At 40.9% G+C, this 261,708-nt stretch overlaps 3 protein-coding genes and 1 long non-coding RNA gene across 5 annotated transcripts; 2 read left to right on the forward strand and 2 right to left on the reverse strand.

Moving 5' to 3' along the window:
* Positions 1–5,204: 5,204 nt before the first annotated feature.
* LOC149748354 (uncharacterized) lies at positions 5,205–14,616 on the forward strand. The gene is made up of 3 exons (XR_016394279.1): positions 5,205–5,716; positions 7,642–7,757; positions 12,304–14,616. It is a non-coding gene; the product is annotated as an uncharacterized LOC149748354 (long non-coding RNA).
* Positions 14,617–44,327: 29,711 nt separating this feature from the next.
* SLC35B4 (solute carrier family 35 member B4) lies at positions 44,328–102,193 on the forward strand. Its single transcript, XM_022580762.3, has 10 exons — positions 44,328–44,707; positions 64,885–64,998; positions 68,126–68,228; positions 69,404–69,453; positions 71,797–71,878; positions 72,098–72,158; positions 73,734–73,843; positions 75,180–75,255; positions 78,640–78,715; positions 79,537–102,193. The coding sequence occupies exons 1-10, from the start codon at positions 44,631–44,633 to the stop codon at positions 79,781–79,783; spliced, it is 996 nt and encodes a 331-aa protein (XP_022436470.1). The 5' UTR covers positions 44,328–44,630; the 3' UTR covers positions 79,784–102,193.
* A 19,542-nt stretch (positions 102,194–121,735) lies between these two features.
* On the reverse strand, positions 121,736–240,374 carry LOC111178220 (leucine-rich repeat and guanylate kinase domain-containing protein). Of its 2 annotated transcripts, XM_022580738.3 has the most exons (20): positions 239,849–240,374; positions 232,293–232,400; positions 228,634–228,715; positions 217,821–217,921; positions 214,116–214,197; positions 204,622–204,746; positions 196,457–196,600; positions 191,061–191,141; positions 188,973–189,059; positions 187,520–187,626; positions 182,700–182,819; positions 170,500–170,596; positions 166,311–166,424; positions 164,088–164,289; positions 163,366–163,461; positions 143,499–143,641; positions 135,316–135,404; positions 133,353–133,472; positions 127,053–127,201; positions 121,736–121,996 (listed from the first exon to the last, which is right to left on the reverse strand). In XM_022580738.3, the coding sequence occupies exons 1-20, from the start codon at positions 240,161–240,163 to the stop codon at positions 121,866–121,868; spliced, it is 2,493 nt and encodes an 830-aa protein (XP_022436446.3). In that variant the 5' UTR covers positions 240,164–240,374; the 3' UTR covers positions 121,736–121,865. The 2 variants fall into 2 exon arrangements, with proteins under 2 accessions (XP_022436446.3, XP_089773132.1); XM_089917006.1 differs by lacking the exons at positions 121,736–121,996; positions 135,316–135,404 and having other exon boundaries at positions 127,095–127,201; positions 239,849–240,269.
* On the reverse strand, positions 143,636–159,125 carry LOC149748355 (uncharacterized). Its single transcript, XM_089917007.1, is given in 4 exon segments — positions 143,636–155,527; positions 155,529–156,016; positions 156,018–156,533; positions 156,536–159,125. Coding segments are annotated over 4 exon segments (1,542 nt in total). The 5' UTR covers positions 156,965–159,125; the 3' UTR covers positions 143,636–155,418.
* Positions 240,375–261,708: the final 21,334 nt, after the last annotated feature.

Consider the following 261,708-nt stretch of genomic DNA (forward strand, 5'->3'; position numbering starts at 1 on the left):
CTGGGTGTTGCTCTGGTGGGCAGAGCTCTGGTTGCTGTTGGGTGGGGCTGAGTTCCCTCCCTGTTGGTTGTTTGGCCTGAGATGACCCAGCACTGGAGGCTACAGGCTCTTTTGTGGGGCTAATGGTGGACTCCGGGAGGGCTCATGCCAAGAAGCGCTTCCCAGAACTTCTGCTGCCAGTGTCCTTGTCCCCACAGTGAGCCACAGCCACCCACTGCCTCTGCAGGAGACCCTCCAACACTAGCAGGTTGGTCTGGTTCAGTCTCCTATGGGGTCACTGCTCCTTCCCCTGTGTTCTGATGTGCACAGTACTTTGTGTGTGCCCTCCAAGAGTGGAGTCTCTGTTTTCCCCTGTCCTGTTGAAGTCCTGCAATGAAATCCCGCTAGCCTTCAAAGTCTGATTCTCTGGGAGTTCCCCCTCCCATTGTCGGACCCCCAGGTGGGCAGCCTGACGTGGGGCTCAGAACCTTCACTCCAGTGGGTGGACTTTTGTGGTATAAGTGTTCTCCAGATTGTGAGTCACCCACCCAGCAGTTATGTGATTTGATTTTATTGTGATTGCGCCCCTCCTACCGTCTCATTGTGGCTTCTCCTTTGTCTTTGGATGTGGGGTATCTTTTTTGGTGGGTTCCAGTGTCTTCCTTTCGAAGATTGTTCGGCAGTTAGTTGTGATTCCAGTGCTCTCGCAAGAGGGAGTCCACAGTTCCCTTTTTGAAGTTGTGGGTGATGTCCACTGTGTACAACCCAAGATTTCCCTGCTGATCCCTTTGGGGCCCCATTGAGAGGAGCCAGTGAAAGTAGGAGCTGGGTGAACATGGTTCCTTAGCTGTCAGGACTGGAGATATCTATATGCCCAGACCAGCCCCTGCAGAATCCACAGACCCTGAGGACGCGCTCTTGGGAGGGTCTTGCCCAGCAGTGCTAGAATTACTACATTCCATAGAAAAGCACTTTCACCGTAGAAATGGGTATAGGGTCAGAAAAGCCATGGACTTTGTAAAGCCTAGATGTAGTGGTATTGTCATATGGCTGCACCCTGGGGTCAAGCAATATCCCTGTCCATAGCCTATTTGTGAAGGGTTTATGGCAATATGAGGAACAGCATATCTCTTAAATATCTTTGCTATACCTCCCCACCTGAAATTCTCCCTGAATAGGATGCCTTCCCATCCCCACTTCTTTGTACAATCTTCCCCAGTTTCTACCCATCTTTATACATCATATTATTTAAGCAAGTCAAAGCAAGCCTTCTTACAAACCGTTTTCTTCTGGAGCCTTTCATTTGCAACTCCAAAACCTGCCACCAGGTGGCGGTGGCACGTCACGTTTTGCAATTCCGGTTCCCAACGGAACAGAAACCTGCCAAGTGTCGGGCACTGCGCAGGGAGTGATCCCTGCATGATCTCCCTTTATTCTACAAGGACCCAAGGTATTACCTACCATCCCCATTTTACAGATGGGGAGACTGAAATTCTGAGAGGCTGACTAACCGGCCCAAGATCACACCACTCATTAGAGGCAGACCTGGAGTGTTGAACCCCAGTCTGGATGCCTTCCAGCCCACAGGGTGTACACTGAGCTTTGCTGTCAGGGCGGAGCTTCCTGAACAGCCTCCTTACTATGTGCCTGCCGCCTTTTCTTCTAATTTTACATGCCGCACGGTTTGCCCACCAATCAAGGCCGCATCTTGTTTGGCTCTCACCTGGGGACTAGATTGCCGGTTTCCACGTTCTGAACCTCCTGACCTTCCGAGCTAAGTGAGACTCACAGAGGGGGTTGAACGCATTTTGAGGGCTCGCCTGGCATGAGCTCTCAGCGTGGGGGGTGGGGTGATTACTGAACTTTACCTGTAGGGGAGGGGGGCTGCCAGGCAACCCCATAATCAGGAAGAGATGAGCAAGGCTGTGCGTGAGGGTTAGCCCTCCAGGGCAGCCTAAAGCAGCTGCGGTCCAGGCCCAAAGGGTGATGCAAAGACCCCCCCCACACACACACCGGGATCACCATCTTCCCTTGGGTGCCCACAGCTCTTATGAGCTATGTGAATCACGCTTGCTTAAGGAAGTGTCTCCGGAGAGGGGTGAAGGAGGGAGAGAGAAAGTCTGGGACCAAAGAGGTGTTGAGAGAAAGGCAGGTGAAGCAAGCAAGGGGGAGAGATCAGAGAGTGCTTGTCAAGGCTCTCAGTGTTCCAATGGGAGCTGATTACGTCAGCTGAAGGAAGGGCAGTGAGAGGACCTGTGAGGAGGGGCAGCTGGGGAAGGAAGAGCCAGGGATGTGTGGGAAAGTGGCAGAGATTCCAGTCAGTGTCCTGGGCACGAAGAACACGGCACGTGGGACCTCTTCCCGTTCCTGTCCCTACGATCCTCTCAGGCCCAGAGGCTTCTTTCTTGGTTCTGGGTACCGTTCCTGCCCAGATGATCCTAAACAAGCATCACTTGTTCAAATCTCCCATCTCCCCAGAGGAGGGGCAGAGAGGCAGCTAGCTTGATGGGGGCTCCTGCAAGGCAGGTGCATGATGTTTTTCGCTAAGTATCTGGATGATAACACAAGCCGAGGAGCAAATAGAGACCAGAGCCCAGTTTTGAGCAGAACATGGAGATCCAGGAGGTGGAAGGGGGAGCTTACATGTAAGCACACCGGACTGAAAGGACAAGAAGCGGAAAAGAGGTCAGAGTATGGGGCCAGGAGTCCACAGCCAAGGAGGCAGGAGCAGGGCACTGGCAGGAAACAGGGAGGGTCCAGGCCTGCCTCCAGCAGGTGCTGTGGGTCTCACCTCCTTTTAACGTGGCTCACAGGGCCTGTTGCCGGGGAAGCTCAGCCAAGTGTGAGAGGCAGGTGGGACCCCCATGAACGGAAAACGAGGCTCTGGGGGTCAGCCTCTGACAGTGGCCTCCAATCCTCAGAAAAATCCCCCGAATCCAGCCCCCCCAATTGTACCGGAGACACCCCATACCTCATGATGTACCTCCGTTAAAAGTGGCCCCAGTACCGGAACATGCTGCTGCGCTAGGGAAATCTCAAGCCACGGGGCTTCTGAAGTGGCCGGAATGGTAGTTAGCTTGAATTAGATGATGGCGCAGGGAGCAATTTCTTATGAACCTTTTGAAGTAACTGAATGAGAAACAGGAGGAGGACCTGGGTGAGTCTGGGAACTTCGGGAAACATCTTTAGGATGCTTTTGTAGGAATTCTCTGGGATAGAGGTTCTGAGGGACAGGAACGTTGCAGGGCATTTACAGAGTCCTCACCCGGTCAGGAAACCAAAGGCAACGCATCAGAAAGGCAAAGAACACAAACACCAAACAGGACAGACAGACCCCGACTCACTCCCACCTTGTGCCATCAATACTGTCACCAAAAGAGACCCCCAGAGCCCCTCGTGACTCCCCAGCCCTTTCGCAGTCAACAGCCCTGTTGCCAGAGAGAGAATACTTCGCCCCTCAAAGCAGAATCTCTGATGAGAAACCATACTGTCCGCACGGCTGGAGTGAAAGCATCTCTTACATCATTTCAATCCTACAGGAAGGGGAAAATCACCAGCGTGCCCGCAGGCTCTGGAGTCTGAGTGTAGCTGACCTCTGCCTGCCTCCTGACAATTCACAAAGCCCTTTCACATATGGAATCACGCTGGAACCTCACAACAGTCCCGAAATTTATGACTGAGAAAACTGAGGCTGAGAAACAGAAAGTACCTCTCCCCAAGCCATGGAACCATGGGTAAGTGGGTCAGGAATTGAGCCTTGAGCCAAATCTTTTAATTCTAAATAACACAACCCCCCACCCCGCCGCTTTTTTTTTTTTTTTTTAACAATCAGGGGCAAATGATAAAAAAAAATAATCAATCTGGGGAGTTCCTAAAAAGCGACATTTTTCATTTTATAAGATTGTCCGGTACTCCGTGATTTTTTTCCTTCCTGTTTTTTTGCATTAAAATGTCTTTTCTTCATGAAATGATGCTAATTGTGGATGGAAGATTAACAATTTTTTGTCAGGTTTACTTAATCAGATTGAAAAAAATGACAACCCTATGTTAGCCCCCAAAATGTGTATTGGGGACCTTCCCTGGTGTTAAGACATCGGAAAGCCCAGGAGCCAGCAGCCTGCAGTGCGCTGTTCGCAGAGGGCTACTGAGTCCGTTTACGCTCCCTGCTAACCACTAGAGGGCAGGCGTGTTACGTTACGGCTGAGTATCCAGCCCCGTGCCTGAGGAGTCTTCCCAGCCAAGGCCAAGAGTGGGAGCAACACCCTCTTATGAACGTAGGAAAGCTACAGAGACACGCCCCCCCGACCCCACCCCAAACGTGCCGGGCTTTGGAGTATCCCTGGCACCTGAATGCCTTAAAAACATATTCCTCTCTCCAGAATGTATGGGTCTATATCGAATTAGCAGCAATTCTTCTTACTGCCAAGAGAAATTTCCAGATCTATTTTTACATTGTAACACTTTGGCAATCAAAGTTATTCAAAACCCTTTAAGCTCTGGGAAACCTTGAAACTATGAAAGAAGTAATTTTTCTTAAATTTCAACAATCAATGCAATATATTTTAATGAATCTCTAAAAGCATCACTCTGAAGGTGAAAACGGGGAGACATAGTTACCATTTTTGAACAATTGTGTCTATTCTCAGCTGTGTGATGCTTACTTGATTGACACTCGTTGACTGTGTACAGTCTAAACAGCCCATGGAAGATGGTGGGCAAGCATCCATCAGCAGTTCATCACAGGGCAGGCTTTGTCAAGCCTGGGTTGGAAGACATTGGTCTGTCCACTAAATCCACATCCACTGTTGTTTGTAGAAGCTTATGTCACCTTCACTGATTATATCAACTTCCTCCCATTTTAAGTTGGAAAAGAGCTGATACATGTGGTACCATCACTTCCAAAGGTAAACGTTATGCAGTCAACGACAACAAAAACTGGCAAAATTGACATCCTTTTACGAAACAGAAGTTATCAAGATAACAACTGCTCGGGCACCCCCTCAAAAGCCACCAGCCAAGATCATTGCTCTGCCCTTCTTCTTTCTTGTCCCTGTAACTTCATCAGCAAGTGGGCCGTGGTGCCCTCCTGACAACTTGTCTGGTCCTGAGAGTGCGCTGAATCTAAGGCTTTATCATCAGCCAGATTTATTTTGCCTTGAGCTTCTCACAGTCAAGGAAAAGAAACGCTCGGGCCGTACTGCTTTCTGGCAAATAAGGAAGCAACGTCCACCAGAGGAGCCTTTCTGGACCCTGTGCTGTTTTTGTGTTTTTGTGATAATATGGCCCTGGAATGTTTAGTGACATCGTTGTGTCACCTACCAAACCACACAGAGCATGTTACCAGCAAAAATGCAAGACTCTTTTTATAAATAATCTTCAGTTTGTTTTGTGTACGTAGATCTGGGGTGGCTTCTTACCCTGGATGAGTGGAATTACATGTATTCTACATTCCACAGGACCTAGTCCTGTGCCTTATGCCAAACAGGTGTGTAATAAATGTTGCACTAAACCCTGGATGGGTTTTAAGTCAGCACATTATAGAATGCCGCGTGGGGCAGACTCCCTAAGAGAATTTCTTGTCATGTTAGAGTTTGGATCTATAGGGAATATGTATGCAGTGCTCCTGAACTATGCCTTCCATCTAAGCACGCGAGAGGAACTTTGAAGATGATCAGAGGAGAGTCATATTGGTGAAGGAAATGAAATCATTTGAATTCCACTTGGCAGTTCCAGAAATGTAAGTTACTCCCAGAGTATATATAGCCCTAGAAGGTTCTAATCCTAACACACCCTAGAACAAGTTGATGGGTTCTGGCTTCAGGATGAATGCAGAGAAGCCAACAGAGCAACTATAGCACTAAGTACATAAATATTGAATATCGTGTGCCTATAAGATGCTGTGCAAGTGGAAAAAGAATTTTCACTATTTTGATCAACCGTTGCTGAAAACTGTGGCTAGTAGCCTAGAGGAGAAATAATAATTTCTTCATGGTTCACAGTTTACAAAATATTTTCACATACCATATCACATCGAATCTTTCAAACAATCAGGTGAAGTAGTTGTTATTTTCAGAGAAGGAACGCTTAGAAATGTTGCAGTTTGCCCAGGCTGGGTGGGAAAATAGTGTCTCAGAACCAGGATATTTGACTCCCACACTAGTTCTCTCCCACTAGGCATGGATTTAGATCATCTGACCCCAAGAAGCTTACTTAAATGAATCAAAAGGACAATCTGGGCGCAAACTCAGTTCGGTTAAAAGTTATTATCTTACATGTTAGTAATTCCAGTGCATCGTGGGATTGTTTTGTAGCCTTTCTTGCTTTTTTAGGGAATTCTATCAAATTTTCAGAGATCCTCATGGAAAGTTTCAACCCTTTTCTTCTCTACTTATAATTCATTCCCAGTGAGTGATTCCTGATCTGCCTTATTTGTAGTTGTAAAATATTGGAGCAAACAAAATGTCCAGCCACAAAGGGTATGTTAGATCAACCTCAATAACTTGGCTTCTCTGCTAGAGTATAGGGAATTCTCTCTCTGTTCACTCAGCTGTGATGTTGTGGAATGTGAGTTCCAAAGCCCGCTGGTCTCAGGAACCCCTGCTCTCTCAGGCTCTGGAGTTCAGGGGCCATGTGACCACGGGAGTGACAGACTCTCTGCTCAGAATTGCCCCTCCTCACTGCTGGATGGGGGGAAGCCACTGGTAACATGTGTCACTAACACCAAATATTAAGTGCCACACGGTGAAGGGCTAATAAAACATTAAATTGTAAAACAATAAGAACATCCACCCCTTCCCTTTACTAACTTCAGCTGTAGACCAAAGCGATCTTTTTTATCCTAAGCAAGACTTCATACAGTTTTTCTTTTTTTTGTGGTACACGGGCCTCTCACTGTTGTGGCCTCTCCCGTTGCGGAGCACAGGGTCCGGACGCACAGGCTCAGCGGCCATGGCTCACGGGCCCAGCCGCTCCGCGGCATGTGGGATCTTCCTGGACCGGGGCACGAACCCGTGTCCCCTGCATCGGCAGGCGGACTCTCAACCGCTGCGCCACGAGGGAAGCCCCATACACTTTTTCTCCTCTCCTCTCCTATCCCCATCCTACTGCATCTGTGTGTTGCACACATACATACACACACACATACACACTCATTTCTGAGGTTCAGTCCTCACATGACCAGAAAGATCTAAAATGAAAAAAGGTGGGAGAGGGATGGTGGAGGAAAAGAAACAAGCCAGCTAGATGGACGGGCCTCCAAATCTCAGGGGGACTGGCTAATGTTACTGTAGCTTAGAGACCGCCTAGTCATTCAGTGAAACACAGAGAAGAGAGAGATTCATTTGCTATTCTAAAAAGCCACAAGTCAGTAAATGCAAATGTGCCCTATTGGAGAAAACCAAATTAAAGGAACTGCTGGGAATTCTCTGCATAGTTAAGCAGAACAATTTTCCCCTTTAAGGCCATGTTTACCCTTCAGAAATCACATACCCTAAAGCACAGAAACCTAGACATGCATCATTTTCAGGAAGGATATGTTGCATTAGCCCGGCCTCGTCCTTCAAAGGTAGAAACACAAAATCCATCATTGCCCTGAATGGCTTCTACAGTGCTGCAGCTGCAAAGAGAGAGAACTCCAGGGCTCACATCTAACTCTGCTTCCAGGTGACCGGTGTCTGGGTGGTCAGAGACTTGGCCTTCCTCAGCCACAGCTACATTCCAGCATGAAGACAGTTGGAGAGACTGTAGATCAGAGAAGGACCCTCCAAAGCCAGAGACAGGTAACAGGCAAATCAAGGGGGATGTGGAGAGCTCATGCCCCAGTTCCTGAAATTTGTCACTGGGTCAGTTGCAGCGAGTAGTTCAAGATTTATATTTTTTGCTTCAATTGCTAAGGAAATTTTTTCCAATTGTTCTGTCTCTGTCTCCAACCAGCCCCTGTTGGTTTTAGGTTATAGAAATGCACTCAGCCTAGCCCAAGCTAAAAGGGGATTGGTATGAGGATTCTGAGACTTTATAAGGAAAAACAAAACAAAACCAGAGCGAGCATGGGTGTATCTGCCTCTCTCTGCGTCTCTGTCTCTCCACCACTGGGTCTATGTCACTGCTCTTGTGGGAGTCTCTCCTCTTGCTTTCTCTTCTCTGGCAAGAGACTCATTCCCACAGCTCCCGGAGGATTTGTCTTCAGTGCAGGCAACCAGCAGAGACTGACACCGTCTCTGATTCTCAGTTCCAGATTCCTAGAAAATAGAAACTTGTGAACAACAAACAAAAAAAGTACCACCAGCCTTTATGGAGTTATAATTTAGTAGAGAGAAAAAGATACTACCAAAATAGGCACATAAATTTATAAATTACAAAGTGAGAGGAAGTAGTATGCAGACGTACAGACTGCTGTGGTAGAGAAGAATGGTTGGGGGTGTGCTATAGACTGAATGTTTGGGTCCACCCCCCAAATTCATATCTTGAAACCTAGCCCCCAGTGTGATGGTATTAGGAGGAGCCTTTGGGAGGTGCTTAGGTCACGAGGGTGGTGCCCTCATGAATGAGATTAGTGCCCTTATAAAAGAGACCCCAGAGAGCTCCCTCACCCCTTCTGCTGTGTGAGGACATGGTGAGAAGGTGGCCATCTATGAACCAGGAAGAGGGTCTTCACCAGACACAGGATCTGCCAGCTTGATCTTGGACTTCCTGGCCTCCAGAGCTGTGAGAAATATATTTCTGGTCTAAATAAGCCGCCCTGTCTATGGCATTCTGTTATAGAAGCCTCAACATACCAAGACTGGGGTGTTATATTAAATTGGTGGTTCAAATTGCTATCCTGAGGGAGTGACATTTAAGCTGAACTCTGAACAAGAAGTAGGAATTAGTCATTCAAAGGGAAGGGAAAGAATATTCCAGGCCAAGGAACCACACGAACGAAACCCCACAGCAGGGCAGAGCTGAATTTATTTGAGAACCTTACATGCCAGTGTGGCCAGAGGCTGAATTGGGCTGAGTCTCAGGACTCAGCTAGATCTCACAGGTGTGAGCTAGATCTCACAGCCAGGTTGAAGTATTTTGCTGGCAGTGCAATGGGGCACAATGACAGTATTTTAAGCAGATGCATCATTTTTTGGTTTAGTTTGAAAGACCATTCTGGTGACAGCATGAACTTGTTACTGGGAAGGAACAGTGGAAACAGGGAGGTCAGTTAGGAGCAACTGAGGGTCCAGAGGAGAAATGTGCTGGCTTCTTAGTCCAAGGTTATGACAACAGAGATGAAGAGAAGAGAAGGAAAGGATTCAAGATAAATTTGGGAGACAGACATAACAGGTGTTGGGATGTATTTTATTGGGAAGAGGGGTAATGAGATAAAGGGTAGAACTGAGAATGCTCCCCAGATTTCTGGTCTGAGCAACTGGGTGGGGGCAGGTGCCAGTACCGAGACCAGAGGCCTGGAGCAGGAGAAGATGGGGCAGGAGGGGAAAACTGCTCTGCTTCGGACACGTGAAGCATCAGCTTCCTCTGAGACGTCAGAGTTGAAGAGTAGGTCATTGTACATATGAGTCTAGTGCTCAGAGAGGGCTCTGGCCTAGAAGGATAAATCTTAGAGCCATCAGGATAAAGAGGGTTTTAAAATCACAGCAGTGGGTGAGTTCACCCAAGGAGAAAATACAAAGTGAGTGAGAACATGGCCCAGGGCTGGGAGTGAACAACTCTAACATCTAGAGCTTAGGTAGAGGAAAATCAGCTAGGAAGTCTGAGAGGCAATGGCCGGAGAGTAATGAAGAAAACCAGACAAGCGAGCTGTCACAGAGCAAGGAAAAGGCAGGAGGTAAAAGCTAGCACAACAGCTGCTGATATAGTCACCTAAACCAACACCAGTTCAAGGCCTATGCATGGGGGTGGTGCTGCCAGTGCCCCAGAATTTGTCTATTACACATAGCTAACGATGGCACTATCCATATTTTCCTCCCAGCCCCTTCCTGCTTTATGGCTATTCTAGGTAAACTTTTTTTTTTTAAATTTATTTATTTTTGGCTGTGTTGGGTCTTCATTTCTGTGCGAGGGCTTTCTCTAGTTGTGGCGAGCGGGGGCCACTCTTCATCGTGGTGCGCGAGCCTCTCACTGTCGCGGCCTCTCTTGTTGTGGAGCACAGGCTCCGGACACACAGGCTCAGTAGTTGTGGCTCACGGGCCCAGCCGCTCCGCGGCATGTGGGATCTTCCGGACCGGGGTACGAACCCGTGTCCCTTGCATTGGCAGGCGGACTCTCAACCACTGCGCCACCAGGGAAGCCCTAGGTAAACTTTTAACTGTAAACATCCAGTCATCCATCTGCCTACCTATCCATCCATGCATCCATGCACCCATCCATCCACCACCCACCACCCACCCATCCACCTATCCCTCCATCCACTTATCCATCCATCCATCCATCCATCTACCCCTCCATCCACTTACCCATCCATCCATCCATCCATCTATCCCTCCATCCACTTATTCATACATCCATCCATCCATCCCTCAGCTCCTCCTTCCATCCAAGTCCCGGACTTCCCACTAAGGTGCAGGTCACACAAGGGTCCACAAGGAGAAGCCCTCAGTCCCCTTTCTTTTCATTTTTCCTTTTCCTTTTCTACTAGTTTTTGTTTTCTGCCTCTGAAGGAATTGTGCAAGATTTGCCTCACCTTCACACCATGATATCCATCCTGGTGTTTGGTCTTCGTAAAGCACCTCAGATCCCAGTTTAATTATTGAGTTGAGTTCGCAGTAGTAACCATAGCAATAATAGGAACACCATGATTGAACAATCTTTCTCTTAATGAAGAGGAGGAGTATTTCTAGCTTCCAAATTATGCACACTGTGTTTTCACACAGCCTAGATTGCCTCCAACCAATTTAAGGCTCCTCACCCTCAGTTCACTCCGTTTCTTTCAACATCTGTGTTTTCTTTCAGCCTGTCAGCATGAAACACTCTTCTGTAGCTATGCCTTAAAGGTCAGCGTAGTACCTTCACAGAGACTGAGGAGTCTCCTTCCTGTTGTGCTACACATGATAGCAAGCCTCATTCTGCCCTCGCAGCAGACACCGTCCTGGCTTAGCCGGCATCCCTGCCCGCGGCCAACGTCTTCCCTAATTGCTGCCACCACTAGAACCACAGGTTCTCCCTTTCCCAGGAGGTCCCTTCCTCTTTCTGTCACCTGGACTTGCCTTTTTATAGATCATTCATCCATCCAGCTTTGGAATGATGGCAGAATTCACTTGAACTTCCCCACATAGACGCACAGATTCCTTAAGGACCCTCCGTGACACAGGTTATAAACCAAGACCCTAAAATTTGAGGATTACTTCCTCAAACCTTCTACTGTGTCAGAATTTACCTACTGCCACTTTCTTCTTTCCCTAGACTATTTCAAAGCAACTTACAAACGGTTCTTTCACTCTGCACCAGCTATAGCCCTGGGACTCTCTCTGCTCCATTCCAATTATACAAAGTCCAGCCCAGATGTTCACACACTGAGGCCATCCTTTGTCTTTCTTTAGGGCAACACATCACATAACGGTCAGCTTTTTTACATTCTCTTTTCCTTAAACTCTGAGCCAACTCTATCAGCGGGTTGCCTCACACACATTTTGGAAGTATGTAGGGGTGTAAATCCTTAGAAAAATAGACCCCCTCAGCTTGTTTTTGCTGTGGCAGGTGATGAATTAGGGGGGATTAATCTCTGCAAGCAAGAGTTGTTAACACTGCAATGGCTCTACCAAAAAGAGGTTTCTGAGTGTCTTTCCCTGGGGGTCTTTCAAAATAAAATGAACCTGCCTTAGATGATTTAGGGGGACAGATTAGATAACTTTTCAAAATTCCTTCCGGTCCTGAGTTTATACTATTAATTTCTCCCCAACTCTGCCCTCTGATTTCAGAAGTTATGCCCTGATGGACTGCACCCATCCCCCTACCTGTGTTCTCTGTTGCCCCGATTTTATTGATGGGGGAGGTGGACATCCTTGTAAATCCATCAGAAACATATCTTGAAGCATACTCTGGGGTCCATATTAAATCTAAGAAACTTATATCCCTTTTACTTCTGTCCCTGAACAAGTTAAGCATCTATTCCCATGCTTGACCATATCTTGGATTTGCTGATTTGCTGATTTTCCTTGCCCATTCATCATTCCAAATTTTGAGTGAATGGGCACTGCTGAAAGGCATTGAAGGTCTCCTGAGATAGTTAAGCCATGGAATGCTTTGCTTGAGAGGGCAACTATGAACTGAGAAGCATATTCCTGTGAAGGCTTCTAAATTTAAAAGGCAAAGAGGATTGACTCTCGCCGTCTTGCTCAGCACAGGCGCACTGTGTGGATTAACTGGGTCCGTGCTACTCCAGCAATTCACTTGTGCGATGTCCGGAGACGTAGCCCAGTGTTGGTGGTGCAGTGGTGAGCACAGCTGCCTTCCCAAGACATAGCATCTTCTACAACAGAGGAAGAACAGAGTGCGGGGAGAGGGAGAACACGTGGGCTCTGGAGCCAGATACTCCTGCGTTTCTACTGCTTCTACCTTCCTTCACCGCTTCACATCTGTGTGACTTTACTGAATTTGCCGGCGCCTTCATCTTGGATTTCCCAGCCTCCATAACGGTGAGAAATAAAGATTTGTTGTTTAATTTTTTTTTTAATTTAAACCCTGCTAAGCCTTGGTTTCTTCCTCTGTGAAATGGGGATAAATGTAAGATTGCTGTAAGGGTTAGGTGAGCAAATGAACATGAAGTGTTCAACCACTGTCACCAGTGTCCAGGGCGCATTAAACATGTCACGATTACTCCTGGCCCCTGAATTTAGCTGGGTTGTTTTGTTAAAGGCATGTCTCAGTGCAGGGCTGCATTTGAAAGAAATACCAATTTTGTCACAAAAAGCTGTGGAAGGTAATATATGCCTTTCCTGAAAGTGTCTTAAGGAGGCAGAGAGAGAATTGCTTTTATTTTTTTAATTTTTTATACAACAAGTTCTTATTAGTCATCAATTTTATACACATCAGTGTATACATGTCATTCCCAATCGCCCAATTCAGCACACCACCATCCCCACCCCCCACCCCCACAGTTCCCCCCTGCTTGGTGTCCATACGCTTGTTCTCTACAACTGTGTTTCAGCTTCTGCCTTGCAAATCGGTTCATCTGTACCATTTTTCTAGGTTCCACATACATGTGTTAATATACGATATTTGTTTTTCTCTTTCTGACTTACTTCACTCTGCATGACAGTCTCTAGATCCATCCACGTCTCAACAAATGACTCAATTTCGTTCCTTTTTATGGCTGAGTAATATTCCATTGTATATATGTACCACATCTTCTTTATCCATTCGTCTGTCGATGGGCATTTAGGTTGCTTCCATGACCTGGCTATTGTAAATAGTACTGCAATGAACTTTGGGGTGCATGTGTGTTTTTGAATTATGGTTTTCTCTGGGTATATGCCCAGTAGTGGGATTGCTGGATCATATGGTAATTCTATTTTTAGTTTTTTAAGGAACCTCCATACTGTTCTCCATAGTAGCTGTATCAATTTACATTCCCACCAACAGTGCAAGAGGGTTCCCTTTTCTCCACACCCTCTCCAACATTTGTTGTTTGTACATTTTTTGATGATGGCCATTCTGACCAGTGTGAGGTGATACCTCATTGTAGTTTTGATTTGCATTTCTCTAATGATTAGTGATGTTGAGCAGCTTTTCATGTGCTTCTTGGCCACCTGTATGTCTTCTTTGGAGAAATGTCTATTTAAGTCTTCTGCCCATTTTTGGATTGGGTTGTTTGGTTTTTTAATATTGAGGTGCATGAGCTGTTTATATATTTTGGAGATTAGTCCTTTGTCCATTGATTTGTTTGCAAATATTTTCTCCCATTCTGAGGGTTGTCTTTTCGTCTTGTTTATGGTTTCTTTGCTGTGCAAAAGCTTTGAAGTTTCATTAGGTCCCATTTGCTTGTTTTTGTTTTTATTTCCATTACTCTAGGAGGTGGATCAAAAAAGATCTTCCTGTGATTTATGTCAAAGAATGTTCTTCCTATGCTTTCCTCTACGAGTTTTATAGTGTCCGGTCTTACATTTAGGTCTCGAATCCATTTTGAGTTTATTTTTGTGTATGGTGTTAGGGAGTGTTCTAATTTCATTCTTCTACATGTAGCTGTCCAGTTTTCCCAGCACCACTTATTGAAGAGACTGTCTTTTCTCCATTGTATATCTTTGCCTCCTTTGTCATAGATTAGTTGACCACAGGTGCGTGGGTTTATCTCTGGGCTTTCTATCTTGTCCCATTGCTCTGTTTCTGTTTTTGTGCCAGTACCATATTGTCTTGATTACTGTAGCTTTGTAGTATAGTCTGAAGTCAGGGAGCCTGATTCCTCCAGCTCCGTTTCTTTCCCTCAAGACTGCTTTGGCTATTCGGGGTCTTTTGTGTCTCCATACAAATTTTAAGATGATTTGTTCTAGTTCCATAAAAAATGCCATTGGTAATTTGATAGGGATTACATTGAATTTGTAGATTGCTTTGGGTAGTAGGGTCATTTTCACAATATTGATTCTTCCAATCCAAGAACATGGTATATCTCTCCATCTGTTTGTATCATCTTTAATTACTTTCATCAGTGTCTTATAGTTTTCTGCATACAGGTCTTTTGTCTCCCTAGGTAGGTGTATTCCTAGGTATTTTATTCTTTTTGTTGCAGTGGTAAATGGGAGTGTTTCCTTAATTTTTCTTTCAGATTTTTCATCATTAGTGTGTAGGAATGTAAGACATTTCTGTGCATTAATTTTGTATCCTGCAACTTTACCAAATTCATTGAGTAGCTCTAGTACTTTTCTGGCGGCATTTTTAGGATTCTTTATGTATAGTATCATGTCATCTGCAACCAATAACAGTTTTACTTCTTTTCCAATTTGTATTCCTTTTATTTCCTTTTCTTCTCTGATTGCTGTGGCAAGGACTTCCAAGACTATGTTGAATAATAGTGGTGAGAATGGATATCCTTGTCTTGTTCCTGATCTTAGAGGAAATGCTTTCAGTTTTTCATCATTGAGAATGATGTTTGCTCTGGGTTTGTCATATATGGCCTTTATTATGTTGACGTAGGTTCCCTCTATGCCCACTTTCTGGAGAGTTTTTATCACAAATGGGTGTTGAATTATATCAAAAGCTTTTTCTGCATCTATTGTGATGATCATATAGTTTTTATTCTTCAGTTTGTTGTGTTTTTTTTTCAATTTGTTAAAATGGTGTATCACATTGAGTGATTTGCATATGTTGAAGAATCCTTGCATCCCTGGGATAAATCCCACTTGATCATGGTATATGATCCTTTAATGTGTTGTTGGATTCTGTTGGCTAGTATTTTGTTGAGGATTTTTGCATCTATATTCATCAGTGATATTGGTCTGTAATTTTCTGGTTTTGTAGTATCTTTTTATGGTTTTGGTATCAGGGTGGTGGTGGCCTCATAGAATGAATTTGGGAGTATTCCTTCCTCTGAAATTTTCTGGAAGAGTTTGAGAAGGATGCATGTTAGCTCTTCTCTAAATGTTTGATAGAATTCACCTGTGAAGCCATCTGGTCCTGGACTTTTGTTTCTTGGAAGATTTTTAATCACAGTTTCAATTTCATTACTTGTGACTGGTCTGTTCATATCTTCTATTTCTTCCTGGTTCAGTCTTGGAAGGTTTCTACTACCTTTCTAAGAATTTGTCCATTTCTTCCAGGTTGTCCATTTTATTGGCATAGAGTTGCTTGTAGTAGTCTCTTAGGGTGCTTTGTATTTCTGTGGTGTCTGTTGTAACTTCTCCTTTTTCACTTCTAATTTTATTGATTTGAGTCCTCTCCCTCTTTTTCTTGATGAGTCTGGCTAATGGTTTATCAATTTTGTTTATATTCTCAAAGAACCAGCTTTTAGTTTTATTGATCTTTGCTCTTGTTTCCTTTGTTTCTATTTCATTTATTTCTGCTCTGATCTTTATGATTTCTTTCCTTCTGCTAAACCTGGTGGGTTTTAGGTCTGGTCCCAAACCTGGTGGGTTTTGTTTCTTCTTCTTTCTCTAGTTCATTTAGGTGTAAGTTCAAGTTGTGTATTTGCGAATTTTCTTGGTTCTTGAAGTAGGATTGTATTGTTATAAATTCCCCTCTTAGAACTACTTTTGCTGCATCCCATAGGTTTTGGATTGTCCTGTTTTCATTGTCTTTTTCTCTAGGTATTTTTTGATTTCCTCTTTGATTTCTTCAGTGATCTCTTGGTTATTTAGTAACGTATTGTTTACCCTGCATGTGTTTGTGTTTTTTACGTTTTTTCCCCTGTAATTCATTTCTAATCTCATAGCATTGTGGTCAGAAAAGATGCTTGATATGATTTCAGTTTTCTTAAATTTACTGAGACTTGATTTGTGACCAAAGATGTGATCTATCCTGAAGAATGTTCCATGTGCACTTGAGAAGAAAGTGTAACCTGCTGTTTTTGGATGCAATGGCCTATAAATATCAATCAAATCTATGTGGTCTATTGTGTCATTGAAAGCTTCTGTTTCCTTATTTATTTTCATTTTGGATGATCTGTCCATTGGTGTAAGTGAGATGTTAAAGTCCCCCATTATTATTGTGTTACTGTTGATTTCCTCTTTTATAGCTGTTAGCAGTTTCCTTATGTATTGAGGTGCTCCTATGTTGGGTGCATATATATTTATAATTGTTATATCTTCTTCTTGGAGTGATCTCTTGATCATTATGTAGTGTCCTTCCTTGGCTCTTGTAACATTCTTTATTTTAAAGTCTATTTTATGTGATATGAGTATAGCTACTCCAGCTTTGTTTTGATTTCCATTTGCATGGAATATCTTTCTCCATCCCCTCACTTTCAGTCTGTATGTGTCTACAAGAGGTCTGAAGTGGGTCTCTTGTAGACAGCATAAATTGGGTCTTGTTTTTGTATCCACTGAGCAAGCCTGTGTCTTTTGGTTGGAGCATTTAATCCATTCACATTTAAGGTAATTATCGATATGTTTGTTCCCATGACCATTTTCTTAATTGTTTTGGGTTTGTTTCTGTAGGTCCTTTTCTTCTCCTGTGTATCCCACTTAGAGAAGTTCCTTTAGCATTTGTTGTAGAGCTGGTTTGGTGGTGCTGAATTCTCTTAGCTTTTGCTTGTCTGTAAAGCTTTTGAATTCTCCATCGACTCTGAATGAGATCCTTGCTGGGTAGAGTAGTCTTGGTTGTAGGTTCTTCCCTTTCATCACTTTAAGTATGTCATGCCACTCCCTTGTGGCTTGTAGAGTTTCTGCTGAGAAATCAGCTGTTAACCGTATGGGAGTTCCCTTGTATGTTATTTGTCTTTTTTCCCTTGCTGCTTTCAATAATTTTTCTTTGTCTTTAATTTTTGCCAATTTGATTACTATGTGTCTCGGTGTGTTTCTCCTTGGGTTTATCCTGTATGGGACTCACTGCGCTTCCTGGACTTGGGTGGCTATTTCCTTTCCTATGTTAGGGAAGTTTTCAACTATAATCTCTTCAAATATTTTCTCTGGTCCTTTCTCTCTCTCTTCTCCTTCTGGGACCACTATAATGTGAATGTTCTTGCATGTACTGTTGTCCCAGAGGTCTCTTAGGCTGTCTTCATTTCTTTTCATTGTTTTTTCTTTTTTTTGGCGGTACGCGAGCCTCTCACTGTTGTGGCCTCTCCCGTTGCAGAGCACGGGCTCCAGACGTGCAGGCTCAGTGGCCATGGCTCACGGGCCCAGCTGCTCCGTGGCATGTGGGATCTTCCCAGACCAGGGCACGAACCCGTGTCCCCTGCATCGGCAGGCGGACTCTCAACCACTGCGCCACCAGGGAAGCCCCATTCTTTTTTCTTTATTCTGTTCCGCAGCAGTGAATTCCACTGTTCTGTCTTCCAGGTCACTTATCTGTTCTTCTGCCTTAGTTATTCTGCTGTTGATTCCTTCTAGTGTAGTTTTCTTTTCAGTTATTGTATTGTTTATCTCTGTTTGTTTGGTCTTTAATTCTTCTAAGTCTTTGTTCAACATTTCTTGCACCTTCTCGATCTTTGCCTCCATTCTTTTGGAGGTCCTGGATCATCTTCACTATCATTATTCTGAATTCTTTTTGTGGAAGGTTGCCTATCTCCACTTCATTTAGTTGTTTTTCTGGGGTTTTATCTTGTTCCTTCATCTGGTATATAGCCCTCTGCCTTTTCATCTTGTCTATCTTTCTGTGAATGTGGTTTTTGTTCCACAGGCTGCAGGATTGTAGTTCTTCTTGGTTCTGCTCTCTGCCCTCTGGTGGATGAGGCTATCTAAGAGGCTTGTGTATGCTTCCTGATGGGAGGGACTGGTGGTGGGTAGAGCTGACTGTTGCTTTGGTGGGCAGAGCTCAGTAAAACTTTAATCCACTTGACTGTTGATGGGTAGGGCTGGGTTCCCTCCCTGTTTGTTGTTTGGCCTGAGGCAACCCAACACTGGAGCCTACCTGGGCTCTTTGGTGGGGCTAATGACAGACTCTGGGAGGGCTCACACCAAGGAATACTTCCCAGAACTTCTGCTGCCTGTGTCCTTGTCCCCTCGGTGAAACAGAGCCACCCCCCACCTCTGCAGGAGACCCTCCAACCCTAGCAGGTAGGTCTGGTTCAGTTTTCCCTGGGGTCACTGCTCCTTCCCCTGGGTCCTGATACGCACACTACTTTGTGTGTGCCCTCCAAGAGTGCAGTCTCTGTTTCCCCCAGTCCTGTCGAAGTCCTGCAATCAGTTCCCACTGGGCTTCAAAGTCTGATTCTCTAGGAATTCCTCCTCCCGTTGCCCGACCCCCAGGTTGGGAAGCCCGACGTGTGGCTCAGAACCTTCACTCCAGTGGGTGGACTTCTGTGGTGTAAGTATTCTCCAGTCTGTGAGTCACCCACCCACCAGTTAAGGGATTTGATTTTACTGTGATTGCACCCCTCCTACTGTCTCATTGTGGCTTCTCCTTTGTCTTTGGATGTGGGGTATCATTTTTGGTGAGTTCCAGTGTCTTCCTGTTGATGATCGTCCAGCAGCTAGTTGATTCTGGTGTTCTCGCAAGAGGGAGTGAGAGCACGTCCTTCTATTCTGCCATCTTGGTTCCTCCTGTGTGAGAATTGCTCTTTTTTCTTACCGAACGATGTTATGGAAAAACCCAAATGAACTTTTTGGCCAACCCAGTATAATTAAGAGAGAGCTGGGCTCACCAACCAGTCTGGTTACATCCCTCCCTCCCCTGAATCCCACTTCTTATTCAAAGACCCCGCCTCTCTACTTCTCATAAATCCTCCTCATGCACCCCAGCCCCCCTGGCTCTCATGCTTTCCTCTTTACTTCCAAATCACTTCCAGCTCACCTCAGCCCACTTTCCTGCAACTAGGAAATCTCCTACAGGGGCGTCCTGAGTTGGTTTTAAGCCATGCTAGACACGTATCAGCATTTCTAAGGACTGTGGAGGCCATTAGCGTGAGGGAAGTGATTCTTCCCATTTGTGTTGAACAAGACTTGATTGTAAGCAGAAAAATCTCTAGGAGAATCCGAAAGGATGCAGGAGAAAGCAGGAGAAAGTGGAAGGGAAAGTTCTCCCCTGCTTTGCAAGACAGAATGACACCTGTCCTGCCAAGGCAGGGAGGGCGTAACTGCCCAGTACCTTCACTCAGGAGGAAAGAAGTGTCACAGGTCACAGGGAGATAGGAGTGGCTTGTATTCCAGTCCTCCACAGAGCCTGTGGTTACTCCCCAGCAGCACCACGAGAGCAAGGCTTCCTGCAGGAGTTCTGAGAATGCCATTGAGCACCCCACACCTCTCTCTTCTCTGGGACCCAAGGTGGAAGTGCATGTGCCTGACCATGCAGCAAGCATGGAAGAGAGGTGTGTTTGGTCGCTTCACTGATCATCCAGGCTCCCCACACCCAGGTGAGGCTGACTTCCCCAAGGTCATATCACATCTCCAAAGAGGAATGAAGCATTAAAAGATCTGGATTCTAAACGGAGTTGGTGTGCCGTGAGCAGCTGCCCAGAGCCCCCTGGGGGCCCCGAAGCCTCCTGAGGCTGTGGGTTTGATCTGGCCACCGTGAGACCGGGTACCTGGAGGCACAATCAGCAACAGCTCTCTCACGCAGGAAACAGAGCCTTCTCCATTAACCTTGGCTGTGCATTTCATCTGATGCAACTTAAGGTGGACAGAGGGTGGAAAGAGGTTACAGTTAATTGAGTTCATCCCGTGTGCTGGGAGCTTTACATATATAATATCACTGAATTCTCGGGCTTATAATAGATGATATTATTCCCTTTTACTGGTGAAGAAACAGAAGCTGCAGGTTTTTAAACAACTTGCATAAGGTCACAACACCTAATAAGAAGCCGAGTCAGGGTTTGAAGCCAGCATCTGATTCCAAATATGTGGTTGCTTTTCCCATAACTCCGCACAGTTTCCCCTTCTTCCGTGTTTTATGTTAAAATTAGAGCCCATTAACTCTTATAGACCAACTTTACGTTCCTAAATTAAAGCTTGATAGAGAGAGCCTCAAAAAAATCATTTGCACACACACAAAATTACACATACTGAACTCAATTAAAATTATCCCTCCACCCAATGCTCAGAATGCTGCCCACATCCTGCCACTTTCATCTCTGGATTTATTTACCTCTGTGCACGTTCAGGAGGACATCTGACTGTGACATCTGACATATGAGTCAGATAGAATTTCTCCGCAAATGGAGCAGGACATTCTCTTTTAGAGAACTTTATGGTCCAGGTTTCACCTCAGCACAGGCTCACCGAGGCAGCCGCAATGCCCAAATCACACTGAACTTTCAACTCTGCCATTCACCATTTCGAGAGCCAAAATAAATCTATCTGTGTAATTTTTTCCCACAAAATGTAGCCTCAAACAGCAAATAGACCTAATTCCTTCCCTTCTAAAGCACATTGCCCAACGGGCTCCCTTTGGCCACCCGGTTAATGAACTCTCCACACTGCCAGGTGAAGAACCGAAAAGGAAAAAGGATATCTTTGATTAAAAAGAAAGAAGAGGGGTCCCTTCATCATTATCCATCTAGTGTGGAAAGTCTGCACAGAGCATCTGAGGTGGCTCCATTAATGCTTTCTTTCAGAAAAGGTACTTCTTGACTGGTACCTGGCTTTTTTGGTCTTGTATTTCTAATTTGACCTTCTCAAATAACATCTGGGTCTGTAAGAAGATGGCGGGGGTGGGGGGGGCGGTCCTCAAAGAGAAGGAATAATTTGCAAATCAAGGGAAGTTAATGGGCTCCAGAAACTTTGTTCTTTTATCATTTCTTCTCTCCCTCGTAAGTGGGACCAAGGGCTCTGCCCTTGCTTGCCGAGCTGTTGGGCAGAGAAAACCTTCTGCAAAAATGAAGGGGAGTATCAACTCTGAATATCCAAGGCAGTGTTCAGGAGATGGGGAGAAAAAGCCAAGCCCAAATGTCCTCTCTGTCACGCAGCCTCACAGCATGTCCCTGGAGGTTTTGTGTCTGAGACTGGTCCACCCCCCTCCCCTATCACTTCCTGGCCACCCACAGCATATGCTCAGTAAATATTAGCAAAGTGAGTTTACTTGATGTATCTTTTTGGTGTCTCAGAATAAGGGAGCCTTATACATTGCACATGTAGTTTATGTCTGCAGCATGTTTTTAATCTCTTAAAATTCTTACCCTTACAATAGTCCTATGGGCTTCACTAGTGAACTTCTCTCCAATTTATAGATAGGAACACTGAGGCACAAGATTACAACTCGAGGAAACCTCACATTGCAGGAACCAGATTTAAAGCTAGAGCTCCTGAAATTTTAGAACTATCTTGGGACCCATGGTCATCTCCTACCGGAGTCCAGGTTTTATGTCTATAAGCTCCTTGCCTTCTACTTTGCATAAACTTGCAGAAAGTTGCAAAGGGATTATAAAGAAACTTTTCATGCAGGATTGGATATATGTATAAAGTAACGATCTCATCCTAGGGAAATCTATAAATCCGGGCCAACTCCCCTCTGCTGATGATCACAGGCACCTGAAGTCTCTGGCACAGGCTGTTTGCACAATGTGTACTTCGACTGGCTGTATGTCTCGCTGTTCCAAGTAGCCGGGAGAGTGGAAGAGGCGCTTTGCTGCTGTGCTTTTTCCGCCTCCCACCGGGTTAAGAATCTTAATGGCTGGCAATGTGTTTTCCAACCTAAGCTTTCAATGATTGTCCTCAACCTGTAAGTTGCTGAAGCATCAAGAGGATTCAGAGGTTTCTCCCCTCTGGTTCCTTTATTGGCAGGTGTCAGCATCCTTTTCATTTATTGTCCTTAATGCAGAGTCAGCAGTACGCCAGGTAGCGATGTGGGAACCTGGAGGAGGCGGACACCATCCTTGGTGGGGGCCTCACGAGAGCTGCATAGGAGATTTGAGAAGCAGAACAAGCAAGTGACTTGTTGTCTTGGGAGATGAGGCCGCCATATGCTACTCGTCATGTGGGGAGCCTCTGAAACCACTTCATTTAATCAAGGGTGGAGTAGCCATAGACACAAAACCTCCAGGGACACGCTGTGAGGCCGTGTGACGAAAGGCCATTTGGCCTTGGCTTTTTCTCCCCGTCTTCTGAGCAATGCCTCAGATAGTCAGGGAGGTGATGCTCGGCTTTGTTTTTGCAGAAGGCTTTTCTCTGCACAACAGCTCAGCAAGTAAGGGCAGACCTCTTGGTCCCACTTACAAGGGGCAGGAGAAGTGATAAAAGAACAAAGTTTCTGGAGCCTATGACTTCCTTCAGTTTGCAATTATTCCTTCTCTTTGAGACCCTCTCTCCCCCTCTCTCCTTATAGATCCCGATGTCATTTGGAAAGGTCAAATCATTTTGGGAAGGTTAAGTGTAACATCCAATGACATTACTGCTGCTGGTGATGCCACAGTGGATGGAACAGGCAAGCCCCTTTCCTGAAGGAACTTACGTTCTAGTCAAAAGAGACATAAAATGTGTGATATATGATATGATATATGATATATTTTTAATGTTGATAAATATGCCTTAAAAATAATGAAGGAGGGCTTCCCTAGTGGCGCAGTGGTTGAGAGTCCGCCTGCTGATCCAGGGGACACGGGTTCGTGCCCCGGTCCGGGAAGATCCCACATGCCGCGGAGCGGCTGGGCCCGTGAGCTATGGCCACTGAGCCAGCGCATCCGGAGCCTGTGCTGCGCAGCGGGAGAGGCCACAGCAGTGAGAGGCCCGCGTACCGCAAAAAAAAAAAAAAAAAAAAATGAAAGTAAGGGGCTGGAGGGTAACGAAGTGGCGAGGGTATTGCTCTTGTAGAAGGGTCGCCAGATGCAGTCTGTCTACAATTTGGCATTTAAACAGAAAGCTGAATGCAGTGAGGAGGTAAGTCATGTGGATATTGGAGGAAGGAGCATTCTAGGCAGAGGGAACAACAAAAGGCAAGTCTCAGCACTGCTCAGCATCACCTTCAGAAAAGGGACAGAGATTTGCCTCCTCCAGTGAAGGCTGAGAAAGCTGAGGTCCAGAGAGAGAGACAAGGGACCCTGCCCAATTCCTAAGGGTCCAGGGTCTGGAGGGGAGCAGGGTAGAGACCGAGAGGTCTGGCTGTGGTCCCTGGTCCCTGCCGCTCCGGCAGGTAGCTGACAACCTGGGCATGTGTTCAGAGCTGAGCTGTAGCAGCCTCTGTGGTTTTCTGAGACCTGTATTTCTCGGACTAGGAAGGTTTTCTTTTTTCTGTAAAACAGGGTTGAATTGTGTGTGTCTCTGAAAATGGCAGCAGAAAACTTGGTAAGTGGTCTTACTTATACAAAGCAATCCTCTCGTCCACCTCCACTCTGCCCGTGAGTAGGCAGCAGGCAAAATGTAACCAGGGCTCTGCACTTCATACACAAAGTGCCCATTACCCTCTCACTAAATATTATTTTTTTGCAAAAGCTTTATCTAAATTACAAGCCGCTTTATAGCCTCAATACACCCCACTGTAGGGTATATATTATACTGAGCTATAAAATGTGTTGAGGTTTCTTGGGATGGGAATAGGTATAAAATTACAGTCTATTATTGTTATATATTTCTTTTCATTACTCGTTGTTGTATTTCTTAGGTCTAACCAAAATAATTCTTACTCTGCTGACTGTTTGCGACCGTCAGATATGAGTAGATGGTCCCCGAGTTCCCCCAGATCATCATTTACGGGTCTCCACCATTCAGTTCTTTTAATCTTTCTTCATAAATCCAGTTTTATAAGTCCTCCATCACTCTTGTATCTTTCCTCCCAACACTCCCCCCATTTGTCGGTACCCGGCTGGTAATTAGATGCTCAGAGCTGAGCACAGTCTTCCAGGTGGGGTCTCAGCAGGGTCGTCTGTTACTCCAAGTATTGCTTTGCAAAGCCATTTCTTTTTTTCCCTGGGCCTCACATTTCACTCCAGACAGGATAAACCAAAGAGAGCACAAAGGAGAAAAGCACAAATATTATCCAGACCCACTGAATGGGTCCTGGGAGGGAAGACGACAGAGCTGGGCTGAGTTCTACTTAGAGCCCAGAAGCAGTCGCAGGAAGATGGTGTAAGGAGAGCAGGGATCCGTTTTCTCCTCCATCTTCAGCAGCAGAGATATTTTGTCTTAAATGTTATTAAACTCTGAATGGGGCTGAGCTTTCTGAGGTCTCTCCTTCCAGAAGTCACCAGCAGCCTCCCCTACAGTGAGGTGAGATGCGGGGAGGAAGGTCCCACCCCACCAGCACGCGGAGGACATCACTCAGCGTTGTCCACACCCCTGACCCCCCCCCCTTCCTCTCCCAAGGCACCTCAAGGGCACTTTCCTAGCTACTCGCTCATCATGATCTGGGATTCATTCATTTTTTCATCAGCAGGAGAGAAAACCACATCAGCAGATACACTGGATGAGTTCGTGTGAATCAATCACACCTCTCTGGCAATTTTTTTAGCTCTGTTTTTCCTCTTCTTGGGTGCCTACCACAGCCCCGTATGTAAAATTTATCACAGAGTAGGTATCTGACAGACACTTGGGAGCTGGCCCAAAACAGTGGATTAGAATGTGTTTTTAAACCAGACAGCACTGGGCTTGTTGCCTCATCCTCCTATCAGCCATGTGATTTGAAGTAGGTTACTTCACCATCCAGGCCTCAGTTTCCTCATGGATAAGACAGAAGCAAGCATCTCACTGGGATTCTATGAGATGTGAGAGGGCATAAGTAAAGCCCCTGATATATAACTGCCATTTATACAATTTTAGTTTCTCTCCCCTGGAGGGAAACCCGATAACAGTGGCTGGCTCTGGTAGACCTCACAATCCCTCACGCTTACAAAATTTCTGTAATCATCTCTACTTAGGGAAAGTTAGTGTTTGGAAAGGAAAAAAAATTCAAAGAATGCAGTTAGTCTAATCCATTAGCAAGATAGCACAGAAGTTCATAACCTAGCTTTGATCTGCAATTTGGAGGAAGGAGTTTCCAAATACTTGAGGGATCATTTCTCCTCCTTGATGTGATGTTGGAATTTAACTCCCATTAACCATTACAGGCTTAATGAGTCTCATCCAGGGGAAACATACCTTCTAGTGCTTAATGAACACAAAATAAAACGTTTCCTTTTATCTTTGACATCTACCAGAGGCATTTGAATAATGATATTCATATTCATGATGCATAAGACCCTTCCATCAGCTCAGAATTGTCACTGAGGCTTCTATAGAATGCCAATAAGGACGCTGAGATCTTTCTGATGATACTGTGGTATGGAAGCTGTTGCTGCAGATGAATCACGGGGTCCCAGGTCAATAGAAGGTAAAAAACATTCTACAGTAGCTGTGTCTTTCCACGCAAACCAATGGAATTTGGTGGCCTTGAAATGATAACCTCCAAATAGAGCCCAAATCACCTTTAATCCAGCAGGGACGCTCTACCACCTGATAAGGTAAAAACAGGACAGTGGCAATAGTGAAGGCCATTCCTCAAGCATGAGGTTCTGCAGTTTGCCCAGCTGGGACTAGAAGGGGCAGACTTGGGGGGTTTAAAAAGGACTGGGGAGGTGACCAGCACAAGTAAAGACACAGAGGTGGTACAGGAAGTGGGGGTAGATGGTTCTAGAACAGTGCTGTCCAAGAGAACTTTCTGTTCTGCTCTAATGTTCTGACAACGGAAGTGTTCTCTAAATCTCTCCAACATGGTAACCACACGCCACACATTTCTACTGAGTACTTGGAATGTGGCTAATGTTACTAAGAAGTGAGTTTTCCATTTTATTTATTTTTAAATTCTTTAAATTTACATAGCCACACAGGGCTAGTAGCTACCAAATTGGTCAATGCAGTTCTAGAAGAAAAAGTGAGGGGAAGCGTTCACAGCAAGAGGGCCACAGATCTGACGCTGCGCTTTGGCCATTATTCTGTGGGTGATGGGAAGCCACTGAGGAGTGTTAGTCTTGAAATGACTAGTGGTCAGATTTGCACAGCATTGTTCAGGATACACAAAGCACGGGGGGGCCACAGGGGCTTTTAAGCCAGAGTCCCAACCCAGGATGAGGTCGGAGGAACTGCCTGGAAGGTGAGGTCACACCTGAGCAGAATTGAAGAAATGAGCAGACATGTGCCAGGTGGTTCTAAAGCGAGGGCTTTGGAGACAGAAATAACAGATGCAAAGCAGCAAGGCTGGACAAAGGTGGTCAGCGCATGCTGGGGGAGGCCCAGGTGCTTCTCGTAACCCAGGCCCCATGCATGGGATGGAGAGTATGAAATGAGGCTGGGAAGATAGGGTGAGAAGGGCCCTGGAAGGAAGTTCGGTTTTGGTTTTGTTTTTTCTGTAAAGATATAGGAGATCAATGAAGGCTTTTAAATAGAGAAGGGAATCTTAGGTAAGTAACCTTGGGTTAACTATCAACCTCTCTGAGCTTCTATTTCACTGTTTGGGGATTGCAAAACTACGCTAATGAGATCCACCTCAAGGATCTGTCTGTGTAAGGACTGCCTGCAGCCAAGTAGTTTCACATAGACGCTAGTTTCCTAGAATCCCCCAGCTGCCTTGTCAACACGTGGCATCTCGGGATGAGCTGCAGCCTCCTTTCTCAGCTGTTGCTCCCACAGGCCTGACGGTGAGCAGACTAGAACTTCCTCTTTTCAAATCCACCCGCCCCCCCCCGCCCCCGTACCACCCTCCACACTGTTGCATGAAACTGTGGGTGTTGGGGGTCTGGGGGAGGAAACCAGTGCTGACTCTATAACAATGACAAAAAGAGCATTGTTACAGGGTTTGTTAATAATGAAATGCCGAAACTTTTATTTTTAACAAAAACCCAGACTACAACATTGGTGCCTCAGGGTAAACAGAGTTGATATTAATTCTGGGTTGTTTTGATTTTGCATGAAAGAACTGCCTTCCCTCACCCTTCCCCTTAAGACCAAGCTAAAGCAAGTGAGGTAGGTTTGTTAAAGACGGAATTTTCCAGGTCCACATTCAGAGAATAATTATTCTCCAGCAGGAGGTCTGGGACCAATGCTCCACTTTCCAAGGGCATGATGCAACTTTCAGCAATCAGAGCAGTGAGGGGAAAGCAGTATGCAAAAACCACATTTGGAAAAAACACCTGTTGACACATCATCGAAAACTTTGGAAAATATTCTGTGTAGGAACAAGCTTTCATTGTCTTAAAGAGGTGGGTAGGAACAAAAGACCTCCTCTGCCTTGGAGGTCCTCTGGCCACTCTCCTCTCCTCGTTACTGCTCACAGAGTTATTTGCTCTTGATAAACCATCTGTCGTGGCTGAAATAAAAAGTAGGGCAATCTAAAGCATCTTGGAGGAAATCGGTCCTGGACAAGTAGCTGTCCCATGTGCTGACCCTGGTGAGGCTGTGCCATTGACGTTAGCCTGAAGCTTAAAGCTCATCTTCCAGTTACCTTCTCTGTACTGTTAGAACTTGTTGAAATCAGTGCAAAATGGAAGAGAAAACTACTTTCTGCTAAAAGTTTTGGAGATATAGACTGTAGCTCTGCTGGAAAAATAAGCCTGGGGAGAATGAACTCTCAGGACATGATCCATAGTGGGAAAGAGCATGTTCACGTGCCAGCTCAGCCAGTAACTGCCCTGGTGCAGGTTATTCAACCTCTGTAAATTTCGGTTTCCTTGTCTGTACCTATAAAGTGAGAACACGTGGGGTCAGCAGACGCTCTGAGGAGGGAGCAGGAACGGGAACGTCAGCATCAGGCCCAGCGGCTGGAGGCCAGACTCACCATACATACCACTCTCTTTTGAAAGCCGTGTGGCTGACAGGGTCTTGGTGCTCTGGCCTGGTGTCAGGCCTGAGCCTCTGAAGTGGGAGAGCCGAGTTCAGGACATTGGACAACCAGAGACCTCCTGGCCCCATGTAATATCAGTTGGCAAGAGCTCTCCCAGAGATCTCCGTCTCAATGCTAAGACCCAGCTCCACCCAACGACCAGCAACTCCAGTGCTGGATGCCCCATGCCAAACAACTACCCCACTCATTAGCAGACAGGCTACCTAAAATCACACTAAGTACACAGACACCCCAAAACACACCACCAGATGTGGCCCTGCCCACCAGAAAGACAAGATCCAGCCCCACCCACCAGAACACAGGCACCAGTCCCCTCCACCAGAAAGCCTACACAAACTCACTGAACCAACCTTACCCACTGGGGACAGACACCAAAAATAACGGGAACTACGAACCTGCAGCCTGTGAAAAGGAGACCCCAAACACAGTAAGTTAAACAAAATGAGAAGACAGAGAGACACACAGCAGATGAAGGAGCAAGGTAAAAACCCACCAGATCTAACAAGTGAAGGGGAAATAGGCAGTCTACCTGAAAAGGAATTCAGAATAATGATAGTAAAGATGATGCAAAATCTTGGAAATAGAATGGAGAAACTAAAAGAAATGTTTAACAAGGACCTAGAAGAACTAAAGAGCAAACAAACAATGATGAAGAACACAATAAATGAAGTTAAAAATTCTCTAAAAGGAATCAATAGCAGAATAACTGAGGCAGAAGAACAGATAAGTGACCTGGAAGATAAAATAGTGGAAATAACTACTGCAGAGCAGAATAAAGACAAAAGAATGAAAAGAGTTGAGGACGGTCTCAGAGACCTCTGGGACAACATTAAATGCACCAACATTCGAATTATAGGGGTCCCAGAAGAAGAAGAGAAAAAGAAAAGGTCTGAGAAAATATTTGAAGAGATTATAGTCGAGAACTTCCCTAACATGGGAAAGGAAATAGTCAATCAAGTCCAGGAAGTGCAGAGAGTCCCATACAGGATAAATCCAAGGAGAAACACGCAAAGAAACATTAATCAAACTATCAAAAATTAAATACAAAAAAAAATATTAAAAGCAGCAAGGGAAAAGCAACAAATAATATTCAAGGTAATTCCCATAAGGTTAACAGCTGATCTTTCAGCAGAAACTCTGCAAGCCAGGAGGGAGTGGCAGGACATATTTAAAGTGATGAAAGGGAAGAAACTAAAACCAAGATTACTCTACCCAGCAGATCTCGTTCAGATTCGACAGAGAAATTAAAACCTTTACAGACAAGCAAAAGCTAAGAGAATTCAGCACCACCAAACCAGCTCTACAACAAATGCTAAAGGAACTTCTCTAGGCAGGAAACACAAGAGAAGGAAAAGAGCTACAATAACAAACCCAAAACACTTAAGAAAATGGTAATAGGGACATACATATCAATAATTACCTGCAATGTAAATGGATTAAATGCTCCAACCAAAGGACGTAGACTGGCTGAATAGACACAAAAACAAGACCTATACATATGCTGTCTACAAGAGACCCACTTCAGACCTAGGGACACATACAGATTGAAAGTGAGGGGATGGAAAAAGATATTCCATGCAAATGGAAATCAAAAGAAAGCCAGAGTAGCAATTCTCATATCACACAAAATAGACTTTAAAATAAAGACTATTACAAGAGACAAAGAAGGACACTACATAATGATGAAGAGATCACTCCAAGAAGAAGATACAACAATTGTAAAAATTTATGCACCCAACATAGGAGCACCTCAATACATAAGGCAAATGCTAACAGCTATAAAAGAGGAAATCGACAGTAACACCATAATAGTAGGGGACTTTAACACCCCGCTTTCACCAATGGAAAGATCATCCAAAATGAAAATAAGTAAGGAATCACAAGCTTTAAATTATACGTTAAACAAGATGGTCTTAATTGATATTTCTAGGACATTCCATCCAAAAACAACAATACACTTTCTTCTCAAGTGCTCATGGGACATCCCCCAGGATAGACCATATCTTGGATCACAAATCAAGCCTTGGTAAATTTAAGAAAACTGAAATTGTACCTAGTATCATTTCCCACCACAACGCTCTGAGACTAGATATCAGTTACAGGAAAAACTGTAAAAAATACAAACACATGGAAGCTAAACAATACGCTACTAAATAACCAAGAGATCACTGAAGAAATCAAAGAGGAAATCAAAAAATACCTAGAAACAAATGACAATGAAAACACGATGACCCAAAACCTATGGGATGCAACAAAAGCAGTTCTAAGAGGGAATTTTATAGCAATACAATCCTACCTCAAGAAACAAGAAAAATCTCAAATAAACAACCTAACCTTACACCTAAAGTAATTAGAGAAAGAAGAACAAAAAACCCCCAAAGTTAGCAAAGGAAGGAAATCATAAATTTCAGATCAGATATAAATGAAAAAGAAATGAAGGAAATGACAACAAAGATCAATAAAACTAAAAGCTGATTCTTTGAGAAGATAAACAAAATTGATAAACCATTAGCCAGACTCATCAAGAATAAAAGGGAAAAGACTCAAATCAACAGAATTAGAAATGAAAAAGAAGTAAAAACTGCCCCTGCAGAAATACAAAGAATCATGAGAGATTACTATAAGCAACTATATGCCAATAAAATGGACAACCTGGAAGAAATGGAGAAATTCTTAGAAGAGCACAACCTTCCGAGACTGAACCAGGAAGAAATAGAAAATATAAACAGACCAATCACAAGCCCTGAAATTGAAACTGTGATTAAAAATCTTCCAACAAACAAAAGTCCAGGACCAGATGGCTTCACAGGCGAATTCTTTCAAACATTTAGAGAAGAGCTAAACTCAAACTCTTCCAAAATATAGCAGAGAGAGGAACACTCCCAAACTCATTCTAGGAGGCCACCAACACCCTGATACCAAAACCAGACAAAGATGTCACAAAGAAAGAAAACTACAGGCCAATATCACTGATGAACATAGATGCAAAAATCCTCAGCAAAATACTAGCAAACAGAATCCAACAGCACATTAAAAGGATCATACACCATGATCAAGTGGGGTTTATCCCAGGAATGCAAGGATTCTTCAATATACACAAATCAATCAATGTGATACACCATATTAGCAAATTGAAAGATAAAAACCATATGAATAACTCAATAGATGCAGAAAAGCTTTCAACAAATTTCAACACCCATTTATGATAAAAACTCTCCAGAAAGTAGGCATGGAGGGAACCTACCTCAACATAATAAAGGCCATATACGACAAACCCACAGCAAACATCGTTCTCAGTGGTGAAAAACAGAATCCATTTTCTCTAAGATCGGGAACAAGACAGGGCCGCCCACTCTCACCACTATTATTCAACATAGTTTTGGAAATTTTAGCTGCAGCAATCAGAAAAGAAAAAGAAATAAAAGCAATCTAAGTTGGAAAAGAAGAAGTAAAACTGTCACTGTTTGCAGATGACATGATACTATACATAGAGAATCCTAAAGATGCTACCAGAAAACTACCAGAGCTAATCAATGAATTTGGTAAAGTAGCAGGATACAGAATTAATACACAGAAATCTCTTTCATTCCTATACACTAATGGTGAAAAATCTGAAGGAGAAATTATGGAAACACTCCCATTTACCATTGCAACAAAAAGAATAAAATACCTAGGAATAAACCTACCTAGGGAGACAAAAGGCCTGTATGCAGAAAACTATAAGACACTGATGAAAGAAATTAAAGATGATACAAACAGATGGAGAGATATACCATGTTCTTGCATTGGAAGAATCAACACTGTGAAAATGACTCTACTACCCAAAGCAATCTACAGATTCAGTGCAATCCCTGTCAAACAACCAATTGCATTTTTCACAGAACTAGAACAAAAAATTTCACAATTTGTATGGAAACACAAAAGACCCCAAATAACTAAAGCAATCTTGAGAAAGAAAAACGGAGCTGGAGGAATCAGGCTCCCTGACTTCAAACTACACTACAAAGCTACAGTAATCAAGACAGTATGGTACTGGCACAAAAACAGAAATATAGATCAATGGAACAGGATAGAAAGCCCAGAGATAAACCCACACACGTATGGTCACCTTATCTTTGATAACGAAGGCAAGAATATACAATAAAGAAAAGACAGTCTCTTCAATAAGTGGTGCTGGGAAAACTGGACAGCTACATGTAAAAGAATGAAATTAGAACACTCCCTAACACCATACACAAAAATAAACTCAAAATGGAATAAAGACCTAAATGTAAGGCCAGACACTATAAAACTCTTAGAAGAAAACATAGGCACAACTCTCTATGACATAAATCACAGCAGGATACTTTTTGACCCACCTCCTAGAGAAATGGAAGTAAAAACAAAAATAAACAAATGGGACCTAATGAAATTTAAAAGCTTTTGCACAGCAAATGAAACCATAAACAAGACAAAAAGACACCCCTCAGAATGGGAGAACATTTTTGCAAACGAAGCAACTGACAAGGGATTAATTTCCAAAATATACAAGCCGCTCATGCAGTTCAATATCAAAAAAACATACAGCCCAATCCAAAAATGGGCAGAAGACCTAAATAGACATTTCTCCAAAGAAGATATACAGACTGCCAACAAACATATGAAAGAATGCTCAACATCACTAATCATTAGAGAAATGCAAATCAAAACTACAATGAGGTAACATCTCACACCAGTCAGAATGGCCATCATCAGAACATCTACAAACAAGAAATGTTGGAGAGAGTGTGGAGAAAAGGGAACCCTCTTGCACTGTTGGCGGGCATGTAAATTGATCCAGCCACTATGGAGAACAGCACGGAGGTTCCTTAAAAAACTAAAAATAGAACTACCATATGACCCAGCAATCCCATTACTGGGCATATACCCTGAGAAAACCATAATTCAAAAAGAGTCACGTACCACAATGTTCATTGCAGCTCTATTTACAATAGCCAGGATATGGAAGCAATCTAAGTGTCCATTGACAGATGAATGGATAAAGAAGATGTGGCACATATACAGTAGAATATTACTCAGCCATAAAAGGAAATGAAATTGAACTCTTTGTAGTGAGGTGAATGGAGTCTGTCATACAGAGTGAAGTAACTTAGAAAGAGAAAAGCAAATACCATATGCTAACACATATATATGGAATATTAAAAAAAAAGTTTCTGATGAACCTAGGGGCAGGACAGGAATAAAGGCGCAGACATAGAGAATGGACTTGAGGACACGGGGAGGGGGAAGGGTAAGCTGGGACAAAGTGAGAGAGCAACATGGACATATATCCACTACCAAATGTAAAATACCTAGTGGGAAGCAGCTGCATAGCACAGGGAGGTCAGCTCAGTGCTTGGTGACCACCTAGAGGGTTGGGATAGGGAGGGTGGGAGGGTGACGCAAGAGGGAGGGGATATGGTGATATATATATATATATATATATATATATATATATACATATAGCTGATTCACTTTGTTATACAGCAGAAACTAACATAACATTGTAAAGCAGTTATACTCCGATGAAGATGTTAAAAAAAAATAAAGTGAGAAGAAAATAATATACCTCTCTAATAGGGGTGTGGCAAAGTAATATGTGAGATGCTATGACATAAAACATCTGGCAAAATACCTGGCACAGAACTGCTGTTTAATACTTGCCAATTATCTTAAAGGATAATTATCTTAATGATCTTCATTCATTTGACAGGTATATTAAGTGCTACTATGTACCAGGCCCTGTTCTCATTGCTGGAGGTGTACACAAAGTCCCTGGCTTCCTGGAGTCTGCTATCTAGTGGAAGACACAGAAAATAAAAAATCTATAAAGAGGTAATTACCATCATGTTAGGTAATGGTAAAATAAAGAAAATAGAGTAGGGCAGGGCCAGATTGTCAGAATGTCTGAGGAAGTACCATTGAATCACAAAACTGAATGAAATGAGGAAGAAAGCCATGGATGTACCTGGGGGAAGTGTTCCAGGCAGAAGGAATAGCAAGTGCAAAGGCCCTGGGGCAGGAATGTGCTCAGCATCCTGCAAAAAAAGCAAGGAGCCCAGAGTGGCTGGAGAGCAGATGCACCGGGAAGAGTGGTAGATGAGCAGAGGAGAGGTACCAGGGGCTGGGTTATATCTGGAGTGTTCTGAGACGCCTTGGTGGTTTCTTGTGTGTTTGTCTTGTCTCTCTGATGAAACTAAAAACCTCGTGGGTCACTGGATCAGAGAAGTTATGACTCTGGTCTCTAGTATCAGACAGATCTGGGTGTTAACCAAATGCACAACTTTATATCACCTTGGAAATCTCTCTAAGCCTCAATTGCTTCCCCTAGAAAGTGGAGATCATAATAGTGCCTACGCCTATCTCACTGGATTTTTATAAAGATTAAATGAGATAATTTGGGAAAGGTGCCCGGCATTCAGTAAATGTTCCATATGTTAGCTATTATTATTGAGGGCAGCAGGCCCATTCTCTGCACTTTTCCTTTATCCATCAACAGATCCGTATGAAGCTCTTACCATGGGCAAGCCTTGTGATGTATAATCCCATAATTCCTAGCATTGTGTTGACCACATAACCCACCGCCTACTGAATTTTTGTAGACTTACAAAACAGCAATAGCTTTCTAACCCAGCAATCAGCTGACTGACAACTCTATTCGGAACCCAAGAACCAGAAGGAAAACAAAATATGTCTTTAAATTCCCAAAACACCTGTTAGAAAGATTATGCGCTAAAGCTATAAACTTGAATCATGCAGAACTCTCTATTCCTAACTTGTTTTTAAACCCAATCACGTGGTCAGTCAGTCGGGTTTCTTAGGTTAGAGAGAGTTGGAAGGGACAGTGGCCAAAGGCCAACATGCTTAATGTAGCTTAATGTGTACAGAGCAACAGTGCAAAAGAAGATCAAATTAAAACCATAAAAAGCAGGGAGGAGAACTCAAAAAAGGAATACAGGAATCTATTCACTCACTCCTTCATTCATTTATTCAATAATTCATTCACTCAACAAATATTTATGGGTGACTATTGTTGGCAAGGCACTATTGTTGAGAGTTGGGTGCACAAAAGTGGCAAGAACCTCATACTTCCCTCACAGAGCTTGCGGTGTGGCGCGGGAAGATAGGCAAGGAAACAATTTCAAGTGTTAAGTGATAGACCAGGGTGAGCACAGGACACTAGAGGGCGCCGGAGGAGCATCGATCAGCCTTCATCGGGCAGAGTTCGTTTCCTGGAGAAAATCGGAGGCCATTTAGTATCAGGGCGCTCAGAGGCCGTGGTTCATCCAGTGACTCAGTAAGAATCACCACACTGCAATAATGGATGCTCAAAACCACAATGTTCAGTGCACAAGATAAGGACAGTCAATGTTCCCTGTATTAAATGTGATAAAGCAGGGAATAACATGAAGATTTCCATTAAAAATTATTTCAGTACAATTTTCAGTTCTAAAATTGATGCATTATCTGGAAATTTGCTTAGCTGGAATCTTGCCCTTGTGGCACTAACATTTATTTCTAGTGATATTATACCTATGAGGAATTATTGTTAGGCCATAGTTTTAAAGACAATGTATGAAGCATACTATATAATATTTTGTCTTGTACATAAATATTAGATAAAATACTTTGTTTTTTTCACTATCTGGTTATGGGAAAGGGTTTAGGAAGAAGTATCCTTTGGTATGGGAGTCCTGTGAAAGCTTGGCACTATTTTTTTTTTTTCAATTTTTTTCTTGTGGTAAAAAATAATATTTTAATGCAATATTTCAAAAAATCAAAATCAATGCAGAAAAATCCACAATGAATGAAATAACTGTTTTAAATATAGTAAGGTGGGTGAGGTGAATATGCAAATTGAGGGTTGGATCCTGGTGTTTTGTTTTGTTTTTATTGAGGTACAATTGACATAAAATGTTATATTAGTTTCAGGTGTGCAACATAGTGATTCATTTGTATACATTGAGAAATGATCACCATAATAAGTCTAGTTGCCACATGTCATCATACAAAGTTACTACAATATTCCTGACTATATTCCCCATGCTGTACTGTACATCCCCATGACATTTATTTTATAGCTGGAAGCTTGTATTTTTGATCCCCTTCACCCATTTTGCACCACCCTCCCAACTTCCCTCCCCTCTAGAAACCACCAATCTGTTCTCTATACCTATGAGTCTGGGTTTGGTTTGGTTTTGTATGTTTCTTCGCTTTGTTTTTTTAGATTCCACATATAAGTGAAATCATGTAGTATTTGCCTTTCTCTGACTTATTTCACTTAGCATAATACCCTCAAGGTCCATCTATGTCGTTGAAAATGGCAAGAACTCATTCTCTTTTACGGCTGAGTAGTTCTACTGTGTGTGTGTGTGTGTGTGTGTGTGTGTGTGTATAACATCTTCTTTCATCCATTGATGGGAATTTAGGTTATTTCCATATCTTGACTATTGTAAATAATGCTGCATTGAAAAAGCTTGGTACTGTTAATCCTACCAATCTAAAACATGAATCTGAAACATGACATGAGTCAGTCAGTTAACTGGACTATGTTTCATAGCTAAGTCATGACCAATTGTCCACTTCTTCAGTTTACTCAAAAATACATGCCATTGATATTCAGTGAAGTGCTGTTTGTGAGAGCAAAATATTGGAAACAACCTAAAGATCCAACAACAGGGAACTGGTGAAATAAAAGACAGCACATCCATAAATAGAATATTATGCAGTCATTAAAAAGAACAACACAACACTACAATGGAATGTTCTCCAAGATGTATTATTAAAGAAAAAAAATAGTGTCTGAGTGAGAAAATCCTACATATTTTGTAGTAAATGGAAGAATGCACAAAACATTAGTGACAATGGTAGCCTCAAAGTAGGGGTGCTGGGTGATGGAGGTTCAGGAAAGGGAAGGAAATTGTTTTACACTGGTATCCTTTGTGACTTTTGAATTTTGTACTATGTGCATGTGTTACAAATTCAAAAATAAATCTACAAAATAATTTTTTTAAATGAAGAAGAAGTAAGAAGTGTCATCCATCTCAAAGGGAACCTGTTTGGGTGAGACGGTGGAGCAGATTGAGCAGGTGCCAGATGTGGGCTGGGCAAGGACTGCCTCCTTCTCGTCCTGGCTCTGTTGCTTAGGGCGTGATCCGGGGTCAGAAGCCATCAGCCCGCAGAAAGAACCTGGCTCAAAATTCCATGCTTTAAAATGAGAATTCAAAGGTCTTGAATGCATCTTTCTCCAAAGCAGATATACAAATGGCTCGTGAGCACACAAAAAGATGCTCAGTGTCACTAATCATTAGAGACTTGCAAATCAAAACCACCATGAGATACCACCTCACACCTACTAGGATGGCTACTATTTTTAAAGAAAAAAAAAAAAGAAAAGAAACCAGAAAATAAGTGTTGGCAAGGAGACAGAATACAGGGAATCTTTGTGTGCTGTTGGTAGAAATAGAAAATGGTGTGCCTGCTGTGGAAAATAGTATGATGGTTTCTTAAAAAATTAAGGATAGAATTACCATCCGACCCAGCAATTCCACTTCTGAGTATACTCCCCAAAGAGCTGAAAGCAGGGTCTCAAAGAAAAATTTGTACACCCATGTTCATAGCAGCATTACTGGCAATAGCCAAAAGATGGAAGCAACTCAAGCGTCCATCAATTAATGAATGGATAAACAAATTGTGGTGTACACAGACAGTGGAATATTATTCACCCTTAAAAGAGAAGGAAATTCTGACACCTACTCCAACATGGATGAACCTTGAGGACATTATGCTAAGTGAAATACGCCTGTCATAAAAAGATAAATAATGTGTGATTCTATTTCCATGAAGTACCTAGAGTAGTCAAATTCATAGAAGCAGAAACTAGAATGGTGGTTGCCAGGGGCTGGGGGGGAGGAAGTAAGGCTGAATGATTGTTTAATGGCTACAGAGTTTCAGTTTTGCAAGACGCAAAAAGTTCTGGGGATGATGGTGGTGATAGTTGCACAACAATGTAAATGTATTTAATACCAGGGAACTGTGCACTTAAAAACAGTTAAGATGGTAAACTGTTTGTAATATACATGTTACCAAAATTAAAACTAAAATTTAAAAAGTTTGAATTTGAATGCCCAGACACGGATTACACCTTCCGATTCCCCAAAAAACTCAATACGTTCTGCACAGTTTCACCATTTACTTTGAAAATCAGTTTCATGTTGACCTCACCTGCCTAGTCCCACATGCATTCAAATTTGTGAGCCTTAGCAAATATATTTAAACATTTTGACCCTCAGGTCTTCTCGTAGGAATAATAATCCCCATCTACCTCACATAATTGATGGAGGGGTAGATGGACTCTGTGCAGAAGCATTTAGAAACTGAAACAGTCACTGTGATGTGCTACGTTCACTCCTGGGGAATAGCAGATCAAAGCGTGTTTCAGCAGGTGGGTTAGTAACATAGCTTAATGGCTGAGATGGGGAAAAGGTGATGGAACCAGGGTAGGAAAATCAAAATGAAATGACCCCATGGGTTCGTTTTATTCTCTTAAAATATTATCAGTTATCCTAGGGTTGGGGAAGGTGGAAGCATAGTAACTAACTTAGAGACACGTCATACCTGATGTAAATACTTGATTCTCTGACATCATTTTTTCCCTGAAAGTGGTTTAAAAGTTTGAAAAGTATCTTTTCCTCATAGTGAGATTTGCCACCTCAATTCAATAATACAATTTAACAAACATCAATTCAGCAACAATGAAGGGGAAAACTGGGAGGCACACGGTTCAAGTAGACATAGTTCTTGCCACCAGGAGCTCGCCCATAGCCTTGAGCACTCAGGACTATTTCTTCAGGCGTTTAACCTGCTTAGTAGTTTCTACCATAGCAGGTACCATTTTCAACCCCTCACCTGTTTTGCATATGAGTTTCTTACATAGGAGCTGGTTTTCCTAAAGGTCCTTCATTCTCCCTCACTCCCTCCCTCTCTCTCTCCCTCACTCTGTCCCTCCACCCCTCTGTCCCTCCATCCCTCTGTCCCTCCATTCCTTTCTTTCTTCCTTTCGACCTTCCATCCAAACTCAGTGAGCATCTGCTATGAGCCAAACGCCATAGAGATATAGAGGGTACCGTGGCTAATAAGACAAAGTCCTTGACCTCATACCACTAACATTCTGGTCAAGAAAGTTTCCTTCCTGGCCAAAGCTCCATGTGCCTTAACTACAGTACTCTGAAAAAAGGTCATCTGTCTTTGAATAACATCCTTGAAGAAGCTAGATCACATAAATCTATCAACACACTGGGGCATTGCTTGAATCTGACCTATGAAACAAGTAACAAAAAAATTTGACTTTATAAATAATACCTCACGTATATTTATAGTGTGCCTTCCCCATGCACAGCTCCAAGCATCTCAAGATTTATGTGATAGAGGAGAAAATCATCCCCACATAATAGATATGAGAACTTTTTTTTTTTTTAAATCAAGTGACAGATCTCTGTAGGATTGTCAACTTGAGGACACTTGTCAAGCAGTATCCCACAGCAGTCATCTTACTTAATTTTTTGTCAACACCTTGGTTAAGTGGATTTAATAAATGATTCAAAATATGTCTGAGTGGCTGGAGCTAGAAGCAAAAATGGCTTTTAAGACAACCTTGACGGCTTTTTCCTGCTGACAACACAGGAGCAAAGATGATGAACATTCCCAAAGCAATAGGTCCTTCCACGCAAGGGAAGCGGATTGTGCGAAGGTTTAAACACGTTGAGCCCAGCTGCTGTCTAAGATGTCGCTATTCATTCAAAGATGCTAGAAGTTTGAACGCAGAGGGGAAGGCAGAAAAAAGCCTGGGACATGAAGCCTGGCCTGCACTTTGTAACTTTGGTTTTACGATGAAACAATTAAAATATGGAAGTTGAAATGACCCTAACACCCCCCACCCCCACCCCATGGGAGTCTCAGTTGTCGATTTACAGCCTCCCAGCTCAAAATCCACCCCTCACGGCCCTGCTTGTGATGCTGGAGCTGGATCCTCTGGACATTTCCCCTCTGCCAGGTGGCACAGTGTGGACCTTCGTCATGACAGCACTGCAGGAACACAGCGGGAGGAGGGGCCCTGTCTTCCTGGTTCTGGTGCTTTTTCCTTTCTTCTTGTTCCTGCAGCATATAGGACATCCCGTGGCCCTCGCCTCAGTGAGTTCAGTGGTATCCTTCCAGGAGGTTACCAGGAAGTTCTCCAGAGCCCCAGTCAGCTTCCTGGAAAGTACAACACCCGATGACTTGGCCAGTGCCCCAGCCGGACCCCAGAGGGTGGTTCACGGCTAGTTTTATCAGCACCTTACGGAACTTTTCTACTAGCTAGTGGGCTATAGCCATGCCCTCTTTGGTAAAGCCTGAGTCTCAATTTGCAAGAGAGAAGGCCCTCTTCCAAATTTGTTCCTTCCTTGAGTGGTCTGCTTCATTCCTAGGTTGTAGCTACTATTCCTATAATCTTGGGAGTTTCTTAACCCGTTAAGTAATCCTCTGTTACTGTTAATAATTCTTTATATTAAACTTTCCTTGTTCGTTACTGTATGATTTCTGTTTCTTGACTAAGGACCTTGATTAATCCACTAATATCCAACAGAAATGTGTTTATGTTCACCAAAAGTTATGTACAAGAAATTTCATAGTTGCACTCTTCATAATGCCCAAAATGTCCATCACCAGGAGAAGAGATAAATTGTGGTACATTCATACAAGAGAATGTTATCCAGCAATGAGAATAAATGAACTACAAGTACATGCAACAACACATATGAACCGACAAACATATCGTTGAGTGAAAGAAGCAGAAACAAAAGAAAATATTTTGTATGATTCCATTTATGTCAAGTCTAAAACCAGGCAAAACTAATCTGTGTTGCTAGAAAGTAAAAAATGGGGTTATTCCTGGAGGGGATTAGTGATTTGAAGGGGCCACAGGGATCTTTTGGGGTGCTGGTAATGTTCTGTTTCCTGGCCAGGGTATTGGTTATATATCATTGTTTATGCAAATTATTGAGCAGTACATTTTTGATGTGTACATTTTAGAAATGAATCAAGATGAAAAATATTATATATTGAATTTATGAGGTGTGAATTATTTGACTCAAATAATGAAGTCAAGCTCACTCATTCATTCATTCAACAAAAAGCGTATGTACATATTATATACCAGTCACTGTATATAATGCTAAGGATCTAGAGATGAGTTAGTTATTCTTGGTTTCTGTCCACAAAGGGGCATGGTCTAAAGGGGGAGACCAACATGAACATGTATAACTACAATACAACATGATTCATGGACTGGTTTATGTATGGATGGGGTGCTAGAGATATAGAGGAGGGAACTGTGAATGGTGCTTTGAAAAACCACACAGAAAGGTGATGTCTGAGCAGGGACCTTCCCCCTGTACAGTGTAGAAGTATCTACTCACTCCTGTGTCCCCCATTGCCATAAAAGGATGAGTAGGAGATGGCCAAAAAGAAAAGGGTTTTCAGAGCAAGCAAGCATGTGCACAGATGCGAATTTTGAAAGTCACTATAAACTCAGAGTACAGAGCATTTAATGTGGCAGGAGTCCAGGTAGCACTGGAAAGAATGGCAGGAGAGGAAATTACAAACGTAAAGTGAGGCTTGATGGTGACATGTTTGCATGCCTTCTACAGAGAGTGAATTTCACACAAGGAGCCAAGAAACATTGTATAGCTAGTCTTCAAAGATGCCCCTTCCCCCCACACACAGATGATGCCTTTGCTAGTCCCCTCCCACAATGAATCTGGGTTGGCCAATGGAACCAATAGAATTTGGTGCAAGTGACACTGTGTGTCAGTGTCACACACTGAGGCCACTACAGCTTTTGACTTGATCTCTTGGAACGTTTGTTCTAGGGGGAGCTAGTCATCTTGTAAGAAGTCTGGCTAACCGGAGTCCACAATATTGTGAGGAAACACAGCCTAAGAGAGGCCATGAGGAGAGAGCCATTCATCAGCCCAGTCATGCCTTCGGAAGGCTCCAGCCTTAGCTGGCATCTGACCACAACGGCATCTGAAACTCCAATGGAGAACGGACTAGGTATATGTCGACGTTGTCAACATACAGAACTGTGTGTGAGAGAGAACATCTTTTTGTTCTATACTACATTTTTTTTTTTTTTTTGCGGTGCGCGGGCCTCTCACTGTTGTGGCCTCTCCCGTTGTGGAGCACAGGCTCCGGAAGCGCAGGCTCAGCGGCCATGGCCCACGGGCCTAGCCGCTCCACAGCCTGTGGGATCTTCCCGGACCGGGGCACGAACCTGCGTCCCCTGCATCGGCAGGCGAACTCTCAACCACTGCACCACCAGGGAAGCCCTATACTACATTTTGAATCACCACATTTTGGGGTGGTTTGTTACACAGTACTGGTAATTGGAACAGACATCTTGGAAAAGCAGTGTGACATAAAGAGTTTGAGTTTGTTTTTGGAAACAGTATGGCGACAGCATGGAGGATGAGTTGAAGAGGGAAGAGGCTGAAGGCACCAAGATATGTTAGGAGGATAAGTAGACATCGATGTAAACTGAAAGGCGAGGCTGGAATCTAGAGATACTTGTGAGGCAGAATTGACAGAATGTAGAGATAAAAGAAATGTGTGATGGGAAGGCAAGGAAGACTGTGAATATCTTTTAGGTTTTTGCCCAAAGAGAACAGATAGTGGATAATGTCCTTAGTAGAAATAAGGGCCCTATTTGGGAGGGTAGATAATGAACTGTGTATATGCTGTTGTTGAGGGGGTTACAAGGATTTATTGGTGAAAATGTCAAATAAGCAGTTGGAAACTTTGATTTAAGGCACACAGGAGATTGGGGCTGTACATACATGTAAGATCTCAGTTACATATGGTGATGGTTGAAGTTATGAAGATGAGATAACCAATAGAAAGTGTTCAGGGAAATAGAGGAGGGACAAATGATGGAGCTCTGTTAGGAGAACTCAGTGGGCAGAGGAGGAAAAGCCCAAAAAGAAAACTGAAAAAGATAAGTCAGAGAAGTAGAAAGAGAAACAGGCCGCTCATGTCTTATGAGCAGAGGGACAAGAGAATGTCAAGAGGATTGAGCTTTCATTGTCGAAAGCCGTGGCAAGATCAAGTAAGGTGAGCCTGTGATATTTGGTTTGGACAATTGAGAGGTCATTAGGGCTCTAAATGAGGCTACTTTCAATAACCTGGCTTTGATGAGAGTAAAAAGCAGAGACCGTGAATATAGATTACTCTTTAAAGATATTCAGTGTTAAAGTGAAGGAGAAGGACAAGTTAGTTTGTGTGAGCCTGACTGTAGGCTACAGGGAAAGAGGAGCCTGGGTGGCTGGTTGGCTGGCCCAGAGTCCCTGAGCCAGTGAGACGGGTGGGATGGAAAGGTCTCCAGAGTCAGCTGGTTTATAGGCATGTGCTCTTCAAAGTGTGTTTGACAGGTCTGTAGCATCACTGACACCTGGTAACTTGTTGGAAGTGCAGAACCTCAGGCCCCACAGCAGGTCTAGTGAATCAGAACCTGCATTTTAACAAGATCCCCAGGTGATCATAGCTTTTAATCCTCACAACAGCCAGGTAAGATGGGCATTAACTGTTCCCATCTTTACCTATGATGAGAAAGCAGTTGCCTGAGATAGCCGAGCTGATTAGTGGCTAAGCCAAGATTCAATCCCAGAACTTCCCGAGTCCAATGTTCTTTTCAAAAGGTAGAGAAGGAAGTTCAGAGAATTTCTACTTTCTCCCAATTCAGGAGAATTTTCAGATACTAGAATACTTCCAACGATCAAGCAATCACAGGTGTGTACCTCTAGTGCCGTCAGCTGTGAGTTTACCGTGAAAGTGCTGGACGAATCCCTTTCAGAGCCCTTGGCGGCCTCTTAAGAAACAACATTAACAACGTTGGAACTTCACTTCCCAGCAAGCCCCGCGGCTTGCTACCGCGCGAGGCATGACGGGCACCTCGCCTGTCTCTCCTCTCCGGTGGAGCTGCCGGGCAGAGGCGAGTTACGACGCAGCCGGACGTACGGGCGCGCAGCATTCTGGGAAGTGTAGTCTGGCCCGGATTCGGACACCCCATCGGATGAATGGGGCCCCGGCTGACGGCTAACTACAGCTCCTCGCCGGCAGGGTTGGTGGCGGCCGCCGGGAAAAGGGAGACAGCGACGGCCCCGGGAGAGCAGCACTCCGGGACGGTGGTGATGTTCAGTGCCGCGGCGAGGCGGCAGCCGGGTTTCCTGGGGTAGCAGTCTAGGCGGGCGCTTCCTCTGCGCGCTCGCTCCCCTTACCCTGCCCCGGCCATGCGCCCGGCCTTCGCGGTGGGCCTGGTTTTCGCAGGCTGCTGCAGTAACGTGATCTTCCTAGAGCTCCTGGCCCGGTGAGTGACCCCCGCCGGTCGCACTAAAGAAGCCGGGGGAGGGGCGCCCCCACGCGCAGTCCCCCCCCTAGCCGGGCGGGGCCCGGGGTGGGACCGCCTGCGCCCAGTGTCTGCACTGGGCTGCTCGGGACCCCGCTGAGTAGGCTGCTCAGTCATCCTGCGCACCGTCCGCTCTCCCGCCCAATAGTTTCTCAGCATCCCTCGAGGGGAACACTGGGGGTGTTTGCTGTCGTCACCCTCTTTTCACACTCTGGGGGATTGAAGCCTGGAGAGTTTTTTTTCCCAGGGAGCTCGTGGCAGAACCCAAGGGTCCTCCAGCTCTTTTCTCGATCCTGCTAATGCCATATATATGAAGTGAGCAAAGCTTGGACTTAAAAAGCAATCTGATTTGGTACACGCTGCAAAGAAAGTTTCAGTTGTTTTAAAGTGGGCTGCAAAGAAGTTCTTTTATTGGCCTTAGAGATGGTTGTGAGTACTTTGCCCAGTATGCCTCTCGCGGATGTAGTAGAACGAATTCTTATGCTTCAGGTCGGTCCAATTGACCGGGAATAGCCTTTCCAGCATTAAGATATTAAATCAGGAAGCTTGCATTTTGAGGTGTAGCTTTATAAATCAAGAATGGTTATGACACTTTCCCAAAGGGACACCAGGGTAGTTTTATTGAGGTGGCACGCAAATAATGTTGAGTAATAATGTGCAAAGTTCATTGAGTAGAAGCTGTTAAAGACAACAAGTGGACTCTAAAAAGCTCAGGACTGAAAATCTCAGGGGTTCCCGTCTTTGGCTCTGTCATCCCCTGGCTGTGTGACGTTTTCAAGTTATTTAGCCTCTCTGGGCTTCCTTTTTCCACCTATAAAATATCTATGGTGCTGTTTAGCACCATGTTTTTAAATCTGCCCATTATCTCCATTGACCATCAGAACAATCTTGTGTACAAGATAGGTCAAGAATTATATTCTTTGTTTTACTGAAAGTGAAACATGTCCCAGGAAGTTAGGTCATCTCTTACTACTTGTAAGTGGCAGAACCAGAAGTGGAATCCAGGAATCTAAACTCCTAGTCCAATACCTTTTTCAACTTTCCTGTTATTTTTGAGCTTGAGCAGCCCTGAGGCTTTGGTCACCAATTTCCTCCTGTGGTGCCTGCTAGAAATGTATTTTATTTTCATGATAACATTGATTAAGTCATTCTGAAGCAACCAGTTTGCTTAAGGTAAACTCTGTGGGATTAATTTTTGCGATTACAGAGCTTGAAATTTTAATGTGCAAAAAGTGTTGATTAAAATCTTTCATTTGTCCTTCTCTGGAGTAGGCAGTGAGGGAAGTGAAAATGAAAAAAAAAATGTATCCTGTCATTTACAGTACATTCACAGCTGTACCAGCTGTCAGCTGGTACACTTCAAAGAAAGGTCACTTTGGAAATTGGTTTAAAAATATAAAAATGTGATAAAATCAGGCCAGCCATGGAAATGAAGGTCAGAGAATAATAGTGTAATGTTTGTGTTGAATATGCCATTGAATTAAACCTTGCCAAAGGCTGTATGACATCAGAATACGTTATGTTAGTAACTGAGGGCCTTTTTAAATTTATTTTTTAACCAGTTGTGAGCCCTTAGCTAAATTACTTGGTCTCCCTGAGTCTGTTCTCTTAGCTGTGAAAGGGCGGTGATGGCTCTGCCAGCCTCACAGGGTTTTGAAGGATTAAATGAGATGCAGGTGCAAAGCCTGAAGCTCGTAATAGGTTCCCCTTCTAACAACTTTTGTTTCAATATACATACACCCAGTTTTATGAGCTGTTCCTGAAAAGTTGTGGGTAAATCTAACTTTACAGGATGTTTTTCTGCATTATTGGATCTTCTATTTAGAATACTTCGAATAATTTGTTTTTAAAAACCCAAAAAAACCATCATTCCTTATCTTTCTTGTACATCTGAATGTTTGCATACAGCAATGGGTTTTCATAATGTTTACCACATTTACTACATTTGTTAGTTTAATGAGTGGTACCCCAAACTGAATAGCAGCTTTGTCCTGATTTGCTTGGGCAACTCCAACTTATCATATTTCAGATCAAGAAAATAAGAGCTGGTTGGACCAGATGGTCTTTTAAGGTTCTTTATAGATTTGGCTTTCTCATAATTTGTGACTTTACCTTGGGACATCACAGTGGAACGCTAATAAATTTTTATAGAGCAGGAACTGTGCTTCTTATATAGCTTCCTTGGAACGCCAAGTATGAATTGAAATGCTAAACTGACTTGTAGGGAGAAGTGAGCATTTGTAACCATTTTCCCCCACGTTGGAGAACAAATTTAGGTTTTTCTTTTCTGATTTCATACTTATAATTGGGACCTATAATAAAATATAAAGCGCCCATGCAGTGTACAGGACAGATGTGAAGTAATGAATGAGTGCCTTGATCTCCCTTCTGAGAGAGTTTACATTCTACCTTGGAAACAAGATACACATCAGCTCACTAACTAGGCGAGGTGTCTTATGTCAGGAAAACAATCTGAAACATTTTCTTTTTCGCATTTTATTTTTTCATCAAGTGCCTAATGTTGAATCAAATAAGGAAGTTTTCTAAATCTAGAATAAGAAATACAGAAGCCATGAACTATCTGCCTAATTCCTTCTCTTCAGAGTTGCTCCTTTTTTAAAAAAGTAAAAATTTGGATTCTTGCCAAAGAGAATTCAAAGAGAAACTGTTTGCAGTTAGTGATTATAATACCTGAGGAATAAAGTTCAAGAAAACACAGCTACTGAGCCTGCGTCTGGAGCCTGTGCTCCGCAACAAGAGAGGCTACGATAGTGAGAGGCCCGCGCACCGCAATGAAGAGTGGCCCCTGCTCGCCACACTAGAGAAAGCCCTCGCACAGAAAAGAAGACCCAACACAGCCAAAAATAAATAAATACATTTATTTTAAAAAAGAATTATTATTAAAAAAAAAAGAAAACAAGCAATTCAGGGGAAAAGGATCCAGGTTTGTACTCTGAAATTTTAAAGTGACTTATTCAAGTTAAGATAAATAGTTCCATTGGTAGCTATACAGCATTCTGTTCTTAAAAAGCTCTGTAAGTTGATTTTTTTAAAAATTGAATTATGTGAGTACATTAGGGAGATATAAAAATCCTATGGAAATAGAGACAAAGTAGATTAGAATTGTCAGGGTAGGGGGAAATAGGGAGTGATTCCTAATGGGTATGGGATTTCTTTTGGAAGTGTCCTAAAATTAAATGATGGTAATAACTGCACAACTTTAAATATAATACTAAAAACCACTGAATTGTAAAAAAAAAAATAATAATAATAACAATGATAATAATATGGAGGTCTGCAAACACCATTTATTTGCCAGCTGGCCCTGGGAGACTTACCTAATTCTGTGCCATTTGGCCCTCAGTGTCTTAGCAATGAAATGGGCATAATAATAACTACCTCCATAAATAAAGATAAAATTAAAAGTTATTATGATGGCTTTTATTTTTTATTTTAATTTTTTTAATGTTTTCAATAGCTTTAACTTTTTTATACCTTTGTTGAAGTATATTCATAAACAGATTGGACACATTTAATGTATACAAATTGATGAGTATGCATACTCATACTTATGAAACCATCATCATAATCAAGGTAATAAACATATCCATCACCTCCAAAATTTCCTTGTGCTCCCTTTTTTTTTTATGGTAAGAACACTGAACATGAAATGTACCCTCTTAACAAATTCTTAAGTGTGCACTACTGAATTGTTAACCATATGCACTACGATTTTCAGAGATCTTTTGAACTTATTCACCTTGTATAACTGAAAACTTATACCCATTGAACAAGTCCCCATTTTCCCTTCCCCCCCCCGACCCTGGCAATCCCCATTCTATTGTCTGCTTCTGTAAGTTTGACTATTTTAGATGCTTCATGTAAGAGGAATCATGCAGTCCTTCTGTCCTTTTGTGACTCACTGACTTCATTTAGAATGCCTTCCATGTTGTTGCAAATGGTGTCATTTCCCTCTTTTTTAAGGCTGAATAATATTTATTGTATGTTTATACCGCATTTTTTGTATACATTCTTCTGTCCATGGACATTTCAGTTGTTTCTGTATCTTCACTAGGTATTGCAAATAGTGCTGCAATGAATATGGGGATGTAGCTATCACTTCAAGATCCTGATTTCAATTATTTATTTTTAACATTTTTTTAAAAATTGAAGTATAGTTGATTTACAACGCTGTGCCAATCTCTGCTGTACAGCAGAGTGACTCAGTTGTACACATATAGACATTCTTTTTCATATTCTTTTCCATTATGGTTTATCCCAAGAGATTGAATATAGTTCCCTGTGCTATACAGTAGGACCTTGTTGTTTGTCCATCCTAAATGTAATAGCTTGCATCTACCAACCCCAAACTCCCAGTCCATCCTTATCCCTCCCTACCCCCCTTGGCAACCACAAGTCTGATCTCTATGTCTGTGAGTCTGTTTCTGTTTCATAGATAGGTTCATTTATGCCATATTTTAGATTCCATATGTAGGTGATATCATATGGCATTTGTCTTTCTCTTTCTGACTTACTTCACTTAGTATGATAATCTCTAGTTGCATCCATGTTGCTGCAAATGGCATTATTTCATTCTTTGTTATGGCTGAGTAGTATTCCATTGTATATATCACATCTTCTTTATCCATTCATCCATTGATGGACACTTAGGTTATTTCCATGTTTTGGTTATTGTGAATAGTGCTGCTATGAACATAGGGGTGCATGTATCTTTTTTTTTTTCACACACACATACACTGTATTTTATTTTTACAAGAGATAAATAAACTGACACCAAGCATTGTAAGTGGATGACCACAACAAAAGCAACAATGATTGCAATTATGAAACACACTCATACTGTGTCATAATATTGACATTCAGTCCAGTAATCCTCCACTGTAACAGCTCCTTTACTTTGCAGTGAAAATTGATTTGTATATTTTTTGCCTCTGAGTCCTTGTGGGATTTTTTTTTTATTCAAACAGAAAGTCACAAAAATTATAATCATCCTCATCAGTTCACTCAGTCCCATGTAATTAATTTTTTTTATCTTGATCTTTTGTTAGCACTTTTATGAGTTCATCAGTTTTCCATTAGAGCTCTGAAAATGCTTATTCATTCAGTTCAGCCGTATAGTCAGTTACCAGAAACCTGTACTTGTCAGAGTCTTTTCCATGAATTCCTTGAAGATGAAACCCTTTTATAGGAACATTTTTGCAAAACCATCAGTACACCCAGAACTGTCTGTAAATGACAAAAGACTTAAAAATGACCACGGTTAAAGATTTGATGAAAGTTCATAATAATGCAATTGACAAGGAAATTTAGTTATTTCTGAGATATACATTTTAAAGTAATAGCTAGAATTATGACTTATAACATTATACCACAACATATAAGATTTTTAGAAATTTCATGTAATGTCTGAAACATATTAACATATTTCCATACAAATAACCCAAAGAAAGTTTAGTATTGTTTTTTTTGTTTGTTTGTTTTTTGTACTGCAGGTTCTTATCAGTCATCAATTTTATACACATCAGTGTATACATGTCAGTCCCAATCGCCCAATTCAGCACACCACCATCCCCACCCCACCGCGGTTTTCCCCCCTTGGCGTCCATACGTTTGTTCTCTACACCTGTGTCTCAACTTCTGCCCTGCGAACCAGTTCATCTGTACCATTTTTCTAGGTTCCACATACATGCGTTAATATACGATATTTGTTTTTCTCTTTCTGACTTACTTCACTCTGTATGACAGTCTCTAGATCCATCCACATCTCAACAAATGACTCAATCTTGTTCTTTTTTATGGCTGAGTAATATTCCATTGTATATATGTACCAAATCTTCTTTATCCATTCGTCTGTCGATGGGCATTTAGGTTGCTTCCATGACCTGGCTATTGTAAATAGTGCTGCAATGAACATTGGGGTGCATGTGTCTTTTTGAATTATGCTTTTCTCTGGGTATGTGCCCAGTAGTGGGATTGCTGGATCATATGGTAATTCTATTTTCAGTTTTTTAAGGAACCTCCATACTGTTCTCCATAGTGGCTGTATCAATTTACATTCCCACCAACAGTGTAAGATGGTTCCCTTTCCTCCACACCCTCTCCAGCATTTGTTGTTTGTAGATTTTCTGATGATGCCCATTCTAACTGGTGTGAGATGATACCTCATTGTAGTTTTGATTTGCATTTCTCTAATAATTAGTGATGTTGGGCAGTTTTTCATGTGCTTCTTGGCAATCTGTATGTCTTCTTTGGAGGAATGTCTATGTAGGTCTTCTGCCCATTTTTGGATTGGATTATTTGTCTTTTTAACATTGAGGTACATGAGCTGTTTATATATTTTGGAGATTAATCCTTTGTCCGTTGATTCGTTTGCAAATATTTTCTCCCATTCTGAGGGCTGTGTTTTCATCTTGTTTATGGTTTCCTTTGCTGTGAAAAAGCTTTGAAGTTTCATTAGGTCCCATTTGTTTATTTTTGTTATTTATTTATCCTCTAGGAGGTGGATCAAAAAAGATCTTGCTGTGATTTACATCCAAGAGTGTTCTTCCTATGTTTTCCTCTAAGAGTTTTATAGTGTCCGGTCTTACATTTAGGTCTCGAATCCATTTTGAGTTTATTTTTGTGTACGGTGTTAGGGAGTGTTCTAATTTCGCTCTTTTACATGTAGCTGTCCAGTTTTCCCAGCACCAGTTATTGAAGAGACTGTCTTTTCTGCATTGTATATCTTTGCCTCCTTTGTCACAGATTAGTTGACCATAGGTGCGTGGGTTTATCTCTGGGCTTTCTGTCTTGTTCCATTGATCTATGTTTCTGTTTTTGTGCCAGTACCATATTGTCTTGATTACTGTAGCTTTGTAGTATATAGTCTGAAGTTAGGGGAGTCTGATTCCTCCAGCTCCGTTTTTTTCCCTCAAGACTGCTTTGGCTATTTGGGGTCTTTTGTGTCTCCATACAAATTTTAAGATGATTTGTTCTAGTTCCGTAAAAAATGCCATTGGTAATTTGATAGGGATTGCATTGAATCTGTAGATTGCTTTGGGTAGTAGAGTCATTTTCACAATATTGATTCTTCCAATCCAAGAACATGGTATATCTCTCCATCTGTTGCTATCATCTTTAATTTCTTTCATCAGTGTCTTATAGTTTTCTGCATACAGGTCTTTTGTCTCCCTAGGTAGGTTTATTCCTAGGTATTTTATTCTTTTTGTTGCAGTGGTAAATGGGAGTGTTGCCATAATTTCACTTTCAGATTTTTCATCATTGGTGTATATGAATGCAAGATATTTCTGTGCATTAATTTTGTATCCTGCAACTTTACCAAATTCATTGATTAGCTCTAGTAGTTTTCTGGTGGCATTTTTAGGATTCTCTATGTATAGTATCATGTCATCTGCAAACAGTGACAGTTTTACTACTTCTTTTCCAATTTGTATTCCTTTTGTTTCTTTTTCTTCTCTGATTGTCGTGGCTAGGACTTCCAAAGCTATGTTGCATAATAGTGGTGAGAGTGGACGACCTTGTGTCGTTCTTGATCTTAGATTTCAGTTTTTCACCATTGAGAATGATGTTTGCTGTGGGTTTGTCATATATGGCCTTTATTATGTTGAAGTAGGTTCCCTCTATGCCCACTTTCTGGAGAGTTTTTATTGTAAATGGGTGTTGAATTTTGTCAGAAGCTTTTCTGCATGTATTGAGATGATCATATGGTTTTTATTCTTCAATTTGTTAAAATGGTGTATCACATTGATTGATTGGCATATATTGAAGAATCCTTGCATCCCTGGGATAAATCCCACTTGATCATGGTGTATGATCCTTTTAATGTGTTGTTGGATTCTGTTTGCTAGTATTTTGTTGAGGATTTTTGCATCTATATTCATCAGTGATATTGGTCTGTAATTTTCTTTTTTTGTAGTATCTTTGTCTGGTTTTGGTATCAGGGTGATGGTGGCCTCATAGAATGAGTTTGGGAGTGTTCCTTCCTCTGCATTTTTTTGGAAGAGTTTGAGAAGGATAGGTGTTAGCTCTTTTCTAAATGTTTGATAGAATTCACCTGTGAAGCCATCTGGTCCTGGTCTTTTGTTTGTTGGAAGATTTTTAATCACAGTTTCAATTTCATTACTTGTGATTGGTCTGTTCATATTTTCTGTTTCTTCCTGGTTCAGTCTTGGGAGGTTATACCTTTCTAAGAGTTTGTCCATTTCTTCCAGGTTGTCCATTTTATTGGCATAGAGTTGCCTGTAGTAGTCTCTTAGGATGCTTTGTATTTCTGCGGTGTCTGTTGTGACTTCTCCTTTTTCATTTCTAATTTTATTGATTTGAGTCCTCCCTCTTTTTCTTGATGAGTCTGGCTAATGGTTTATCAATTTTCTTTATCTTCTCAAAGAACCAGCTTTTAGTTTTATTGATCTTTGCTATTGTTCTCTTTGTTGCTATTTCATTCATTTATGCTGTGATCTTTATGATTTCTTTCCTTCTGCTAACTTTGGGTTTTGTTTGTTCCTCTTTCTCTAATTCCTTTAGGTGTAAGTTTAGATTGTTTACTTGAGATTTTTCTTATTTCTTGAGGTAGGCTTGTATAGCTATAAACTTCACCCTTAGAACTGCTTTTGCTGCATCCCATAGGTTTTGGATTGTCCTGTTTTCATTGTCTTTTTCTCTAGGTATTTTTTGATTTCCTCTTTGATTTCTTCAGTGATCTCTTGGTTATTTAGTAACGTATTGTTTAGCTTCCATGTGATTGTGTTTTTTTACTTTTTTTCATGTAATTCATTTGTAATCTCATAGCATTGTGGTCGGAAAAGATGCTTGATATGATTTCAATTTTCTTAAATTTACCAAGGCTTGATTTGTGACCCAAGATGTGATCTGTCCTGGAAATTGTTTCATGCGCACTTGAGAAGAAAGTGTAATCTGCTGTTTTTGGATGCAATGTGCTATAAATATCAATTAAATCTATCTGGTCTATTGTGTCATTTAAAGCTTCTGTTTTGTTATTTATTTTCATTTTGGGTCATCTGTCCATTGGTGTAAATGAGGTGTGAAAGTCCCCCACTATTATTGTGTTACTGTCGGTTTCCTCTTTTATAGCTGTTAGCAGTTTCCTTATGTATTGAGGTGCTCCTATGTTGGGTGCATATATATTTATAATTGTTATATCTTCTTCTTGCATTGATCCCTTGATCATTATGTAGTGTCCTTCCTTGTCTCTTGTAACATTCTTCATTTTAAAGTCTATTTTACCTGATATGAGTATAGCTACTCCAGCTTTCTTTTGATTTCCATTTGCATGGAATATCTTTTTCCATCCCCTCACTTTCAGTCTGTATGTGTCTACAAGAGGTCTGAAGTGGGTCTCTTGTAGGCAGCATATATATGGGTCTTGTTTTTGTATCCATTGAGCAAGGCTGTGTCTTTTGGTTGGAGCATTTAATCCATTCACATTTAAGGTAATTATTGATATGTATGTTCCTTTGACCATTAATTGTTTTTGGTTTGTTTTTGTAGGTCCTTTTCTTCTTTTGTGTTTCCCACTTAGAGAAGTTCCTGTAGCATTTGTTGTAGAGCTGGTTTGGTGGTGCTGAATTCTCTTAGCTTTTGCTTGTCTGTAAAGCTTTTGATTTCTCCATTGAATCTGAATGAGATCCTTGCCAGGTAGAGTAATCTTGGTTGTAGGTTCTTCCCTTTCATCACTTTAAGTATATCATGCCACTCCCTTCTGGCTTGTAGAGTTTCTGCTGAGAAATCAGCTGTTAACCTTATGGGAGTTCCCTTGTATGTTATTTGTCATTTTTCCCTTGCTGCTTTCAATAATTTTTTTTGTCTTTAATTTTTGCCAATTTGATTCCTATGTGTCTCGGCGTGTTTCTCCTTGGGTTTATCCTGTATGGGACTCACTGCGCTTCCTGTACTTGGGTGGCTATTTCCTTTCCCATGTTAGGGAAGTTTTCGACCAATTTTTTTGGTCCTTTCTCTCTCACTTCTCCTTCTGGGACCCCTATAATTCTAATGTTGTTGTGTTTAATGTTGTCCCAGAGGTCTCTTAGGCTGTCTTCATTTCTTTTCATTCTTTTTTCTTTAGTCCATTCCGCAGCAGTGAATTCCACCATTCTGTCTTCCAGGTCACTTATCCATTCTTCTGCCTCAGTTATTCTGCTATTGATTCCTTCTAGTGTAGTTTTCATTTCAGTTATTGTATTGTTTATCTCTGTTTGTTTGTTCTTTAATTCTTCTAGGTCTTTGTTAAACATTTCTTGCATCTTCTTGATCTTTGCCTCCATTCTTTTTCCGAGGTCCTGGATCATCTTCACTGTCATTATTCTGAATTCTTTTTGTGGAAGGTTGCCTATCTCCACTTCATTTAGTTGTTTTTCTGGGGTTCTATCTTGTTCCTTCATCTGGTATACAGCCCTCTGCCTTTTCGTCTTTTCTTTCTGTGAATGTGGTTTTTGTTCCACAGGCTGCAGGATTGTAATTCTTCTTGCTTCTGCTGTCTGCCCTCTGGTGGATGAGCTATCTAAGAAGCGTGATGGGAGGGACTGGTGGTGGGTGGAGCTGACTGTTGCTCTGGTGGGCATAGCTCAGTAAAACTTTAATCCACTTGACTGTTGATGGGTGGGGCTGGGTTCCCTCCCTGTTGGTTGTATGGCCTGAGGCAGCCCAACACTGGAGCCTACCTGGGCTCTTTGGTGGGGCTAATGACAGACTCTGGGAGGGCTCACTGGAGCCTACCTGGGCTCTTTGGTGGGGCTAATGACAGACTCTGGGAGGGCTCACACCAAGGATTACTTCCCAGAACTTCTGCTGCCAGTGTCCTTGTCCCCATGGTGAAACAGAGCCACCCCCTGCCTCTACAGGAGACCTTCCAACACTAGCAGGTAGATCTGGTTCAGTCTCCCCCGGGGTCACTGCTCCTTCCCCTGGGTCCCGATGCGCACACTACTTTGTGTGTGCCGTCCAAGAGTGGAGTCTCTGTTTCCCCCAATCCTGTTGAAGTCCTGCAATCAATTCCCACTAGGCTTCAGAGTCTGATTCTGTAGGAATTCTTCCTCCCGTTGCCAGATCCCCACATTGGGAAGCCTGATGTGGGGCTCAGAACCTTCACTCCAGTGGGTGGATTTCTGTGGTATAAGTGTTCGCCAGTCTGTGAGTCACCCACCCAGCAGTTATGGGATTTTATTTTACTGTGATTGCGCCCCTCCTACCTTCGCATTGTGGCTTCTCCTTTGTCTTTGGATGTGGGGTGTCTTTTTTGGTGAGTTCCAGTGTCTTCCTGTCAGTGATTGTCCAGCAGCTAGTTGTGATTCTGGTGTTCTCGCAAGAGGGAGTGAGAGCACGTCCTTCTACTCCGCCATCTTGGTTCTTCCCCCGATCTTCTGACACATTAATGTTGATCACTGTCTTGAGTTCCTCTGCAGATATTCTAATATTTTGCTGTGTCCAGTGTGCTCTGCAAACTCTGTAACGCCACACTCCAGAGGCCCTCCTTTCCACATGCTGCCTCTCCCCTTCTTCACAGGTCCTACGCGTGTACCTTTTTTTTTTTTTTTTGCAGTACGTGGGCCTCTCATTGCTGCGGCCTCTCCTGTCGCGGAGTACAGGCTCCGGACGCGCAGGCTCAGTGGCCATGGCCCACGGGCCCAGCCGCTCTGCGGCACGTGGGATCCTCCCGGACCAGGGCACGAACCCGTGTCCCCTGAAGCGGCAGGCGGACTCCCAACCACTGCACCACCAGGGAAGCCCCATGTATCTTTTTGAATTATAATTTTGTCCAGGTATTTGCCCAGGAGTGGAATTGCTGGATCATATGGTAATTCTATTTTTAGTTTTCTGAGGAACTTCCATACTGTTTTCTATAGTGGCTGCACCAATTTACATTCCCAGCAGCAGTGTAGGGGGTTCCCTTTTCTCTACACCTTCTCCAGCATTTGTTATTGGTAGACTTTTTAATGTTGGCCATTCTGAGCAGTGTGAGGTGGTACCTCATTGTAGTTTTGATTTGCATTTCTCTAATAATTAGTGATGCTGAGCATCTTTTCGTGTGCCTACTGGCCATGTGTATGTCTTCTTTGGAGAATTGTCTATTAAGGTCTTCTGCCCATTTTTCGATTGGGTTGTTTGTTTCTTGTTGTTGTTCAGTTGTATGAGCTGTTTGTATAATTTGGAGTTTAAGCCCTTGTCAGTTGCATGATTTGCAGATATTTTTTCCCATTCCGTAGGTTGTCTTCATTGTTTTGTTTTGTTTTGTTTTGCTTTTATAGTTTCCTCTGCTATGCAAAAGCTTGTAAGTTTGATTAGGTCCCATTTGTTCATTTTGTTTTTACTTCTGTTGCCTTGGGAGACTAACCTACGAAAACATTGGTATGATATATTACAGAGAATTATTTGCCTATGCTGTCTTCTAAGAATTTTATGGTATCATGTCTTATGTTTGTCTTTTTTTTTTTTTTTTTTTGGCTGTGTTGGTTCTTTGTTGCTGCACGTGGGCTTTCTCTAGTTGCAGTGAGCAGGGGCTACTCTTTTTTGTGGTGTGCGGGCTTCTCATTGCAGTGGCTTCTCTTGTAGCGGAGCATGGGCTCTAGGCACATGGGCTTCAGTAGTTGTGGCACATGGGCTCAGTAGTTGTGGCTTGAGGGCTCTAGAGTGCAGGCTCAGTAGTTGTGGCGGATGGGCTAAGTTGCTCCGGTGCATGTGGGATCTTCCTGGACCAGGGATCGAACCTGTGTCCCCTCCACTGGCAGGCAGATTCTCAACCACTGCACCACCAGTGAAGTCCCTTTATTAATGTTTTATAGTTAGCAGCGTATAAGTCTTTCACCTCCTTGGTCAGTTTTATACCTAGGGATTTTGTGTGTGTGTGTGTGTGTGTGTGTGTGTGTGTGTGTGAGTTTTGAAAGGTATTTCTTTTTTACATTCCCTTTCTGATATTTTATTGTTAGCATAAAGAAATGCAACTGATTTCTGAATGCTAATCTTGTATCCTGCTACTTTGTTGAATTCATTTATTATCTAGTAGTTTTTGTGTGGAGTCCTTAAGGTTTTCTATATATAGTATCATGTCATCTGCGTATAGTGATAATTTTACCTCTTTCCTTCCAATTTGAATACGTTTTATTTCTTTTTCTTGTCTGGTTGCTGTGGTTAAGACTTCCAATACTGTGTTGAATAGAAGTGGTGAGAATGGGCATCCTTGTCTTGTTCCAGATTTTAGCAGGAAGGCTTTCAGCTTTTCACCATTGAGTATTATATTGGCTGTGGGTTTGTCATAAATGGCTTTTATTATGTTGAGATATGTTCCTTCTATACCCACTTTGGTAAGAGTTTTTATCATGAATGGATGTTGAATTTTGTCAAATGCTTTTTCTGCATCTGTTGAGATGATTATTTGGTTTTTGACTTTTCTTTTGTTAATGTGGTGTATTACATTGATTGATTTGCCTATGTTGAACCATCCTTGTGAACTTGGGATGAATCCCACTTGGTTGTGGTGTATGATCTTTTTTTATGTGTTGTTGGAATCAATTTGCTAATATTTTATTGAGAATTTTTGCATCTATATTCATCAAAGACATTGGCCTGTAATTTTCTTTTTTTGGTAGTATCTTTGGTTTTGATATCAGGGTGATGCTGGCTTCATAAAATGTCTGTGGGAGTGTTCCCTCCTCTTCAATCCTTTGGAAGAGTTTGAGAACGATCAGTATAAGTTCTTTGTATGTTTGGTAGAATTTGCCTGTGAAGCCATCTAGTTCTGGACTTTTGCTTGTAGGGAACTTTTTTGTTTTTAAGGTTTTTTTGATATGGACCATTTTTAAAGTCTTATTGAATTCATTACAATATTTCTTTCTGTTTTATGTTTTGGTTTCTTGGCCATGAGGCATGTGGGATCTTAGCTCCCTGATCAGGGATCGAACCCACACCCTCTGCATTGGAAGGTAAAGTCTTAACCACTGGGCCACCAGGGAAGTCCCTGTGGGCGTATTTTTATTTTATTTTTTAAATTTATTTTTTTTTGCGGTACGCGGGCCTCTCACTGTTGTGGCTTCTCCCATTGCGGAGCACAGCCTCCGGACGCGCAGGCTCAGCAGTCATGGCTCACGGGCCCAGCCGCTCCGTGGCATGTGGGATCTTCCTGGACCTGGGCACGAACCTGTGTCCCTTGCATCGGCAGGTGGACTCTAAACCACTGCACCACCAGGGAAGCCCCGTGGGCGTATTTTTAAATTGCAGATTCTATTTCGCTTCTAGTGATTGGTCCGTTCAAATTATGTATTTCTTCTTGATTCAGTTTGGTGGGCTGTATGTTGCGAGAAAGTTGTCCATTTCTTCTAGGTTGTCAAATTTGTTGGCATATAATTGTTTATAGTATTCTCTTATGTTTTTTTGTATTTCTGTGGTATCACTTGAGCTTTCTCCTTTTTCATTTATTATTTTGTTTATTTGGGTTCTCTCTCTTTTCTTCTTGGTGAGCCTGGCCAGAGATTTGTCAGTTTTGTTTACCCTTGCAAAGAACTAGCTCTTGGTTTTATTGATTTTTTTTTTCTATTGTCTTTTTAATCTCTATCTTATTTATTTCCTCCCCAATCTTTATTATTTCCTTCCTTCTGCTGACTTTAGGTTTTGTTTGTTCTTTTTCTGATTCTTTTAGGTGGTAGGTTAGATTGTTTATTTGAAATTTTTCTTATTTTTTGAGGAAGGCCTGTATTGCTATGAACTTCCCTCTAAGAACTGCTTTTTGCTGCATCCCATAGATTTTGTACGGTTGTGTTTTCATTGTCATTTGTATCAAGGTAATTTTTAATTTCCTTTTTGATTTCCTCGTTAACCCATTGGTTTTTTAGTAGCATGTTGTTTAGTCCCCATGTAATCTTTTTTTAATTCTTCCTCAGTTCTTTTCCTGTGGTTGATTTCTAGTTTCATACTGCTGTGGTCAGAGAAGATGCTTGAAATAATTTCTATACTGTTAAATTTGCTGTGGTGAGTCTTGTGCCCTAGTATGTGGTCATTCCTAGAGAATGTTCCATGTGCACTTGAAAAGAATGTGTGTTCTGGGGTTTTTTTTTGGATGTAATGTCCTGCAAATATCAATTAAATATAACTGTTCTGTTGTATCATTTAGCATCTCTCTCCATTGATGTGAGCAAGGTGTTAAAATCTCCTACTATTATTGTATTCCCATCAATTTCTCCCTTTATGTCTATTAGTATTTGTTTTATATATTTGGGTGCTCCTATATTAGGTCCAAATATGTTGACAAGTGTAAAATCCATTTCTTGTATTGATCCTTTTATCATTATATAGCATCCCTCTTTATCTTTTTTTATAGCTTTTGCTTTAAAGTCTATTTTGTCTGATATGAGTATTGCAACTCCTACTTTCTTGTAATTTCCGTTTTCATGGTATATCTTTTTCCATCCCCTCACTTTCAATCCATGTGTGTCCTTTGCCTGTAGGTGGGTCTCTTGTAGGCAGCATATTGTAGGCTCTTGTTTATTTAATCCAGTCTGCCACTCTATGTGTTCTGATTGGAGCATTCAGTTCATTGACATTTAAGGTAATTATTGATACATACGTATTTATTGCCATTTAAAATTTTGTTTTCCAGTTGATTCTTTGTATCTTCTTTGTTTTTCTTTTTGTGGTTTGATGATTTCCTTTTATGCTTGTGTTCTTTTTGGTTTTTGTGAATCTACTGTATGTTTTTGATTTGTGGTTGCCCTGTTATTCAAGTATGTTAACCCCCCTTCCTGTATCTGCTTGCTTTAGATGGATAGTCATATAGGCTCAAGCATATTCTAAAAAAAAAAAAAGAATCTGCATTTTCTTACCCTCCTTCCCCACATTTTATAATTTTGACGTCTTTTTTACATCTTCATGTTTATCCTTTTGCTGTTCCTTGCGTTTATCATCACTTTCACAAGTAGTGATCTGTATACTGGCTAAGTGATTTACTTTCCAGTTGTGATTTCCTCTTTCCTGTATCTTCTTGCTTCTTTTCTATTTAGAGCAGACCTTTCAATATGTCTTTTAGGATAGCTTTAGAATTGCTGTATTCTTTTAGTTTTTGCTTGTCTGAGAAATTCTTTATTTCTCCTCCTATTCTAAATGATAATCTTGCTGGGTAGAATATTCTGGGCTGCAGATCTTTCCCTTTCAAGACTTTGAATATATTTTGCTACTCCCTTCTGGCCCTCAGTGTTTTCTGTAGAGAAATCAGCTGATAGCCTTATGGGGGTTCCCTTGTAATTAACTCTTTGTTTTTCTCTTGCTGTCTTTAAAATCCTCTCTTTAACTTTGGCCATTTTTATTATATGTCTTGGTGAAGGTCTGTTTGGGTTCATCTTGTTTGGGACCCTCTGTGCTTCCTGTATCTGGATATCTGTCTCCTTCTTTAGGTTTGGGAAGCTTTTAGCCATAATTTCTTCAAATACATTTTTAACCCCCTTTTCTCTTTCTTCTCCTTCTGGAATCCCTATTATATGTAGATTGGCATGCTTTATATTATCCCACAGGTCTCTTTTATTGCTTTCATTTTTTCTTTTTTTCATTTGGCTTTCTGTCTGCTGTTTTGATTGGGTAATTTCCATTATTCTATCTTCCAGATCACTTATTCTTTTTTCTGTATTATTCATTCTATTCATTGCCTTTACCTCAGCTTTCGTCTTGGCAAACGAATTTTTAAATTTTTCTTGGCTCCTCCTTATAGTTTCTAGTTCCTTTTTACAGTAATTTGCATTTCTGTCAATAGCCTTTCTTAATTCTTTCAGTATTTTCATTACCTGTTTTTTGAACTCGGCGTCTATTAGACTGATGAGGTCTGTTTCATTGTTTGTTCCTTCAGGGGAATTCTCTTGGTCTTTTAACTGGCAGTAGTTCCTCTGCTTCTTCATTTTGCTTGTATTTCTCTTACTGTGTGAGTTTAGGAGAAACAATTATCTACTGTAGTCTTGGAGGGCTACTTATATGTGGCAGTGTCCCTGCATAGCTTGTGTGGGTTTAATTTTTTTTGGCGTGAGGGCGGTTTTTGGTTTGGATATTTGCTGTCTCTTTCCTCAGCGTGTGCTGGCTGTCTCCACGCAGCCAACCCCAGTCCTCTCCCCGGGGTCTGACCTCCGAAGCCTGAGCCTCAGCACCCAGCCCCGACTCTCCCCAGTGGACGAGTGACCCAAGCTGGGGAGTGCTGGCAGCACTGACCTTCTATGCAGGTCTCTCTCTGCAAACAGGGTGCCGCATTCTCCTCCGAGGCTCTGAAGCTCCCTCTCTGTCCCAGCTGATTTTGCCGCCAGTGAGGGGACTTCCCCGGGTGCAGGAACCTTTCCTCCGTCACAGCTCCCCAAAAGGGGTGCAGATCCCATCCGGATTCCTTTCTCTCTCTTTTGTTCTTTTTTCTTTTGCCCTACTCAGTTATGTGGAGATTTTCTTGCCCTTTTGGGAGTCTGAGGTCTTCTGCCAGCGTTCAGTAGATATTCTGTGAGAATTGTTCCACATGTAGATGTATTTTTGATGCATTTGTGGGAGAAGGTGAGCTCCACGTCCTACTCCTCTGCCACCTTGATACGATCCTGTTATGATGCCTTTTACAACATCCTATGAAGGATACACTTTAAAGGAGAATCATTTTTTGAAATTGTTTATTTTTAACTTTCATACAGTCCTCATATTCTAGATCATGTGTGCTTAAAGTGAGGCATCCACAGTCATTCAGCTGCTCGGGTGAAAGCCAGACTCGGTGCCCAGAGATTGGTAGTGTGAAGATGAATAAGACAGTCCTCTAACCATCCCCACAGGGCACTGGGTTCCTACTGTCTCATATTCCGTGTTTGGTAGGGATCAGGTCTCATTCACTTGGCAGCTCCCTCTCAGCCAGCACCTACCTGCACACACAATAGGTTCTTGATAATTACTCTTTAATTGAATTGTCCTAAGCTTTCAGGAAAGAGAAAATGAAAGGGAAAACAAGAAGTATAATGAGCTCTTTTTGGACTAAGTCTTGTGCTTGGCGATTTATGTATATTTTCTCATTGAATCCTTTGACGTTAAAAACACATCACTTCTTTTTTACAGGTGAGAAAAATTGCTCAACGTAAATGTCTTTACAAGGGTTCCTATACTTAGATTGAAGGTATCCTAGTGTTTTAGTTTTTGCCTTTTTCCCCCTGTTAAGTGTGTTTCAGGGACTGGCTTATTTACTCTACAATAAACCAATGAGATAGGCCCTAATACTGTTCCCATTTTAAAGATAAGCAAACTAAACTTAGGGTAATAAACTTCTACTGTCATAAGGTTAGCAGCATAGCTGGATATCCTGCGTGTCATTGTGTGCTTTTAAGCACTGTGGACTGGCTCTCAACCCTATGACTGACACACACACACACACACACACACACACACACACACACACACACACACACACACACACACACACACACACACACACACACACACACACACACACACACACACACACACACACACACACACACACACACACACACACACCTCCCAGCCCTCAAATCCAGAGCCCCACCCCACCTGGGAGGGTGAGGCTTCTCAGGCTTATGGTTATTAAAGAGCAGCCTAGCCAGGGTTGAAAAGCACTGTACTAGGAACTGTCTGGAGCTAAGGTTCCCTCTCCTGTCAGTCATACTTAGGCTAATGTTTTTAATTAGCTCCTAGACTGAGGGAAATGTCTTACATGGTTATTTATGGATTCCTGCAACGTTTAGCCCTGTCCCTCAAACATAAGGAGTGCTAAAAGAAAACGTTGAATTGGATATAGAGCAGTAGTTTTCAAGGACGCCTTCATAGGTAGTGGATCCTAAAGCGGAACAGGAGTTCCGCTTCCGATGGTGAGCACAGGAATGGCTTAGGCTTGGCGTTGTTTATGTTTATACCTGATGGGAGCATTTAAGAATGTGAACCTTGGCACTGCTGTTTAATATTAATACCACCAATAGAGAGTGGAGTTGTTTTTAATAAATAGCATTATATTAATATATAATAATACAGTTAAATCCCTCTAATCAGTAGGTTTGGGTAAATGTCTTTGGTTAAGATGAAAATGCAGAACAGGGCACTACATTTCGTAATATGGGATTATTGGTAATGTGGGAACTCTGGAGGCCTCAGGAGGACAAAGACAGCTGGTCACTTTGTCCTTCTTCCAGTGATTGGGCAGTGCCTCATGGAGGACAAGCTCAAGAAAACCACAACATTTGAAGTAACTAACTTTCACAGAGTGCCTCAAGAGGGATTGATATCAGAGGAACTTTTCTACCTTGTAGATTTGCTCGTAACGGTCACTGTGGAAGATTCGCCAACCCTTGAGTAGATCACTGAAGAGGTTCCACTGAATTCCACGAACGTTTGTTGAATCCCTGATACATTTGTGTTGAGGGTGGTGGAGACTAGTAAGACAGCAGTGCTCCTCAGTCCTGTCTTCATTATTGCCCCTCCCCCCGCCCCCACCAAAGACCCTTTATAGACATTTTTTCCTAATCATCTCTCTGCAGGTACACTGTATATGGACTTACGTGCTGTACGTATAACCCTTGCTTTATACTTAGAAAAATAGTAAGATTCCGCCCCCAGCCCCTCACCATTGTTGCCCCCATGGGGATTCTGTCGAAGGTAATCCCTGTCATTAACACTGGGTAGGAGTCTTTGATTGACAGCAGTCTTGGAGATATCCTGGTTGGGAGGATATGTAAACATTACAGGAGATCTGAGCATGTTTCTGTCCTTGGGCCTTGTGCCCAAGCTGATGAGGATCTGGACTAAAGCCCTCTTGGTTAAGTGAGGATCTCAACGAGAACCTATGACCAACTTCCTACAGTTTACTGGGAAAATTGTATCATAGTTCGAGGAACGAGCGTTATCATTCTTACTCATGGCCTGCTATACCTGTGCAAGAGTAAAGGAAGAAAGCTGATGTTCTTCTCGGTGGGTCTGTTGCTAAGTGTGTGTGATCCGTGGGATATGAAAACTGAGATAAAGAAGGACAATGGGTAACAGAAATCCATCTTCCCTGTTATTCTGAACTATGAATAAAACAATTCTTAGTGCCCTTTATCTCAGTTTTCTGTGTCTTTTTTTTTTTCTTTTTGTTATTCACTACACAGGAAGCATCCAGGATGCGGGAACATCGTGACATTTGCACAATTTTTATTTATCGCTGTGGAAGGCTTCCTCTTTGAAGCTGATTTGGGAAGGAAGCATCCAGCTATCCCAATAAGGTATGGCACATTGAAGTCTCTTTTTAGCCTTTTTTTTTTTTTTTTCCTAAGTTAAGAGCTTTTCTGGTACCTATACAAAAGGAATATGAGGCATCGTTTTATAAGATTGGTACCAAATATATCAGTAGAATAATTCATTTTCTGAATTTAATACATTGTGACACTGCAGGGAGCCTATTCTTAGAATAAAATTCCTGCCACGACACTTAAAATAACTCTGATGGAGGCAACTATATATATGTGTGTGTGTGTGTGTCTGTCTGTGTCTGTCTGGTATATGGTCAAAGGCCTGGTGTGACAACCAATTTTTAACCAGTTATGCATATTTTCCTCTTGTTGGTAAAGTTATCAAATATGTTAAGAGTGGTATCGTTGTTACTTTTAAAAGACTGACGGCTTTTGGAGATAGAGGTGGTAGTTACACAACATTGTAAGTGTGCTAAATACCACCGAATTGTTCACTTTAAAATGGTGGATTTTATGTTATGTGACTTTCACCTCAACCAAAAGAAAATGAACTGCAAGCTAAGGTAAAATTGTTGCTTCCAGACCTCCATCCATTAGTCCAAATTTGCATAACTATACTCACGGGGCCAAACGGAAAACAGGGCAGATCTTATAACGAACAGTGTATTGAAAACAGCATTCTTGTTGTGAGAGACTTGAAATCAAAGTGTATTTTTTTTTTTTTTTTTTTTTTTTTTGCGGTACGCGGACCTCTCACTGTTGTGGCCTCTCCCGTTGTGGAGCACAGGCTCCGGATGCGCAGGCTCAGCGGCCATGGCTCACGGGCCCAGCCGCTCCGCGGCATGTGGGATCTTCCCGGAGCGGGGCACGAACCCGTGTCCCCTGCATCGGCAGGCGGACTCTCAATCACTGTGCCACCAGGGAAGCCCTCAAGGTGTATTTTTTAAATTTAATTTAATTTTATATTGGGGTATAGTTGATTTGCAATGTATTAGTTTCAGGTGTACAGCAAAGTGATTCAGTTATACATATATCCATTCCTTTTCAGATTCTTTTCCTGTATAGGTTATTACAGAATACTGAGTAGAGTTCCCCATGCTGTACAATAGGTCCTTGTTGTTAAATTAAAAGGCGGAACCACACACACTCCAAGTGTGATCCATCCAGTTGTATTTAGTAGGATAGTGTCACTTAATCCCTTCGAGAGGGACGTTCTGGCGTGAATGCATCCAAGGACTGGCTAAGATTCATTGGTGTTATTCTGCAGCCTTCCTGAGTAGCCCGCTGTAGAAAATCTGGCTGAATTTTGTCACTAATATTGCATTTTTAAATATCCCAAGGTGATGCTAAATATTCTGAATACTTTCCCTTCCCCCATTGGCTTTAGTATCTGCATAAAACTTTCTGCTCCCAAGACCAGCATTTATATCAGAGTAGGAACCCCAGCATTTTTTGATTCCTCTGGTCCTTTCCCTCCTCCTTCCACTATTTCTTTCTTCTCTGGCTGCCACTAGCATAGTTCAGGAACGTTTTCACTCTCACCATGACTTTTATAGTAATAGCCTGGTTGGCTGACCTCCTGCCTATCACCTCTTCATCCCTCCATTTCAGCTTCCTACCATTGTATCACGACACCCACTCCACATGCACTCAGGTCACCGTTAGATTCAAAGTGAAGCCCAAACTCCCTAACCTGCCCTTGGAGGCTCCCCATGAACCTGCCCTAACAACCATGCTCCCATGTGTGCAATTCGTGCCGCCTATTTTATTTTCTATCTGGGAAGACGTAATCAAAATCTTGCTCATGTCATTCATCCCCATGAGCGATTTCTAGGCAATACTATGTAGGCAGTGATGTGGAATAGTTGGAATTAATTATCCTGAAAGAACTTGATGACCTCTGTCTCCAGATGGCATCTGTTCAAGACTGAACTAGGAAAATTGGGCAAGAAAGCTTGTGAAATCACCAGTAGTATATTATTTATAAGCTGTGAAGTAGTTCTCACCAGTAACTTTGCATGTGTGTATTACTGTGTTCTGCATTCATTGTAAAGCTCTTCAGACTTTCCAGACTGTGTTCTTTTAGCCCTGGTGTGCACGGGCAGATAGCCCCCTACCTCACCAGGAACGCAAAATTGGTTCTTGTCAGGGAAGATAACTTGAGACTCACTGCTGTCACCTTCTCCAGATGTGCAAAGGTGAAAAGGATGGGGATCTGTGCTCAAAGACTTTCGACAATTCCTGAAGAATGTGGAACCACTTATTCACCTTTGCCCTGCATTCTTTAGCCATGTACTTCAAATATTATTTTTCCCTTGTTGAATGTATCAGGATGAATCATATGAAATTGCTGATGTTCAATCCCTTTTGACCTGCCAAAAAATGGCCTTTTAAATGGTTTAAGCTGATATGTATGAAAGGCATCTTAAAAATTATGTAATTAATTTATTTATTTATAACTTGTTATTTGTGTTCATCCCTTTATCTTTCTAAATAATTAGAGTTCCTGGATTTCTTTTAGTTTTTGCTTTTTATTATTATTTAAAGACCTATACATTCTCAAAAAACAGGGGCCCTAATTTTAAATACAAATCTATGCAAGTCAAATGATGCCCTCATTAATTTGGAGGCCACTGGTTCAAGGTGGGATAATTTTAACAGTTGCTAGGGTGAAAGTAAGCCTTGACTTAGCACATCTTTTCTTTAGAAACAGTGAAAATTAATAGTATAAACAAGTGTATAGAGGAAATATTTGAGAGAGTTTAACAATTTTTAAGTTCTTTAGAGCTACATGAAAATTATATACAAAGAACTGATACAATAATAAAAATTATCCATTCACTTCAAAAAACCTATTGCTGTCTATCAGGTAACTCTTTTTGAAGCCTCATTTATAGTTGCTGTACATACTAGAAAAATATTAAAATAGTGTTTCTTGGAACACATTCTATAGTTCAAACTTTTTCCACGTTATTCTGGCTTTGTGAAGTATTTTCATATGTACCTGGTGCTTGACTTCACATGGTAATAGTGATACGATCTTTTAATCCAGAGGAAATAAGCACAAGACTTTTTAAACCAAAAATATGTATTTCCTTCTCTACTTGGTTTTCTTGAAATCGTGGCTCCTGTGTGATGAGCTGTCGTCTCTGCCTCTCAGGTACTACGCCATAATGGTGACCATGTTCTTCACCGTCAGCGTGGTCAACAACTACGCCCTGAATCTCAACATCGCCATGCCCCTGCACATGATATTTAGATCTGTAAGTCTGCCGGCTCATGTGAACATGTTCTTCTGGAAAATGCAGCAAAGTGGGTCCATTAAACACATGACAAAAGTAGAAAGGGCCTGTAAGGAGTAAAGTCTAGGGTGTAAGACTAGGTCTCATGGATGGATAAGCAGAGGCTGGCTTTCATCTGAGAAGTAGGGCAAAAAAATATGAAAGTGGGTGGTTTACTTTTATTTATCAGAGGTCTTACAGGCGATTAATAAAAGGAAAGTTAAAATTTCCCTGGATAACAGATTTTACCTTTAATTTTCTTCATCTGGTTGGTTTTATATTCGTTCTTGCTATGAATGTTATTTAACTTATTTCTCATCACTCTTTGTTTCTTCCATGAAATTACGTTGACTTCTAGTACATGATATAGATACTTCTCTTTTCTGATTTGTTTTGAAAATAGAGACTTCAGATAATTACATAAAAGGAAATTCTTGATGAAGGTAGGGTTTCTCCCAAAGCAGCAGAGGTTTTCATCTTTGCCTCATGCATGGTGGGAGAGCTAGTTTGTATATAAATAAGAACAGAGTGTTCCCAGAAGAACAGGAAAGAAACTCGAGGGAATATAGTTAGGATCGCAGAAGAATGCAAAATACGTAAAAATTGGAATTATAACTTTTCTGTGTGGCCTGAGATTTTTGTGAAATGGAATGTGCTGTCCCTAAAGCAACTTTCCAGAGGTGATTATAATGACTAAGATGACCTTCAGAGCATTGATCACAGAATAGACTTTCAGTAGACACTTGCTGATTGATTGACAACTTTCCAGACAAGAGACAGATCCCTGCACAACTTCATTCAGTCAAACTGGGCGAGGAGAAGCTTGTTAAAGGCTCCTATAAATCAGATGGGAAATTTGACAAAAATACGTCTATAACATACTTCATTCCTGCTAGCCCAGCTTCAGCTTTGACCCCTTATTGAGAATTGATCATTTTTATTCTCATTGTCAACTTTAAAATGTTGTATTATTTTACGTGTAGATTGTTATGGTTTGTAACTTCTGCCATCCTAGCAACATGGTGTACCTCACTGATCATTCATCCTAACCTCCTCCTTTCCAGCTGTTTCCCCCACCTTGCCCCTGTTCATACTTATCTTGAATTGTGTTATCTCCTTTCCCTAGTGCACTAAAACTCTGTTGTCTCTTTTCACAGGGTTCTCTAATTGCCAACATGATTCTAGGAATTATCATTTTGAAGAAAAGGTAAACAATACTCTTTTATATTTTGTGTACAGGAAGGATAAGCTGAGCCCCAGCCATAAGCTCATCTGGATTCCTTTTCTCATAGTGATGATAAGTTTGTGCTTGGCCATCTGCCTTGTTTCTTAGGTCTGTCTGTGACAGTGGTGCTCATTCCCGAGGCAGTGGACCAGGTGAGAGGCCCCACCTGTGGCTTTGGAGCAGCATATTCTCTGTGTAGAATTAATAAACTCCTGTCATCGTTGAATCTTTAGTACCATACTAATCTACGAAGCCAATTGCTCTAGAACTTCACTGTCCCACGTGGTCACCACTGGCTACATGTGACTATTTACATTTAATTTTAAATATTAAAAAGTAAATAAAATTAAGTATATAGCTTCTCCATCTCACTAGTCACGTTTTAAGTGCTCAGCAGCCACACGTGGCTAGTGGTGACCGCCTTGGAGAGCCCAGATGTGGGGCGTTGCCAGCTTCCCTGGAGTTCTGTGGGACAGTGCTGTCCTAGGAAGCATACAACATAATGAGCTAAGAAATAATCATACGTATTATAAAGAAAATTGCTAACAAAGGCCCAAGTGGCCAAACAAGATGCGATAAAAAGTTTCAGGACCGTTCTTTGTAACTGTCACCAGTGGCTCTCTCTGGGTACGGCTGGGAAATATCAGAAGTATCTGGGATGCTGTTGCCAAGCATTTGTCTCTCACCTTCATTCGGAGCCTCACTCCCAGGGAGGAGAGGTGTGGAGCAGAGACAGCCCGTGCAGTCTGGAACACTTCTCAGGGGGAAGTTCATCCTCACTGTTGAGACCAAAATCGTGCAAGTTGGTGCCTGCTTTTCAATGTATTCAGTACCCAGCCCGAAGTATTAAAACTCTCCGTACCAGCTTGGAAAGTAGCTGTCAATTCAGTGTGGGAAGCTAGAGTTTTTAAGTAATAAGGGCTGTGTCATGAAAAGGCTCCTTATCACGAGCTCTTTGTCTCCTGAGGCTTATGTATTCCCCAGATAAGCACCATTGTAGTTGATTTCTTTTCTAGGTTCTCTCTATTCAGGCACACAGAGGTAATGGTCAGGTTCATTATCTTTGAAGGGACCCCTGTGCTTCTTGGTAATGTAAAGGTCACATTGGGACAGACCCGTGGTCTTTCCAACCTTTGATTTTGGCGCATAGCAGGGATACAAAAGAACTTATTATAAAAGGAATGTATTCTCCTGACATACCCCAAATGTCAGGGGGCCTTAAACATTGCAGTTTTCCTTAAGAGCTTGTTTTTAGTCTGTCATCTGGAATCTCTCTAAGTCTTTTTTGACTCTCTCCAGTCTGTATCCCCCAGAGAACAGGAATTTCCCTAAGCTAACTGTCTAATATCATGGTTTAGTAATTCTCTCCTTTTGTTTATCTTGAGTAGCACCCGTCAAGTTTATAGTGTGTTCCCTTTTCCAGGATTTGAAGACCAAATCTATATTCACCTTAACCATGCCCTTCATTATTGTTTAGGCCTGAATTTGAGACCTCCCTGTCTGATCTTTGCAGACTGGAGAGTTCCCTTACGTTTCTGTCTGCCCGCAGCAGCGCCTGTGTCCTCGCCCACCCCTCTTCTCTAGCGTGGTGCACTTGGCCCCTTGCTCTGCCCCGCAGCCAGTTCCGTTGGCCATTTTCTGAGGCGCTGTGACCAGAACTATACAAAGTATTTGAGTAGAAAACTTCAGATGTAAGGTTTTAACTTCTTTTCATTCCTGTCTGAGGCCTTTTGCTTTATCACCAAGAGCCTGAGAGGGACGTTAATTGATACTATTTTAGTTAATGTGAAATGCCACTCTTATTACTGCTAATAGTCCTATTAGTTTCATATTACTTGCTTTATCCAACTATGCCAACATTTCAAAACAATATTTAAGAGACGTAAAGACAGTGCCCTCCCCTGCTGCTTGTCCCTGATATTCCTTCCGCCCTTCCTCTCATGCTGTGTCTCTTCACACTCAGGTCTGGGCCCCAGAAGCCAGGGAAAGCAACAGGCACCCCTTAAGATCTAGCAGGCTTTCATCTGGACTCGAGAGCAGGATGGGCTGTCATGTCTGGTCTGTCTTTGTTTTCTGATGAAACAATCTATTGGTGCACAAACTATGGGAAACAAACTGTCTTAAACACCACCAGAAAGGGCACTGTTTAGAAACTAGTCGGCATCCTGATTCTTTTCATGCACAGACTTACGTGGACTCTGCTGGGAAGTGCTCCCCTTGATTGTGTTTTGGTGACTTGTACTCTCATGAACCATCTGACTGTCAACGTCATGTGGAAATTTGTATCTGTGCTTTCCTGAGGTGCTCTTTTTCTTATTTTTGCAGATACAGTGTATTCAAATATGCCTCCATTGCCCTGGTGTCTGTGGGGATATTTATTTGCACTTTCATGTCAGCAAAGCAGGTGGTAAGAATCTGTTCACAAATGATTTCTATTCACTACTTGCCTTGGGGGCCCAGGTACTTATTAATGATATAATAAATGTAAGTGCTCATGTAATACAAGGATTTAAATCTCTGAAAGAGAAGAGTAGAGGGAAATGGGTAACATAAATATTTCCCTTGTATTGAGGCCCCTTGAATGTAGTTCTGGTCTCTGTACCTTTTATTTTTTCTTGTTTCCTAGACTTCCCAGTCCAGCTCGAGTGAGAATGATGGATTCCAGGCATTTGCATGGTGGTTTCTAGGCAAGTACAGTAATTACAATAAAGCTAATTGCTTCTGCGGTTCTGTTTTCAGAGGTTTCTCCTAAGGGATATGTTTCTTGGCAAGAAGCTTTGGCTAAACAAATTATGCCATAGAAGAGAGAGGCATCTGGGATTATATATCTCTGAACCTTAGTGTTCAAGAAACGAAAAAAAAAAGTCTGTATTCATGGTACCGTGTTCTACAGCATGGATGCTGTTTTGGTTGCCACTGGTGTAGAAAGAAAAGTCTGTGTCTAGTTGCCCATCACACTCTCTGGGAGCAACAGAGTATCATCCATTTCTTTATGATCTGTCTGCTGAGCAGAAGCTTCTACAAAAGGAGGGCACATTACAGCAGTTGAGTCTTTAAATTTCCAAGGGACCCATTTCTAAATCTTAGATTTATTTTCTTCATAAGCTGTTCCACATGGCAATGTTCCCAAACCTGACGGATCATCACAATCTCCTGGGGAGTTTTCAAAAATACAAATATCTCTTTGTTGAATTAATTAAACAACTCCTATAGAGCTTTGCCCTTGCTGTGTATGATAGAGAGGGGAAAGTTAGTGATGGCAATAAGATATTGAGACTGACCAAATGGAAGAAAAGTAGCAATGAAAGAACTATTCTCCTCGCCTCTTGACTTTGAAACTTTATCTCTTTAGATTGTTGTTCTTAACGTAGAAAGCTCTTTATCAGCTATTAGAAAGATACTTTATCCAATAAGAACTTGCAAAAGACATGAACACACAATTCATGGGGATAAAATTAATGTTCAGTAAACTTATGTTCAGCCTTGCTAGTCTAGTAATCAAAGAAATGCAAATTGAAACCAAAATGCAGTACCTTTTAATTTTGGTCTCTTATATTGGCAAGATAATAAATGATTATTCTCATTGCTACTGAGGATGCAGTAAGGCCACCATTTCCATATAAACTGTTTATGGTAAATTGACACAGCCTTTCTGGGAAAAAAAGTAAGCAACCATTTCCATATAAACTGTTTATGGTAAATTGACACAGCCTTTCTGGGAAAAAAAGTATGTGTATGTATTGAGTTTTTAAAATGTCTACAACCTTTGACTCAGTAATCCCCCTTATGAGAGTGTATCCTAAGGAAATAATCAACATTTTGTTTAAAGATTTATGTACTAGGATGTACATTGATTTTAATGATGAAATAATTGGAAGTAATCTAACCATTCTTCTATTACAAGACATTTAAGTATGGTACATCCACATGATAGAATAATATGCAGCCATACTTTTGAAAAAATTTTAATGAATGACTTGAAGGAAAATCCAGGAAAAAGGTCGTGAAGAAAGCAAGATATAAAATTATATATTCATTATGATCCTGTCTCAGCATAAAATATCTACCTAAGTATATATACAGAGAGAGATAGCAAACTGTTTAGGACTGGATGGTAATATTGTGGTTGATTTTTATTTCTTTTTAAATTTTGTACATGTTGCACATTTAGTGTGTAATGTTTGTAGAACTTAATGTTCTTTAAGAAAAGATCTGGAAGTTAGCAAATGCAGGCATCTTGTAACTCGATGTTTGCTTTTTAGGTATTGGGGCACTGACTTTCGCTCTTCTGATGTCAGCAAGGATGGGTATTTTCCAAGAGACTCTGTACAAACAATTTGGGAAACACTACAAGGAGGCTTTGTTTTATAATGTAAGCAGTTTCTTGAACCCAGGGAAGATGAAAATTATTGAGTTGTTATTGTAATGTGTTATTTCAAATGTGATATGTCATCCTTCTGATGTAGTCGAAGGATCAATTTATTATCCAATAAACTGTTTTGGGGCCCACGGACTTTGGCACTTTTAATAGGCTGCCACAGTTCTCTACACGAGGTGATCATTATCAGTCAGTGTGAACAGAACATGTCTGCCAACCAGGAACAACCCCAAGGGACAAGGAACCCAATGTTCCTATAGATGAAATCAAGTTAAAACCACTATGGAAACCTAGAAAGGGAATAGAAGTTTCAGAAACCCCATGCCGAGGAGAATATGTGCGGTCAGGCATTTGGGAGAGTTGGGGAAGATGGGATTTGAGGAGTAAGTCCCTCAGATGGGCTTTATTCTTTTGATGGAGAGTTTAATTAGTTAATTATATACGCTTTCACTTCTTGTTTGAAACTGCTGATCTAGAGCCACCTCCTCTAACTTTCCTCTTTCTCCCCCGTCTTTTCTGTTGAAATAATGCCCGGCTCCTCAAGGTCATGGTGATATCATTGCCTCCAGATTCAGTAATCTCAGGGATTCCTTCCCTGCCAACCGTTTGTACTGAAGTTGCAGACAAGCAACTTGAGACATTTACTTAGAACTAGAGTATGTGGCTGAGAATGTAAAAAATAAAGGAACATTCTGTTTGGTTTCCGTGTTTCTTTTAGCATGGTACCTGGTGTATAGTTAACTGCTTGGTAAATGTTTACTGTGATTCCTTGTTATCGTGGTGGTAGTAGTGGTGGGTTGTTGTCAAGCACCTTATCTTTGCTTACCTATTGTTCCCCCTTCCTCTTCAATCTCTTCTTATTCTTGTCTTCATTTCTTTATCCCTGACTTCATATTGTCCTCCACTCTCTTTTCCCACTAGTTTCCTGAACACCCTAAAATCTGCCTGCACGTTCCATATAATTTTTAAATCCGTTATAGTAAATAGTAAGAATAGTAAAATGTAGCAGATCCTTTGGGCAGAATGACTGTGTGTTTCAATTTTCCATTCCCTTTTGTTGAGGAAAGGATGCTGGCTCTATTTTTTTGTTTTGTGTGTAATGACCATCAGACTTCAAAGGGCAAGAACTGTAATTTGGGGGTTGATATCATGCCCTACAATGTAAGTGGTCAGTAGCACTGGATACTTTTAACTTAATAAATAAGTCTGACTTGCTTTTCTTGATATTGCTTGTTAAACAACTTGTAAAACTTTCAATCAGTGTAAAGATACTCTAATTCTTCTATAATGTTTTTGCATTTAAATTTACATGAAATGTTTCTTCCCCTAGCATGCCCTTCCACTTCCTGGTTTCATCTTCTTGGCTTCTGACATTTATGACCATGCCGTTCTATTCAATAATTCTGGTGAGTTTGGGGTTACCTAGTAGAATTACCTAACAGTTTCAGAGGCAGCGTCTTCATTTTACTCTCGACTTGACCACTGCTTTTTTCATGGTCTTATCGAAATCATCTGTCACCCTGGAAACAGTCCCCATTCCACCTTCCTGGAATATAGTGCCATTAATCAGTGGCTGCAGCGGCAAAAGCCTTTATAGGCACTTCCCAGTCACTGAAGTAAGACAGTATCTTCAGATTTTCTGTTGTGCTGTGGAATTTGTGTTTGCATTTGAATGTGCAATGTATGATGTTCTGAGAATGCAAACAAATAGTAATAATACTGCAGTGACTGGAGCCGTGAGAAGTTGGGCAGCAGTCCAGCTTCTTTACTCCTGTTCTCTGCTGGGAAAGGCAGTCTGCTCACAGATCCAGGCCAAGCTGCCTCTGAGCAAGGAGGAACAAAAATGATGACAGGGCTTTTTCCTAGTTACAGGGCAGATAGGCAACAGGAGTAAACAAAATTAGTTCAAATGTCTACAGTGTAAGTTAGCTATTACTTTTTTTTTTTTTTTTTTTTTGAGGTACGCGGGCCTCTCACTGTTGTGGCCTCTCCTGTTGCGGAGCACAGGCTCCGGACGTGCAGGCTCAGCGGCCATGGCTCACGGGCCTAGCCGCTCCACGGCATGTGGGATCTTCCCGGACCGGGGCACGAACCCGTGTCCCCTGCATCGGCAGGCCGACTCTCAACCACTGCACCACCAGGGAAGCCCCTAGCTATTACTTTTTAAAGGATTTCATAAATTAGCTAATAATTGCCAGTTAACTTCAAATAAATTACTGATATAATCCTATTATCTACTAAAAGACATAGCTTGTTATACAGACAAATGAATACACAAGGAACAAATACACAGTTTTAAAATTAAGTCTTCATGTTGCTCAGACCTAAAATGGTAAGTGTATTTTGTAGAATGACAGTAGGTGCTGAGTAAACATTTGTTTGCTATCTGGTCACAGATTGTGAAGTTGTGACTGTTCTCTGTTTGAGTTTGCAGAATTGCCTGTCCCGTTTGCTTGCAAAAAGTGTGATGGTGGCAATGTGTAAGAAAGTTTTTAAGGCTCTGAATTACTCAATCATTTCTGACTTTTTTTTTTTTTTTTGGCAGCATGCGGGCCTCTCACTGTTGTGGCCTCTCCCGTTGCGGAGCACAGGCTCCGGATGTGCAGGCTCAGCGGCCATGGCCCACGGGCCCAGCTGCTCCGCGGCATGTGGGATCTTCCCAGACCGGGGCACGAACCTGTGTCCCCTGCATTGGCAGGCTGACTCTCAACCACTGCGCCACCAGGGAAGCCCCTGACTTTTTTTTATTGAGGTATAATTGACATACAGCTGATTTTTGATGCAGTGGTTTTTAAGGTCTCTAAGAGTCCCCACATAGCAAAGGGCTATGGAAATAAACACATTATCAAATTCCTTAGGATTGATATTGATTTAGTTACTAGAATGCTCCTTCTAAAAGTCACAGGGATGGGTATTTTTATAAAAAATTTTTTAACGTCTGCTTTCAAAAAATTGAATCTTTAGAATCATTCCTAAGTGTACATTTTTTTCTCTTGCTTAAGTGTCTCAGATGAACGTGTTATCCTGGAATGTTCTAAGGGAACTGTACATCTGTCTAAATACTTTATGTCATGCTGATTGTCTTTCCTCAGCAAATTGATACGGTGAATCTCTGAAGTGATTAAACAGTAATAACATTTGTTAACTTTCTTTTCATTTCAATACTTGCTAAGTGTTTTAAAGACAATAGAATACCAAATTATGGGGATTTCCCACTAGTCCAGACATACAATTTTAATAAATTATTTATATATATGAATTTTTATTTTTCGCAAAAGAAAATTAATGTTCATTTACTAACCAGATCTCAACATCACTTTGTTACACTTTCCTCAGTTATGCTGTATAATTCAAGCCCCACAAACAATTTAGCAATATAAAAAAAACTGACCCTTTGAGGATTACTATGTCCTTATTCTCTGATCTTGGATATTTTATTTCCTCCCACATATTTAGTGTGCAAGTCTCATGATATAAAACTAACATAAGAATGTATTTAAAGGAAGGAAAGTTACAGTTCATCACCCTACACGTGAGCTAATTTCATTTTACCAGTTTCCTTCCTGACTCTATTCGCATACATTCTTACATAGTCGTAATCCTTGTGTAGATATAATTTTATACTTGCTTTTTCACTTTCATTCTGAGTTTTTTATATGACTATATATAATCTTTACGATTTTTTTTTTGTCACGTATATAACGCCTCATCTAATTTGCTTACCTTAGCTTACATAGTCCTTGCTCTATCATTGGACATTTAGATTGACTCAGAGTATTTCCTTATTATAAATATGACTGCAAAATATATAAAACTTTTTTCTTTTGAATTAACTAGGATTAATTCCTAAGAATAAGAAGCAATACTTTTATGGCTCCTTAATACATACTGTGAAATTGATTTTTAAAACAACACCAGGGCTTCCATGGTGGCGCAGTGGTTAAGAGTCCACCTGCCAATGCAGGGGACACGGGTTCGAGCCCTGGTCCGGGAAGATCCCACATGCTGTGGAACAACTAAGCCTGTGCACCACAACTACTGAGCCTGCGCTCTAGAGCCTGCAAGCCATAACTACTGAAGCCTGTGCGCCTAGAGCCCATGCTCCGCAACAAGAGAAGCCACCGCAATGAGAAGCCTGCACACCACAACGAAGAGTAGCCCCCTCTTGCCGCAACTAGAGAGAAAAGCCTGCGCACAGCAACGAAGACCCAACACAGCCAAAAATAAATAAATAAAATAAATAAATTTATAACAAAACAAAAAAAACACCAATTTATACTTTCACCCACTGAATGGCTGCTACTTCCACTACCACCTTGCCAGATTAGGATATTATTTATAAATGTTCAATTGCTAACTTAATAGATATAGAATGGTACAGCCTTGTATAATTTAGAATTCTTTGATTAAGGATTGAACATATTTCCAAATGGCATTTAGTTATGGGTTATATTACATCTTGTGTTAACTGTCAGTTAAGATCATATCATTCTGAAGCTCTCTGTGTTTCACACTCTTTCTCTGTAAAGTGGGGTTCTATTCAGGTGAACGGTAAAGAGTTTTTTTTTAAAGTAAAATAAATTATAATTTGTTTTAAGAAACCAATGTAATGACTCTTGAGGCTGGTGTAGCCTCGAATCAAGGCAAGTAAGTAGTGTATGATCCAAATGTATTTGCAAGAGAAATAACGCTTCTATTTCTGTTATGTTCATCTGTGTTACTTTGTTCAAAAAGATGAAAACATAAGCTGTCGGAAGTGATACAACTCTCTCTCCTCTTAATCTCTGCAGAATTATATCAGGTTCCAGTCGTTGGTGTGATAGTGCCCATCATGTGGTTCTACCTCCTCATGAATGTCATCACCCAGTATCCTTTGCACCCCTCTGCCATATGGCCTTTGCTGTGGTATTTTGGCATAGGAATGTTTATTCCTTTCTTCTAATGGTGCAGTGCCATGAGTTTCGTTTTTGCCTTTGATCTCTTCTGCGGTAAGCAGGAGACAGACAGGCCCATCCAGTGAGCTCCTTTGTTGCGGGAAGAAGGGGGGAAGAGATGCTGGTGGTGTGGAGGGTCAGTAAGTCCCAGGGCACCAGGAAGGAAAAGCTCTGGGTGGAGGTGTAGAAATCAATGGGTAATTAAGGGTTAGTGTATGACAGAAATGTGCTGTGATTTCTACATGGAGTTTTCCAGTGTCCTAGGATGTTTCACAAGCTGCCACAGAATCCTGCAAGAAATTTCAAATTAAGTAAAACCTGATTTTTAAAATGGCTCTTTGGAACCACCGGTAAGTCCATTATAAAAATCATTGAGTCTTTGAAACAATGCAAGAGATTGAGATGGACCTCATTCCTCTGAAGTCACCTCATTCGTTTGCCCTACAGAGTTCTTTTTGGGAGGAGGTGTGATCACCTTTACCGAGAGCGTTACCTTCTGTCATTACTGGGGAGGCGACTTCTCTGTAAACTCTGGCAAGAATCCAGGATAAGAATAATAGGAGGCTTTCAGGCAGTTTCAAGTTAGGATCCACAAATGGAATGGCAAGCCAGGAATTCTACAGGATATTCTAGCAAGGAAGAGCCTCAGGGCAGCTGTAGCCAACCCCCATGTTTTTTGGGTCCTAGAACAGAAGGTTCTCCCACTGATCTCTGGGTTGTCTACAGAAAACCACCTTAACCCTGCCCCTCCAGGTACGTGTGCATCCGGGGCGTCTTCATCCTGACCACAGAATGCGCCTCCCTCACCGTCACCCTCGTCGTGACTCTACGCAAGTTTGTGAGCCTCATCTTTTCCATCTTGTACTTCCAGAACCCTTTCACTTGGTGGCATTGGCTGGGCACCTTGTTTGTCTTCATTGGGACCCTAATGTACACAGAGGTGTGGAACACCCTGGGAGCCACCAAAGGCCAGCCTCAGAAGGAGGCCAAGAAGAGCTGAGGCCTTCCTGGAGTAGAGAGACCCGAGGCTAGTGAGCCAGGGGCTGGCCACCATTTCACCTTGGTTAATGCTGAATCACCCCCCATGTGCCAGAGAATCCTCAGAGGGACGCACTTCTCAGATTTCTCATGCCTATACAGACCAACATTTGTGGACCCTGAATAGAAGCCCCCAACCCTGAAATAGGAAAAAAAAGAACAGTTCTCCACTATTGAACAGCCTTTCCATTTGTTGTTTCTACCAGAATTTCAGCACTGTACCTTCTTATTGAAACCTGAGTCCCCAGAGCTACTAGTTTTACATCCACTGTCTTGGACAAGATTATCCCTGTCCTGATGATTCTCTGCTGTAACAGTCTTTATCCTCCTGTGGCCTTTCCCCTTGTTCCATTAACCTGCCACCCACAGCAGCACTCTTCAGGCAGACGCTCCAGGAACCCCCCCCCCCACCCCCAACCAGGAACAACTGAGTGGCCGGGTGAACCGACGCACCGGGATGCTGGGGCTGGGCTTTCTCCTGTGTGTTGGGAAAGAAGCAGGTGTCCCTCTGCACCCTGGTGACCCCGGGGCAGGACTGGTGGGAATCCTTTCCCACATTTTTCCTTTTTTTGTTTCTATGCAAAAGTCATATGCTTTCACACCTTTTGCTTTCTGTACTTAGAACAAACCTGCAGCATCTCTGTATGGCACAGTGTTAATAAGGAAGGAAGGTTGTGTATGAATTGGGAAAGAGAGACTTTTTCTGTCTTCTCTCAGTTTTCTGGTTCATTAGCCTCGAGCTAAGATGGTGACGCCAGGATGGCCCAGGAGAAGCTGGCTCCGGGGGCAGGGGCACCCAGAGAGCACAGACAGGCACTGAGGGTGGGCTCCACGTGGGGGAGCTCCGCCTGGCAACTCTGATAGTTATGACCAGCCAGGCTAATGAGTGAACCAGTATATTCAGTGGGTGTGGGTGTGGTGTATCAGTCAGGCCAAATCACAACTAAAATGGAAATTTTTTGCGGGGGGGGATGTCTTCTTAATGTTCTTGATGGGTATGGGAGTGTGTGTGTTTTATCATATGTATTAATAGAAACATGCCCCCCTTTTGCTAATCATTTCAAAGGTCTGGTTTTCCTCCCATGGGATAACTTTGAGAAAGAAGAAGTGTCAGGATGCCACATGTAGGTGTGTGTGTGCTCTCGTGTGGGTTGTGATCACTTGGGAGAAGAGGAGAGCATGAAAGTCAGTGTTTTTATTCCCTTGTCCTTCACTCAGCTCGGACCTTCATTGTCTCACGCAGGTACGTGCTCTGGAGGCCGTCAGACTTACCAGCCCATCTTTTTGCACACAGACAGAGGCCTCTCCTTCTGCGCTGGGTTCAGGTTGTGTTCTTATATGGAGGTTTGGCTCTTGAGCTCACCCAGGGTGTGGTGTGTTTATTCTACTATCTGGAGCTATTCTCTGATGGGTCTGCGATAACTATCCTAGAACCACCGGGTTGCTTTGGGGAAGTCCCTTAGGCTGCTCGGGTTTTTTGTTACATAAAATGTGGATGCTGTTTCTCCACCTAAGTCACAGGGTTTTCAGATCAATTTGTGGTTCAGGACATTGACAGCTGTTCAGTGCCAGTGAAGGTCTATACTAAAAGATGCGGAATTAGGTGTGAACTTGTTCATGGACTCAAAAGGTACTGTAGAGTTCCTCAGACTGATGGTGCTATAAATACCATGTGGTAAATATCCTCTTAAAAACAAGAACAACAAAAGCTACTTTTCTTATTGTTTAATAGAAGAACCTGTCCCCAGGGGCTATTTGATTGCTGCATATCTGGAGTCTTGACAGGATAACTCCTAACAGGATAGAGCCTTACATGACGTAGTATCACTTTTTTTATGTTGATGGAAAATATTACAATTTTTAGTTACTGAAACAGTGTTGATGTACACAGCATTTAACTGGGTCCACGAGGTTTTAGATTCTGGCTTTAGAGTGTGTGTGTTCCTCAGTCTGAACACCTCTGCTGGTCTTATTAACAGGAGGATATGTATGGACAGAGTAAGGCACTCATACAGTGAAATAAGCGCATGTAAGAACAGAATGTCTGAAATGCCCTGGGAATTGGTTTTTTTTCTCTAGTATTTGGTTATGAGGAAATAAATCTAACAGACACTAGTTAATACTTCTTTAAACAATTTATTCCCCTTGGTTAACTTATTTTTCAATCCAAGTTGAAACTGATTTCAATCCCTGTTAAAAGAGCAAATAAACCATTTTATAGAGGGTCAGACTCATCCCTAATTGGAGGAGAAATGTCTATTAAATGCCTTTCATCTTTCTGTGGGTCAAGACCATGTAATTTTGTGCCCCAGAGATAGAGGGTTTAGTTTGTTTACACGAGAGATTGGTGTTTAAGGCATCCAAGACTCTACCCTTAGAACAAAGATCAAATAGCAAATGACTAGCCAGAAAATTGTGTGTGTGTGTGTGTGTGTGTGTGTGTACACCTGTGTACTCACTTCACAGCTTGACCAGAGTCGTGAGGTACCAGGAGAATATGGAGGACACTTGAATTATTTAATGTGTACAGAACCTTTACCACAGTTCTACTGTCATATTATAAATGTTTTCATTTTTTATTAGGAATTTATTTTTGATCCTTTCTTTTCTTTTTCATCCAACTAAAACCGTTAATGCATTTGACAAGTTTCTATCTAGTTCTAAAGTATTTAGACACAATCCACATCGTTTTTTCCTTCTTCGTGCCCAGTTATCCAAAATGAATACGGTACTTTAATTAGGTCATCGTGTCGAGTGAAGAAAAACCACGAAAGCTGAGCTGATCTGTGCCACCCCTACCAAACCCCTTCCATTCTTCTGGGAAGGTCACCTGATCATTCTGAAGGATTCTAATATCTCGCGGTCATTTCCTGAGCACGTTTCCTCCCTTCTGCATGTTTTTTTTCACTTCTGATCCCCCACTTGCAGTTTCTTCAGCAACCTCTGGTCACTCACGTAGTTTTCTACTAATCTTGTATCTGTTTATGCCTCTATTCTTTGGGGCCTCTGGGTGTTTGTGGATTTTTACAGGGTATACGTATCCGTGTAGCATGTATCTTGTTATGCATTGATACTAGGGGAGTGTGTCCATAAGGATGCGAATATCTGGCAGAGTATGTGAATGTATGTGTAGATGAATATGAATGGGATTTAATGTAATAATGTAATGTGAAAATATTTATATGTTCTGTTGTAGCTCAAAGTGGGGCTGAGACTCCTTACCACGTTCGTGTCTATATTTGGAAAGCAGTAGTATCTGTATTTTGCTCATTTTTACCCTGCCTCCAGCTGACTTCACTCTCAGTGCCGAATGCCTGTGGTGAGAGGAGGTGGAAAGCATTAGGTCAGGAGTAATTGTAAACCAGTAAATTAGCTCTGGGCTGGTGGACATGCTCATTGGTGGACAGCTGGCATATGAGACAATGTAGCAAAGACCTGAGCATCTCCACAGATGCACATTGAGAGGCACCCCAACGTAGAGATCTGAAATCAAGATCCTACAATTTGTTGTAGTTTGTTTCTCTTTGGCTAGGAGTAAATAGAATTATGAGCATTTTGGTCTCAATAGCTTTATTCTGAAAAATGTGCATGGAATTTACCTGTGGCAGTTCAGTCTTGGGTTGAAAGAACTGTCAATATAGATAAAATCCATTTTTATTACAGATGCGTGACCTTTGAAAACGAGTATAAACAGTGTCAGTAAAATAACTAGTCATAAGCATTGGAATATGTTCAGTGTGTACCAGGCTGGGGTGGGAGACTCTGTAGTGTGCTCTCTCTTTCTAGCAGCTTCCTCACAGTGGACCTTGCAGAGAAGGGAGGGACCAGGCTCTGACTTTTGTCCCATGAATAAATAAACCCTTACCAAGATCTCTTATTCCCTCAAGTTTCGGAGAAACCTTCTAATGGTTCCTGATACCCATTCCCACTCTTCATCAGTTGATTAGCAAGAAAACGAATAAGACGAAACATTCCTAAGATTCTAAGCCAGAGAGGGAAGGAAGGATACACACCAGGAGTTGTGGGTATTCGGCTTTTTGTCCTCCGGTTGCCTGGTGGGAGGAGGGCAGAGCATTACAAATTTAGCACTTTCCATCTATTTGACGCTCAGTGCCAGGAGCTGCCCTCAGGGGACCATTAAAGATGCTTACAAGTTTTTGGAGTAGGCTGCCTGGGGTGACCCTTACATCTCCAAAGCTGGTACAGTTGGTTTGCGTCAGCTGATGCCTAGAGCTCATTGTCTTTTTGTCTCCTCAGTATCATACTGAGACATTCCTCTGAGCTTTACCTACTTAAATCACTAAGATCCTGCAAAATGTCCTCAATTTTCAATCAAGTAAGGCAAGCTGTGAGGGTACCAGAGAGAGGTGAGGGGAAAAGCTTCGTCTACATTTAGAAGAAATAAGACCCATATTTTTAAAGGGAAAAGTTGTAATAATTCTTTGGCACATTGGATTATTTATAGTTTTTAAGATGTAAAGAAGACTCCTGTGAACCGAGAGAAGCAGTAGTTATTCCCCAACGTGATAAAAATGTCTTTGTGTATCACTTGCAATCACAAATCATTTCTGTGTGAGTTGCTTTCATTCCAGAGAATGGCATCATCCTCCAAAGAAAAAGGGGATGATTTTTAAGTAGGATTTCTTAACAGATTATGTGTTGTGGGGCTGGGGAGGGATGATGGGGATTTGATTTATCCAGCCTCCGAGCTCTTCATTCATATTGTGATTTAAGAACAGAGATCGGGGGAGGAGGGGACTAGACAGCAGCAGAATATGTAGAACAGCTAAGACATTAGTGAGTATTCAGATTCTGAGCTGTGTAAATATCAGATGTCGGCTTCCAGCCTTACGAGTTATTTGAGCTGAGAGTTAAGGAGGAAAGGGACATTTTGTGAATAAAATGTTTTGCCAAACAAATTGAATGAGTCTTTTTACTATGATTTCTTATAAAGAGCTATTTTCTGCCTTCAGAAACAACTCATCAGACACCTGGTTTTTTATCTGGAATTGTACAATCATTGCTTTTTAATAAAAGTGATAAATTTCTTGCAGGTGTTTCCAGTCACCATTACCTTTCAAGTGCTTGTGTGCAGTTTCAAAAGCTCTACAATTTTTGCCTTGTATAGTGGTGGGACATTTTACTACAAACGATGGTAAGCAACGTGTCTTCTAATGCCTGGCAGCTGGATCAATCACAAACCACTTCTCAGGCTACAGGTCAGTTTCTATTTAAGAAATTTAAAGAGGATCGGCTTACCTTGGGAGATTTTAGAGGTTCATGGCAGTAAGTTTCTGTAGCAAATCTCTCAAAACCTCTTTGCCTTAATAGAAATGTTATTTTTGTAATGTTGCAATGGCCAGCTCTCTTTATCTTCCATCTGTTGCCTTTAAATGAATCTTTTTTTTTTTAAACATCTTTATTGGAGTACAGTTGCTTTACAATGGTGTGTTAGTTTCTAAATGAATCTTAATGCAAAAGCAACTTTCAGAGCAGTTTACCACACCCAATCTGTTTTTTTTTTTTTTTTTTTCAGTATACTCAATTTACAATAATATATTAGTTTCGGGTGTACCACATAGTGACTCAAAAGTTTTAGATTATACTCCGTTTATGGTTATTACAAAATACTGGCTGTATTCCCTGTGCTGTATATATAATATATACTTGTAGCTTATTTATTTTATACATAGACGTCTGTATCTCTTAATCCCCTACCCCTATCTTGCCCCTCCCCCTTCCCTCTCTCCACTGATAACAGCTAGTTTATATATCTATATATCTGTGAGTCTGTTACTTTTTTTATTATATTCACTAGTTTTCTTTTTAGATTCCATATACAAGAGATAACAAACAGTATTTGTCTTTCTCCGTGTTATTTCACTAAGTGTAATACCCTCCAGGTCCATCCATGTTGTTGCAAATGGCAAACTTTCATTCTTTTGTTTGGCTGAGTACTGTCCCATTGTGTATATACACATCTTTATCCACTGATCAGTTGATGGACACTTAGGTTGCTTCCATGTCTTGGCTACTGTAGATAATGCTGCTATGAACATTGGGGTGCATGTATATTAATGTTTTCATTTTCTTTGGATATATACCCAGGAGTGAAATTGCTGGATCATAAGGTAGTTCTGGAGCTTTTTTGAGGAACCTCCATGCTGTTTTCCACAGTGGCTGCACTAATTTACATTCCCACCAACAGCGCATGAGGGTTCCCTTTTCTCCACATCCTCTCCAACATTTGTTTTGTATGGTCTTTTTGATGATGGCCATTCTGACAAATGTGAAATAATATCTCATTGGGTTGTTTTTTTTTAACTGATTTATTTTTGGCTGCATTGGGTCTTCATTGCTGCGTGCAGGCTTTCTCTAGTTGCGGCGAGCGGGGGCTACTCTTCATTGCGGTGTGTGCAGGCTTCTCATTGTGGTGGCTTCTCTTGTTGCGGAGCATGGGCTCTAGGCGCGTAGGCTTCAGTAATTGTGGCGCACGGACTCAGTAGTTGTGGCTCACAGGCTCTGGGGCGCAGGCTTAATAGTTGTGGCACACAGGCTTAGTTGCTCCGCAGCATGTGGGATCTTCCCGGACCAGGGCTCGAACCCATGTCCCCTGCATTGGCAGGCGGATTCTTAACCACTGCGCCACCAGGGAAGTCCTCTCATTGGGTTTTGATTTGCATTACTAATCTGATGATTAGTGATGTTGACCATCTTTTCATGTGCCTGTTGGCCATTGTATGTTTTCTTTGGAAAAATGTCCATCAGATCTTCTGCCTGCTTTTTAATTGGGTTGTTTTTTGATATTGAGTTGTATGAGCTGTTTATATATTTTGGATATTAACCCCTTATCAGTCTTATCATTTGCAAATATCTTCTCCCATTCAGTAGATTGTCTTTTTGTTTTGTTGACGGTTTCCTTTGCTGTGCAAAAGCTTTTAAGTTTAATTTTTGCTTTTGTTTCCTTTGCCTTAGGACACAGATACAAAAAAATATTGCTACGATTGATGCCGAAGAGTGTTCTACCTGTGTTTTCTTTTTGGTTTCCAGTCTTACATTTAGGTCTTTAATCCATTTTGAATTTATTTTTATATATGGTGTTAGAGAATGTTCTAATTTCATTCTTTTACACGTAGCTGTCAAGTTTTCACAGCACCACTTATTGAAAAGACTGTCTTTTCTCCACACTGAAAAGACTGTCTTTTCTCCATTATGCATTCTTGCCTCCTTTGTCCTAGATTGTCCAGAAGTGTGTGGGTTTATTTCTGGGCTATTATGTTCCATCGATCTATGTGTCTGTTTTTGTGCCAGTACTATACTGTTTTGATTACTGTAGCTTTGTAGTATAGTCCGAAGTCAGGGAGCATGATACCTTCATTTCCATACTTCTTTCTCAAGATTGTTCTGGCTATTTGGGGGTCTTTTGTGTTTCTGAACAAATTTTAAATTTATTCGTTCTAGTTCTGTAAAAAAAAAATGCCATAGGTACTTTGATAGGGAATGCGTTGAATCTGTAGAGTGCCTTGGGTAGTATGGCTATTTTAACAATATCAATTCTTTCAATACATGAACATGGTACATCTTTCCATCTGTTTGTGTTGTCTTCACTTTCATCAGAGTCTTATAGTTTTCTGAGTACAAGTCTTTTACCTCCTTAGGTGGGTTTATTCCTAGGTGTTCTATTCTTTTTGATGCGATTATAAATGAGATGGTTTTGTTAATTTTGCTTTCTAATGGTTTTAGTGTAAAGAAATGCAACAGATTTCTGTATATTAATTACGTATCCTGCAACTTTACCGAAATCATTAATGAGCTCTAGTAGTTTTTTGGTGCTCTCTTTAGGATATCCTATGTATAGTATCATGTCATCTGCAAACAGTGATGGTTTTCCTTTTTCCTTTCCAGTTTGAATTCCTTTTCTTTCTTTTTCTTGTCTGATTGCCATAGCTAGGACTTCCAATACGTTGACTAAAAGTTGTGAGAGTGGGCATCCTTATCTCATTCCTGACCTTAGAGGAATAATTTCAGCTTTTCACCATAGAGTATGATGTTAGCTGTGGGCTTATCACATATGTCCTTTATTATTGTTGAGGTATGTTCCCTCTATACCCGCTTTCTGGAGAATTTTTATCATAAATGGATATTGAATTTTGTCAGAAGCTTTTTTTGCATCTGTTGAGATGATCATATGCTTTTTATTCTTCATATGGCTTTTATTCTTCAATTTTTGTTAATGTGGTATCACATTGATTTTGATATTGAACCATTCTTGCATCCCTGGGTTAAATCCCACTTGATCATGGTGTATGATTCTTTTCATGTATTGTTGGATGTGGTTTGCTAGTATTTTGTTGAGGATTTTTGCACCTGTGTTCATCAGTGATACTGGCCTGTTTTCTTTTTTTTCTGATATCTTTGCCTAGTTTTGGTATCAGGGTGATGCTAGCCTAGTAGAATGAGTTTGGAAGAGTTCCTTCCTCTGCAGTTTTTCGGAATAGTTTCAGAAGGATAGGTGTTAACTCTTTTCTAAATGCTTGGTAGAATTCACCTATGAAGCCATCTGGTCCTGGACTTTCGTTTTGGGGGAGTTTTTTTTTTTTTTTGATTATTCATTCATTTAATTACTGATACTGTCCATATTTCTAGTTCTTTGTGGTTTAGTCTTGGGAGAGTGTATGTTGCTAGGTATTTGTATGTTTCTTATAGCTTGTCCATTTTATTGGCATATAGTTCACACTAATCTCTTATCCTTTGTATTTTGTAGTTTTGGTTATAACTTTTTTTCATTTCTGATTTTATTGAGTTGATGAGTATAGTTAGAGGTTTGTTACTTTTATCTTTTCAAAGAACCAGCTCATACTTTCATTGTTCTTTTCTATTGTTTTTTCAGTCTCTATTTATTTCTGCTCTGATCTTTATGATTTCTTTCCTTCTACTAACTTTGTGTTTTGTTTATTTTTCTAGTTCCTTTAGGTATAAAGTTAGGTTGTTTATTTGAGATTTTTCTTGTTTCCTGAGGTAAGCTTGTATTGATATAAACTTCCCTCTTAGGACTGCTTTTGATGTGTCTCATAGATTTTGGATCTTTGTGTTTTCATTTTCATTTCTTCTTTGATTTCTTCAGTGATGCATTGATTATTTAGTAGCATATTGTTTAGCCTCCATGTATTTGTGTTTTTTGCAGTGTTTTTTCTTGTATTTGATTTCTAGTATCATAGCATTGTGGTTGGAAAAGATGCCTGATTATGACTTTAGTTTTCTTAAATTTACTGAGGCTGGCTTTGTGGCCTAGCATGTGATTTTTCCTGGAGAATGTTCAATGTGCACTTGAAAAGAATGTGTGTTCTGCTGCTTTTAGATGGAATGTTCTATATATAGCTGTTAAGTCCATGTGGTCTAATGTGTCATTTAAGGCCAGTATTTCCATATTGATTTTCTGTCTGGATGACCTGTCCATTGATGTAAGAGGGGTGTGTTACTACCATTACTGTGTTACTGTAAATTTCTCCCTTTATGTCTGTTAATATTTGGTTTATGTATTTAGTTGTTCCAATGTTGGGTGCATATATAATTACAATTGTTATATATCTTCTTGGATTGATACCTTGATCATTGTGTAACGTCCTTTTTGTCTCTTTTAACCATCTTTGTTTTAAAGTCTGTTTTGTCTCAGATTAAGTATTGCTACCCCAGTTTTCTTTTGATTTCCATTTGCATGTAATAACATTTTTCATCCCCTTACTTTCAGTCTAATGTGTGTCTTTATATCTAAAGTGAGTCTCTTTTAGGCAGCATATATACAGGTCTTCTTTTTGTGTCCATTCAGTGACTCTGTGTTGTGTGATTGGAGCATTTAGTCCATTTACATTTAAGGTAATTATTGATATGTATGCACTTTTGTAATTCTTTTCTGTTCCTTTCTTCTTTTGTTCTCTTCCCTTGTGATGATGACTGTCTTTAGTGTTATTTGGATTCCTGTTTGTTTGTGCACGTACTACAGATTTTTGGTTTGTGGTTACCATTAGCTGTATGAATGTAGATATATATATATATTTGTGTATACGCATAATGTGTATATACACATATATATGCGTATACACATAAATAAATACGATTAAGTTGATTTCTTAATTTTAAATGCATTTTAATAACCCTGCCTTTTTACTCTCCTCCCCTCATAATTACTGCTTTGGGCATAATATTTTACATCTGTTTGTTTTGTGTATCCTTTAACTGCTTACTGTGGATATGTTTTCCTACTTTTGTCTTTTACCCTTCCTACTAGCCTTGTATGTGGATGATTTCCTACCTTTACTGTATATTTGCCTTTACCAATGAGCTTTTCCCTTTCATGATTTTCATGCTGCCTTTTCTTTTTTGCTTAGAGAAGTCCCTGTAACATTTCTTGTAAAGCTGGTCTGGTGGGGCTGAACTCTTTTAGTTTTTGCTTATCCATAAAACTTTTGATCTCTCCATCATATCTGAATGAGAGCCTTGCCAGGTAGAGTATTTCTGGCTGTAGGTTCTTCCCTTTCATCACTTTAAATATATTGTGCCACTCCCTTCTGGCCTGCAGAGTTTCTGCTGAAAAGTCAGCTGATATCCTTATGGGAGTTCCCTTGTACATAACTTGTTGATTTTCCCTTGCCACTCTTAATAGTCTTTATCTTTAATTTTTGCCATTTTAATTAGAGTGTGTCTTGGTGAGGTCGTCTCTCTTTATCTTTAATTTTTGCCATTTTAATTAGAGTGTGTTTTGGTGAGGTCGTCTTTGAGTTGATCCTGTTTGGGACTCACTGTGCTTCCTGGACTTGGACATCTGTTTCCTAAGTCAGGAATATTTTCAGCTATTATTGCTTAAAATATGTTCTCTGCCTATTCTTGCTCTCTCCTCCTTCTGAGACCTCTGTAATGCAAATGTCAGTATGCTGATGTTTTCCCAGAGGTCTCTTATCCTCATTTCTTTTTATTCTTTCTGCTGCTCAGCTTCAGTTATTTCCACTACTCTGTCTTCCAGCTCACTGATCCATTCCTCTGTATCATTTAGTGTTCTGTTGATTCCTTCTAGTGTAATTTTTCATTTCAGTTATTGTATGCTTCATCTAGTTCTGTATATTTTCTAACGAACTCTTTGTTCAAAACTTATAACTTTTCACTCGGTACTCTCAAGTTCTTTGGTTACCTTTATGATTCTTACCTTGAACTCTTTCTCAGGTACTCTACCTCACTTAGTTCTTCTGGGATTTTTATCTTATTCCTTTGTTTGGAACATGTTCCTCTGTCACCTCATTTTGCCCAACTTGCTGTTTTTATTTCAATGTATGGCAGGTTGGTTACATTTTCTGACTTTGGAGAAGTGGCCCTTTGTAGGAGACTTCCTATGAGTCCAAGCAGTGCATGCCTCTCTGGTCACCAGAGCTATGTGTTCTAGCGATGCCTCTATGAGGGCTGCGTGGGTCCTTCTGTTGTGGTGGGATGGCTACTGTGAGAAGTCTGATAGGCATGGCTTGCCCCTGCTCCAGTTGGTTGCCAGGCCCTGCCCCATGTGGAGGCTGCTGGCCACTGGTTGTTAGGGCCAGATCATGATGCAGCTTGCTGGGAAACCCCTGAGAGCCCTAGGGCTAATGCTGGCACATTGGTGGGTGGATTGAGGGTCCAGGAGATCTTGGGACTGATGCCCATCCACTGGTGGGTGAAGTCAGGTCCTGGAGCTAGTTGCAGCCTAGGTCCCAGAGTCTGGCTGTAGAGTTTTTGGTTGTGTTGGCCTACTGGTAGGTGGGGCCAGGGCCTAGCAGGTCCCAGAGCTTTTGTCTGCCTTCTGCTGGTAGATGAGACTGGTCCTGAGGGTAAAGCAGGCTTGCTAGTGGGTGAGGCCAGAGCTCAGGCAGTTCTAAGTCTAGGGCCTGTGCACTTGTGTGTGGAACTGGGTCCTCTGGTGGGCAGGGCTGTGTCCCTTCCCAGTTAGTTGCTTGGCCTGAGGTGTCCCAGTACTGGTGCCTACAGGTTGGTGGGTGGGGGTGAGGCTGGATCCTGAGGCTAATAAACTAGAGGGAGGATTCCAAAATGGTGCTTGCCAGGACCAGTGTCCACATGGTAGTAAGAGCTCCCCAAAATGGCTGCCACCAGTGTCTTTGTCCCCAGGGTGTCTCCAGTTGCCTCCTCCCTCTCCAAGATCAGCAGGTAGGTCTGCCCCAGGTCCTGGAGCATGTGAGATTTTGTGTGTGCCCTTTAAAAATGGAGTCTATATTTCCCACAGCCCATTGGGTTTCCTGAAAGTAAGCACCACTGGCCTTCAAAACCAAACGTTCTGGGGACCCATCTTCCCAGTGCAGGACCCCACAGGGTGTGGAGCCCTCTGTGGGGCTCACATCCCTTCCTCCTTCGGGAGCACCTCTGCAATTGTAATTATTCTCCCATTTGTGGACTGCCTACCCAGGGGTGCAGATCTTAACTATACCACGACTCCACCCCTCCTACCCATCTGGTTGTTCCTCCTTAATCTCTTTAGTTCTAGATCTTTTCAGGTTCCAGTCTTTTTCATTGATAGTTGTTCTGTAAATTGTTTTAATTTTGGTGTACCCATGAGAGGTGAGCTCAGGGTCTTTCTACTCTGCCATCTTGAGCCTGTTCCCCAGTCTATATTTAATTATGTTAGTTAGTGGACCCTAGGTACAGAACACTAAAAGAATAAAACAGATTTTGCACTAAATATAGCATAATTAAAATTCATCTCTTTAAGAACCAGCACAGATGGGGGAGACAAGATGGCAGAGTAGAACTCCTCTCATGAGAAAACCAAAACCACAACTAACTGCTGAACAACTATCAATCAACAGAAAAACACTGGAACCTACCCAAAATTATACTGTACATCCAAAGACAAAGGAGAAGCCACATCGAGATAGTAGGAGGGATGTATTAGCAATAAAAGCAAATCTCATACCTGCCAGGTGGGCTACCCACAAACTGGAAAATAAATATTACCGCAGAGGTTCGGCCACAGGAGTGAAAGTTCTGAGCCCCACGTTGAGCTCCCCAGCCTGAGGGTCTGGTATCAGGAGAAGGAGCCACCAGAGCATCTGGCTTTGAAGGCCAGTGGGATTTGATCACACGAATTCCACAGGACTAGGGGAAACAGAAGCTCCACTCTTGGATGGTGCACACAGGGTCTCATGCACACCAGGACCCAGGGGAAAAAGCAGTGACCTCAGAAGATCCTGGACTCAACCTAACTGCTGGTATTCGAGGGTCTCCTGTGGAGGCAGCGGGTGGCTATGGCTCACTGCAGGGACCAGGACACTGGTGGCGGTAGTTTTGGGAAGTGTTCACTGGCGTGAGCCCTCCTAGAAACCACCATTTTGTCACCAATACTTGGCCCCAGCCAAGAGCCTGTAGGCTCCAATGCTGGAACACCAAACAACCAACAGGGTGGGAACACAGCCCCACCCATCAGCAGATAGGCTGCCTAAAGTCATCCTGAGCCCACAGCTGCTCGCTAAACACCCCTTGACACAGCCCTGCCCACCAGAGGGCAGGAATCCACCCACCAGGAAGCCTGCACAAGCCTCTTAGACCAGCCTTATCCAGCAGGGGGCAAACAGAAGAAGCAAAAAGAAGTACAACCCTGTAGCCTGCAGAATGGAAACTGCAATCATAGAGTTACACAAAATGAGATGGCAGAGGAATATTTCCCAGACAAAGGAACAGATAAAACCCCAGAACAACAACTAAGTGAAGTGGAGATGACTGATTGATAGGCAATCTACCCAAAAAAGAATTCAGAGTAATGATAGTAAAGATAATCCAAATCTCAGAAAAAGAATGGAGGTACACACTGAGAAGATACAAGAAATGCTTAACAAAGAGCAAACAGAGATGAACAATATATCTGAAACGAAAAATACACTAGAAGGAATCAATAGCAGAATAATTGAGGCATAAGAATGGATAGGTGAGCTGCAAGACAGAATGGTGGACATCACTGCTGTGGAAGAGAGAGAGTAAAGAATGAAAAGAAATGAGGACAGTGTAAGAGACCTCTGGGACTACATTAAATGCACCAACACTTGTATTGTAGGGGGTCCCAGAAAGGGGGAGAGAAAGGACCTGAGATAGTACTTGAAGAGATAATAGCTGAAAACTTCCCTAACATGGGAAAGGAAATGCTCACCCAAATCCAGGAAGCACAGAGAAACACAAGGAGGAACACACCAAGACACCTAGTAATCAAATTGACAAAAATTAAAGACAAAGAAAAAATATGAAAAGCAACAAGGGAAAAGCAACATATAACATACAAAGGAAATCCCATAAGGTTATCAGCTGACTTTTCAGCAGAAACTCTGCAGGCCAGAAGGGAGTGGCACAATATATTTAAAGTGATGAAAGGGAAGAACCTACAACCAGGAATACTCTACCTGGCAAGGCTCTCATTCAGATTTGACAGAGAAATCAAAACTTTACAGACAAGCAAAAGCTAAGAGAATTCAGCATCATCAGACCAGCTTTGCAACAAATGCTAAAGGAACTTCTCTAAGCAGAAAAGAAAAGGCCACAAACAGAAAAAAGAAAATTACGAATGGAAAACCTTACTGGTAAAGGCAAACATACAGTAAAGGTAGGAAATCATCTACACACAAATAATATGATATCAAAACCAGCATTTGTGCAAAGGGAGAGTATAAATGCAGGATATTGGAAATTCATTTGAAATTAAAAGACCAGCAAGTTAAAACAGCCTTGTATATACATAGACTGCTATGTCAAAACCTCATGGTAACCACAAACAGAAAATCTACAATAGATACACACACACATACACACAAAGGAATCTGGACACAACAATAAAGTTACACACACACATACACACAAAGGAATCTGGACACAACAATAAAGTTAGTTATCAAATCACAAGAGAACAAAAGATGAAGGGGAGAAAAAAGACCTACAAAAACAAATCCAGGGCTTCCCTGGTGGTGCAGTGGTCGAGTCCACCTGCCGATGCAGGGGACACAGGTTTGTGCCCCGGTCCGGGAAGATCCCACATGCTGTGGAGCCGCTGGGCCCGTGAGCCATGGCCGATGAGCCTGCGCGTCCGGAGCCTGTGCTCCGCAATGGGAGCGGCCACAACAGTGAGAGGCCCGCGTACCACAAAACAAACAAACAAACAAAAAATCCAAAACAATTAACAAAATGGCAATAAGAACATACATAGTGATAGTTACCTTAAACATAAATGGATTAATTGTTCCCACCAAAAGACATAGACTGGCTGAATGGATACAAAATCAAGATCTGTATATATGCTGTCTACAAGAGACCCACTTCAGATCTAGGGACACATACGGACTGAAAGTGAGGGGATGGAAAAAGATATTCCATGCAAATGGAAATCAAAAGAAAGCCAGAGTAGCAATTCTCATATCACACAAAATAGACTTTAAAATAAAGACTATTACAAGAGACAAAGAAGGACACTACATAACAATCAAGAGATCACTCCAAGAAGATACAACAATTGTAAATATTTATGCACCCAACATAGGAGCCACAAAAGGGGAAACTGAAAGTAACACAATAACAGTGGTGGACTTTAACACCCCACTTATACCAATGAACAGATTATCCAGACAGAAAATAAATAAGGAAACACAGGCCTTAAATGACCAGATGCACTTAATTGATATTTATAAAGCATTCTATTGAAAAGCAGTAGAATATACGTTCTCTTCAAGTGCACATGGAACATTCTCCAGGATTGATCACATGCTGGGCCACAAAGCCAGCCTCAACAAATTTAAGAAAATTGAAATCATATCAAGCATCTTTCCCAGCCACAACTCTATGAGATTAGAAATCAATGGCAAGAAAAAAAGAAAAACTGCAAAAAACGTAAACACATGGAGGCTAAACAATATGCTACTAAACAACCAGTGGATCACTGAAGAAATCAAAAAATACCTAGATACAAATGAAAATGAAAGCACGATGATCCAAAACCTATGGGATGCAGAAAAAGCAGTTCTAAGAGGGAAGTTTATAGCAATACAATCTTACCTCTGGAAACAGCAACAACAAAATCTCATTAAAAAACCCTCCTCACCTTACACCTAAAGCAACTAGAGAAAAGAACAGACAAAACCCAAAGTTAGTAGAAGGAAAGAAATCATAAAGATCAGAACAGAAATAAATGAAGTAGACAAAGAAAACAATAGAAAAGATCAATGAAACTAAAACCTAGTTCTTTGAAAAGATAAACAAAATTGATAAACGTTTAGCCAAGGCTCATCAAGAAAAAAAGGGCTTAAATAAATAAAATTAGAAGTGAAAAAGGAGAAGTTACAACGGACATCACAGAAGTACAAAGGATCATAAGAGACTACTACAAGCAACTCTATGCCAATAAAATGGGCAATCTAGAAGAAGTGGACAAATTTTTAGAAAGGTACAATCTCTTAAGACAACCAGGAAGAAACAGAAAATATGAATAGACTAGTCACAAGTACTGAAATTGAAACTGTGACTAAAAAACTCCTAACAAAAGTCCAGGGCCAGACTGCTTCACAGGTGAATTCTATTTAACACCTATCCTTCTGCAACTATTCCAAAAAATTACAGAGGAAGGAATACTCCCAAACTCATTCTTTGAGGCCACCATCACCCTGATACCAAGACCAGACAAAGATACCACACAAAAAAATTACAGTCACAAATCACTAATGAACATAGATACAAAAATCCTCAACAAAATACTAGCAGTCCGAATCCAACAATACATTAAAAGAATCATACACCATCATCAAGTGGGATTTATCCCAGGGATGCAAGGATTTTTCAGTATCCACAAATCAGTCTGTGATACACCACATCAACAAATTGAAGAATAAAAACCATATGATCATCTCAGTAGATGCAGAAAAAGCTTCTGACAAATTTCAACACCCATTTATGACAAACACTCCAGAAAGTGGGCATAGAGGGAACATACCTCAACATAATAAAGGCTATATATGACAGACCTACAGCTAACATCATACTCAATGGTGAAAAGCTGAAAGCATTTCCTCTAAGATCAGGAACAAGACAAGGATGTCCACTGTCTGTCTGTCACCACTTTTATTCAACATAGTTTTGGAAGTCATAGCCATGGCAATCAGAGACGAAAAAGAAATAAAAGGAATCCAAATTGGAAAAAGAAGTAAAACTGTCACTGTTTGCAGATGACATGATACTATACTTGAAAAATCCTAAAAATGCTACCAGAAAACTACTAGCGCTCGGTAAAGTTGCAGGATACAAAATTAATACACAGAAATCTGTTCCATTTCTATACACTAACAATGAAAGACCAGAAAGAGAAATTAAAGAAACAAACCCATTTACTAGCGCATCAAAACAAAATACCTAGGAATAAACCTACCTAAGGAGACAAAAACCTGTACTCTGAAAACTATAAGATGCTGATGAAAGAAATCGAAAACGGCACAAACATGGTAAGATATACCATGTTCTTGGATTGGAAGAATCAATATTGTCAAAATGACTGTTCTATCCAAGGCAATTAATTTGTGACAAAGGAGGCAAGAATATACAATGGAGAAAATGTGCTGGGAAAACTGGAAAGCTACATGTAAAAGAATGAAATTAGAACATTCTCAAACACCATATACAAAAATAAATTCAAAATGGATTAAAGGCCTAAATTTAAGACTGGATACTATAAAACTCTTAGAGGAACACAGGCAGAACACTGTTTGACATAAATCACAGCAGTATATTTTTCAGTCTGTCTCCTAAAATAATGTAAATAAAAATAAACAAATAGGACCTAATTAAACTCAAAAGCTTTTTGCACAGCAAAGGAAACCATAAACAAAACAAAACAACACACAGAATGGAGGAAAATTTTTGCAAATGATGTGACCAAAAGGGATTAATCTGCAATATTTACAAGCACCTCATGCAGCTCAATATCAAAAAAAACAACCCAATCAAAAAATGGGCAGAAGACCTAAATAGACATTTCTCCAAAGAAGACACACAGATGGCCAAGAGGCACATGAAAAGATGCTCCAAATCGCTGATTATTAGAAAAATGCAAATCAAAACTACAATGAGGTATCAGCCCACACAGTCAGAATGGCCATCATCAAAAAGTCTAGAAACAATAAATGCTGGAGAAGGTATGGAGAAAAGGGAACCCTCTTCCACTGTTGCTGGGAATGTAAGTTGGTACAGCCACTATGGACAACAGTATGGAGGTTCCTTAAAAAACTAAAACTAGAGCTACCATATGATCCAGCAATCCCACTCCTGGAGATATATCCAGAGAAAATCATGGTGCAAAAGGATACGTGCCCCCAGTGTTCACTGCAGCACTGTTTACAGTAGCCAAGCATTGGAAGCAGCCTAAATGTCCATCGACAGATGAATGGATAAAGATGATGTGGTACATATACAGTGGAATACTACTCAGCCATTAAAAAAGAATGAAATAATGCCATTGGCAGCAACACGGATAGACCTGGAGATTATTATACTAAGTGAAGTAAGTCAGAGAAAGACAAATATCATGTGATATTGCTTATATGCAGAATCAAAAAAAAATACAAATGAACTTATTTACAAAACAGAAACAGACTCAGAAAACAAATGTATGGTTACCAAAGGGGAAAGGGGGGAGGAGGGATAAATTAAGAATTTGGGATTAACAAATACACACTACTATATATAAAATAGATAATCAATAAGGACCTACTGTATAGGACAGGGAACTCAATATTCTGTAACAACCTAAATGGGAAAAGAACGTGAAAATGAACAGGTATATGTATATGTATAATGGAATCACTTTGCTGTACATGTGAAGCTAACACAGCAGTGTAAATCAGCTATACTCCAATATAAAATTTTTTAAAAAGAAATCACACAATTAAAAAGAAAAAGAATCAGCACAACTTTATCAGATAGACAGGACTCAATGTTCTTCAATAATACTAAGCCTGTAACTGCATCTTTGGAATGGTCTCAGCTGCTTCTGAAGCCCCTTCACTCTGAAATATAGGCATAGAGGGTGGTAATTCTAAAAAGTTATGAACCACAAGCCTAAAAAAAAGTAGCCCTTTGGGAGACTAAATCATGGTTTAACTCCCCAGCAAAATGTATGATCTCATCAGTGGAGCAGTCTTCTAGAGCAGGGGTCCCCAACCCCTGGGGAACTCTATTAGGTTGGGTTAGGGTTAGGAACCCTATTAGGAACCAGGCGCACAGCAGGAGCTGAGTGGTGTGGGGAGGCAAGCAAAGCTTCATCTGCTGCTCCCCATCGCTCACATTGCTGCCTGAACCATTGCTTGCATCACCACCTGAACCACCCCGTCCATGGAAAAATTGTCTTCCATGAAACTGGTCACTGGTGCCGAAAAGGCTGGGGACCACTGTTGTACAGGGTACCCTGTGATTCCAGTGCCAGCAGCAAGACATAACTGCAGATGCTGCAGCAGTGCCTCAGCCTTAGATAGCCCTCATTAGTAAGGGCTCAAGCACACAGGTGGATGTCAGAAAAGATTCAGTTTCTTTGTCCTCGTCTTACATTCAGCATTCAGCTATCAGAAATCAACACAGATGAATGAATGGAGTGTGTATCAAAACCTTTCTTTAAAAGAAAAAAAGCACATCTGGCTATGCAAGTATTTAACAGTCAAAGGTTTTCAGTGATGTTCTTTATCTGCAAATTAACTTAATAAAATCATCCCATCATCAAAATTAAGTTATGTTCATGTTTGATTGTTTTTTAATCAGCACTTCAAGAACTTAGCGTCTGGCTTTACTATTGCATGTGACTACATGGTACACAGATGCCTTCTGAAGCTGAGCGAGCATGTGATGATAATTACTGGAGGTTTATCATTTCCTATAATAGCTTCAAGCGAGGTTTACTGCATGAACACACTCCTTTCATGAAGGCCACACATCTATATCAATTTCCCAGAATCTTTAACACTGTTACAATAATGGGTTTCATTCCAACAATTAAATGGCATGAAATAGTAGCAATAGCAAATGTATATTTACCATGTGTGAGGCACCTTGCTCCACTTACATTAACTGATGTAATTCTCATGACAAATCACTGAAGTTAGAAAATTACCCTAGTTTCTTAGGCACAGAGGAGCTAAGCTGCCTCACATACTCATGTGTGGGATTGGAGTCTGAATTTGGACCCATGAAGACCAAGTCCAGAACCTACACTCTCGTCATCACTACACTATGCTAGCCCTAGAATCTTAGTAAGAAGCTGACCGAGCTTCCTTTGCCTTATGTCTCTCTGTTTGGTGTTGACCTCTATATGTCAAATGTCAACAGTCAGTCTTGAATCTGTTTTCTCACCCTTATGTTAACCTGCGTCTTTGAATTCATCTTATTACCTACTTTTCCTCCCAAGAGTTTATGACCTGTTCTGTGATACAAGCAAGAACACAGTACTGATAGTAGAGGGGGATCAGAATGGCAGAGTAGGAGGATGTAGAGCTCACCTCCCACCACAAACACATCAAAAATACATCTACGTGCGGAAAAATGCTCACAGAAAACTAACTGGAAACTGGCAGAAGATCTCCCATACAACCAGGGTTGCATGAAAGATTCTCACATAATTGGGAAGGACAGGGAAGAAACATGAGGTGGGGACCTGTACTCCTGGGAGGAGACTAAGAGGAAAAGGGAGATTGCAGGGGTGGACACACGTCCTGGGGAGTAAGCAGGTCAAGCCACAGACTAGGCATCCCAACCCTGGGGTCCTGCGCAGAGGAGACAAGCCCCCTTGGCTGCTTGGAGAACCCCTCGGACAGGTGGAAAGGCTGAAGGAGCCTAGAGTCCACTTGTCAGGAGTGTGTGGGTGCTGGCTTGCCACCAGACAGGGCAGAGAGAGGTCTGCCCTAGCGGCTACCACCTTGCCATGCTCCCAAATCCAAGGGAAGTGAACACCCCAGCCCATTCATTCCATGTCACAGCCTGGCACTGGATCTAGGGTGGCCAGGTCCTGGGAAAAGATCCAACCTATTGAGGTAAAGGTGGCCCAGGGGCCTGGGGTGTGGTCCAGATGGGGAGGGGGTGGGTATTGTTGGTGCTTACTCAAAGATACAGAAATTAGTGCATTTCTACTAATTTAGAGAAATTTAAAAAACAATCCTGTTTAAAATTGCCTTAAAAAAATACCTAGGAATAAACTTAACCAAGTAGGTGAAAGACCTATATTCTGAAAACTATAAAACATTGATGAAGGAAATTGAAGATGATTCAAAGAAATGGAAAGATATCTTGTACTCTTGGATTGGAAATATTAATATTATTAAAATGGCCATAGTATCCAAAGCAATCTACAGATTTAAAAACTCCCTATCAAAATACCCAGAACATTTTTCACAGAACTAGAATAATCCTAAAATTTATATGGGACCACAAATTGCCAAAGCAATCCTGAGACAAAAAGAACAAAGCTGGAGGTATAACCCTTCCAGATTTCAGACTATACTACAAAGCTACAGTAATCAAAACAGCATGGTACTGGCACAAACACAGTCAAATAGATCAATGGGATAAAACAGAGAGCCCAGAAATAAACCCATGCACCTATGGTCAATATGCAACAAAGGAGAGAAGATTATACAATGGAGTAAAGACAGTTTCTTCATCAAGTGGTGCTGGGAAAGCTGGACAGCCACATGTGAAACAATGAGGTTAGAACATTACCTCACACTATATACAAAAATAAACTAAAAATGGTTTAAAGACTTAAATCTAAGATCTGAAGCCATAAATCTCCTAGAAGAGAACATAGGCAGAACACTTTTGACATAAATCATAGCAGTATTTTCTTGGATCAGTCTCCAAAGGCAAAATAAAAGCAAAAATAAACAACTGGTACCTGATTAAACTTAAAAGTTTTTGCACAGTTTTGCACCTCTGGGTTTTTTTGCCATAAAATGCTATTTTGTATACCCAGAGTTGATTTTTGAAATCTTGAAAAATAAGGAAGAAAATAAATACCAGTGAAACAGGACTCTGAAACAGTTCTGCTTCTTAAATGCTCACATCAGAATGTTCCTGTTATTCCTGGTATCTGAAGCACATGACTTTTGGGTTAATCAACATTATCAAATGTGCAGTATGGAAGCATAGGTAATTAAATCACAAAGCCTTTATCAATGATCTGCCTAAGTAGCTGTAAGTTACAGAATGTTTAATGTATGTGTTAATCATTCTTTTAGTTTCTCCAAGTTCTGTCTCAGAAAGCATTTAAATTATGTTATCTCATCTACCTGGATAAATGCCATCCCTGAATTACACTTTGATAATAAACCTTCAACCATTATAAGAGTTTTGTAAGATCATTACAAGAGTTTTCATTTTCAGTGATTCAGTATCTTTGGCACAAATGGAGTTTAATGCATTATCCACTGGATTGCCTAATATCCCCTTTTCAAACAAGAATAAATGTTATAGTATTGCTCAAATTTTAGTTCTGGAAAACATTTGTCTCTGCAGATGTGTTTGCATATGTAATTTTGTCAGAAAGTAAAAACTTAACTGTCATCCATCTTATACAAATTTTATCAGAATTAGGCTTAACTACATGTAATAGAAACCCAAACTACAGTAACTTAACCTAATGGTTTATTTTTCACAGGAAGTAGGCAGGTTGGGGCTGGTTCAGCCACTCAGGAAAGTCACCAAGGAAAGCAAGTGGAAGCTTCCATAAAATGGCACGTCTCCAAAAGCCCACGTCTGCCTACTGTCACAGCTATACGGCTCCTGTTTCATTTCTGCCTTACACATCACACGGGTACATGTCATTAGAGGGATCTGTCCCAGAACACTGCTGGCAAAGATTCTGTGGACTGTAGATTCCAAGACTCCCAAACAGGGGAGCGATTAGGATTAGATGGGGAAACAGCTGAATTGCCAGCAGGCAGGCCAGCACAGTGTGTCCCATGGCTGGACTATTAAACAATAATACTTAACTTCCAGACCAACAGTTCGAGTAAAACAGCATGCCTCTGCCCAACACGATGCGACATCCCTCACACAAACGAACACGCGCTCATTCTTTCCCCTTAAGTCCCCAGGTCCATTTCTAGTTTGGTCGAAATTCCCCTTTGATATCCTGTAACCTAAAGCCAAAATTTAAAGTTAACCACCACATGTCTTATGTAAAATGAAACAGGTTGAGGGCTGGGGATTTGTTGCTGAAAATAAAACCAATTTGCTAATGTTAATACACTAACATATTCTTAACAATGCAAGGAACAACACAGGCAGGCTTACTGTTAGTCCTCATTTTAGCTACTGTTTGTGAGGCCATCATTGGTATTTATAACTTTTTATTCTACTCCTCATGCCATGTTCCCTTTGGTCAAGGGTCTTTACCTTGTGGAATGACCCAAACCTTCATTCCTGAAGGGTCTGAGCCAGTTGCTGCCTGCACTGCTGGTGTCTTCCATTAACTTGTACCTCTGGGCATGTAAACACTAAGAAAGTTTCCCAGAGGATGCCTTGAGTCGAGAAAACACTTTTTATCTCCATGATGTGGCAGGACCTCTGTTTCCCCTTCACAATCAGGCTCAATCCTCACCAGCAACGATAACATTCCCCTACTTTGCCTATGGCTTCAGTGACTTTAACAAGTCAAAAGTGACCAGGTGGCAGTCTCAACTTCCTCCTCAACTGAATTTGTTGCATTCCTTGGCAACGGCATTCCTCCCTTGGGACCTAAAACTTGTAGCCCGACAGCACTTAAAGTTGTGAGAAAACAAAACACACATTTTACAAGAGTTTGGTTAGGGGTAATGGTGTGAAACCACTTCACATCTACCTCCTAATTCTTGGACCCATGTTTTCTCTCTGTGGGTGGAAAGGGAAGGTGTATTGGTTGCTAGTTTAAGCAGATACTTGCAGGACAGCAGGTTTTAATTGCTCTTGTAATCAGCCCACATTGAGACTGAACCAAAGGCAAACCAGAGCCTTTTTTTTCTAGCTGTCACACAAGCAGCCAGGGCTCAGGTGTTTGTTCTGGTTTAGAACAGCTTGAGTGACATGGAGTTGGCCTAGCTTAATCTGTCTCTGCATCTTCCTCAAATGCTACTTAAACACATGCAAATCAAACACACTATTTACAGTGTTTCTGGTGTAAAAAATCCTGAAAGTGACATTTTTTCTTTTTCTTTTGAAGGCTCCCCGGTCCCCCCAACCCCCTCTCTTTCTTTGGTGGGCCCATTTTAAATGTGTTAAATCTAGGAAAAGATGTCATCAAAAGGAAGAAAACAGGTGGGGAAGAAAGAGATGAAAACACTCGTTGACAGTTCACTTCTGTTTTGCAGCTGTGAGTGCCGCAGATTTGAATGGTTACCTCCCTCACCAAGCTAATTAATTCTCTTAAAAAAAAAAAACAACAACCCACATCTCCTTCCTTCAATCAATGTCAACAGCCAATTACAATCTTTCATCACCCAAAGTGCAATAACACAAATGTTATCAAGGAAGGAAACAGTTGGACTGACAAGATTAGCAATTCACTCCTTCTTTCTTAATCTTGTGATCACATGGTAGGCAGCAGTTTACAGTAATATACACCCAGGTTTGCCAGTAAATTACTCTAGAAAGGCCTTGTGTAAATTCCCTGTCATGTCATGTCTACTTTTGGCACGGAAGCACGTGTCTTCCTACAGGAGGCACGGGATGAATTAAGAACAACTCCTTAGAGAGCTTTTTCTTTATCCATTAACCACTGCAGAAGGTTGTTAATTACGTAAAGAGGGGCACCCTTGGTGGAATATATAACCATGAATGGCATTTAGGGGCGTCAGAAAACCAAGACAGCTGACGGTGACAGAAGGTATTTCACCGATGCTAAGACTAGCACTTTGCTGTCATGTGCTGGACGACAGAAGGCTTCCTGCCTTATGGGGATCAAGTATTTGTTGATATGAATTGGGTTTTTTCCCTAACGTCTTTGGGAAGCCCAACTTCGTTATCGGTGCTCAAAAACCACACTCCCCACCATCCCAGGGGGTGTGAGTGTAACGGGTATGAATTTTAGATCACAAGCGAGATTGTGAAAGCAGTGTCACATATAACTGATATAAAGAAATTGACTTAAAGAACTGATTCCCAGCCCCCATCCTGCCAGGCTGGTGGGAGTCCCAAGTTCTGTCTTTGCCATGGCTCCCACATCTCCCTGGGGTTGAACAAAGACCCAGGAGGCTCATGTGATGTTTAGAAAATGAATGGGGGGGTGTGTTTCTGAATTTCTGGTCATTCTTAATGGTGAGGTCCCTGAAGCCTGGTGACCTTGCATCTCCAGTACCTGCCCTGGAAACCCTGTCTTGGTGTCCCCTTGGCTGTGTTACTCTTAGCATTTCTGTGGGTCCAAATGCACGACATACCTCAGGTGCAGGAGCACAGAGGCTCTGGAGGGGGAATTAGAGCCAGGCAAAGGCTTTTAATGGAGGAAAAGAATGCAGAGGCAGAGGCAGATCAGTGCTCAGAGAAACAATGTGTTTAATTGTAGATCCTGTACCTCCTGCCTTGGGAAGAAGGACTGGGGGCTCAGTTTAGAGCCGTCTGTCTGCCTGGAATTCTTCTAGCTTCCAAGAGGACTTAACCACCCTGCCATTAACTCCCCCTACCCCAGACTGGGGATGGTGCAGCTGGTGCCCAGTGGGGTCTGGGGGGCCCCTGGCATCTGCTGATGCATCCACGCCAATTCCTTGATTCTAGATCCTGAAGGAGGATTTCTCCTTCCTGAGTGGCTACAGGAATTTCGGCCAATCTTAGAAGAGCTTATCTGAGAGCAATCACACTGTTTTCGGAGCCGCTCTACTGTGGAAACTGGAGCACACTTCTTACTTTCCTAAAGCCCTCTGCATCATTTCTGCCAGGGCTCCTCAACAGCCCTCATGCCAAGAGGACTGTGATCCTAGAAATGAATAGTCCAGGAAGACATGACGATCAGGCCTAACACTAACCAAAGCTGGAGTCACACACTTTTGATACAGGATCAGATCTTGGCAGTCAACAGGTAAGTCAACGAAATCAGAATATTTCTTAATGAAAACATATGTCCCAAATCTCTGAATCATCCATAAGTAGCCAAAATAGAACCACTGTAGGTAATTTATGGAAGACACGAATTATCTGAGCTCAGCATGCTTAGTGCCTTGTGCTTGACAATCTCCCACCAAGAGTGAATGAAAATACATCTATTTCAAATCAAAGATGCACACACTCTGCTGTGGATACCGCATGTTGAGTTCATTTCACACAGCTAAAGCACAGATTCCACAAACACGCTTCACTGAAACAGTTCACAGGCATTCGAAGGTGCTGGTGACAAATCTGCACCTCTGCCATTTCCAGTACCCAGACTGCCCTTGGTGGATGTGGCTGGCGGGGCATGCCAACGGCTTGTTTTGCAGGCAGGAATATATGACGATAAAGGAAGCTTAAAAATACACGATCAGGGCTTCCCTGGTGGTGCAGTGGTTAAGAATCTGCCTGTCAATGCAGGGGACATGGGTTCGAGCCCTGGTCCGGGAAGATCCCACATGCCGCGGAGCAACTAAGCCCATGTGCCACAACTACTGAGCCTGCGCTCTAGAGCCCGCGAGCCACAACTACTGAGCCCGCGTGCCACAACTACTGAGCTTGCGTGCCACAACTACTGAAGCCCGCGCACCTAGAGCCCGTGCTCTGCAACGAGAAGCCACTGCAACGAGAAGCCCACGCACTGCAACCAAGAGTAGCCCCCACTCGCCACAACTAGAGAAAGCCCGCGCACAGCAACAAAGACCCAACGCAGCCAAAAATTAATTAATTAAAAAATACACGATCAACAACAAGTTATTGATAATGGACTATGAAGGATTAAGAATTCTTACTAAAGTGTACTATTCTAATTGATTGTTGACTGTCAACAATTCACAAGTGCTGTGCCAAACTGTAAAAATACCAACCTGGAAAACCTTGGAACTAATTTCAAGGCACTTACAGTCTAATGCGGCAGTTATACTTACTGATGGTCCCCATCACCCAGAGACAACTACTGAAAAATATTAGTATATTTCTTTCTAGTGTTTTCTATGCCTAGATACCATATACCAAAATTCAGAAAATTAAATGTACAGTTTTATGTCCGTTTTATTTACTTCACACCATTTTGTATGCAGTTCTTATATTCCTTGAAAATGTGCAGTTCTTATATTCTTTGAAAATGGGAGTTTTAATGACTTCATGTCATTCTATTACGTAGATGCTCCATAACTGTTTGAACAAATTCATTATTGTTGAATATTTAACAATAGTTAACACCAGTTTCCAAACTTACTTTATTATAAATAGTGATGGACACCCTTGTATATAAATCTGTCTGCCTTCATCTGATTCCTTTCTTAGAATACATACCTCGAAGTAGATTTATTGGTCCATAGGCTGTGAACATTTCTATTATAGATTCTTAAAGACATATGGCCAAGTTTTAGTGGCTCTAATTCACATAATTCGTTAGGCAAGTATTTTTTGAGCAAGCTACTAATGTGCAAGGTATGGTACTCCACCACTAGGAGAATATTGGTGAGCAAAATCAACGGAATCCCTACCCTTACAGAACTTATAATCAACTGAGAGTCTAGACCTAACCTGAGAACAAGAATCTTTGTAAATTTAATGTTAAATTTCATGCAGAATTAAGAGCTTTGGAGAAGGTAAAAAAATAACATAATGAAAACTTTGGCTCTCAAAATACCATTTATGCAAATAATTCCAACAAATTAAAATTTGCTAAGTGCTATAGCAGCTGTCAGATTACTCATAAATTATGTAATTACCCATAAATTATGTGTTCAGTTGGTTAAGGTTATGGAAGAATATTAGAAATTGGTTCAACTCCAAAGGATACTCGGAGAAATGAAAAAAATTATTGTACTTTCACAATTTAAAAACGAAAATGACTAACTCATATGTCAAAGGAGTTGTCTATCTTTCCAAAAAGTTATCTAGGAAAAATTGCCCAAAATGCTAGTAATGGGAAAATTTAAAAGGAAGGGTCTATTGGAAATTTCTATATAATGTGATGGGTTGAGCTGACATGGATGAGTCCCCCTCCTGTTCCAAACCCATAGATATTCGGGGGGGAAAGTGTAACAAGGACGGGAGGGAGGGAGGAAAGAGGAAAGGAGAGATATTAAGCTACGAACTAGGAAAACATACTTGTTATATATGTATATCCTTTATATATATATAAAATAAAGACTATCCAGCATTTATAAAGAACTCCTGAAGTCAATAAGGAAAAGACAAACAGCAGAACAGAACGACAGGAAAAAAAGACACCAACAGTATTTCACAGAATAAAAAACATCCATTGGCCTCTAAACATGAAAGGATGCTCAATCTCATTAATAATTAGGGAAATAACATCCTAAAACCAGAGTGATGTATCATGTTACAGTCATCAGATAGGCCAACATTGAAAAGTCAGAAAATGGCGTGTGGACAAGAAGTATATCAACAGGAACTTTTTATATACTGATGTGGAGTGTAAATTGGTACAACTGACTTGGAAAAGAATTTGATGTTATCTTTGAAAGCTGAAAACATGTCTGTCCTGGGACTCAGAAATTCCACTCCTGGCTCTACCCAATGAGAAGCTCTTATACATGTGTACCAGCTGACAAATCCAAGACTGTTCATGATAGTGCTGCTTGCTTTGCAAAATAAAAATAAAATAAATAAATGGAAAAGATCAAAATTGTCACTGACAAGAGAATGAGAAAATGGAAAAGTAATGAATGAATGAACTACAGCTTTACCCATCAACAAAGATGAATCTCGAAGACATACTGTTGAATGAGAAAAGCAAATCTCAGACGATGACAAAGTGAATGACAGTTTTTTCATAGCAACATCAAACAATATGTACTATGAAGAAAACACAAGGTAATGGGAAACTGAAAATTGAGGACTGGTTAGCTCTGCCTCCTGGGGCTTACATTTAATAAGGGGAAATAGGCAATAAACAAGATAAATAACGAAAATGAATGTTAGATGGTGAGAGTGCTGGGGAGACAAATGAAGCAGGGAAAGGGGGTGAGGGGATGGGGGCTTTAGACAGATTTTACATGGGTTGATCAGAAAGACCTAAGACAGTGATGTGTGAGCAAAGATCTGGAAAGGCGAGGGAGCGAGCAGTGCGGTTATCTGGGGGAAGAGTGTCCAAGATAGGGTTACAGGCAAGTTCTCATCAGTAGCTTAACTTCATATGTGCGTCAGAACCAACCAGCATCCTTCACCTTAAAGCTACCTTGGCCTTTCTGTTTTTCCTTCTTTTGTCTAGCTTTCTGAATCATATATTGACTGGGTTTTTAAGGACCTGCCCCCCAAACAAGCAAGTAGAGTTATTATTTAGGTAAAATTACTGGCCCAAGAAACAAATCTTCATTTGGCAGAATTCGTAGTTAGATCAGGAATTCTGCTACAATTTACAAGTACTGTAATTTCAGGAAGAATAGATTAGATCTCTGTACCTAAGCTCAATGATCCAGTAAATAAAGAATTTAAATATTCCACAGAGGCAGTTGAGAATACTTCTGATTTTACAATTGGTAGGAAGGTACTGTAACTTATAGGAGTTAGAGAATTAGAGGTATTAGATAATAGAATTTTCAAGAGAACATTATAAACTAAGGTGAAAATTAGATTTGGGGCTTTAGTATCTGGGATTCTAATTTAACATGCTGTGAAATTCACCTCATCAAATTGCTGAACTAATCTCTCATGCCAACAACTGCCCAGGTTAACAAAAAACCTGGAGCTTTTCACATGTTAATAAATAGGAGAAAATATAAAACTGCAGACCTTTCTCCTTCTTAAATGCAAGCAGGAAGTACGTGACCTTAGCTGAGTCACTTTGATTGCATGGAGGCATTCTAATTAGTGGATCAAATCGCTCTCATCTTTCATAGTGCTTGTTCAACACAACTTGCTGCATATGCTTTTCAGAAGCAGTGATACCACAGATTCTGTCTTGGTGCTCGGCTGATTATTATATGGAGGAGCTGTTATTTATGTGTTGATTTCATCATCTTTCTAAACAACACCTTTTGCTATCAATACAGTTTGGGATTGGGATGTTTTCATTAATCAGGTACTTCAGGGAAGAGATTTTACACATGTGACCACTTCTCCAAAAAGTATGAACATGATAATATATGATGCTTATGCACTTGGAGATCTGAGTGGCAAAAATGCAGCATCTCACCAACATTGCCATGAGAAGTCTTTGTGTAGGGGGTTTGATATGGTTTGGGAGAAGAGGGTCAGGTCAGTCTCTGGGTGCCCTCACACCTCCTGCCCCCCACAGGGCTTATATGTGGAATCTAGAAAAATGGTACAGATGAACCTATTTGCAAAGCAGAAATACAGACACAGATGTAGAGGACAAACGAATGGATACCAAGGAGGGAAGGAAGGAGTGGGATGTATTGGGAGACTGGGATTGACACTACTATGTATAAAACAGATAACTAATGAGAACCTACTGTATAGCACAGGGAACTCTACTCAGTGCTCTGTGGTGACCTAAATGGGAAGGAAATCCAAAAAAGAGGGGATATATGTATACATATAGCTGATTCACTGTGCTTTACAGCAGAAACGAACACGACATTGTAAAGCAACTATACTCCAATAAAAATTAATTTAAAAAAAAGATGAGTAGAAGTCCAAACTCGAAAAAAAAGAGGATATATGTAGATAGTTTTAATAATGTAATAAGAAAAATTGAATTAGTAGATGTAGCAAAATTTTATACCATAGACTTTCTTTTCAATCCCATTGATTTTTTAAAATTCAGCACATGCCAAGGCATAAGTTTAAAAAATATAAATTACAAAAGCCATATTTTCATTTCTTCATTATAATCCACCAAAACTAGAACTTATAAGAGAACTCTCAAAATAACTGTCAGCCAAAAAAAAAAAAATCCCAAGACTATGAAGATAAACCCTTTAGAATTGTACTGTTCAATGTAGTAGCCACTAGTAACATGTAGTTATTCACACCTAAATTAATTATAAGTATGTAAAATTAAAAATTCAGCTCCTCAGTCATACTGGACAATGTAGGTATTTTTACATATTTCCATCATCACCGAAAGCTCTATTGGACAAGCACTGCTTTTAGAGAATAGATTTCATGATCATACATAAGCAAACGCTTTATAAGAAAACACAGAGTTAAAATCTTCTCTGTTTAAAATAAATCTTCTCTATTTAAAATAAATACAGACCAATGACAAATTGGGATGGATATTTAAAACAAATGGGGACCCCATAGTTAATATTTAATAGACAAAGCTCTCACAAAAATATAAAACACTGACATCCCAGGATAAAAATATAATAAAGATATGAACCAACAGTTCACTAAGATGGAAATACTAATAAAAAATAAGCATATGAGAAATATTAAACCTAATCAATAAAATAGCATTTTTCAACTATCAAATTAGTAATGATAAACAATTATGTGGGAATGTAAACTGGTGCAGCCTCTATGCAGAACAGTATGGAAGTTTCTTAAAAAACTAAAATAGAGTTACCATGTTATCCAGCAATCCCACTCCTGGGCATATATCCAGAGAAAACTCTAATTCAAAAAGATGCATGTACCCCAATGTTCAAAGCAGCACTATTTACAATAGCCAAGACATGGAAGCAATCTAAATGTTCATCAACAGATGAATGGATAAAGATGTGGTACGTACATACAATGGAATACTACTCAGCCATAAAAAAAAGAAATAATGCCATCTGCAGCAACGTGGATGGACCTATAGAGGTTATTGTACTACGTGAAGTAAGTCAAAGACAAATATCATATGATATAATTTATATGTGGAATCTAAAAAAAAAATGATACAAATAAACTTATTTACAAAACAGAAATAGACTCAGACATAGAAAACAAATTTATGGTTACCAAAGGGGAAAGTTGGGGGTGGGATAAATTTGGAATTTGGGATTAACAGATACATACTACTATATATAAAAGAAATGATGAGGACTTACTGTATAGCACAGGGAACTATATTCAATATCTTGTAATGACCTATAATAGAAAAGAATCTGAAAAAGAATACATATATTTTTATACATATGTACAACTGAATCACTTTGCTGCACACCTAAAACATTGTAAGTCAACTATACTTCAATAAAATAAAAATTAAAAAATATAAACATTAAAAAATTATAATATAGTTTATGCTAATAAGGGTGTGGTGAGATGGTCAGTCATCTGTTGAAGACAACAACAACAAAAAAAATTGATAAAATCATTCTAGAAAAGCCCCCACTCTATCTTCCAGGATCAGTGGCTCTCGATCCTGGCTATCCAATTGAATCACTCTGGGAACTTTAAAAAAATACAATGCCTTAGCCCCCATCCCCACAGATCCTTATTTAATTGGCTTGGGATGGAGCCTGGACACTGGTGTTTTTTAAACTTATGGAGAGAGTGATTTGCCAATCCAGTTGAGAACCATTACTCCACAGATAACTTCAAGGTCTAGGATACAACAGAAATCCTACTTGAATGTGGGACCTGAAGAGCAGGGGTCCACTGTTTGGCTTCCCATATGGAGCTCTACCAGGCAGCCAGCTGACTGAGCTCCCAATATATCCATGTTCTGGGAACTCAGCAAAGAAAGAAGACTGCAAGGGTGTCAAGGCAGAGAGGGCCTAAGACAGACCCCTTGACCCAGACTGGCACAGCAGAGCAGTTGGTTTCTTATGTGCTTTCACAAAGAGAATCAAAGTTACATTAAAAAAAAAAAAAGTCAACATACCTGGAGTGGTCAAAATAATAGGGATGTGTCAGCAGCTATAGGCATGGTCCCTGGAGAGTAGGCAAGACCCAAGAATTTCTCATTAATGCAGGAACCAGATGCCTCCCGCTGATGCCTTAAAACTCCGTAAACCCTTAGAAGTTGGATGAAATCCCAGATTAAAAGCAAGAGAGAGGCAACAGAATTGATTGAGATTGTCCTGAATTGATAGGGAATAAGATTAAATTTCTTTCACTTTGGATTTGAGCTTAAAATTAAGAGTTTGCGGCCTGAGGTATTTGTACTCACTACATACACACATCATCCAGCTTAATCATCAAAAAAAATCCTAACAGGCAATCCTGTTATAATCCTAGGTTTATGGATGAGAACACTTTAGATAGAAAGCAATTTACATTTCTAACATTTTTTTGCTTTATATACTTTGATGTTATATGACCCAATTCCTAAGTGTTCATGACTGTTATACCTTTGTAATGGGATGCACCTGTTTTAATGTAAAAGGGTGTTTTATGTATCATTTAATGATATTCATCTTGACCTCTTGTTTTGTCTGATTATAAAATCACTACCCTACTGCTTTTTTAAAAAATTGTGTGATGTTTACTTTTGATGCTTCTGTAAGCATGCTTTTTTTTTTGCTGCGTTGGGTCTTCATTGTGGTGCACGGGCTTCTCATTGCGGTGGCTTCTCTTGTTGCAGAGCACGGGCTCTGGGGTGCACAGCCTTCAGTAGTTGTGGTGCATGGTCTCAGTAGTTGTGGCTCGTGGGCTCTAGAGGGCAGGCTTAGTAGTTGTGGTGCACGGGCTTAGTTGCTCCGAGGCATGTGGGATCTTCCCGGACCAGGGCTCGAACCCATATCCCCTGCATTGGCAGGTGGATTCTTAACCACTGCACCACCAGGGAAGTCCCGGTAAGCATGTTTTTTATGTACCACTAACTTTTCCACGGTCAGCAGGTAATCTGGGAAGGGAGGAAGGAGAAAGAATAAAGGAAAGAAGGAAGGAGGAAAGGGAAGGGGAGGAGAGGGGAGGGGAGGGAAGGGGAGGGAAACCCAATCATAGTGAGAGGGTGTTTTTTTTAACATTTCAGTATGAGTAAGTAGAAAAAAAAAACAAACTAAGAAAATAACAGTTCGGGGACTTCCCTGATGGCACAATGGTCAAAAATCCACCTGCCAATGCAGGGGACACGGGTTTGAGCCCTGGTCCGGGAAGATCCCACATGCTGCGGAGAAACTAAGCCCATGCGCCACAACTACTGAGTCTGTGCTCTAGAGCCCGTGCGTCACAACTACTGAGCCTGCGTGCGACAACTACCGAAGCCCCCGCACCTAGAGCCCGTGCTCAGCAACAAGAGAAGCCACCACAATGAGCCTGCGCTCCTCAACGAAGAGTAGCCCCCACTCACCACAACTAAAGAAAGCCCACGTGCAGCAACAAAGACCCAGCGCAGCCAAAAATAAATTAATTTTAAAAAAAAAGAAAATAACAGTTCAAATAATACAATAATATGATTGAATTAATATATACCTCAAATTTTTGTACCCTACAAAGAAAACACCTTCCTTTCAATACTCTTTCATTGTAAAACTCATGGTAAGCCAGGAATTAAATGAAAAATTTTTCCAAAGATTATCTGCCAAAAATCTACAGCAAATTTCACACTTAATAGTGAAACATTAGAAATATTCTTTTTAAAATCAGAAGTGAGACAAGGATGTCCACTATCATTGTTTCTACTCAACATTGTATTGGAAGTTCTCTCCAGGTAAGTTTTTAAAAGAAAAAATAATGAAATGAAATTTTAAAAACAGAATAATAATAGGAATGTAAAGAAAGGGGGAAAAATTGTCATTTTTTATGATATTTGCATGGAATCCTGAAATAAACTGCAAATATATTGTCAGAATATATAATACACATGATAATTATAGAAATGAATTGCATTCCATACACCAGTCACAGAAAATATAATCTTAAAGAATATTCCACTTAAAATAACCAAAATAAAAGGTACCTAGGAATAAACCTCACTAAAGATACATATATCCTTTATGGAGAAAAGTATACAAATTTATTAAAGGAATTAAAGAAAACGTACAAAAGGGAGCATGTTTAGAGAAGGGGAGATTCAATATCATAAAGAAAACAAGCTTCCTCAAATTTATGAACTAAATGTAATTCTAACTAACTTTAAATAAGGCATTTGCAAGTTTGATAATGTCTAAAATTACTTGGAAAGCAAAATGTGAATAATAGTCATGATAATTTTGAAGAAAATCAAAGTGCATAACTTGTCCTACCAGGTTGTAAGTCTTATTATAAATGTATAGTAAATAAAACAGTAACATAGAGCAGAGAACCCAGAAACAGACCCAAACATTTATAGAAATAATATGAGAGACAAGGTCTTACAGATTAGAGAGAAAAAGAGGTGGAACAACTAGAAAGAAATTAAGTCCTACCTCAGAGCATACACAAAGCTCTATTGCAGGTAGAGTATAGACCTAAATTGGGAAGGTAGAACTTTTTTGTAAAAAGCATTTAGAATAATATCTAAGAGACTATAGTTATGACTATGGCATAGGGAAGGAACACATAAGACATAAAAAAGCACAAGCTATCAAGAAAAAGTTTGAAAAATTTGGCCATATTAATAACTTTTACTCATTAAAATGTAACATTTTTAAAAGGTGAAAAGACACAGCCTTTGAAAAGATGTGCAATTCATATAACTAAAGTATTAATAACCAGAATATATAAATAAATCCCGCAAATTAGTAAGAAAAAGATAATAACCCAATTTAAAACTAGGCAAAACATATAAATAGGCAACTCACAGAAGATGAGCCATAAATGGCCACTAATCTTATAAAAAATGTTCAACTTTGGAGAAATCCAAAGTACCACAATGAGTTTACATTAACACCTATTGGATTAGCAATAAAAAGACTGTCAATTCCACTCGTTGCTGAAGATGCAGAAAAATAAAAACTCTTACATATTTGTGAGGGCACAGTAGGGTAACCAATATCTATCTGGTAAAGTTAAAGATTTGTATACCTATAACACAGCAATTCCACTCCTATAGAAGAATTTTTTCAGCTGCACCTTTTATAGTAGAAAAAAAAAGTGAAAACAAATTTAGCATTCATCAAGAGGAAAGTGGATAAATTGTGGTATATTCTTACAGTGAAATAGTACACAGCAGTGAGAAACCTTAAAACTAAACCAACACAATGTTCATGGATTAAACCCATAAACATAAAGTTGAGAAAAAGTTAATTGATGAATATATACAGTATAAAATAAAGTTTAAAGTCATGGTGAACAAAAGTGTATATTGTTTAGGGATAGAGACATGTACCAAAGTCTTTATCAAATAGAAGAAAGTCTCCTCTATTCCTAGATTTTTATCATGAATGGGTGTTAATCTTTGTTAAATGCTTTTTCTGCATTAATTGATCTGATCATGTAAATTTTTCTTGTTTAGCCTGTTATTATGGTAGATTACATTGGTTGATTTCAATTAGTGAATCAGCATCCCTGGGTTAAACTCTACTTGGTCATGGTGTATAATTCGTTTTATGTAGTGCTGAATTTTATTTGCTGAAATTTTTAAAGGATTTTTTGCATCTATTCATGAGTGATACTGGTTTGCAGTTTTCTTTTTTTGTACCATCTGTCTGACTTTGGTATCAGAGTAATATTTGCCTCAGAAAATAAGTTGGGAACTGTTCCTTCATTTTTCATTTTCTAAAAGAGATTATGTAGAATTGGTATGAATTTTGTAAACATTTGGTAAAATTCTCCAGTGAAAGCACCTGGGCCTGGAGATTTCTTTTTCGTAATTATGAATACTTTAATTCAATTTAATTATTCAATTCCTATAATACATCAATATTTATAGGGTTACTCAAATGATCTCTCTCATACTGTGTGAGTTGTGGTAGTTTGTTTTTGAGGAATTGGTCCATTCCATCTAAGTTGTCAAATTTATGTGTGTAGAATTGTTTGTAGTATTCCCTATTATCCTTTTGATGCCTGCAGAATCTGAAGTTTCATCCCATTTCACTTATAATATTGGTAATTTGTGTCTTCTCTTTTTTCTGTCAGTTTAACCAGAGAGAGGTTGTCAGTTTTATTGATCTTTTCTAAGAACTAGCTTTTTGTTTTACTGCTTTTTCTCTATTACTTTTATGTTTTCATTTTCAATGATTTTTGCTCTGTGTTGTTTCTTTCTGCTTATTTTGGGTTTATTTTTATTTCCCAGGTTCTTGAGGTAGGAGCTTATTGATTTAAGAATCCTCCTCTTCAGTTTCTATTTTTTTGTTTAACATCTTTATTGGAGTATAATTGCTTTACAATGGTGTGTTAGTTTCTGCTTTATAACAAAGTGAATCAGCTATATGCATACATATATCCCCATACCCCCTCCCTTTTGAGCCTCCCTCCCACCCTCCCTACCCCACCCCTCTAGGTAGTCACAAAGCACCGAGCTGATCTCCCTGTGCTATGCAGCTGCTTCCCACTAGCTATCTATTTTACATTTGGTAGTGTATATAAGTCCATGACACTCTCTCACTTTGTCCCAGCTTACCCTTCCCCCTCCCTGTGTCCTCAAGTCCATTTTCTAATAGGTCTGCATCTTTATTCCCATCCTGCCCCTAGGTTCTTAATGACCTTTTTTTTTGTTTTTTAGATTCCATATATATGTGTTAGCATACGGTATTTGTTTTTCTCTTTCTGACTTACTTCACTCTGTATGACAGACTCTAGGTCCATCCACCTCACTACAAATAACTCAATTTTGTTTCTTTTTATAGCTGAGTAATAAATAGAACTACCATATAGATCCATGTATTTTTAAATTCCCTTGAGACCATAGATCTCTCTTTAATTCTCCTAGGCCCAAAGATTATTTAAGACTGTGTTGTTTCATTTCCAGATGTTTGGAGACTTTTCTATTATCTGTTATTAATTTCTAGTTTGATTCCATTGTGGTCAGAGAACATACTTTGTATGATTTGAATTCTTTTAAATTTGTTAGGTTTCTTTCATGGTCCAGGGTATATGGTCTGTCTTGGCAAATGTTCCATGAGAACATTCATGAAACACTCTTGAAAACAATGTTTATTGGGCTGTCACTGGAATGGAACATTCTATAAATGTCAATTAAATCCTACTGGTTGATGATGTTGTTGAATTATTATATACTCTTGGAGGTTTTGTCTAATTGTTCTATCAACTGTTGAGAAAGAGATGTTGAAATATACAGCTGTTTCTCCTTTCGGTTCTGTCAGTTTTTGCTTCACGTTTTGTAGTTCTGTTCTTTAGTGCATACATAGTTAATCACGTTATGTTTTCTTGGTGGATTGACCCTTTTATCCTTATTTAATGTATCTCTATATCTTGTAATTTTTTTTCTCTGAAGCCTACTTTATCTGATACAAATATTACCACTCTTCCTTTCTTCTGATAATGGTTGCATGATATATGCAAACACTTTTCCATTCTTTTATTTTCAACCTATGTTGTTAAGTTTCAAGTGAATTTCTTGTAGACATGATATAACTTGGTCATGTTTTTTTAACCCCCTCTGCCAACCTCTGCCTTTTAATTGGTGTATCTAGACCATTTACTCTAATGTAACTGTTGGTATGGTAGAGCTTAAGGCTGCTTTTGGTATTTTGTTTAGTTTTTTGGTTCTCTGTTTTCTATTTCCTGACTTCCTATGTGTCACTTGAACATTTTTAAAATTCCATTTTTATTTATCTATAGTGCTCTTGAGTGTATCTCACGAAGTAGCTTTTTTAGTGGTATCCTAGGTATTATATTATTCATATATGACTTATCACTGTCTCCCGGTGTTGACATTTTAACCGTTTGAGTGAAATGTAGAAAGCTTACCTCCTTTTAAGTCCCTTTACTCCTGTTTATAATTGCCTTAAATTATATATACCTTCTACATATATTGAGAACCACATCAGACAACGTTATAATTTTTGCTCAACCATCAAACATAATTTAGAGAACTCAAGATGAGGAGGAACTTCTATTGTATTTATCCATATTTTCACTATTTCCACTGTTCTTTTCTATGTTTCAAATTACCTTATCATTTTCATTGTTTCAAGAATTTTTTTTTTTTTTGGCCATTCTTTTAGGCTAGGTCTGCTGTCAATATATTTTCTTAGTTTTCCTTCACCTGAGAATGTCTTGATTTCCTCCTTCATTCCTGAAGGACATTTTTACTGAATAGAGAATTCCAGATTGACAGGTTTTTTTTTCTTAGGACTAGAAAATGCTGTTCCATTTCTGTGGTTTCTGGCAGTACTATAGTTTCTGATGAGAAATATGCTATCACTTGATTTGTTTTTTCCTTATAATTAAGATATTGTTTCTCTCTTGCTGCTTTGAAATATTTTTCTTTGTTTTTTTGACAAAGTTTGATTATGTGTCTTGTTGCAGATTTATTTGGGTTTTTCCTGTCTGGGATTCATCATTTTGAATTTGTAGGGTTTTGGCTTTTGCAAAATTGGGGCAATTTTCAGTAATAATTTTTTAGCCCCATACTCTTTTTTGTTCTTCTGGATCTCTAATGACATAAGCATTACATCTTTTCATATAGTCCTACATATCCTTGGAGCTCATTTTATTTTTCAGTCTATTTTCTCTCTGTTATTCAGATTGGGTAACTAAAATTGCTCTGTCTTCAAGTTCACTGATTTTTTTCTTCTGTCCTCTCCATTTTACTGTTGAGTCCATCCAATAAGTTTTAAAATTTCAGTTATTGCATTTTCAGTTCTAAAAGTTCCATTTGTTTCTTCTTTATATCTTCTATTTCTTTTCAAGACTATTTCTTTGCTAAGATTGTGTCTCTTTTTCAGTTGTTTCAGTCATGTGCATAATTGCTTGTTGAAACATCTTCATCACAGCTGCTTTAAAATCCTTGTCAGATAATTCCAAGATCTGTTTCACCTCTGTGTCGGCATATGTTGATTGACTTTCCTCATTTAAGTTAAGGTTTTCCTTATTCTTCATAAGTATTTTTTTATTATTATATCTTAGACATTTTGGATAGTATGAGACTCTGGATCTTATTTAAACCTTCTGTTTAGTTGACCTTCTCTGACACCATGCCAGTTGGGGAGAGAGCACTGAGTCATTACTGCCAGGTGGAGGTAGAAGTCTAAGTTCTCCACTTGGCCTCTCTTGACACTTAGGGTAGGAAAAGTGGGAATGATGCTGTATTAATGCTGAGTGGGTGTGGAAGTTTAGGTCCTCGCATGGCTTCCATTGACACTGTAAGGAGACAGGTCAGTGGTGAAGGTGCTGGACCTCCACAAGACCTCTGACACCACCTGATGGGAAGGGGAAAAGGTGCGTCATTACTACCAGGTGAGGAATGGCAGTCTAGGTCCCTAAGTAGCCTTCAATGATACTCTGAGAGGGGGTTCTTATTAACACTGGGTGGTGGTAAACATCCTGGCTCTCCACAAAAATTTCCCTGATACTATCACATCAGGGAAGAGAAGGGGAACATTGTTACAGCTAGAAAAGTGTGGAAGCCTTTGCTAACAAGGGTGAGAAAAAGGACGGGGCCAGAATTTTATTCACAGTATTTAGCTGGAGTAAAGCAGTCCTTGTCTAAAAGGTTTCTGTGTTGCTAGTCTGCTCCTTTCCTAGTCTTTTAGCTAGAAGGAGCAGGCTCTTTGTTGGAAATTTTGTTGTCTGTATCATTAGTGTTTTGGGGTTTTAGCTTCTCCAGCACCCAGTTTAGGATAACTAAGGCAAAAGGAGACCCAGGGAAATTACCATTATGTCATTACTCAGGTCCCAGGGTCCTCAGGTGATCTGCCTTCTTCCTTCTAACTCTCAATCTTACCTTTGTTATATATATAATTTCTATGCTTTTAGCTGTGCTTAGTAGGAGAAATTGTTTTTTAAAAGCATCTCTTCCATATTGTTTGAAATTGAAACTATTATTTTTATATCTTCCCTTGTGTCTAAAGTATTTTATAATAACTTTTAAAAAGATTAGATGATGCTGGTGAATCCTTGGGGCACAGCGACCCACTCTCTGCACCCCTACTTTTCCAGAGAGCATTGCCTCCCTTCTCCGGCTCAGCCTTGTACTCTCCTCCACGTTCCCCCTCCCAGCCTCTCCTACCCACCCCAAGAAAAGAACTTTAACCAGCTCCTGTTGAGAACAGGGCTAGGTGGAAGATAGGAGCCAACAGCAAATCGTGTTACATCCAAATTTGAGTTATGGGAAAGGGGATTATCAAAGGAAGTTTTGATATTTTTTAAAAAGGAAAGCATTAGAGGATTTTGATATTTAAAATATTTAACAATTAATGCTGTACTATGGGAAGGCTCTTGTTCCCGTGAATCACCATGCACAGAGGATTCAGAGGAAAGACCATTTACCCATCCAAACGGGTGCATTTCAGTGTTTTAACAACCAGCATAGTCTCGCTCACACAAATCAGCCGAATACCAGCCTCGCCTATAACTGCTCAATTCTTCTTCTGCAGATGGCAGGAAGTGAAACCACAAAGACAATGAAAATTGCTTATAAACCTTTCATAATCAGAGTCAAAAAAGGGTGAAATAAAAGAAATACCTGATACTCTTTCTTCCTTCATATTGCTAAAGGAATTTGAGGTATCACGTTGGTAAGAAGTTAAATGGAACTCTATAATTTTTTCATAATGAGAAGGACAAAATATTTCAATCCTGTAAAGTATACACTAATGCTATAAATGGACGCATTGAAATTTTAAGAGCACAATCTTCATTGTCTTTATCCCACAATCACTATGCATGTAGCAAGGCAGAGATCTTGGGAGATTTTGCCATCTGATATTTCAGAGCAGGAAGCAGCTAGAAAATTCATTCATAGCTGTGGGAAAAACTGAAATTCCATTTATAAAAGCTAAGAATAACTTACATTTTAAAAAAGATAGACACTATTCAGAGAATCACAAAAGAAACTGAGAGAATTAAGGCATATAGAACATTCTTTTGTAGGTAGTTGTTGAGTGAGGAATAGCCAGGATCCATGGCCAGGTGAGACAAAGGGACTGGACATGATCAGAGCAAGTTTTCCATGTTAAGATCAAATGTCAGGTACGGGTCTACTTGCGGCCCTGAGGGATCGGAGGGAGGGTGGGTTTGGTGTTGGAACCTGGGCGACTGATGCTTGAGATCGTGTGTCTTCTGTGTTGGAGAGACCCTTTTTCACATGGAAATACCTGTTTATGTAGTGCTGTAAAACATTAAGAAAAAAAAGATACAGTATGTATAGTTAACCCCTTGGTACACTAAACAAAGAAAATAAACATTGCATGATGTAAGAGCCAGAATAACTTTTAGAATTCATTCATAACAAACTATAAGAAATAAATGACACCCAAATAAGAAAAATAAGGGATGAGGTTGAGAATATATCATGTGCGTGGTTGGACAAACCTTGGGCCGGGTAGACTTGCCCAATGACCAGAAGGTTGCTACAGCAAGCAATTCCTATGCTACTCTTCTACCCTGCTCATTCATACCCTCTGTAATAATGCCCTGCACATATTCCTTTTCAATCATATGTGAGTAGACTTAGCACAGACACAAACACACACTCTGAAGTCCTTCCTAGAGAAAACTCATCTAATGCCCTTTAAGACTGGCTTGTTAACCAAGGAGGAAGACACCAAGGATGAACCACAGAGCTAGGTTCCTCTGGGGACTATGGAAGCAAGAGGAGTTTGGAAGATGAGACTGAAGGTGGAAGCATAGTGGCCACAGAGGAAGCCGAATTCTCAGTGGGGAGAAATCAGTGTAGGAGGGATTGAGAGAGTGAGGCAGAGGATTCTACAGGAAGTGAGCAAAATGGAGTGACCTATAAGATCGGGAAGATGCAGCTTATTAAACAAACCAATGCAATCCAAAATGTTAAAGGCAAAATGGACCTTTTTAAGGTATATTTAGAGCAAGAATGGCATACTCCTTGAGAAGATGAGATCCTGTTAACAGAGGACAAAAAAAGATAAAAGGGACTTCCTTGGTGGTCCAGTGGTTACGACTCCACGCTTACAACTGCAGGCGGCGTGGGTTCGAACCCTGGTTGGGGAACTAAGATCCCCACATGCGGCGCAGCCAAAAAAAAGAAAAAAGAAAAGGCTCCTCCTTATTTTCTACTTTTTTTTCATCATGGAGATATTTTTTTAAGCTGGAAAGGGTAACAAAAACATCTTAAGCAAATAAAGGCCCCGAAGAAGAAAGAAGACAATAGAAGAGCAGGCCTCCCTTCTACATCAGTTCCCTTGTCCACACCCAGGTAAGCTACCTCCCAGGGTGCTGAAATAACTGACAGAAGTAATTTTAGAGTGTCTGGTCTTTGAGAATTCATTGCAATGAGGAAAGTACTGGAGGCAAATAATATTGCCATTTAAAAAATGGAAATAAAGATCTACAAACCAGCACACCTGACTTTAAACCTCAGCAAATTCCAGTTTATTAAAGAAATGGTTTGTGCATTCAGAAAGAACTGTAGTGAGTGATAAGTGTTGGAAGGGATTTGCAAAGAAAAATTATTTCAAATTAACTTAATTTCCCTTTTACTTAGGCAGGGGTCAACAACCTATAGCACATAGGACAAATCTGGTCTGCAGCCCATTTTAGTAAATAAAGTTTAATGGAAACCAGCCCATGTCCATTCATTTACATATTGTCTATGGCTGTTCTCACACTGCAATGGCAGGGTTGAGTGGTTGCAAAAAAGTCTATGTTGTCCACAAAGCCAAAAGCATTTACTGTCTGGTTCTTTACAGAAAGCTTGCTGACCTCTGAGTTAGAAAATACGACTGATATAATGCAAGGCACGCATCGCAGTTTCTTGTGTGAATGCACTAGAGAGATGTGAGTAAGCGTCACAAAGCAGGTAGACTCTCCCTGGAAGTCAGTGTCCAAAGACTTGTCACAGGATGTTTCTCTTAGCCAAGTCCTGGGTCCCAATGTTGACAGCAACAATGACAAAGGCATAGGTGGCATGTTTGCTGGCTGAATAGAAATCTATAAAGTAGTAAATATGGAAGATGAATCAAGACCCCAAATGATCTAATCAAGTTGGAATGTGGGGCTGAAACCAAAAGGATAAAAAGCTGAAGATAAAAGTTGCATTTATGTAAAAAAAAAAAAAATCAACAGCACATATACTGGATGATATAAACTTGGTTTGGCAGTTCGTATGAAAAAAAAAAAAATGAGGGTTTAACTGACCCAGAGCCAGTAATGTGATGTGATTTCCGAGAAAATCACCACAGAAAGATGTTGGCAAGATGGCAGGTTAGGAAGCTCCAGGCCCCTGTTCTCCCAGGGAAACACTAAAAGAAAAACTAGAGGGCTTCCCTGGTGGCGCAGTGGTTGAGAGTCCACCTGCCGATGCTGGGGACACAGGTTCGTACCCCGGTCCGGGAGGATCCCACATGCCGCGGAGCGGCTAGGCCCGTGAGTCATGGCCACTGAGCCTGCGCGTCCGGAGCCTGTGCTCCGCAACGGGAGAGGACACAACAGTGCGAGGCCCACGTACCGCAAAAAAACCCAAAAAACAAAAAACTAGAGACTAGCTAAAATAACTTAATAGGAGCTCTGGAAATCAGTCAATGATCTACAGCAACCAAGTGAACGCCCAACCATGAAAAAACCACATTAGCAAGGGTAAGAAATCTCATGTTTTTACTCACCTTTGCCCCTCCCCCTCCCAAGGGGCTGAAGTACAGTTTGGGGGAAGAGAGGCCTGGCTCCCAGTGCCCTCCTGAGAGCCCATCTAGGGGCAGCCTGATTGGCCTCTGTGTCACCTAACTCATAGCCCAGATGGCTAGAAGTGGCACAGCTGGGATCTCAGGCTAGAGGAAGCCATAGGAAGCAGTGGGCAGGGCTCCTGAAAAACCCTGAGGAGGCACAGACCTAAAGACGCCTGGGACAAGAGATTCTTACTTGAGGAACACCACAGAACAGCTAAGGCTCCAAGAAAAAGCAGGAGAAAGATGCTTAGGGCAATTAATACATTCATTTAAAAGCATCTGTGTATACTGGGGAACTGGGGAAAAGCACACACAGAGGTCAGGGAAAGGGCACGCCCGGAAAAGGACTGAAAAGACCCTGAGCCTTCACACTGGACTGACCCTGGGCTCAGAACATGCCCCACCAGTCAGCGAAGGGCGTCCCCTGCACGGAGCCAGTCTACGTCCTGGGAGAGGTAGCTGCTTTTTCAAATGCCCAATTTTCAACACGGGATCACAATGCACATAGAGAAACAGGAAAACCTGGCCCATTCACATGAAATAAATCTCCAGAAACCATCCCAGCAGAAAACAACCACAATCTTTTATGTGCATAAAAATTTACAATCATAATACCTAGCAGATATCCAGCACTTTACTTCTTACTTACACCATACCCTACCTTGCTGGTCCTGTATTATTATATTATGTATTACATTATAGTATATATATTACAGTAATATAGGATATTACTATATTATTGTGGGATGGATATTATTATTCCTAAGGCTCAGACATTAATTGATTTGCCCAACACTGTACAGCCAGACAATAGTAGAAATGGAACCAAAATCCAGGTCTTCTGATTCCTAATGCAATGTTCTTTCCACAGCCCTGCCCCACGGGTAACAGCCCCCCTTTGCTCTGGCCAGACTATGTTTGGAATGTAGTTTTCAACTCTAAGTATCCCATTTATAAGGAAGGATACAGGCAGAGGAGAGAAAATGAGATGGGAAAGGTCTGGGAACACGACCTGTGGGAAGCCAGAACCATGATGAGCTTTGAGGACATGTCTGTTCCAGGGCTCCTGGGTTCCCTCAGGCTCTGAAGTGGCAGCTCACAGCCTTTAAAAGAGTGCCCAGAACACTTCACACATCCTGTGAGATGACATAGTATGTCTACTTGAGAATTTGGGATTACATCCTGGAACTTGAGTCTTGGGACTTGTAAAAAATTAATAACAGAAACCTCCATGAAGTGGAGCTGGGAGACCAGAAGGGGGAGCCTCTCACGCCCTGCGACCATAGCAGAGCCCCAAAGGAAGAAGTCTCCTCTTCTTTCCTGGCAAGGACTCAGTCAATGAAAAGCCATGGACTCTTGGTTTACTAAAGCTCTCCCAATTCCCTTTCCCTCTCTATAAGAAGCTTTCTCCTTCCTTTGCCCTGTGCGGCCTTGCATGTGGCTCACTGTGGTTGTAGACCCCGAAGTGATCACTAATAAACCCATCTTGGCTGGAGAAATACCTGGCAGTCTGTTTATTTCAGGCCAACAGATTCTAATTTATTGCTTCTGTCCTCCCTTATGAGTAAAATGCTGGAAAATACCCTATCTCGGTCAGCTGTCCTGAATACAGCTACACCTGAAGAGGGTGTCCACCTCTGAAATGGTTAGAAGGTGCCTGATTCGGGACCTTCCTTCTGGAGATGCCACCTACTGTGTCCTATTGTCCCTGGCGACCTAACACGTCTGTACTCTTTCTGGCTCCCGTGGTCACCTGAGGAAGCAGGGGATCCTCAAGTCTTCTCTGGTCTCAGGCAGACCACCCCACCCCCTGCAGGCTACTAATGGTGGCTTCTCTTAGCCTCCAGGTCCTAGAGAATTCCGCCCAATTTATTCATTCCTCTATCAGTTGCTCACAGAGCCCCATAATGGGTTACTCTCTCCCTTTTCCATTTTCACCTCTAGCCCTTCAGCCTCCCCACACCGTTTAATGTCTTTACTCAATGTTCTTTATGAACATTGCCAGAGACAAAAATGCGATGGCCATGCTGTCTGTGCCAGAAGACATGCATTCACAAGTCTGTTGGGGAGTAAGGTGTAAAAAGGAGGTGAAGAGGAGGGGCTGGCCTGATCCTTCAAATCCCAAACCGCCAGGATTCTGCCAGACCCCCAGGGCAGGAGACTGGTCAGTGATATGAAAACTTCCCTGCGTTTCTTCACCTTCACTGAATGTAGCCCAAGTTGCTAAAACCTCCTTTCGAGAGCACGTGCCCCTCATCCCAGAACACCCTTGCAGGCAGTGTGGCCAGATGGGCAGAGCAGCAGTCCACTCTAAGTAGCTAAGCAACACTGGGCACATTTCTGATCTTTTTTAACTTTGTTTCTCATCTATTACAATGGGGGATAAATAACCGAGCCTGCCTCAAAGGAGAGATTCTCAACTTTAAACACACATTTAATTTAAAAAAATCAGAAACAGAAAGACAGTGGGAAATAGATATAATTATAATATTAATATTTATATGAGAACAATATGTAAATGACTCATACCTTTTAGGGCCTGATCCTCAATATCACCTATTGTTGATTCTGGGTGTGAATAAATGCTGTCTTCCGGAGGCCGAAAAGGCAAGTCTTTTGACCATGGACAAGACTCAAATAATGCAGAGTATTTCATGGAATCACTGGAATCCATGCCACTGAAAAATGAATATATCTTTGAGATGAAATACCATTAATGGCCATATGATCATTGGGTTATCTTTGTCAAATCATTCAGTAGTTTGCAAACATATCACTGTTGAGCTAAAGTTTTCAATGATACATAGGTACCAAGACCTATTAGCAGCTGATATGTTAAATACTGTACATATTAGCATAAACTTCTCATCCATTATACAAAACATCACTGAATATCTTCTAAGAGCAAGGCATCCTGAGAGGTGCTGGAGTCTATAAAACAAGATGGGTCAGGCATGGATCCTAATTCCTAGGACTTCAGAATCAAGTGCAATTTATATAGGGCAGTCCTTGCTATTTCAAGGACAGAGAAAAATGAAAGCGTGTTAGGGGGCCTGATCTGGACCACACATTGGGCATACCTAAGGCTAGTTTTTTGTCCCCCTTTTTAGGACAAGGTTGGGGTGTGACCTGGGTGCCTGAAGTCTCTGTGTCTGGGCCAGTGGGCTGCCTACCAGTTGGCTGCTCTCCTTTGGGCTCCACCTGCTTCCTGGCTTCCTCTGGGGAAAGCAGCTCCACTGAGGCAGAGCTCATCCTGCAGAGCGAGCACTGTGAACAGCTGAGCTTGGCTCATGGCAAGATTAAACATTATTTCTTGTATTTATTAATTAGCTTTTGTGAACTATTTACCTCTTTTCTTCATTTCTCTTTTGAGGATCTAAATGTTTTCCATATCAATTTATGTGACTATATATGTTATATATTATATATTGAATTATATATTATAAATTAAATATATAACATAAAACATGTATATTATATTCAATATATTATATATGTTAGATGTTACATATACTATATATCATATATAGTGTATTATATGTTATTAATATATATTTTATATAGCTTCCTGTTTTCCTTTTTAATTTGTTTTGGACCTAGAGCAACTTAAAATGTTTACATAATCAAAATATATTCATCTTTTCTTCTGCGATTTTCCTCATTTCTTTAGAAGCATTTCATTAACGCTTTAATCAGCTTATTAAATGCATGCGGTTAGAATTAAGTCATAGAAGAGGCTGAAAACAGAAAGCAACAGTGACCCCAATTCCATTCTCCTGAGAGCCAACCACCCTTAAATGCTTTTCAATATTCTGACAATAAACTCTTTATTTCTAAATGTCACTGATTTTTATTGACTTGCCAGTTTTAAACATACCTTTGATAGAGATTTCTGCTATGATCAAAAAGGATTCAGCTAACTTAATAACCTCCCCCATTTCTCTCCCCACAAACAGTTCTATCACTGTTTTCAGTCCCTCCATCGGTCAGATCTACATCTTTGTGAATCATATTTAAAAATCCCCATTTCTTGTTCCGTCAACAGCAGATGATACTCACTTGCCATCTCTACCTCCTAAACTCTGTCACTGGAAATTTTTACTGTCAAAATTGACTGTATTAAGTTTTTCTTAAAATTTATTTATTTATTTATTTATTTATTTATTTATTTTTGGCTGTGTTGGGTCTTCGTTTCTGTGCGAGGGCTTTCTCTAGTTGCGGCAAGCGGGGGCCACTCTTCATCGTGGTGCGCGGGCCTTTCACTGTCGCGGCCTCTCTCGTTGCGGAGCACAGGCTCCAGACGCGCCGGATCAGTAGTTGTGGCTCATGGGCCCAGTTGCTCCGCGGCATGTGGGATCTTCCCAGACCAGGGCTCGAACCCATGTCCCCTGCATTGACAGGCAGGCTCTCAACCACTGCACCACCAGGGAAGCCCTGTATTAAGTTTTGTATTCATAGTTATGTCTTTTCATAATTTAGCTAAAGGTTGATTTAAAATGTTGAAAATCAATAGATAATTGTTTACTGCAAAGCCTAGTAGGTGGCTATGATTATGCTTTCTTCTCTGTATTTCCAACATAATGATTCCCATCTCAGCAAAGAAGTACGAGTCTAGGATCAAGTTCAAGTTGACCTCCACTTGTTCACATTCCACATTTAACTTCAGTTCATACATAGCAGTAGCAAAGGCTGATCCAAATTGGGTCTATTCAAGATAAAACCTGTCATTTAAGTGAGGGTGTCCACATCTTACCAGGATGATGTTATGACTACCAGAGATGTAAAGGGTAGAAGCAAGTCTCAATGAGGTGTCCCCAGGAGCTCTATCACTGGAAACACAGTACAATTAGCTCTCTGGGCCTGTCCTTGACCCAGGATGAAATACAGTGGGTGGTGTAGGCATACTAAGGGGACACGTCCAATGTGTCTGAATGGCAAGCAGAGGCTGCAGCTCTTGGGCGGTAGTTCACAGCTGGAATCCAGAACCAGTGCTCCTGGAAAGCTTCCATATTGCTGAGCATGGACATGGGCTGCTCGCTGGACCTAAGTTCCTATCAACTACAGCCAGGGCCAGATGGCATCAACATTCCCAGGCAGGGATACTCCGGGATGGGGCAATCTCCCTGTGCCTATGGGTTCTGCTTAGAAGTTTTGACTACTGGTTATCAACTAGAGAAGTCTAATGGCTTGCTTGAAGGCGGGGGTACCTCTTACTAGGTTGGACAGAGTTCTTGGGTCTGTCTTCCTGTTACTAGACAACAGCTTTTGGACCCCCTCACAGAATGCTAGCCCCCTTCAGGTAGAACACCCACGCTCCTAGAAGACTTTGTTTCCCAATTTCTTGCTTCCATGTAAGGTAAGTGAGCTTGTCCAAGAAGCGCTTCCTAGAGAAGTATATAAACTGAGACCAGTACTGCCAACATCTGGATTTTCCAGTCACTGAACAACTCTTTCCTCTACCCTTGCAGTGGAAAATGGCCGTGATTAACCCATGCTTGGGGTCTTCTCTCTAGAAGTATGACCAGACTGAGTCTTTTCCCCCTGAACACAGACTTAGATGCATTTAGGTTTTATGGGTTACATCTTTTATTCCAAACTATAGAAGCATAAAGATGTTCTTCCTTCTTTTAGTAAAAAAAACAATAATCCATAGATTTTATGGCCAAATCTCTAAAGTGATATAAATAGAGTATGTTGAAGGGAACTTAGAAAGAAAATGGCACCAAAAATTTCACTGGATTTTTTTTTTTTTTTTTTCCGGTACGCGGGCCTCTCACTGTTCTGGCCTCTCCCGTTGCGGAGCACAGGTTCTGGGCGCGCAGGCTCAGCGGCCATGGCTCACGGGCCCAGCTGCTCCGTGGCATGTGGGATCTTCCCGGACCGGGGCACGAACCCGCATCCCCTGCATCGGCAGGCGGACTCTCAACCACTGCGCCACCAGGGAAGCCCTTCACTGGATTTTTAATATATATTTTATTTGCCTGCTAGGGTTGCCGTAACAAAGTACCGAGGATTGAATGGTTGAAAGTCATTGTCTCACAATTCTGGAGTCTAAAAGCCCAAGATCAATGTCAGCAGGGTTGGTTCCTTCTGAGGCTGTGAGGGAGAGTCTGTTCCAGGTCTCTCTACTAGCTTCTCGTGTTTTGCTGGCAATCTTTGACCATCCTTGGCTTCTGCATCACCCAAGCTCCCTTGCTCTGTGTGTGTGTGTGTGTATGTCCAAATTTCTCCTTCGTATATGGACACCAATTATATTGGATTAAAGGTTCACCCTTCCCAAGTCTGACCTCATCTTAACTAAATGCATCTGTAATGACCCTACTTCCAAATAAGGTCACACACTGAGGTACTGGGATTAGGACTCCAATATGTACATTTGCGGGGAGTTGAATTATGTACACAATTCAACCCAAAACACATGTGTTTTGGTCTCTTATTTTTGGAAAAGAATATCTCTTCATTTAAAACACACACCAAAAAAGGGATCACAGAGCAAGTTCTGCCTTTCAAACGATTACTTTTCTTTTGTATCAAAGGAAGTATTAAGAGTAAATGAAAATGCTTTGAAAGTCAGGAGTCAAAAAGTGGCTGGGTTGAAAGGCACATGTGTTACCACAAGGGAAGGGTCAGACTTGAGTGAACGTCTGACCCACCCTTTTCACTGTGGGAACAGATGATAAATAAGCCCACTGCAGCCTAGTAGGCTTTTTTTTTTTTTTTAATTCTGCTATGGACTGAATGTTTGTGTCCCTACCTCACCCTGCCCAAATTTATATATTGGAATCCTAACCCCCAATATGATGGTATAAGGAGGTGAGACCTTTGAGAGGTAATTAGGTCAGGAGATGAAACCATCATGAATGAGATTAATGCCCTTATAAGAAAAAACGAAAGACAGCTTGCTTCCTCTCTCTGTTTTCCACCATGTGGGGACACAGCAAGAAGCCAGCCATCTGCAAACCAGGAAGAGGACCCTCGTCAGAACCCGGCCACGCTGGCCCCCTGATCTCAAGACTTCTCAGCCTCCAGAAGTGTGAGAAAGAACTGTCTGCTGGTTAAGCCACTCAGCCTACAGTAATTTGTTATAACAGCCTAAACTAAGATATTCTTTCTCTCACTGTACTCCTATCAGGCTACCTAACTGTACTAAAAATCCAGAGTGTGAATAAATCCTCAGAGATCTACAGTTTCAACACTGTTATTATAATTTGTTAACTAACTATAATCTAGAGTCTCTAGCATCCAGTGAGATGTGCAGACTTGGGTGGCCATTTAGTGGGGTCTGTTGTTTTTCATCATCAGATTTATGAAAGGAAACCCAAAGCCTTACAATAATAAAACTCAGAAATAAAGGAAAGCATTACTCCTTTTTTAAATTGACACTCTCATTATGACACATCACCCTCATAAAACATCTCTTTGCTGTGGCAGACTTTTTAAATGACATATTAATATTTTAAAGTTATATTAATACTTCAAAAATTATGAAATGCTCATTGTTGAAAATATCGGGAAGAACAAAGAAAATAAAAATTGGCCACAATCCCACCACTAGAAGATAATAACTGATACTATTTTGGTATATATCTTTTTAGCGTTTTTTTTCTATACATACACATGAATATTTTTAAACCTATATTATGCTGGATATACATGTGCACCTGACATTTAACACACCATTTATATTATAAGCATTGATTTGTATTTAACTCTTTATAATTTATCTAAAATTTGTTTTAACATATAGAGTGATATAAGAAACTTAATTGTATCTTTAGGACCAATTTTTCCCATTTACTGAATATTTCATCAAATTCTCATGGATTTTTAATAATTTTTTTAGGATATAAAAATAAAACATATATATCCTGTGCAGACGATTTAGAAGTTACAGGAAAAAAGAAGAAAATGAAAATAACTGATAAATCTAGAGGAAGACCCACTGCTAATGTTTTAGTGTGCTTGCTTCCAGTCACTCTTGTCTACTTTGTTGCCATGCATTCAGAGAGACCAAACCCACGGACCCCTTCTAAAGAGTTCTTTACTTGATTCTCTGTCACTGCTCCAGCCACAGATGATTGGATAAAGGATGGTTGCTTGACCTAAGGGCAACAAATCTACGGACCAGCCTGTTACCTATGAGGGCTCTGGCTAGAGATTCTACTCAAGAGTGGCACCCGTAGTAGATAGTGATTGACTCAACCAGCCAGATCTTTGCTTGGGAAGTGTGGATTCAAGTCCTACAGAGACATAGTCAATGGTAGTGGCAGAAACAGCTGAAGTAGAAATGGAATGTAATAGAATACCCACAAAAGCCAAGCACTAAAATCAGTGGTGAAGGGTCTGATCTGGTCTATAAGGGGTTTAAATATCAAAAAGGGAGTTATTGAAAAGCTATTTGGTAGTTTATAGATTTAATGGAAAACTAGAGAACCAGGTTTTTAAACCTGGCAAGAGCAAAGGTAAGCTAGGTGCCAAGAACACAGCCAAGTTGCAATACAGGAAGAGACTGGTAGACACCATTGCTTGCGCTCCACAATGGATTCTTGATTCTTCCACCACTGGTGACTTGAATGATCTCTAACTGCCCCTGCATCAGTGTGTCACTCCCTCAAGTTTCAAAGTCCCAAAGAGAAGCTTCGTAGGTTCCAGTGAACTTTAAGCCTGTGCCCTCCCTAGAGGGCCAGGATCTATTCTATTCAAATTCCATAGTGGGAGTTGGGGCCCTGCTTCCCAGCTTTAGGAATTCCCTGAAGTTTAAGGATGAGTGCCATCATTTTAATTAACCAGCAGAAAATAACTTATTCTATCCAATAAAACTCAACTCACCTCTTTTCAGAAGGTCCAAAGGGAGTTTTAAAGTAACCTCCATAAAGCTCGAAACTTTTCTTTAGTTCTAAAGCTGTAAAACAACGTAGACTGTTGATGACGGGTGCTGGTACTAGACCCCTGAAATTGGAAATTGAAAAAATCCACATAATTTTGTAATAATACCAAGCGTACACCCATGTAATACCTAAATACTGACCTTTACACGTCCCAAGTAAACGCACATGCCAATAAAACCTATTTGGAATAATGTAATATATACACTCATAAACATTCACATCGGAGCTTGCCTTGGACACTGGCATTATTACATTCTAATTTGTAGATTAACCAAATTTGTATTTTTCTGAATATTCCTTATCAATTAAGGCATTAATATAGGCAGATTTTCTTCCTCCTGATGAGTACATATTCAATTGTAAACGCTCATTCATTTGTTATGTGAAGTCCAGCAATATATCAACTGCTATAAAAACTGAAATAGATATTTTCCAGTTTTGTTTATAAACTAATGCTTTGAAATAATACCAGAAAATATTTATAAAAATTCTAATATTGTACTTTCAACTGAACTCTAGCATAAAATATCTATTTTTCATCTATACTAGCCTGTTTCCCCAGAGTGACTTGAAAAGAATCATTAACTATTTTTAGTGAATAAATCCTACTGCTATTCACTCTAGACTTGCTAAATAGAGTTGCTATGTGCAAAGTAGCCCGACTGCATATAAATGCATGAAAATTCAAAGCATCCTCCTGCCCTAGTATAACCCATTTGGAGCTCAGATTTAAAACAGCTTAGTGTCCACAGTGTTTCAATAGGCATGGCCACTCTGCTGGTGAGAAGTCGCACAGGCCCCAGCTTTAGCTGCTCTGGGGGACAGTGCCCATCTCCTGGCCACCACCCTCCCATCCCCCCAGTAGAACTCTGTATATTCCACACAGCCTGCGTTTTGAATCAGACTATCCAAAGATAGCTTGCCAATGTGGAGAAAATTAACCACACTTTTTTTGCTATATAGCAGACAAAGACAAAACTTAATTTATATTGGTTAAAGATTTTTAACGGATCGCTTAATATTGCAGACAATAAAGAGAAGTGAAATTGAAAAACATTTTTAAATGGCTTTTGTATTCTGCTTCCTCGACTCACCGCACTTTAAAAAGCTCTTTAAAACACTATAATTAAGGTCTTGTCAGTGCTCTTAGTGACTTTCTGAAAACAGGGATTTCACTTTATTACTCAAATTTCCCAAAAGGTCACACAGAAAAGAGAATTCAGAATACTGAAGCCTATAACATTCATGAGAAAATAAACACAAACATTTCATAAACATCGTGGTTATTCACTTTGAGTAAATCTTAAAGTCTAAATGTGCCTCTTCACATGTAATAATTAATAGTACAATAATTATTATAGCCACTAATATCCATGAAGCCTCTACTATGCATCAGGGACTAAGTGAAACATTGCATATTAAGGAATAAGAATTCATGGCTTAATAAAGATACAATGGTCCCCATCCTGATGGAATTTACAGTTTAATGTGTAAAGGAGACATTAAACAAATGATCCCACAAATCATTAACTACTATTTTTTGAGATTCATGAATGACAAGTATAGGATATTCAACAGGATATAATTAACCTTCCATCATCAAAGCCTTGGCGAAGGCTGATACTCATATTCAAACACCACCAGAAACATCATTCTTTGCAGTCTTCAAAGACTGCAAAAAATCATCAGTTTCTAGTAGCTGTGAGTATATTGTGCCTTTAAATATATATATAAATGAAAGGGAAATACAACTTCTAGTGCTAGGTTTACTACTGAACCACTGGGTCCATTTTAGTACAAAGGTCCCTGTTTGTGTTGATGATTTAAGATTCATTTGGTATATCTGGATACTAAAAAATCAATTTAAAGATGCCCAGGTGTAAATAAATGTGATAAATCACTACCTTTGAAACAGGAATGTGTGATGAGGAGGTGTCTTTCCCATTAGGGCCTGCCGGGCTGTCTCATACTGTCTCGCCATAGACTCTCTTTCCTAGGCAAGAAATATGATTTAAAATTATACTGAAGTTAAAAATATGTCAGATGACTAAAATAGCTATAATCATTGTCTTCTTGCTAGAGACTGCCAAATGTGTGGAAAGAAAAAGGGAAAAAGCATAGGCCTAAAAAACAGTATTTGTTCAGTGGAAAGAAAGGAAACTTTATAAATAAAATAGAAATATTTTTATGAAGACTACAATTTAATATGTAAACTTTTATCTGACATCTAAATAATAATGAGGCAATTTTTTATTAAGCTATCATGTTTATATATTTTTTTTTATCTTTTTAATGAGATTATCTCTTAAGGATACAGACTATTATTGTCTTCTTAGTTTTACCAGATCTTAGCACACCTAGTAACTAACTGATTGAATATATCCAACGATGTTAAGTATGACCCTGAAATAGGACAGATTGGGAGGTCTTCCTCCCATGTTTCACCAACACCCCATCACTATCACTAAATACTTGGTGAGCATTTGATTATGGGGATACAAAGATACAAAAAACATAGTCTTGGGACTTCCCTGGTGGTCCAGTGGTACAGAATCTGCCTTCCAATGCAGGGGATGCGGGTTCGATCCATGGCCAGGTAACTAAGATCCCACATGCCGCAGGGCAACTAAGCCCGTGGGCCATGGCTAGAGAGAGAGCCCTCATACCACAACTACTGAGCCTGTGCGCCTCAACAAGAGAGCCCACGTGCCACAACTACAGAGCCCACATACTCTGGAGCCTGCACGCCACAACTAGAGAGAGAAAACCCACATGCCACAACTAGAGAGAAGCCTGTGCACTGCAACAAAAAATCCTGCATGCTGCAACTAAGACCCGATGCAGCCAAAAAAAAAGAAAAGAAAAAAAAAAACATAGTCTCTGCATTCAAAAGGTTTATAATCTGGTGTCAAAAGGCAACTGAAAAGAGGAAAAAACCAAAGATAGCACATGCTGTTTTATAACTATACATGCCGTTGAGAAATTCTAGGTCAAGCTTGTGAAATTGTTCCTTAGACACATGACACGAGAGCTAAAATGCAGACTCATTGAACACAGTCTCTCAGGTGGATATTTGATTGCCAAGACCACTTTACTGTTCCCCTGACCATCATCTCTGTGGTTCTGTGTAAGCATAATGAGGAGAAAATGTCTGCTGGGTAGGAGGGAGGGGGTTTATAATGGGATAAGAAAGGAAGAAACAAACTCTACATTTTACCACTTAAAAACTGTATTTTAAATAGCTCCATAAATACATCTAAATTGTCTCATATTACTATAAAAGTACTACATATCAACTAAATCCACTGTCTTATTCTCATATTGATTTGTTATTATTTTTCCCCCAAATCACTCTATACTAGTATATACATTTTCTATTGTGATTTTACTTTATACCATCCTTATTTTTTTCTTATATTGATCCTTGATCTAAATTATACCATGACTGGGAAGATGACAGTGGTAGTGGAAGCATAGTTTTTGGACCTTCCAGAATTTCCACGTAAAAACAGATATAGCAACTAAATAGCAAAATGAAAACATATCAAACATTTACAAGAAAACTAGGTGACAAGCTCCCCTCAAATCCCCCAATACAGGTGACAATAACCACAACACCTGCATGGTATCAGTGTCTATGTAAGAGGAAGCCAAAGAAAGAAACAGGGTGACTAAAAGACCTGAGAACAGGAGAGCCCCAAGATAGCTAAGAAGTATTCACTAGGAAGCATAGCAGGACACTTTGGAAACCACGGCTGAAACATAGGAGGGGTTGTTTCCATTCTAATAGTAGGTAAGAATAAGGGGTCCACAGTAAGTTCTGCAGGAGCTGGATCAACTGTAAATTCTTGAAACTAATCCACTAGGGCTCCCTTCTAAGACAGGGTTTTACACTAAAAAAAAGCTGATGGGGGTGGAATAAAAATTAATTGGGAAAGAGCAAACAGAGACATAGGAAAGAGGAAATCTAGACCAAAGCGGGAGAGTGGAACAGAACCAGTAAATCTCAGGTAGGAAACTGCCATATACCTTGATACTATTTGAAAAAACCACCTTCCTTCTAAATGTTTGAGAAAATGAATTTCACATAAAAATGAGAAAATTTCCAGTCAAATCCAATGCAAAGTTATTATAAGAAATAAGAGGAAAAGGAGAATAACATCTCTGTACACAATGAAGGGGAAACAGATAAAATCTGTAATCTACTATTTAAAAATAAACTAAAAGACATTAAGAAAATGACACAAAACATTAAGGAACAAATAAATTACAATTTTACAAACTCACAAATGAGGTGCTGGAACTCAGGAAAGAATTAGAATATACAGGAAAAAGTCACTTAGGAAATGAAAACTAAACTAGAAGAAATACAGGAGTGAAAAAACACAACAAATGATGACTTAAGAGAAAAAGAAAATGAAGGGAAAACTTTAACCTCAAAAAGAAATGAAGAAAGAGGTAAAAAGATTCAAGAGAAAATGACAAATATTTAAGATAGATAAAGAAGGTCCAACATATCAACAATAAGAGATCTTGATAAAATAAACCAAAACAAAGAAACAGGGGCTTCCCTGGTGGCACAGTGGTTGAGAGTCCACCTGCCGATGCAGGGGACATGGGTTCGTGCCCCGGTCCAGGAAGATCCCCCATGCTGCGGAGTGGCTGGGCCCGTGAGCCATGGCCGCTGAGCCTGCATGTCCGGAGCCTGTGCTCCGCAATGGGAGAGGCCACAACAGTGAGAGGCCCGCGTACCGTAAAACAAAACAAAACAAAAAAAGAAACAGGATAGATACTAAAAACTACAATTCAAGTGTAAAGTGTAACAGACTGTTATCAACAGGCAAGAATGCAGGAAATATTTTTCCCACAGCCCTTTCTGTATCTAGTAGAGAATAAGCTTAGGCAATAAAACAACTAGAGAGACACTGACCTGAGGTCTAATGATGAGTATTAAGTATGAAGGTATTTGATAACTAAGACAAAATGAGAGTTAAAAGGGAGAGAGGATATGAGGGCGTGCTCTGATAGTATAGCTATAACATAATCACAAACAATGGCGGGAGGATCATTTGTAAAAACACTTTTTTATAAACTGCTTTCAGTTTTTATAATGGGTGCTGGTAGTATTTAGTATTGTTATTCTGAGACTCTTCTGTGTGTAATGTGGTTAAAACAAACAAGAAATTTAGTAAGATATTATAATTCTATCATCGCCTCTATCTTTGAGAAGCAGGACTCTCAGTGTGGAGAAAAGAAAAAATATGTAACAGAGAAGGAGTTAAGTAAAAATGCTGAAGTCTTGAATCCAAATTGGAAATATTAACTTGAACTCATGAAATATTTTATCTATCCACAGAATAGGCCTAGAAACAATGGCCACCTCAAGAGCAATGAGCATTCCTAGCAACCATGATGTGTTTTCTTGTACAACCATCTCCCACTTGAAGAAACCAAGACTTCTTGGACAAAAGACTGATTCCAGGTCTAGGACAGGTAATGAACAAAAGAGCACAGAATATCTTGTCATACCAACCAGCAAAATGGGTCACGTTAAAAGGACACAGGTGTCAACCTGCAGAAGCTCTAGCTGGCCAAAGATAGAATAATTTGAGTTTCAATAAGGATAAAAAATGCAGTGGGTGGATAGCCTTCAATATGCACAAATCAAAATCATAATGATTACAAATGATATTTAAAAATTAGTTGGTCACCTTCAGAGAATAACAGGAAACCAATTCATTATCTTGAAAAAGGCACTTGGACTGCTGATCCTACATGAACTGTACCACTTGGTAAGTAGGTGGCAGATAAGAGAAGTATCTCTTTATAGTGTTATTCCAGCTAATAAATATAGTGTTGAACACCATGCCCTGAAAAATGTACTGAGAAGAAAGCATTTTTCTTTTGGAGTCGAAATAGACACTTCTAAGCTGTGTTATCTCTGACAAGCTCCCTGAGTTGACCTGCCTCAGAGTAGTGAAAGAAAATAGTGCTTAGTAGACGTAGGGCCCAATATTTTGTCATTATAGGTCCACTTTCTCACTGACCTTCAAATCTTTGGGTGCTTTTTGATTGCACTGGCCTTATCTGCCACACACATATATTCACTAAATTGGGTTTGAATGAATTGGTCATTCAGCAATGTTTTTTCTAGAAAATTGGCTTTCAGTAACTTGGCCTGCCTCAGGAGTAAGGCTGTCCCCTAAGGAGATCAGAGGAGCTGGTTGGAGAAACAGATACAATTGAAGTTCTGAAAATAAAGCTTCTCCTAGAAGGCAAAGATCTACTCACAATAATTCCACAGCAAAAAATCTTCACACAAACACACACATAAATATACACTTACCCAACCAGTTATGACATGTGGCTATGTGACTACCCAGGAATAGGGCTGGTTTTCAGAAGACACACACAAAACCAGCTCTGTTATTTTGTAATCACACCTCGACATGCACGTGGTGACAAACCACACACAAGGAAAGAGTAGAATATTAGAATAGAGGGGGTAAACTGAAAGACCTCACATACGCAGTAAGTTTAAGGTAGGTTTCAGGAAGAATGCAGTGTTCAACATAAGTGGAAAGGGTGCTTTTGAAAGAAGCAGGACCAAAAAAGCATTGACAATGGGAATTCCTATTTAGTCCTTCAGTGTCAAATGGCTCTCTTGATAGTTTCTACAGGTAAATATGAACACGTTAAATCTACAGTTAAGACCCCAAAAAAGCACAAACATTTCTATCTTTTTCTTTTTTTGGAAGATTTATGATATAGGTTTTTGACAGAGATAGTTGCAATTACTTTCCTCAATCCACCATAAAGTTCCAAAAATACATAGGGATTTATGTTGGGAAAGTAAATGAATAACAACATCTCCTAAGGGTTGCAATAAGGGGTACATGAGATAATTTACACAGAAGCCCTTTCCAAACTATAAGTGACATATAAAGGCTATTTATGGCTTCCAATATAATCATAATATCTCATTAAAGCTTCTGTGGTGATGATCTTAAAAATGTTTTGCTCATTTTGCAGCATTATAATGGCTAGGCAAGAGGTTAATAACTTACGAAATATCTCAAAATTTGATAAATACTTAAAATTTCAAAATAGCGTTGAATTCATAATCTTTACAAGAAAACGAGGTACTAAAAATAATCTTAGGCAAGTTCACCCCATATATATGACAGTGGCAGTTAAGTACTACCTTTGTTCTAATTTTTGAGGGGTGAATCTGTTGGTTCTTGGGGGATTTGATTTGCTTTTCTATGAAACTACTCTGTTACATTATACCTCCACCAGTACTGGCAGGCAAAATTACCAGAACCTCAGGCTGCAAGGGGTTTGAGCACTGTTGCCATCATGGATGAGAAACTGCCCGCCCTCTAACACAGGACACAGTAGATTTCTACACTAGGCTCTAGATGCCCTGGATTATGGGGGCTGAACAGTTTCTCAGGGAGGTGACTACAGGTAAGGAGTGGCGCTGGACATTGTCAAAATTTCATGAGAATTTTTGACAACACGTGGTCCACATACCTGCTCCCCTCCCGCCACCAAGGTGGCCCCTCTACTCTCGCATTGCCTTTTTATCATACCCTCCACTCTCCAGTTCCCCCATACTGTTCATTAGTTTTATATTGAGATGTCGGAGATGAATTACAGCTGAAAACCCACTGTGTGCGTGTTGTGTGCGTTTTTCATCTGTTCCTCTGTTCTTGCTCCTGGGTACCTGAGTGCCCTTGACCAGAGAAAAGCTATCTTTAGGGACTTCCCTGGCGGTCCAGTGGTTAAGACTTCACCTTCCAATGCAGGGGGTGTGGGTTCAATCCCTGGTTCGGGAGCTAAGATCCCACATGCCTCGCAGCCAAAAAAACCCAAAACAAAACAGAAGCAATATTGTAACAAATTCAATACTTAAAAAAACATGGTCCACATAAAAATAAAATCTTAAAAAAAAAAAAAAAGAAAAGCTACCTTTAATTAGGCCTGAAAATTTTCTAACAGGTAATATTCAGATTTGTCATATTTAAATAAACCATGGAAACCCACTAACAGGCAGAGGGTGTGACTCAACGGTGTGTTTCTCATCGGTGTGTGTGATATTGTGCGGCAGGACAGTCTAACTGGGACATGAGCTGGCTCCGGTTGTCAAGACACAGACTTGTAATTAAAGAATAAAGGTGGCTAAGGATGTGTGCTCTGGAGTTTTTACAGTCTGGATATGCCATGTCCTGGGAGATTAAAAGAAGACCTTATATTTGAAAGTCTAAGCTCCAAGAAGCATGAAGCTGTACAGGACAGCAGGTGCAGAGAGAAAGTGGTCGACTGACTTGAAAAGAGCTGGGTTTCCCAGGACTGCAAGGACAGAGGCTGACGGGCTCCTCATGTCGAGTGTGCTCCCAGGGTGTGGTGAGATCTTGGGGGTCGGCACTGGGTGAACATACGAGCAGGAGAGGATCTGGAGAATACCAGAGCCCCTGGCTCAGAATGGAACTCAGGGTTTCAGACAAGGAACATCTCCATGGTAACCATGGTAGTCTGGAGACCAGAGGCCCTTCCCTAAGTTTCTAGGATGACATAAACCTCAGGATTCTTGAACTTAATCCAAAGAATGGGAGTGATCCCCACTCCTAATGACTGATATTTGATTTCCCACAGATCCTGGTAGGTGGGAACAATTCCAGAGTTAATTTATTTTGGATAAATAAATAGGGCATTTCCTGTACTCCAGTATCATGATACAAATTTATATTATTTTTAGATGTTTAGAGTGCACCCATCCCCTGCTGCTTCTAAGAGGCCAGAATGTGTATCAAGTGGCCCTGCCTTTTGCCCTGCCACAGGTGACAGGACAAGCAGTTTAATTTGATCTGTGTGGTATGGCTAAAAAGTCCAGCTGTGCCAATTAGACTGCTTTGCTTTCCACAGTATGAATTAAAGAGACGGAGAGAAGTGGCCAGGAATTGTGGGCATAGATCCACAGGCAGAGAGCCATGGTGAGTCAGGGCTGGCACGTGTGCAAATGAGTTCAAATTATGTGGGAGGGAAGCTGAGTGAGTGGAGGAGGCCAGCCAGGAGAGAGAGGACGACAGAGCACGGGAAAAATAGAAGCAGAGATGAGAGGAACTTGATGCCTTTGGGATGCACTTTCCAACCCTATTTCTGGTTCCTGTGAGATCTGTACTTCATCCCTGCTCCCGATGCACTGTGAATCCACTCATCATATATTTTTTAATAATGGAACTACCTCTTACTTAAGCTGACTTTAACGGGTATTGTTCCTTGTACTTCAAACATCCCATTCTTATGACTTAATCAGAGCAGAATGTATAGCTATGCCCATGTACACCATGGCCCTAGACTTTTCATCTGAAGTAACCAGTCTGATTCTTGTGACCACTGCCCATGGTTCTGACTTTAGAAGACAATGTGATTATTTGCTTAGAACAGGCAAGGCTTAGGGAAACATGACCAAGGAGTTGACAACCAAATCAGAAGTTCTGTCACTTCTGAGGCAGTGGCAACGATTTAGGTCTCTGTGTTCCCAGACCATCACAGAAAAACCATCACAAACAGAAAAGAGCATGACCTAATATGAAGGTAGGGCCAACTTCCACATATCCTGACTTCTCAAAGAGCGGGATCTTTTAAGTCATAGGATGGGTCTAAGTACTGCAAGGTTATAAGACATGGACTCTTTGAGTGGACTCACTTTGAAGGCTCAGCACAAGAACACTCAAGATTATATCCCAACAGTAAAGCAAGTTTTCCCTTGAAATACATATTCTACAGTATTAATCCTATGTAGTTCTTTTCTATGCTTGTTAAATAGGAGAACTGACCGTCAGAACTTCCACTGGGAGCCTGGGGGAAAGGTACTCAAAAAAATCTACACTGTATATTCTGTTTTTAGAACCCATGCCTATTCTTAGAGGTGTAGAAAGAGGGGGAAAAACTTGTCTTCAGCTGACACCAGTCAGAGGACAGTTTTGGTGAAACTTGTTAGTCTTGAAATATCCAATGCCCTTTTTGTCTGACTTTTGTAATGCTCAGTTCCAGCTTCCCTCACCCCTCTACCCCTTCTTACCGCTGGCGTGTTTTTGCCTGAAAGTTTGGCCCATAATTTCACAAAGCAGTTTCTGTCTGCAAAATCCAGGGACTCAAATTCACTCAAAGCTCTAAACTTCTTCGAAGTCTTTTCAGGTTTCAGCTGAGGTTTCTTAGTATCTGCTAGGGAAAAAAGGAAAGTTTAAAATAAAAGGCATAAAATTGGATAAAGCAACTTTCTGAAGTAAGAGAATGTTTTATACGTGGATTTGCCCAAACACAATAAAGTGTATACTTAAAGTCTGTGCATTTCAACTTGAAAGTAAGATAACTAAAAATTTATGTCTCAGAACACGAGAACGATAATAATTATTATTGAAAATTATAAAGTCAGCCTGCAGCACCTAGTAGACATGTCCTGGGAGTACCCTTAGTGTTCAAATAATACAGACTTATGAATGGAATTAAAGGAAGTAAAACTTAACAAAAACAATGGCTTTCAGATCCTCAAGTGAAAAGTCCCCTTTATAATTACTTTCCATTTGACAAAATTGTCCTGAAAGGCTAAAATCACCATCATCATCATGCAACACTAAGAAAAACCTTTTTAAAAGAATGGAGTGGACGATGAGGTCAGTGTTTAACAGAATTTACACATAAGTACTGTCTAATGTTCCCTACAAAACATCAGAACGTCCAGAGGCCTAGAATATTAAGAATCTAAATTTCTATCACTGCTCATGTATAGCGGGCCCAGGGGTACATACATTTGGATTTATTAGGAACATCAACACTTTCAGTATTGCTACAAAAATGCCAAAATAAATAATCTCCACATCTCCACTAGCCAATATGGCTGACTGAGCAGATGTGGGAAGCTATCCCCACCCAAGACAAAATAAATAGTGGGTAATATATAACAGAAATTTGTTTTTATCACATAGCAAAACTGAAACCAAGCAAGAAAAATTTCCAGGTGCTGGAAGTGAAGTGAAGATTCCTAGTCAGAGGAGTGGAAATTGATGCCAAGAGGTCAGAGAGTGCCTCAGGGGCTGAGGTTTCTGGACTGAGAGGCAAGGCCAGTCCCTGTGTGCTTAATGTACGAGACCTGGGCTCTCTATTAGGCGAGAAGTTGGAAAGGGAGTGTCTGGAAATCTCAGCCCACAGACCTCAGGACTTAGCCTGGGCACAGTCTCACCTGGACTGAGGGTGGAGACACCTGTGGGAAATCAGATCTCTACTCCTGGGCTGTGTGCTGGTATGGAATCTGAAATTGAACTCCTACCAAATTGTGTGGCAATCCCTAGCTGATAAAAAGAAGGTACAGGGCTTCCCTGGTGGAGCAGTGGTTGAGAGTCCGCCTGCCGATGCAGGGGACATGGGTTCGTGCCCCGGTCCAGGAAGATCCCACATACCGCAGAGGGGCTCCCGTGAGCCATGGCCGCTGAGGCTGCGCGTCCGGAGCCTGTGCTCCACGGTGGGAGAGGCCACAACAGTGAGAGGCCCACGTACTGCAAAAAAAAGAAGGTACAAGCTGGACTTCCCTGGTGGTCCGGTGTGTAAGAATCCACCTGCCATTGCAGGGGACACGGGTTCAATCCCTGGCTCGACAAGATCCCACATGCTGCGGAGCAACTAAGCCCATGAACCACAACTACTGAAGCCTGCATGCTCTAGAGCCTGCACGCCACAACTACTGAGCCCACGCACCACGACTACTGAAGTCTACACACTCTAGAGCCTGCGCACCACAATTACTGAACCCATACACCGCAACTACTGAAGCCCGCATGCTTTAGGGCCCATGTACCGCAACTACTGAGCCCGTGTGCTGCAACTACCAAAGCCCGCACACCTAGAGCCTGTGCTCCACAACAAGAGAAGCCACCGCAGTGAGAAGCCCGTGCACCTCAACGAAGAGTAGCCCCCACTTGCCGTAACTAGAGACAGCCTGCGTGCAGCAACGAAGACCCAGCACAGCCATAAACAAAAACAACAACAACAACAAAAAGTAGGTAAAAGGTGTTGCAGACAAGTAAAAGTATTGAACCATGGTAGGGAAGCCTAAAGCTCCACAACCCAGCACCAGTCTTGAGAGAGGGGGAGAGACTCAGAGGATGCAACAAGTGGGCAAATCCACAGCCAAGAAATTCCACGTGATAGAGCATTCTGGAAAGGAACATTGAAGTAATTATGTTCATAACAATCACAGAGGTAACAGGACACGATTATTATGTGGAAACATACTCTGCTAAATCTTCATAATGGAAAAGCCATTCAACCCGTATCGGTTGAGCTCCTACTATGTGCCAGACAGCGCTCTGGGTGTTGGGATAGAGCAGTAAATTAAATGTCCTTGACCTGTGGGACTTACATTTCTAATGTTGGAGACAGACAACAACACCAGATAATGTCAGGTAGTAGTGATAAGTGTGATGAAGGACCAGGCAGGCAGATGAGGAGACAGAGTGAGAGACAGCATGATGGCCAAAGAAAGTCCTCCCTAAGATGGTGACATCTGCACAGTGATCTGAAGTCATAAAGAAGGAAGGCATTCAAATATCTGGGGCAAAAGCATATCAGGCAGAGAGAGTGGCTTTGTATAAAGACCCAGAAGCATGCTTAACACAACTGAATTACAGTAAAGAATTCAGCATGGCTGAAACAAGGCAAACTAACAACCAAAAAAGAGACGGAAGGGCTGAATCTTATGCTCATTGAAAAACAAACAAACAAAACCAAAACACTTGTCCTCTTGATGGGACTCTAAGAACAGAGCATTGTGAAAAAGACCAGATGAATCTGAAAAAAAAGATGAAATTTAAAGAAATATAAGCTATATTTATATAATTTCCATAGAAATGACCCTCTCTATGTATAAAAGCTTATTTAAAATATAGTATATATTTGTGTCAGGGTTCCTTCTTCCAGCTTTCTCAGACGTAAGCCAATTGTACTATGATGTAAACAAACCAAGTTCTATCTGATGATACAACGCAGCTGTAATTCAACAGTTTAATGTCTTAATGGTTTCTCAGCAACAAAACAATTTGGGTAAAAATAATGTGTTTAGATTACTATTAAACTACATTGTAATGCTACCACTTTAGGGACTCGGACTCCTATAATAAAGAGTTTCATACAGTTCTTAATATAGTTTCAAATGTCTTAATACATTAATGAACAAGAGATCTTACTTCTCAATAAAAAAAAACAACCCAGTTACCAGTGTTATAATACCCTGCAACCAAGTTTCTTAAAGTGATCTTATTCAAAGTATCTAAAAGTCAACCTTGAGGCAACATTAAATTATATATAAGTTACTGTACAGTCCACAAAAATTACCAAGTTCTTCAGTATATAAGCTAGTTACATTTACTTAAACACCTACAATGAAGCATAAGTGAATTTAATGATGCATGACAGATTTTCAAGTTATTTTATGGATTGGTATCATTACCAAATGTAAGAAAATATAAATGAAATATCTGGAACAACCAGAACTGCATCTCAAATTAATTCAAAATAACTTAGACCTTTTGTTTAGAATTATATCTCTTTGCAGTCAAGTGAATTAAAATAATATGCGTATAAAACATTTTAAAAGAATAACCACAGAATCCAACCAAAATAACAAATGCAGTAGAAGCCATGCACCTAAGATAAAACATCTGTGTATATTTCATAACACATTATGACACAGACTATATAGGGTCCTTTACTGCAAAAAAGAAAGGAGAAAATAAAAGATACTGATGATCTGATATTATAGGCACACAGCCATTTCAATAACTAGTAATAAAATTAGAATTTGGGGGTCAGATTGTGTATATTTTGAAAAACAAAAATCCCTATTTTGGTAACCAATTTTTCTACAGCAGTAAGGTTACTTGTATAGCAAAACAACTAAGTCAATCTCCTGTCTAAAAACATGAGACCAAATTAATATTTAAATAAAACTTTGCCAAAAAAAAAACCCCAAAAAAATCAGCACCAGTGTTTGTCTCTCTTTGAAAACACTTGGAAATGTATGACTTGGAAGTAGGCTTTAATTTTCATACAAATGTTCTCAGATAGCCAGAATCATTCAGTTTTTCCCACTCAAATGGGGCTTAAAAAATATGTTTATTTTGGTAGTAGTGAGGTTCTTTTAAATTAACAAGAGTAATTTATACTACCATGATTAAATACATATACATATGTAAAATGTAAATAGCTATAAAAATCCCTGTAAAAGTCTCAATGCTGAAATATGTAACCATAAAAAGGACCAAAAGCAAATTAAAGCATAATAATCTGCTACACAATTTAAAATATTTATTTATTTTTAATAGGATAGTTACATAACTCACGGTAAGGGAAACGCTCAGTTCATTAGAAAGTGTTATCACAAAACTGAAGGTGCCAAAAGAAGCCATTTTTTCCAGGACAGAATCAAATCTTATAAGTCTTGACTATCTGTGCTTCTGAGAAAGGAATAATAGCAACTAGAAAAATAATCATTTCACATAATATCCATAAAAATTTTCCAGAGCAAAATAAGCTTTTATAGTAGAAAGCTATCATATAGTAATAATGTTCATGCTATACATGATAAAATGAATGCACATACTAAACTATTCTAACAGTAAAGTGCTATATTCTTGAGTGTCCGATCAAAGGAATAATCAGCTATTTAAACAGAGAACAGATTCTACATCAGGACAAAGGAAGCATGTGAATGTGCCTTCTCACACCGAAAGAATGAGGTACAGAAAGAATGCTTTTTTCCATTGAACTTCATACTTTGAAATGTCTTCAGTAGAGCTGAACTAATGGGTTAAATATTTGGACACTGTATAGAGGATGTCCTAAATAAAACACATAACAATAGTACCATGAATTTCAGGGTTTCTTTTAAATGAATGAGTTTATCATGAAGTAGTTAACTGACACTTTGAAGGAGAGAGGATGTAGGACAGATAAATTTCAAGAGTGGAAACTTGATGCATAAGATTTGGATGTGTACAGAATTTGGGATAAGGAGAGAAGGAAAGGGTAGCTATGGCTGACAGAAAATAGGACAGAAACATTCAGGGAGCTGGAACACAAACTAAAGGCTTCCTCTCCTTTGAGCGGTACGTTTGATAACTAAATTTCCGATGTGACTTCCACCCAACCCTACAGCTCCACCTCTGCTAAGTGTAGTTTTCGTTTGCAAGAGCTCATCCTTCAAGAACAACATTTTCAAAGATGTTGTTTCATTGGTCACTTCTCAAGCAAAGACATCTTTTGTCTTTCTTCCCTTTGCTATCTTTGTCCTTGGAAACCAAGGGTCTTTAGATCCGGTACCATGTAGAAGCCAGTCTCTGTTTCAACCTACCACAAAGAGAAAACAAAATGCCAGCTATCTGGTAGTTTATTCCTGAGTCAAGTAACTTGATGCCATTTACCATTTAACCAAGATGAAACACAGAATGTAAATGCCTTTGACATTATCAATGACATAATAACAATAAAAGTAATAGATAACATTTACTGAGCATACTATGTTCTAGGCGCTATTACAAGTCTCTTCCATGTGTATCACATGTCAATTTCATAATAACCTCGGAACTGATGTCTCCTCACTCAGTTCTCCAAGCTGCAATGCTACCTGTGAATGTACGAAAGAACCTCTTGATCTCGGTAACATTTTCCTGAACTGCAATTTCTTTCCAATATAATCCTAATTCTGTCTAAGGCCCTTTATTCAATTAAGGTTGTCAAAATTTTTAAAGGATTTTCAGAGAAGACCGCACCATTTGCCAAATATTTCCACCAGTCCTTTCCAATTAAGGATAAAATGCTACTGGGACTTCCCTGGCGGTCCAGTGGTTAGGACTTCGCCTTCCAATGCAGGGGGGTGTGCGGGTTCGATTCCTGGTCAGGGAGCTGAGATCCCACATGCCTCGTGGCCAAGGAACCAAGACATAAAGCAGAAGCAATGTTGTAACAAATTCAATAAAGACTTTAAAAATGGTCTACATCAACAACAAACAAAAATCTTTACAAAAAAAAAGGATAAAATGCTATTTAAAAAAATTTTTTTTACTGCTTACATGTTAATGCTAACAAACACTCATATAAGTACTTACTATGTGCCAGACATTGTTCTGGGTGTTTTTCAATATATTAACTCATTTAATCCTCACAATAATCTTGAGGCAGGTACTACTATTATCTCCATTTTATATTACATGAGACCTTTGTAAACTGCTCAAGGTCACACAGCTAGATTGTACTGGAACTGCAATTTCCAATGAAAATTTTGACTCAGTGTTATCTGAAATCATGAATTTCTAAGGTTACAAACTTTTTAAAAAAGGTCTCCAGCTTTTGCTAATCAGGACTGCTCTCTCATCGTCACCTTTGAGATGAAAGATTTGGTGGTCTAACATTATTTATCATCAACACAAAGAAACAGTCTCTTCTTATTTTTTCTGAATGCCTGGTCAGTAAAGAAATGTGATTTCTAGAATGATGTCTTTAAATCCATTTATGGACAGACTGTGACTTGGAGGAAGCTTTATAGTAAAGAGGTGATTTTCAGTGTTGTCGTGAAACAAAAGGAAAGGGAACCAGCTAAGGACTTAGTGGTTAATGGTTAAAACACTATCGATCAAGACTGGTTTTTTTAGCTTTACATAAGAACTTTATACCATGCATAGAAATTTTCAATATACCTTACCCAGAGTCCTAACACTGACAAAGAGCATAACTGCTAATACACTGAATCCTTCTGTTGTCACAGAAAATAATTCAGTATAAATCACGCCAATCCATTCCACCTCACTTGAAGGCAACCTGAGCAGGGTAGTACCTGGTCAGTAGGCCTCTGAGAACAGAACCATAGCAAAGCTCCAGAGCACTCAGTACAGGGTTTTTCAAAAACTGCAGGCTGCAGACTAAATTGTGAAATCAGTTTAATAGGTCATGACCAGTGTGTTAAAGAATTAAGATTGAATAGAAGAGAAGGTATCAGAGTTTATCACCACAGTGAAGGTATTTCATTATACCTTTGTTTCCTATGCGTGTAGGTCTGTGTGTAGGTCATGATATTATGAGCTGTATCCCTAGTTACGGGTTTTGGACTAGAAAGTTTGAAAGCCACTGATCTAATGAGTACTAACTCTTCAATTTTCTAGTACTAGGCTCTCTATTTAATAAAATAGGCTGCCGGGTTCTTTAAAGCCAGCCAGTAGAGCTAGTTGTAGTGAACAGATCACAGATTATAAAAGGAACCTTAAATTTCAGCTAGTCCAACTAATCACCCAACCTAAGGAGACTTTCTGTGAGATTCCCATCACAGAGCATCTAAATTATGGGGAGAGCCTGTCTGCTCCTCTGTACATGACTCTGACTCCTAGAAAGTTCTCATTAAGCCAAATCGAAATAGAATATTAGGGTGCTGCTTTCACAGGACAGCTTTTCATATGTGGGAATTTACTTCTATATAACTTTTTCTGAATAAACACAGGCTTGTTGTAGAAAATTTACAAAATACTAAAAAGCATAAAAGAGAAAATAAAAATTACCCATAATCTAACAACCCAGAGCTGACAACTGGAACCATACTAGCTGTACCTCCTTAACCTGCTTTCTTCTTAATAAGTAACAAATATTTTCCTCTTCCAAAATTCTACAACATGATTATAATGGCAACATACAGCTGAACCAGAACTTTTGGCCCACAACTTATTTCTGAAATCCCATTAGCTGGCTTAATTATTTCCAGGTTTTATTACAAAGACATTAATATGAACACCCTTGTACATACCATATTTCCTTATAATTCTTGGATTGGAATTGCTAGGTTAAAGACATGCAATATTTGAAGGCTCTGACAGGTACTGTAAAGCTGTCCCCAGAAAGTTGTGCCCATTTACCTTCTCAATGATGACAGAGAAAGTGCATTGACCCTGAGCCTCACCAAGAACAGGCATTTGTTTTCCATCTTTGCCACTCTGGTACCCAAAAAAGTCTATTCTGTTTTGACTTACGGTGATAGTGAAACTTAAATACTTTTTGACATATTTTTTGGCCATTTTTACTTCCCCTTCTGTAAATTACTACCAAATTACCCTTTGTCCAATTATCTTTTGAGGTTTGAAAAGAACTGGTTTAGCTCTTTAAATATTTGAAGAAGGCTCTTGCGCCCAGTGGAATTATCATCTCTGTTGATTTGAATACTAAATGCCAGACTTCTTTTAAAAAGCTGAAGATTGTATTAGCTAACAGAATGACTAAAGTCCACAACGTTCTTTTTTTTTCCCATAAAGATCACTTTGCTGAGGAACATAGCATATGAAAGTGATATGAACTTTGTTTGTAAATGTAGATGGAAAATGACAATTTTTAAATATTTATGTTCTACAATTAAAAAGCAGAAGTTCCCCTTATACCGAGAAAAATCAATAATAGCTGTTAAAAACCTCTCACCAAGGGAGGAGTTGGTAATCTTTTCTATTCCTCTCCTTGAACAACAAACAAAATGTCCAGCTGCACTGAATCTGAGATGTTTATACGACCAAAACACAAACACGAACCTGACACCATCATGGACCCCAGGGAAGGGCATTAGAGCTTCTTCCAAGTCAAAAGATGGGAAATTTGGCATCTCACTTTGCATGAGAACCCTGATGAAAATGCAGCCCCAAATGCCTTACGGAGCCTCAGAAACAGCTGCCCGAGGAGAAGACCAAGGAAATTTCTAAAGTTTTTCACCCAAGTGAGGTACTAGTGCCTCTAAAATGCCCCATACACAGGTCCTAAAGGTGGGTGGGTATCCTGATTTTCCTCCTCTCTTTCCCAGTCTGCACTCCCGCTACATCCAGTCCAATATCTTGAATCTGCCCATTCCTGCCACAATGCCTTATTTCAGGCCCTTACTACCTTCCTGCCAGGACTAGTGCAATAGCTTCCCAGCATTCCTGCTGCCATCTAAATTGCCCTCTTTAAAGTGATCCTCTATGCTGACTCGAAACAGATGCCTCTAAGATAAAAAAAATTTCACCATTCAATGGCTCCCCACTGTCAGAAGATCAAGTTTCCAATCTCACGAACACAGCACAATGTGCCCTTTGGAGCTACGTACACCTATAGCTCTCCTGACACTTTGGTCCAGAAGAGGCAACGCCTGCTCTTCCCTCCACACTTAGGCATATGCTGTTCCCTCTTCTGAGACCTTCCCTTCCCTCCCATCAGTCTGCTGACTGCTCTGCAACCTTGAGGACTTGGCTGAAAGGATGACTTCCTCTTGGAAGTGATTTCTGATCCAGTTCTCACATCCCAGCCTGAATTCAGTGTCCTTTCTTAGCATTCTTATGGCTCACTGGAAAAGTTAATAAATGAGTTTCCTTCTCTATTTGATGCTAACCCTATCCTAGCGTGCTGTGGGGCCTCCAGCTGCCCTGATCACATGGAATAAACCCTCCTATCCGTCTCCCTTGAGAAAAGAGAGCTCCTTGAAGTGTCCTCCCCATCTTACTCTATGTAGAAACTATCACAGTGTCTGGCATATATGAAGTAATCAATGCTTGTTGGGGGACTTGAACTAACTTAAGAAAAATAAGTTATGAGATGTTAAAAAATTCACCTTATTCATTTCGTCTTGGACAAACCAGACAAGTCAGAGGGTAATTATTAGTATAACATAGGCTCTTCATTATACAAGAAGAGTCCTGCATCCTGGATTATAAAAATACCAATTCCCTCTACTGCACTTGAAATAACACTCGACATACACAGAAGTTTTATGGACACATGCTCTTCGTGTAAGATAAGACACGTTTACACAGGCATGTAGTCATCAGTTACATTTTTAAAATACAGGATGCCAAACCCAGCTTAACATGTACACAGAGTAAGTACTCAATAAATATCTTGAGAGTCAAATATTAAACTGGTTGCTCTGCTTATGGTTATTCTCTTTTATGTGGATGCTAGGGTTCACGGGATTGAACCCAGTGAGTATATCTAAATGTGCCCTGTCCCCAGCCAGAGTAAATTGGCTGTGGAATGAGCATCTGACCCACGCTGGGCCAATCAGAGTCTTTCCCTGAATATAATTTTTTAAATCTTAGGACCAAGGAGCATATGAGTTAATCACTTTCTGGTAGTGGGAGGTGCCAGATATAATACCAAATGTAAAATTTAAGAGCTACTGATGGTCATATTCCCTGCCATGTGCAGAAACTGATATATAGTCATTTATATCGTAGAGATGAAGCCAACACGGAGAAAAAAACAGAGATGAGAAATGATAAGAGTCCTGGAGATGACAAGATTCTAGGAGATGACAAGGGTCCAGCAGATGACGAAAATACTGGAGATGACGACAGTTCTGGTTATGTTCAGAGATGGTCCCCAATCTCTCTGAGGCTCTGCTGCCCCTCTGCCCTCCCCAGAGTTTGGTTGAATGACATACTCCCCTCCCTTCTAAAAGATTCACATAAGCTGGCTCAGGTTGGATTCCTGTCACTTGCCAGCAAAAGAATCCTCATGTTATGAATAGATAAATAAAAAGTGGATTCGCCTCAGTTTTCTCCCTACTAATTCTTTTAACCAGCTGGTTTGACATAACGAAAGCATGAGCTAATTTACATGAGGTTCCCCTTCAAAGAGAGAAGGAAGGTGTCCATCTCAAACAAAATAAGTTTCAGGCAGTATAAGCCAATGCAAATTGGAAGCCCTCGATCACTTGTCATGGGCGTAAAAAACCTGTCCTCTTCCCACAAATTAACTGTGGGCTTGGAATGTTTGTGGGAGAGACCAAGACCCAGAAACTGCAAAGGATTCCTTTCTCAGAGTTCTTTTTGCTTCTGGATCCCTTGATAACGCAAGAAGCATGAGAGAATTTTCTAATCTAAAAGTGAATTTTCCTAATGAATAAAAGAAAGCTTATGGCAATTCAGCACTGCTTCAGCCAGAGCCTGAAGTCATGTTGGAATCTGTCCAAGTCTGGACACAAAGCCTCCTGGCTGGCACCAACCTCTCAGACCAGCTCTCTCTGCTGGAGCAGGGGCACCGCATGCTGGTGTACCCCACCACAGGGCTGCTCTTCCAGGCTGCGAGGGTGAGCCACAAAAGAGGCACACATGTGCAAAGCCTCCCATCTATGCTGACTAGGGGTTGCAGAGGGAAGCCGGTGTACAGACCACAGCGCCCTGGCCATAGCTTTCCATTCTGGATGGCACTGCTTTAGGGGGCGCAGACGTTCGTGACCTGGTGGCCCAGGGACGGCTTACACCTTGGTGCTCTGACTGCCCCAAGCTCACAGCCTACCCTTCCAGTTGCCCTGCTCCCCAGCAGACGCCTGATTCTGGGGTGCTCCCCTGTGTTTCCGGGTGCCTCTCTCTTTGGCTTGCTGCCTGGAAGCACCGTCCCTTTGGACAGAGCTCTCTCTGGTCTGACTGGTCCCCTGATGGGCTTGAGTCTCTTTGACAGGCTGCTGGGCGGGGACCACACCATGCCGCTCTGGGGGTCCGAAGCAGCCTCTCCCTTCTGAGACCTTCCCCTTCTATGAACCTCTTTTTTTTCGCCTTGGGTGCTCCCTGGCAGCAGAAGCATCGGGTGCTGACTCTGCAGAGGCCCCCTCACTCTGGAGAGGTCTCCTTTGTGGGGGTTGACCCCCTGGAGTTGGTTGATCACCACTGAGGGTAGTTATATTTTCTTGAGATAATCCTCCAAAATTGTCTCTTTTCAAACATGGTCCTTTCTTGGACATGGCTACTTTCTGAACCAGGTCATTTGCGAGGAGGTTGGCATGGGCCTTTCTTCTGGAATAATGTACTTTTCCCCTTCTCTCTTCCTGTATCTGGGCATCTTTAGGCAATGGTTCAGCGTGGGATGGTTCAGGAATGGCTGGTGATTGGACTTTCCCTCTCCAGTCCCCCTGAGGGCTCCGGTTAGGGTGGCTGGGGGCCTCTGGGGGAGCCAGCTTACTCTGGGAGAGCCGGCTTACTCTGGGATTCTGGCTGCAAGGATGCCTCGTGGCCTCCAGGTGGTGCCCTTTTCAGCTGTGAGGGCCCTTTAGCTGTCTCCGTGGATAGGGTTTTTTTTTTTCCTAGCTCCTGTCTGCTGTACTGGCTCTTGGTTTGGGGGCAAGGCCTGTACATCTGGAATCTTCTTGATGGAGGAGTGGCCTGCCTTGGGAGCTCGCCTCTCCTTTGCAGGCCTCAAATCATGAGGAAGGGCCCCTGTGTTCTGAGGCAGCTGTTCTGAGAAGGGAGTGGGAATTTGAGGGAGCTTGACTACCTGTACCTCCCCTTCCTCGGGCAGATCGGGGGCGGCCTGTGTTGCCAGCTCCTGCACTGGGGGCCTGATAAAGGGGAGCTTCACCTCCCTGACTTTCTCTTCCTGGACTTGCTGGGGACTGTGGCCCGGATGGGGGCTCAGGTTGTGTGGCTCCTTGGAATGGGGGGTGCCGGTAGGAGGAAGTTTACTGGGGTCTCCTTCCTGAGCTAGCGGGGGCCTGGGAGAGGGAGTCATAGTTTGATCTGAGGCTGTTCCGAGAGCCTCCTGTCTGCTGGGTGGGGGGGAGTTTGGGTGTGCGCCTCCGACTCTGGAGAGGAGCAAGGACCCGGGGCTGGGGCAGCCTGGTGGGAGCCAGCCGGCTTCTGGGAGGCAAAGTCACCGGGTCTTCCCTGTCCTGGGTCTGTTTGGTATTGGCTGAGTCCTGGGGATGCGGCAATTCTGGGTAAGGAGTGTCAACCCGAACAACTTCTGCTTTGGGGATTCCCTCCTCCAGAGGTTGTTGAGAATCTCCCAGAGGTGGTCCAAGCTTCTTGGCCTCGTCGGGACCAGAAGGATCTCTTGGAGGATCATGATGGGAACTGCTGGGTGGGAGACTGGCTGACCCAGTGTCCTCATCCTGGGTTCTCTGGGGACTAAGGGATGTTGGGTCAGATCCCTGTGGAAGTTCAGAGCGGAGAGGGCCAGTGGGGGTTACCTTGGCCTCCCCTGATTCTTCATCCTGGTCCAGCTGAGGGCTGTGGGCTGATGGTGGGTCAGGGTGCTGAGAAGGCCCTTGGGAAGGAGTGATGGCAGACTGCCCCCCTTCACCTCAGGTGTCTGCGCCTCATTCCCAGGGAGATTTGTGGTTGCTGTTTTTGAAGAAAGATCTGATTGTTGAGCATCCCCTTCCTTCCAGTTTGGGGATAAGTCTTGGGCCTGCTGGGGAATACCAAGCGCTGATGAGCTGGGCTGTGGCAGAGGCACAGCGCTGACCTGGCTATTGGAAGAAAGCTCTTTTTGATGGGTTGCTCCCTCCTGAGTCAGCTCCTGGTTCCGGGAGGGAGCTAGGCTCTGATTTTCAGGGACCTTTGCAGGAATCTGCATTCCAGAGAGATGCTCTGTTATCTGGCCATCTGCTTGCAGTTTCGCCAAGTGCCTTGGGGATGGAACCAGCTGTGCTGACACCCCAGAGGCAGTCTTCTTGCTAGAGGCAGCTCCCGCTTTAATATAAAAGAAGTTAGCTAAAAACATCTTAACAAATATGATGATGTAACTTTAGAAATTAATAACCAAAAAGATCTTTTCTTTTTTTTGATGCACCTGGGATCTTGAAAAGAATAAAATTACACATATCGAAGAATTCAACCGTTCCTTCCCCATGGCGATACTAGTGCCTATAATTCACTTATTTAGTGGAATTAGAGCCATTTTTAGTCAACTGAAAACAGAAACTTTTATGAATAAACACAGAGAGGCTTCTTCACAGAACCAAAATTTATATCTAGGTCTGAGAGTGGCCAGAGAATTTTCTAAGTGAATGAGATTTAAAATTTCACCACCTTAAGGGTCAGTGCTGCTTTTCATGGTAGAAACTAGGGGATGGACAGCTAAGCCAGATGAAGCCCCATTTATTTCCTTGTTTACCGGCCTTTCTCCTTGTCCCATAAAGAAACTGCGAGCTCTGTGAGGAGTCATGCCAGTTTACCAGTACCTAGCAAGGTGCAGAAGCTCAGCAGGCACTCAGTAAATAAGTGGTGAATGGAGGAAGGAAGGAAAGAATAGATCTGATGGAATCACAAGGCACCATGGCTCAGGGAAGCTGCTCCTGAGGATCCACCATCCAAGCTGCTACCCTACCCCACCCCCAGGGCAACCACTTCCCTCCAAGTACTACCCTGGCTTCAAAAATGGGTCTCAGGGGATTCCCTGGTGGCGCAGTGGTTAAGAATCCACCTGGCAATGCAGGGGACACGGCTTCGAGCCCTGGTCCGGGAAGATCCCACATGCCGCGGAGCAACTAAGCCCATGCGCCACAACTACTGAGCCTGTGCTCTAGAGCCCATGAGCCACAACTACTGAAGCCCACGTGCTGCAACTACTAGAGCCCGCGTGCCACAACTACTGAAGCCCGTGTACCTAAAGCCTGTGCTCCACAACAAGAGAAGCCACCGCAATGAGAAGCCCACGTGCCACAACAAAGAGTAGCCCCCGCTCGCCGCAACTAGAGAAAGCCCTCACACAGCAACGAAGACCCAATGCCGCCAAAAATAAATAAATAAATAAATTTACAGAAAAAAAGAAATGGCTCTCAGAGGCCACTAACCATGCCAGTGTTGCAGAAGGGGGTTGCTTCCTTTAGTCATCACCACTGGAGCATGTTCTTAGAGTGATTCTGGTCTCCTGACACAATCGCCCCAGCAGGCACTTGTTTAGGGTAGAAGCCCTGGTATATTCTGGTGACCCGTATATCATCGTAACCCAGTCCTTAGGACACAGCTCTGAAATGCTAGTGGTCACTTCGGAGGCGGCACACCGGTCTAGAACAGCCTTGAAGAAACTAGTCTCAGCTTACTCTGGGGGAGACCTGATACTCAGAGAGTCCAAACCACATCAGACCTCTGCGGTGAGCCCAGGGTGGTCTATCCCCAGAAGCCAGCCAGGCTCCTGGCCACCAGCCCTTCTCTCCCCACAAAGCAGGAAGTGCTCGGACTACTCCGGGTTCTTCCTGAACCTCCTAGCCTGGGAGTGTACCCCGAGCACCCAGTCAAGCCAGATGTCTCCAGGGACCAGGAGGAGACGGGGAGAAAGGAAAACCTTACCACTTGGTGGGGTTTCTGAGCGGCTGCCCTGTTTGTCATTCTGATCACCCTAGTTTACAACAGTTATAAATTAAAACACAAACTTAGTCAAGAAACAAGGTTAAAATAAAATGTGAGAACAGTAAAAATATCTAGACTAGGCAAGTTCATAGAGACAGAAAGCAGATTAGAGGTCACCAGGGGGCTGGCCGGGGGTGGGGCAGGGTGGGTGTTGGTTATTTTGCTCAATGGGTATAGAGTTTCTGTTTGGAGTGGTAAAAAATATTTAAAATAGGCAGTGAATAAAACTAATGCCTTGTAGGTGTACATCTAGAATGGCTAAAATGGAAAATTTTATGGTTTGTTGTTTTTTTTACCACAATAAGAACGTATTTTTTAACAAAATAGAAAAATATAAGAATAGTGAAATCCAATGCTGAAGGTTCTTTCCATCTAAGCCCTCCTGGTTTCCTATAATTAGACACGAGTTTTTCCCCCCACTTTTGCAATTTAACAATTCACATAATTTGCCAAATGATACCATGACCTTTATTAGGGACAAAGGCACCACTTTATGGACTAGTAAATTGCTCAATTTTCCCCTCTTTGACTCATCATCACCATCATCATTTTTCTCTATCATTAGTCAGAATTCTAAATAATGATTTTCAAATAAAATTTTATTTTATGATCTCTATAGCGAGAACTCAGGGTGGTGGTTGGATCAGCTATTTAAAAGCTTTGCAGGAAGTACTATTCCAGAAATCAGTTGTAAAGAGACAAATGGAGAGTAAAGGCATGCCATATACTGAGTTCTGAATATAGTGAGTTTTTCCTTATTTTATAGACATAATATTGTTTACTCAGGATTTTTTTAAATCTTCCTGCTTTAGAAATGAATATTATCTGCATTGTTATAGGGGAAAAAAAGACAATTCTGTACCTTAATTGATATACATTTTTAATTAACGGTAGATCTTGAGGGTTTATGATCACTCTGTACCCAAAGATCCTGAGGGTTTATAATCACTCTGTACCCAAAGTTACTATTTTATACATGCATCTAACGGAAATTTAATTAGTCTCTCCTCTGGTGAAGGTTTGCACTTCTGGGTCCAGGCTGATGGGCTGCTGTACTGAAATCTGGATAAACACTGGGCTTTCTTTCTTCACTTTATTCCACTCTCATCATTAAGAGTAGAATTTAAAATTGCATTCTCAGTTACAAATTAGTAACATGAAATTACTACAGATAAAGCTATGTATTATTACTTTAAATGTTTGGCAATCATTTTCACTTTGCACTGACACAGGATTACTGCTTCTATGAAAACAATGCCATTGTCCATCAGATTTCTCTCTGTACTGAAGGTGAATATACAGATGGACGGTCTAGCCTGATTAGGGAAAACCTCAACTCTGGAAGATCAGATTCTAAAATGCTCCAGAATATTATATAGAGTTGTTTGGGTTTTGTTTCTTAGAAATGGGAGTTCAAGTGATTTCTCTAATCAAGTTAATGATTATTGATGAAAGTTAGAATGCAAAACTAAGGCTTCCTATTTCCAGTCCAGTTTTTTAATTGCTCAGACAAAAAAACTGGCTTTCATAGAATCTTAAATATTTTTTATTTTAATTTCTTACCTTTGACAGCTCAGTTATACATAAAAATTATTCCAGTATACTAAAATTATGGATTTTTGCTTCTAGGGATCCCATTTACATTTATGTAAGTTATGTAAGTCTTTATGTAGATATAGCTAAACCACAGAATCTAAAATCAGAGTGACCCAGCTCAGAGGGGAGGCCAAGAGTTGACAGCCAGCCAGGCCTGTGGCAGTGACCCTCTGGGGCTCTGGGCCCTCCTCAGGGAGTCACGAGATTCATTTTGAGGTGATGATGGTTGGGCTCTGCTCTCCTGCAGTGCACCTGTTAACATCTGGCCCGCATGTACCTCACAGCCCTGAGACTCAGAGGGGCCGCTGGCTCTACTCCTGGGCCACCAGAGACACTTATAAGCTTATTAATAAGGACTATGTTAATTACAATTTTTAAATACTTGAATAATATCTGGCCTCCACAAAAATCACCTTATGTGCAAATTTATCCTTAAACTATCAACTAAAAAAAAGTAACTTCCTCCACAGATGAACTGTATAAATAAAATAAAGGGTTTGGCTTCTTAAGAAAACACATTCGTTTACAAATAGTAAACTTGTCAGAAAAACTGGCGTCTATTGAGGTCAATGATTTGGTATATTAGGTACAAGCCTGCCCATCTACCTTTAAAAGCTGGGATTCAATTAGCCAGTGGCTGGATGGACCGGTTTCAGTCATCCAGCATATCTGAGAGCGAGAGCACTCTTACTTACAAATTCCGTAATTCATACTTCTCATTAAATCAGACCTAATTAGTCCAAATAAATGAAGTTTCACAAAACCCTTCAAAACAGGAGTCTATTTTCCTATGCGCACATTATCTGGTCTGTTAATTTGCCAAGTGGCAGCTACAGCCAGTACTCAAGTGCTCCTGATGGCTGCAGAGCAGGACAAGCTGGGGGCCGCACCCCGCCGCCGTGGAGGCTGAGTCTTGCTCAAGAACCACAGTTGAGAGGCGCCCTCAGTGCTGCTGATGGAAAACCACGCTTGTCTCAGTTGCGCGGAACTGCTCAGGCTCAGGGGGCCGACTCAGCTTTCTCCAGACCCCTGAGGGGCTGGTTTAAAAGCCACGGCAACAACTTATTAATTCACAATGGGAGATGGGCCTGGCACAGGGATGGGGCAGGCTGCTCTCACCTAGGGGGCAGCCCCATGGGAACAGGTCCATGCAGGGGACCAAAGTAAACATCAGAGGTTGCTAGACTAGCAAAGATTTAAAGCAAAGGGAGCCAGATTTCCTCAAGAGAAACTTCCATGGAGCTTCCATGGAAGCCTCATTAGATAAAACTGGACAGGCTCAGCTTTCTAAATAACAGACTGACGTGGAGGAGGAGGCCGTGCGGGATTAACACCACCCAATGCTCATCGGACGTCCCCCTCCGCGACACAGCACAGCCCTCCCTCCGCCAGAGGGGCCCACTTTCACAGCACGCACTTTCTTCTCGAACTTTCCGGTTACTTGTCTCCTAGGAGACGCAACTGGAAGGAAAACCTCGCTCATTATCTGTTGGTTGTTACCATTTTCACACCGACCTCATTCCAGAATTCCATGGGCACCTGATCTGGAGAAAGTGTGTAGAGTTGCAAAGCAGCACCATTAGTTTGAACTCCGGCAAAACCGTGACCGGGCCTGCTTCTGCCTGGCCAGGATGCAACCCGGCCAGCAAGATCCTACGCGGGCAGAGTCACAAAGGCTAAACCACACGTACACACAAAGCTGTGGAGCATCTGCACAGCATCGGCACAGCAGCAAGAGTCTTACGTTATATTCTACATTATGTGATACGTGAATGCAGTTCAGTCCACTGGGGGGACATACTTTTTATTATTATTACAGTGGTGGTAAAATACATGTAACATAAAATTTGCCATCTTAACCATTTTTAAGTGTATGGTTCAATAGTGTTAAGCACACTCACATTGTTCTGCAACCAATTCTCAGAACTCTTTCCATCTTGCAAAACTGAAACCCTGCCACCATTAAACAATGCCCCTGTTCCTCTCTCCCCCAGCCCCTGGTAACCACCCTCCTTCCTTCTGTCTCTATGAATTTGTCTACTCTGGGTACCTCATATAATTAGAATCATGCAGTATATGTGTTTTTGGTTATTTCACTTAGCAGAATGTTCTCAAGGTTTATCCATGTTGTAGCGGGTGTCAGAATTTCCTTCCTTTTTAAGGCTGAATACTATTCCTTTGTACATATAAACCATATTTTGTTTATCCATTCATCTGTCAATGACTGCTTGGGTTACTTCCACCTTTTGGCTACTGTATTGTGAATAATGCTGCTGTGAACGTGGGTGTACAAAGGCTGTGCAACACCTTGCTGTCAGTTCTTTCGGGTATATACCCAGCAGTGGAATCACTGGATCATACGGTAATTCTATTTTTAATTGTTTTGGGGAACCACCATACTGTTTTCCATAGAAGCCACACCATTTTACATTTCTAATTTCTCCACATCCTTGCCAGCACATTTTCTATTTTTTGTTTTGTTTTGCTTTTTCATAGTAGCCATCCTAAGGGGTGTGAGGTGGATTTGGGGGGAAACTGTTAAATACATCTCAAAATACTCATGTACTAAAATTCTAATTTAGGGTTTTAGAATTCCTAGATTCCAAGGAGATGCATGTATATATCCCATGTCATTTGCTGTGCGTGATTCATGAGGCAGGTGGGGAGCATGAATTCCATCTAACAAGACAGAAGCTCAGAACAGCTAAGCAGCCTGTCCCAGGGGGCAGCAGGGCCGGGACCAGCCTCACATCCCCTGACCAGTGCTCTTCCGTTATACTCTGTAGTGCAACATTTTGAGGACTATGGAAGTGCAAAGAAAGGGGGAGAGAATCTCTTGGATTGGGACAATGCTGTCAAGCAGAACACCACCTCAGCCCCCTTAGGAGCCAAACTTCCAGGAGGTGGAGTTCTGAACTCTGGGGCTGACCCATACCTACCATGAGTAGGTACTCCAAGGTACTGCTTAAAGGAAAGTCTTGTGAGGTCCATTATGGTCACCTTGACAAGCAGAGGGACTGGTCCAGAGGGCTGACTCATGCAGCTTATTTGTGGGGACCAGAGGAAGTACAGGGATTAAAGAGTCAGAACCAGCTTTAGCCTGGTTGATGAGTCCCCAAATAACAACCCACAGATTTGTTTTCCTTTCCATGCCAAACAAAAGGGATAGAGCAGTACCTGTGGTAGGAGCCAAACTCTTGGCAGTTGCCTCCGACAATCCAAGGTATTCTCTAATGAGCTGACTCAGAGTTTGGTAGGCAACATCCAGATCATCTACAGTAAGGAAGAGAATGTATGTTAAAGCAACAGAATTATATCAAAATAGAGCCCATCTTTGGTGATGGTTTTTTAACTAGATCAACTTTTATGAATACTGTGGTAGGCAGAATTCTAAGACCCAATGAAACTTCACCCTTGTATAATCACCCACCCACCCCTACTTGAGGGTGGGCAGAACCTGTGAACATGATGAGCTACGACTCTTGTGATTACGTTAGGTTATGTGGCAAAGGGATTTTCACGAATGTAATTAAGGTTACTGATCAACTGAGTTTGGGCTAATCAAAAAGGAGATTATCTAGGTGGGCCTACTCTAATCACATGATCCCCATAAAAGGAGGTTTGCTGGTTGCAGAAGAGGAAGGCAGAGACTCGAAGCATGAGTAGGATTTGATGGGCTATTGCTGGCCTGAAGATGGAGGGGGCCATGTGGGTAGGACCCGAGAGCAGCCTCAAAAAACTGAGGGTCACCCTTGGCAGATAGCCAGCCAGCAATCGGGGACCTCAGTCCTACAACCACAAGAAACTGCATTCGGTCAACAATAAGAAAGTACTTTAGAGCAGATTTTCCCCCAGTAACCTTACACTTCAAAAATAAAACTTTGCTGAAAGTTACTGACCTGCATTGACTACTGCATCAAAATATCCTGGATATTTCTGATTAATTTTAATATAAAGGTCTACTCTGGAGACAGCAAATTCGATCTCTATACGACTGAATAATCCTTTTCTCCTCAAGTAGCCCTCATATTTTTTCTTGTCCATGGGTACCACCAGGATGTATCGAGGCTCAAAATAGGAATGTTTTAAACTTCTTACACCCTATGCATTTAAAGAAAAGATAATCAGTTAGAAACAGAGACACAATTTAGAAATCATTTAGGAGATACGTGACAACATGGGTGTAATAAGTACTGAGGAATTTCTTTTACCTGTATAATTAGCTATTATTTTCCTACAAGTATCCCAGGATTAGGTTACTTCTCTCTGCTCATCAAATATCACATTATCACTGGAAAAATAAGAATTTGTCCTACCTGGTTATCTTCGAACTAATCATTCTAATGCATATGACTCTTAAAAGAGAAAACTGCTAGAGACAAATAGGTATGCTCACTGCATCTTTATTACTGAAAAGTAATTTCAATTCTACATTTCAAAAGGCATCCTTGCAGCCCCAGGAGATAGAGATCTTACCATAGAGAAAGGCTCCTCTGTTACCCTTTTGTCATCGACTTGGGCCCTTCCTGTTCCTAAACCAGCAACCTGTTTGGCTGGTTCCTATCATATCTCACAGCCTGTACCCAGAGCACAGGAAGGCCAAGCTCATGATACCCTGCTAACCAGGAGCCCACACAACCAGGGAAGCAGTGGCAGGTAGCGCTCTGAGGATCTGGAGGGCTGGGTCAGGGCTGCAGCTCTCCAGCTTCTGTGACTCTGTGCAAATCCCTCAAGCTCCCTGAGTAATCAGGGTCCTCATCTGTGAAATGGAAGAGCTACTCCGAATGGACTCTAAACTTTCTTCCACCTCAACCCTACCATCAATAATTTAACTCAATGTTTAAAATCTTTGTTTTTAAAAATTCAGGGGGAAGAAATACAGGCTCTTTTCAAAAACAATGTCTACAAGAGTCAATAACGAGGACAGTTGGGAAAAATGGTTTAGCTGGGAAGAGTCAGGAATAAAGCCTGGTTTATGGACTCAACCTCTTGGAAATGAGTAGGAGAAAACTCTCAGGAAGGAAAAAAGTAAAACAGGGGCCAGAACTCAGAAACATTAAACTGGAAAAAGTTAGACACAGGAGCTGGTGAGTCTCTGCACTCAAAGTTGCATTAATTTTTGTTTCTGCCTTGAGCAAGGAAGACATTTTGGGGAAAAGGTCTTTCTTTTGGCTAATTAGCATAGAAACAAAGTAAACCTTCTTAAGGATGTACAACCAATCAACTGCAGAATGATAAGAATTGCAGGATTTTTAAGTTAGGAAAATTAACAAACTGGAAGAAACGTGACCTGTTTCACTGAAGTGAGGCAACGCTTAGACCAATACAAAGGGCTGAAAAGGAATCCCAGTCTCCTGCTCTTGGAAGTCAGAGAGGAAAAAAGTTTTAAGGGAGATTCAAGTCGATAGTAAAGGAATACCAAAAAACCAATCAACTGTCTTTGAAGATCTCAAATAGCTAATAAAGCCACATATTTTTAAAACAAATGAGTAGGAAATTCCTAGTTTTACTCTGGAGTTGATTTTAGAGAGACTTCTGTATATTCTAATTACAGAAGATCACTGGGGGAAGATACTGGGGAAGAGAGAATGATCTCCTGAAATCTGCAAGTCTAAATTGCTCAAAGTATGAAAAGATTGTAACCAGTGAGCAGCTGGAATCAAATGGCAGCATGGCCCATGCGTCTTCCCTGGAGAAGGAAGGGACAAGGTCAGTGGCAGGGCCCTGCCACTGTCCTGTGTGGACGGGGAACCAGTTCCACACCCTGTAGGAAACATTTTATCTGATATCACTTATACAGAGACCAGTGCTCTAAAAAGAAAAACGAATAATTTAGTGAGGAAATAACTTAAAAAATAAATCTTGAGTGGCAGTTTTACTCCATAGCATTTGGGTGATGTCTAGTATTGTCATCTAACTCCTGTCATTTGAATTATTTATATCTTGCTTCCCCTAAGCTAATTACAAACTTAAAATCTCACACATTTGTATGCATTCCTCTTGGGCCTAGCAGTGTTCGGCCTACACATTGTAGATCCACACACTGTAGCCCCCTCCCCAATCCCAAACATATATACACATTTACGCATTACAAAGAGATCGATTGAATGGAAAGTACTTACTTCTATTTCCATATGCACACAGCTTGCTAAACCATCTCTTGCGATATCTTCTATGGTGTCCCTACTTAATCCATACTTCTGATTACCATAATTAAAGGTTAGAATAAATTTCCCCTGCAATGTAAGAAGTACAAAGATTTTCCTATAACAGCTGCCATCACGGAATTTAATATAAATAAAATGATTTGATGTCTTACTTTTATATGATTCCATAAAAAGTACAAATATTAGCAATTGTATAAGGATGACAATGGGTTGATGAAACTTAATACCAAACTGCGATACAGAAATTCATTCAGAATTCCCAGCTGGCCAAAAAATATTAGGCTTTTGGAAATAACCAGCTGCCCAAACGTTAGAGCCGAGTGAAGGCAGTGAAGCTTATGATAAACAGATCATTTTGCTTACTTACCCACTTCCTGCCAAACCTGCACTATAAACCTTCATTACTGAGAAAGCAAAACTAATAGTTCACCCTTTGCCTCAGCCATTTCGGCTATGCCAGTACACCAGGTCTCCCCCAAAAGCTTCCATTCTCAAGTGCCTTGCATTCCCAGATAAGTCTGAAGGCCATGAATTACAGCGACATCCATAAACCTTTGCATCCTGAGATAAGCGATGAAAAACAGACCCATCCTGCTTTTCCTTATAAACATAGCTTTTTACTGAAACTGCCCCAAATGTATTCAGCATCAGTATTGTGTGCCCTCTAGTCATCTGACGTACAAATACTGCCTTCTCTCTATATTCTGGAAGCCCAGTTCTTCTCGAAACTGTAGTCTCGTGCAAACAAAAGCAAGTAGAACACATCTCTCAAAATTGTTTGATCTGGACTTCCCTGGTGGCGCAGTGGTTAAGAATCCGCCTGCCAGTGCAGGGGACACGGGTTCGGGCCCTGGTCTGGGAAGATCCCACGTGCCGCGGAGCAACTAAGCCCGTGCGCCTCAACTACTGAGCCTGTGCTCTAGAGCCCATGAGCCACAGCTACTGAAGGCCGCGCGCCTAGAGCCCGTGCTCCTCAACAAGAGAAGCCACCGCAATGAGAAGCCCACGCACAGCAACGAAGAGTAGACCCCGCTCGCCGCAACTAGAGAAAGCCCGTGCGCAGGAATGAAGACCCCACGCAGCCAAAAATAAATAAATAAATCTATTAAAAAAATTGTCTGACTTTTCCTTTGATGATATTATATTTATTAGACAACAAGATTTAATCTAAACTGGGACGCTGATGACAACAGAAGGAATAAAAATGTGGACATCCTTAGCCACTGTGACTCCTCAGATAACATGATTTTGAAATAAATAATGAAGTGAAAACTCCCAAGGCCAAATCCCATCAATTGAAGCCCAGCAAAAGGCAGTGCCGTCATTAAAAACAGTAGCAGTCAGGGGTCTTTGATGCTGCCCTGTGCCTCCTGGCCCAGATGTTCTGGAGATTTGCGTGTGTGTATGTTGGGGGGTGGGGGCGCTGCCTGGCGGGGGGTGTTAGAAGGGTAGGAGGCATACGGTGTCCCTCAGGAGGGTGGGTCTCTGGGGGATGTGTCTGTTGCGGGTGATGAGGAAAACCCCCATCCACCATAATCAGAAGACATTTATGTCATATATTCTATAAGTTAAAGGCCCAGAAATAAATATCCTTTTACTTTACTCCCTCAATGTCATACTGTGTTCTTTGGGACAAATACTGTGACTCCTTTCCTTTTACTATCTATATTATATCTATATAGACAGACACCTGAGTCTCCCGTCAGGTACGACATACTTTATCTTGTTTACTGTGACTCACTGTTTTTATAATGTGTATTTGAATCACTTTTCAGATATATACTATGAGTTTGTTTACTTGTGTGTACAAGGGCCTCCCTCTGTGGATCCCAAAAACATTTTCTGGAAGGATGTAATGTTGGGAGAAATCTTGCACTGTACTTGTGTATATAAAACAGGCCTTGTTCAACTGATTTGTTAAGAACTGAGATGAGTGGTCCCCCAGCTTCTGGAGGGTGATACTCCTTTCACCGCTTCCTGCCTGTGGATTTCTTAATAAATAGCAATAATCATATCTCAGAGACCTCCAGATCTGTGATCTTATTTCCACAAGAGTAGAAGACTCTCTGCAGGTAAGTGACTGTGTATATGGCCTTAAAAAGGGTTCATGCGTCTGTGGGCACATGGGGGGATGATCTCTGTTTTTGGGGGGGTGTGGAGTGTATATGGAAGCATGTGCTAGTCTACGTGTACCTGTCAAGAGTGGAGAGGTGTGACTGTCCACAGCAGGCATGCCGGGGTGGGGTGTGCCCGGGCTGTCTGTCAAGGGGTACTGTGACTTGGGAGGGGGCAGGCTGGCTAGGGGAGCGTGCATGGAGAGGGGCTCTGTGTACAGACGCTGAGTGTGTGGGCGTGGTTGGCTCACCTGACAATGTGTCACGAGTTTCTAATCTCTAGGTTTGTCTCTCTTCACAAAACAGCCTCAAGCTCACTTGAAAGAAAAGAAGATCTGAAGCAAAATTCAAGTTGAATATGATGACGCCCTTACAGTGAAGTAATATATGTTAGCAGAAGCAGGAAAAATGAGTACTTCTCAAACACACAAGCACTCCCATAGAGGGAGTAAAACTAGAAGACTAAATATAGTACAAAAGTACAGTGATTTCTCAGACTAGGAACTGAACCAGCCTTACTTGATTACAGATATGATAAGGTATGAAACATCAGAGGAGCACATGGGGCACGGAGCACAGTGGAACTAAATCAAGAAAAAATGCCCCAGACTCTAACAAGAGAAATTAACATCAATTTTGGGAACTAGGTGTCTTTCAACCCAAAGAGTCCTAAGAGAATGCTTCTTACTAATATCAAGATAACTCCTCAGGTTTCTCTTAACGGCTTTTAGAAATATAAAGTCTCAGAGTACCCTTGGTACATAAAACCGAACTTCTAGAACATAGCCCTAGGAGAGAAACTCATAAAGAATTTCCAAGATGTTCTTTTGACAAGATTAAAGGGAAAATGGCCCAGGGATTATAGGGTTTTTTCACTTGGGTTTCTCTGTGAATGCAAGAGAAAATACGCACCATGTGTAAAGCTGGTCATTCAAAATTAAACTCGTGGCAACTGCAGAGCCTATGCTTAAATGCTCCACAGTTATGAGCACTGAGGTATAAGCCAGGTCTATTATTTGGGGATGGGGCAGAAAAAGAAGGGAGGATGGAGAAGGGGAGGGAGGGGAGGAGGGATGTAGCTGTAAGAGTATCACTGGTTAGATGGTAATCTTTCAAAAGCAGAAGCGTAGACTAGTCCTTAATCCCGTCCTTCAGGAAGCTTCAGGGGAAAAAAATAAAAGAGCTGTGTAGGATTCATTTGGTGATCGAAAAAATGATAATATAAACAAAAATAAGGCCCAAGGTGAAGAGAAAATAAAAGGCTTACAGATCCATCGGTAGTGATGAAGATATGAGATGTTCTGTCTGTTTAACTGAAGTCATGGGTGAATAAGGTCGCCCAGAGCTCCAATGAAATGGACAAGGGCAGGGTAGTTATCCTCACCCAGGAAAGACACAGACCTCAAAGAAATGAGGAAACTTCTCCTGTCTACTGTTGAGAGCTTCCACATGCCTTAATGACCTCCAGGACTTAGGACTTCTCACACAGCGATGTTATGGTGGAAGGTCAAGTCTGTGTATGTGTCCAGGGAAGACCAACTGGCTGGGACACACCAGTGTGAAATGGTGTTTAGGGTCACAACAATTAGAAAGCACCAGTGATAACAAACAGAGGGAGTGGTCTCTGGACAGAACACACCAGCCCCCAACCCCCGGTAAGTGCTCAATTCACAAGCTTGCTGCATCACATCAGGTCTTTGGGAATTGTTCATCTTGAGTAAAATCTGATCGATAGAGCAGCACCTGAGAAACACAGATCTCAAGATCTTTTCGCGGTGCTCTTTCTTCCATTTTCTTAAAACGTCTATTTATTCAGTGTCATTGGAAATTTACAATATTTTCCCCAAGATCATAAAATAAAGCAGCATGTGAACAATGATGTATCGAATGGTTTAAGAAAAAAACCAACTCAATAAGAACACATCTCTCAGGAAAAACACAAATATAATTCTCTTTCTTAACACTATTTCCTAATATTTCTACCAGAGAACATACATTTCTTGTGCATTAAATATAAAGAGCAGTCTTACCATGTTTAGCATTTCATCAAAAACTTCTTGAGAGATAAAATGATAATCAACCCGATCCCCTTCTCCAAAGTAAGGCAGTCTTGTGGTGTGACAGGCCCTGAAAACAGAATGTAGATAACCTCGTCTCTTTCTATTAGTTTGAAATTCAAAATGGAAAAGGTTTTGGCGTAAAGTATGTTTTCAAAAATTAAAATTGGCCCACAAAACATAAAGTAACATTATTCTGAAAACCCTGAGTTCTGGCAGTGCTAGACTACATTCACTTGCTATACTTCATAGGGATTATAAAAACTTTTGGATTATCGACACCAAATTTTCACTCATTGTTCTTTATCACCTTCTGAATCACCACCTCTGACATCGCATCATAATACTTTAAGAAGTATAACAGTATTTATTACCCATACACTTTCCACCCAAGTGCTTTCATGCTCTCTCTGATCTATGGGCTTTTTCTGTAACGCTTCCCTCCCCGTTCCTCTGCCAGGTTAGCCCACTTGTCTTCAGGACTCAATTTAAGGGTCACCCCCAAAAGGCCTTTCCTGACCACCTGTGGATGGGTTCTGCACCTCTTCTTTATCCACCCTGAGCCTCAGTGCCTGCCACCAACTCCTCCCAGCCCCTTATTCAGGACCCCATCTCCTCTGCTGCTTGAGGGCAGAGACCAGCTCATTCCTTATTCCTGCCACACTTATCAGTACTATGTACGAACCTCCCACGGGAAGCCATGATTCCAAAGCTGAATGGCATTCTCAGCTCAACCAAAGAGGCCTTTCCTGCCCACTACCTGAAATAGCATCCCTACCCCAGCCCACCACGCCCCCAATTACTCTCCATCACCCAAATTGCCTTCTCTTTTATCTGTTTTTTCCTATCTTCTCCAGCAGGACATACAAATCATGAGGAGAGGATTTCATCTTGTTGATCTTATCCGCCACTGCATTCCCAATGCCTGGCCCACAGTAGGCATTCACTAAATATTTGTGACATGAATGAATTAATCGAACATGTGAAGTGGATGGCAGCTGTGATGAGCTCCATTTTAAGATGACTATAAAAATGACTTGCCTGAGGCCACAGAGCAGGCCAGTATCGGTCCCAGAACTAGACTATGGGGCTCCCATCTAGACCAGGACTGTTGATTTCAGACCATGCTGACTTCCCAATGTTAAGTTCTGGGAACGCAAACTGATTTGTAGATTACCCTATGGTTTTAAAACAGGAGGTGCAAGTAGCTAGACACTATTTCATTGATTCCTCACAAAAAGACATGAGGTAGGTGCTACTGTTTTTATTTTATAGATGATGAAACTGAGGCACAGCCGTAAAGTAACGTGACTAAGTAACAACCACAGGATGACACCAAAGTCAAGTCCTTTTAGTATCACACTAAGAGGGTAAACTCACAACCTCAAAATCTTCTCCACTTCCAAGTCAAAGACAGACAAACTTTTCTAATTCATACCGCTGTTCCCCTTCCTTAAAATCAAGAATTAGCTATACTATAAATTTAAAGGCCTTAACATTACATTTAAATTGTATACACAGGAAAGAGCACATTTTAAGAGAAGGCTGTCAAAACACCATGACGTTTGTTGTGCTGTTTGCATGCACTGGAATTTCTTTATATCCCTTGGCAGGGACATGAGACCTTCTGTCTACTGGTGTCCTTGACAGTCAGGACAGATAACTCGCTGACTTGGCATCCTGTACCACACACCCTTAGCATAGCCTATACACACTGCACTGAATTTGCATTTTCCAACAAAGGAATTGAGTAGCAGGGATTTTTTCAGAACTTCTCAAAGGAAGACAAAGCAAAGAAGCAATCTGAAGCTTCTAGGCAGGTAAACAAAGAGATGGCTTCACTGACATGGAGAAAGCTATGACAGAACCAGCATCCACTACGGAACTTTCTATTAAGAAGGACCTAAGATGACCTGCGGTTTTTTGAATCTGTCATCCAATTTTCACATATAGAAATGTTCGCTGTGTAGTATGCTGCCCAAATATGAATGTCTTGAAAAGGAAATACTTCACAGTGAAAGCAATGTTTCATTAAACTCAGAAAAACATGATGCCAGATTTTAGACGAAGAAATTTGCTTGGGCCACCACCTTCAACATCATTCCTCTCTCCTGTCTAAATATAATTTCAATTGTAATTTACATTTCCATGAGTTTATTATTTACTAGTTAAATCATGGTAAATTAATTAAATCATGGTTTGTAATGGGTGCCATACTCCCTGTTAGTTTCATTTAACAGACAAAAGAGCTGTGTTCGCGATTAACCCCAGAATACAACACTGGCACTAAAAGTCTAAGGGTGAGTCAGACATTCTTAAAGGCCAATTCACTGGCCAGCTGTCACTGAGGATCCTAACAAACCAAGTCCATGGAGAGGAGGAGATGATCAGGAGGGAAAGGAATCTGGAAGGCCAGGCCAAATAATGAAATATTACTAAACCCAGGAAAATGTAAGAGGAAGAAGAAACAATGCCTAAGAAGAGCTAGCAGGCAGCTGAGGAAGTAGAAATTTTTTTAGTGTGATTCAGAAGCATGAAGACTTAGAATCTCAACTCTGGACCAGATTGCTTCAAGAAATAACTTGTTACTGCACATATTTAGGCAGAGGCTTGGCTGTGAGCACATCCAAATTCAAGCACATTTATAGCATGCCATATTGTTAGTAAGGGAACTCTTTCACTGGGTGTCCACAAAAGCCCAGGTATTCCTAGGGCATTTGGTAGGCAAATTAAATTGGTCCCAATGCCCAATGCAAACATATGTCAATAAATTGCTGGATACAATTTAAGAGATCACGAACAGAGAAGATTCCAGCACATACTGTGTCTGAGTATCAAATTCCAGGAAGCCACTACTCTGTCCACTTTCCCATAACTGCATACCACTCTCTAATTCGTGCCATTATCACCGGTCACTATATCCTAACCAGTCTCCTCATCTCCAGCCTTCCCTCTGAGCCCCCTCCCAAACTGCCCACAGGGGACACTTTCTAAAATGCAGCTGTGATCATGACACTCCCCTGCTTAGAGAACCCTTATGATCAGACTCCTGTCTATTTTTCTGGTCTTCTGCCATCTTCCTCCATGCTTCAAGCTTAGCCACACTACAGTGTACTTTCAGTTAATCAAATGTGCCAGGCTTCCCTGGTGGCGCAGTGGTTAAGAATCTGCCTGCCAATGCAGAGGACACGGGTTCGAGCCCTGGTCCGGGAAGATCCTACATGCCGCGGAGCAACTAAACCCGTGTGTCACAACTACTGGGCCTGTGTGCCGCAACTACTGAAGCCGGCGTGCCTAGAACCCATGCTCTGCAACAAGAGAAGCCACCACAATGAGAAGCCCATGCACCGCAACAAAAGGGTAGCCCCTGCTTGCCGCAACGAGAGAAAGCCTGTGTGCAGCAACAAAAACCCAACGCAGCCAAAAAACTCAAATGTGCCTGTTGTTCTTTCTGCCTGGATCTCAGGCACCTGTTCCCCCCTGCCTCAAATCTCACATCCCACTTATCTTTTATTTCTCCTGTCACAGAGGCTCTTTACTTCCCTCATCATAGCACCCATCAAACTGTCTTGTTAGCATTTACTTATCTAATCTCACAGTAGAGTGTAAGCTGCCAGGAGGGCAAGACTCATGTCTGCTTGTTTTACAGTTTTATCACTGGTAACAATGCACATGGATGGTGCTCAAGAAACACTGACTGAAGGAATGAATAAACCATTCTACGAGTCTGTCACACCTGTATAAAGAGACATTAGATTAGACGGCTCTTGGGGAGCTATAGCTCAGACCGTCTCATTCAGCTAAATAGCGGCCGGCTTTTATTTCACCATATTATAGTGCTAAAAATAAGATACAGCTCGTAGCCAACACCACGAAAAAGGTTACAAAAACAGAGATCGCTATAAAATAGAGATCTAAGGAAGAAGTACACAGCTTTACTTTCATGACTATTCAGATCACTTTCAAGGCCTTAAATCTGGAAGATGAACAGGCGTGCCGGTATTGCTTTCTGTTTCTCTCATTACCCAGCACTTTTCTAGGAAGCCACTGATTTGTATGGTACTGTTAAGACTGGAAATAAATGGAGAGACTCCGAAGGCAGTAAATGCCTATCTCTAGGCCACTTGTAACTAATACAAGTAAAGAAAGAACATCCAACCTATTTCTAAAACCAAGAACAAATGGTAAAATCAGATCCTTGGACAAGAGCACAATCCCTCAGCCACTCCAATATTTGTTATACCACCGAGCCATGTTTTTAATATTTATACATCGGGATATGCAACTTAGCATGTGAAAATTTCATTGAATGTCTTGGTCTTGGGTGAATGCAATTTAAAAAGGAAGACAAGGGCTTCCCTGGTGGTGCAGTGGTTAAGAGTCCGCCAGCCGATGCAGGGGAAGCAGGTTCGTGCCCCGGTCCGGGAAGATCCCATATGCAGCAGAGCGGCTGGGCCTGTGAGCCATGGCTGCTGAGCCTGTGCCTCCGGAGCCTGTGCTCCGCAATGGGAGAGGCCACAACAGTGAGAGGCCCGCATACCAAAAAAAAAAAAAAAGGAAGACAAAATGCTGGGAGAAAATGAGATAAATAGGAGGGAGAGAAAACATTCAAGTAAATGGCAGAGAAATGAGACTGTATTCAGCCCTTTTTTTTCCATTTAATTAAAAATCAATAAAATATATGATGGATAAAGAATAAAATAAAATAAAATTTAAACAACAGCAATCAACAGTCCCTCCCATCAGGAAACTCGCACAAGCCTCTTAGATAGCCTCATCCACCAGAGGGCATACAGCAGAAGCAAGAAGAACTATAATCCTGCAGCCTGTGGAACAAAACCCACATTCATACAAAGATAGACAAGATGAAAAGGCAGAGGACTAGGTACCAGATGAAGGAAAAAGATAAAACCCCAGAAAAACAATTAAATGAAGTGGAGATAGGCAATCTTCCAGAAAAAGAATTCAGAATAATGATAGTGAAGATGATCCAGGACCTCAGAAAAAGAATGGAGGCAAAGATCGAGAAGATGTAAGAAATGTTGAACAAAGACCTAGAAGAATTAAAGAACAAACAAACAGAGATGAACAATACAATAAGTGAAATGAAAAATACACTAGAGGGAATCAATAGCAGAATAAATGAGGCAGAACAACAGATAAGTGACCTGAAAGACAGAATGGTGGAATTCACTGCTGTGGAACAGAATAAAGAAAAAAGAAGGAAAAGAAATGAAGACAGCCTAAGAGACCTCTGGGACAACATTAAACGCAACAACATTCACATTATAGGGGTCCCAGAAGGAGAAAAGAGAGAGAAAGGACCAGCGAAAATATTTGAAGAGATTATACTTAAAAACTTCCCTAACATGGGAAAGGAAATAGCCACACAAGTCCAGGAAGCACAGGGAGTCCCATACAGGATAAACCGAAGGAGAAATACACTGAGACATATGGTCAAACTGGCAAAATTTAAAGACAAAGAAAAAGGATTGAAAGCAGCAAGGGAAAAATGACAAATAATATACAAGGGAACTCCCATAAGGTTAACAGCTGATTTCTCAGCAGAAACTCTACAAGCCAGAAGGGAGTGGCATGATATACTTGAAGTGATGAAAGGGAAGAAACTACAACCAAGATTACTCTACCCAGCAAGGATCTCATTCAGATTCAACGGAGAAATCAAAAGCTTTACAGACAAGCAAAAGCTAAGAGAATTCAGCACCACCAAACCAGCTCTACAACAAATGCTAAAGGAACTTCTCTAAGTGGGAAACACAAGAGAAGAAAAGGACCTACAAAAACAAACCCAAAACAATGAAGAAAATGGTCATAGGAACATACATATCAATAATTACCTTAAACGTGAATGGATTAAATGTTCCAACCAAAAGACACAAGCTTGCTGAATGGATACAAAAACAAGACCCATATATATGCTGTCTACAAGAGACCCACTTCAGACCTAGGGACACATACAGACTGAAAGTGAGGGGATGGAAAAAGATATTCCATGCAAATGGAAATCAAAAGAAAGCTGGAGTAGCAATACTCACATCAGATAAAATAGACTTTAAAATAAAGAATGTTACAAGAGACAAGGAAGAACACTACGTAATGATCAAGGGATAAATCCAAAAGAAGATATAACAATTATAAATATATATGCACCCAACATAGGAGCACCTCAACATGTAAGGCAACTGCTAACAGCTCTAAAAGAGGAAATCGACAGTAAGACAATAATAGTGGGGGACTTTAACACCTCACATACACCAATGGACAGATGACCCAAAATGAAAATAAATAACAAAACAGAAGCTTTAAATGACACAGTAGACCAGATAGATTTGATTGATATTTATAGGCCATTGCATCCAAAAACAGACTACACCTTCTTCTCAAGTGTGCACGTAACATTTTCCAGGATAGATCACATCTTGGGTCACAAATCAAGCCTCAGTAAATTTAAGAAAATTGAAATCATATCAGGCATCTTTTCTGACCACTATGCTATGAGATTAGAAATGAATTACAGGGAAAAAATGTAAAAAACACAATCACATGGAGGCTAAACCATACGTTACTCAATAACCAAGAGATCACTGAAGAAATCAAACAGGAAATCAAAAAATACCTAGAGACAAATGACAATGAAAACATGACGATCCAAAACCTATGGGATGCAGCAAAAGCAGTCCTAAGAGGGGAATTTACAACAATAAAATTCTACTTCAGGAAACAAGAAAATTCGCGAATAAACAACTTAACCGTACACCTAAAGGAACTAGAGAAAGAAGAACAAACCAAACCCAAAGTTAGCAGGAGGAAAGAAATCATAAAGATCAGAGCAGAAATAAATGCAATAGAAACAAAGAAAACAATAGCAAAGATCAATAAAACTAAAAGCTGGTTCTTTGACAACATAAACAAAATTGATAAACCATTAGCCAGATTCATCAAGAAAAAGAGGGAGAGGACTCAAATCAATAAAATTAGAAATGAAAATAGAGAAGTTACAACAGACACCACAGAAAAATACAGCATCCTAACAGACTACTACAAGCAACTCTATGCCAATAAAATGGACAACCTGGAAGAAATGGACAAATTCTTAGAAAGGTAGAACCTCCCAAGACTGAACCAGGAAGAAACAGAAAATATGAACAGACCAATCACAAGTAATGAAATTCAAACTGTGATTAACAATCTTCCAACAAACAAAAGTCCAAGACCTGATGGCTTCACAGGTGAATTTTATCAAACATTTACAGAAGAGTTAACACCCATCCTTCTCAAACTCTTCCAAAAAATTGCGGAGGAAGGAACACTCCCAAACACATTCTATGAGTCCGCCATCACCGTGATACCAAAACCAGACAAAGATACTACAAAAAAAGAAAATTACAGACCAATATCACTGATGAATATAGATGCAAAAATCCTCAACAAAATACTAGCAAACAGAATCCAACAACACATTAAAAGGATCATACACCATGATCAAGTGGGATTTATCCCAGGGATGCAAGGATTCTTCAATATATGCAAATCAATCAATGTGATACACCATATTAACAAACTGAAGAATAAAAACCATATGATCATCTTGACAGATGTAGAAAAAGCTTTTGACAAAATTCAACACCTATTTATGATAAAAACTCTCAAGAAAGTGGGCATAGAGGGAACTTACCTCAACATAATAAAGGCCATATATGACAAACCCACAGCAAACATCATTCTCAATGGTGAAAAACTGAAAGCATTTCCTCTAAGATCAGGAACAAGAGAAGGATGTCCACCCTCACTACTATTATTCAACATAGTTTTGGAGGTCCTAGCAATGGCCACCAGAGAAGAAAAAGAAATAAAAGGAACACAAATTGGAAAAGAAGAAGTAAAACCGTCACTGTTTGCAGATGACATGATACTATACATAGAGAATCCTAAAGATGCCAACAGAAAACTACTTGAGCTAATCAATGAATTTGGTAAAGTTGCAGGATACAAAATTAATGCACAGAAATCTCTTGCATTCCTATACACCAATGATGAAAAACCTGAAAGAGAAATTAAGGAAACACTCCCATTTACCACTGTAACAAAAAGAATAAAATACCTAGGAATAAACCTACCTAGGGATACAAAAGATCTGTATACAGGAAACTATAAGACACTGATGAAAGAAGTTAAAGATGATACGAACAGATGGAGAGATACACCATGTTCTTGGATTGGAAGAATCAATATTGTGAAATGACTGTACTGCCCAAAGCAATCTACAGATTCAATGCAATCCTTATCAAATTACCAATGGCATTTTTTACAGAACTAGAATAAAAATCTTAAAATTTGTATGGAGACACAAAAGACCCTGAATAGTCAAAGTAGTCCTCAGGGGAAAAAACAGAGCTGGAGGAATCAGACTCCCTGACTTCAGACTCTACTACAGAGCTACAGTAATCAAGACAATATGGTTATGGCACAAAAACAGAAACATAGAGCAATGGAACAAGACAGAAAGCCCAGAAATAAACCCACGCACCTATGGTCAACTAATCTATGACAAAGGAGGCAAGGATATACAATGGAGAAAAGACAGACTCTTCAATAAGTGGTGCTGGGAAAACTGGACAGCTACATGTAAAAGAATGAAATTAGAACACTCCCTAACACCATACACAAAAATAAACTCAAAATGGATTAGAGACCTAAATGTAAGATGGACACTATAAAACTCTTAGAGGACAACATAGGAAGAACACTCTTTGACATAAATCACAGCAAGATCGTTTTTGATCCACCTCCTAAAGTAATGGAAATAAAAAGAAAAATAAACAAATGGGACCTAATGAAACTTAAAAGCTTTTGCACAGCAAAGGAAACCATAAACAAGACGAAAAGGCAACCCTCAGAATGGGAGAAAATATTTGCAAACGAATCAATGGACAAAGGATTAATCTCCAAAATATATAAACAGCTCATGCACCTCAATATTAAAGAAACAAACAACCCATTCCAAAAACGGGCAGAAGACCTAGACATTTCTCCAAAGAAGACATACAGATGGCCAAGAAGCACATGAAAAGCTGCTCAACATCACTAATTGTTAGAGAAATGCAAATCAAAACTACAATGAGGTGCCACCTCACACCAGTTAGAATGGGCATCATCAGAAAATCTACAAACAACAAATGCTGGAGAGGGTGTGGAGAAAAGGGAACTGTTGCACTGTTGATGGGAATGTAAATTGACACAGCCACTATGGAGAACAGTATGCAGGTTCCTTAAAGAACTAAAAATAGAATTACCATATGATCCACCAATCCGACTACTGGGCATTTACCCTGAGAAAAACCATAATTCAAAAAAATTCATGTAGCAAAATGTTCATTGCAGCACTATTTACAATAGCCAGGTCATGGAAGCTACCTAAATGCCCATCGACAGATGAATGGATAAAGAAGATGTGGTACATATATACAATGGAATATTACTCAGCCATAAAAAGGAACGAAATTGGGTCATTTGTAGAGATGTGGATGGATCTAGAGACTGTCATACAGAGTGAAGTAAATCAGAAAGAGAAAAACAAATATCGTATATTAATGCATATATGTGGAACCTAGAAAAATGGTACAGATGAACCGGTTTGCAGGACAGAAATTGAGACACAGATGTAGAGAACAAGTGTACAGACACTAAGGGGGGAAAGCGGCAGGGGGATGGGGTGGTGGTGGTGTGATGAATTGGGACATTGGGATTTTCATGTATACACTGATGTGTATAAAATGGATGACTAATAAGAACCTGCTGTATAAAAAAAATTAAATAAAATTAAATTCAAAAAATAAATAAATAAAATAAACAAGAGCAATGACTTGCCCCAAGGATGTGCTTTGGTTTTATCATTTGTTTTAATTAGAAAGTTGCTGCATGTAATAGTAGTGCTATCTGACTTTCTCAATGCTTGAAATTACTAGCTCCCTAATACCTTTTCTTATCCAGTGATATGCTCTCTGATCCTTGCTTTGGTGAATGATGTGCTATTGAACGAGCCCTGACCTCTGCCCCCATGAGGGTGCCCATGCATGTTTAGGCAAGGCTTCTGAGCCTGTGAGGGAGGTGGATGCATGAGTGTGGGGTATTTATGGGTGTCTTTCCTCTTGCTACTAATCCCACCCAGAGGAGAAAAACAGCAGTGGCAACAGTAACAGTATAGGAGCAGGAAGCTAATTTAGGATTATGTTTTGTCATCTTGTGCCTCCATACAAACTGCATATGATGCTAACTAAGGTCTGAGTCCCCTACCATGTTATAAGTTTCATTAAGGCAAGGGCCTCACCGATCTTGTTCCCACTGTATCTTCAGGAACTATCACATGAGAAGAACTCAATAAATATTTATTGAAAGAATGGATGAACAAATGAATGAATCCCTTCATCTCTCCATGTATCCATCAGTGGAGGCTGGGAAAAACCACCTATGCTTCTTACCACAGTTATTTCCCACTAAATTTTGCATATAATACCATTAATTCATTCATCCATCCATTCACTCAATCACTTAGTCTTTCATTTAGCAAATATTTCTCATGCATTTATTAAGTTCCTGGCCTTCTGCTGAACAATGAGAACTCAGTGGTGAACAAAGCTGACATTGGTCCCCACCCTCATTGGGCTTACAGTCGAGCATGGGAAACAGGCATTAAATACATCATCCCAAGCTTGACGGATAGACATTCTAATAGGGGAAAAGCAGGATTTAATGAAAATGAACATTGAGGGGGCCTATCGAGGTGAGAATGTTGAGGCCGACTGGATCAGAATCCTGACGATGAGTTAATAAACACCTCTAAGAACACATCTGGCCCAGCGTGCCTCAGAGTGCATATCACAAACAAATATGAAGGATAGGCTATGAACCATTTGCAACAGAATTGGTGTCAGAGATATGAAAGGACTTCTAACCAGGGAAAGCTTTGGTTTATGTAAGTCTTTATGTAACCAAAGTCTTCAGCAAAGCTTTGGTTTGCTGAAAGGTTCCAGGTTTACACATTAGCACGATAGTCAGGATACACCTTTTTGCCCTAATTTGATCGTCCATTCATTGTGCTCCACTTATCTTTTGAAACAGGTTCAGTACCGCTGTATAAGCATAATGACACTCTGTACTTTTTAATTCTGATATTAAGTTTTAATTTATTTTGGTTGCTTCAGGGTGTTTAGAATATATTAATGAGTAAATTATTCTACAGTATTTGTATTCTGGATTTGTTCAAATGAGGAATGTAATTTTAGATCTCTAGATAACTAGACCTGTTTAAAATAGTATTTACATTGTTTGAACATGTGTAGCTTAAGGGAAGGAACCTGTATGCAACAGCATTAGAAAATAATTTGCATTTCTTTTTCTTGCTGTCCTATATATCTTTGCAGTCACATTCTCAGCTCACTGACAAACATCACTAATCCAACAGTAATGTCTTTGCCATACATAAAAAAATAAAAGAGGAAACCAGTTTAAAAGGTCACAGCAATAACGAAATCTGAGACCCAGACACCTTTAAAAAGTCTGTAAATCCAGCTGAAGATTTTCTAGGATGGTTCTAGGCTTTTGGACATATTCTGCTATTTTAACTGAGTCATTAGGGAACCACACAGCAAAATATCTGCTCCAGAAAACTGAAAGTGTATTGAATGCTCACCTGAGGGAAAGGAAAAGGAAATCTTTTGCTGCCATTTCTCTTTCCTTCCTTCTGAAATATCCCTCAAAAGAGAAAGACCCGCGTGGAAATAAAGCAGCTGACGTGCTGGCAGCGTGGGCTCCAACACAGATTAGGAGAGGCTGTCACCGGTGCACAGACCCAGCCACCATCCATCACAACATTGTGATTCATGCTGTCGCACCACATGGCAACAGGAGGAGCCCGTGTTCCAACACCATGATGCTTTATTACAACCACGTGTATTTCCAAACTTTGGGGCGTGATTTCGGCTGTCACTGAATTAAGTAAAACATTTGGAGGATTAAAGTAAAAAAAAAAATACAGTGAATATCACAGTGTAATAAGTGGCAAAGAAGCTCATAAGCCTTCTATGTACATTTTAATAGCCAACATTAGCAATATCCGACATTTTACAGCCTTACCAGCCAATAAAGAAACTTACCCGTATCTGAAATAAGTGCTGAACTGTCTGCAGAGGCGGTGAGCGAGTTCTCGTTTACCACATGCTTGAGGACCAGCTAATACCAACATGGGATAAGGGGCATCCAGACTAGGAAGGGTGCTGCAACAGGGCAGAGCAGACATGCATATTTATGCATCCAGTGTGTAAAGTGTCCATGTCACAATCACAATTAATCCAGTAATCGAGCATTTACTATATGTAGACACTCTGTGGAAGGATGGTCCTACTTTCCAGAAGCAAGTCGACTGCAAAATAGCAAAAAAATTTACCTTAACAAGATTTTTTAAAGGAAAAACATGGTAAGAGATATTAATTCTTGGTTGATAAAGTATTCCCCCCAAGAACTTCAAAATGAAAGAAATAAGACTGCCCTCTGAGAGGTAAACTTTAACATCCGTATCTAACCAATTAGAACACAGATGTGAAACTAATACAACATTGTAAAGCAATTATACTCCAATAAAAAAAAAGAATACTCATGTGCAAAGAAAACAGTAATCACTGAAATTTACCTGAGCAGTTACTACATGCCAGGTGCTATTCTAGGTGTCTTACATGCATTACCTCATTTAATTATCACAGGAAGCTGTGATAACACTTAACACATAAAGAAACTGAAGTACAGAGAGGTTAATTAACTTGCTCAAATTAACAACTAATAAGTAAGAGCTGATATATGAATCTCGGCATGGCTTCCGGTCTAAAAGACCAAAGGACTAATTTATATAAAATCTCTTGCAACATGCAAAGCTGAAGTGTTTGGGTTCCACTCAAGACACAAATTCTAGAAATATGGAATAAAATATTCTGAAGAAAAGCATGGTTGAGGTACAGACTCTGTGAAGAATGGGGGCAGTGCAGCATAATTTTTCAATCTCTCTGAATACTCACAGGAAAACAGAAAAACTTGAGAACAAAAGCCCATGGAAAATGTGGATAACAAACCAGATGAAAAGCCACAAACCCGCAAGACTTCTATGGCACTGGAAGCTGGTGGAAGAAGGAGGAAGCAACGTGCAGCGTCTGAGAACAAGGGAACCCCAAAACAACGGGTATCCAGCAGAAAGCAGGCAGGTTGAAATTGCGATGTCCAAAAGCCTACACGTGAATGCTCATAAAAGCTGTATTTGTAGTAGCCAAAAACTGCAATCAGCCCAGATGTCCTTCGATGGTTGGTTAAACTAATTGTGGTGCATTCATACCAAGGAATACTACTCAGCAATACAAAGGAATGAACCATTGATATATTCAACAGAGGCTAAGTTTAAAAAAAAAAAGTCAACCCCAAAAGGTTATACATATACTCTATGATTCCATTTATATAGCCTTCTTGAAATGATAGCATTACAGAGAAGGGGAACAGATTATTGGTTGCCAAACGTTAGGGAAGATAAGCAGGAGGGAGGTGGCTGTAGCTATAAAAGGGAAGCAAAGGGATCCATGTGATAAAACTCCTGTATCTTGACTGGAGTCATGCTCATATGAATCTACACATGTGATAAAATCGCATAGAACTAAATGTACACAGGAGTACATGCAAAACTGGTGAAACTTGATAAGGCTGGTGGCTTGTATCAATGTCAGCTTCCTGGTTTTGATATTCTACTTTAGCTAAGCAAGATATTACCACTGGAGGAAACTGGGTGAAAGACATCTAGAATTTCTCTGTATTATTTCTTACAACTGCCTGTGAATCTAAAATTACCTCGAAATAATTTTTTTAAGTAATTAAAGGAAAGAATTTTGAAAGAAAGTGACAAATATTGAGGATAGGCAAAGGAGACCTTCTTCCTGAAGAAGAAAACCAAAGCTAAGGAACAAATATTAAAGACTGTCATTCAAGAAAACCTTTCTGAAATTAAAAAAAATAAAATAACACTATACAACATACCTGAGAATATTAGCCTAGAACAACTGGGCTATAAATGTTGTAACAATAATATCAAGACATAGTCTAGTAAAATTACTGGGCTTAAAAAAAGCTGGGGGGATTATTCAGCTAGAAAAAGAGAACACATGATTTATAAGGGGAAGAAAATTAGATTGTCACCAGTTTTTTGACAGCAATGTTTTGCACCAAAAGAAAATGGAGAAACCCTTCTAATATTCTCAAGGGAAAAAGTGTGAGCCATGGACTTTACATATAGCAAAAATGACTTTCAAGTGTAAAGGGCAGAGAATATTATCAACATGCAAGATTTCAAGAGATCCTGATTCCACAGCTCTTCCTAAGGAATCTGCTAGAGAGCAAGCTTCATACAACCAAAATGACTCAAGAGGTGGCATCAGCTGTAAGGGCTGGCAGTGAGCAATAAATATGCTGTTACCCAGAAAAGTAAGACTAAATGACAGCAAAGGAGAAAGTATAGTGTGTGATGGATGTATGTTCTGACAATATAAATACAGTACACTATTTTTAAAATGGAGTGATTGATGCATATATAAAATATATAGAGTAGGCAAATTCAGAGACAGAAAGTACACTGGAAATTACCAGGGACTGGGAGTAGCAGGAAATGGGGAGTTATTGCCTAATGTTTACAGAGCTTCAGCTCGGGCTGATGAAAAAGTTTTGGAAACAGATGGTGGTGATGGTTGCACAACATTGTGAATATAATTAATGCCACTGAACTGTACACTTTAAAGTGGCTAAAATGGTAAATTTTATGTGTTTCATATATATATATTTTTTTACCACAATAAAAAACAATGGGGGAATGGTTAATGGGAGGAACATAGGCAAAATATGTTTTTCATGTTTTCAGTAATTATTACTACTGGTATTCTGATACTGTTGTGGTGTAATATGGGACTTTAAAAAAAGAGCAATTATGGGATATTCTAATTCCATCTTCCTCTGTGTCTTTGGTGAGGGAGAAAAGGAGATACAGATGTAACAGAGATGAGATTAAGTAAAAGCTCAGCTACAGTCTTGTAATTGAATTGTACCAATATGAGTTCAGGAGGTGTTTTACCATCTATCTATAGATGGATTTATCTAGATACAGATTAGATAGATATAAAAGACTGAACAGATGTAATAGGTAGGTACAAATAGGCAAGATAGGTGGATGGATAGATAGAAAGAAAGAATAGATAGATGGATCAATGAATGTAGGGAAGGAAAGAAGGAGGGGAGGGGAGGGAGGGGAGGGAGGGAAGGGAGGGAGGGAAGGAAATATATTCCTAGCTCTGTCCACTAAAAGACATGGAAACAATGATCAACCCAGTGTCATGTTTGTCTCTAGCACCCACATTATGATTGGGAAATACCATTTCTCACTGAAACAAACCAGGGCTTCTTGGAGAAATGGCCGATTCCAGAGTTTGGACAGGACTTGTACAAGATCAGCCCGGAGAACCTTGTCATAGGTGAGAGTAAGAAAGCTATCACTGACTACCAGGCCAGAGTCAAGGCTCTGCCGTGTCATTTCAATATTGGCTCCTCACCCCAATCCCGCCAGAAGAGGGGACAGTGATTCCCCAATATCACAGCCTAAAAGTCCCAAGACCAAGAGTCAGGGTTCCTCTCCTAGAGCCTGACTCCTGGGGCTGCCAGGGAGCTGCGTCCTGACCCAGAGTGGGAAGGGCATGGCACCCCTGCTCCTGCCTCCATGAGCTTTTCAGAGTGAGCCCTGCTCCATCCCAGAGCATCTGGGGCTGCTTGGCCATTTGCTCTTCTCTGCCTGACAGCCAGAAATGATCCAGAAATACGTGTTTATCAGACATTGCTGTAAATTTCTTTGATACATATTTTTATATAAATGTACCCTAAAGCATGAAACTAGCAATCTCATAAACTAGAAAAGAAATACAATGAGGACATAAATGCCCTTCTTTTAAATCAAATGTGCTTTTCCAGATGTATGCAAATAAATGATAAATCATTTCGCCTAGAGAGCTACCATAAATATATAAAACTGTCAACGTCTACATTATTAAATTACATGTAAAAAATCATGTCCTGGATGCAAAATAAAACATCTTCTCTCTGTGGGAAACCAACTGTGTGAAGTACAGGAGCAGACCACATGAAGAAGAGAAGCCATTTATAACCAAGAGATTTTACAAGTAATTTTAAAACGCCTTTGGGCATTGATAGAATTTCTGTATTATACTTATAGCGTAAATGGCCATCTGCTCCAACAGATTGTTTAAAAAGATATGGAGAAATCGTGGTAAATCTGTCTTCGAACTCAGAGGTGAGAGATTCTGTTCCTGTGTTCAACCAAGCTGGGTGACTTCTCCCTGCTAGGTTGCCTGGGGCTCAGGGCAATCACTGTAAAGACTGTTTCGGGTTTCCCTCAGGTGAGGAGGGCCTCCTTCTAGGGACTCTCTAACGTATAACCTGCGGTCTTGGGTGCTCTTTGGCAGGGGTATCTAGCATTCACGCACAGCTAAGGAGAAATTGACAATGGATAGAGATCGTCACAATTCTCTGTTAATGAGGCTAAGGTCTGTGGTTCTATCCAACAGCAGAAAAGTTGGCAAACTTTCTTTCTTTTTCATTTCACCATCCTATGTCACAGGCTAGCCACTATTCAAGGGTCCAGATGAAAGAGGGAAGTTGAATCTACTCATCGCCACACTTGGGAAAATGCCAACAAGTGAGCCCCATATTCAAACATGTGATGATAATATACTATATCTGAGACTACACAGCCTGTCAAATAAAGACCTGATCCCCTCCCTCAGAGAGGTGAGAAAGGAATGGGTCACAAAATAGAGGGCTAGGGAAATGATGAGGTTGTCCTATGCTGGCTACCCCGTGTTCTACCCAAAGGGTCCCTAAGAAATACCTGTCAAAGATCCTCTGTGGCTGCATCAGGCTGTTGAAAACATGGGTCATGTGATCTTGGGCTGCGACCACTTCTGGGGGAGGGTTGTATTTGTTCACTGCCGCGACCTTTTCCAGAATTAGAAATGCAAAGGGAAAAGAAAAAAATTCGTTTTAAAAGGAAGACAAGCCTTAGAGTTTCTTTAATGAAATGTCCTAGACATGTGACCAGGAATCTGTGTCCTGTCTTCATGTCTACTCTAACTTTCCTAAAACCTAAAGAATAATAATTATTTTAAAGTATTGAGCTGGAGTCCCTTGGTCACCTATTTCTTTATACTCCCTGGTTTGAAAGGAAAAAAGGAAAAACAAAATCTAAACCTCTAAAGTCTAAGATGACCTTTAATATAGTGAACATTTCAACTTTTAGTATGAAAAGAAATAAAATTCATAGCTCTAGATTCCAGGTAGTTGTTACTGCAGAATTTTTCCTCATGCCATCATGCCAAGAACTATTCCTATGATCTCAAATTCTACTAAACCTCCCCCTCTTTTAGTGTAACTTTCTCTTTTCAAAGATATGGGCCTTTTCCCCACGATGGACAGTTCTCCATTCCCCGGCCTTGTCATCCCTCTAAATACACTATTCTTGTCTACCATACCTTTATCTAATGCGTGGTTTTAAATGTTATTCCCTTCGCACAACGTTAAAGGGAAAGAGAAATCTAATAAGTGCCTTTGAGTGAGAGAATGATAACAGACTTGCATCTGTAACTATTTTTTAACCAAGATTTCAGAAAGGCATTTATGAACTGGAATATCTGCCTCATTGCATATTTATACCTGCTTTTTCATTCCCATCTCAAATTTGCATCCAGTGTAAGAAACCCCTCATTAGTGGAGATTTCAGCTGACACCAGTCATGACAGCATGACAAATTAGCTTCCACAGGTATGGAAGGGGCTGGCAGGTGCTAGCATTCAATGTCTGGTTACTCTCAACTTGTGTCCAGAAGAATCATTATCTTAAAGAGTAGCATAAAGGATTTAAAAATCAGAGTATTGATTTATTTGAGTCCTTTTTGATGATGTGTTAGAATTACATTATAATTCACTTCATTATTAAGTGAACTTTTCGAGTAACACAGATAGGATCACACACCCTCCAAATATGATAGCTATCATACAAACTAACAGTCGGCTATACTGCTGCCAACCTATGTACACGGGGGCTGCTTCTGTTTCCCACAGCCAGTCTCCTCACTGTACCAAGAGCAGGGCTTTCACTGCATTTGTGTTGACGCTCAGCTCTGCGGAGGGTGAAACAGATAGATCCTAGGACAAGGAAACGCCCCCTAAATAATGAATGTACATACTGTTATGTAATCATTTATGGATTGTATTGGTCTTGCAGCAGGCAGTATGAGCTTTTGAGCCTATCAACTCATAAACACAGGAAATGATATGATTACATACCTTTTCTTCCACTCTTATCTTCTTCTGATCTAATTCTGTTAATCGAAGTAGCATAAAAATTACGAAGGAACAATAGTCAGATTTTTCCTGTTTTAAAATATCAAGAGGGTTATTCAGTTACCTTCCTTTTCCACTAGCAGTCTACTTTCACGAGCTTAGGGCTTTCACCTACTAACGCTGACACACACACACACACACACACACACACACACACACACCCTGCATAGGTCTACTTTCACGAGCTTAGGGCTTTCACCTACTAACGCTAACACACACACACACACACACACACACACACACACACACACACACCCTGCATAGGTCTACTTTCACGAGCTTAGGGCTTTCACCTACTAACGCTGACACACACACACACACACACACACACACACACACACCCTGCATAGGTCTACTTTCACGAGCTTAGGGCTTTCACCTACTAACGCTGACACACACACACACACACACACCCTGCATAGGTCTACTTTCACGAGCTTAGGGCTTTCACCTACTAACGCTGACACACACACACACACACACACACACACACACACCCCCTGCATAGGTCTACTTTCACGAGCTTAGGGCTTTCACCTACTAACGCTGACACACACACACACACACACACACACACACACACACACACACACACACCCTGCATAGGTCTTTACATTTTCAGCTTACCAGTCCCCTTATATTAACAACTCAAACGCAGACTGTGCCTTGTAACTTATAAAGCTTTTCAAATGTGTGATCTTGTTAATCTCCCTGTGAGATAAGCAGGACAGTTCTGATTATGTTCATTTCTAAAGAAAAAACAACTGAGGCTCGGAGAGGTGAAGTATTTCATCTAAGGTTCTATGGCCAGTGACCCAAACCCTATCTTCTAATTCCAAAGAGTTTCATTAATTTCTCATTATTTATTACTTTGTATTGTTTTATATTAATTTGTATGATTAATTATGAATTTGTTTTACAATAATAAAATGATATTCACTTACAGAACAACCCCCATATTACTCCCTATCATCTTCTGTGTTAGGATTACCTGCCTTTTAGAAATATAGTTACAGTTATTTTGTATTAAGAAGCTACATTTATTTGAAGGGAAAGATATTAAGTGGGTGATGCGTTCTGAGGATGAGAATATACATGAAATGAATATACAATGGTACCTTTTGTGTACTTCAAAGTGCAAATGTGGGGGAAGTTTATATATAAATGAGTTAACATGTGAAAGGGTTTGTGCTATTTATTTATGCAAACACCTAGATGCTCTTTATGGATCTGGAACCGGGAGGGATGGCCACTTTAAACACTTTCTTTCCCAGGGATGCTTTTAAATTGCCTGCCACTATTCTCATACCAAACATTGTTTTTATTTTTAGATCTTATTTTTCATTTTGATTTTTTGCCCGCCCAGACACGTTTCTCAAGACACACACAAAAAGAAAGGTACTCAGAGATACATACAAATTCAAGAGTCTATGGAAAGGCGAGTGAAGGATATAGATAGAAAGGGGAATGAATGACATATGCACAAAGAGGGAGGGACAGAGCTGAGGCGAAAGGATCTATCACTGGGGGAAAAAAAAGAGAATCCTGAAAAAGTCTGAAAGTTTGATATCCACAGGTGAAGAATCAGTAGGAAATATATGATTTTTTTTCTATAATCATTTTACAATGCCAATTTTACAACAATCCCCAGGGGAATTTCTTTAAGTGTCTAATCTTAGACTTTCCCCTGTTATAAAATAGGAACCACATTCCATCTACACCTCAGGCATCACGCATTCTTTCATGTAAAAGGACATTGCTCTACAATCTCAATAGCTCCTGCCTGATAATCTTTATTACCACCCGGATGAGTCACAAATGACCACACAGAGTAGGCAACCAGTATTCAGTTTCAGGCTTTACATGCACCTATGGTGGTACATAGGTGCGACTTTGCTTACACCTTCTAATAGAGAATGAAGATAAACACACCTTATTCACATTCCTGATGTTCTATCAAAAGCGCTTCATAAAGAATTTCAAGAAAGTCCTCATCCCTCTCCCCTGCCCCCAACATAAAGGATGTCTCACCCGAATTGGATTTCTTAGAAGATTGAGAACTCGAAGGAGACGTAGGTTTTCAATGTATTCTATTTCACCCAGCTCAGCAATCTGTTTAATCCAAAAACAAACACACACACACAATATAATCAACAGACTAAATGCACCAAGACAGCAGAGAACGTAATATAAGAGGAGCTACTTTGAATCCTTTAAACTCAACTTATTTTAAAAATTGCTCTTGTGACTATCCAGCTTTTTAATGAGAACTCCACAAAGCTACACAGAACAAGGGAATTATTGCATGCTCCTTCAGTAAATGCAAACTCACAGCCACATTTTCTTTTTTCCTCTCTGGATAGACAACAGTGAGGTAGATGTTTCTCATCTCACCCACGTTTATCTTAAGGCAGAAATTAAATAGTACATAGAATCAGAGAAACTGCAAAAAATGCATGCAAGGGCTACATGCTTCTCTCCATTACTATTCTGCTTAGCCTCCAGCTCCCCAATCTCCCTCCCCAACGCTGCTTCTGCTGGTTACTGTGGTCATTTGTGGCTGGGGAAGCCTTCTTACTGCATGTACATGTGGAGCTCAATCAGTTTTTCAATGAGATAATTGTTTTAATAAAAGGTAAACATGGGAGATTGTATGACATATTTCTTTTTTTTTTTTTTTTTTTTCGGTATGCGGGCCTCTTAGTGCTGTGGCCTCTCCCGTTGCGGAGCACAGGCTCCGGACGCGCAGGCTCAGCGGCCATGGCCCACGGGCCCAGCCGCTCCGTGGCATGTGGGATCTTCCCGGGCCGGGGCACGAACCCGTGTCCCCTGCATCGGCAGGCGGACTCTCAACCACTGCGCCACCAGGGAAGCCCATGTATGACATATTTCTTGATGTGAATGTTACATGACTACTCACCTTAAAATTCTTTGCTAAATGGTACGTTTATGTGTTATACACGTTTTTTGTCAGGTAATGTTTCATGACTTGAAAAAGTAAGAGGGAAAAAGGTTGCTTGATAGTTCCTTAATTTGAGCAGGGATAGAGCTTGGGTGGCAGCAGGCCTGAATTCTCCACTAAACTAAAGACAAACAGTTTTCCTTGAATGTCCTGTAATTAGCATAATTATAATCTTATTTCAGATGTAGATGCTGAACTTTTACAAAAAATTAATAATCACTTTTTCATTTCTATTTCTCCCCAAGTCATTTCTGCATGCATGGTAAGATCACTCCAACAGCAGAGTCACTAATAGTTCCTGAGTTATCCAACCACAAAATGCAGTTGAGATGTAAGCTATTCCCAAAGCTAAATCAGGGGAGGAACACATGTGCCACGTTCTAAGGATGCCATTTTCAAAGACATAATGTGAAAGGCCAATTCCAAGTTACAATATACAACCTGCACACATTAACCTGGTTACAGCAGTGTTATGCTTTTTCCATAAGATGACTAGACTCTCCATTAAACTGCCATTTGGATCATCTACAAGATAAAAGGATCAATTTTTAAATATTGTGCTATTTGGGAAGGCGGAAGAGTCACTTTGGTTCACACTGCTCAATCAATCAATAGATTGATTCCCCTCTAGCCTACAGCTCTTGTGTTTGGACCTAACACAAATGTTAGGAGGAGATGTTTCCTCGCAGCCAACATGTCTCACCAACGCATCCTGGCCACGTGCACTTGCAGACATCACTGGTGGGAGTGGATGTGCTACACATGCATAAGCTATAAACCAGCTATCCCACCTTCAGGAGGTTTATACTGAAAAGATCATCAGACAGACGAAAATTAGATACATGAGCATTCGGTCTAACGTTTTGGTAAAAGTTTAAAGTTTTCTCAATTCTGAAAAATTCCATCATTATGTGATTAAATGAGTCATGGCACAGGCCCACAACAGGAACACTAGGCAACCATTTTAGAAGATGGTAACATCGATGATGCTTAACATGGAAAGATCTTGTAAATGCTGTGAACGCTATGAATAGAATAATCACAGACTATGTAAAATATTATCACTAAGATGTCAGATGGGATGAACCAGTCTTTTGAGAGTCAAATGAGAGGGATCCAGCTCCCCTCCCAGTCCTTCCAAAGGTAGGATGAAGTGGGTAAGGGCAGAGGGGAACACACGTGGAGGCACCTGGCTACCAGTGCCCACCTCTGCTGAACTGGTGATGTGCACCAGACACGGGCCATCCTGCATGCGCCGCCCACCCCGATCTCACCCGGCAGCAGACCCACCCTCACGTCTTCTCTCTTCAAATGCCAAGACCCAAGGCTGTGTGTGTCACAGGTGATCACAAAAGGTGTACAGACACAACTCCCCCAAACCACCTGAAGTGAAACACTGCCAGAAAGATTATATTCTGAAAGGAACTTCAGCCACGATGCCAAGAATGTCATACCAGCAGCGCTGATCCCCAGATTCCAGTCTACCCTTCTCCCCTGATCTCCTCTGCCCCCGTTGGCTACTCCCCACCAAGCAGAAGCCTTTCAACTTCCACTATGTAGGGAAGAGTTGGCTCCTTTCTTTGACATTTCCTTTTAAGCCATGCTCTCCAAGCCTAACCATCCAGACCTAAAGAGGCCTGTTAAGTCTTTTTCGTAAAATACATGCTAGATAGAGAGAGAGATGAAATAATGACACTAAGTAAGACTCAGAGAAGTAAAAGAGCAGTCTCTAAGTAACTCCCAGACCAATATTTTGCTTCTAGAAGAAAAGGCTGAGGTTGTAATAGAGTTAACATTTGGGGGATAAGTTTTAAATGATAGAAATGACTTCAAATCTAACAAGGATTGTAGCGTGGAGAGTGACAAAGGCCCCCAAATCACCAGCTCATGATGAATTTGCAAAAAAACTGAGATGTTCAAATGATCATGTGAAGCTACGGCAATGTTTCAACAGCTTATAGCAAGTAAATAATACTGATAAAAGTGCTCCCAATAAGATAATATTCCTAACATCAAGTTAATCATATGAGAAGCAATAGCTATGTTATGTTTCTCTTAAATGATAAATCTTCCATCCTTGATACACAGTATTCTCAGTAGTGCTAGAGAAATCTCTGAGGAAATCTCTGGATGGCTCGGCTTACAGAATATTTCACATACTGTTGGTTGTTCCCCAACCTGCCCAGCAGGGAGTGAGGGAACTGTGCCATTGTTACGGACCCAATCGCTTGTTGCCAAAGGATCCCTCCTTTGGGACGTGTGGCCACTTGTTTCTTTTTTAATGGAGTTTCTTCAACATTTGAAAATTATAAACTCTGTTCTTCCCTAATGATCCCCCTTTTTTTCTTCAACTATTTCAAATGTAATTTGAAAAGTCTCCTGGAATGGAAGAGAACACCATACTATTCATGAGGTCTTTCTAGACCTGTGCTACCCAATATGGTAGTTACTAGCCCTATGTGGCTACTTACCACTGGGAATATGGCTAGGATAAATTCAAATGTACTGTGCAAAATACACAATAGATGTCCTAAACGTAGTATGAAACAACAGAATATAAAATATCTCATCAATAATTTTTATAAAGATTACATGTTGAAATGACAATATTTTGGATATATTGGGCTAAATAAAGCAAAAAATTAATTTCACCTGTTTCTTTTATACCTTTTTATTGTGGCTACTAGAAAATTTAAAATTACACATGAGGCTCACATTATATTTAAGCCAGAAAGCACTCTTCTAGATCATGACAACACCACACACTTTTCTGAAGGGAGGGCCATTACCATTTCATTTAATGTATTAGCCTGCAGGGTTAAGAACACTGACTCTGGAGGCAAATCATTCTGTTTGAACCCTGGCTCTGCTATTCACTGGATATGGTATAACTTTGGACAAGTTACTTAACGTCTCTTTGCTCTAGTTTCTTCATCTGTAGAATAGCGATAATAATAGGGTTATAATGAGGATTAAATGAGATGATATATGCAAAGTGCTTAAAACAGTGCCTCGTGCATAAATACGCAATGAAAATCTCTGCATTATTTTATGACTGTAATTGTCATTATTATTACCATTACTCCTTTTCCTAAATCCTGAGATGCACTGAGTTGAAATGTGATGAGTGCATTCTGCCATTTGAACACCACCTGTATGTATCTGCAAACCATTTTAATGGCCGTTTCATGAAAAAGACACTAAAACCATATGAGACAGAGATTGTGCTGACTTCATAAGACAGGTGGGACAGTGAACAAAAGTCACCCACTAGAATTAACCTTAGAAGTTAACAAACAATTTAATATGCAAGTCAAGTGAAAATGAGGAGGAACAGTTTTTGCCTGTGATTAAAAATCCACGTCTTCCCAGACCTAAAGATTGCCTCCTTTTCTTGATTTTTAGAAATCTAACAGCTAATGGAAGCTCATTGGAGAAAGAGTCATCAGGCCCAGCTGATAAGCACCAACACAGCCAAACAGAGAAATATCTCCACAGGAACGCATCTCACTCCAGCTAGGATCTATGTCTCTTTCAGGGTTAGCCAAAATTTTCATTTTCAAGAAAAAATAACCATTCATCTTCCTTATGAAAATTTTCCCCAAAATATGAAAAAGTACTCGAGATGAATAAAATCACAATGGTAGATCTGATTGCATAAGAGGTGAGTTATAGGTACCAACTTAATACGCCATGATTAGGAGCACAAATGCTTTATTAAAAATAAAATGTAATTAAGAGTGAAATCTGGGCTTCCCTGGTGGCGCAGTGGTTGAGAGTCCGCCTGCTGATGCAGGGGACGCGGGTTCGTGCCCCGGTCCGGGAAGATCCCACATGCCGCGGAGCGGCTAGGCCCGTGAGCCATGGCCGTTGAGCCTGTGTGTCCGGAGCCTATGCTCCAAAACAGGAGAGGCCACAACAGTGAGAGGCCTGCGTACCACAAAAAAAAAAAAAAAAAAAGTGAAAGCCAATTGGTGAAGTAATGTGTGCATTAAGCCAGATAGGGTAATTTGAGTAAGTCCAATCCCCAACTCATTCGGGTTGGGAACGTACCCTATTGTTACAAATAGGATATAAGAATTCACTTCCTGTGTCTCTTCTCATTAAATGGGGCACAGGCAACACCAGCCTGAGACTATTCTCTTGTCTCTAGCTTCCCTCCTCTGACACGTCAGACATTCCTAATGCCATCTTTCTACCCCAGATTTCACACGAATATATCTACTTCACAAAGTCATGTGCACCTGGTTGCAGTTTAAACCTTCAAAACCATGTAATTAGCAATCTTCAAATTTTCAAAAATTAAGAATTATTACTATTAAAAAAAAAAAAAAAGCAGTCCTTCAACTGTTGCTCCAGGAGGTTTTCTAGAGTAACTTTCCTGAGCTGGCATTGAATGTGATAGCACTTGAGAAATAATTATAGACACTAAAACCAAGACATATAAAGTATAATATGACATTACCTTATTATCCTCAAGGTTGATCACTTCCAAGAAGTCATGACTCTCTAAGCCTTGGAGGCTACTGATCTGATTGTGGCTCAGATCCAGGATCTGCAGGACCCTTAGGTCATCCAAACCTGTGATCTTCTCAATCTGGTTATTGCTCTAAAATTGATAAAATACACTTAATGTCCTAAAGGGAAAAGTGTAATGACAAGTTTTCATCCTGGATACTGCCCCAAACCTCTTAAAATCAGTAAGACATTCTTGTCCCCCCTCCCATTCCCATCTTTCACCTCCCTAAACACATATACATACACCCCAGAAAGAAATCCCAGTCTTTCAACTGGAAGACTCAGGACATAATATTTTTGCTAGAGGTAAAGCAGATGAATGTTTGAATCAACAAGAAAGACAAAAGCTAGGTAGTATAAGCTTTTGACATTGCTAAGCTCAAGCTTAATGGCAGCATGGCTCCTAACTTACCTTTAGAAATGTAAATTTAATGCAATTCTTTCATCACCATCACAGAAAACCACTTGAATACTCTAACTCCCACATACACTCTGTTTTCAGAAATATTCTGAATATAATCACCTCATATCATGAGGACTGTAGTAGTCTGGTACATGCCTCCACTTATTCATGCTCTTGTACAGTTTCCACCTCTTGAATCCAGGATAGACCTATGACCTGCCTTAACCAAAAGAATATGGCAGAAGTGTCCCGGTTCCAAATCTAAGACTTAGGAAGGCCTGGCAGCATCTCCTCTTGTGTCTTGGAGCCCTAAGCTGCCATGTAAGAACTCTAGCCACTCTGTGGGAGGGAATCTGTGGAGAGGTCACCTGGAGAGGAGCCCTGAGGCTAAACAGAGAGGAGAAACCCAGCCATTGCAGCATCCTGGCTGAGCCCAGCCCACAGCCAATCTGCTAGCTGGACGTGGCAAGACCAGCAGAACCGCCCAGCTGGGCCCAGCTCAGATTACAGAACTGCTAGCTAATAAAATGGTTAACTAATAGAATTTCTCCATGCCACTCCACATGGGGTGGCATGTTCTACAACAATAGATACATAAACAAAGTTCTTAAATAATTCACACGTAAGCATCTTCTTAGACAATACCATGAAACAGAGAAAGATATAAGACTTAAACACTGTTCTTCTTCCCAAGCCCCCTGTACCCATAACAACAAATTATAGTGATAACAATAATTTGTACTTTCTTGTACATTTCCCAACATTCTCAAAATTCCTTGGGTTCTTTAGCCTTTGAGGTATAAAACTATGCCGCAGTAAAGTTAAACTTTGAGTTGAGAAGCACAGTAAAGTGTAATTTTGAGATTTCAATTAATGCCACATTATACCCATCCTTAAACTTTTTTTTTGGCCACACCATGCACTCAAGATCCCAGGTCCCTGACCAGGGATCGAACCTGTTTCCCTGCAGTGGAAGTGTGCAGTCCTAACCACTGGACCACCATGGAATTCCCCCCATCCTTAAACTTTTAAAACTTTTACTAAGCACTTTAGAACTAAAAACTTATAGTATTCTCTACCATCTATAATATTTTTCCTGGTACATGCTTCCCAAAGTATTTAATAGTAAGAGTTCATTTTCACTCAACTTTTCATAAGATTTCACTTCAATAATGAGCAAGGTTTATGTTCATTAGTATAATTCTATGGTTGTTTAAAATATATTAATAGAATGCTGATAATCTATAAAACTGGACGATAGTACATGGGGGTTCATTAAACTATTCTTTTTATTTTTATATATGTCTGAAAAATTCCATAATAAGGAGAAATACTCATAACTCCATTTGCCTAAGTCAAATTTCCTACTGTTCAAAAAAGTTCTAGAAAGTGTAATAGAAAGGGGAAAGAAAAAACCTACAGTAAACTGAACATAATATCCTTATTAACTTATTGAAATAAGACCTCAATATCCTATTTAAAATATGCCCACATATCAAATTTATGTATAATACACCTCTTCCCCAAAGACCTTTGAAGTGCTGTAGATGTGGAAGATGAACTGTAATTCTTCTTTAGAGTGTCTCTGATGGCTTTCAAAGCGGTAGATGCACAAGAACAGGCTGAGGCATAGAAAAGTTTAATTACATAACCTGTGGTCATAAAAGAAAGCAGAACTGAGAAGTATTACGAATCAGAATTTCTGAGTCAAAGTTATCTAGTAAAACCCTATATCCAATGATGAAAAACTGATACATCTCTTCTCAAAGTGCACGTCTAGTGCGTGCATGAACAGTTCTTGCTTGTTTTATCATGATTAGCAGGGAAAAGGCGGTCTTTAGAGAGAAACTAAAATGAAACGAGAAATATTCTCGATCTCCCAAGTTGGAAGGGAAAAAAAATGGCTTTTACCAAGACAAAATGATTTTTGAAGTTTGGAATGTATTGTCCTTACTTGCTAAAGGAGGTGGTTGACAGAGCAGACCATAAGTGAACCACATTTCCCCCTAATATTTATGGTAAAAGTTGATGGAAGAGGGACTCTCCTGTTGGCGCAGTGGTTAAGAATCTGCCTGCCAATGCAGGGGACATGGGTTCGAGCCCTGGACCGGGAAGATCCCACATGCTGCGGAGCAACTAAGCCCGTGTGCCACAACTACTGAGCCTGTGCTCTAGAGCCCGCAATCCACAACTACCGAAGCCTGCGTGCCTAGAGCCCTCTTGTTGCTCTGCAACAAGATAAGCCACCACAATGAGAAGCCCGTGCACTGCAACTAGAGAAAGCATGCATGCAGCAACGAAGACCCAACACAGCCAAAAATAAATAAATAAATTTATTTAAAAAAAAAAAGTTGATGGAAGAGAATTAACAACTGGTTTGTATAGTGAATTGTTCTTTTTTCTCTAAAGTGTAAAATGAATTACTTTCAGTAGTAAACTAATTGGATTACTGGTACCACAAATCTTTTAAAAAGTATTAAAAACTATTGAAACAAATGAGTATCATTTTATTTTACGAATTTTTTTAATATATGGAAAAGAAAACCTTCCTATTCTCAAAAAGTTTAAGGAAAATGAATGATGGCATATTCTGTATTTTCTAGTTCATTTTGGGTGATGAGGATGGGGGTTGGGAACAATCCACTTAATCTACTTATAGGAAAAATAAGTCTTTTATGCTTCTTCTAAAAGCTACTTGAGATGAAATTATCAACACAGATTATTTATTTAGTTATTGAAACAAAGTCTTAGGATGAAAGTGCTATGTGATGTCATTCTTAATAATCAGTTCAATTCTCATTCCCTTAAGCACACCCCCAATCTCTTTCCACATATCATGCTCCACTTAAAGTTAATGGGAATGCCAATGCAAAAAGATATGTAAATAAAAGGATAAGGTTCTAACAAGCTGCAAATTAAATAGAATATACTGCCAATAATCCTTCAAATTATCATAATTTTAAAATGTGACTTTCTTTTATAATTTTTAAATTTGCAATTCAGCTTACCAAATTCATTTTCATTTATGCTTTGCTTACATGCCTTAGTGGACAGAAAACAGAAAAACTCAAGGAAATTATTAAACCTTTCCATGCTTCATTTCCAACCTCAGTACTGGGAACCAGTACTTTACCCTCACCTAACTCATTGTAAGAAGTGAAGGCTCTTGAAAAAGCACTTCAGGCTTAACACATAGCCAACCGTCAGCTGTCTGTGGTTAAATTAGACAGGATTGTACATTGTGTATGTCAAAAATCTGCAGATAACCCAAGATGTCATTTCAAACAACAATGTTCGGGGCTTCCCTGGTGGCGCAGTGGTTGAGAGTCCACCTGCTGATGCAGGGGACACGGGTTCGTGCCCCGGTCCGGGAGGATCCCACATGCCGCGGAGCGGCTGGGCCCGTGAGCCATGGCCGCTGAGCCTGCACGTCCGGAGCCTGTGCTCCGCGACGGGATAGGCCACAACAGTGAGAGGCCCGCGTACCGCAAACAAACAAACAAACAAAAAAAACCAACAATGTTCAACACTGTCCTGTGGGATAGTTCACGTAAGAAATAAGCTACTAGCCTCATGGCTTAAAATCCCCCCATCCACCTCATGACAGATATAATAAAGAATCCCAAAGCCATCCAAGGGTAAGAAGTGAGAAGGAGAAGGAAAGGAAGAAGAAATAATCCTAGATAATCTACAAACTATATAATCACCCCCAAATTAATGAGCTAGACTGTTATTTCAAAAATACTGTATATATCTTTGGAACAACTATGATCCTGCTGATTTTAAAGTAAATTGTCTGTATTTTCATTCAGTCAGAGTCACACTGTCATACAGCTTAAGAAGCACGCTCTCTATGGGAAAAACATTAAAAATTTTAACTTCTTGATGGGAATCGCTCATTTATTCTCAGCACTAATTCTGGTTTTCTACAATGGGAAACTGGCACATAGTGATGTAAAAGGACTGCCAAATTCAGTGCCCAGCGCTTCATTTGAGAGCAATGAAGTTTCAACTGCAATAAATATTATGTTTAAATATGTTTAAATGTTATTTCATCAATAAGACATTAAAATATATTCTATTTTTTAACATCTTCAGTGGAGTATAACTGCTTTACAATGGTGTGTTAGTTTCTGCTTTATAACAGTGAATCATCTATACGTATACATATAGCCCCATATCTCCTCCCTCTTGCGTCTCCCTCCCACCCTCCCTATTCCAGCCCCCTAGGTAGTCACAAAGCACCGAGCTGATCTCCCTGTGCTAAGCGGCTGCTTCCCACTAGCTGTCTATTTTACATTTGGTAGTGTATATAAGTCCATGCCACTCCCTTAATTCATCCCAGCTTATCCTTCCCACTTCCCACGACCTCAAGTCCATTCTCTACGTCTGCGTCTTTATTGCTGTCCTGCCCCTAGGTTCTTCAGAACCATTTTTTTTAAAAAATCCATATATATGTGTTAGCATATGGTATTTGTTTTTCTCTTTCTGACTTACTTCACTCTGTATGACAGACTCTAGGTCCATCCACCAAATTACAAATAACTCAATTTTGTTTCTTTTTATGGCTGAGTAATATTGCATTGTATATATGTACCACTTCTTCTTTATCCATTCATCTATCGATGGACACTTAGGTTGCTTCCATGTCCTGGCTATTGTAAATAGAGCTGCAATGAACATTGTGGTACATAACTCTTTTTGAATTATGGTTTTCTCAGGGCATACGCCCAGTAGTGGGATTTCTGGGTCATATGGTAGTTCTGTTTTTAGTTTTTTAAGGGACCTCCATACTGTTCTCCATAGTGGCTGTATCAATTTACATTCCCACCAACAGTGCAAGAGGGTTCCCTTTTCTCCACACGCTCTCCACCATTTATTGTTTGTAGATTTTTTGATGATGGCCATTGTGACCGGTGTGAGGTGATAGCTCACTGTAGTTTTGATTTGCATTTCTCTAATGATTAGTGATGTTGAGCATCCTTTCATGTGTTTGTTGGCAATCTGTATATCTTCTTTGGAGAAATGTCTATGTAGGTCTTCTGCCCATTTCTGGATTGGGTTCTTCGGTTTTTGACATTGAGCTGCATGAGCTGCTTGTAAATTTTGGAGATTAATCCTTTGCCAGTTGCTTCGCTTGCAAATATTTTTCTCCCACTCTGAGGGCTGTCTTTTTGTCTTGTTTATGTTTTCCTTTGCTGTGCAAAAGCTTTTAAGGTTCATTAGGTCCCATTTGTTTATTTTTATTTCCATTTCTCTAGGAGGAGGGTCAAAAAGGATCTTGCTGTGATTTATGTCACAGAGTGTTCTGCCTATGTTTCCCCCCAAGAGTTTTATAGTGCCTGGCCTTACATTAAGGTCTTTAATTCATTTTGAGTTTATTTTTGTGTATGGTGTTAGGGAGTGTTCTAATTTCATTCTTTCACGTGTAGCTGTCCAGTTTTCCCAGCACCATTTACTGAAGAGGCTGTCTTTTCCCATTGTATATTCTTGCCTCCTTTATCAAAAATAAGGTGATCATACGTGCGTGGGTTTATCTCTGGGCTTTCTATCCTGTTCCATTGATCTATATTTCTGTTTTTGTGCCAGTACCATACTGTCTTGATTACTGTAGCTTTGGAGTATAGTCTGAAGTCAGGGAGCCTGATTCCTCCAGCTCCATTTTTCTTTCTCAAGATTGCTTTGGCTATTTGGGGTCTTTTGTGTTTCCATACAAATTGTGAAATTTTTTGTTCTAGTTCTGTGAAAAATGACATTTGTAGTTTGATAGGGATTGCACTGAATCTGTAGATTGCTTTGGGTAGTAGAGTCATTTTCACAATATTGATTCTTCCAATCCAAGAACATGGTATATCTCTCCATCTGTTTGTATCATCTTTAATTTCTTTCATCAGTGTCTTATAGTTTTCTGCATACAGGTCTTTTGTCTCCTTAGGTAGGTTTATTCCTAGGTATTTTATTCTTTTTGTTGCAATGGTAAATGGCAGTGTTTCCTTAATTTCTCTTTCAGATTTTTCATCATTGGTGTATAGGAATGCAAGAGATTTCTGTGCATTAATTTTGTATACTGCTACTTTACTAAATTCATTGATTAGCTCTAGTAGTTTTCTGGTAGCGTCTTTAGTATTCTCTATGTATAGTATCATGTCATCTGCAAACAGTGACAGCTTTACTTCTTCTTTTCCGATTTGGATTCCTTTTATTTCTTTTTCTTCTCTGATTGCTGTAGCTAAAACTTCCAAAACTTATGTTGAATAACAGTGGTGAGAGTGGGCAACCTTGTCTTGTTCCTGATCTTAGTGGAAATCGTTTCAGTTTTTCACCATTGAGAACGATGTTGGCTGTGGGTTTGTCATATATGGCCTTTATTTTGTTAAGTTCCCTCTATGCCTACTTTCTGCAGGGATTTTATCATAAATGTGCATTTCTTTCATTGATTGATTTGCGTATATTGAAGAATTTTTGCATTCCTGGGATAAACCCCACTTGATCATGGTGTATGATGCTTTTAATGTGCTGTTGGATTCTGTTTGCTAGTATTTTGTTGAGGATTTTTGCATCTATGTTCATCAGTGATATTGGCCTGTAATTTTCTTTCTTTGTGACATCTTTGTGTGGTTTTGGTATCAGGGTGATGGTGGCCTTTTAGAATGAGTTTGGGAGTGTTCCTCCCTCTGCTATATTTTGGAAGAGTTTGAGAAGGATAGGTGTTAGCTCTTCTCTAATGTTTGACAGAACTCGCCTGTGAAGCCATCTGGTCCTGGCCTTTTGTTTGTTGGAAGATTTTTAATCACAGTCTCAATTTCAGGGCTTGTGACTGGTCTGTTTATATTTTCTATTTCTTCTTGGTTCAGTCTCAGAAGTTTGTGCTTTTCTAAGAATGTGTCCATTTCTTCCAGGTTGTCCATTTTATTGGCATATAGTTGCTTGTAGTAATCTATCATGAGCCTTTGTATTTCTGCAGGGTCAGTTGTTACTTCTCCTTTTTCATTTCTAATTCTGTTGATATGTCTTCTCCCTTTTTTTCTTGATGAGTCTGGCTAATGGTTTATCAATTTTGTTTATCTTCTCAAAGACCCAGCTTCTAGTTTTATTGATCTTTGCTATTGTTTCCTTCATTTCTTTTTCATTTATTTCTGATCTGATCTTTATGATTTCTCTCCTTCTGCTAACTCTGGGGTTTTTTTGTTCTTCTTTCTCTAATTGCTTTAGGTGTAAGGTTAGGTTGTTTGAGATGTTTCTTGTTTCTTGAGGTTGGATTGTAGTGGTATAAACTTCCCTCTTGGAACTGCTTTTGCTGCATCTCATAGGTTTTGGGTCATCGTGTTTTCATTGTCATTTGTTTCTAGGTATTTTTTTATTTCCTTTCTGATTTCTTCAGTGATCTCTTGGTTATTATAAAAATATTCTTAATAGTTGCTAAAAGTATGCCTTCCTTTCTCAGTGTTAAAGTCAATCTTTTAAAAAACGGAATTTGTGTACCAAATTAGGAAATCATTTTACTTTACCATGAATTATTCATCACACACACACACACACACACCACACACACACCCCAGATATGGAAAGGAGCAAACAGCACTAAAGACAATGACATTTCATGAAGGAATTAGCTCTTTATAAAACTGAAAAATCCTAACTATCATTCATATATTTACTAAGACATTAACTAGTACTTCTATAAAGAATAACACTTTTGTTAGACTCACCAGACAAAGTATTTTGATCGGTAACATTCCTAAGCCATTAATGGCTGTGATCTTGTTCTTGGCCAAACTAAGGTGGTTAAGACTGCTACACAGCTCTAGTCCGTTGATTTCAGCTATCTCATTGCCTATCACCATGACTATGTTTAAGGAAAATGGTATTAGAAACATTTGGAAGAAAAAATGAATTAGTGTCAAATCATCATTAGAAAAATCAGGCAACAGCATAAATAAAAAAGTACTCTATGCTAATATAGGACGAATGCTAAATCTTAAAATGATATTTTTTTCATATAGAAGTTAATAGTGCACCAGGTAAAATTAGTTTGTTTTTTTTAAAGGCATAGCTTTTGAGTGTGCTCAGTTGCCTTTGTGTTCATATGTGACTCATTTAATCAGTGAGGAAAAACACTTCAGAGTGGTTCAAAGCTGCCACCTTGGCAGTGTTTTTTCCTTGGTTCCTGAATGGTCTCCATGAGAAACTCTTGTACTTTTCCACAGGCAGAACTGAATCCAGGGTTGCCCTGGAGAGGCACATGCACTTTATCATCCCCATAACCAGGGAAACAGCCCGGGAGGTGTCATCTGCAGAAAATGGGTGATACTGAGAGGAATAGCCTTTTCTTCTATCTATATTGGCTTCTCTTCTCTTTAAAATAAATGAGGCCTAAACTCAGCCTTCTTTTCCTCATCTGTTGATTTTCTAGTTATTTTAAAATTTAACTCTTACCTTTTGTTTTCCATCCTTATAGTCACCTAAAAGTGCAAACTCAAAGTCACCAATTCTACTTACCTCTCTCTGTCCTCAATCTTTCTGGCAAATTTCTAGGATTTAATATCACTTCTCCATCCAAGCTCAGTTTTCCCTCCCAAGTAGCCTAAGACATCACCATTTTCTCAGCCACTTGTAATCTTCAGGGCGTCCAATCATCACCAAAACCTGGCATATTTTGCTTTAAAACATCTCTTCAAATATGTCCTTCCTTGTCATTCACCCCTCTGCCAACTTAATTCAGCTTTAGCACCAATGGATACCTCTAACATCCATTTCTTCCTGCCCTCAAGTCACCTTACACACTGTAGTCAGGTTAATTTTTTTCAAAATATTGACTGGATATCACGCTTCAATTAAAAAATTCTCACAGGACGAATTCCAAATTCTTCACTCTGGCATTTAAGGCCCTTTACTTTAAGCAAAACCTATTTATTGAATTTCATCCCCCATAATAATCCAGTGAGAATGCTCCAATTCTGCCAGGTCAATCTTCTCAATAGTTCTGGAATATACCCCTTGACTTTCTTAATTTTTTTAAATACTGCTTTCCTACTTATTTCTAAACCCTACCCATTCTTCAGGACTTAATTTGAAATTCCACTTTTTAAAGTTTTTTCTCTTTTTTAACATTTGCATTAAACCAACATCTTAAGTATTTCTTTTTGACAACCTCATTTCCCTACTTCTATTAGTTTTTAATTACATAAGTAAATACAGGTGACAGACTGGGCGAATATATTCACAACATATATAGTATACAAAGAATTACTATCTAGAAAACATAAAGAGTGACAATAACCCAATAGAAAATGGGGCAAGAATATATCCAGGAAATTCCCAGAAGAGCAAATCCAAGTGGCTAACATAATAAACATATGAAAAGACACTCTGCTTCACCTGTAGTCGGGAGAAAGCAAATTAAGATGCTATCCTTTCCCTATCAGTTTGGCAAACATTTTAAAGCTTTTGAAGAACAGATTCTTTCATACTACTGGGTGAGAGGGTTCATTATGGTATAGACTCTCTGGAGGCAATTTGGCAGTGACTATTATAATTGTAAATATCAGAGCAATTCCAATTCTTGGTATCCACTCCAGACAGACTCTTTCTTCCTCAAAGCCTTTTCTGGTCAACTTCTAACACCCCACCTATGGAGATTAATCACAGAATCAACAAATTTTTTAAGAGAAAGGAAGGGACTGTAAGTATCACAGAAACATACATTTTGCCTCATAATTATTTGTAGTTATCCTAACTCTACCACTTACTAGTTACGTGATGTAATTTCTCTCTGCTCAGATTTTTCATCTGTAAAATGGAGACAACATCAGGTTGCCATGAAGGCCAAAAGTTAGATCATGAGAAAAAATTTAGAAAATGTATGTGAGTGAGTTGTACAAGTACCTCACAATTATAAGGCATTGTTGTCGTTACTAAATTACAAGCACATGAGGCCAAGGAATCACATCCTCTGCCTCTTGGCCAGCAGCACAAAAAGGAGCATTCAGGACAGGACTGCTTCTGAAAGAACAAAGCCAGAGACAGAGTTTAATTAAGAAACTAAAAGCAATGATGAGAAAATATTGCCAAATGAACCAGAAATTCCTCGATTTTCCTCACCGGTTCCAGATTCAATCCTTGGGCTGAAGCATAGTTCGGCTTGTTGTCAACATGCATTTCAAAACCACGTTCATAAAGCTTCCTGCCAGACTAGCTCTACAAATAGACACTTATGCTCACAAACACGACTCTTCTTTCTGCTTCCATTTTCTTTGGGCTATTTAAACAATCACTCTATAGATGAAATAAAATATCCTCAGTGTAGCAATCTTTGGTAACAAAAATTAAGCACGGAAAACTTCAAATGGCCATGTCTTAATCTAGCAGAGGAAGCAACAGTCTTTAAGTCCCATTTCAGGAGCACTAGTGTCTTGGTAGCTCAGCTTCAACAGAAACGAAGATACTCTGAATTACGACAGAGAGTAAAACAAATGCTTGTGGGTGGCTGAGTCAGGAAGCACTCCCATGGGAAGCAGGCAAGGATTAGAAAACCAGAAAACAGGAATCCGGACACTGTTAAGAGATAATGGGAACTGAAAAGGAAAGCCTGTATGCAGTAATTTTCCAAGACATTAGAGGCCGTTCCCTTGGTGCATCCAGCTTACTCTCTAGCTTTGACTAGCAGGGCAAGTCATGTTTTATGAAGTTAGTATTGCAAGGGCCAGAAGGAGGAGGAATACAGATGCCCCCCTGCAGTCGCGGCTATGGCTTCTGCAGCTGCCACTGCCATCACTCACAGCACTGGGGCAAAGGGTGAGGAGCTGACTGAACATCTCTGCTGAGAAATAGGTTCATTTCACCGAAAGCATCTCCTATTTCCCAACTCTTCACTCCCCTTTAAATTTCAAGGAATTTTAGGCACTATAAATTACAGGTGACTCTTGACAAACAGGTCTGAAATGTATGGGCCCACTTATACATGGATTTTTTTTTTTTCACTAAATACATACTACAGTGGTACACCACCTGTAGAGGTTGGTTGAATCTACTGGTGCACAACCGCGGATACAAAGGGCTTACTGTAAAGTTATGTGTGGCTATTCGATTGCTCTGGGATCGGTCCCCTAACCCCCACCATTATTCAAGGGTCAACCGCAGTCAAGCTCTTAAGTAAAGAGTACTTTTCACGGTGGCGCAATGGCTTCCCCTGCTAATTACTCCCATGGTCACATCATATGTGACTGCCAGTAATGCCAACAGTCAATATGCAGGACTGGTCCATCCAGAGCTCTAAATTCAGGAATACCTTTATCTCTCCAATCTCCCCTTTTCTTAAGAACCTTCATGAAATGTTACTTGCCCTTCCTCCTAACATTATTCTTTCATGTTCTTTCATAAATCTTGGGACATTCCGATAAGAAGAAATATAATCAGATAAGCCACTAAACTGTTACAATGAATTAGCTTATTGAGTTAATCCTCTTAGGTATAGTTTAATTTTAAAAGGCTACTATCAGGAGAAAGAGACTCAGAGAACACAAGATCATCATACTGCATTCCAGCTCTAAAATTTTATGATTCTGTGAATAAATCTTTTACAGTGGAATGTTAGATCCTCGTGGAAACTGAGTGAAGGAATCCAAAGGCACATAAGCATAACTTTACAGCTAGGGAAAAGCCCAACAATATATTTTTACATTTGGGCGATGCTGTCAGCAGTTCACAGTGCTTGACATGAATTATTCACTAGTCAGCACTTGCTCTTATTCATTTGTCTACAACCATAAAATATGGGCCGGGTGTACAGAAAACAGTTACTAAGAAATAAATAGGAAATCCATCACAATTCTCTTAGTGGAAAGAACCACAATGATGACTTTAATCAAAACCAATCCTGAAGGATCTATATCACCTTACCAGTGAAAAATGTTCTTCACTATGGGAGTGAATCTCTTTAAGAAATGAAACATGCATACATTTTAAATGGCTATGTGATAAAAGTAGTAATTATTCAATGAATTGCAACATGAGAAGAACAATGGAATGCAGAAGACTAGTCTCAGCTCAACCACTTACCAAATAATATCGGATGTTTCCCTGAGTCTCAGGCTCCTCTCCCATAAAATAACAGCACTAGATGATCCCTAAAGTCCTGGCTGGATTTAAAAATTCTATAAATCACTTTTTAAAAACTTCATGAGTCTATAATCATGGAATAAATTCCAATGATCAATTAATATTTATAGGTAAAGAATAAACTGCATCCTTTCTTAAGACTGAATAAATATGCTAATCCTCGGCAAAGTTTATCATCTTTCCATTTGGGGGGATTGTCAATCATCAGTCACCCACCTACAGAAGGAAAAAATAGCATTAATAAGATTAACTAAGAAAGTGGCTATTTCACAGTTAACAATTCATTCTGAGGCATTAACATAATCTACTACAATCACATTGTCAGCACTACTAGCTTGATTAATTGATTTGTTTTTAATTTTAAATAACTGCTTTTAATATTGATAATTATACTTCTCTTTTAATTTTACTTTAAACAAAAGTGCAATTTTTTCCCCTCAAATAGAAAACACAGATGCTCACTAAGGAAAGCTTGAATAAATACAAAAAGTTAAAAAAGCCAAATTTCTAAAGCATGTAAAAAAGGACAAATGGAATGGCAGCAAATGAGAAAAGCATGACATTCAAGATATAACAGACAGGACTGATTAGCTTAGAGGGGTGGATCTCAAAGTGTGGTCCTCAGACCAGCAATGCCAGCATCATCCTGGAACTTGTTAGATATTCAAGTTCTCAGGTACCACCCCAGACCTACTTAACCAAAAGCTCTGGAGGGTGGGGACCAGAATTCCAGGGAATTCTGATAGAGCTGGACTTTAACATTTGGTAACTAACTGTTTTCAAGGAAATTAATTTCTAAGTTTCAAATTTAAAAAAATTTTAATGAGGACAGGCACATCATTGGCCATACATGGCCTGCTTTTATTAACTTTTAAAAATTTGATGAGTATTCTTGAAACCACCACCATTCCCAGCCCAAGAAGTAGAACATTAGCAGTAAGTTACATCTACCTCTGCACACCTCTCCTGTCACGTCTTGACGGCTCCCTCTCAGAGATAACCCCTAGGCTGAACTGCCTATTTCTTCTTCCCTTTCCCCTTTGGTTTTATACCTAAATTATATTTGGTTTGGAATTCCCTGGTGGCGCAGTGGTGAAGAATCCGCCTGCCAGTGCAGGGGACACGGGTTCGATCCCTGGTCTGGGAAGATCCCACATACCACGGAGCAACTAAGCCTGTGCACCACAACTACTGAGCCTGTGCTCTAGAGCCCGCGAGCCACAACTACTGAGCCCACGCACTGCAACTACTGAAGGCGGCACGCCTAGAGCCCGTGCTCCACAACAAGAGAAGCCACTGCAATGAGAAGCCCGCGCATCGCAAGGAAGAGTAGCCCCCGCTCACCTCAACTAGAGAAAGCCCGCGTGCAGCAACGAAGACCCAACGCAGGCAAAAATTTTTTTTTAAAAATTTCTAATTAAAAAATTTTTTTTAATTTTAAAAAATTGTATTTTGTTTTATTAATAGTCAACTTTACTGGTGCATGGAGATATATACAGTTTATTCATTTTCACAACTATATGATAATTCTATTGTATCAGTATACCATAATTTATTTATGCTCTCTTATCAAGGAATATTTGGGCTATTTCAGTTTTTTGCTATTATAAGCCTCCAGGTACACGTATGCTAAACTTCCTATATATAGGAATGAAAGTGCTAGATCATAGAAAACGTGGATGTTCAATTTTACGAGATTGCACAAAACTGTTTTCCACAGTGGTTGAACAAATTTCACACCCATAAGGAAGAAAAATAGAGATCCTCTTGACCTATGTGTTCTCCAACACATGGCATTTTTAGATTTCTTACATTCTGTCAACTGAATGGATATAGTATATCGTGAGCTTGACTTGCATTTCTCTGAATACAAATGAGGTTGACATGTCTTCATATGTTTGTTAGCCTTTCTGATTCATTTTCTATAAAATTATATTTACACATCTTCTCCCATCTTCATATCCAGGAACATACTATATTTCCCTTTAGTCAGGTCTTTAATATCCTTCAATAAAGTTTTATTATGTTCCCCCGACAGGTCTTATTCATCTTTAATAAGATACATATTCTTGTAAATGGCGTTTCAAGGTTGTGTTTTCTAGTTGCTTGTTTGTGGTGTAGAGTAATGCAATCGATTTCTGTTTATTGAAGTCATATCCAACTACCTTGTGGAACTCCCAAAACTCTATTATTTCTAGTAGTTTATTGCAAGTTCTTTTTTATATTCTGTAGACAATCATATCATTTGCAAAAAATGACTTTTTCTCCTTATCCATCTTTATACTTTGCTTTCATTTCTTTATCTTATGCTGCTGAGTAAGACCTCTTAAACAATGACGGTTAGAAGTGGCAAAGGCGGTTATCTTCTCTTGTATCCTTGATTTTAAAGAGTGCTTAGAACATGTCCCCAGTTAGGATAAAGTTTGTTTCAAATATTTTTGTTGACATTCTTATCAAGTTGAGGAAACTCCCTATTACTAGTTTACTAAAAGTTTTTATTGTGAATGAAGAATGGATTCTATTAAATTTTCTGTATCTATTGAGCTTCTATATCTATTTATCATATGATTTATTTCCCTTAATCTGTTCATGTCGTTAATGACATTTTAAAATTTTCTAATGTTAAACTACCCTTACATTCATGAGATAAACCTAACTTGGTCATGGTATATTATCTTTTACATATACTGTCAGAATCGGTTTGCTAATATTTTGTTTAGGATTTTTACATCTATATCACAAGTGAAATAAGCCTGTCATTTTCTTTTCTCTTACTGTTCCTCGTCTGGTTTGGGTAACAAAGTAACCTCATTAAAATGAATTGTGAATATGCCTTCTATTTTAAACCTTTGAAAGAATTTGTTCATTTTTGAAAGGTTTGTTTTTGAAAGTTGGGTTTTATTGTATGCAGATTTTTAATTTAATTGATTTTAATTTGTAATGAACTAGTTTTATAGTTATAGGACTACTCAGGGTTTCTATCTCCAAGTCAGTGCTTTGGTGTATAACATTTTTCTAGGGATTTATCCACTTCATCTAAGTTTTTAAATGTTCTGGCATTAAAAAGTTGTTTAGAAATTCTTTTTTATCTCAAAGCTTTTAAGTCTTTTCAAAACTCTAATTACATAATTGTATACAATATGATATACCTGAACAGAACAAAAGAAAGAGGCATAGTTAGCACTGTTTAAAAATTAGCCTACTCTCTTTTCAAAACCGTAAGCTGTCTAAGAGGTAGTTTATGAAGGGGGGCTAGTTCTGGGTGTTTGTCTTTGCATTTTTAAAAACAAAGATGAGGAATAGTGCCACGGTATTTACATTCTAATTATGTGTCTATGTTCTGAATTCCAATCGGTTCTGATGTAATAAAGCTTTTTACACTTTGGAGATAAGGCTCCATTGTTACATCTGAAGTCAAGTTTAAAAAACCCTGATTCTTTCCTCCGTTGACATTTACAAAGTCACAACAGTTTAGCTTTTTACATGGAAAGATAAATTTATGTAGAAATTAAGACTTTCATGATAGAAATGTTTTAAAATGCATCCTCCATTTTCAGTCCAAAATACTGTGAAGTTTTCTCTGGCAATTCCATGCTTGCACATAGAATATTTTCTGGGAGACAGAACTCCAGACTTTCGTGTCACCATTCTCACTCAGGGTGCACTGAAGAACAGAAGGAACTCTGGATGCTCAATCCCTTTTGTCTGGTTGGAGTTTAGAGGGGCAGCTGACGGCTAGACCAGGGCTCCTCAAGCTTTAATATGAACTCACATCACCTGGGGGTCTTGTTAAAAATGCAGATTCTGATTTCAGAGGTCTGGGGTAGCATCCAAGAATCTGCATTTCTAAGAAGTTCCAGGCAATGCTGACACTGCTGGTGGTCCCTGAGGAGCATTCTTCTAGATGGCCTGAGATGAGTAGATCTCTGAGCCAGACAGCTTCTGGGCCGTCAGACTCTATCTCTTTCCAAATGAAATATATATACAGTCAAGCATAAAGTGCAGGTTCTATGGACAGGTGCCGCTAATATGTACTACTTTTACTTTGTCATCAAAACATTTCATTTTGATCATTTTCTCATTCAGCTACGTTCAGGAAAACTTGCTCGTTTCAAGAGCACCCTCTAAATGTCCACTAATTGCTCATTTTCACACACAAGTTCTAAAGAGAGTGATGTGATGTTTTACGCTTTCCATCATATACAAATAAAGCGTTTTTCCTACAAAATATGTCTTCAAGAAAACATACCTTCTGTTCTCCTCACATCTCAGCCTCATTACTAGTGTGTACGAGCTGCTGCCACATCCCTGGAATGAGGTATCCAAGGGCAATCAATTCGTTCTCCACTCTGCCCTGAAAAATCCTCAGGGGGGTAGAAAGATACTGAGAAAGAGAAGGCGCTGTTCCCTTATCATCCAGAGAACACTGGTCTCTAGGGCAAGGAAGAGACTCAAGCTCATTAAACTCACAGATCCCCAGTCAACCCCTTAGGGTCCAGAAGCTGGAGTGTGTCTATGTTAAGGTAGGTGCTCTGTTTGCACAGGAGCCTGGCTCATGCAACAGATATGTTCTTGAAGTTGCATGCGAATCAAAAATTGTTGGTTTTACTTTTTTAAAATTTTTATGAAAGCGTCATTTGAGATACACTAGAGAGGCTTGCTAGTTAAAGGGAACTTAGTGTGAATTCTTTTGTAAAATAAATAATCACTAATTTTGGCCGTATCTGGATTTTCAGATACTGAATTTACATAAAATAAGGTTCCAGTTCAAGTAAATTTGAAGAAAGGAGTCGGGTAAAACAGAACTTCTTATCCGGTTCTAGAATTAAAAATAAGCCTATGTTTATCAGACGAATGACTGTCTTCTTAGCTCTTCAGATGTAAGATGTTCTTGGCAAGCTCTGATTTGCACTCTTACTCCTTGGTCAGTAAAATATCCTCATTTTGTGAATATCAATTCTTAACCGTTTAAATGAGTCACACATCTCTAGTAAAGTGCCTATCCCGCACTATTTCAGGTCATCCAGTACACATGTATTAATGGGCCTCTTAATCAAACTTTCCCCTTTAATCATTCAAAGGATACTGTCCAAAATTAGTTTCGTGAGAGACTCATATGCCGACAAATCACACATTTCTGAAATTTGGTTGTAGGAGAAATCCACCTTCTGGTAAGAGAAAGAGAGCAGGCTGTTATACTTTCTCATTCATCTTAACCACACAATTACTTGCACAACAAGAATGTATTTTCTGATGAGGGGTTACAATTCATAGTTGAAAATACACTCAGGCTAACGTACTTCCTTTGTGTTTAATCGCTTCCTAGCTGGGACCCTCGTCTGGCCACTTTGAGGGGTACTAAGGGGGAGACCCTTACCCGTGGATGGCGTGGACAGCCGCGCAACAGAAACGCTTTCTGTTTCTTCAGTCACTCTCCCCATTTTCAGCACTTATTTTAAACTTTCTTGATCTTCCTTCAGAGCTTACCTCAGTTTCACCCTTACTAGCCACCATGTCTTCGTTTTTGCTGACGCCCAATAGCCTGTGTTCATTTACTTTATATGCACATCTTGCTTCTGGCTTCTTTGCCTTCTGTTTCTGGCTCAATTTACTCTCCTGTGTCACCCCCTAAAGGCCAGAAAAGTCTTTCTTATTCATCCCTCAGGCTATACCTCGTCCACTCAGCACCCTTTCTCAAACTTGACTATCTTAGGAAAGCATTTTCAACAAAATTAGTTGTTCCTACTCAAAAATATGAGAAAGAAAAACAACATTAAATAACTTTAATTATTCACCTACTGGCAAAAGATAAAAAAATATATATATTTTTAAACACTGCTTTAATGTGCTAGGCACATGGTGATCATTTTCTGGAAAACTATTAAGCAATTATATAATAAGTACTATTGTTATCTTCCTGTGCCCTTTAAAACAGTAATTTTACCTCCCCCAACCCATGCACTAAGATTATTTTTATCAATGTATTAAATACTAAATACTTTAAATACTGGACACTAAAAAAAACTTCTTTGAAAACAGCTCAAGTGGCAAGTGTAGAAAATTGGTTAAGTTGATTACAATACAGCAACAAGACTGCATAGTAAGTAAAATACAAGTATGTGAATCATGTGAAGAAATAGAAATGTGCAAACAAATCCTGTTAAAAAAAATCAGAAACAAAATTTTATGCACATATAAATTGCAACTATGTAAAATGCATTCCATGACTTAATTAAAAAATCAGTTTGGCATGATAAAATGAAATTTCTCATTCGTGTTTTTCTTCTATATAATAATGATGGGCTAGAAATACACTTATAATTATCTAGGTTTACTTATAGCTGACATTTTTCCAGCAACACCTTTCATTCTTGTGCCACAGCTTGTGTGTGCTCATGATACCTAGCTAACTACACACCTGTTGGGACTATATGCCAATACTGTGCCCTCCATGCACTTATGATACTGGGCTTGTTGAGAGACCTTAAAAGGGTTATGATATTGCCCTGACTCCCACTGGGAGTTCCACTGGAACCCAGAGCTTGTAAGAAGTGCCCATCAATCAAACGAACCTTCTTCACCTACTAAGAGCAAAACCATTCTAGGAAATACAAAAAGGGTGCAAGTATAAGCTCCTGCTCTTTGGGACATGTATGCTTTCTTTGGTTGGTGGCACAAGGCACATAGATAATAAATGAAACATAAGCAGAGCTTTCCGAGATGGTGAGACATTATACACAAGCGTGATTTACTGGAAAAATGGGCTTTGGGTCTCAGACATGGGGTTCAGTGCCAGCCCTGTGACCTCCCAGCAAAGGTTAAGTAAGTTATTTAACCTTTCTGTGCTTCTGCAAACTCATCTGTAAAATGGGACCATCCCAGCTGCCTCACAGTTCTATTGGGAGGATTTAGTAAGACACTGCATTGAAAACATTGGAAGGCCTCAATCATTCCCCTCCCAGGTTCACAAAGGGTTCACTTAGGGTTCACATAGGGTTGAAGTACCTTGTCAGGGGCACTCTGGCACTTTGCAAGCACTTTCCTAAAGTTACCAATACATCTGCTCTTAATCCTCTAGGAACTTAAACATTGAGGTATCTGCCGTAACGATGGAAACACATCACCATACATTTGTCCAAACCCACAGAATGTACAACACCAAGAGTGAATCCTAATGTAAACTGTGGACTTCGGGTGATTATGATGTGTCAGTGCAGGTTTGAGTGTAACAAATGTCTCACTCTGGTGGGGGATGTTGATAATGGGGAGGCTGTGCATTTGTGGGGGCAGGAGATATATGGGAAATCTCTGCACTTTCTCCTCAATTTTGCTATGAACCTAAAACTGCTCTAAAAAAAAAGATGGGGTATCTGATTTTTGTTTACTTGTGCAGTCTTTTGGGGAGGGGGTGAGGCAAGGCTGTGAATGAAAGAAACTCCAGGCAAGTTTTTCCCAAGGAAGGGGGTCACGCTCTTGCCATGGCTGATTTCACTGGGGCTTAGGGCAAAGCAAAAGGGGACAGCAAAGGAGGGAGAATCAAGACAGCTCTGCAAGAACAATTCCTGATGACCTGGAGACCACAAGGCCCCATACTGAGGACAAATAGGCACCTTGTGCGGCTTTTCTGGATAAACAAATGTCACCACAGCAATAACTGTAATTTCAAAGGGAAAAAACTCACTACTCATAAAAATGTAGCAAGTGAAATAAAAGAAGAAAAATTAAGAAAGGCGTCTCACTGACAGTATGGAGGATGTCAGATTCTTAATATCAAACAGACTTATATTTGTGCAAGATCCAGCAGAATACGTTGGATCTACATTAATTTGGCTTGTAAACAAAATAAAACTAATAGGTAATAAAAGGCAATCATTGATGTCCACTCCTTAAAACAACTTTTTAATGAAATATTTGAGTCCAATAGAAAAATACTCGTCCCAAGCTGCGGCAATGGTTCCCAAATTTGTCAGCACATTAGAGCCACCTGAGCGGGGTCTTTTAGAAATTCCCACACCCAGGCCTTACCTTGGACCACATGAACCAGAATATCTGGCAGTAGAATCCAGGCATCAGTAGTCTTTAAAACTCTCCAGGTGATTCCAGTGTGCAGAAAATCGGAGTACCATTTATCTATGACCTCTCTGCTTACGTGTGGTCCATGGACCAGCAGCAATGGCTCATTAGGAAGGCTGTTAGAAAGCAGGGCCTCAGGCCCACCTCAGACCTACTGGATCAGAACCTCATTTTCACAAGAACGCCACATGACCTACACACACGTTAAAGTATGAGCCACTGTGCTCCACAGCAGAGTGAGCTGCTCCATCAACCACCATTCACAGAGTTTCATTCTGCCTCAGAAATGCAAAAGCAAGTGCAGAGAAGCAAGAATGAAGATCTGAAATCACTGCTTTCTAAACAAAAGTAAAGGTTGGATGAATAAAGAAGGCAAAATTTAAGCCCCCAGGAAATTTTTACAGAATTTTCAGGTATAAAATTGTTCTGCTATAATAAAAATACACAAACAATAACTAGTATTTAAATGAAGCAGAGAAAAGAGAAAGAAGTTAGTTCATTGGTTTGGACACTAGGTTTTAGCAAAGCTTCCGAAAAAGATAATCTCTTGAAAGACTATCTCCCTTTTCTAAAGTAAATGATACACAAATCCTTCTCCTTTTTTATTTCATTTCTCCTCTGTCTTATTCTCTCTGAATTCTCTTTTAGTGCTTTTTTGCTCGTTAATGTATTTCACAAACCAGTTAACACATGTAATTAGTGTATTAATAAAATCTACCTTGAGATTTTTGGGTGGCTTGAAATTGAAAAATGTCGTCAGTTTATTCTGAGAAGCATTAAGTTCTAGAAGATAAGGCATACAGCTCACACAAGACAAATCTGGGGGGTAAAATGAATAAAGAATAAGGTAAGTCAATAAAACAAAACTTAGACAAAGTCATTAAAAACAGCATACATTATATCAGAACATTTTAAAACTATACCAGTTGGAAGCACAACTTAATTATTCCAGATGAGTGAAATGAATAAAAATAGGAATATGCAAAACACACACACAACACACACACACACACACACACACACACACACAGTGTGGAAAAGGCACCATGAGCCCACAATTTAACCTTCTTCTCCAGGGTCCCCCACCTGTCCCATCCCCTTCCATCACAACCAGGAAAGAAATGACCGAGGCCTCCTTGTGGCCCAGCTCACTCTCCCCTGAGCTGCTAACAGTCAATGCTTCAAAAATGCCAGCCTTGGGGGAGACCAAGATGGCGGAGGAGTTAGACGCAGAGATCACCTTCCTCCCAACAGATACATCAGAAATACATCTACATGTGGAACAACTCCTACGGAACACCTACTGAACACTAGCAGAAGACCTCAGACCTCCCAAAAGGCAAGAAACTCCCCACGTACCTGGGTAGCGCAAAAGAAAAAAGAAAAAACAGGGACAAAAGAATAGGGACGGGACCTGCACTTCTAGGAGGGAGTTGTGAAGGAGGAAAAGTCTCCACACACTAGGAAGCCCCTTCGTGGGCGGAGACAGGGGGTGGCGGGGGGTGGGGGGAGGGAAGCTTCGGGGCCGTGGAGGAGAGCGCAGCAACAGGGGTGCGGAGGGCAAAGCAGAGAGATTCCCGCACAGAGGATCGGTGCCGACCGGCACTCACCAGCCCGAGAGGCTTGTCTGCTCACCCACCGGGGCGGGCGGGGCTGGGAGCTGAGGCTCGGGCTTCAGGCAGATCGCAGGGAGAGGACTGGGGTTGGCTGCGTGAACACAGCCTGAAGGGGCTAGTGCACCACGGCTAGCCTGGAGGGAGTCCGGGAAAAGGTCTGGAGCTGCTGAAGAGGCAAGAGACCATTGTTTCGGGTGTGTGAGGAGAGAGAATTCAGAGCACTGCCTAAACGAGCTCCAGAGACTTGCATGAAACGCTACGGCTGCTGCTGCCGCCACCAAGAAGCCTGTGTGCGAGCACAGGTCACTCTCCACACCTCCCCTCCCGGGAGCCTGTGCAGCCCGCCACTGCCAGGGTCCCGTGATCCAGGGACAACTTCCCCGGGAGAACACACGGCGCACCCCACTCTGCCGCCGCAGGCTCGCCCTGCATCCGTACTCCTCCCTCCCTCCGGACTGAGTGAGCCACAGCCCCCGAATCGGTTGCTCCTTTAACATCGCCCTGTCTGAGCGGGAGCAGATGCCCTCACGTGACCTACACGCAGAGGCAAGTCCAAATCCAAAGCTGAACCTCGGGAGCTGTGCAACAAAGAAGAGAAAGGGAAATCTCTCCCAGCAGCCTCAGGAGCAGCGGATTAAACCTCCACAATCAACTTGATGTAACCTGCATCTCTGGAATACCTGAATAAACAATGATTCATCCCAAATTGAGGTGGCGGACTTTGGAGGCAATGATATATTTTTTTTTTTTCTATTTTCTCTTTTTGTGAGTGTGTATGCTTCTTTGTGTGATTTTGTCTGTATAGCTTTGCTTTTAACATTTGCCCTAGGGTTCTGTCTGTCCAGTTTCTGTTTCTTTTCTTTTTTGAGATAGTTTTTAGCACTTGTTATAATTGGTGGATTTGTTTTTTGGGTTGGTTGCTCTCTTTTTAAAATTATTAATAATTATTTTTTATTTTAATAACTTTATTTTATTTTTTTCTTTCCTTTTTTCTCCCTTTTCTTCTGAGCCGTGTGGCTGACAGGGTCTTGGTGCTCCAGCCGGGTGTCAGGCTTGTGCCTCTGAGGTAGGAGGGCTGAGTTCAGGACATTGGTCCACCAGAGACCTTCCGGCTCCACGTAATACCAAATGGCGAAAGTTCTCCCAGAGATATCCATCTCAACACGAAGACCCAGCTCCACTCAACAACCAGCAAGCTACAGTACTGGACACCCTATGCCAAACAACTAGCAAGACAATAACACAACCCCGCCCATTAGCAGAGAGGATGCCCAAAATCATAATAAGGTCACAGACACCCCAGACACACCACCTGACGTGGTCCTACCCACCAGAAAGACAAGATCCAGCCTTATCCTCCAGAGCGCAGGCACCAGTCCCCTCCACTAGGAAGCCTACACAACCCACTGAACCAACCATAGCCACTGGGGGCAGACACCAAAAACAACGGGAACTACGAACATGTAGCCTGTGAAAAAGAGACCCCAAACACAGTAAGTTAAGCAAAATGAGAAGACAGAGAAACACACAGCAGATGAAGGAGCAATGTAAAAACCCATCACCAAACAAATGAAGAGGAAATAGGCAGTCTACCTGAAAAAGAATTCAGGGTAAAGACAGTAAAGATGATCCAAAATCTTGGAAAGAGAATGGAAAAAATACAAGAAACGTTTAACAAGGACCTGGCAGAACTAAAGAGCAAACAAACAATGATGAACAACACAATGAATGAAATTTAAAATTCTCTAGAAGGAATCAATAGCAGAATAACTGAGGCAGAAGAATGGAGGCAGAAGAATGGATAAGTGACATGGAAGATAAAATAATGGAAATAACTACTGCAGAGCAGATTAAAGAAAAAAGAATGAAAAGAATTGAGGACAGTCCCAGAGACCTCTGGGACAACATTAAATGCACCAATATTCGAATTATAGGGGTCCCAGAGGAAGAAGAGAAAAAGAAAGGGACTGAGAAAATATTTGAAGAGATTATAGTTGCAAACTTCCCTAGTTAATCAAGTCCAGGAAGCACAGACAGTCCCATACAGGATAAATCCACGGAGAAGCACACCAAGACACATTAATCAAACAATCAAAAAATAAATACAAAGAAAAAATATTAAAAGCAGCAAGGAAAAAGCAACAAATAACATATAAGGGAATCCTCATAAGGTTAACAGCTGATCTTTCAGCAGAAAGTCTACAAAACAGAAGGGAGTGGCAGGACATATTTAAAGTGATGAAAGGGGAGAACCTACAACCAAGATTACTCTACCTGGCAAGGATCTCATTCAGATTCGATGGAGAAATTAAAACCTTTACAGACAAGCAAGAGCTAAGAGAATTCAGCACCACCAAACCAGCTTTACAACAAATGCTAAAGGAACTTCCCTGGGCAGGAAACACAAAAGAAGAAAAAGACCTACAATAACAAACCCAAAACAATGAGGAAAATGGGAATAGGAACATACATATCAATAATTACCTTAAATGTAAATGGATTAAATGCTGCAATCAAAAGACACAGACTGGCTGAATGGATACAAAAACAAGACCCATATATATGCTGTCTACAAGAGACCCACTTCAGACCTACGGACACATACAGACTGAAAGTCACGGGATGGAAAAAGATATTCCATGCAAATGGAAATCAAAAGAAAGCTGGAGTAGCAATTCTCGTATCACACAAAATAGACTTTAAAATAAAGACTATTACAAGACGCAGAGAAGGACACTACATAATGATCAAGGGATCAATCCAAGAAGAAGATATAACAATTGTAAATATTTAGAAATCCAACATAGGAGCACCTCAATACATAAGGCAAATGCTAACAGCCATAAAAGGGGAAATCAACAGTAACACAATCATAGTAGGGGACTTTAACACCCCACTTTCACCAATGGACAGATCATCCAAAATGAAAATAAATAAGGAAACACGAGCTTTAAATGACACATTAAACAAGATGGACTAAATTGGTATTTATAGGACATTGCATCCAAAAACAGAATACACTTTCTTCTCAAGTGTTCATGGAACATTCTTCAGGATAGATCATATCTTGGGTCACAAATCAAGCCTCGGTAAATTTAAGAAAATGGAAATTGTACCTAGTATCATTTCCCACCACAACGCTCTGAGACTAGATATCAGTTACAGGAAAAACTGTAAAAAATACAAACACATGGAAGCTAAACAATACGCTACTAAATAACCAAGAGATCACTGAATAAATCAAAGAGGAAATAAAAAAATACCTACAAAGAAATGACAATGAAAACACGATGACCCAAAACCTAAGGGATGCAGCAAAAGCAGTTCTAAGAGGGAACTTTACAGCAATACAGTCCTACCTCAAGAAACAAGAATCATCTTAAATAAACAACCTAACCTTACACCTAAAGCAATTAGAGAAAGAAGAACAAAAAACCCCCAAATTTAGCAGAAGGAAAGAAATCATAAAGATCAGATCAGAAATAAATGAAAAAGAAATGAAGGAAACAATAGCAAAGATCAATAAAACTAAAAGCTGGTTCTTTGAGAACATAAAATTGATAAACTATTAGCCAGACTCATCAAGAAAAAAAGTGAGAAGACTCAAATCAATAGAATTAGAAATGAAAAAGGAGAAGTAACAACTGACCCTGCAGAAATACAAAGGATCATGAGAGATTACTATAAGCAACTATATGCCAATAAAATGGACAGCCTGGAAGAAATGGACACATTCTTAGAAAAGCACAACTTTCTGAAACTGAACCAGGAAGAAACAGAAAATGTAAACAGACCAATCACAAGCACTGAAATTGAAACTGTGATTAAAAATCTTCTAACAAACAAAAGCCCAGGACCAGATGGCTTCACAGGTGAATTCTTTCAAACATTTAGAGATGTCCTTCTCAAACTCTTCCAAAATCTAGCAGAGGGAGGAACACTCCCAAACTCATTCTATGAGGCCACTATCACCCTGGTACCAAAACCAGACAAAGATATGACAAAGAAAGAAAACTACAGGCCAATATCACTGATGAACATAGATGCAAAAATCCTCAACAAAATACTAGCAAACAAAATCCAACAGCACATTAAAAGCATCATACACCATGATCAAGTGGGGTTTATTCAAGGAATGCAAGGATTCTTCAATATATGCAAATCAATCAATGTAATACATCATATTAACTGAAGGATAAAAACCATATGATCATCTCAAATAGATGTAGAAAAAGCTTTTGACAAAATTCAACACCCATTTACGATAAAAACCCTCCAGAAAGTAGGCATAGAGGGAACTTACCTCAACATAATAAAGGCCATATATGACAAACCCACAGCCAACATCGTTCTCCATGGTGATAAACTGAAACCATTTCCACTAGATCACGAACAAGACAGGTTGCCCACTCTCACCACTATTATTCAACATAGTTTTGGAAGTTTTAGCCACAGCAATCAGAGAAGAAAAAGAAATAAAAGGAATCCAAATCGGAAAAGAAGAAGTAAGACTGTCACTGTTTGCAGATGACATGATACTATACATAAAGAATACTAAAGACGCTACCAGAAAACTACTAGAGCTAATCAATGAATTTAGTAAAGTAGCAGTATACAAAATTAATGCACAGAAATCTCTTGCATTCCTATACACCAATGATGAAAAATCTGAAAGAGAAATTAAGGAAACACTGCCATTTACCATTGCAACAAAAAGAATAAAATACCTAGGAATAAACCTACCTAAGGAGACAAAAGACCTGTATGCAGAAAACTATAAGACACTGATGAAAGAAATTAAAGATGATATAAATAGATGGAGAGATATACCATGTTCTTGGATTGGAAGGATCAATATTGTGAAAATGACTCTACTACCCAAAGCAATCTACAGATTCAGTGCAATCCCTATCAAACTACAAATGTCATTTTTCACAGAACTAGAACAAAAAATTTCACAATTTGTATGGAAACACAAAAGACCCCAAATAGCCAAAGCAATCTTGAGAAAGAAAAACGGAGCTGGAGGAATCAGGCTCCCTGACTTCAGATTATACTACAAAGCTACAGTAATCAAGACAGTATGGTACTGGCACAAAAACAGAAATATAGATCAATGGAACAGGATAGAAAGCCCAGAGATAAACCCACACACATATGGTCACCTTATTTTTGATAAAGGAGGCAAGAATATACAATGGAGAAAAGACACCCTCTTCATGGTGCTGGGAAACTGGACAGCTACATGTAAAAGAATGAAATTAGAACACTCCCTAACACCATACACAAAAATAAACTCAAAATGGATTAAAGACCTAAATGTAAGGCCAGACACTATCAAACCCTTAGAGGAAACAGGCAGAACACTCTATGACATAAGTCACAGCAATATCCTATTTGACTCACCTCCTAGAGAAATGGGAAAAAAAATAAACAAATGGGACCTAATGAAACTTAAAAGCTTTTGCACAGCAAAGGAAACCATAAACAAGACCAAAAGACAACCCTCAGAATGGGAGAAAATATTTGCAAATGAAGCACCTGACAAAGGACTAATCTCCAAAATTTACAAGCAGCTCATGCAGCTCAATATCAAAAAAACAAACAACCCAATCTAAAAATGGGCAGAAGACCTAAACAGACATTTCTCCAAAGAAGATATACAGACAGCCAACAAACACATAAAAGAATGCTCAACATCATTAATCGTTAGTGAAATGCAAATCAGAACTACAATGAGGTATCACCTCACACCAGTCAGAATGGCCATCATCAAAAAATCTACAAACAATAAATGCTGGAGAGGGTGTGGAGAAAAGGGAACCCTCTTGCACTGTTGGTGGGAATGTAATTTGATACATCTACTACGGAGAACAGTAGGGAGCTTCCTTAAACATCTAAAAATAGAACTACCATACGACCCAGCAATCCCACTACTGGGCATTTACCCTGAGAAAACCATAATTCAAAAAGTCGTGTACCACAATGTTCACTGAAGCTCTATTTATAATAGCCAGGACATGGAAGTAACCTAAGTGTCCATCGACAGATGAATGGATAAAGAAGATGTGGTACATATATACAATGGAATATTACTCAGCCATAAAAAGAAACGAAATTGAGTTACTTGTAGTGAGGTGGATGGACCTAGAGTGTGTCATACAGATTGAAGTAAGTGAGAAAGAGAAAAACAAATACTGTATGCTAACACACATATATGGAATATAAAAAAAAAAAGGTTATTGAGAACCTAGGGGCAGGACAGGAATAATGATGCAGATGTAGAGAATGGACTTGAGGACACGGGGAGCGGGAAGGGGAAGCTGGGACAAAGTGAGAGAGTGGCATGGACTTATATATACACTACCAAATGTAAAATAGAGAGCTAGTGGGAAGCAGCCACATAGCACAGGGAGATCAGCTCGGTGCTTTGTGACCACCTAGAGGGGTGGGATAGGGAGGATGGGAGGAAGACGCAAAAGAGAGGAGATATGGGGATATATGTGTATGTATAACTGATTCACTTTGTTATAAAGCAGAAACTAACACAACATTGTAAAGCAATTATACTTCAATAAAGATATTTAAAAAAAAAAGCCAGCCTTGGAGGAACTAAAGCCTGAGATATTCCTCTTGATAATTAGCCCCTAAATAGCTGCATTAGGTGTTTTCAGGAAGACTAAAAGTGCCACAATTCATTCTTTGTTATAAATTAAATTTTGTTTTAGATGGACTGAATCTTAAATCTCATTAATTATTTGAAGTGATTTAAATTATTATTATTTTACTGTGATTTTGCACTGCTTAAAAAGTATGTCTGAGTTTTGCATTTTATCCCAAGCCAATGTTCTGAACCTAGAATACTAAGTCAAGGACTATTGTGCTAATACTCGCCTCTAATGAAAATATATACACGACATAAAAATAGTGAAGCATCTTTGTTATGGAGTGGAGGCTAGCACACCGTTGTAAAGCAATTATACTCCAATAAAAAAATAAGAAATAAAAAAAAGGAAGAAATCACGGATACATGTAAAAAAAGAAAATAAGATAACAGAATAAGATCAAACATACCAGTTTTGATAACCAATATTTAGCTATATAGATAAAAGTTTAACTTTTTAAATAAAATAGAAAAACAATGAGAAAATGATTTTAAAAACACAATCTGGGGACTCCCCTGGTTGCTAAGTGGTTAAGAATCCACCTGCCGATGCAGGGGACAAAAAAAAAGAAAGAAAAATAGTGAAGCATTATGTTGCTTTGTTCTGGGACTTTACAGCAGGTGGAATTTGGGACAGCAGGAGGATTAGGGAAAGGCTCAGAAAGAATCACATGACAAGGATTTACAGCCCCGTCTCTACCTGTAACTTGCTTCTCCACCCATCTTTTAACTCTAGATCACACACCCAGTGATCAAAGCCCCTCAGAAGATGGCCTCTGGAGGAGAACAAAGCCTCCACACCTGAGGCCCAGCAAGGTGCTTCTACCCTTCACCAGGTGACAAAGTCACTCCCAGGCCAGGAGAAGGAAGCACAGCTGAGTACTGGGGCCCTGTCCTGGAGTAGGTAGAGCCAGAAAGGTGAGGGGCCCCTGACCCCATCCCCCCAACAGCTTTCCTTCTCAGGGTCACAGAAGCCAGAAGATCTCCACCAATTTCTACTTTATTTCTCTGGTCTAAACCACAGCCTTCTTTAGCCTGTCTTTTCTATGAAATTGTTCTAGGAGGAACAGAACACTGAGACATCAACACTTTGGTGGGAATTCATGAGCAAATCCACAAAGGCTGCCTGTGAGAGGAAAGCTAAGAAGAAACTGTAATTGCTTTACAAGTTTTGCCTATTTGTCCCATCTGAGCTCAGCTCCATATCTGTCAACGGTGATCGCGACCCTCTTAATTTCCACGGACCCCCATACCCCCTTGGAGCTGATCTTTCTGTGGGCAGGTAAGTGCTGTACCATGGAGCTCTGTCTTGAAGCAAAAGCAGCAGCTACCGCTTGGATGGTGAGTACATTTCACACTTTGTAGATGCTCAATGCTTTCGAGTCACTTTGATAGGAAAAATGCACCTTCTGGGTTGCTGGGCTTATAACTCTCCCTACTCGGTGTAGTGACCTCCTTGTCCACCAGATGGCAGGAGCTCCTCATGTCTACAACTGTGGTTCTCAAAGTGTGGTCCTGTACTGGCTTCCAGGGAAACTAATCAGAAATTCAAATTTTCAAGTCCCACCCCAGATCTACGGAATCAGAAAGTCTGAGGGTGGGGCACAGGCATCTATGTTTTAACAGGTCCCCTCCAGGTGATTCTGATGCAAGTTGAAATCTGGTCCATATCAGGTCATCAATAAAGCTGTTCTCTTGAAAAGAAAAATATATACTGTGCCTTACACACAATAAGTTCTCGAACACTTGATGAGTTAATAAAGGGGGACATAAAAGACTGAAGGAGACTGATCTGAAGAGGAAAGCTTCATTTGCTATCAGGAACTGCTTGCTCAAGGGGCAAGGGTATGAAGCCACATCTCTTTCCCCTTTGCCGCACACAAAAGATTGCTGGAGTCTCCCCAACCCTGCAATCCCTTAACCAGTAAATGAAACCAATCTTGGAGGTGTGGGGTGTGGGGAGAGCGCCTGCCGTTAACACTAAAAATTCTTTCCGATGATAACATATCTGGCATTTGTCTTAAATAACCCTGGGAAGGATGGATGAAGCAAGATGGGCCATGGGCTGACAATTGTTGAACCTGAATATTCATTACAAACCTCTCTACTTGTACACATTTGTAATTTTCCATAAAGAAGTTTTTATGAAACTAGAAAAAAATTAACAAAAAGCCTTTCAAACAGTAGCATTTTAAGAATTAAAATATGCTAGAATGCTTCTTAGCCACTGAGAAGAGTGAATTTTAATTATTGTAGTCAGATGGGAGGAAGAAATCAGAGAAGTCCATATCAGCAACACTTAATCGTCTTATAAAAAGCTAAAGTGGGGCTCCCCTGGTGGTGCAGTGGTTGAGAGTCCGCCTGCCGATGCAGGGGACACGGGTTCGTGCCCAGGTCCGGGAAGATCCCACATGCCACGGAGCGGCTGGGCCCGTGAGCCATGGCCGCTCAGCCTGCGCGTCCAGAGCCTGTGCTCCGCAGCGGCAGAGGCCACAGCAGTGACAGGCCTGCGTGCCGCAAAAAAAAAAAAAAAAAAAAGCTAAAGTGAACAGAAAGGTGATCAATGAAGAAAGAAGCAGGTCAGAAATTTCAAATAGGGTCAGAAAATTAGAAACAAGGATCAAGGTTTGAAGAAAATGTGACTAATTTCATTCAATGTGAGCAAGGTATCACAACAGATACCTTATATGGAACCACAAATGGCAGAGTTAGACTTGTAAGAACCCACTAACTATATGGAGACATTGAAGAGAGGGGGAAAAAATAAATTTCTGAATCCCTGGTGTTCAAAGAAGAACAGAAGGAGCTAGCCAGGATTAAGATGTAGATGCAAATGCAAAATAAAGAAAAGCATCCATTAAAGGGGGATAAAAGAACTAATTCATCTACACTGAATAAACTAAAAGAGGGAAGGAAATGGGAATCATCAAATATTCAGGAGGCATTAAAGAAGTAATGATCCATCTCTTGAAAGGAAAAAGCAAAGCAAACATTCCATCTGACGCTCTTTAATATCACTGAGTGGGTCTCAACCATCGCATAATGTAGCATGTTTGCTGACCTCTGCCTTTTTCTTTTGTCATCAGTTATAGGTGCTTTTTTTCCATGGAAGACAGAGGATCAATGTGTAAAGTGATCCACAATAGCACTTATATCAAGTTTGGTAGTATTAAACTATATTACATTCTGCAAAGCTTAAATTTTGAAATAATTCAGCAATCCACTGACTTACTAGAATGACAATTACATACCTTCAATTTTATTTACTGAAAGATCCAACTTCTGCAGGTGAATGTATCCACAGAGGATGCTAATGTCAATTAAATCAAGATCCTGAGAAAATAAAAGGTAAAAGATTTAATGTTGCTTTAACAGATGAGTACTCAGGCTTCTCAAGACATCTGGAAACAGAGGTTGACAGAAATCCAGAATTTCCTTTGAAAGTACAGTAGAAGTGAGAGAATAAAATCTGAAGCCTACTACCAATAGGGTCTCAAAATAGACTACAAACCCCATCAAAAAATGCATTCTTCTGAAGGAAATAATAGCTTGGAAAATTAGTGTTGTTAGCAAGAACATACACAACGTGAAAAGGCAAATTAAAGCAGTGTTCATGAAGACCTTTAGAGCGGAGTTTTATATTTAAAAAAAACCCACACATAAAAGCAATAAAGCCAAAGCCTTTATCTAGTAGAAGAAAAGAAAAAGCAAATGCCTAGAATTCAAATGAAATGTTAGAAGAGTTCACACCTAATCGAGTGATCATTAATAACAATACTTCTTAGGCCTCCTCAGGCTTCAAAGCTCTCTCCCAATGATCTCATCTGATCAAACAAACCTGTGAGATCTGTAGGGCAGATTATCCCCAGTGTAGGGATGAGGAATGTGAGGTACAAAGAGGTAGGTAAATAGCCTAAAATCACTTAGCAAGTTAGCAACACAAAAGCAGCTCCAAGTCTCCTGAATCTTTGTCCCAGATCCCTTCCATGAAATCTTGATTCTAGTGAACATCACGAGGGGTTGGAGGGGAATTTGGTCCCTTGGAACAAAGACTCATGTCACTGGTTTACGTTGTGATGTCAGAGTCAGAAAAAGCCAACCAAAGTGTCATGATAAGCAAAAGCGAACCGAAGTGTCATGATAAGCAAGTTCTCAAATATAAGAATGATAATAAAGGCCTCTAGAACAATAATAAGTAAATTACTGATGACCTACTACATACAAGGCATTAAGCTTGGCATGATGAGAAACACGTACAGTGTTGGGCTAGAGTTATATTTTGCCTTTAAGAAACTTAACGACTTTGGGTAGGAGAGAAACTGTGTACACAAGTAATTAGAGAAAGTTAGAAAATTATGTGCAACACAAGTTAAGACATAAGGCGGGAAAAATCACTAACCTGGCCAACCCTAAGAAAGTGTATTCAGTAAGACAGGCTATTAGGGCAAAGTAATTCAACATGTAATATCTCAAATGTAAGGAGGTCAGTGGCAAAGTAAGAAGCTTCAGTCCATCTAGCTGAAATAAGATTTAAAGGATTGTGCTTTCTTGTAGATCAGTTTAAGGTGTAGCACTACGTATATACGTAGAGTATTGATTGAAAAGGACTTGTGTACAGATGTACCGCTACTGGAATTATCTTCCATTCCAAAGTCTGACATAGTGCAATGCACACAGGGTCCCTGTACATTACTGCCTGACTGGCTGAGTCATCCATAAAATGCTGTAAAGTGAAAACAGTAAAAGATTAGAGCCTTCGTATGCTGTTCTCAAAGGACATGCCATGAAACCAGCATGGGTAAAAAGGGTTTAACATTTGTTGGACAGTTTACTAGTTCAAATCCAAGATAAAACAGCCTTGCTATGAATTATATATGCTTGAGGCAAATTAGGGTGCTGTAGCAAAATTTCAGTGTGTTTTTTTCACCTACATATCTGCATTTACTCTGTGGACCTTCAAGGAGCAGTTAATGCTTTACAATACAAGAAAGCAAAAGAAATAAATTAATTTTCTAGGACTATAAAGAAACAAAATGAGGAAAGAAGCTGAAATACTGAGTACTCTGCTCTTACAGCTTCTCATGATAAATTTAGAGTCAAGATTCTGTGCTGGACCTACTACAGAATGGACTTGAGGATATGGGGAGGGGGAAGGGTAAGCTGTGACAAAGTGAGAGAGTGGCATGGACATATATACACTACCAAACGTAAAATAGCTAGCTAGTGGGAAGCAGCCGCATAGCACAGGGAGATCATCTCAGTGCTTTGTGACAACCTAGAGGGGTGGGATAGGGAGGGTGGGAGGGAGGGAGACGCAAGAGGGAAGAGATATGGGAACATATGTATATGTATAACTGATTCACTTTGTTATAAAGCAGAAACTAACACACCATTGTAAAGCAATTATACTCCAATAAAGATGTTAAAATAATAATAATAATTCAAAATTGATAATACACTGAAGTGTAGAAGATAAAACATTAAGGCCTCTAGAAGAAACTAAAGGGAAATATATTTATGATACTTCTATAGGCAAAGATTTTTAAAATTGGACACAGAAAGCACTAATCATGAAAGAAAAAATATTGATGTCACTCAAATTTAAGAAATTCTGTTCATTAAGAGATATCATTAAGAGAGTCAAAAACCAAGCCACTGGGAGAAGATAATGTGTACATCTGACAAAGAATACATATCCAGAATATATATCCACAAATTAATAAAGATGGACAATCCAATAAATATATGGGCAATAGACTACAAGAGGCATTTAGCAAATCTAAATGGCCAATAACATACAAAAAGGTACTGCAATAAAATACCACTATACTCCCAAATATCCTTTTGCCACCGGTTTCATCAAAAAAGGATCCAAACAGGGGCTTCCCTGGTGGCAGAGTGGTTAAGAATCCATCTGCCAATGCGGGGGACGCAGGATCGATCCCTGGTCCAGGAAGATCCCACATGCCGCAGAGCAACTAAGCCCATGCGCCACAACTACTGAGCCTGCGCTCTAGAGCCCGCGTGCCACAACTACTGAAGCCCGTGTGCCTAGAACCCGTGCTCTGCAACGAGAGGAGCCACTGCAATGAGAAGCCCGTGCACCGTAATGAAGAGTAGCCCCCGTTCGCCGCAACTAGAAAGCCCGCGCGCAGCAACGAAGACCCAATGCAGCCAAAAATAAATTTTAAAAAAAGGATCCAAAAAAAAAAAAAATCTACAGTAAAGAATATATCAGTATACCATATTTTAGTTAAAGAGAAACATTTCAGAATAATTTGGAAAAAATAAGTGTTTTCAACTTCATGTCATATATAAATGTAAGCAAAATAGATAATATTGATAGATAAAGAAATACATACACACACAAAAAAAGATTCTGTGCTGGTATCGAAATCTTGAAAATTGATGAATAACAATACATTTTTCGCTTTCATCATAGCTACCTTTTAGAAAGTGAGCTACAGCTCACAGCTACTGATTTCTTGACATACTTAGGGGGAAAAAAGTCAGTACAAAAATATTTTGTTCCCTTGGATTCAGACATAAATTGTAGTCCTGGCACTGATCAGAAAGAAAATTCTTAAAGAGTTTTTGATTGGTTTTACAGAATCAAATTCAACCTCCTGGAAGGAAAGCATTGATTACTATAAAACAGACTGCTTAAGATGAAAGAAACAGACTGTGAAGGAAATGAAAACAAAGGAACTTGGCGGGGGGCAAGGGGGCTGATTATTGGACTGGCCAGGGCTCTTTGATGTCAAACATAAATAACTCATCGCCATTCTCCATCACATGCAAGACTCTGAGATTTGGGGGCCACCAAAAAAGGTATGAGTACCAGAGAAAATGGATGTGGTCCCACCAGTGTCAAGATGTAGCCAGCCAATGGTGAGCTTCTCATACTCACTGATAAAGTCAGACTGAGGTAGGCCTGCTCAGTCCCAGAGCCTGAGCGCCCCAGTTCGTAGAGTTTCTCAGCCACGACCTCCTCTCTCAGGACCCCATCAAATTCTCCCTGCAAAAAAACCAGAGAGGCGGACAAAGAAAGGATTTCCATTAGAAAAGAAGTAATCCACCTCATCATATCCAGCACTTATTTACTATATTACATATCTGGGAGCTGAGCCTTCCAAAATTTACCAAAGAAAACTGTGTTGTTGGGACTTCCCTGGTGGCACAGTGGTTAAGAATCCACCTGCCAATGCAGGGGACAAGGGTTCGATCCCTGGTCCGGGAAGATCCCATATGCCGCAGAGCAACTAAGCCCATGCGCCACAACTACTGAGCCTGTGCTCTAAAGCCTGCGAGCCACAACTACTGAGACCACGTGCCACAACTACTGAAGTCCATGCACCTAGAGCCCGTGCTCCACAACAAGAGAAGCCATTGCAATGAGAAGCCCGTGCACTGCAACCAAGAGTAGCCCGCTCTCGCCGCAACTAGAGAAAGCCTGTGCACAGCAACGAAGACCCAACGCAGCCATAAATAAATAAAGGAAATGGTAATTTTAAAAAAAACTGTGTTGAAGACCCATACGTATTACATATGATTAAGAAAATACCGATCAAATCAATGTATTGCTGCTGAACTTTCAGGTGGTTGCTTGTATTAGGTATTCAAAGCAGAATTAACACAGTAGCAGTAGAAGCATCAATATTAGTGATGACAGCTACGTTGATTTAGTGCTTCTGTTCTGGGCACTGTGCTAAGAGCTCTCAGTGGGTCCACTCATTTAATCCTCCTGACAATCCTGAGGGAGGTACGCTTAGCTCCATTTTACAAATGAAGAAACTAAGGCTCACAGAAGTTAACTTGCCTGAAACCACATAGCTAGTATGTGACAGAGCCAGAATACAAATCCGAATCTGTCTGACTCCAGGGCAGTTCTAACCACTACACTTGACTGCTTGTCCACAACCCAAAGGATGGTTACATCAAATTAAGGCAATTACTTCTCTACATCTGGTATTCTTGCTGGAGAAAACAGGTCCTCAGTTCACTTTGTACTGGCTAATTTTGCTGGATTCATACAATTTACAAGATTAATTAAAAGGGTAATATCATTTGTAGAAGGAGCTTGGCCCTTAGTGTATAGACACCATGGACCAGTGGTGGCCCAACACACCCCTCCCCCAATAATGACAGATAGAACATATAATAGATAGACTAGTGCTGTGTTTGTGCTGCCTTCAGCTCCATTATGGCCAACACACTAACATCAGCACGAGGACACAAAATACAAGTAACCACGTCAGTCACGCCAATATTACTAACCAATGTAACTGGTATAGGGACTGTGATGGCAAAACACTCTCTCAGGTCTTCTATATTCATTCAAGGACCAATGATGCTGCTCAGGCTTCTAGTACTAAGGACATAAGTATGCAGGCTTGTGCTACTGTAAAGAGCTTTCTTTCCTCCCCCATTTCCACTAACCCAGAGAAGCAAATATCACTCAAACGGAGATACTGCACAGCTGGTTTGAACCCCAGATCTGCCATTTTGGATATATGACTTTGGGAGATAACGTTTTCTCTGAGACTCATAATTTTTCATCTGTAAATAGGATATGTTATTACTTTTTCTTAATGTTTTGGAGAGAATGAAAAATAACATAAAGCTCTTAGCCTGGTGCCTAGAACACAGCAAGTGTCCCCAATAAATGGCAGCTGTTAGCACAAATTGGTGAATTCAGAAATTCCACATCTTATTCATCCATACCAATCAACCTGTTCACAAAATGGGGGAAAGAGATCTACCTTTCTAAACAAAGTTGCAATTTTTTATAGCAGGCCTGGGAAGGAGTAGAGGTGTGAGAGTGTTACCTTCCCTCCCAAACTTTCCATGTGGCCCACCCCCTCCATTTCCTGGGAACGAGAAACTACAGAGTCCCTTATTTACAGTAGGTGGACATCTGTTTCTCAACACAGCCACTGATACAGAGACTGGACACACTGTCAGCACTGTCCCAAAGCCCCAAGGCAAGACCCCTCACGGCCACCCCCTCACACATCCTTCGAGGTTCCTGCCATTTGTCAGTGTCATGTCTCTCCCTTCTGGTCTTTGGTCATCTTCAGACCTTGACCAGCCCTATCTGTATCTTGGGTGGTTTCAGAATCCCTAAGGAGAGCCACTCAACACCCCGACCATTTCAAGTACATGCACACATACATGTTCCTTTATTTTCTCAACTCCAGACACCTTAAAATCGATCTCTAGCCAACTTCAGCCACTCACTCCCCTGGGCATGCCCTGGACTTAGTCATCATGCTAAACTGCTCCACCCTAGAAACCTCAGACCTCAAGTCTTCCATTGTTCTCGGCTCCCACAGCTGCCCATCCTTCCACCTTTCCAACACCTACTGAACTTGGTCTCTGACCACAACAAAATCTCCGGTCTGTTCAGCCTTCCCTTTACCTCAGAGTCTATCTGTCCCCTCCTGACTATACTTCCTTCTCTACTGGGTCTCCCATGGGCAATTTCAATGTCTCTCTACCCTCAAGTCTCTGACTCCTTGGCCCCTGACTGCAACTGCCCCATGCGTACCCAAACCTGAATCAACTTCACGCTCAACTACTGCCTTGGGGCAGGGATTATGTCATGTTCATCATCCATTTGGGATAAAAATCTTCCCAGCGTACGAAGCACAGGTCATCCAAGTACACAAACTACTTCAGGAGTTTGATAAACTACAATAGAGGTAGGCAGGGTGCTTTCACTAGGAGCAGGGCACCCATTTTATGGCCGTTTTAGTGGGGAGTAGGGGGTTAGCAAAGACTTCCTCGGTGAGAGAACCACTGAAACCCAAAGTTGTGAGTTACTCTGGCAAAGGGGAAGAAAGGGCAGAAGAGGGCCAAGAGGGTATTGCAGGTATAAGGGGCAACATGTACAAGATCCCAAAGGCAACGGCGAGTACAGCCCGTTGGGGAAACTACATAGAGTTCAAATAGCGAAAGTGTAAGGTGGGGAGGAGGGATACAGTACCTAATACATGTTCGGTGCTAAAACACGGGCTGAATGAATAACAAGACTACTTCTCCCCCCGAGGGGCTCAGTGGGCGGGAAAGGCCCACTCTGGTGCCACATTCAAGTCAGCTTCTAGCTGGGCCTCGGCGCTATGGGGCTATTGCGGTCGCCTTCTTCCTCAGCTGCCTTTCAAGTCCCCACCTTGCTGGTGAGATCTCCAGCCCCCTCCTCAAGCTGTCAGGTGCCTCCACTCCTTTGCCCTCAGTCTCTGCAGGGGACCCTCTCAGTCCTTCGCTTCCACTTCCGAGGCAAGGTAGGAATGACCAGACACCAGCCCCTCCACATCGTGCACCTGGCCTGATGCTTCCTGCTGGGGTCTCAGAGGAGGTCGGCTCCTTCTCCACACGCAGGGTCCAGCACCCTCTGTTTCCCCAGAGACCGTGTTCAGGGACCATCAATGCTGCCCTCTTTTGCCTGTGGTTTCAACCGGTCACCCTCCACTGTCATTCTCCAAGTTGTCACTTCTCCAGCTCTACGAGCATGTGAGTCCCTTCCATCCTACAAGGGCTCTCTTCAGTCCTGCATGTTCCTTTAGCTATAGCTATAGTTTCCCTTAATAGCCAAGCTAGTTTACCCCTTGTTCACCTCCCATTCACGCCTCAACTTGCTTCACTTAGGCTGCTGCCTTCACGTCACAAAATCCACATGGGCCAAGGTCTACAGTGACTGTCAAATAGGCAAAGCTAATGAACCCTTTTTTTTTTTAAAGAAATATTTATTTGAGGCTTAATAATTTGTTGGGTTTAATTTATTTTTTAAAGATTTTTTTTTTTCTGATGTGGACCATTTTAAAAGTCTTTACTGAATTTGTTACAATATTGCTTCTGTTTTGGTTTTTTGGCCGCGAGGCATGTGGGTCTTAGCTCCCCGACCAGGGATGGAACCCGCACCCCCTGCATTGGAAGGCGAAGTCTTAACCACTGGACGGCCAGGGAGGTCCCTAATGAGCCCTTTTTGGGCCTCTTCCCACTTAACCTCTTGGAGGCATAACCCATGCCAATGTTCTCAACACCCTTTCTTGCCCTGGCTTCCCTCCTGTTCAGCTCTCTTCCGTCTCCTTTTTCTCTTACCAGTCTTTTCCAGTTTCTTCCCCTGAATCCTCTTCATCTGCCTGCCTCTGAAATACCTGTACCCCCAGGGTTTTTTTCTTGGCCCTCTCCTTCTCTTCTTTCTTCTCTTCCTGAATGATCTCAGAGACTCCAATGCTGATGATTTCCAGGTCTCTGACCCTGAGCCCTCCTCTCCTGATTTCCAGAGGCCTACGATTCACATACCCAACTCTTGAATGCACAGCTCCACCTGTCCCTGTTTCCCATGGTGGTTAGTGGCCCTAATATTCCCCCCGCAACACGCCACAGACCTAGCAGTCACCCTAGACTTCCAATATTCAATTAGTAAGTGTTTCATCTTAAATATTTTAAATACGTATTTCTCTCTAGCTTCCTTTCCATTCCCATTGCCTTAATCCAGACTCTTGTCTCTTCCCCAGAGATTGCTCCTCTTTGCACTGATCTCCCTGCCTCCAGGCTCACCATCTTCTTATCTAACCTCCCTTGGCCACAAGAGCAGTTCCCTGCTGCTTAGAGTCAAGTCCACAGTCCCTACAACAGCACAGAGCTCTCCACAATCTGGCCCCCACCTCATCTGTTTTTCTGCTCTCACCTATAACCCACCACTTGGAAAAGCTGCCGTCTGCCTGCCCACACACCACCTCTGCACCCAAGTAAGGGTTGACTTCCTTTCCAGTCTTCCGCCATGCCTGCAACCCGGCTATCATCTGTACACATCTCTTCATAGGATGAACACTCACTCTTATCTCACCTTGAGAGCTGGGACCGTCATACTCTCATCTTCTTCTACCATTACTGTAGCTATTATGTATTACATCTCTAATTTTCTGAGAGCCTGCACTGTATCAGACACTATGTTAAGAACTTTAACATAGACTTTCCCATTAAATTTGATGTTCATAACTATCCAATGAGCAGGCATTATCATCCACATAAAGTTACTGGAGTGGTTTCCATGCAGCAGAAACATATCACAGGCCCAGACATTTCTTCTGCCCTGTAGAGTCAGAGTACTTCCAATATAGCAATCATTTGTGAATGCTTGTTCAATGAAGGCTAAATTAATGAAGTCACCTGATGGGCTGTAGTTAGTAGATAAGAACAGGTAAGTTATTACTTGGATTAGTAACAGTGTAAATAATATACTGTGCTAAGTAGTTTACACATAGGATCTCATTAAATTTTCACAGCTCTCCATGAGGTAGATAGTATTATAATTCCTGTAGAGCAGATGCGACACAGAGAGTATGAGTAACTTGCTCAAAATCTCACAACAAACAAAAGGCTTTATACAGATCTTTGAATTCCAAAGGCAATATTCTGAACAGCTGGTCTGCCCTAACTCCCTCAAGTTCATTGAGGCTAATTACATTATAGGCACTTAATAATCATTTTGACCATCAGAGCATTATAAATCTTAATCGGGCTAGGATATGGAAAATAAATCACTGAACATAAAAGCCCAAATGTTTCCTCTTAAAACTTTTTGGTTTATTCAGCATATCAAAACATATGAGACACTATAAAAAGGTAAAAGAGAATGTGAGAACACAAAACAAATACTAATTTTAGAATATAAATAGAAGAAATAATAAACTTTTTCCACACAAAAGCCTACAAGCCAAAAAGGATTAACTAGTTCAAGTCAACCCCCTCCCGCTATGGTTTGTTAATGGCATATTGAAGACAGATTAACAATGGTACTAATGAACCCCACAGCTGAAGAACATGCATTAATTAGAATAACCTGGTGATTCATTTGTTAATTCCTCTGGGGTGGAAGCCATACAAACACCTCAAAGTTGTAAAAACATCGCTACAGTTTTCCAGTAGTCACTGTTAAGCATGGCAAAGTAAATCAACAAAAGATGAACAAAATAAGTAGTAATTTTCTGTGGTCCACTTTAAGCAAAACTGATGTGTAACTAGGCCATGTAGAAGGAGGTAGAAGAAGACAAAATGGGGGGATGAGGGTGGAAAAAAATGGGCCAAATGTGGAAAGTGAACAAAAGGACATTACAAAAGAAGGGAACCCAAGTGGAGACACAATGTAAGTAGTCAGTGGCAGAATCAGAGTAACAGAAGACACTGCAAGTTACAGAGGGGAGAACAAGAAAAAATAAGACAAATGAGGAAAGGGGGTGGTGAAAGAGAACAGGCATAACAAAGAGAAACCTGTTTGGCCTCAAGGGGGAAAGAAAGGTGACTAGGAAAAGGTGCAATGATGCAGAGGGGATGCCAGAAGAATATCACAGAACAGGATGTTGGAAACTTTCTATTTCTCTGTATTATATCTACTTCTGAAAAGAATTTGAAGCAATTTATACTGTGAAGAAGGAGGAAAGGGAAGAGAAAAACCTAATCTAAAGAAAAACTACTGAAATTAAGAAAAATACTGAATTAAGAAAAAAAGTTATGTTTCTTGGCAGGCAAGACAAAGAGGAAAACCTAACAGTTTATCAAAAGAAAGCAAATCAAAAGAGTGGATATATGTATAACTGATTCACTTTGCTGTACACCTGAAACTAACACAACATTGTAAATCAACTATACTCCAATAAAAATTTTTTAAAAAAAGAAAGCAAATAATGGATAAGAAAGCCAAGAGAAAGAAGTGACATGATGTGAAGTGGAAAGGGATAAGAAGGCAGGCAAAGGGCTAAGGAAGGAACAGGATGCTAATAGGTGTAAGTGGAGCTGGGTCATGTTTAGAAGAGGTATTGTAGAAAAGAGGGAATCTGTATTAGTGTGAAAGGCCAAGCTGCCAACAAGGCATTACAGGTGGGAATGTTGGGAACATTCCCCACATCCTGAAATACTCTCACAGTGAGCAGTGTGTGTTGTTTGTATAATGCATCATATACCCCTGGCAGAAGTAATATATAAAAACTTTCAAGTCACTTGGTCTTTGAGGAAGCACTTAGATTATTTCAAAAGGGTAATTTTTTTTTTTCCTAGAGGAAGGAGGATGAAGGGACTCCTTCATCGGGGAGAGTGTTGGAGTATTTCACAGTCATGAGGAAAAGGTGCGGGGGGTGCAGAAGTAGAAGTCTGTCTATTCACAACACTGTCAAGCCATAACTCCCATACAAATAGGTACTTTTTCCTCAACGATGCTGTGTAACTTGACTCTTAAGAAATCAAATGTGCTAACGAAAAATAAAGGATATACTTGAAGATATTTCAGGCAAAGGGTGAGGAAACCGGGTAACAGAAATGGGAAGGAGAGAGGGGGGGTCTCAGAGCAGTAAGGAAGAGGCGTTCCTGGAGGCAAGGAGCCCTAGGAATGGGCTCAGCCGCAGGCTGGTGAGGGGTCCGACCGCTGGAGAAGGAAGTGAGGGGGTAAGGGGTGGGGGGAAGGCACACCTCAAAATTCAGCATTTCGGACTCTGAAGACTCCTCGAACTCCACTTTGCCCTCGTCCTCTCCCTCTTCCTGGTCTTCGTAATCTCTGTCCACGTCCGACTCTTGAGAGCAGTGAATGAGCTGCTGGAGTAGGTAGGAGGAGGTTTTGCGAAAAGTATTTTTCGGTCTCTGCCCCATGGGAAAAGGAGACCAGAGAGACTGACGTTCCTTTTCTGAGTGCAGCAGTTTCGACTGGGCTCCAGTTCGTGAACTGCTCACGGCTCCCTGGAGACAGGAAGGCTTCGGCAACTGGGGATCTCTCCCGGAGGTCGCCATGTTATTTACCGGGATTGCCTAGGAGACTGACGCCAGGGGAGGAGGCGCCGCAAGGGATTTTGGGGGCTGTAGTCTCCGCCCCTCCCTGGGTCCTCGCTTTCAGCTTGCGCTGCCATTGGTGCACGACTTTCCTTTCCTTTCGTGCGTGCGTGCGTGCGTGTGTGTGTGTAATCGCTAGCTTTGCTTTTTTTTTGCTTGTCTTGCTCGTTTTTCACCTTTTTTCTCTGCACCCCCTTTTTTGTGTTCAACTGTTTTCCCTCAACCACGAGGCCCCTCTTAGATCTTTTTCATCCCGCCCTGAGATCACCGGTGAGCACCCTATCCTACTTCATTCACGGAGGCTCTTTACGCAGAGTTAGTGTTAGGTGTCTCTAAAGCTGTCTGTCTGAGAGCTAATAACACTGAAATTTTACTCTATGCAGAGCGCAGTGCGCATAAATGAAATAGAAGGCATGGTTCCTGTCCATATTGCGGATAATAAAGAGAAACTACCGGACAACGACTGAGAGTTGGTTGGCAGTTAACTTACATTTTTACACCTAAATGATAAGCCATGTCCTTGGGTAGAAAAACTGGCAGTGGTCTAACAATCCAAACAGAGACAAACAAACGACTGTCAAACTGACACTGTATCCGAAAGCCTCTGTAAAGCTATTAGCATCGCATAAATAATTGTATTAGTCAATGACCTGCATTGGTAATTAGTTTTATTTTGTTGCATAGGTTCTCTTTGCAGTTTTCTAAAATACTCTTGCAAGATTTCAAAGCATGATTTTATGCTAGCGTGATTTCATGTAACCCAAATCCCATAGCCTTGAGCTCCACAAAGTAGACACTGTATAGAAAAGCAGAATGAAAATTATAGTAACTATTATTGCCATAGTGATGACAATAGAGATCCTTGTGGGGAAGTCACCCTCATCCTCCTGGCCTGACAGGGCCTTTTCTCCATGCTTCAATGACAGCAGTTGCAAATACAAAATGATCCTGTCAGTGGCTGTCAGGGGAGAAGGAGAAAAAAATTCTTATGGACACCATCCATTGACTGTTATCTTTCTCAGTGCTTGACGGCCCATTAAAACTGACAGAAAGCTTTCAGAATTACCTTCCTTCATTATCTTGCTAGTCATAAATGTAAAGGCCATAATGAAAGTATCTCTTTCTGCTAGGCTCATCTTACTGCCTGCCTGCTTCTTTTTTTCCAGTGGCTTAAAAACTCCTCCAAGGGATTTTTCTCTACCCTCATCCCCATAGGACCTAGCTAGCTAACTGACATAAGGACGAAGGGGGCAGAAAGTATAAAAATGGAAACCCAGTGTGTTTTTTGTAGTTTTCAATAACTTAATCAGCATTTTCAGCAAAGCAAGCTTTGCCAGTGTCATTCTATTGAGAAAAGTGTCTTAAGGCAGAGTTAGTTAGGACCTGCTAAAGAGTAAATTTCAAAAAGTTAAAAAGAGGGCTTCCCTGGTGGCGCAGTGGTTAAGAGTCCGCCTGCCGATGCAGGGGACACGGGTTCGTGCCCCGGTCCGGGAAGATCCCACATGCCGTGGAGTGGCTGGGCCTGTGAGCCATAGCCGCTGAGCCTGCGCGTCCAGAGCCTGTGCTCCACAACGGGAGAGGCCCCAACAGTGAGAGGCCCGTGTACCGCAAAAAAAAAAAAAAAAAAAAAAGTTAAAAAGATGATTATCATACAAAAATAGAAACACATGTGAAAGATTTTATTCAACACATTAATTTATGAGGGAACCAGTAAGATGTTAACAGGGTATTCAGAGTCCACAAACAGAGACATTCTGAAATAAGTCCACTAGGTTAGAGATAAAACTGGTTTATGCCCTACAGGACATTAAACTCTAGCCTTTAGAGTTATATATTTCTAAATGTTTCTCTCTTTTCATCTGCACATCTACTCTCTGTCTATCCCCATTCAACAGATGAGGTAACTGAGGCCCACAGAATTTAAATAACTAGGCCCAACGACAAGCAGTGGTGCTGAAATCCAAACCTAGAATGACCAACTCCACTGTCTACCTTCAACTATCACTTTTGCAGGTGGAAAATGTGAGGCAAGATAAAGGTACACAAGATGTCTCAGAAAAAAAAAAAATGTTATCAGCTAATGTTCTTAAACATAAATAAAAGAACTCAGAGAATAACCCTTTCATATAGAGTCATAGCATGTCAGAACTAGAAAGAACTTAAAAGCCCACCTTATTCCAACTCTCCCTTTTATAGAAGAAGAAATTGATGGCCCTCCAAGGATAATGACTTACCCAAACTCACCTGACTTGTTAGCAGCCAAGCAGGAATTAAAGTCAGCACCTCTCCTTGCTCAATCTTTGCTGTCGCTAGTTCACCAAAATCCCCCCTATGCTGGAACTGTATGAAAAGAATCCCCTAATTTGGAATTCTGGGCATGAAAATAGAAGGCATTCTCTCTATAAAAGTTATTTTACCAGGTAGAGAAGACAGAATTAGGCAGAGGGAGGGAGGGGAGGGGAGGGAATATTTTGTCAAAAGTCTTCCTATTAGCATAAGACATCAATAATTGCTTCTATTTATTCATTGCTTACTGTAAACCAGGCCTGTGCTAAATGCTGTGGATATGTCTCAGTTAATTATTCCAACTGCTCTCCAAAATAGGAATTGATATCCCCATTTTACAAAGGAAAAGAATGATGCTCAAAAATGCTAAGCAAGTTGCTCAGTCACAAAATTTGTATCCAAACCAAAATTCCAACACAAGTCTTCCTGGATCCAAAGCCCCTGATCTTAACCATTAATACTCTGCTTTCTCCAGAAGTATGAATTAGTTTCTCAGGAAGTAATTGTGAGGCACAGAGCGTCTGGCCCTGGTGAGGTACTAAAGGTAGGGGTGTGTGTGTGTGTGTGTGTGTGTGTGTGTGTGTGTGTGTGTGTGTGTGTGTGTGTGTGTGTGTGTGTGTGTGTGTGTGTGTGTGTGTGTGTGTGTGTGTGTGTGTGTGTGTGTGTGTGTGTGTGTGTGTTGGGGGCCAGGCAGGACAACAACTTAAGATTAAAATGATTAAAATGTTAAAATGATGACCAGAAGGGACCATATACAGTCTTTTGGAAGAAGATATGAGGATGTTATGCTAGGACATTCAGAAGAAGATCAAAGAAGAGCAGAAGGAATTCGGGAAGAAATCATCGCAGAAGGGATAGAAAGGAAAGGGCGTTTGAGAGACATGAGGTTTAATAACCAAAGCCTCCCAATGGCACTAAATAATAAAAACAGAAGGAAGGGCAAACAGAAGTCAGGTGAATGAACTGTGCCAGAAATCCCACCACAGCCACACACTTCAAAAAGCACAACATACTTCATCTAGTTAAGAGCAAGTTTGCAATGGTGGCGCTCTGTGGGAAAGCAAACCATGCAGGCCGTGATGTAAAACACAGGAAATACACAGATCATTATTATCAGCAATTAAATTACACAACCTATGTAAGAGGGGTCTGTTTCAGGTGCTGGCGATATAAAAGTTAAAGTCTGTATCTCTTTAATCAAGAGATTTGCATTATTGTTGGGGCAGCAGGATACAGAGATTTTCTAAATGAATTAAAAGTACACAGGAGAGGGCTTCCCTGGTGGCGCAGTGGATGAGAGTCCACCTGCTGATGCTCTGCAACAGGAGAGGCCACAACAGTGAGAGGCCCGCTTACCGCAAAAAAAAAAAAAAAAGTACACAGGAGAAAGTAAGTCCCACCTGATTGATTTCTAGTTAATGTTACAGGCCCTCAGGGAGGGACTGAGTTGGAGGCAACATGACCACCACTTTCCCTTTACCACTCTTGGAAAATAGGACTCACTCCTTGAGGTGGATAAAACAGGGCCCCAGCCTGGTCCGTGGGAGTGGTCTGTTGAGATCAAATCTGTGTCCCAAGACAGGGATGCTCAGAAGCTTCATAGATGAGGTAAGAATTGAGTTAAGGTCTTCAAGAAAGGAGGAGAAACACAGGAAGAGGTGCTGGACAGTCCCAAAATGGGAAGTGGCATAAATAGAGGCAAAGAGGCTGGCCTGGATGTTTCAGGAAGAATCTCTGAGAAGTCACTGATACTGAAATAAAACCTGCTCACAGGAAACTGGAAAGATGGGGAAGGGTGCTGCCTCATGTGTCAAAATGTCTTAGCAGAGCCTAGCGGATAACACTTTAAAAGAGGGGGAGAAAAGATGGGCCTGGTGAGAGATTCTGACAGCCATGAGGGGAAGGCAGGAACCTTATAATTCTTGTAATGGACAGTTTCACATAGATGATGCTTTCCCATGAGATTAATAGGAGACTCTGTTGGTCTCCGATATACTGTGTATTTTGGGCACTTTACACAACATACATCTACACCTTATGGCCAAACTTCCTTAGTTACCTCTCTTCACTGAGGGTCCCTCCTTTCCTTGCAGAAAGTGCCTTGTCCATAGCAGATGCTTTATAAACATATATTGACTACACAAAAGCTTGGCTTTACAGTGAGAATACGGAACGTAGCCGCCACTTCACTCCTCCCGAGTGAAGCCACATCTGTGTAGATGAGTGTTTAGAGTTAAGACAGCAGGGTGCCTGTCTCAGAACAGAGTATCTGGACCCTCAAGCTGCCAAAGAAATAAAAAGACACAAACCAGCACTCAAAGGGTCTAATAGGACTTCTTTAGAGTCAGACCTGGCTAATCAAAGCCAGTCCTCATGCCTGCCTCCCAAGGTTACAGAGAGAGTTAAATGAGATGAGTGTGAGATTGGCCGACTCACATTCAGCCAATGGTGTGAGAGGTAGATTGCAAATATGGCCACCAATTCTTCTTATCCCTGTACACACCCCTTGCAGTGTGACTTGAGCCCCTCCCATCAAGTGGTAGAGTCTACTTCTCCACTCCTAGAATCTGGGCTTGGCCATGTAACTCGCTTTGGCCAACAGAATAGTAGCAAATGTGGCACCAGCAGAGACTTGGAAGTGCTTGGGCTTTGGGACGCTGTGATCACCCTGTGAAGAAGCCAGGGCCAGCCTAGTGGATAATGAGAAGTAATGGCCTAGCTCTCTGGGGCCTTGGCCAGCTACTCCCATTGCCAGACATGCAAATGAAGCCAGCCTCGGTCATCCAGTACCAGCCACCGACCTGCCAACTGATCTAAGACTCCTGAGGGAACCCAGCAAAACCAGACCAGAAGAACTGCTCAGTCAACTCAAAAAATCATGAACTAAATAAATGGTCATTTTAAGCCACTAATACCTGGGATGGTTTGACAAGGCAGCAAAAGTTAATATACAGTGCATGAATTGCCTACAGTCTCACCCAACTGTTTAGTGACAGATTGAATTTAGAATCTTTATCTTTGACTCTCATTCAAGTGATTATTTTCATATTGGCCTTTGCTACTGTCAGTATTATCTTCCATCAAAAACAAATATTTGCTGCTATAAAGCCCAAAAGAGAAGCTGCAAATCTTTCCAACAATGCAGGTGTATTAGTTAGGGCTCTCCAGAGAAACAAAACCAATAGGATATTTATATAATATTTACAATAAGGAATTGCCTCACACGATTAGAGAGGCTAGAAGTCCCAAGAACTGAAGTTGGCAAGCTGGAGACTCAGCAGAGCTGATGATATAAATTCCAGTCCAAGAGCAAGAAGACAGATGTCCCAGCTCAAGTCAGACAAGCAGAGTTCCCTCTCATTCAGTCTCTTTGTTCTGTTCGGGTCATTAACTGATTGAACGAGGCTCACCCACATTAGGGAAGGCAATGTGCTTTACCCAGTCTACTGATTCAGATGTTAATCTCAACGAGAAACACTCTCACAAATGTATCCAGAATAATGTTTGACCAAATGTCTGGGCACCCCATGGCCCAGTCAAGTTGACATGTAAAATTAACCATCATAGAAGGTGACACTTATGGGTGGTTTCTAAGTAAGGTATGGAAACAAAGTCCTTTGGAGTCCGTGAAAAAGAACAAATCTCACATCTTTTACTGTTTTTGTACCAATCACCCTGTCCAGCCAAGTGGCCTTGAACATCAGCCTCCATTTCATGTCCCACTGTATGGGAAGCACTCTTGCTTTCCTTAAGATCTACGATGATGCAAACCACTAAGAGTATTAAAAAAGTCTAGGATGCACACAGAAACGATAGCAACAACAACAACAATAATAAAGCCACACTTGCATGAAAACGTACAAGTAGATAAGAGGTAGCTTTGGAATACTTTTCCCTTCAAATGAAACATTATATATTCAAAAGTAGAAAGAAGATGGTAAAGAGAAATCATACCTTGAGTCATGCCACAGGGCCTTTTAGTGAGTCATGGGACTCTGTAAAGAGTCTTGCAGATACAAACAGCTCTGAATACGCATAGTATTTTCATGATAAATAAATGGAGGCTTAGGGCATTTTTCAAAGTTCATTAATTAGTGAGTTCCCCTCAAGCAGCTCTCACTCTGTCATGTTTTGATTTTTGTTCCTGACCAAGTCACGTTACTAAAGAGTCCATCTTGACTGTGAATTCATTCAGAAAGTGACTTATGGCTTTTATAAAACTCTTTTGCATAAAAATCACCTTGGAGAAATCTGATTTTAACTATTTAAGTACTGAGTTGCTTTTTATACTATGCCTTTTAAAAAATTGTGGTAAAATACAGATAACATAAAATTCACCATCATAACCATTTTTTTTTTTTTTTTTTTTTTTTGCGGTACGCGGGCCTCTCACTGTTGTGGCCCCTCCCATTGCGGAGCACAGGCTCCGGACGCGCAGGCCCAGCGGCCATGGCTCACGGACCCAGCCGCTCCGCGGCATGTGGGATCCTCCCGGACCGGGGCACGAACCCGTGTCCCCTGCATCGGCAGGCGGACTCTCAACCACTGCGCCACCAGGGAAGCCCCATAACCATTTTTAAGTGCACAGTTCAGTGGCATTAAGTATATTCACACTGTTGTGCAATCATCACCATCATCCATCCCCAGAATTCTTTTCATTGTGCAAAACTGAAATTCTATACCCATTAAATAATAACTTCCTATTTGTCCCTTACCTCAGCCCTTGGAAATCACCATTCTACCTTCCGTCTCTCTGAATCTGACTAGTCTAGGTACCTCATATTAAGTACAATCATACAGTATATGCCTTTTTGTGACTGGCTTATTTCACATAGCATAATGTCCTAAAGGTTTATCCATGTTGTAGCATGTGTCAAAACTTTCTTCCTCTTTAAGGCTGAATCATATTTCACTGTATGTATAGGCCACATTTTGCTTATCCATTTATCTGTCAGGGGACACTTAGGTTGCTTCCACCTTTTGGCTATTGTGAATAATGCTCCTATGAACATGGGTGTGCAGAGACCCTGCATCCAATTCTTTTGAGTATATACCTAGAAGTGAAATTGCTGGATCATAAGATAATTCTATTTTACTTTGTAGTGAACTGCCATACTGTTTTCCATAGCAGCTGTACATTTTACATTTCCACCAAAAGAGCACAAGTTTTCCAATTTCTCCATATCCTCACCAACACTTGTTATTTTCTGGTTTTTGTGTATGTTTGTTTTGTTTTGTGTGATAGTAGCCACCCTAATTGGTGTGAAGTTGTATCTCCTTGGGCTTTGGTTTGCATTTCTCTAATGATTAGTGACATTGAGCATCTTTTCATGTGATTATTGGTCATTTGTATATCTTCTCTGGTGAAGTATCTGTTCAAGTCCTCTGCCCATTTAAAACTCACGTTGCTTGTTTTTCTGTTGTTGAGTTGTAGGAGTTCTTCATATAATCTGGATACTAATCTTTCATCAGATATATGATTTGCTAATATTTTCAATATTTTCTCTCATTCTAAGGGCTGTATTCTCACTCTATTGATTATATACTTTGATGCAGTTTTTTATTTTGATTTAGTCCAATTTATTTATTTTTACTTTTGTTATCTGTGCTTTTGGTGTCATATCTGAGAAACCACTGCCAAATCCAATGTCATGAAGCTTTTGTCCTATGTTTTCTTCTAATAATTTTATAGTTTTAGGTCTTATGGTTTGGGCTTTGATTCATTTTGAGTTAATTTTTATATATGGTGTAAGGCAAGGGTCCAGCTTCATCTGCACGTGGACATCCACTTTTCCCAACATCATTTGTTGAAAAGACACTACTACTTTTAAAAATATTTTCAATTCTTAAAAAAGAAAAAAACCCGGGGTTTCCCTGGTGGCACAGTGGTTGAGAGTCCGCCTGCTAATGCAGGGAACACGGGTTCGTGCCCCGGTCCGGGAAGATCCCACATGCCGCGGAGCGGCTAGGCCCGTGAGCCATGGCCGCTGGGCCTGTGCGTCCGGAGCCTGCGCGTCCAGAGCCTGTGCTCCACAACGGGATAGACCACGGCAGTAAGAGGCCTGCGTACCGCAAAAAACAAACAAACAAACAAAAACCCCAAGACTGTCTCTTCAGGCAGAGAGCATTAACATTATTAACACTATACAAGATGGGACTGCCAATAGGGTAGGCACTACTGAGCACCTGATCAGTATTACTTTAATAATCTGTGAGACATAGACACTGGTTAGTTTCCCTTTCTCCGTGTCCCTTCTGTTTCCTTCCAATCTCTGTATCCCTGGAGGGGTTAACTCCTGCAGACAGTATCACCTGGATCCCTTGCCCTCTGTCTTTTAATTGATTTTGCCCAATGGAAGGTAGAGGATAGGGGACAGGCAAGAGAATGGTCAGAATTTCCCTCACACCTGTATCGCTCTGTGACCGTGGTTCCTGTCCAAAGGTCCCTTTTCATGGCTTCAACTAAGGCATTGTTTATATACCATTCAGCCATAGGGCTATGTTTACAGTTTGGGCATAGAAGTAAACGCAGGGGTGGATTACATTAAGCAATAATTTATATCAGAGGCTAACAAGAGATGGCAGAAATCTGGGACTATCCAAGTATTCTATTCCTTTAAATCTTGCTCCTTTAAGTCATCTCTCAAAGGAATCATGTCTTCCCTTGTCTCATTTCTCTTCTATGCATTTGAATCTAACTGATGGGCAAACTCAATCCACAGCAAAGCCTGCCTCAGTTATTGAACTAATCTGATTGGTCTGGAAAGGACCTCTACTATCTAGCTATCTACTTGAATTAAATCATTCTGTAAACTACCCCTAGAATTTTATACCTTAGGGGTGAATCTTAGGCACATGTAGTCAGTATAGCATTTCCCACACCTACCATCTACCATTATTGCTGATTCAATTCATAAGACAATGCTTCTGTACTTACAGATATCCCCAGCTACCTCCGGCCAGCAGCTATCAGGTTTACACCTTGGAAGAGAATAATCAGTGCACTACTTGTGGGATATTTTGTAAACCCAACCTATTCCAAGGATGACAGTCTTCACAACTTACCAGGTTACAAGGCTAATTCTTAGTCCTTTGCCATCTCAAAAATTACCCTTTATGTTAACATTTTAAAGAAATAAATGGATATGGATCATAGTTATAAATATAGGTGGAGAGATCTTCATGCCCAATCAGTTCATACTTATTCAAATAACAACTAGGAAGCTAGGAGACAGGACCTCCAAACTTGATTCCTATCTCCTCATCCAATCATTTCTCAAAGAAGCTAGCAAGTCTTCTTAGACAAATCCTAAACAATATTTTATATTTTCATTATGCTTGTTTTAAAAAATGAAAGTAAAAAGACAAAGTATTTTTCACCCTGGCAATAAACCTGCACAAGCAGAGAATTAGATGTCAGAATCTTTAGTAGCAGCTGCATTATTTAGCTGATGAATTAATAGGAATTTGTAGAAGAAGAGGTAGGATTTAAAGTTAAAGCTGAATAACAACTAGGTTTTAGTGTCATTAAAATTCTTCTTCCAGCTGCTACTAATTTTCTTTTTGACCACAAAAGACATTAGTTTTTCTGAGTAAAGAGGAAAAAAATCTATATTGTTTTCCAATAGTACCCACTGAAGAGGCTGCCACTGTAGTAAGAGGCAGTCGTTTGAATTGTGTAGACAGGAATAGATGAACAGAAGAGAGGAAGATTGAGAAAGGAAAGAATGTGCTGGGATGCTTGTGAATTTAGAAAGCATGCGCAAACTTAGAATGGAAACAGTAATACTGTTTCTAGTGGTAGGAAAACAGATGAAGGAGAGTAAGAAGAAATAGCATCTGGATCCCTACCTTGACATAGGGGGCATTATTGAGAAAAAGATCAGGTGCTTCGAAAGGGAAGATTGGGGGTGTCATGTGAGGCCAAAGACAAGTCCAGTTAATGAGAAATTACAGTGTGGCTATTGGTTTTAAGCCTTAAGCAAATTTCCATCATTCAGATACTGGTTGGTATTTGGTACTTACTTGGGGAGAAGGACTTGGATTTATAGCATGGTTATGTTTTACCACCCTTCCTTCCCCTCCCCCCCAAAAATGCTGGTCTACTATTCATGTTGCCATGACTATCCACCCACCTAACTCCTGATTAGCAATATTAAATATGGAAATGAAATACATTTCATTGTTAAGCAGGTCCATTAATGTATTAATTGAGAGAAAAAGAGCATAAGCATTTTAATTATGTGACTGACTGTAGAATCTGGGCTGTAAGCTGTCAAAATTACAATTCTGAGCTCAACCATTCAAAAACCGAACCATCTAAAGAGAGGAAACACCATAGCATGAGTAATGTGTGGAAATCCCAAAATAGGGACTAGGGTTACTGCCAAACCTCAATCAAGACTGTTTAAAAAATTGGACATTCTTCTTGAAGGAAGTCTGGTAAACACACAGCTCCTGAAGAAAAGCAGCAAATTGAAGAGAGCTGACTCCATAGCTTTTGATCCACTCTACTAGAATAGAGGAACAAGAACTCCCTCTCAAGGAGCAGCAGTTAAAAAGAGAGCTGCCAAGAGAGGCTGAGATAAGAAAGGAATGACTCAGCAAGAAGATGGCAGCCGCTTCAAAATTAAATGTGGGTCAGAGCCTCATTCCTTCCTACCCTTCCTAATGGCTCCTCTGAGGGCAGTTCTGTTAGCTTTGCAGTCATCCCTTAAAGACAAAAGCGAACATTCCACGACCACATCAGAGCATTAAAAGGGGTCACAAGTTAGTTAGCAAATGGCAGTCTCTCTTCAGAATTTACATACTAAACAGAAGCTTCTATTCCTGGAATTTCTCTTAGGGAGACAAGATATATAAGAAAATGTGCCTATGCTAACCCTTGGTCTAGTAGGAGAAATTTAAGTATAGATGATTCATCAAGATGCGTCAGTTTTTTTTGTTTTGTTTTGTTTTGGCGGTACGCGGGCCTCTCACTGTTGTGGCCTCTCCCGTTGCGGAGCACAGGCTCTGGACGCACAGGCTCCAGATGCGCAGGCTCCAGACGCGCAGGCTCAGCGGCCATGGCTCACGGGCCCAGCCGCTCCGCGGCATGTGGGATCTTCCCGGACCGGGGCACGAACCCGTGTTCCCTGCATCGGCAGGTGGACTCTCAACCACTGCGTCACCAGGGAAGCCCAAGATGGGTGAGTTTTGTAATACAATGTGAGAGATGCTAATGATGGAGCCATGGACCAAGAGCTAAGGAAAGCAGAGGGGGCTGTGGCTACCTGAGCCCTTTTAGAACCCAGCCATTCTCACTATCGTAGGCTAGTGAACAAGCGCCAGTGTCAAATCGAGTGAGGAGAGAAAGGGCATGCCCATGGTTTCCCCTTTGTTTGGGTCCCCTAATTCGCTAGACTGATTCTAGATGCCTTCCTTCCTCAGTATTTATGAAAAAATACCTCATTGCCCCTGTTTCTCAGGAGACTCTGTGGAACTGTAAATTATTTCATGTGTTTCCCCTGAAAATTCTAGGATGTCACCCTCCCTAGCAAATTAACAAGTAGCTGGCCCACCCAGTATTGCTACCATTTCTAACACAGCTAAAGGAATTTCACAATAAGGGCACCTGGTATGTGGTAGGCATTATGCTAGGTTCTTTACATACTGTTTCTTAATATTCACAACAATGGGAATTACTATTCCCATTTTACAAACCAGAAGACAGAGTTTAAGAGGTTAGGTGACTTGCTTAAGAGTGAATGTGGCCAGTAGGTGGTAGAGCAAAAAACATAAACCTAGGTCTCTGACCCCAAAGTCCATGCTCTTTCTACCACATTCTGTGCATCCCATGGAAAACTGAAGTATAATTAAGTACCAGTGAAATCTCTTAGAGGAAAAAAAGCTGATTAGTTTAACAAGTAGAATTAAAAACTGATACCCAGGTTGGAGCATACCCTATTTGCAGACCTAGCATCTATTACCCCCAACCTCTGCTGCACCCCTCCTTCCTAACAGCACTTCAACCTCCTCCAGGAACCCTGCCTTCCAGAAGTCAAGTGCTGCTTCCAGGAGGCTGGCCCCATCCAGTGGCAGCCCCTGCTGAGGGCCTTGATTCATTTCAGTCAATCAGTGTCCTGCTCCTTGCTGGTGACTGATTTAGGTTGATGACATGGCACTTGTCTGGCCAATGGTATGTTTCTACTGGAGGGGCTTCTGGGTCTCCTCTAAAAAAAAATGGTTCAGAGGCAGAGATGGTCTCTTCTTACGTGGACTGGTGACACTCCCATATAGGGCTCTTGGAGCTGTGTTAGTATAACATCACCAACCTTTGTAGTGGTGGGATGGGGTCAGACGGAGCCTGGGTTTCCTAAAATGGCCACCTTCTGCCCAGGCCAAGGACCACCTTGTGTCTTTCATTATTTCCCTTGATGACGGAACTCACTCTTGAATGTTTCCAATGGTTAACCTGTTACTTGAGCTATTTAGTGCTTTTTTTTTCCTTTTGGTAGAATCTGGGGCAGTTAATAACTTCCCATTCATTTCTGTTTTGTAATTTAGAGAGCTTTCTCTGTGAAATGCAGAGCAATTTCGCAGAAGCCATAGGAAACTTCTCTCCCCATGTTCTTTTATAAGATCAAACAGGTATCTGTCAACAAAGGGCAGTCAACTTGGGCTCGAGCTCTTTAATGTGATAATGAGATAATGCCAGGTCTCTGATTTCTCTGGGGCTCTTCAAGGGTCTGCCGACTGCACCCCGCATGCACCTCTTCTCCCAATTTGGTCTCCTCTCAGCATGCTCCTCCTACTTGTCTCTGTCAAATTCAAATGAATTTCTCAATATTCTCTGTGTTCTTTATACTCTTAAAACTTTTCACACTACAACTTTATGCTCATAGGGCACCCCAGATTTTTATCCTTAAATTCAATTCCACAAATGCTTATGGAGGACCTACTATGTGCGAAGCACTATGATAAGCACAGTGCAAAATACAGCCTGAGGGAAGTCTCTGCCCTCAGGTAGTGTATACTCTAGTAAGCTCCATAAAATACCTCAAAACTTTAAAAATATTAATTAAATGTTGAAATGGTAATATTTTGGACATATTGGGTTAAACAAGATATTTTATTAAAATGTTAAATTTTATTAACATTAATTTCACCTGTTTGTTTTCACCTTTAAATGTGGCTACTAGAAATTAATTACTTGTGGTTCACTGTTGCGTATTGGTTTGATATGATTTCAAATCCACTTGCTTATGACAAAGACCAAAAAAAAAGTTGTTTTTAGAAGTGGTTTTGAAACTGTGCAACTCAGACTGGAACTTGAACGCACGGTCTTTTAATTGAGATCACACACCTGGTGTCAGGACTTAATGAAGCTCAGTTTCTTGTTGTCTCCTTACAGAAAGAATTCAGTGGGAGACAAAGTGGTAGGTAACAAGTGGATTTATTTATAGAGGAACACACTCCACAGACAGAGTGGGGGCCATCTCAGAGGGCAAGGGGCCCTGAACAAGGGTGGTTAGTTTTTATGGGCTGGGTAATTTCACAGGCTAATGAGGAGGAGGATTTTTCCAACTACTTTGGGGAAGGGGCGGAGATTTCCAGGAACTGGGCCACCCCTCACTTTTTGATCTTTGATGTTCGTCCTGGTAACTGTCAAGGCGCTGGTGGGTGTGTCACTTAGCTTATGCTAATATATTACAATGAGCCTATAATGAGGCTCAAGGTCCACTGGAAGTCAAATCTTCTGCCATCTTGGCAGAAGCTGGTTCTAGCTGGTTCTAACCAATATTTGTCACGTCCAATGGCTATGTCATTCTTTTAAAGGTTGTGCGCTGCCCCCTTCCCTCCAGTTTCAGTTTTGCAATAAGAATGAAGTAAGCTGTGTCCAGATGTCATCATCTCATCTGTTGTCATTGATAAGCACTCTGAGCTCAGCTGCCCAGGGGCCTGATGGGGGCTTATCAATCAAAACATACGAAAAAGCAAATATGGTGAGGGGACATTTAGATAATAATACCCAGAGTTTGTGAGGACCATCCCAGAGTTTTGGTCTGAGCAAGGCGACTCTTTGCTGACCTAAATAGGTCTCCAAATACCCTTAGGGCCATGGCAAAGGTGACTCTTTTAGTGGCAGTGGCAAAAGTCATGCAGCCGCTCTTGGAGATCACCTTGCCCACCAACACCATGGCACCATATTCCCTAGAAAGATGCTTGAGCCGCAAGGGACTTTGGCCTTTGTGCTGGCAGCTGGACGTCAGCTCTTGGTTGGTCAAGTCATCTCTACCAAGTACCAACTCATATAAAGGTACCTCTTGAACTAAATTTGGACTTTATTCCTTTTGTCTCCCCTTGCCTGGAACAATAGTGTGATTAATCTATCCTTGGATTGGAGTATGTTCTTTCTTTATTGGCTTATTACGAGACATTATCCTGTATGCTATTGGCTTGTGAAATTATTATAATTCCTGCAGTGAACCTGTGTTAAGTAAAATATTGGCAAAGACGGGCTTCCCTGGCGGCGCAGTGGTTAAGAATCCACCTGCCAATGCAGGGGACACAGATTCGAGCCCTGGTCTGGGAAGATCCCACGTGCCGCGGAGCAACTAAGCCCATGAACCACAACTACTGAGCCTGTGCTCTAGAGCCCGCAAGCCTAGGGCCCGTTCTCCACAACAAGAGAAGCCACCGCAATGAGAAGTCCACGCACCTCAATGAAGAGTAGCTACCCCTCACTGCAACTAGAGAAAGCCTGTGCGCAGCAACAAAGACCCAGCACAGCCAAAAAAAAAAAAAAAATTCGCAAAGACAATCTCAGCCTCTGAGCATAATCTGTCCCCAAAATAAAACACATTATATTTTTATAATGAGGCAATGAGGTAGTGAGTAGTTTGGGTGACACGCCACCATGGGAGCTCTTATCCACTTTTACTTGGCTTCATAAGTTTTGGTGATGAGATCGTATGAGCTCTGTTCACTTTTACCTGCTTAAGTATTCCTGAATACTTAAGCAAAGGCGTTAAGTATGGTCAGGTATGAGTTAAGTATATTCTTCTACTACCCTTTACTGTTGAACTTAACCAAGGCTTTTCTTACTCTGCTTTAAAGAAAGTACTTTTTCATTCTGGTGCTAAAAGCATCCAAGGGGTCTTCTTCCCAGATGCTCCTTCTTTTGTCTCTTTCTCCTGATGCATCAGTTAAGAATACTTTCAGTACTCACCAACTAATTAACTCTCCAAAGAAAGCCAAGCTGCTGTGTCTGTCTTTGCTTTCGTACTCTCTTGGTGGCTCTACTTCTGCTTCCTCTTTCCTGCTGTGGCCCGAAGAGCAAAGCAGGGAGATCACCCTCAAGGGCTGCAGGCTTGAGTTCATGCTTTTGTTTTTCTAGTTGGTAGAGACCTTCCTTGATAAACAGCTATTAATTTCATTACTTCAGCCTTCCACAGGGAGGGATGACTTTCCTAAAAGCAAGGTTCAAGCAGTTTTTTCCACTAAATGTTTTCTTTGTTAATAGTACTTTAAAGAAAAACAACCCATATTTGAATATATTAGAACAACCTTCAAATGGATTAACACTTTTTTTTCACATATTTCAGCTGAAAAGTGTTATTTTTCAGCTGGCTTCAAAATTTCAGTTCTCTTATCTAGGTGAATGATGCCGTATTTTCTTCCAAGCTCAACTGGCTCCTGGACTCCTCTGCTTGGGGCCCTCACAGTCACCCCAAAGTCAGTGTGTACAAAGGAACTGAAACCGAACAGGACATGTGGGGCGTTTCTTGACTCCAGCCTCCACGATCTTTCCGGAGTCCCAAAGGGCAGATTCCAACAGTTGCTAATCCGGGAAGGGAAGGGATGCAAAGAAAAAGGAGGGGCAGACAGAAAACAATAGTGCAGCCTTGGGGCAGGGTCCTGGTTCCACCTCAAGGGATACACATGACAATGTCTTTAAGCCCTTCATAGAATTAAAACCCAGAAAATGGAAGATGTCAGCATTCTCCATACTAGAGAAGACCACCTGGGGCCACACTAAAGGAACCAGAGAAGTTCATCAAGAAGATCACCTGAGACCAGATTAAACGAGTACAGCGCCCCCCTCCCCCCCCACACACCCTAATCTTATCAGCAATCCCACCCTTGAACCCTTGCCGTAAAATTCCTCACCAAACTCCCCTGGGTTGGGACACATACTTTCCGAGTGCAGGAGCCCACTGTGTCCCCCTTTGCCTGGCAAAGCAATAATGCTATTCTTTTGTACTTCACCCAAAACTCTATCTCCGAGAGTCGATTCGGTACCGGTGTACAGAGGCTGAGCTTTCGGCATCAGAACCCCTCAACTCCCCCCACACTGGAAGAAGTTCCTCACTAAATGTGTAAATGGCACTACTGTCCTCCCAGCCACCAGGCTCAGAATGTTGACAACATTATGGTCAATTCCTCCCTCTCCCTTCCTCTCCACTCACGAACATTTGCCAGGTCAACATAGACTTTTACCTTTTTACTTCATCCCCTCTTCTCTGTTCTGCTGCCACTTGCCTGTGTCAGTCCTTCTTTGCTTCTTTTTCAGATGATCCGCGCAGCTGCTTACCGAGGTTGCTGCTTGCCTCTCATTTCCCTAAGGAGGTGTGGCCAAGTTCATTTTCCCGTGGAGGCTCTGATCAAGTCACTTGGCAGCGTATGACCTGGTTCCCCATGACCTACAGACTAAAGGCAGACGCCTCAAATCACTTCCTGCCCAAGTGGATGTAAAATAAATATAAACACAACATACATCGGCTGAGAAGCAAATTCCCCCAGATAAAAAGTTTCCTGGCATTCCAAACTCTCTATGCCTGACTCTAATATAGCTTCCCCCGGCTCCTCTCCAGACTCTTGGTTCCAGTAAAACTGAACTGTAGGATGCTCCTGAGGCGCGAGCACATTCTCAACTGAATAAGCTTGTGCTCTTCTCTCCACCCAAGTTTCTCTTCTTCCATGTCTAAAAATATAGTCCTACAAATCTGTGTTGGTTTGCTAGGGCTGCCATAACAAAGTGCCACAAACTGGGTGGCTTCTTAGAACAACAGAAATTTATTGGGTCACAGCTCTGGAGGCCAGTCCAAAATCAAGGTGTCAGCAGGGCCATGTTACCTCTGAAGGCACTAAGGAAGGGTTTGTTCCAGGCCTCTCTCTTAGCTTCTGGTTAAGTTCCTTGGCTTGTGTCAGCATAATTCTAATTTTCATATAGCATCTGTGTGTGTGTGTGTGTGTGTGTGTGTGTGTACTTTTCTAAATTTCCCCTTCTTTAAGGACACCACTCACATTGGATTAAGGGCTCACCTTACTCCAGTAGTACCTTATCTTAGCTATTTACATCTACAATGACCCTTTTCCAAATAAAGTCACATTCTGCCGTACTGGGGGGTTAGGACTTCCTCATATGAATTTCGAGGTGATACGATTCAACCCAAAACATCATACTTATAGCCAAGCTCAGATGTTACCTCCTTATGGAAACATCCTGGATGTACTCTCCAACTCCCTATCCAAGCTTGCCATAATCTCTATCCCTCTTTGATGGCCTTTGCCCTAAGTAACCCCTATAACTTTTCTGGGCTATATGACATGAGCACTGGCTTTGCATCTGGTTCAGGTACTTGAATGGGCTCCAAGCTATATTTTGAAGGGAATGTTGACACTGCTTGCAGGGTCTCTAGTTCCCAAGTCCATTTCTCATCTCCCTCGGAAGAGGCAAGAGAAGCCTATGTAGTTCAAAGAGGGCTCTCCTTGGCCCTGGGAACCTGCTGTGTGTGATGAGGGGGTGTCCCAGTGGCAATTCCCTGCCATGACAGTTGTCCCCAAAACCAGTGCTGGAGTTTTTTATTTTGGCTGCATTGGGTCTTCGTTGCTGCGTGCGGTCTTTCTCTAGTTGCAGCAAGAGAGGGCTACTCTTTGTTGTGGTGTGTGGGCTTCTCATTGCGGTGGCTTCTCTTGTTGCAGAGAACGGGCTCTAGGCACGTGGGCTTCAGTAGTTGTGGCATGTGGGCTCAGTAGTTGTGGCTCACAGGCTCTAGAGCGCAGGCTCAGTAGTTGTGGCGCACAAGGCTGTACTTCCAGCTGCTCCCACAAAAAACTGAGCTTGCTCTGAGCCATGCCCGCTTGCCAGCAGCTCTCCCAACCAGAGCAGTTAATTTGCTATTTAAGATGCACATCTTGATTTCTCTCCACAGCCTGCCCAGCCACATTTTGCAGTTTTGATTAGGAGATAGCACCCTGTGTGCAAGAACTGGGTCGGGTCACACCATTTAATAAAGTTATCGTGACTGACGTGAGCACTACACAAAAAAGGGAACAGGAGTCACACAGCTGTACTTTGTGGCATGAGATCATGCAGCTTCCACTTGGGTAGAGACCTTTTTGATGTCACAGGGTGAGGGATTAAGTCATAATTATGTAGATCTAAATTACCTTCTAGCAAACCCACTGGTGCTTCTTCATTAGCATCCCAGCAGGCTTTAATTCCAGCATAAGACTGATCACCCTTCAGCTGCCCGACATCCAGCCTGCAGAATATGTTTGGAATTAAGCAGGGACTTTGGTTGGAAAGAAAATCAGGTGCCGTTTCTCTACTTTTGTCTCAGACTTGATTTTGATGAATAACTGTACAGCCTCCTTTCATGATAGTGCTGGGGATGCATGTTTGCCGGGCTCTACACATTTGACTTCACTGCCCAAGGCTCACAGCACTGGAATCTGAGAATGCAGTAGTTATTAGGACCTTGGATATCCCGGATCACGTGAATTTTCATTGGAAGGCAGTACAATTCCAAGTCAGATTTCTTCCAGAACCTTTTATGACTAAGGTGGCCAACTGATACAATCATGAACATTTTCTAGGCCCAGTCAGACTCAGAATCAGAGCTGTAACATCTTAGTGTCTTTTTCAGGGGCACTGAAATAACCAGGAGGAGAGACTTTAGGGATTAGAGGGATCTGCTAGGAACTTGGATGTTTCCATCCCATGTCAGGTTGTGGCAGTTGATCCCTGGTCAAAGTGCAGAATGCCTTGGGATTGGTGAGTTGACCCTTGGCTTGTGTCACCCAGGAGCTTGTTATAGCAAGGATGGCCTATGAGCCAAAACCACTTCCTGCACCTTCCAATTGGGGGAAACCAAGGAGACTGCCTCCCAATGTTAGCAAGATTCAATAGCCTTGTTTTTTTTGCGGTACGCGGGCCTCTCACTGTTGTGGCCTCTCCCGTTGCGGAGCACAGGCTCCGGACACGCAGGCTCAGCGGCCATGGCTCACAGGCCCAGCCGCTCTGCGGCATGTGGGATCTTCCCGGACCGGGGCACGAACCCGCGTCCCCTGCATCGGCAGGTGGACTCTCAACCACTGCGCCACCGGGGAAGCCCTCACTAGCCTTGTTTGAGGAGACTTCAAGGTGGTCCCTGGAAGATATGGACAGTGAGATCTGCTTTTCTCCATTCAGGAGGGAGCTAGGCTTTCTCATACTTACCTTAAGGGATCCATTACAAATCAGTTACAGTGCAACACCTTAAGGTGTTACAGATACATTTTTTTCTATCTGTAACAGGGAATATTCTTCAGTTTACCTTAAATTGGGTAATGTTTAGCCCCTAAGAAAAGCATAGAGGAGATGACAGAGTTGGGAGGAACATTCCAGGCCAGTAGATCCTCCAACCAGAATTAGCTAGTAGGCTTAAAAAAGGAACATACTGCCAGGTCCCACTCTACACCTACTGAGTCAACATCTCCAGGGGTTGGGAGTTGGATTTCTTCTTCTTTAAGCTTCTATCAGGCTTAATTTTGATTAATTTATAATTTTGATTAATTAATAATTTTCCTAATTCTTCTATGTGGTTTCTGGTCTCTGCTTTTTGTTTTTATCTTAACTTGTTTATGTATGTGTGTCATAATTCCAGAGTGCTTCAAATTCTTTCTGGAAAACAGATGGCAGTGGTAGTGATGGGTGCCAAATTCTAAGTAAAATTGAAAACAGTGGTCATTCACAAAAATCATCTACCCACTGGGGAAGGAAACCACATTCATCACCTATGATAAGTGGCCATCTATCTTTGGTTGAAACCTTTAAGTGACAAGCAGCTCACTACTTTAAAATGTGACCTGTTCCACTGTGGGCTGCTCTCACTGTAGAAAGTTCTTCCCTGTTTTAAAACAAAATTAGCCCCCTGGTAACATTTCTCTAATGACCTCAGTTCTTTTCTTTGATTATTTTAGAGGATTTTTCCTCTCAGCATGTATTAGTTACTACTTGGGACATAACAAATCACCCCCAAACTTAGCTACTTAAAACAACAATATGTGTGAGACACACAGTTTCTGAGGGTCAGGAATCCAAGAGCAAATTACCTGGATGGTTCTAGCTCAGGGTCTCTCATGAGTTATTTGGATGTCAGCTGGTGTATTTACAGTCAGCTCAAGGCTTGACTGGAGCTTCTGCTTTGCTTCCAAGGTGACCCACTCACACGGTTGTTGGCAGGAGGCCTCAGTTCCTTGCCATGTGGCTCTCCCCATGGGGCTGGTTTGAGGGTCCTCATGACGTGGCAGCTGGCTTCCCCCAGAGCAAGTGATCCAAGAGAGCAAGGCAGAGCCTCAGTATTTATAGGACCTCATATGGTCACACACCATCACTTCTGCCAGTCTACTCAGTAGAATTGAGTTGCTTACTGCAGCCCAACTCAAGGGGAGTGGAATTAAACTCTGCCTCTTTTAGAAAAACCATTTCTCTCTCTTTATTGATGTTCTCTACTTGGTGAGACATTATTCTTATTCCTCCCTTTAGTTCATTACACGTGGTTTTCTTTAGTTCTTTGAACATATAGCTGATTGAAAGTCTTTATATAGTTAAGTCCAACATCCAGGCTTCCTCAGGAATAATTTCTATTGACTGCTCCTTTTCCTGTGTGTGGGCCATACCTTCCTGTTTCTCTGTGTGTCTCATAATTTCTTTGTTGAAAAGTGGACACTTTTGTCTTAAAAATAGTTATTGAGATATATACCATAATATTGACACTTTTAATGTGTACGACTTCAATGGATTTTAGTACACAGGCATTCATGGGTGATATTGTGGGTTCAGTTGCAGACCACCGCAACAAAGCGAATATAGCAATAGTGAGTCAAACAAAATTTTTGGTTTTCCAGTGCATATAAAAATTATGTGTATACTATACTATGGCTATTAAGTATGCAATAGCATTACATCTAAA

This window comes from Delphinapterus leucas, chromosome 9 (assembly GCF_059928025.1).
Source record: "Delphinapterus leucas isolate spDelLeu-1000000601 "Yukka" chromosome 9, BTC_Dleu_Yukka2, whole genome shotgun sequence".
NCBI lineage: Eukaryota > Metazoa > Chordata > Mammalia > Artiodactyla > Monodontidae > Delphinapterus > Delphinapterus leucas.

Bases quoted from the DNA above. Each gene is read 5' to 3' on its own strand.
- LOC111178220 (XM_022580738.3), bottom strand. From the start codon at position 240,163: ATGGCGACCTCCGGGAGAGATCCCCAGTTGCCGAAGCCTTCCTGTCTC. The intron at 191,142-196,456 runs GTAATGTCATAT...TGGATTAAACAG, and splicing joins TCAACCTTGAGGATAATAAG to ATTGCTGAGCTGGGTGAAAT. The intron at 133,473-135,315 runs GTAGTGATTTAT...TTCCAATTTCAG, and splicing joins CACACATTCCTGTTTCAAAG to GGGTCTAGTACCAGCACCCG.
- SLC35B4 (XM_022580762.3), top strand. From the start codon at position 44,631: ATGCGCCCGGCCTTCGCGGTGGGCCTGGTTTTCGCAGGCTGCTGCAGT. The intron at 69,454-71,796 runs GTAAACAATACT...TTATTTTTGCAG, and splicing joins ATTATCATTTTGAAGAAAAG to ATACAGTGTATTCAAATATG. The intron at 71,879-72,097 runs GTAAGAATCTGT...CTTGTTTCCTAG, and splicing joins TCATGTCAGCAAAGCAGGTG to ACTTCCCAGTCCAGCTCGAG.